This window comes from Podarcis pityusensis (assembly GCF_964106645.2).
Source record: "Podarcis pityusensis genome assembly, chromosome: 2".
NCBI lineage: Eukaryota > Metazoa > Chordata > Lepidosauria > Squamata > Lacertidae > Podarcis > Podarcis pityusensis.
The window spans coordinates 23,846,694-24,105,522 of record NC_138029.1 but is presented as its reverse complement, the minus strand read 5'-3'; the positions used below and the strand labels follow the sequence as shown (position 1 = coordinate 24,105,522).

The following is a 258,829-nucleotide window of genomic DNA, read 5'->3' as shown; positions in this document are numbered from 1 at the left end:
AGGTACCACTGTACTGAAAAGCCCCAAGCCACATTGGATCTCACAGAGGCCTGTCTTCACATACTACTTCATCAGCTTCATCACCAGTATGTGAGATTTGCATACCAGGGACTTCACTATGAATACAACTCTCCTGATTTGGCTTGTGTGCAGCACCGAGTGTATTCATGTAGGTATTTGTAGCAGTTGTGGCCTGTCTGAGGAAATAGGTGGTCCATGCATTTGCTTATTTAGCCAACATCCTGATCAGACCAGGCTCCCAGGGACAGCAGGATCTGGAGGGGACTGGGGACTGTTTCCACATTAATCTAAAAAATAGCCAGCTGACACCTGCACAGCTCATGCTGCACCTGGGAGCATGGATAGACACACAGACGAACACTGTGAGCCTGCCACAGGTATGTCTTTCAAGATACACAGGGATGAGAGAGATCTTGTTTCAAAACCCAGATGTTTTTCCTCCTAGCCCAGCTACAAGGGGCAATGATTGTCTCCACAGGCTGTGTTTCCTGGGGTAAGTTCCATTCCACAAGGCTACAGCGGATCATTCAGGTAGCAGATACCCTGATGTGCTTGTGCTGGGTGAAGTCTGGAGAAAACAGTAGTCAGCTCCCTTTGTTGCTAGCCCTTTCTAGCCCAGCTCACAAATTAACAACATTTTCATCAAGAAAATTATTTAAAACCTAATAATGCAATATTATGTAATTACATCATACTTGAAACTGATTTGCCACAAAGAGAGACCCTGGTTACATTAACAGAGCAATCAACTATTGCTGGTTCACGCAGCTTTTCAACTGTATGTTAACTGCTACATGTTTATTTCCTGTAGGCAGGCTAAAAGCATGTTTCTTAGAAAGAATGAGGACAAAATTAGCACAAGATGATGTAGCTTAAAGGCAATTTTGATGGAAAGTTGCTTTAAAGGGGCAGTTTAGAATACGCTGGTAGGGTTGTGCTTGCATTGCATGTAGGTTTTATCTAGAAGGAACTCTCTTGTACCATTCATGTGCATCTTTTTTCAAACAACACTTGGAGATATCCTCTTCAACTGATATTCTCGCATGGTGTCATGTCTGCTACATCTGTTTTCACCAAGGTTGAAAGCCACCCACGTTCTATTAAAGAAAAAATGAACATTTCGTTAAGATACTTGTAACTCAAAATATGATACACATACATTCATATGCTTTGTGTACAGATGGGCAGAACAGTGATCATCAGTCCATGCAAAAGATGAAGCAACTTAGTATATTAACAGGCAAAAGTATAGCATTTTTCTTTTTCCAAATAAAGCTATACCAAATAAAATTATTAAGGTTTAATCATTGGGGGGGGCGGGGGAATACTGAGATCTTGTCCTCCCAGCTACAGCCTCCTATGCCCCACAAAAAGAAAGGAATTGCTGGAAATCTGGCATAGGAATTGTGCAGTGCTCACACAAAGTTCCTGATTTCAGTCGATTCCCTTCCCCACTGTAGCCCCATAAGACAGCCTGCAATGTTTGGTAGGTTCTCCCAACCCTTTGGAGAGCCTTTAGGTGGAGGAAAATAATTTCTGAGCAGAAGTCAGTTCATGGAACCCATGTTTGATACAGCCCCTTGTATGTGCTTGCCACCTGAATTTGTTTATATGTTTATACATAATTTCGCGCTTTCCTCTACATATATATTTGGGCTCAAGAACTATGCTTCTCTAATACCAGCCCTGAAGTGAAAAGAGTCAGCCAGTGTTTCTTTTAAAAAAAAAAAAATATTAAGGATTTTCTTGTTTTACAAAAGTAAGTATAATGCCTCGTATTTTTTTCCATGTAACATTTTTACAAATCTGTTTCATTTGTTGAGACATTAGGGGGAGAAGAAAAAAAGGGGGGGAAAGGGGGGTGGAGGGAGGGTAGATGGGTGGGGGTGGGGTCGGGTGGCGATGTTTCTATTATGCTTAATGTATGTAGTGTTTGGTGTCAGCGTTGTTTGTGTTGTTCACTTGTGTTCCTTCGGTGGTGAGAGAGGTTGGGGTTGGCCTAGGGTGTGATTGTTTGTTTGTGATTGGCTGTGGTGATCTTTGTTTTCGTGTGTGAGTGGGGTGGGTGGGTGTTTTGGATCAGGTTAGCCATATTGATTTGTATATCAGCCAGTGTTTCTGAAGTCAATTTAGGAAGGAAATAAATTAGGCAGGTGGATAACCTAAATTCTTCTCTTATGCCACTTATCCAAGCTCTGTGCTAGGCAAGGATGGGAGCTGTCTCTTAGGCAGTGCTTTTTTCTTTCTTTAAAAAAATGTTTAGGGGTACTCTCATTTTGACTCAAGAAAATCACCATTTTATAGTTCAAATCAGGGGAAATTAATACAGTAAATGGACAAAAGTACAAAGATTCACAAAATGTTTAGGGGGGGTGTCCCCCCAGAAAAAAGCACTGCTCTCAGGATATGAACACTGTAGAAAATAACCACCTTGGTTGTTTTGTCTTAATTAGATTCTTATTTACATATATGCTAAATGCAGCATTGGATGTTTGGGCCGGAATCTAATGCAAATAACTATTTCGCAGACAAAGCCATTTCCTTTTTGTCTGGGAAAATCGGAATGCAATACAGTGGTACCTCGGGTTACAGACGCTTCAGGTTACAGACTCCGCTAACCCAGAAATAGTACCTCGGGTTAAGAACTTTGCTTCAGGATGAGAACAGAAATCGTGCTCCGGCGGCGCAGCAGCAGCAGGAGGCCCCATTAGCTAAAGTGGTGCTTCAGGTTAAGAACAGTTTCAGGTTAAGAATGGACCTCCAGAACGAATTAAGTACTTAACCTGAGATACCACTGTAGACTTGGCTTTTTAAAAAAATGACCAGCTCTGAGTTTGTAGGACCCTCAGATAGATCATTTCATGGGGCTCTCATCAGTGGGCTAACCCTGCAGGGATGTGGGCCCTTGCCAGATGCTCAACTACATGGGCTAACCCTTTACACTGGCTCTGTTAAGTGCAAAAAAAAATATCTACAACACGGGTCCATCAGGTCAGTTCTGTAGACTGAAACCAATATCAGTACTTTTAGTGCTTTGCTCCATGGGTAGGCAAACTAAGGCCCGGGGGCCGGATCCGGCCCAATCACCTTCTAAATCCGGCCCGCGGACAGTCCGGGAATCAGCATGTTTTAACATGAGTAGAATGTGTCCTTTTATTTAAAATGCATCTCTGGGTTATTTGTGGGGCATAGGAATTCGTTCATCCCCCCCCCCAAAAAATATATAGTCCTGCCCCCCACAAGGTCTGAGGGACAGTGGACCGGCCCCCTGCTGAAAAAGTTTGCTGACCCCTGCTCTACTTCCATTGCTGTTTAGGAGAGATTAGGGACTCAGCTATACAGCTGCAAGTACAGTGGTACCTCGGGTTACATACGCTTCAGGTTACAGACACTTCAGGTTACAGACTCTGCTAACCCAAAAATAGTACCTCGGGTTAAGAACTTTGCTTCAGGATGAGAACGGAAATCGCGTGCCGGCAGCAGCGGGAGGCCCCATTAGCTAAAGTGGTGCTTCAGGTTAAGAACAGTTTCAGGTTAAGAACGGACCTCCAGAACGAATTAAGTACTTAACCCGAGGTACCACTGTAAAGCGTTTTGAATGTGTTGTAAAGTGCAATATTCAGTTGTGACACTAGATGGTGACTGTGAGCTAAAGCAAATTTAATGCATTTTTCAAAACAATTTTTTGTTTAAAAAAAGCATTTTCACAACATTTTTAACGTATGTAGATTCTACCCAGGACGGAGGAGCTAGGCTTGCTTGTATGGACTTGCTTGTATAGACCACAAGAAATGATTTTTAAAATTTTATTTTACAAAAAGGGGGTGGAAAACCCAGCTTGATCTTACCTTTGAAACAGGCAGGGACCGAAAGAGTGCCATCTATGCACTGAGTTGGTACCGTGTAACTACACTGCTGTTCTTTATTTTTGCAGAAAAACCAGATGGTCTCACCATGTTTTATTCCATCCCTGAGATGGTCTTGCACCTTTAGTTTCTGCTCATTGTATAATACTGTAGCCCTTTTTACTGGTATGGCACATGGTGCTACAAGGGGGTGGGAAAGAGATACGAACAGTATGGTTGAACAAGCACATATCTTGGATCAGTCAGATGCTTCAGCAATAATACAAATGCACTTATGGGGTGAATGACATCATTATTCAGACAAATGACTTTATGAATAAATCAAGGGAAATTGGCCTGATAGAGCCTCCTCAAGTAATCATTGTTATTTTCCTAGCAACCTCTTCTATCTGCATTGACAAAAGGGTTCTGTCCCTCTAGCATTGCTTACATGTTCTTAAGCAGCAGATCACGTGCAAGAAGCGATGTCTACTACTGACAACTGTAAGATTACACCTATTGTAGATAACTATTACATATCATTATAAATATACATGTAATATATTTAAGGGTCTGGTAAATGTTTCTAAGCCCCACTCAAAACAATGGACCACATTAATAACATCTAGCTTTGGTTTTCCCAGTAGTGATGTATGGACGTGAGAGCTGGACCATAAAGAAGGCTGATTGCCAAAGAATTGATGCTTTTGAATTATGGTGCTGGAGGAGACTCTTGAGAGTCCCATGGACTGCAAGAAGATCAAACCTATCCATTCTGAAGGAAATCAGCCCTGAGTGCTCACTGGAAGGAGAGATCCTGAAGCTGAGGCTCCAATACTTTGGCCACCTCATGAGAAGAGAAGACTCCCTGGAAAAGTCCCTGATGTTGGGAAAGATTGAGGACACAAGGAGAAGGGGACGACAGAGGACGAGATGGTTGGACAGTGTTCTCGAAGCTACCAGCATGAGTTTGACCAAACTGCGGGAGGCAGTGGAAGACAGGAGTGCCTGGTGTGCTCTGGTCCATGGGGTCACGAAGAGTCGGACACGACTAAACGACTAAACAACAACAAGAAGCTTTGCCTAGACTGCAACCCGGATGTGTTCACGTTGTACTGTGAAATTGTTCTTGTTAAGGTAGGCACACATAACAACTTGGCAGGGGAGTCCTAATGGGCATCTATACAGAGGGTAGCTCAAGAGTTATGAGCTTACAGATGCTGAATTCATATACAGCACAACAGGCAACACTGATTTGTATTTACAGTCTAGGTTCATTGTCTCACAACCGGCTGACATTTATGATTGCATGAAAAATACATAAGCTTTATGACATAAAGATATCCAAAAAGCTGGGAACGGGATTCCACTAACTAATTCCGCTTGTGGAAGGCCATACGAGAATGTCCACAACAAGGCTCCCCCCCCTCAAATGCACCCCTTCGCTCCCTGAAACTGATAGGAGTGTGCGGTTTTGTAGAATTACCAGAACAGTGCACAAAGGGAGAAGGAAAGGGATCATTCTATTTGGCAAACTGAAAAGCTTGCGCTCAGAAAACAATTGCTCTAGTGCTATGCTGAATTCCTCCCTGGGTCACTTTTTCAAAAATGAAAAGCCGCCGTATGGTTAGATACATCAGATGCTAAGTTTTACCTCTGCAAGCTGGTTTCGTTGACCAGGTTCCTGTTTTTTCACAACTGGATTCTGAAGCCCCATCCAGTACATATGGAGGATTACAGCCATATTGCACAGATTCTTTGTATTTGTAAGTACGACGAAGAGCAAAGTTTATAAACCCATTTTCTATTTGCTCTGGATATGGACATTCTACGGCTGTGTTAGGGGGAAGAAAAAGATTGCTATGGTTTAGAGGCCATGGGGGGAAGGCAAAAAGAGAGAATTTGCATACCCAAGCAGTCTTTCAAATAGCAACATTATATTTAGAGGACTTACACCTGCATTCAGGTAGTTCACTCCAGTTTCCACTGGCCAGACATTTGGCTGTTTCGTTTCCAAACAAAGCAAGAGGCGGTAAGCACTCAAACTTGATTACGTCTTGGAAGACTGATACATTTCCAGGCACAAGTTTACGGTAAGAAAGGGCTCCAAATTCAGAAACTGGAGGTGGAGGACAAACGACAGCTGGAGGAAAAAGGAAAAAAGCAAATTTATTTGACGCAGTGTAAAAACTTTACTCTTGTGCCTATTTGGCTAAATATCTTATAAAACACTCCTGTTCTTAAGGAATTCATTCTGATACGTCGGAGTATTTGCTTCGCCTGTAAAAAAAAATCTCTTGATTAGTTAACATAAGCTAAGGTGGCTGGAAGGTTTGAGTGGGCATCTAGTGCACTTCTCTTAAAGAGAATTGTAAATGTGAAAGACCAAAACACGGCAACTGTACACCAAGTCTGCAGGCTTTCCCCCAAAACACACTGAGGCCCCTAATATATTTCTGTTCCTATATTGAAGCTCACTTTTGGATATGTTTAGCCAAAATTAGTTTCACGGATATTGTAAAAGATCAGTGGGAAATGTAGCCATTCAGGGATTAAAGGGGAGGGGACTTCAAATATACATGGGATATAATTGGTACTTCACATAACTCACCACCAAGGGTGATGCTGATTCATTTCTTACAAAGAGAAAATAAAACAAGTGTCTTCCCCATCATTTTTTTTTAAAAAAGGTTTCTCTTTCTAAGAACTGAGAGAGAGTTCTAATACAGTTGTACCTTGGTTTTCAAACAGCTTAGTTCTCGAACGTTTTGGCTCCCGAACGCCGCAAACCTGGAAGCGAGTGTTCTGGTTTGCGAACTATTTTTGGAAGCCGAACGTCCGACATGGCTTCCGCTGCTTCCGATTGGCTGCAGGAGCTTCCTGCAGCCAATCAGAAGCCGCACTTTGGTTTCCGAACATTTTGGAAGTCGAATGGACTTCCAGAACGGATTGTGTTTGACTTCCAAGGTATGACTATACTTGAAAGCAGGCCCATGCAGAGTGTGGGGCAGCTGGGTACACATTGCCTTGGCCTTGGAGGGCTAAGGAGGTTTACGCTGTCATGCCAGGAATGTTTATAACTTTATTCTAACAAGACTCTCACCCCAGGCCTTAGACAAGCTCTGCACAGGCTTGCTTGAAAGCAGTGTTGCAGCTAGAGCTGAACCTCAGAGCCAAAATCAAGGGCCTTGCTGGATTCCCCCTGCCCCCAATGACTACCTGTAAAGCAGGAGAAACAAGCCCTGTTAAGAGTACGGCTGGCTAGATATTGGCCTGATTGCAGAAACTCATTTTATTATTTACATTTTTAAAATACACGAACCTTTTCTGCAACGAAATAGAATCAGCAATAAAAAAAATTATTCCTGTAGTCATGATGGTGCTATGATTTAGGTGAGTTTAAAATGCAAGCTGCTTGCTCAGATTATATCTCTTTTATCATTGGGAGATGTATCAGGAACACAGAAGCATATGAAAAATATGGAAATAGGGGCGGAGAAGAGATTGGGTACTTCGCAATATGTGGCTATCAAAAGTGCTGTGTGAGATCAATGGATTGAATCCAATGAAATAATTGCAGACGCAGAATGACTTCCACTCTGGGAAAAGAATTTTCCTCCTGCACACACAAACACACACAATCATCTGCAGTGAATTGAGAGGTAATCCAGAACAGATGGGGGGGGGGATGTAGAAGCACTGTACAATTATCTATATTGAGAGTATGACTCTACTGTTTTGAATGGAAAAGGTACCCATACAGTATCTATTTAAGAAATTGTACATAACCTTTCAAGACCACACAGGTTGTTCATATCATAAACACACATGAAAAGAAAATTTCACAATTCTCTCTAAAAAGTAGCTGTATTATAGAAAATAGAACAGAAAAACAGCACCAGCTGTTAAATCATGCTTAATACCCTAGACGAACCTCAAATTAATCAGTTAAAAGTGAATGTGAAAAGCTGGGTTTTTCTGTGTGTCATTTAAAAACAATTGAGCTAAGCGCACTTCCTGTGCGAAGGGAATTCCGTCACTGAGAAGCTCTTATCTCCTGCAAGCACCAACCTGATGGACCTTGGACCTTACCCAGCGGGCCCACAAGCAAGGCCTCCATGATTAGCTAATCTGACAGGAGTTCAGGCAGTCCTTCAAATAACCTGGTTCCAAGACATCACGATACCCAGACCTTTATCCAGGATGTCTTAACATTACACATGTACAAAAGTTGCTACATTTGATACCCCCATGAGTAGGTCAGTCGGCCCAACACATCTTCATACACAAAACGAACCCATTTCTCACATACGTTGGCATTTGGGTAATTTTTCACTCCACTGTCCATCTGCCAGGCATTGGGCGGTTTCCTTCCCTTGAAGAATATACCTGAGAAATAAAACACATCTATAACAGCAGTTTTAAAAAATATTTTGCACTCGTGATTGACAAAAAAACCCAAAACCAGCTGGGTTGGGTATCCCACATGGAGTTTTTAATATGGCCCAGTGATGGCCTTGATTTTGGTGCTGTTTCTTTTACTTCACACTTTATAGATACTTAGAAAATTGCCAAGAGTCACCTTTGAGGCTATTCTCACTTTTGCCAATTAACACCAAAATGTGTAATATAGCCTAAGCTACATATAACTCACTGAACAATTCTGTGTTAAATCAGAAGCTTACATACTCCTACACCAACAGATGGCCAAGTAAGAGCAATCTCATCCACTGGAATGAGATTCAGCAGCCCTTGCCAAGCTTTTTGACATTTGGGCATGGATATTTGTTGTAACTACAGTTTATTTGTTCTTATTTCTTTTCAGACAAAATAACATAACATTCTCCAGATCCATATGCAGGACGTGGAGGTTTTAATCTTCTTGCCTATATGCTACCTGTCCCTGGCAGGGACAGCGAAAATCCATGGGATTGGAATCGCTCCTTTAAATAGAACACCGCCGCACAACTTACCCTGGATGACACGAAAACCTTATAGAACTCTGGTAGGTGAGGTCTGTATGTTCGGTCTCTCCATTTTCCAAAGGTCCAGGGTAGTAACATTTTTTTGCTGTTTTAGTATAAGACAATGTTTCATTATTTTTGTTCATTTCCAGAACAGAGGCATTCAAGTCATTCCAAAAGAGCCACTGCGTATTTTAATCACAACAATCTCTTGGGGATAGATTAGCACCCAATGAACTTAAGCGTGTGACCACGTGAAGAGTACATCAAATCCCTAAATAGTATGGACTCCTACAGAGTAAAAGTGGTGGTCAGGTACCTGTTTTTGCATGTCTGAGACCCTACTGTGTTTAATTTTTGGTGCCTGCAGTTAAATATATCAGGAAGCAGTTGATATGTAGGACTCGCCACTCTCCTGAAACCAGCGTACAATACTGGCAAAACAGAAATAATGCATTCAAATGTTCCTAAGTTGTTTCTCTGATGCAACTTGCAGTGCAAAAGCTGTTCCTGTCACACATCATAAAGTCACATTCAGAACTGTTTGCCTTACTTCAGTTTTGTACAAGGCTCACGTTACGAGGGACCCTCCCTTAGAAATGCTTTTAACAACCACATGGCAGGCAGAAAGCAATAGTGACAGCTTTTCCCATCTTTGCAAGGAAAGCTTTAACTATTGTTTCTGCCCATTGCATAGCTGTTAAAAGCAATTCTCAGGAACTATTTAGAAGGGATGATCAACATATGATGGCGATAAACGGACCACTTTGTGGTCCATTGTGACTATGCTGTGAAACACAGCACAACGCTACTTGGGTTTGTTCTACCTTGGATTCCACAGCTATTACAAATTGAGGGGATGTACCACTGAGGACTGCTTGTTGTATGGATATTTTAAAAGGTTGCATAGCTAGAGGATGTGGACAGGATTCAGACATTTCCTGCATTGGACTAAATGACCCTTGGGGTACTTTCCACTCTACAATACAGTCGTACCTTGGAAGCCAAACGACTTGCGAGTTCAATGTTTTGGCTCTCAAACACTGCAAACCCAGAAGTGAGTGTTCCGATCTGTGAATGTTCTTTGGAAGCCGAATGTCCGATGTGGCTCCGCGGCTTCTGATTGCATGCAGAAAGCTCCTGCAGCCAATCAGAAGCCACGCCTTGGTTGTCAAACGTTTTGGAAGTCGAATGGACCTCCAGAACGGATTTTCTTCAGCTTCCAAGGTACGACTGTACTATGATTCTATGACCAACCACATGTATTCTTGTCTCTTTCTTGTTTTTTCTTTAAATCTCATCGAATCAGAAAAGTCCCAGCTAGTTTCCTTTCTTGGGTAAGATAGTTGCACCTTTCTTCCTGATTTTCCTAGATGTGCGTTATTTTCCTTGATTTATTCAATCCAGCTTTAGGCTGGAATACAGAATACAGATAGCTTTTGGTCACCTTGAGAAATGGCCTATGCCAGGAAATCTGTGCTTGTTGAGATTTCTATCCAAACATCATCTTGCAGTAGGTTGAGTTAAAACATTTAAATATTACTTTCTTGAAACTATTATATTTAACCACATCACCATCTCTGTCTTGCCAAAGTGGTATATGCTCTGGTTATCTTGGGCTACTGCAATGTTCTCTACATGGAGCTACCTTTGAAGTTGACTCAGAAACTAAAACTAATCCAGAATGTAACAGCTAGACTTGTAACTGAGAGCAGCTGCCAGGACCATATAACACTGATCCTAAAGGATCTTCACTGGCTCCCAGTATGTTTCTGAGTGGTGTTTCTGACCCTTTAAAGCCCTAAACAGCCTTGGCCCTATATACCTGAAGGAGCATCCCCACCCCTATTTTTCAGCCTGGACACTGAGGTCCAGCTCTGAGGACCTTCTGGCAGTTCCCTCACTGTGAGAAGTGAAGTTACAGAGAACCAGGCAGAGGGCTTTCTCGGCAGTGGTGCCCTCTCTGTGGAATGCCCTCCCATCAGATGTCAAGGACATAAAGGACTACACAACTTCTAGAAGAAATCTTAAGGCATCCTTGTATCAGTAAGTTTTTAATGTTTGACGTTTTATTATGTTTTTATGTGTGGGAAGCCGCCCAGAGTGCCTGGGGCAACCTAGCCAGAATGGCAGAGTATAAACAATAGAAATTATGATGGTGATGGTGATGATGTATCTACACTGATATCCAGGTGATTTCAATGCAGAAATCAGAAGCTTATTACACGTGCTTGAAATAGCTGTTGTGGCAAAGTGTTACCGCAACTGAGCTCTAAAACACACCCTGTGAGTATAATGTATTGCCTCTTCCAGTGTGAAGTTAATAAAATATAATTCTCATACTTTTGCTGAGGTAGTAGGGACAAGATATCAAGCATTAGAGAGAAAGGTTTCTGAAGACAGACAGATTCTGTATACAAACTAAATACAGTGGTACCTTGGGTTAAGAACTTAATTCGTTCTGGAGGTCTTTACCTGAAACTGTTCTTAACCTGAAGCACCACTTTAGCTAACGGGGCCTCCCGCTGCTGCCGCGTTGCCGGAGCACGATTTCTGTTCTCATCCTGAAGCAAAGTTCTTAACCCGAGGTAATATTTCTGAGTTGGCGGAGTCTGCAACCTGAAGCGTCTGTAACCTGAAGTGTACGTAACCCGAGGTACCACAATACAAGGTTTGCTTTGTATTTTGTAAAATGAATAGTTCTTACTCGAATAGGTTATGGTAAGCAAAAAAACCAGCAAGACACATTATAGAAAGAATGTACTTACGTATACATCTAAATGTAACAATAGGCCATCTACCAGACCAAGGGCATGTATAGCTCCTTGAGCCTGAGTAAGGCACATAACCAGGGTTACAGTGGTATGTAATTTCCTCTCCCATATTGAATTCTTCCTTCTGTATGTCAGCAGTAGCCAATGGTATTTCAGGTGGTCTGGGACAGACTAGAAGACACCAAGTACCGTACTTTATTTATCAGGCTTTGTATTCATTAACAGCTATAGCATCCCCATGTTTTGAAGCAACCAAATAAACAGGTAATAATAATATGAGCACATTGTGCCTTTGGTTCATCACATAAAGGTGGTGTACTGAAGGCATAACTGGCAGCAGGACTGTGATCCATTTTAATCCTGCATCAACCTCCATCAGTGTATGAAGTTGACCCTCGGGCACTTGACTATAGCCACCAGCTAGAACTACTGCTCAGAGTAATTCAAAGGAAAGAGGGGGAAAGGATATGGTTCCTCCCACCAAAAAAACTGGAAAATTGGCAGGGAGAAGATCTACACTTGACCCATTTGCTACACGTGCTGATGGGAAAATAATTCACCAGTTATTTGGCTGAAAGCTTTATCAATAAGAATGCACCGACCAAAATCACCTTTCTTTTACTGGATTCTTTGAGGGCCCACTCACAGAACTATAGCTGCCCTTGTGAATATCTCCCCACCTTCTTTTCAAACATCTGATGTCCCTGAAGTCATGCCCGGTGCTATCCACTAAATAAATAAATCACAACCATGTTACAATATTTACCACTGACTTTTTATGTGACTTTTTTCTGCTAAAGGCTACATCATGGCTTGCTCTCTGAACTCTGGCCTTTTAAAAATTAATATTCTAACAATCCATTTATGATGATGCAGAAGCAGAAGCAGGAAAGCTTTCAGAAATGTAGGCTTGAAATTAATACCGAACTAATTCAGTTTCCCAGATTTTGCCACACATTTATAACCTGTGCAATCAGATTTGCAAAGGGGATTTAGTTAATCCATAGTTCATGAGGCTACGGCTCTCTGACAAGTGCCAGCAGCTAAATTTTTGCTAAGAGAGGTAAAGTCAAGTTAGCTTCTCTCATATGCTGGCGTCTTTATTTTTACAACACATGCCTCACATGATATACCAGGTTAACACACCTGAACTGAATTAAATGATGGAAGCAGATGCATACTAAGCAAAGCAGGTCAAATTCAGTGACTTGTTAGACTTAGATCATATTGTGACATTCCAGCATAAAAAAGACCAAGAAAGACCATTAGGTCCAGTCGTGGCCAACTCTGGGGTTGCGGCACTCATCTCACTTTATTGGCCGAGGGAGCCGGCGTACAGCTTCCGGGTCATGTGGCCAGCATGACTAAGCTACTTCTGGAGAACCAGAGCAGCACACGGAAATGCCGTTTACCTTCCCACCAGAGAGGTACCTATTTATCTATTTGCACTTTGATGCACTTTCCAACTGCTAGGTTGGCAGGAGAAGGGACCGAGCAATGGGAGCTCACCCCGTCGCGGGGATTCAAACTGCCAACCTTCTGATCAGCAAGTCCTAGGCTCTGTGGTTTAACCCACAGCGCCACCCACGTCCCTTCCAGCATGCTCCAACAGAAATTAAGGCACACTACTCTTCAGAGCATAGGAAACATCTTGCCCAGGTTAGCCCTGCCCTGCATAATCAGTCCCATGACGCAGTGCACACACAGCATTTGAATGGGAATGCCCATCAACTTTGTGGAGGCCCAGTCCCCTCAAATATTTTATGGGGGGGGGGTGAAGCCCCTGCAGCCCCTAGGAGCTGGCTCCTATGAACACCAGGAAAAAATGGGTTATTACTTGCAAAATCTCATACTACATTACATTTCAGTCTCTAAGCTATCACAGACCGGTTTGTTTGCTTTTTGTCCTGTTAAAATATTAGAGATGCTTACCACGTCCTGCAAGAACAGTGTGGGCTAAAACAACCATCCAGAAGATTAGTGGGACAGGAGACATTGTTGCTTCGTTACAGGCTGCCCAAATGGGTCCAAACTCAGTCCTTTGCCTCCGAAAAATAAACAGAATGGAAGGCTAAATATTAACTTCCCATATTTATTTTGATTCTCGTAAACAAAAGGAGGGGAAAAGAGGGATTCCCGAAACCTGCAGGGTAAACAGACTGAACAAGCAACGGTGTGCAGAACATTTTGCAATACTTTTTTTTTAAAAGCCACTTAAAGCTCCAGTTCACTCTTGTTTGGGAATCTTTTGTACACTGTACCTTTCTGGACAGAATGTTCAATTACCCAATCTTTATCAGGTGCGGAGGTGGGATGGTTGAAAGGCGATACTGTAGGTTGTTTCTTCTTACCCAAGCCTTAAGATTAGCCAAGTTTCTCTTTTCTTCTCAAGAGCAAGAGTGATAATGTCACTGACCAGAGCAATATTTGCTAGTGTTGTAAGCTGGGAGAGGGTGGGTAGAGGTCATGTCTGGCTTGGCACATGATGATCCCTTTGTTAGGAGTCTAGACTCAGGCTATGCTCATATTAGTAGCTTAAAATGTTTCAGTGTTGTTTCTTTACTTGTAAGATCTGCTTCAGAGGGACTAACCACCAAAGGAAGTTATGTTGGTAGGAGCACAGAGCAAGGCCTTTTTTGTGGTGGCACCCCAGGTATAGTTCCCTTCCTAGGAAAATGTGTGCCTTGGGGCACCAGTCCCCCCCCCAAAAAAACCAGTGCAGCCCCAAATTGCATGAGGTTGCGGAGGCCACTGTCCTCTCTTGAGAAAAAACAGGAAGTCCCATATTTTATTCACACACACACACACACACACACACACGCGTGCGCACACACACACACACACACGCACACACACATATGAGAATAAAATAAACTTTTCTGTTTTACAATTTAAAATACTATTCTACATCCTTAAGATATCAATGACTTCCCTTCTATTTCCATGGTTCATTTTACATATCATAAATCCCTGCATATTTTACAAAAACTATACCATTCAGTATTCTATCATTGCATCCATCAAAACTTGTTTACACTGTTGAATTTATCTTAATGCTGCCAGCATTTTCAGCTGTACACCGGTATTCCCCATATATTCAATAAACGTTTTCCAGTCTTTAAACATATGTGCTTCTTGTTCTCTTATTCTATATGTTAAGTCTGCAAGTTGTGTATATTCAACTTAAGTTGCCATTCTTCTTAGGACAGATGTCCCACATATTCTGGGACAGTTGACAGGCATGTTTCTTCTATGTTTGAAGCAAGATGAAGGACAAGAAATAATAGGTCTTCTGTGTGGAGAAGATGGAGAAATGCTATTCAGGTGACAGAGAGAAGGCAGAATAGCTCAGCACTTACAGTGTCCAACCTGTTGAAAAGAATAAATGATGCCGGAAGGGAGCTGCAGCCCAAGGTAAGAAAGGGGTTGGTAGGGAGCAAGTATGAATTATGAATAAAATGGAGAAGGAGGAGGAGAAAGAAGAAAGAAGAAGGAGACAGTTTTACAGATCTTTTTGTGAAGGGCTTTTACAGCTCTCAAAGGGTCCAATAAACTGCCATAATGGCGGGAGACAGAATTGTGTGCTGGGGACCTGAAATCTAGGACAGATATTTCTTTCTTAGCAGGCCTCTGTTTCCTTTTCAGAAAAAAGCTCCTCCTCCTCCTCCTCCTCTTCTTCTTTTTATAACTCACCCATCTGGCTGTGTTGCCCCAGCCACTCTGGGCAGCTTCCAACATATATAAAAACATAATAAAATACCAAAAATAAAAAAAACCTCCCAGTACAGGGCTGCCTTCAGCTGTATATTTATTTATATCCTTGACGTCTGATGGGAGGGCGAACCACAGGGCGGGCGCCACTACCGAGAAGGCCCTCTGCCTTGTTCCCTGTTACTTCACCTCTCTCAGTGAGGGAACCGCTAGAAGGCCCTTGGAGCTGGATCTCAGTGTCCGGGCTGAACGACAGGGGTGGAAATGCTCCTTCAGGTATAATCAACAATATGTGTTTTCTAAGGCAACAAAAAATGTGACTTCATCTGGACTGAATCTGAGACCTTTTGAATGCAAAGCACATGCTCCATCAATGAGTTATGGCTCTTCACCAAAGGCTCCAACATATATGGTTAGAGTGCCCTAAACTGAAACTATTTTGGGCAATGATAATCTCTGAAATAAGACTAATTACTGGTTATCAACTCACTTTAAAACTGAAAGAGTTTCTTCCACTCAGAGAAAAACTATTTTGATAAACACCTGGTGACATATCAACGAGACATGTCATTCTAGAAGCTAGAATGTTAATTGCCAGTTGCTGGAAGTTAAAAGAGCATCTGCCAATTTCACAGTGGTACAACCAAGTTTTGGAAAGTGCCCTAACTGGGGGTGCGGGTGGAATCACTAGCCAGATCAAAACATTATCTGGCCGACAAGATCAGATGAATAATTAGAAAAATTGCTTCCATGGCTCTGGGATACAGAAAATTTGCCAGCGATATCCAGACCACAACAAGAAAGTTGTATTTTTTAATATTAAAAAACAATGTGCGGTTCTTATAGCCTTAAGAAAAGATATTGCTGTATTATTCAGTAGTTATTGCAACACATACCTGTTTGCTGTGCTTTAACAACAGGCAGAAAAATCCTAGATACCAATTATGCAATGATGGGGGTGCAGAGATACACAGCTGCTGTGCTAGCAGAACAAGTACTGTATCTGCTATGGTAGAGATGGGATGAAAAGGTTCCCTAAGGACCACTTTCCCCTCTGGACCAATCCAGTGGTGGGCAGGGCAAGAGGCAAAAAAAGTGGGCAATGCAACAAGTGTGAATTTTCCCTTTGTACAGTAGGTTAGTTCATTCACACTCACATGTTCCTCTCTGTCCTCTTTCCAGGCAAGCAAAAAGTCAAGCCTGGTCCCAACTTCGCTGGCTGCCAATTCGTTTCGGGGCCCACTTCAAAGTGCTGGTTCTGACCTATAAAGTCTTTCTCCCAGGAAGACATTTGTCTGACAATTTGAGGAATATAATTGATATTTTGGAAAAATTAGAAGTGAATATAAATACTAAAGCAGTTTTGATATTTGTAGACGCGGAGAAAGCCTTTGACAATATCTCTTGGAATTTTATGAAGAAGAATCTACAGGGTATGGGGGTAGGCCAAGGTTTTGAGAATGGTATAGGTGCCATTTATTCAGAACAAAAGGCTAAACTAATTGTAAATAATGTTGTGACAGAAGAACTTAAAATTGAAAAAGGGACACGACAAGGTTGCCCAATTTCCCCACTTCTTTTTATTTCGGTCCTGGAGGTTCTGCTGAATATGATTAGAAGGGACCAGTCGGTTAAAGGTATACAGGTCGGAACTAAACAGTACAAATTGAGAGCATTTGCAGATCACTTAGTATTGACATTACAGGAGCCAGAATCTAGTACTAAAAGGGTTCTAGAACTGATTCAAGAATTTGGTCAAGTGGCAGGATTTAAATTGAACAAGTCAAAAACCAAGGTTTTAGAGAAAAATTTAACACCGTTTGAAAGAGAGAGGTTTCAGAATGAGATAGGTTTAACAGTGGTTAAGAAAGTTAAATACCTGGGGATTAACATGACAGCAAAAAATGGGAATTTATTTAAAGATAATTATGAAAAATGTTGGTCTGAAGTGAAAAAAGACTTAGAAATTTGGTCAAATTTGAAGCTTTCACTGCTAGGCCGTATTGCTGCGATAAAAATGAATGTATTGCCTAGAATGTTGTTTTTGTTTCAAACTTTGCAGATTGTTGACAAAATGGATTGTTTCAAGAGGTGGCAGAAAGATATTTCTAAATTTGTCTGGCAGGGCAAGAAGCCCAGAATAAAATTTAAAATTCTAACGGATGCAAAGGAAAGAGGCGGATTTGCCCTGCCAGACCTCAAACTTTACTATGAATCAGCAGCCTTTTGCTGGTTGAAAGAATGGCTACTTCTTGAAAACACTGACATTTTGGACTTGGAAAGTTTTAACAATGTATTTGGATGGCATGCATATTTATGGTATGATAAGGTCAAAGCACATAAAGCATTTAGAAACCACATTGTCAGGAAAGCACTATTTAATGTTTGGATAAGATATAAGGACTTGTTAGAAAACAAAACCCCAAGGTGGCTGTCACCAATGGAAGCGAAAGCCTTGAGAAAGGTCAATATGGAGGTCAAATGGCCGAAATATTGGGAAATTTTGGAACAAGACGGAGATAGACTGAAATTGCAGAGTTTTGAAAAATTAAAAAACAAAGTGCGAGACTGGCTTCATTATTTTCAGATAATGGAGGCATTTAAATTGGACAAGAAAATTGGCTTCCAGGTGGAAAGATCAAAGTTAGAAACAGAATTGTTAGAACCCAAAATTAAGAATTTGTCAAGAATGTATAACTTGCTGCTGAAATGGAATACTCAGGATGAAACGGTAAAATCGGCTATGATTAAATGGGCACAGGACGTTGGACATAACATTATTTTTGCTGACTGGGAACAGTTGTGGACCACAGGTATGAAATTTACGGCATGTAATGCCTTAAGAGAGAATATTATGAAAATGATATACAGGTGGTACATAACCCCAGTCAAGCTTGCAAAAATCTATCATTTGCCCGATAACAAATGTTGGAAATGTAAAGAAATTGAAGGTACATTTTTTCACCTCTGGTGGACGTGCCCAAAGATCAAGGCTTTCTGGGAAATGATATATAATGAATTAAAAAAGGTATTTAAATATACCTTCCCTAAGAAACCAGAGGCCTTTCTCCTGGGCATAGTCGGCCAAATGGTGTTAAAAAAGGATAGAACTTTCTTTATGTATGCAACAACAGCAGCAAGAATACTCATCGCAAAGTATTGGAAGACACAAGAACTTCCCACGCTGGAGGAATGGGAGATGAAACTGATGGACTATATGGAACTGGCGGAAATGACTGGTAGAATCCGTGACCAGGGAGAAGAGTTGGTGGAGGAAGATTGGAAGAAATTCAAAGATTATCTTCAGAAACAATGCAAAATTAAAGAATGTTAGAGTGATGTTGGATCGAAAATAAGTGGTTTCCAGCTGTACAGGTTAAAGTTATTGATAGACTAAGATTAAAGATTAGGATTATAATGTTATATTACATTAAGATTAAAGATTAGAATTAAAGAAGTTCAAGTGTTATATATTATATTAAGATTAAAGATTGGGATTAAAAAAGTGGAAAAGAAATTGCTGGACAAACAATTTGGACTGGAATACAAAAGAGGGAGGTAAAGGGAGATGGGAAAAGGTTTCTCTCGATATTTTCTGTGCTTAGAACTCTGTACCTAAGAAAGGTTGCTCTCAAATACTATCTGCAGTAAATTCCTGTGCTAATCCTGTGCTAATCTTACTTCTGCAAATTTTGGCCAGACAGTTAGCACACCGCCAGTGACTGCTTGCAAAATTTGGCTGGCAGGTCAAAAGTTCGTTTCCTGCCTAGCCAGCTAGCAAGAAACCGCTGCTGTTAGCAATAACTAACCAGACCTGCTAAATTTGGCTGGCGGGTCAAAAGTGCAGATTTAACCAGGCCTGCTAAAGAGGCCCCTTTTCCTGTCTTATGCTTACTAATGCAAAGATGAGAAAAGACACGTGTACAAAGGAGAGGGGAGGAATGTTTAGCAAGCAATAAAATGTGTTTAGCAAGCAATATAGATGTGCCATGTAAGGGAATAATTTGAGAAGGTATGGGAGGGGGGAGAGTGCTCAGAGAGTATAAGAAAGTTTGCTGAAGTGTCTTGCTTTACAGCCAGTCTATTTTCAGGAGCTATCCAGCTGGTTGTCTCTGTGTACAGATATTGTCTCTGTGCACAGATTTCAATAAACTTTTTCTCCAAAGAAGATTTTGCTTTCCTGGTACTTTTGTTCCCTCCAAGGTCCGGGGATGGCGTGGCTGATGGATCCCTAGGTAAATAAGGCTTCAGAGGTATGATTAAGTCCAGAAAATAAGTAAATTCAAAAACGAAAATGGAAAAGTGATATTGTTTTTAAGTGTTCTGTTCTTTTTTTGTTTCTTTTGTATTTTGTTTTCTGTATTTTCTTTTTCTTTTTGGATTATGTATTATGTATTTTTGTATTTCTACTTTTTTTTGTTCGTTTGTTTAACTTCCTTATTGAAATCATAATAAAAATCTTTAAAATATATATATATATAAAGTCTTACGTGGATCAGGACCCCAACGCCTTAAGGACCACCTCTCCCCATATGAACCGATCCGGACCCAGAACTTGTCATCCAAGGCCTTCTCATCCAAGAACTTCTCTATCTACCCCCTCCTTGAGAGGTTGGGAGGGTGGCAACACAAGAACGGGTCTTTTTTGGGATGGCTCCCTGTCTGTGGAATGCTCTCCCCAGAGAGACTCGCCTGGCACCATCAGTACAATGTCATTAGACACCAGATAAAAACATTCCTCTTTACCCAGGCCTTTGGCCATTAAATAATCTGTGGCCAGTTAGAGCTGTGGGTGGGGGACTGTTGTTGTGATTATTTTATTAATATGCTGTCTGTTATTATGTTTTTATTATAGTGCTCCATAAAATGTGATCTTTTGATAAAGTGTGTAATAATAATAATAATAATAATAATAATAATAATACCCCGCCTATCTGGCTGAGTTTCCCCAGCCACTGTGGGCAGCTCCCAACAGAATATTAAAAACACAATAAAACATCAAACATAAAAACTTCCCTAAACAGAGCTGCCTTCACATGTCTTCTAAAAGTCAGATACAGTAGAACCTCAGTTGTCAAATGCTTCGAAAGTCAAACATTTCGGCTTTCAAAAGCCGACAACCCAGAAGTGAATGCTTTCATTTTTGAATGCGCCTTGGAAGTTGAACGGCTTCTGAGGTGCGTTTCTCCATTTTTGCAATGGATTTTCCCAACTGGCAATTGCGCCTCGGTTGTTGAACATTTCGGAAGTCAAGCGGTCTTGCGGAACGGATTACGTTTGACAACCGAGGTTCCACGGTAGTTGTTTATTTCCTTGACGTCTGAAGGGAGGGTGTTCCACAGGCTGGGCCCCACTGCCGAGAAGGCCCTCTGCCTGGTTCCCTGTAACCTCACTTCTCACAAGGAGGGAGCCTCCAGAAGGCCCTCAGAGCTGGACCTCAGTGTCCAGGCTGAACAATGAGGGTAGAGATGTTCCTTCAATTCAATGATACAGATTTTTCTCTGTATAAGCAAACCATCCATATTGCATATCATTCTGATTTTAACATTTTTAAATGTTTCTACTTTTTTATATGTAAAAAAATTAAGATTATACTGCACGATTTTTGCCATCGGACACGTCTCATGTAATTTCTTATCGTTGCCCAAGAGAAACTGCCGGAACATTACTCTGCTGCTTTCAGACTGGTTTTCCCAAAGTGTGTTTCTAAAAAGTCTGAGGTTCTGCCAAGTGTAATTAAGGGAAACCAAGATGGCTTGGCTCATACAAACTTACTTGCATTAGAGGCTCTAGGAATATTGATAAAAGACAAAGCCAGGTTCTGTGGCATGTTTGTTTAAGATCCTTAAAGAGCAGGATTTCAAAGAAATGAAAATCAAATAAAAAACCGAGGCTTATCATGCTGAATACAGTCAGTATTAATAAATGCATCACATGGGTGGGAGCGCACAGCTACCTATCAATTGTTCAGGATTTCCTGAGTTACCTTTAATCCGCTCTGATGCAATGCCTGTATACTCAGCGGGGCATTGTCTACCAATTACAGTGGTACCTCAGGTTACATACGCTTCAGGTTACAGACTCTGCTAACCCAGAAATAGTACTTCAGGTTAAGAACTTTGCTTCAGGATGAGAACAGAAATTGTGCTCCGGCGGCACGGCGGCAGCAGGAGGCCCCATTAGCTAAAGTGGTGCTTCAGGTTAAGAACAGTTTCAGGTTAAGTACGGACCTCCAGAACGAATTAAGTACTTAACCTGAGGTACCACTGTATCTGGGTCCTGCTACAAATGTCAGGAGTGCCTGCAGGAGCTAGGCCCTGTGACTGGTAGGGCCTCGCAGGACTGGGGCCTTCCTGAGATTGGCCTGGAAGGGCAAGGCGCGGCCGCACAGGTGAGGCTTGACCGAAGACTGGTAGCCATAGCTGTCAACGTTTTCCGTTTTTTGAGGGAAATTCCCTCATTCCAAATAGGATTCCTCGCAAGAAAAGGGAAAAGTTGACAGCTATGCTTGTAGCACCTGGTGGCAAGGGCTGGGAGGGGTATATAAGGCCAGCATTTCCCTCTGGCTCTTTGCTACAGCAATGTGCTACCCACCCTAGCTGTGCTTTGGCTTCCTGACTCCTGGTATCCTGACCCTTGGACTCTTGGCTACCTGACCCCTGGACTGCTAACCCTGGACTGCTGATTTCCACTTCCTGACCTCTACCCTGGCCCTGACGTACCAAGCCAGGACTCCAACTGCCTGTAACCCGGACCGTGACAACAAAACATCCTGCTTATTGGAGATGTCAGGTATTAGACCATGGACTTTTTGGATGCAATGCACCTGCTGCACTCTTTTGAGCTATGGCCCCAAGTGAAAGAAGGGCAACAGCCTTAGGTCTCTTAACTCATCCTACATACACCAAAGAGGAGGCTTTTGAACACTGAAAAATAATCTTGCATTTTCATGTTCTAAAGTCAGCCCAGCATCACCTCCAGCCTGTGTCTCACCTTTTATCTCAAGACATTAGGATCTAGGCACTCTGGATTTTTATTTTTTATTTTATATGTCTTTCTGATGTATTTTTAAATCAGACACAAGGAATTCCAGCAGCTTTCTCACTTTACTTAGTAACCATATGAGCACTTCTGAACATGATCACCAGAGGGCGCAACATACTCTAGAAAACTAAAAGCAGTCTTAATTTACTGTACTTTCTTTTTAAAGGTTTCCTACAGAAAAACCTTTCAGAGTCGATGGCCCATTAGCTGGCCCCCTAAATGCTTAATACTCCATTTTCTTCCCTTCCGCTTTATACTGGGAAGAGAAATTAAATTATAATTGGTCAAATTCTACCGAGAAGAGGCATCAAATAATCTCTTGGTCTTCTAAGGAGCAAGGCTCTGGTTTTGTGTTTTCTGTTACGCTTCTTGAAATTTCCCACCATTCACAGTGGCATACCTGCAGCATGCCCTTCAATATGTAATACTTTCCTGCAATACCTGTCCCAGGGCCTGTATTAGCTTGTTGGAGCCACCATGCTCTCCTTTGGGAGGAATTGATTTTAATAAATTAAAATAAAATGGGGGGGGGCAGGCAAAGTGCCTAACCAACTGCACTGGCTCCTGGTGGAGTACGGGGTCAGGTTTAAGGTGGTTTTGACCTTTAAAGCCCTATGCGGCCTAGGAACCACATACCTACGGGACCGCCTCTCCTGGCCCCTGCAGAGTACCTTAAGGTCCACAAATGACAACATTTTGGAGGTCCCAGATCGCAAGGTGGTTAGATTAGTCTCAACTAGGGCCTGGGCCTTTCAGTACTGGCCCTGACCTGGTGGAACACTCTGTCACAAGAGACTAGGGCCCTGCGGGTCTTGACATCTTTCCGCAGGGCCTGCAAGACAGAGCTGTTCCGCCTGGCCTTTGGTTTGGACTCAGTCTGACCTTTCTGTTTCCCTCCCCTTACAGTTTTGATTTAGGAGCTACTTTTAAAATTAGGCTGCATTTTAAATTGCGTTTTAACCTGTATTTTAAATTGAGTTTCCCCCCCTATTATGTATTTATTGTAATTTTACTGGTGTTAGCCGCCCTGAGCCCAGCTCTGGCCGGGGAGGGCGGAGTATAAATAAAATTTATTATTTTTATTATTGTTGTTTTGTTGTTGTTGTTGTTACTAAGTGTGTCCAACAATCCTTAGGGGCAGAACCCGCAGGCAAGCAGGCCCCACACACATTCACCCCCTGCTGCCATTTTGATTACAATGCAATGCACTCTTAAAGGGGGATTAAAATGGCAACAGGTCAAGTCTAGCCACATGGGAACGGACCTTCAGGTGTCTTCTAAAGGTTGTTTAGTTACTTATCTCCTTGGCTCGGGGGTCACATTACTCCATACCCTCCAACATTTCTCTGATGAAAATACAGTCATACCTCTTCTTGTGAATGCTTCATGTTGCGTTTTTTCGGGTTAAGAATGCGGCAAACCCGGAAGTATTTACTTCCGGGTTTCGCTGCGCGCGCATGCGCAAAAACATTCTGCACAGTTCACACATGCACAGAAGCGTTCTGCAGGGTTTGTGCATGCGCAGAAGTACTCTATCATGCTTCGCACATGTGCAGAAGCGCCGTTCTGGTTGCGGACTTTTCGGGGTGCGGACTGCACCCCAGAATGGATCGTGTCTGCAACCAGAGGTACCACTGTATAGGAAAGCAGGACATTCCAGGATCAAATAAAAAACTGGAATGGCTTCTGTAAATCCAGGACTGTCCCTGGAAAACAGGGACGCTTGGAGGGTCTGCTATTCTACCCACAACAGCCTGTTTTAGGAGCAGTCCCCTAGCTTCCCTGTCATGTTTGGAATTCTACCTGCAACATAGCAGGGTTTCTGCTAGATTCTGCTGGCATAACTAGAGTCTAGGATTGCTCTTAGGAACATGCTGATAACTCATTAGCAGTATTAATTGCAAAGGAATGTTCAAATGTATATTATCCATAATAATAATAAAAAACTCTTTCCAGTAAATGCAAATGAATAATTAAGAAGAGATTATGTGCTTCATAGTATATGGTTACCCCTGGCAAAGCATCAGCAAACCAATTGAGCTAAAGATAAAATGTATTTCTTTTTCTCTCCGCAAGGTATTATTTGGAGGGTATCGTGTAATTATACATGACATCTAAGTCTCTGATCTAAAGTACAAAGATAAATTTAGCCCATTTAATTTAATCCATGTAAGGCATGTTTTGAACTATCCTGAGCACTCCTGCCTCAACAGTAAAAAGAGAAGCTACTCTCTCGCCCCAAGAAGGATAGCATTGCTTTTACTCTTTATAGCAGGTGATTACATTCAGGTACGAATTCTGTGGTTTTATGAAACAGCCCAGTGTTGTTATTGTTGTTTCTTAACAACAAAAGCCCTGAAGGTACCAATTATTTGCAGATGGAAACTCTAGGCCAGGCTTCCTTCACCTCAGCCCTCCAGATTTTTTTGGCCTACAACTCTCATGATCCCTAGCTAGCAGGACCAGTGGTCGGGGATGATGGGAATTGTAGTCTCAAAACATCTGGAGGGCCGATGTTGAGGAAGCCTGCTCTAGGCCTCCAAATAAAAATGAAACCAGTGCCCAGATATTGGCTTGGAGGGCTCTTCCTGAATACTGAAAGCAGAAGCCAACTTTCCCCACCTCACCCCCCAAAATGCCTCTCCAGAGGGTTGGGGAACCCTCTTGAGAAACACTGGATGTGGATGGTTGTGAAAGGTCAACCCAAAAGCAAATTGACAACATGTTTTTGTTTTTCCTGAGGACTGCAAGTCAGGGTCCACAACTCATTACATTTCGGTGACCATTTGGATGAGAAATAGCATTGTTTTGCTGTTTGAGGAGAAACAGCACCTGTGGAGAAATGCCAGATATGTGTTTGTGTTTGGAAAGAAGGGGTGAAATGACTCCTGTGTCCTCTGTGACAAGAGTTTGAGGCCTTGTACTGTGGTACCTTGGGTTAAGTACGTAATTCGTTTCTGAGGTCCTTTCTTAACCTGAAACTGTTCTTAACCTGAAGCACCACTTTAGCTAATGGGGCCTCCTGCTGCCGTGAGCACGATTTCTGTTCTCATCCTGAAGCAAAGTTCTTAACCTGAAGCACTATTTCTGGGTTAGCGGAGTCTGTAACCTGAAGCGTATGTAACCTGAAGCGTATGTAACCTGAGGTACCATTGTACTGTTAAGATGTCACAAGCCCATGCAACAAACAGCAGTTCTTGGCAAAACTTTCTTAGGCAGGGCCTGGTTCAGATAAATTCAGTCTGAGGAGTCTGGAGTTAGCTGAAAGTCAAAGATTCAGTTGCGATTTTGACAGTTGAGGATTTGGTGGGAATAAAGGTGCTGAGGAGGAAAGTGTGAAGAATAAGACTAGATAATAGCTGAGGGGGGAATTGAGGCCTGCATATTAGCACCCGGTGTGTTATTTATACTTGTCTGGGGAAGGTTGCCAGTGGCTGAGTTAGTCTGAGATGCTGCCCTATATAAAGATATTACCAGAGTGAGGTTACACAAGTGAGCTAAACTGTCCAAGCAGCCAGAAGTTCAACCAGGGGATCCTTGGGATACAGAGGCAGATTGTTCTCCATAGCTGGACAGATTTGTAGAAATAATTGGCTGGGGTGGAGGCTTGAGGAATTTGGCCTGAGGTAAAAGTCATTTAGAGGCTACTGTCAACAACAGAGTCCCTTGAGTCATCAGAACCTTTGAGACGCCAAGCTGTATCGATATTTCCTTATGTAAATAGTATCCCTTTAGTAAACCTTTGATTTAGTTTGAAATACACACTGTCTCTAGTGTTGGTGTCCATCTTATGCCTAAGCCTACCACGCATGCCACTAGGAGGTGTTGAATTGGGCACCACAATATAAGAAGGATGTTGACACGCTGGAATGTTTGCAGAGGAGGGCAAGCAAGATGATCAAGGGTCTGGAAACCAAGCCTTATGAGGAACAGTTGAAGGAGCTGGGTACGTTTACCCTGGAAAAGAGGAGAATGAGAAGAGATAGGATAGCCATCTTCAAATATCTCAAGGGCTGTCCCATGGAAGAGGGAGCAAACTTGTTTTCTCTTGTTCTGGAAGGTGAGACTCGAATAAATGGCTTCAAGATACAAGAAAGGAGAGTCCGACTAAACATCAGGAAGAACTTTCTGACAGTAAGAGCTATTCAACAGTGGAACAGGCTCACGCAAGAGGTGGTAGACTCTCCTTCCTTGGAGAGGTCCAGTGCCAGATTTACGTATAAGCTAAAGAAGCTATAGCTTAGGGCCCTACTCTTGGGGCCCCCCCAAAATATACTTCTTCTTAATTGTATTTCACTATAAATATACTTCTTCTTAACTGTATTTCAGTTCAACAATTACTTGGATAAAATACATATTTTGTTATGTGCAAATGGCTGTAGATACCTATTAGGTCCATAAATTACCATATAGCATATATTCAACACAAAAAACAGCGACAGTTGATTACAAAGGACAGCTGGACATATAAAGGGCCCCATTACCTTCAGTAGCTTAGGGCCTCATCAAACCTAAATCCAGCCTGGAGAGGTTGGATGGCCATCTATCATGGATTCTTTAGCTGAGATTCCTGCATTGCAGTGAGTTGGACTACATGACCCTTGGAGTCCCTTCCAACTCAGAATTCAGATTCCAAGAAAGCATTCTGAGTAATTTGGTGGCATCAGAAAATTAAAGAAGTGCAGATACTAAATACAAGTGAGGTTGAGGGAACTTGGGCGTCCCTGACAATCCATAAAATGCACTGTATAAGCAGTCAATCCCTCTGGGTTTAATGTGTTCCAATGGCAGAGGGAGAGAAGAAGAGAGGCCACCAACAGCTCTGCTGAGAAGCCAGGTAGATCAGGCTCCTCTTTCCATCAGCTGTCACCTGGCATCAGCCATCCCATCAGTTGGAGAAGGGCAAAACCATTGCATTGACTTCGCTGCCAATGGCTTTTGGCTTCTCCCTTGTTGTCTATGATGAGCACTAAGTGTGAACACTATCTCCAGTGGGAAGCTTTTAAACCAGCAAGGCTCTCGAAGACACTGAGATACCCTCACTGCCAGCTCTTCATCTTCCTGGTCCTGCACTGGGTCATAGTTTATAGCTGGTTCTCTTTCCTCCCAAGTAGGAAGCTGTAGGCCGCTTTGAGCATGATTTTTTTGGGGTGTGTGGGGGAAAGAGGCATACAAATAAAATGAATGAGCGAATGAATTTTGGATAATTCACCGCCATCACAGCAGCCCATGTCTCAAATCACACTATCTGTACAAAAGGATTCCCCAAACATCTTCAGAGCCTTTTGGAGGTTCACATGGAAGTTGCATGGGAGAAGAGGTGAAAGGAAAGTCACTTTCCTGTTGCTTCTTTCTGCTTGCAATAGTCAGCATCCAAGTCATGGTGTTGGGATGCAGCAGCCTTGGACCTAACCCAAAGGCCATCACTATACAGGCAAAATGCAATGGGATCTTGGCTTTTCTTTTACAGGTGCTGTTTTTCTGCGGCCGTCCAACCATATTCCACATGCTGGAATACTGATCTCCCTCTTCCCTCCCTATCTCTGAGTTGTATTTGCTTTTATAGCTAAGTGGGTATGAAACCCTAACTATTTATGCAGCCTGCCCCGAGGACAGGGCAGTCTACTTATCTAAGTAAACATCCTTGCAGCTATTACAATGGCTTTCACCAGGATCGCATTGTGTTAAGCAAATGCACAGAGGAGGGCAACATAACAGTGACAGCTGTGGCCTGAAGGAGCTGTGTGCCCCCCCCCCCCCGAACCATTTCCACTAAGCCATACACTCTTCAAACTTTCATTCACGGTATATTGAGGTCCTCTTGAATTAATTAGTTCATTATTGGGTGAATTGCCTTTCACATTTATCCTGAAAATATTCCAAGAATGACCAAGAACAGACTTTAAAAAATAACAGTGTTTCCCTTTCAGCTAGCTGGAAATGTTTACATACCATGGATTATATATTAGCTTTCCTACTATTGACCTTTGCCACCACTTTACTCTCCCGAACTAGTCACCCAGGGACTCAGAAACACATACAAAGCAACCTCAGAGTGAGACGACGTTGCAAGTGTCATGATTACATTCCACAGCATGTGAGTCAAAGCCTGGATCTAGACGCATCAATGAAGAATTTCAGTTAAACGCGTTGTAAACATTGTATGAGAAATTGGGTTGGCAAAAACGGAACTCCACAGCGCCCTCTGGTGTCACAGTGTTATAATGCATATACAACACATATAAAGCGCTTTTTCTTTGCCAATGTATCTGAGTCCCATTATGCTTTTTGCCCCTGCTTCACTGTCAAAGAGGGAGTTTCCTGTTTTATGGAATAGTGTTTTCTCCCTTTGTTCTTCTAAAGCAGGAGTGGGGGACCGGCTGACTGCTGCACTGGATTTTTGGGGGATCTGACTCCCACCCAGCTCAGCTAGCATGGCCAATGATCAGAGATTATGGGAGTTGCAGACCCTCCAAGTGTCCCTATTTTCCAGTGACAGTCCCGAAATTTACAGAAGCCATCCCAGTTTCTGATTTGATCCCAGAATGTCCTGCTTCTCCTTAGGACGTCCCTATTTCATTGGAGAAATGTCGGAGGGTATGGAGTTGTAGCCCAATAACATCTGGAGGACTCTATTTCTACTCTACAGAAAACCATGAAGAAGTCTTAGGTGTTTTGGTACAAGGCTCCTATAGCCATAAGAAACAACCAGGATGTCAACAATGGTAAAGGTGATGTGCAATTCTTTAAATAAATGAAACAAAATAAACTGGAAAAGAGAATTAGGGGACCTGGTTTTGGAGCAGCACTTTGTCAACCTGAGCTTCCCACTGCCCAAAATGGCCAACCCAAATCTACCCAAGTCCTTGGATTACTTTTTCCACTCTCACAGAGGGTTGATTCCAGTTGCGCAAAGATTAGTATGGACTCACGCCAAATATCTGGCTGTGTCACAGTATTGAGCAACCTCTGACAACTTTGCCATAAGCACAATGCTTATGGTTACATGAGTCTGAGGTAATGTGAATTGGCTCAGTCTTTGGCACGAGGAAGTGAGGTGATGACAACCCAGCCAACTTTCTTCAGCGTCTTCCTTTCACTCTCCAGGAAGATACATATTACTCAGCATGGAAGGGGAGCGCCTGGTGCTATAAAGATGGATGATTCACGAGAGCTTCGAATCCCCAGCTGCTCATTTGTGCCAGCTGCAATGTCCTTTATACACAAGCAACAACTTCCAAGTGTGAAGGTGGATAAATGCTCGGAGGGGTCCTTCCTCTTCACTTTGCGCTTGGGTGTGTGACTCCAGCGGGGGCGCAAGTGCCCTTTTCAAAATGGATGATACTGTTACAGAGCAAATTTGCCCAGGTCTGTGTACTTGCTGGGACTGCTCCCATTTTGTAAACACAGCCTAGTGGGTCATTTATGCTATGCCTGTAGCCTGATACCAAGTAGAGAGTCTAAATTTAGCTGACAGCTAACTGCTCTGAGGCAAAAGCGAAAACGAAAAATTGAGGCACAAAACTAATTACGCCAAGTGATGATGGTTTTCTCTGCTAGAGCGTATCCTTCAAAACAGGGGTTGGGGGGGAATGGGTGGCACCTGCAGGCCTTGGACTCTCTTATTCAGCTCTCAGGCTATTTTCAGAATCAAAAATCCTCTGCAAACAAATCAAACTATCGCCAAGACCATATAACACCAGTCCTGAAAGACCTACATTGGCTCCCAGTACGTTTCCGAGCACAATTCAAAGTGTTGGTGCTGACCTTTAAAGCCCTAAACGGCCTCGGCCCAGTATACCTGTAGGAGCATCTCCACCCCCATCATTCAGTCCAGCTTTGAGGGCCTTCTGGCGGTTCCCTCCCTGCAAGAAGCAAAGCTACAGGGAACCAGGCAAGAGGGCCTTCTTGGTAGTGGCGCCCGCCCTGTGGAACGCCCTCCCTGTGGAACGCCGTCCCAACAGATGTCAAGGCATTAAACAACTATCTTACTTTTAAAAGACATCTGTTTAGGGAAGTTTTTAATGTTTTGTTGTTGTTTTTATTATTTCTGTTGGGAGCCGCCCAGAGTGGCTGGGGAAACCCGTTAAGATGGGTGGGGTATTAATAATAAATAATAAATAATAATAATAATCTGTTTCTGTCCCAGCAACCTGCTAGGTGGGGAGGGAGAGAAGAGAGCAAGGAAAGGGGGTGTCAGAGAAAGAAAGAGAAGGCGTGGCCTTGACCAGTTCTGGCTCTGGTGCCACCAAAAGATTACCCACAGAGCCCTGCTTTGAACACGGAAGCTTACTGGCTGAGATTGGGGGAAGGCAAGGAAGAAGAAGAAGAGTTTGGATTTGATATCCTGCCTTTCACTCCCTTTAAGGAGTCTCAAAGCGGCTAACATTCTCCTTTCCCTTCCTCCCCCACAACAATCACTCTGTGAGGTGAGTGGGGCTGAGAGACTTCAAAGAAGTGTGACTGGCCCAAGGTCACCCAGCAGCTGCATGTGGAGGAGCGGAGACACGAACCCAGTTCCCCAGATTAGGAGACTACCGCTCTTAACCACTACACCACACTGGCTCTCACTGAGGAAACACTGAGCTGTGTGATGCACCAGCAGTATGTACTGCTGTGTCCATGCAAGGGTTTCCCTGCTGATGCCTTGCCTCAGCATCACCCAGGTAAGAAGCAGCAGCATTGGGAGGGTTGTTCCATCACTCTGCCCCCCCCCCCCCAAGGGAATCTGACCCTTAGCAGAAAAAAAAGGTTGCTCATTCCCAATCTGAAAACAGTGCTCACATGACAATGTTCCACCTTATTTCTTCTTCCTGGAAGTGATTTGTGCAGCATAGTGGCCAAGGCTGCAACCCCAGCCTCATTGGCCTAGGAGTAAACAGCAGGTTGGGGCTTACTTCTGAGTAAACGTGGAAAAGATTGCGAGCTGGGGAACGCAAGAGTCAAATTTCATCTCTGCAATTAACTTATGCAAGCCCCTGTTCTCTCTCTGCCTCAACAGCTCCTCCAGCCTTTCATTTGCAATATGGGCAGTTTGGATGTTTGTTACTGGTCTAAACCACTGGGCCTCTTGGGCTTGCCAATCAGAAGGTCGGTGGTTTGAATCCCCGCGGCGGGGTGAGCTCCCGTTGCTCTGCCCCAGCTCCTGCCAACCTACCAAGTAGATAAATAGGTACCGCCGCAGTGGGAAGGTAAACAGTGTTTCCGTGCGCTCTGGCATTCATCATGGTGTCCCGTTGCGCCAGTAGCGGTTTAGTCATGCTGGCCACATGACCCGGAAAGTTGTCTGCGGACAAATGCCAGCTCCCTCGACCTGAAAGCGAAATGAGTGCTGCAACTCCAGAGTCGCCTTTGACTGGACTTTACCGTCCAGAGGTACTTTACCTTTACCTTTTATCTTGTTACATGGGTATATAAATATTAAGGGCTATTGTTAAAGAGATGCCCAGAGGAATAATAGGACAGTTCCCAGACTAACCTTGCTCTTAGGACCCATGGCCAGTTTTAAAAGAATGCATCAGCAACATTTCAGCCCTTCTTCAAATATTGTCACAGGCCCCTTTTCGACAGCACACTATTTTGTGGTTAGATCTGGTTCCTTCCACAAAAGTCTGCAAATATGCAGCTTCCCCAAATGCTAGGCTATTGCTGATGGGATAAGTTTGCTGTAACTTGTCACTTAAAAAATAATAATTACTGGAGAAACACTTCTTGAGGTCAACTGCACAGACTGTAATGGATTTTTTTTTTAAAGTCTTTAAAAATCTATGAACATTTTTGAAACGCTGTAGGTTTGAGGAGTAAACTGTGTATCACAAAAATTATCCAGGCATTTCAAGCTTTGTTTTTAAACAGCAGAAACAGACACGGTTCTTGAAACTCAGCAGGGTGTCAGAAGGATCTTCAAATTCAATACTGGGGAACTTTCTTTTGTAAAAGTCCTACTGCACATGTGTGCAAAAGGCTTTTGGCACATAACAGAGCTTGCTGGATCCATACCAATAGCCGGACTTCTGGGTAAGAGTTGTAATACCAATTGCATAAATAGTACATAAGTTGGGGTTAATATTTAATGTCCACAATAACTGAAATACTTCATACTTGGCTAGCAACAAGTCAATAGGGATTAGACAGTGCAGTTCGGGCTTCCTGTTTAGTATACATTGTTCAAGATTAACATCCCTGTGTGTGTCTCCTGCACATTGTTTTGATTGAAATCCGCTCTGGCCATAAATAGACTACATATGGAATGATATCTGGATGGAGTCAATGGCCATCCTACCCCATGTAATGTGTTTGAGGTGGTAGTTTTAATCTGAGGTTGTGGCATCAGCAGGGAATTTGTCATGCAGTTAATCTTATTAAGTAGTGTGGGTTATCTCGTTGTTCAGAGCTAATTATGAGCTTAAGTGTTCTGCTAGACGGGGCCAGGGTACTCAGTAACTGGCAGAATGACAATATAGGTAACCCAAAGCTGATCTGGGACATATGCACTGAAAATATATAGGAACCAGGACTTTACACACTGTGCCTTAGACATACATGTCACAAGTCTCCACAGGAAAGGAGGTCCTGGTAATGGCAGGTAATGTTGCTGAATTACAATTCCCATCAGCCCCAACCACCATGGTCAAAGACTAGGGAAGATGGGAGTTGTAGTCCATCAACATCTGGAGAGCACCATGTTGGCTATCCTTGATCTAGAACAGCCTTTCTCAACCTTAGATCTCCAGATGTTCTTGAACTCCCATCACCCTGACCACTGAGCATACTGGATAGGAACGATGGGAGTTGTAGTCCAATAACATCTAGCAACCCAAGGTTGAGAAAGGCTGATGTAGACATTCTCATTTTGCACCTCAGCAGGAACAGCTCCAGCCCTGTGGCTGATAATATGGTAGATTAACCAAGGAGGAGGACTCACTTCATCACTGGTGGTCAGCGCAGCTGATGAGCAATAGCCCGGATAAATCAAACCCTTCTGATGGTTGACTTCCTCAGCCAGCTGCCTCCTCACTTCATCTCCAATTGGCTGTCTCTCCTGCTTTTCAGAGATCTGCCACAACTCCTTGTTGAATATCCCTGCACTAGCAAAACCTAGTATGATGTTGTGTGATGCGCAGCAACATCAGAGAATGATATGCACTGGTGAAAAGCTGCTACCTAGAAGAGGAGCAGACTTCCCCATTCAAATTTACGTAAGATTCTTGCAGAAGTGTCAGCATACTTTAAGCAACCAAGTTTGGAGCATTTATTTATTTGAATAATGTTATACCACTTTACTTTGGCAAAAGCTAAAGATTCAAAAACATTTGCAATGCTAAAATATTAAAACAGAGTGGGCAAAAAGAGTGTATTCCATTATGATCCATTTCCATGCTGATGTAGGGGAACAACAACCCATTAAAACACATTACACCAGCTAATGTCCCATTAAAATAGCAATTTCCCTAATTCTAAAAACTATATGGGTGGGACACCGGGGGGGCGGGGCGGGAATCAACCAGAAGGTTTTGGCCAGCTTCCTAAGAGTTGATAGAGAAAAGCATCTATGAATCTCCATGGGACCATAATTCCAAAGGGCTAAAACCAATATAGCCTCGTAGTTTGCTCTCAGTATCGGTACTTTTGAAAGAGGAGAGCAGAAGGGTAAGCTCTGTGAAGTTGGGGGTCTCCTAAAGCTGAGGCCTTCTATGGAGAGAGATGCTAATAACATCAGGCCAAACTCAGGTGGGCTGGGGCTCTATAACCAACAACCTGAACTGAACCTGGAAGCAAACTGATAGCTATCTGTTCCCAGAATAAGGCTGGACCTTGTATTCTGCAGCAGCTTGTGTTTAAATTTATGGAAAGTCATCAAGGGCAGTCCCATGCAAAATGAGTTACAGTAGTCAAGTCCAATGCTTACCAAACAGTGGAAAATAGTTGCAAACTCTCATTACTTTAGCTGCCAGAGAGTGAGGTGGAGATAGCAAAATATCTCATAGGATACCACTGTCTACTGTGTCTCTAGGAACAAGTCAGCCTCTATAAGTAAGTCTAGGGGGTGGCCTTGACTAACAAATTACAATCAAATGGCCATCGGTCATGGATGCCTTAGTTGAGATTCATGCATTGCAGGGGTTGACCCTCAGGGTCCCTTCCAACTCTACAATTCTTTGAGTCTATGATTCTATGAAGTGTCATCAATAATTAGACAAATCAAAATAAAAAAAATCCTTCTTTCTGAAGAAGTGTGCTTGCACACGAAAGCTCATACCAAGAACTAACTTAGTTGGTCTTAAAGGTGCTACTGGAAGGATTTTTTTTTTTTTTAATTTTTTTACTATGGCAGACCAACACGGCTACCTATCTGTAACTAGACAAATCAAGATGTATAACTAGCATCTCTCCTGTCTTGTCTATTAGCCCTCATCCATCCAACTACAGTTGTCCACTGCTGGTTAAAAGGACAGAGATGGCTGCTTCTGGACCATGTCAGACAACATCTTAGCTGTCACAGTTGTTAAAAACAGACCTGGTCTCATCAATTTGTTGATGATAGGTAAAGGTAAAGGGACCCCTGACCATTAGGTCCAGTCGTGACCGACCCTGGGGTTGCGGCACTCATCTCGCTTTATTGGCTGAGGGAGCCGGCGTTCAGCTTCCGGGTCATGTGGCCAGCATGACTAAGCCGCTTCTGGCGAACCAGAGCAGCGCATGGAAACGCCGTTTACCTTCCTGCCGGAGTGATACCTATTTATCTACTTGCACTTTGCCGTGCTTTCGAACTGCTAGGTTGGCAGGAGCAGGACCGAGCAACGGGAGCTCACCCTGTCACTGGGATTTGAACCGCCAACCTTCTGATCGGCAAGTCCTAGGCTCTGTGGTTTAACCCACAGTGCCACCCGTGTCCCTTTCCCCTCCGTTTGCTTGTTTGTTGCTTGTTCTAAATCTTCAGACGATTTCTTCCAGCAGCTTCATAGAGATGTTAGGTAGAACCTGGGTTGAACTCATCAAAGCAACCCTCAGGGATCCAAGGAGTGATCCATTTGCCTGATCCTCTGAGATCATCTGATCAGAAAAGGGAACGGGGAGCCAGCAGAGAGCGGAACTTCTAATTCCCAACAAATATTGTAAGCAGCTTGTGAGTTATTCCACTCTACTTTATCAAACCATTTCCTCCTGTTATTTTATTTAGACCTCACTTCACACATAAGATGTTTTAAGTATGCATTCCTGAAAACATAAAGTGTGGATGCCGCGATTAAATACATGTGCCATATTGCTACATTTATCAGAGAACCATGGTTCGCTGTAGCTCTCTGCTGAGCTGTTCACCCAGTGGCAAAACTCCCTCCCACTATGTGTAATGCTTGGCCAAAATGGCCATAAGTCACCATGTCAGTTCTGTGCTCTGCACAATGTCTAGTGCTCTGCTCCTCAAGCCACTGAACCACTGCCTGATGCCAGACCAATGGAACTGGTTCATATCACAACTTCACATAAAGACAACATAATTTATTAGTATTATGTTATTACTGCAGATTTAGTGTTCCATTAAGAATCCGGCTAAAGTGGACCACAAACAAAATGGCTTTCAAGTTACAGATCCCAGCCTTCAGAGAGGGTGAAATAATTTCTCGTCAGCTTGCAAGAAAGGAACACTTAAGTATAGCAATCATAGTGTAACATAGGCAAACAGCATAAATTTCCATTGCTCAGCCAGAGCAAACTATCAAGCCTAGACGTTGAACCACACCAAAGTTCCTGCTTTGTACAAATAACACTGCATGCTCTGTATTCCCTGGCTGCTTTCCTGGTTCCCATAGCTTACTTACCAGGAATTTTAATAAGGTTGTAAAATCTCTTAGAAAAACATTTCGCTTAGAGAAGCATAATTCCATCAGAGGACGGAAGTTTGCACATTTGTGGTGGCAGACAGCTTTCAGGTCACCATGCCACCTGGTCTTCGCGCAGGAGAAAGATTTGACTCTTTGGTGCACTGTAGAGCAAGATGCTAACAAGGACTGCCCTCTCCGACTTCTCTTCTCTCCCCACACCTCTTGCATATTCAGAACTTAACTCCTTCTCAGCAGGAAAAGAGGAAGACAGCACAGAGTCTGCTTACTCTGTCTCCATTGCACTTAATGAAGTGACACAAAAAGCATGTGTCTGTCTAGGTGCATTTGATTAGCAGAACTGAAGCAAAACCATATTGCTTTCAGCAAAGGGGTTCCACCTCTGGTGGGAAGGAAATCCAATATCCAGAAGCCCTTTTGTCCTTCCTGGCCAGTGTTTGCTTCTTCTCTACCCACCACCCCCAGCTTAGGAGCATAGGAATCTGCCCTATACCAAGGCAGATCCTTGGCCCATGTAGTTAAGTGTTGCCTGCCTTGACTGGCAGCAGCTCTCCAGAGTTTCAGGCAAGGGACACTCCCAGAAATGCAAGGACTGCACATAGGACATCCCTGTTCTCATCAGAGAAATGTTGGAGGAGACGTTGCTATTTTCTTCAAAGAAATGTTGGAGGGTAAGGAATACGACATCCCTATTTTCATCACAGAAATGTTGGAGGGGATGTCCCTATTTTCATTGGATAAATGCTGATCGTAACCAATTTTCTCCAGCACATACTTCACCACTTCATAGTTCTCCTTCAGTGTACTCGAGTGAGCCAGGGGTATAGAGGCAAACTGGTTGCCGTTGTGTAGCAGAACACATTTCAGTGATCGCTTGCTGCTGTCAATGAACAGTCTCCAATCTTTGGGTTCGTACTGTGGCACTCCAAGCTTGAGCAGAAGCTGTGCAATATCTGCACAGTACACCAAGTCCTTCTCTTCCGAGAAAAAACGAGGTACTCTTGATGCCTGTTGCGGAAGAAGCTGATGCGAGCACTGTCAGAGAGGAGGGTTTTTTCCCTTCAATCTGGATGCCAACAGTTCGGCAGAGTCCTTTGACAAGCTGAGGTCGCGAACTAGATCATTCAACTCCTTTTGGGAAAATGGATGTGGAGCATCATCTTCAAGAACCACTTCTTCTTCTTCATGTCCTTCAACACTGGAGGCATCTTCGTCACTAATGTCAGGAAGTTCTCCGAAGATAGGCACTGGAATTTCATCACAATGAGCTACAGGACGACGTGCTGATTGAAGATCAGGATACTTCGTGGGGTGGCTGCCCCATTAACTTAGTTTTGATCCCCCAACTTTATGCTTTGCCGCACCAATTTATGGAAGATTTCGAGGTTTTATGACTTAAAACTGATCCCTTTTCGACATAGTCACCCAGAACTATCGGACCTGAATACTTCTTGTCATTAAAATAATCATTTCCAATCAAAACAATTATTCGACATGGCATTTTACCCCCAGCAACGTCTTCTAAAATGCTCCACACAGGCATACATGTGAACAAAAACCTAAAAAATGACATGTGGCCATAGCTCAAAAACTTGACCTGATTGAGCAAAACCAAAGTGATTTTTGGATTCAGTGCATCAGATTCGTCCTAAATCAACTGAAAAAATGCAGACAACAAATTTGTTGTTGACCAGTGTTATCTTTCTCTTTTGTCACCAATCACTAAGCTTCTGGTGTGTTGTGTTGTATCCTCCTATCTTCTGAGGATGCAGTGAGACCGGCCAGCTGTGAGGTAACAGGCCAGTCAGCAGCGAGGAAAGGAATATTTCTCTGCCTCCCAGCACAGCACAGCCTCAGTCAACAGGGCACCACTGCAGGGAAGGAGTGCGACTCTGAATGCAGAGAGTCGTTATTGCTGGCATTCAGCTTCAGACTAATTGCTATGCTATGCACTTTGCAGAGCATGACAGCAAAGAAACAGAGATTCCTGCTACAGTTTAAATCTTTGGAAAGCCCCCAGTGTAGCGTCTGAGAATTTGAGACTAGGAAAAGCACACAGATATACAAGCTGCTTACAGAGGAATAGTGATTATGTTCTCTTGTGAGGTACATGAAAATGTCAAATGCCACTAACCTGCCTAGCATTTAGAACAGGGTGACTCTGATGCCTAGGCTATGTCACCAGGGCGTAAGAGTTGACGACTAACCCCAATTCTTAAGGTTGGACCATCCTTATGTGTGCTTTTGTGAATGTTGCGAGCCATGAATCATCCTAAAAGACAGCAGTATTTTTCTAGAAAAAGAGGTGCCGGAACTCACCACAAACACTTCCCTTGTTCTCTTATAATGGCAATGGCGCCCACCTGAGAACTGAGATTCGGCAAGTTCCAGACGAAAAAATGGCCTTGCTAAAAGAATAAGTTCAACAGGTCAGGAATATGAGGCCCTCGCTCACAGCTTATCTATAAACCGAAAGCAATTTTTAAAGCCACCCTCTGGGTAAGCCATTATGGCACATATTGCAGAAGCTGAAAATATGAAGGAGGCATCCAAGCAGCTGCAGGATTTTAAAACAAGTGTAAAAAAATAGAGGTAGACACAGGAGGAAGCACTGATAAGCTCCCCAAGCACCAGATACAAGAGATCAGGCATCGCTCATCATCATGGCATTAACTGAGTTGCCAGGGAGTCCTGAAACGCCAGTCAACATTGCCAGTGCAAAGGGTCTCAGGGAGAGAAGGGGCTGCATGTTGTTGGTGAAAAGGGTTACAGGGAACCAAGGAGGCAGAACGGTTCCAACCATGGTCATTTGGCTAAGTGCATGAAGGGATGTAAGAGAGAGAGGAGTGTGGATGCCTAGCTGGCGACTGTGGCCGATTATCCCAGAGCAAAAATCACACCGACACCGAGCCAAAGAAGTCGCTCACCTTTCCCTTCAAAGCGTGATGTGCCGCAGCTGCTCCGGTGATTCCACAGAAATTAAAACTGCAGGGCGTCAGGACACAGCTGCCGCCGGAACGGAACAGCGGATGACCCTCCCTATCAATTTCAAGCTTGCTACAGAGTTTACAACCTGCTGCATAGACCAGTGCTTGCGCTGGGAAAACTCCAGCTTCAAGGAACAAGACAGCAGGGCAATTAAAAGGCAGGCTTGCTTTGAAAACAATGAACCTCCGGAAGTTTAACGCAGCAGGTTAGCATTGGGTGGGTTCTGTTGGTTCCTTCCCTCAACCCAGCAGCTTGCACAAGGGGAGCCGAATTTTTGTTGTTGTTGTTTAGTCGTGTCTGACTCTTCGTGACCCCATGGACCAGAGCACGCCAGGCACTTCTGTCTTCCACTGCCTCCCACAGTTTAGTCAAACTCATTCTGGTAGCTTCGAGAACACTGTCCAACCATCTCGTCCTCTGTCGTCCCCTTCTCCTTGTGCCCTCCATCTTTCCCAACATCAGGGTCTTTTCCAGGGAGTCTTCTCTTCTCATAGTATTGGAGCCTCAGCTTCAGGATCTGTCCTTCCAGTGAGCACTCAGGACTGATTTCCTTAAGAATGGATAGGTTTGATCTTCTTGCAGTCCATGGGACTCTCAAGAGTCTCCTCCAGCACCATAATTCAAAAGCATCAATTCTTCGGCGATCAGCCTTCTTTATGGTCCAGCTCTCACTTCCATACATCACTACTGGGAAAACCATAGCTTTATTACTCTTTTTGAATCTAGCTGTTGGGGCCATGAGAGGGAAGGGCATGGCAGTGCCAGTCAATTAGATCAGTTTTGCTACTCAGTGGCATACTGAATGCAGGGTTCTGTAGAAGGAATTGGCATTCAAATGCAGCAAAGGAGACTTGGGGACTTAATTGGACAATATGTTGCACATTCTCTCTCATGCATGCTTGTTCTGTGCCACTCTCACTGCCAAGTGCCAATGGGGATAACTTCTCCTTTCATTCCATGGTGGTCAGTTTGTTTCCCTTTCCTTCTCACTTGGCCCCTGGGCTGTGAGAGTTTATTCACTTCTGGTCCCTCCAGTGCTGTTCCAAGCCAGCCCATTAACTCCATCTAATGGTTTGTCTGGTTCTGCCAATGTGATGTTGTTAAAAGCTCCAAAAGCCCGAATTAGCCTGATCAGTACTTGGGCACGAGTTCTCCCAGGATGTGTGGCGGTACAGAAATGCACTTTACCGATTCAAAATGCCATCTATGTTTTACCACTTTGCGGCCCTAGCAGTCTCTCTGGCTCACTTTTTTTTAAGAGGATGACTCAGTATCACCTGGGCAACCAGCTTCTACCCACAGCATAATGGCACTAGAGAAACTCAGGGGGACCATAGTCTGGCATGAGACAATTCCAGTTTGAGTGGCTGTCCACCTTGGCTGAGCAAGATCTTCCCACAGATGCGTCAATATCGGTTCTTAATTCCCAAATGAAAGCAATGTATTTCAAAGCCTCTGAGTTTTTCCAAGCACTCCAGGGCAAAACTTGAAGAGCAGAAAACAACACTGTAAATATACCATGGTGTTAAGCATTGCACACTCAACCTGCAATCCTGTGCACAATTAAGTCCCATTTAACACACTGGGATTTAACTTCTGACACTGCCACAGAGCTCTTCCCCAGTGCTGGGTGTGAGACTTCCACAACCCCTGCAATTATCTTTGAATACTTTTAGGATGTTGAGTGAGACATCAGTATAGACCGTGTTCATAAGTCTTCTGTGTTGTTTGTAGGGACTGAATGTGCTGTGAACTAAAGTTATGAAGTCCATAAAAACCCTCAAACCTAGAAGACCTACATCTTACTCCAGTTAATTTATTATTATTATTATTATTATTATTATTATTATTATTATTATTACTACTACTACTACTACTATCCCACCCATCTGACTGGGTTCCCCAGCCACTCTGGGCAGCTTACAACATATCTAAAAACATAATAAAAACACCAGTCCTTAAAAACTTCCCTAAACAGAGCTGCTTTCAGATGTCTTCTAAAAGTCAGACAGTTGCTTATTTCCTTGACATCTGAAGGGAGGGTGTTCCACGGGGATGGCACCACTGCTGAGAAGGCCCTGGGCCTGGTTCCCTGTAACTTTGCTTCTCACAGTGAGGGAACCAGCAGAAGTCCCTCAGAGGAGGACCTCACTGTTCGAACTGAGCGATGGGGGCATTAAAAAGAAAAGGATTCCCCTACTGTAAGGACTAGCAACTGCAGAATATGCTGATGTTCAAAGGAGACAGCTACAAAGTTATATGATCCAGGTTCAGGGAAAGAAAAGCTTTCACAGGGCGCTCAGGCAGAGGTGTCCTAAGACAGAGACAAAGGCTGAAATCCAAACTCCACTTACCTGGGAGTAACCCCCACTGAATTCAATAATGCTTACTTTTGAGTAGACATAGTTAGGACTGCGCTGGAAACTGAGCCACCCTGGATTGACATTCATGTCTCAGGCCCCTTCTGCCCACTCACATTCTCCCAAGTTCATCCACATTTCACAGATTCCTCTTCATGCTTACCAATATCCACTCCTATCTCACTTATCCAGTCTATGCAGAGGAGTGGTGGGAGGCACCAGCTGGGGAACCTCCAAGGGAGAAGGCCCAGAGCCAGGGCATTGGTGGTGGGATGATGATGAGTGGTCAGAGGGAGAAGAGGGAGAAGCCTAGGAGGAGGTGGCGTCGGAAGATGAAGGGGCAACAGGGTTTAGTGAGCAGGAAGAGGCTGTGGCAGAAGACAGTCCAGAAGCAGAGGCAGAAGCAGAGGAGGCGCAGTGGAGGCACAGGCTGCTGAATAATCTAGGGAGTCTTTCCCTCCTGTGGCAACCAGCTACCCTTCCTCCTGGTCTCCCAGAACATGAAGAGAAATGAAGAGGGCAGTACAATGAGAGGCAAGACAACAAAGCGTTAGGCTACTGGAAAAGGAACCATCCAAGGGAGCAATGGGAAGGCAGGGACCTTCAGCCCTCACAACTACCTCATTGGGGTTCCTCAGTTACATCCTTTGCTCTCTTTCCAACCAAACCCCCCTTGAGCAAATCTCTTGCTGGCTGGCAATAATGAATTTATTACTGCAAAATGTGCCTTGGCTGCAAGTAAGTTGAGAGCTAAGCACCAAGACAAGTATCATAAGGGAGAGTGCGAGATGGGGAGTGCTTAACTCAGGCATGGCCAAACTTGGCCCTCCAGCTGTTTGGGGACTACAATTCCCATCATCCCTGACCACTGGTCCTGTTAGCTAGGGATGATAGGAGTTGTAGGCCTAAAACAGCTGGAGGGCCACGTTTGGCCATGCCTGGCTTAACTTATGCAAGAGTGATTTTTGGATTTTTGTATGTTTGCTTTGCCGCCGCTGCTGCTGCTGTTCGGTTTTAAATCAATTTGTGACCAATTGTGATGGTTCATAGCTTTTAGCAATAAAGATTCATTCATTCATACCTCATTGGGGCAAGACTTGCTGTGATCACAGCACTGTTTTAGTTTCTTTGAACAAAGAGTTAACCACTGACACCCATGTTTTTCATTGCTGACCTACTCCTGACTCCATCTTCTGAAAGCTAACTTTTTTAAGTACGTGGAATTTTAGTAACAAATCAATATCAGTGGGAGAAAGGGCCCATGTATTAGCTTTGCTGAGACCACTGACATCCCAGAACACTTCTGTCTAGTGACCGTTCCATCTGATTATATAACCCTCTGAAACATTTCTTACCTGAATCTGTTTTTCCTTCCCTACACACACACACACACACACACACACACATTCTTTTGTAGCATTATTTTAAACCATAAAACACCTTGAGCCTATTTGCCAAGAGGTGACGCAGAAATGTAGTAAACTTTTTACAAAGCCTGACCTCCTAGTTAATTATCAGACGGTCTACAATTTGCCATTTTGAAGCAAGACAGTTGAGAAAGTGGTGGTGACTCAGCTCCAGGCTTTGTTGGATTTTTTCCCATCTGGCCTGGCTTTGGAGTGGAAGCTGCTTAGGTGATGCTCTTCACTGAGAATTGGACGATGGCCCGTTACAGGCACCAGACAGTGCAGAGTCCAAACATAGAGGCAGGGTTTTGTGAAAGACTAGGTAGTTTGGGGTTTACATGCATCTGAGAGTTGATACGCAGACATTATTCCAGCAGTCTTAGGCTAAAATGGAAGGCTTTGAAACTTGAGCTTTCAGAACGCCACCTAACTCTGCAGGCCACTAGCAATTTTTCTTGTGAGGTGTGGCTTACTCGTGCTTATCCTTTTACTCCTGTAGGATCCTCATTCTTCACATAGTCAGTTTTGTGTGTCTAGTGGTTGACAGACCCTGCAAGGTATCTGTACTCTCTGCGACTAAGTAGCCACTTGTCAGGCTTTGGGGAATTGGCTTCCTCCCCCGTGGCAGTAAATAAGAAGATCAAACAAAAGGAACATCTTACCAGTTAGATTCTTTAATAACCACAGTGAGAGAGAGAAAGAATATGTCTCCCTAGAAATGGCGGTGCTCCCAATTAAGTCTCTCTTCACCCCCTCCATCCCTATTAATCTACTTCACTCCTATGTCTCGTCATCTGAGTTTGGAGCCTCTGTGTTTTCTGTTCTGACACTTTCTGAGCTCTCCTTGTCCTTGTAGAAGGGGGGTGGAACTATCCAAAGACTGCAAATCTGTTAACTCTCTCTCTCTTCTAGTGTTTCTTCTGCTAGCTGTTCCCCATCCAATATTTCCCAGCTTCTGCCTTCTGAACTGTGCCCCTCTGCAAACCACTGTTCCAAATCTATACTGTTTTTCTGCTCCTGGGAAGATTCAGGATCGGGGGAAGGGGTGGCTCCCACTATTCTTCCTCAGTGCAGCCCTCCTCAGCACAGTCCCTGACACCACTTGACTACCAGTTCAGAAAAGAAGTAATCCATGGCTTGCAAAGGCTCTTCTTTTTTAAAAAAGAAAGTTTCCATAAAATAGGGAAGTGGCTGGAAATATGCACAAGACCCATGGCTGGCACCTACTAGGCTACCCTCAACAATGTCCTGGGCTGAATTTATTGTTTTGATGTATTTTAATGTATATATTTTAAAGTCACATTGAATTTATTTATAAAGAAAACCAGGCAGAAATTCCTGTGTCAGCTACTGAATAAATAAATATCAGAACCCCTGCTTGAAAACCATTATAACTGTTTGGCACAGTCAAAAGTGTCCTCTAATGTTATCAGCTGAGAGATCAAATGCTTCCATCTACATGGTCTTAGCATCTGTGATCACTATTAGCCTCTGGGTATTAGCTCTCGGATTCCTTCTAGGCAAAGCTCCAAAGTGATTGACATGAAAATCTGACCTCTCTATTCACTCAACTATTCACTAAGCTTCCAAAGCACCCTTTTAAGATCTGATACCTCTCTAAGCTAAGATGCACCAAGGGAGAATAATGTCTTCTGATTGACTTTGATGACAGTCCTCCTCTCTAGCCAGAGTAACTTTATTCCTATGCTTTGACAACTCCATATTTATCCGGGGGGGGGGGCATGTGCACACACCCTTTCATATTTTCAGAAAGCACAGTATTACAATAGATATGGAACAAAACCAACCAGAGAGCAAGAAATCCACTTCCCCGACAAAACCAGGATTCATAGAACACTTCAAGATCTTAGTCACATTTTGTTTTAGTCAGAGCTGTCAGTAAATAAACATGGAAGATAATTGCTTCTTATCTGAGCAGTTTGTTATAAATATATGAGCAGAAACCAAAGAAGTGATCGGGTTGAGTCTTTCCTCATATGTTTCTTGTCTTCAAGGCAATTTTGTCCACAGCAAAAAGATCCCAAATTCAAGAAAAGCCCCAGCATATTGAAAAACTCTTCCTGCTCTCCCCCCCCCCCTTCATGTCCAGTTGAAATCAGACAGCTTTTGCTGGTTTGGCAAGCTTGCTCATACACATCCAACCCCCCAACCCCAGTTACAGGATCCCAAGAATTGGAAGGAACTCAGGACATCCTACAGCCTGACCGCCCCCACCTTATAATTTCTAACAATACTTGCATTCCACTCTGCAGGCCTGACTGGCTTGCAAAAGATGCTCAAAATAAAATCACACTCAAACCTCGCACAGGAACAGAAATGGCACAGTGTCCATATGGAACCAGGATAAATCAGGCAGCATTTCCCCCCACCCTCTTCCTAGTTCTTCCCTGGTGTCACACAAGGCAACAGCTCCCACCCAAATCGTCTCAGGGATGGGAACCAGGCTGAGCAGTTGGATGGAAAGTCTTCCCTTCCTGATAGCTGGTAGGCTGAAGGACGGTTCACACACAATATTATTCTGTCCATGTAACTAAACGTGTAGCTGGGCACTTTATTCACAGATAATTCCCAACATGAAACAGAAGTGCTACTGTCTCTTGTGAGGAATGTGTACCATGTCAAAAGTTTACATATGAATCAAATCTAAATTTATTAAAAGACAGATTGAGGGAAACTACAAATTTAGGCCTGGCACTGTGGGTTAAACCACTGAGCCTAGGACTTGCCGATCAGAAGGTCGGCGGTTCGAATCCCCATGACGGGGTGAGCTCCCTTTGCTCGGTCCCTGCTCCTGCCCACCTAGCAGTTCGAAAGCACGTCAAAGTGCAAGTAGATAAATAGGTACCACTCCAGCGGGAAGGTAAACGGCGTTCCCGTGCGCTGCTCTGGTTCACCAGAAGTGGCTTTGTCATGCTGGCCACATGACCCGGAAGCTGTACGCCGGCTCCCTCAGCCAATAAAGCAAGATGAGCGCCGCAACCCCAGAGTTGGTCATGACTGGACCTAATGGTCAGGGGTCCCTTTACCTTTACCTTTATCTTTACTAGTTCTGTTTTTATATAAGATGCCATTCTACTGTTCCCATCCAGCCTCAAACTTTCTCTAATTAAAATTAATACATTAAAAGCAATCAAAGTAATTTCCCAAACTTAGCCTATTTACACAATATGGTTCACACTAGGGGCTCCTAACTGTGGCCTGCAAGCTTAATTCAGGTGGATTTGTGGTTAAATATGTGAGACGGCACATCCATTGTATTAAATATTCATATTGGGATTTAATTGTATGCTACTGCTGTTTTTATTTATTATATATTGCATTTCATTGTATTATTATTTGAATTCTGTGGTATTGCAACTATTAGAATTCTGTGTAATACAATAAAATACAATATATAGTAAATAAAGTTTTAAGAAATAAGACTGCAATTAAAAAGCCTACAGCATTTAGCACAGCACAATACAATTGCTACAACCGGTAGAAAAATCTTTAAGTGCTCTCCCAAGACCCTAAATAATATTTGAGTGGTCCGTGGTTAACCACTTGTTTACATATTACAGAGCAATAAATCCTTTCTATCATTCCAGCGCTTGACAAGAACACTGCTCTTACAAATGTAGATTTCCAGGCTGACAAGTTCCAAATGTTAGAGGTAGATGAAAAGAGCAGACTTGTATTTTGCTTCTTGCATTTCCATATGCTTGTAGGTGTGCAATATTTATAAACTAGGGTTTCATTTTCTACAGTTTAGTGAGTGCCTTCATCGCCATCAAAGACGGTTCTTTTTTTGGGATGCCAGCAAAGTAGTCACCTAATGAATGAATTTGTCTGCATGATGATTCCTTCTAGCTCTTTTGGCTTCTAGTTAATTCTATCAATTCTAGAGACAAATAAAAAGAACTGTTGGCTTTCATGTTTTCAAAAGCTTAAAAGCCTTGCTTGGGGGGCAAAGCCCTCACAGCACACTGGCTCTAGACGTTTAAGGATGCTCATGCAAGGATGGTGTGGCGATCACACAGGGTCCCTGGAGGTTTCACTGTCTATTGATCCCTGTGCCACCACTTTATTTCTCGCTGCCACCACCCAGGCCCTACCTGGGACAATACTGAGTCCAGTCAGGGTTAAATTGGAACATAAACTTCTGTTTATTTATTGCAGTTTAACAAGCGTGTGGTTTCATAAACGGTATCGGTCAATTACAATCATGGGGTGCCTATCCAGACCTATAACTTCCACTACCTGCTCTCACTCACTAAACCACCTCTCAGATATTTACTTGTCTTCCTAGCCCCTAACTGTTCCTGACTCAGCTTATTTCTCTACACTAACTCAACCTACCCACAGACTCTATCCCAATTCACTCCCACTCCAAGCAACCACCCAACTCCCATCGAACGCCCCTCCCAGAGCTGGTTTTATAGTCCCTCTGACTCCACACCCCCTGGGTTCTGACTGTGTAACCTGTTTAACTATTTCATCTCCATCACTCTCATATGTTAACGTCACAGATGGTTCCAAGGGTGTGATTTGAGTATACATGTGTTTTCCATTTTTGAATTCGTACAGTCGTACCTTGGATCCCGAATGCCCTGGAACTTGGACGTTTTGGCTCCTGAATGCTGCAAACCCAGAAGTGATTGTTCTGGTTTGCAAACATTCTTTTGGAACCCGAACATCCGATGGGGGCTTATGCGGCTTCTGATTGGCTGCAGGAGCTTCCTGCAGCCAATCAGAAGCCGTGATTTGGTTTCTCAATGTTTTAGAAGTCAAACGGACCTCCGGAATGGATTCCGTTCGACTTCCAAGGTATGACTGTAGTTTGCTAGTTTATGCAATGACAGAAAGTCTATATTTTGTATATAGTTTTTCTCTGTTCATTTTTATCACTGTGTTTCCCACTCTGGGATTGGAAATATTTAGTGAAGAGTGTGCTACAAATATTATAAATAAATAAATAAATAAATAAACTAGCTTAATTCCATGGGAGTAACCCCAGTGAAATCGGTTTAACTTACTTCTGAGTAGATCACATGTACGATTGTACTGTAACCTATAAATTATGTCTGTTTAAGCTACTCTGAGTTAAGCAGGTTGTGGCAGTATTTGTGGCAGGTTTCAAAGACTATTGGAAGAATATTGAGAACATTCTGTGAGTATAAAATGTCCTCCATTTGGTTCTTTTTCTTCTTGCAGCGGAGGAAAAATGTACACCCTTTAAATAATACTCATTTCTTAAAAACTAAGATTAAAACGTATTTTATGTGGGAAGATGTTCTGTAGCTTAGTACAATCTAATTTATTTTCCCGTAAATCATAGCTATTATTTGCTAAGATTACCATTTACTCAAAGACTAAATGGCAGTAAGGGGAATTCTGTAATGGAGTCAAGAAGAGACATTTCATTTGTTATGGCTCACAGAACCTCTACTTGGTATTTTCCATTGTTTGACCTGTAATGCTAAACATTTCTTCATGTAATAGTTTCTCCATTACTAATGGATGTTTCATGTCTGTTCTCTGGGACATTTAAAATAAGGCTGAGGGAAGAATTTCAATTATAACTCATTTTAAGAGTACACTATTAGCAGGGTAGAGTATTGGGAACGGGACATTTTAATATATGATGTTATCAAAGCTATAGCCTCATCATGCAGCCAATAATCTTTCTGCGAGGCAATTGTTGTCACAGACTGGGATGAATGACTAAGCTTTTGCATACATGAGGCTAAAATAGGCATTTAAGCTTCTCTTGTGCTATTTATGTCAATGTATGATCATTGTGCGTGCAGAAGAGACAGCCAAAGAGAGGCATTTGTAATGCCACGAGCACTCTGACCACGGCAAGTTTTACATTTTCATTCTAAGCCAATTGGAGGGGGTGGGGTGGGAAAACCACATTAAGCCTCAAGACTGGAAATTCCCCAAGAACCATTATTTATTTCTGCCCATCATATCAATGATTTAGGCTGCAGTCCTGTATGTGGTTTCTGAGGTGTAAGCCCCAAAGAACTCAATGTACAGGATTAGACAACCATCTTGTTATGCTTTCAGCTTATGACTCTTATACCTGGGGAACAGAGGCAGTGAGCAAGACTGCCAAGAACCAGCCATTAGAGTTCTATTTTTCTTTTTTAAAAGAGGTGGTAGAATTTTGTACCATGGAGTACCGCCGGGAAAAAAAGCACTGCCATCTACACACAAGCAACTGACTTTATCAACAAATACAGAACACTTTTTTTCAAAAGTCTGTGAAATATTTGAGGCCCACATTCCCCCATTCCACCAAATCCACATGCAATAAGCTCAACTTGTTTCAACGTTTCCTTATTGTTCCATGACAATGCAGGATTCTTAGGAAGCGTGCCTCATTTCAGAATATTCCTAATCCATATAGTAAACAAATATCACCCAATATGTCCCACAGACCAGGTGGGCTTTATGAAATCATGCTCTCTTAGTGTGCCCAAAGACTTTTCTTTCACACAAAGATCCAGAGTATTCCACAAAAGCCCTGAATCACTGGTAGTAAATATTAAGGATTAGAATATTAATAAAGGAGAAGAGGTTAGTAAATGAAAGGAGTTAATATTATTAGAAATATGAACTAGGAGAACTTTTATAAAGGTGATATAATGAAATTCAGTTAGAGGGGATTGGAGGAAGTCAGTCATCAATGTGATGAAAGTTGGATATTTAAAGAGATAATCTCTTTTTTTTCTTGTGTGTTTAGTTTATTGTAGTGTGGTGGTTCCCCCCCCCCTTTTTCTTTCTTTGTTGTGTATTTTGTTATGTTTTTTTGTGATAAATGTTGAAAAGCAATTAGAAAAATGGGGGGGGGGGAGCCCTGAATCACTGCAATATTTATTGAATGTGGCAGCCTGTCCTTATATCTCATTGCAAGGATAGGGTTGCCGTATTCTGAAGAGCAAAAAGAAGGACATATCTGCCAACTTCTAAACTATGGATGGCTATGACGACTCTACCCATGAAAAAAGAGGACGTGTCCTGGAAAAAGAGGACACATGGCAACCCCAAATATAGAAAGCTTGCCCCCTAACTTGCAGCTCTTGGCATGAAACATGGCATCAATTCCGCAAAAGGGGAGGAGTCAAGCTGCAGAAGAAAATTACTAGCTAGCATATTGATATGTAGGTGGATTGTGTATGTAGGTGGATTGTGCAATTTTCAAGCAAATTGCAAACCAAGCCATGTAACAAGGCCCTCCTTGAACTCCTTCAAATGCCAGAGAAAGCAGACATGGTCAGCTGTTCCCCTTGGCCTTTTGGCGTGTTTGCACGCGTATGCAACATTTTAACCTGCTTCTTCTCAAACTGAAAGAAGCAGACACACATGCGAAGCATGAACAATTGTACATCTCTTATATTCCCCCCCCCAAATTTTGTTATTAGTTTTCACAATATTATAAACAAACAAACACACAAAACATATATCATAGCCCTATTGAAAATTACAGTTATTAACTTTGTTAAGTGACTTCCTCGCTTCCCCTTGGTTGAATTTCATTGCATGTCCTTTTAACGGTTTTCCAAATCCCAATTTTTATGAAATTTAACTTAAACATTAACATCCTTAGATCTTCACCTTATGGAATTAAACATATTAATTCATCACTTAATATAAATAAAATCCTTAGCCCATTAAGTATCTGCAAGCTGTTTTCAGTTAGTTTAACTTAACAAATTTAACTAAATAATCATTAAATTTATTCCACTCTTCTTGTGCATTTCTTATAGATGACAAACCTCTAATCAGCCAAAGGGCAAAAGTGTGGATAGCCACCTTTACTAAGAGAGGAATGAGCTAGTTGGCACCTGCAGGCCCATTTACCTCAGGCCGGCGATTAAGGTCTACAGGCAGCATGGTGTACATGAGTCAGAGGAGAAAATGCACATCGGTGTGTCTGTTTGTGGTAAGTGGTTCCCAGGTCTGTGGCAACTTGGCCAGAGGGAAAAGCAGTATGACTGAGTGAGCTGAGCAAGCACATCCCCTGTGGTTTGCAAGGTGCAGGAAGGCACAAAACACCCAATACATTTAGAAGTAGCTCAGTTCCGTCAAGTTTGAGAGTAAACCCCTGCAAAAACAAGTGTTTCCAAGACCAGCTCCATCCTTTTTCGCTCTGTAGACTTTGCCATGTTGTGTTTTTACACTATACACATTCAAAGCACATTCTGTCCTTCAAAGAATTCGGGACACTGTAGTTTGTTAAGGGTTGGTAGGAATGGCAACTCTGTGAGGGGTAAACTACAGTGCCCGGGATTTTTGAGGGAAAGAATGTGTTTCAAATGTGCTTTAAATTTATAGTCAGGGCCTTTTCCCCCAGCCAGAACTCAGTGGAACTCAGTTCTGGCACCCCTCTAGTAGGTGCCTTTGCCTTTAAAAAAAAAATTGCTTTATTAACAATCTCTTATATCATATGACACATTTCATATAGCATATTTCGTATAACATATTGTACATATTGTTTCGTATAACATATAGCATATTTTGTATGTATTGTACATCTTCTTGAGTAAACATATATATAATCCGTGTAAGCGAAAACCATATACAAGTAGTATTCTGTTTACTTACATAAACTGAACTAATTCGTATTTTTACTATCTTTTGTTGCCTTATCTATTTATTATGAATTAAAGAAAGAAAAAAACCAGAAAAAAGAAAAAGGTGTAGTTGGACTTCCTATCATTTCCCGGTGTATAGCCTTCTTCTAGTCATGAATATACCTAACATGCCTTTCTTAAAAAGTCTGAGGCCTTTCTGCTAAGCATTCTTGGCAACAATATTCTGAAAAATTTGAGAGAAATTTTTCTATATGCCACAGCTGCAGCTCGAACATTGATAGCACTGAACTAGAAAGGGGGAAATGTTCCAACCATAACGGACTGGCAAAATAAATTACAGGAATATGTAGAAATTGTGCAACTGACTAATAGCTTGAGAGGCAACACAAGACAAGTATTCGTACAAAAATGGGATAAATATAAGAAATATTTACGAAATTATAACAGTGGTATAACGTCTATGGCAGCATTTGCTTGACCCTTATATAGTGAAAAATATGAGAAATAAGGTACTAACTGTTGTAAGAATGTATTAGAAGGAATATAAAGAATAACTTAATAATGTCATTGCCATTATAAGAGAACAAGGGAGGTGTTTGGACACTTCTTTTTCTAGGAAAATAGCACTGGGTATCTTCTTTGGTGATCAGTCGTAGCCGAGTAAGATTGACTTCCATAAACACGGTTTTAACAGTGAGTCCGTAATTGACTGTGGAAGCCAATTTTGGATCCACACGTTCTTCCACAGTGGGGACCTAGGTTTCCAGGAGTTGAGCACTGGTTATAGTGTGTACACAGCATAAGCTTAGCCCACAACTTCCCAACACCAGCCACAGAGAAGCAAAGGAACAAGAGCTGAGGCAGACATCTGGGTGGCCAGTTTAGTGCCAGAGGCATCTTCACCTACCACTTAGGAGCAAGTGTGAGCACCACGGCCTTGTTGGCCTGATGGCAGCTTATGGTGTTGCAATGGAAGAACACTTTACAACATGTTCCCCTCCACCATACCCACCAACATTTCTCCGATGAAAATAGGGACATCCCATTAAATCATGATAATTTTGCTATTTATACCCCACACATCTTACTGGGTTGCCACTCTGGGCAGCTTCCAACATATATAAAGGTAAAGGGACCCCTGGCCATTAGGTCCAGTCGTGTCCGACTCTGGGGTTGCGGCGCTCATCTCACTTTATCGGCCAAGGAAGTCAGCGTACAGCTTCCAGGTCATGTGGCCAGCATGACTAAGCCACTTCTGGCGAACCAGAGCAGCACACGGAAACGCCGTTTACCTTCCCGCCGGAGCGGTACCTATTTATCTACTTGCACTTTGACGTGCTTTCGAACTGCTAGGTTGGCAGGAGCAGGGACCGAGCAACGGGAGCTCACCCCGTCGCTGGGATTCAAACCACCCACCTTCTGATCGGCAAGCCCAAGAGGCTCAGTGGTTTAACCCACAGCGCCACCCACGTCCCTTTTTCCAACATATATAAAAACATAATAAAACATTAAAGATAAAAAAACCTCCCTATATAGGATTGCCTTCAGATGGTTCAGGGGTCAGATAATGCCAACATTTCTCCAATGAAAATAGGGACAGCTTCTCTAAGTCAGGGATGTCCCTGGAAAATAAGGACACTTAGAGGGTCTGCATACACACTACCCAAAAAATCTACTGTCTTCTCCTTGGCTGGCATACATACCTACTGTGTGACCAGGAAAAAGTCCCTCTGTCTAGAATCAATATGCACTGTATATATGGCAGACTACATTTATAAGAGTTTAAAAGCTAGTGATGCATGACTGTTACATTTTTTGCAGTCTAAGCAATGTGAATTGGCAACATGCCCCTTTCATAGCATATCCTCTGAAGAGGCACACAGGGGAGTCACGCTGTTGAAAGAAAACAATACTAGTTTGTAAGGAGCTACGAAACTCATTATTTTTGCTACAAGAGACTAACACAGCTACTCTTCTGGAAAATGTTCTAACTTAAATGTGGTGGGATTTCTGATTTGTTTGTTTTTTCTGGTTCTTTCCCATAGGCTGTAGTCCTGTACATGCTTTAGTTCAGTGAGACTTGCTCCTGAACAAAGATGAATAGGACTGGGTTTCATCTATCCCATCTCTGCGTGGAAGATTGTAATAGTCTTGCTGAGACATTAATTCTGCAAATGGCCTCCACAAATCTAATTAATCCCTTTGGCACTGATTGTAAATGGCACGAAAGTGTTATGTTGCCCTTTTGGACAGATTGGGATTTAATAGTCAATGGCAGCGATGGAAGCAATGATTAAGCATTACTGGATGTGAGCCAACTAAAGTTAAACATTGGTAATTTCCATTGATTTGAATGTGAAATCATTGATACTTAGTGGTCCATAGCTTTAGCTGGACTATAACTAATGTTAACAAATATTTATTAATCAACTGCATCTCCTGCTGTTGCATGGAGCTTCCCATGGGTCTCTCACCCAGATTACCGATCAGGTCTGATGTTGTTCCCAGATTATCATGCCCATGGTTCAGTGCTGGGCATGACCTTGTACACACTGATTTATTTATTGATTAGCTCAATTCCTAATTGCCATTGGTTGCTTATGATCCCAGGGTGGTTTACCATTCAAACCGACACAATAAAATTAAGTTGCTGAGAATTGCAGGTGGGTAGAGGACAAGGGATGCGGGTCTAAACCACTGAGCCTTGACCTTGATGATCAAAAGGTCAGAGGTTCAAATCCCTGCGACCGGGTGAGCTCCCATTGCTCGGTCCCTGCTCCTGCCAACCTAGCAGTTCGAAAGCACACCAAAAGTGCAAGTAGATTAATAGGTACCACTCCAGCGGGAAGGTAAACAGAGTTTCTGTGTGCTGCTCTGGTTCGCCAGAAGCGGCTTAGTCATGCTGGCCACATGACCCAGAAAAACTGTCTGCGGAAGCGGACAAACACAGGCTCCCTCGACCTGTAAAGTGAGATGAGCCCAGAGTCGTTCGTGACTGGACTTAACTGTCAGGGGTCCCTTTACCTTTACCTAGAGAACAATATATTGGCCTAGATAGGCAATTGGCATGATCCAGCAGGTTCAATAAGCAATTTAAAATCAATTGCAGCAAGTGGACATCATCTTGTACAACCTCCTCCCAAGCCCTGTGTGCAAAGCTACATTTTTAACTGGCTCCAAAAACCAAGTATTGAAGGTACCAGTTGTACCTCTGAGCAAAGGCTGTATACATGGGGTGCCACCACAGAGAAGGTCCTGTTTTGTGTCACTTTACAGTGGCTGATGTACACAGTCATGAGACAACTACTAACTTTCCTGGTAAATAATATATTGAACATTTAAAGACTCCAGATATTTATGAGTGGAACAGCACTTACACAGTTTCATGAAGCCCCTCAGCTGGTTTCTAGCTGAGGAATGAATGGTAGATATATCTGATAATTTTCAAATTATCAGCAATGTTCTATACCAGATCCATTCTTATTTGCAATCCACAGCCCTTTTTTCTTCTTTTTAAACAAGATTTTATTTGGTGTCCACTTTAGGTTATGTGTGTGCATTAAATACCTAGTTGTAATTTTCTTACTTAGTAGGGAAAATATACATTTTAATGATTCCATATGTATGCAATAAATTATTGTCATGCTTTCTCCATAGATTTTAACAAAAACAGTGGAATATATTTATAGAAGCCATGAGTCAAATCCTTTAAGCAAATGCTTAAAGATTATTTTTTAAAAACAATTTGTTACATATAATTTGCTACATCATTATAATTGCGCAGGGACTATAATAGAACACCCACATAATATAAGCACAGCACAAACTGAGATAAGGCTTAACTTCACATAATACAACCACTGACTGGGTTACTTTAATAGGGTAAAATTACAATTCCTGCCCCCTGTTAGTGGTTCATATTTTCATAAAGTGCTGATTTCCCCCTTTAATCTGAATTTTAATTGTTTTTCTAATATGCCCTGAAGTGATAATGAATAGGTATGATTTAGCCAAATTATAGAGAGTGAGGAATGTGTGAACATGTGAAGAAATATAACTGCTATGTGAATTATATACTTAGTCCAAAGAGTTAATTTGCTCAGGACCACAGCAGGAAAGAAAAGAGTTCAGTTCACCCCTCCATGCCTGCTGTGAACATCATAGTTATCAGCACCTCTCAGCTGATTTTACCTGTAGGCTCTTTTTTTCTTTTTTAAGGAGTCCAGGGCACTAAACAACAAAACAGCCATGCAATACAAATTAAAAGGAATTAAAAGCAATTGGAAACATCTGAAAACATTTGAAAACAATAGAATAAGGGCAAAATCTGGCTATAAGTCCAAGTGGGAAAAGGGGCAGGTGTCTGACAGGGTGAGGTGGTGGCCTCAGGCAGCGAGTGGTGGAGGGACAGAGGTAGCAGGGAGGCAAAGGAGCATCTCCACCCCCATCGTTCAACCCGGGCACTGAGGTCCAGCTCCAAGGGTCTTTTGGCGGTTCCCTCACTGTGAGAAGCAAAGCTACAAGGAACCAGGCAGAGGGCCTTCTCAGTAGTGGCACCCGCCCTGTGGAACATCCCCCCATCAGATGTCAAAGAAATAAACAACTATCTGACGTTTAGAAGACATCTGAAAGCAGCCCTGTTTAGGGAAGTTTTTAATGACTGATGTTTTAATGCATTTTTAATCTTTTGGTGGGACGCGGATGGCGCTGTGGGTTAAACCACAGAGCCTAGGACTTGCCAATCAGAAGGTCGGCGGTTCAAATCCCCGCAATGGGGTGAGCTCCCGTTGCTCGGTCCCTGCTCCTGCCAACCTAGCAGTTCGAAAGCACGTCAATGTGCAAGTGGCGGTAAATGGTGTTTCCGTGCACTGCTCTGGTTCGCCAGAAGCGGCTTAATCATGCTGGCCACATGACTTGGAAGCTGTACACTGGCTCCCTCGGCCAGTAAAGCGAGATGAGCGGCGCAACCCCAGAGTCGGTCACAACTGGACCTAATGGTCAGGGGTCCCTTTACCTTTACCTAATCTTTTGTTGGAAGCCGCCCAGAGTGGCTGGGGAAGCCCAGCCAGATGGGTGGGGTATAAATAATAAATTATTATTATTATTATTATTGGCAGGGCTGCACGTGTGTGCACCATGTGGCCTCAGGTGAAGGATGCTGTCCTAACACAAATGTTGAAATAAGATTCGACTGCCAGTCCAGCTGGAACTGTAACTGTAAGTGGAAATGGGGAGGACCAACTTGTTATTTCCTGCAGGCAGCAAAATGGCTTCTGCTGGCCCTGGGTGGGAAATTGCATTTGACTCCAGAATCCTTTGTGGCTGCTGTGTGAGGTAATAGGTACAACAGCATCCTGTCCTCTTTTCTTTTACTAAACAGTTTTCTGACTCAACCATTTTCTGCGCAGCATGACACCCACTTTGGGTAGACCCACTGAGAGGTTCCAGACACACACTGCACACTCATCCTTTTCATATCACGGTAATTGTATGGGACTTAATATTATTGGGAATAATCCAATGTCACTTTTATAGTTCCATCAGTGCAAGCATTTAAACTTGCTAGACTCCCCCTCCTCTGGCACACTGTTCTTGGACTTCTCCTGACCCCCCCAAACTAATTTTGAGGGGGGAGCCCCATTGCTCAAACAGAAGTAGTAGTAGTAATAATAATAATAATAATTTATTATTTATGCCCCACCCATCTGGCTGGGTTTCCAACAAAACACTAAAATAAAATAACCTATTAAATATTAAAAGTTTCCCTAAACAGGGCTGCCTTCAGATGCCTTCTAAAAGTTTGGTAGTTGTTGTTCTCTTTGACATCTGGTGGGAGGGCGTTCCACAGGGCGGGTGTCACTACCGAGAAGACCCTCTGCCTGGTTCCCTGTAACTTGGCTTCTCGCAGTGAGGGAACTGCCAGCAGGCCCTTGGAGCTGGACCTCAGTGCCCGAGTTGAACGATGGGGGTGGAGATGCTCCTTTACCTCCTTCAGGTATACTGGACCGAGGCCATTTAGGGCTTTAAAGGTCAGCACCAACACTTTGAATTGTGCTCAGAAACGTACTGGGAGCCAGTGTAGCTCTTTCAAGGCCAGTGTTATATGGTCTCAGCGGCCGCTCCCAGTCACCAGTCTAGCTGCCGCATTCTGGATTAATTGTAGTTTCTGGGTCACCTTCAAAGGTAGCCCCACATAGAGCGCATTGCAGTAGTCCAAGCGAGAGATAACCAGAGCATGCACCACTCTGGTGAGACAGTCTGCGGGCAGGTAGGGTCTCAGCCTGCGTACCAGATGGAGCTGGTAAACAGTTGCCCTGGACACAGAATTGACCTGTGCCTCCATGGACAGCTGTGAGTCCAGAATGACTCCTAGGCTGCACACCTGGTCCTTCAGGGGCACAGTTACCCCATTCAGGACAAAGGAGTCCTCCACACCCACCCACCTCCTGTCCCCCAAAAACAGTATTTCTGTCTTGTCAGGATTCAACCTCAATCTGTTAGCCGCCATCCATCCTTGCACAGGGCTACAGCTGATGGAATTTCTTAGGTCAACCTCATCCATTACGCCCTGGCTTGAACATGCCTGGACCCTGAGTTCATCATCTGACACCCTTCTCCAAATACCTCTTGTGAAATACATTTGGAGAGGGGGTGACCAAGAAGAGGGCCTTTTCGATTGCATCCTCAGCAAGGCCTACGTGGTACACTTTGGATGTCAGGTTAAGTTGCACCTTTTCTCCCTGGCTTTGAAGGGATTATAATAATCACATTTATTGCTGTTTGTGTGTATGGGGTGTGCTGTTTTATTGTTAAACTTGATGGTTGCTTTTAAAATTTGTCTATGAGTCATCTAGAGATGTTTTGTATTAGGCTACAAATAAAACAACTCCCCCAACCCGCACTTTGACTACTAAGTCTAACAGTTGCATTGCAGTGTAACAAATGACGTTTGCCAGAGTAGGGTTACATGGTTACTACGTATGTCCCTGCAGAGGCTTCCTTGCTACCCACAGTCTTGAAATAATCATTCCTTTGTAGCCTTTTGAATTGGCTGCAATGTGTGTGTGGCCGAAGGGTGTTGTGTACAGTGCTCACAACAGTTTAGCTGGTTTGCAAATGTGTGCCCACTGGCCAGAAAAGCTTGATGACCTGTGTTAAATAAAAGGAAAATACTTTACAACAGTGGGGAATAGCGAGTCATTGGAATAGGAAAAAGGCATCCACTTAAAAAATAAACAATTCCTTATGGATCGCTGCTATGACGGTTGCAAAGGCACTCACTCCCCAAACTGCTGCTGCTCCCCAATCTATCTGGATGTTGTACAACTTGCATCAGCCCAACTTTGTTAATGTTGGGGAGGGTGGGCTTCTGCTGTCTAACACAAGCAGTATATTTTGCAGCCATCAGTAAAATAAAATAATTTATTTCTTGTACACACAGCTCATCTAACTGGGTTGCCCCAGCCAATCTGGGCAGCTTCCAACAGAATACAGTGGTACCTCGGGTTAAGTACTTAATTCGTTCCGGAGGTCTGTTCTTAACCTGAAACTGTTCTTAACCTGAAGCACCACTTTAGCTAATGGGGCCTCCTGCTGCCACTGTGCCACTAGAGCCCGATTTCTGTACTTATCCTGAAGCAAAGTTCTTAACCTGAAGCACTATTTCAGGGTTAGCAGAGTGTGTAACCTGAAGCGTATGTAACCCGAGGTACCACTGTGCAAAAGAACAAACCTGAGAGACCCTAGGAGCCAACTCCTGGGGGCCGAGGTATCTTTGCCCTCCTTAAAATATTTGATGGGCAGGACCCCCCCCCCAAGTCGAAAAGCACTGCCATTCAAATGGTGTGTGTGCATCATATCTTGTGATGAATTGTGCAGGGTGGGGCTTACCTGGGCCACCCCAATATCTCATTCAAGTTGGCACCCCTGTGACGGGCCCGCCCAAGGAGGAGCGTGAATTTCTCTGAGACCACACAAGCCACGCTCCAAGCGGTGGAGGAGCCACAGGGGTGCCAATTTGAATAAAATATTGGGGAGGCGGGGCAGGTAAGCCCCACCCCACCCCGCATAATTGATCACATGGCAGGGCACACCCACACTATTTGAATAAAAAAAATCCTTCCAGTAGCACCTTTAAGACCAACTAAGTTAGTTCTTGGTATGAGCTTTCGTGTGCAAGCACACTTCTTCAGATTCTTCAGTGTGTATCTGAAGAAGTGTGCTTGCACACGAAAGCTCATACCAAGAACTAACTTAGTTGGTCTTAAAGGTGCTACTGGAAGGATTTTTTTTATTTTGACTATTTGAATGGTATTGCCCATCAACTGTGGGGGCGGGGGGGTTTCCAGGTCCCTCCAATATTTTATGGGGTACGACGACGAAGGGACCTCGGCGCGTAGGAATTGGCTCCTTTGCAGGGATCTCTGGGCTCCTGCTGGATTTTGGGGGGTGGGGAGGCTCTTTAGAATTAAACAAGCTCTGGGCGCTGCTTTCCCCTATGTAAGAACAGGGATTCCATTCGCGGAGTCTCCTGAGTGAGACTCGCGGCTGCTCTTGTCGACCCAGCGGACTGTTTGCAGTCCCGGCCTTTTTGCTGAGGAGCGGTTTGTCAGTCCCGCCGCGGCTCCTCCTCCCGCCCAGAGACCTTTCTAGAGACTTGAGGGACGCGGGAGCAGCGGGGTTTTTTTTTTCAGCCTTTCTTCGCGTTCAAACTCGGAAAGAGAAACTGTGGCCCGCCGTGTGTGTGTGAGGGAGAAGAGGGCGCAGTACTCCGGCTGCTGCCTTTTTTTCTCCGACCCCTTCCGTTCGCCTCAGCCCTGAAGGCGGGAGTCCCTCGTCAAATCCCCGAAGCCCAGTCGCTCCCACCCACGTGAGGAGGGGCCGCCGCCTGGTCCTGTCAGGAACCCGTCTGTCGGTGCCCTGGTCTGAGGGGAAGGAAGGGTGAAGCAACAGGTTCCCGCGCGCCGGGCGGGGGCCGAGTGCTGTTCTCGACGCCGCGCTCAGCAGCAAAGCTGAAGGCAGCTTTGGCTGTGCCGCCTCCGAGGAACGGCTCCTTGTGCCCCGGCTGGCATTATATCCGGGCATTGCGAGGCGCAGAGGGGTCTCCCCGCAGTCTCGGAAGCGAGGAGCGGAGCTCGTGCGCCAACAAGGCTTGTACCTCGCTCACGTGAGGCGACGCTTCCTCGCCCGACTCTGTGTGGCAATAGGTATACACGGAGGTGTGGTCCGCGCAACGGGAAAGAAAGAAAAAAGCTCAGTCCCTCGCGGCACGTGGACACGAGTTGGCCAAGGACAGTTCGGAGTCCACCCCGCGGATTTCTCTCCCCTCCCCAGCCTGGCTGGCAAGCAATCCCAAACGGAACCGGCTGGAAGCGATGCGTTCCTCCGGGAAGCCGTGGTGGCACCTTTTGGGCCAGATCAGCGCGCTGAGGAGCCGGGAGGGGAGTCGATAAATGGGCAGGGCGGCGGGCCCATTTCTTTTGAGCGCCTTTCAAAGTGAGGGAATAAGGGTCCGGCGGGTGACTTTTTTCCTTCTCCACATGTGGCAAAAAAAGTCTCTCAAGCGCCACGTCGACGAGGCGCACACACGCAAGCGCGTTCTTTTGAAAAACTGAAGCGATCCGAGGTGCGCCTGCTTGCGCGCCGAACGCAACAGGTGCTGAGCAGGGCGCTCGCTCGCAGGGCGCTCCTGAGGAGAGGCGCCGAGCGAAGCAAAGAAGAGGGCCCTTTTTGGCGCGCGCCATCCTCCTCCCTCCCCCTCTCTCTCCACCCCTCCTCCTCCCTCCCCCCCGGAGTTGGGGGAGTCGCCCACACGCCGCCTTGTTGCCCTAGAGACGGGCTTCCCCGGCTCTCGCTCTGTCTCTCCGGCGCTCGCTGGCCCTCCCCCTTCTGGTGGCCCCTCCCTCCCGCCGCAGGGGGTCCAGTGAGCGCGCGGGCGGGCGGAGCCGTCGGGGGCTGGCCCGGGGAAAGGGATCCTCCCCCCCCTCCTGCCTGCTGCGCGTGGCTCAGACGTCAGGAGGAGCCCGAGCGGGCAGGAGGCAGCGCCCATCTCCGCCGCTGCCAGAGTGTCGGCGGCTGCCGGACGGGGCAGAGGGAGAGAAGTGGGAGGGAAGGAGGCGCTTCCTGGCTGAGGCGAAGTCAAAAGTCGACGCGGCGCGGCAAGCAAGGGAAGGAGCGAAGGAGCCAGCGGGGGGCGGGCGGGCGGGCGCGCGCCATGGCCGACGTCTTCCACAACCCGGAGCCCGGAGCGGGTCCCGACGCGGCGCGGGGCTTCGCCCGCAAAGGGGCCCTCCGGCAGAAGAACGTACACGAGGTCCGCGACCACAAATTCATCGCGCGCTTCTTCAAGCAGCCCACCTTCTGCAGCCACTGCACCGACTTCATCTGGTAAGGAGCGAGCGCGGCCTCAACCCCCCCACCCCAACCCCCCGCCCGAGAACCGGGCGCTGCGCTGCGGTGGCTGCAGAGGGGGAACTCCAGCGGCTCCCTCTCCGCCTTGCCTTTCCTCCAGCCGGGAGCCTCGCAGTCTTCCACTCCCGAAGAGGCAGGCGAGGCGGGCGGGCGGGCGGGCAGGCAGGCAGGCAGGCTGGCTCTCTCCCCGCGCCGCCTCAGCGCTGTTAGTCATCTCCTTCCCTTCAGCCGCTCGGCAGACTTCACAGGTGAAGGACTTGGGGCAGAAAGAGAGACACACTCTCTCTCTCCCCACCGGCAGGAGGAAGTGCTTGAGGTTCGCCGTCTCTCCGGGGGCTCCGTCGGTTCGATGAGACCCCAGCGCACTGCTTCCCCGCTGACAGGAGCTCTTTTCCCCGCCCCATGCAGTCGCATGTATGGGAGGCGTCTCTCCTTCTTACTTTCCTCCTACAGATAGGGAGGGAGGGAGGGAGGCACCACCCCTGTGTGGGGTGGTTCATGTGGCGCTGCATTTTTCATCGGGGCACACAAACACTTCTGGGCCAGGCTGACCCAATGGACTCAGTTTTCCTGCACTCCAACTTGCCAGAAAGGATCTTTCTACTTTAAGGCTCTTGGGGGATGTAGTGCAGCACCTTTTTCACGTGGAAAGAGAGCTGACTCCCTCCCACCCCACAAATATGTCAACCCATTTATGCACATCTGGAAAAACCCCCAACACCAGTCCTTCTGTCTATTTCACTGCTCCGCTGACCACATCTGGGGGGGGGAATTAGCGCCTTTAGATAGACCTTCTGTACCACACATGCATGCACACCCCATAAAAGCCCATTTGATTTCATACAGTAAAAGACTTCCACCCCCACCCAGTACCGTGCTCTCAGAACCAAAAACTTCTCCTACGACGCAACCCGTTTTGCTGGGATCCTGAAACGACACTCTTTTTTAAAGGGAAGGCTCTGTAGCCCCCTCCTTCTCAGCCGCCACACTCTTGCGCTGAAGAGAGAGCCACACCAGCTGTATCTTCCAGAGGAAGCTGGTTGTATCCAGAACTCCGTTCATCACTCCCACTGATATGAAAGCAACTCCAATATGAGTCTTCCTGTGCAGACCAGCACACACACACTCTCTCTCTTCCATCTACAATCCTCTTCTTGGTCCTTGAGCTGGCTTCCTTCTGAAACAGTCTCACCCTGTCCCCCTCTGGACACTTAAAATCCATTTGCACTGATGCAGATGCAGACCAGGCTCTACACCAGCGGTGATGGGAAATGGTTGGCTGTCTGCTTTTGTTAGAGAGCAACTCCCATAATCTCTGGCCATTGGCCATGCTGTTTGGAGTGACCCATCTTTTCCAAGTTGTTTGGGATGTGCAGATTTTTTCAACTCTAGCATGACAAGCTGCCGATTTTCTCACTCTGCATCTCACAAAGTTCCCTCTTCTGTGCAACTATTAGAGACACAGAAACCTTGTCCTCCGCATCTCCTTGTTGTTTCCATGAGATCCCGGTTTTTGTTCCTGGCACCTCCAGGTAGCACTTGGAATGGTGCCTGCTTGAGCTCTTAGAGGGCTGCTGCCAGTTAGTGCGGACAGTATTGCGCTAGATGGATCGCGAGTCTAACTGCGTAAGGCTGCTCTTTTTCTATTTCACTATTTCGTGTGAGATTCTTTCCCACTGTTGCACCATGATAAGTACTCTTCTGTCCTTCACCTCCCACCCCAGATCAGGAAGTCAAGGAACTGGTGTTAACTGGGGAGCAACACTGTCATAGATTGGATTGCACACTGTATAACTCTCCCAACATCACAGCAGAAACATATGGAGTGAGATTTGTCATCCCCACGCTGAAAGTGTTATATGCAAACAACACCAACAACACCTGCTTAAGGGATCGTTCTAAATACCATTCAGCCACAGGGGGCAACTTCCGTAAGCACCTGCATGGTATAGTGGTTAGAGTGTCAGACTAAGACCTGGGAGTTCAGGGTTCAAATCCCCACTTGGCTGTTAAGCTAACTGGAGTGATTTTGGGTCAGTCGCTGCCTCTCAGTGGGGAGAGGGAGAGGAGAGGGAGAATTGTGTGCTCTGCATTGAGCTGCTTGGACAAAAAGATGGGATATACCGTATTTTTCTATGTATAAGACGAGGTTTCCCCCCTAATTAGGGGGGTGTCTTATGCACGGATATATCTCTCCCCCCCTTTTCTTAAATCTGAGTCCCCCAAAATAGGGGGCATTTTATACCTGGGGGTGTCTTATAGAAGGAAAAATATGGTAAATGCAACAACAACAACAACAATACAAAACAGATGCAAGACACCCTCTTCCTCCATCACCCTCAATTGTCCTTTTTCTATGTCTCATCTTTGCAAAATGGCTTTTTGGAGTTTCATCTTTCCATACACAAAGTTTCTTTGTTGCACAGCCATAGATACAAGATTTTGTCTCTTACCATAGGACTTTGTAGGATGCTGCCTTATACCGAGTTAGACCAATGGTCCATCTAGCCCAGTATTGTCCATGCTGTCTGAAAGCAGTTCTCCAGGGCTTCAGACAGATTTCACTCCCAATCCTACCTGGGGATGCTAGGGATTGAAAAAATCTTATACATTATTGTACTCTGTACTGCACCAGCTTTATCTAGTGAGACTTCCAACTGCATTTCACTTGAGATAAAGAGAACCCTTCTTCAAATTTCTTAAACTCACTGATGGAAATTCCCTGTAGTGATGCTATGGGCTGTCAGTTGCCTTGTGTATTTGGCTGCTTTACCAACTTACTTAGGTAGAGGCTTAACTAACCAAGTTTCTGCCCCCCTGTTGTCTGCTGAAGTACAATTTGCTACCACCCTACTGCACCCTAAAGTTTACTGTACGTGCTTATCTCTTGTCTATCGTGTGCAATCAGTTTATTGACTTTAAAGGCATGCTCCATGGAGGATCCAACCCTTGCAATCTAATTATTTTCTGTAGCTGATCTCTTGCCTGCCCTTTTGGCCAGTCTGCACTCAAGATGTTCAGATGGATCTCTCAACGTTTTTATTTTTATTTATTTAAAAGCGGCTGAAGTGAGTGGGGTGGGGAGAGATTTTGAATTAGGTCAGAGCAGTAGTGCTGGAGGATTTCAGCGCTTTCCCCATGCTGTTTTCCCCATGCTATCCCATCCTGAAGTAAAATTGAGGGGAAAGCACAGTTCCTGTATTATTTCCCTGAAGGGTAAAACAGCAGCTTTCCGTATGTGTTGACTGTAGATCAGGAAAATAGGGTGTGGAAATACGATTTCCCCATGCCATGCCATTGGTCCAATCAAATTCACAGTCCTCCAAAGTAAAAATTTAAAATATCTGCAGATCTACTCATGGAGCTCCTATTATCATATGTAGTTTGGCTTTTGCTTACCTAGCTAACAAGGAAATTGTTGTACATAAATTTCACCCAGGGGAGTTATTTTCTGCTACAACCCTACTCTCTAGAAGTTTTACTTATTGTATGTTATGTTATATTCACTTTTCTACTACCTGTTGCAATCCAACCTGTGTCAATGTACAAGTTAAAATGATTTTAAAAAGCAACAGCACAGTAACATTGCAACATTAGAGGTGGCATCCAGCAAAGTACTTCTCCTAGCAGAAGGACTTTGGGCTGTGCCACAGAACTTCCCCTCTCCTTATATGCACCCTCCAAATTGGTCGCTGGTTTTCCTAACATTAAACTCCAGAAAAGGCTGAAATGCACAAGTAGGCTTTTAAGAAGTGCTAAAATATATTTGCAGTTGTCAGAGCTCTGAGGGGAGGCGATTCTGTAAAAAGGGGGCTACCACTGAGAAGGCCCTTCACGCTAGTTGCCCAACCCAGACGAACTCTGCAGCTGAGCAGAATATTCAGATGGCAGTAGGGAGAGAGAGCTGCTCCTGCAGGTATCCTGGTTGGCAGACATCGAAACCTTGAACTTAGCCCTGTAGTTTATGGGCAGCCCATGCAGCTCCTTTAGTAGTGGTGTAATATGTGTGTGGTAGGATACTCCACTGAGTAACCTTGTTACACGGTTGCAGCATTCTGCAGCAGCCCTGGCTTTGGAACCAATCTCAAGCAAAGTCCCAGATGATGGAGCAGATTCACGCTATCCAGTCTAGAGGATTGTTCACAGCGGCCAGGCTATCCCGATCTGGAAACAGACATTGTAGGTGTACCTGCCAAAGGCGGCATTCACTTATAGCTACCACTGCCACCTGAGCTTCTGTGGATAAATACGAATCAAAGATTACACCCAAACTGTGCTATTACCTGTTTCTGGAAGCAGGAGCCACCCATCTCCCCACAGGACCTCCCAATGCCAGGACTGAATTACAGTGGTACCTCTGGTTATGTACTTAATTCATTCCGGAGGTCCATTCTTAACCTCAAACTGTTCTTAACCTGAAGCACCACTTTAGCTAATGCGGCCTCCCACTGTTGCCGCGTGATTTCTGTTCTCATCCTGAAGCAAAGTTCTTAACCCGAGGTACTATTTATGGGTTAGCGGAGTCTGTAACCTGAAGTGTATGTAACCTGAAGCGTATGTAACCCGAGGTACCACTGTACAATTTTTGGCCCTCATCTTAGCCTCTTCCTGCACCCATACACTTGTTCAGGAGCTGCCATAAGATGCCAGTGAACTCATAACAGAGTGCATTCTCTTTAACCGCAGCATAAGTTGTCCTACCCATTGAATTCATTTACCGTAGTTTTTCTTTCTCCTATATATATTCCCCTTTAGCACCTGGGTTATGTCATGTACACCGTGCTTCCATGCAGCTGTTCCACTTAACCTTGATTCTGTAACCACTTCGTGCATATAAGCATTTGTGTGCATGCTGCCCTTCTTCTTACACAGCCCTGCCACTTTACAAACTCTTATGATTCTGCAGTTGCTTAGGATGAGATTGCTTGGATCTCTTGCACTGAGTTTGGTATTTCCCTTTTTTGTGTTTCCTGTTGCTGCCTCTGGTGGGCAAGGGGATTTGAAAATACTTTTGCAGATTGCACCTCTTAGATGTGCATACTCATAAATAAGATTTATGCACATAGCCGATATGGAGGAAACTAATAAAAACCACTCAGGAGCCACAAGGGGATAAAGCAGTGCTTTCTTTCCTCGAGACAATGTCAGGCTGTTACAATGCCAGCTAGCTGAAGTGGTGTTGTACGTCGTTTGCATGCACATATCTGGCTGTGGTTTAGATTGAATGGTTGTGCACTTTCCCTCCATGGGCTCATCTTGAATGAAGAAAAACAAGTGTTCATGTTGTCTTATTGTGAATTGCTTGCATCCAAATACATCCATTTTATTCGCATGCTGCAACTTATTTGTCCGAGAGCCCTTGGTATGGACTGGATACTCAGCCATTCCCATAGTATCAGCTATGAGAGAACCGTAGGACTTCCAGGTGTCAGGTCTATCCTCACAGGCAATCCTACCTTTTACACACATTCAACATGTGTGTGACTGTGTGTACATGCATCATGCCGAGCCAGAAGTGAATTTAAAAATGGCTAAAATGGCCCCAGAAGAGGCACGAAGAAGCCAGAAAAGGTGCAGGAACAGCACCTACCAATCCCATGGGCCTTCACAATTGCAATCCCAAGAGTCCTTGCACCAACGATTGAGGCCTGTGGAGAGTTTGAGCTTGAGGAAGGAGGTTGGGAGAGAGGGGTTTTGTTGGAGTTTTTGGAGTTGGTTTTTTTAGCTGTTCTTTGAGATGGCACCTAAATGCACAGCATAGTCATGTTCTTTGGGGGATGACAAACAAACCCAAGAGGCAGCGAGTGGTGCCCATGCTGGAGGAGGAATTGGAAGTTGTGAACTGTTTAGCAGGCAGCACAAGCAGGTGTTATGTGGCATGCAAGTTTGGCAGGAAAGAATCCAGCTTAAGTGCCGTTAAGGTACAGGAGAAGAAAATCCGGGCATCGGAGGCGGCGAGTGCATGTACAACTACAACTGCCAAGGTCCCCAGCCATGTGCAGGATGAGGCCCTGTTGAAGGCACATGAAGCACTGAATCTGTGGCTAAAGGCCATGAACCGCCAGCATATCCCCATTGATGGCAGCACCTTGCGCAAGAAGACTCTCAGACTGTATGTGCACTTCAGGCAGCCTGAGAAGGAGTTCTGAGCTAGTTCTGGCTTGCTGACCCACTTCAAACAATGCTTCGATTTGAAGAACATTGGCACCTGTGTTGAAACTGCATCCATGGACCATGAGGCTACCCAAAAATGTCCTGACCAACTGAAGAGACAGAAGCGCCAGCTGCCCATCATCATGTTCCTCTGCAAGACACCATCAGCTCCACCAATTGAGTCTCACCCACAGCCAAGCACTTTGGGGGTACCGGTCCGCCCTGCTTGTCATTGTTTGCAAATCATCCTTCAGCAATGAGGAAGACTGAATGTCTCCATTGCCACCATTCCTACCTTGTCTGGTAGGGCTGCTGGTTTGTAAAAGGGTTTTTCTAGGGTTCCCAGAGGTTCAGATGGTGTTTGCAGGATGCTTCAATTATACGCAAGGTGACATGGAATGTAACCCCCCCGTAAATGGGGGGTTGCCTGTACTTTGGAGGAAGCATTCTGCTTGTCAGATGATACTTCGAATCCAGTGTTTGTTACTAAATATTTTTGTATTGCCTTGGTTAGGAAGAGCACAAGGGTAGCTTCCAGTGTCTCCTTTTAAAATACATACAAGCAAAAGCTGAGAACTTTGTGTTGCATGTGCATTAAAGGAAAATGTATGGATTGTGAATGCATGAACCCTTAATACTTTAGATATTTTGTGTTTGTTTTGTGCTGTTGTATCAGACTTTGAGTACTAAGTGTTGTCTAAGAAGTGCCGAAACAAAGGTTTACTTGGCCTTGACGTCCTGTCACAGGGGAAAGCCTGTTTCTAAACCTATGCCCACTTACTTGTGATAAGTTCTGCTTAATACAGTGGGGCTTATTTCCAGGTAAACATATATGTTTGCACTTGCAGCCCTTCATGATATTTATCCCAAGGCGGTTTACAATATAATTGAAATAAAACAATAATATACAATAAACAAGTTAAATGATGTGATTACATAATTAATGCAACACACACTTAAAATATCATTTGAAGCAGTCAAGTTAAGAAGCATTCAATTCCAGTGTTTTAAAAGCATCCCAATACTATTTTGGAAGACAAACCCAATTAAAATGGATAGGCTTGTCTTATGGGTCTATTGCATATCATTCCACTTCTGTGTACTTGTTGAGAAGTCCATCATATGGGCATGCAGAAATTTGGAGAGAGAAATGAGGAGGTGATAAAAATGATATAGCTGTTTACATTTTAAAAATAATGCCCAATTTACTTAATGTAATTAGAAGAGGAAAATAATTGGGGGGGGGGTGGAATGAAACAAAAAGAAGAGTAGAGTTATATAGATATAAAATTGCTGTAGGGCCCATTTAATCATGTTTATAATGATAGCAAATACATTTTAAAACTGCATTGATAAAAGGCACTTAATCACAGGGTGCATTTGAATGGGGAAACATATCCTGTGGCTGGCAGGTGACAAGAAAAGTTGTGTTCTACTGCCTTTTCCAGCTAGGAAGGATTTTTAATATTTCTCAGAGACAGCATGCAGTAACCTTTTTCTGCTTCAAATATAGGCGCCTTTTTAATGAGAGTCTGGGAAACTTCAGAAAACCTGTGAATTGTAAATACAAAATTTGGGTAGCTGTTCTCTAAAGGGGCAGCACTGTTAATACCACGTTTTGGTCCCCTTCAATGAAGGATCAGGAAAAAGTCTGTACCACTCAACTTCAATTTATTACTAATATATATAGAGAGAGAGGGAGGGAGAAATTGCAGCCTTAACCCTTTCCTGCTTTGCTTCTATGTTTTCAATACAGTAAGCCCGCAACTTACACAGGGGTTACATTCCAAGAATAGCACCTAAAGCCAAAATTGTGTATAGTCAAAACACATTGGGTGCAATAGAGGGTGAGATTGCCAAAGTATTTTTTTCTGTACACCTGCCTGCTTTCCATTCCATTTTATTTATTTGCCAAGTTCGTAAAACTGAATTAGCACCAGCTAAATGTGTGTAGGTTGCAAGTGTACTGCACTTATCTTTAACTGTGTTAAAAATCAATAAATCACAGATAAAGTAATCTGTTATGTGGCATAGTTTGATTACTCATTTTATTTAGAAGTTAGTTCTGTCAAGTATAGAAACTTTTAAGAACACAAAAAAGGGATGCTCTGATTACGTATTAGTAACTTTCAGTTGCATCAGTTTAGCTGTTAATTTAGTATTATTGCTTATATTGCATTTGACCTCAACAATCCAGCTATCTTGAGACAGTTGCAGCAGTGTTTTGTAAAGGTGGCATGTATATATTTAAAAAAGTGGTTAAAATAAGCACCCGTCAATATCAGGACAGTTTTCACAAACAACATTGTTAAGCTTTGTTTGAAGTCCTCTGTGTGTTTAATTTTATTCCCACAGATTTGTGCCTATAAACAAAGTAAATGTGTGTGTGTGTGTTTGAAGTCTCCACTTCACTGTGGAAAAAACTTATGTGTGTGCCATCCTACAGTGTTGCAGGCTGCTCCTAGCAAGTAGATTTGAGTAGTATAAACTAAGTATCTGTATATAAACAACTACGAGGAAAGTATTTGTATGTTAGCTCCTTAATGTAGGTCCACCCCCCCCCCCGAAATGCATGTTAGCAAAATAAATAACAGAGGTTCTTGTGTTTTGTCAACTGGTAGAAATTCCGTCTGTCTTGCATCCTTAGATATAAGGCCAAGCTTTCTTTTTGTGAGGGTGTATGTGTTAGTTTTTCATTTAGATCCTCTTAAAAGAAGAAAAAGGCAGTAACCACAACAAAGGGGATAGGGGGACTATCAAGGCTGCATCCATCAAGAGCCATAATAGTATTAATGATATGAACCCTTACATTGTGAATATAATGCATAAATTGTATCAGCAGGTATTCTTTGCAAGTTAATTGTTCAGAATTTTTTGTTGTTGAATGTAAAGAGGCTGAGAGCAGAACTCTGTACAGGTCTACTCATAAGTAAGCGCTATTAAACTCAGTGTGACTTACTCCATAAGCAGAAGTTAAGAAAACTTATTCCTTTGACAGGAAATAATATTGCTGTTGCATATTACGACAACAACAAAAAAGCTAACTTTGTCTTTCTCTCTCTTTTTCCTTGCCTAGGGGGTTTGGCAAACAAGGATTTCAGTGTCAAGGTAAGTAAGTAATAATGGCTTCCATTTCTGCTTTAATCATGAAATCTAGGTGAAATATACCTCAAGAAGGAATTAATTATGCTAGAAAGAAAGAAAAGTATTAAATTATCTAAAAGGATGTGTATTATTTAATCATTTATTATCTCATGAACTGTGAATCATGCACAGAAGAGTTTCATTTCAGCAGAGTTTCCTAAAATTAAATGTCATGTAATCTGCATATAGAGCACTCTTTAATTTTTCATGAAAAGAATCTTTGTGGTTTATTTTTGTAGAGAACATTTTTCTTGTCGGGAGCTGCTGTCTCTGTGTGGGTGTTCTGAATAGTGGATTCGCTCTCCATTGGGCTTCCTTTAATGCTCTAATCCATCTTTTCTCTCCCTTAGTAATTTACATGGGTTTCATGAATACATTTAGGTGGACCTTTGGTCTTTATTTTAATCTGTTTATTCAACTGAATGGAGTAAAATACAGTAAACATTTTTATTGTGAATGAACTTCAATTCAATGTCAATTGTTCAGTGTTAAAATCTTGAGACAGGAAGTAACTTTATTTACATGAATTGCCTTATTGGCCATAATATGGCTGTATTTTTGTTCAGTGCTTATTTTCGCTAAACTGTAGGATATGTACAGAACACGAAACTCACAAAGCTGCCTTATGTGAAATTAAACTGTTGGTCTCCCTAGCCCAGCATAGTCTATGTTGAGACAACAGCTCTTCAGTTACTCAAAAGAGATGCACAGCTCCCAGATATTCTTTTGATTGGATATGCCCAGGATTAAACTGGGAACTTCTGCATGGAAAAACCTACAACTGAAATTTGCCCTTTCCTCATATGCTTAGGTCCATAGCCTGATTTTCTAAGGTCTGTAGGTTGATCACCATTTCAGGTTATCCCACATGACTCAATATATTTCTCACTTCAGCAACCTCCCTCGTCATAACTCATCAGTGTTCTTGTTTCTAATTGTATATGTTACGTTTTCCTACCATGGAGGCAGGTTTGATTAAGTGAGAATAGCATTTGGTCTGATGATTTCATAGATTTTAGGGCAGCTGACAGAGGCAGCTGGTGAATTTTGGAGTTGATGTGACACTTGCAGGTTAACCCCCCCCCAAAAAAACCCCCCTGTTGTCTTTTGATCTGCTTATACACCATATAACAGGGGTCAGCAAACTTTTTCAGCAGGGGGCCAGTCCACTGACCCTCAGACCTGCGGGGGGCGGATGGACTATATTTTGAAAAAAATATATGAATGAATTCCTATGCCCCACAAATAACCCAGAGATACATTTTAAATAAAAGGACACATTCTACCCATGTAAAAACATGCTGATTCCTGAACCGTCCGCAGGCCAGATTTAGAAGGCGATTGGGCCGGATCCAGCCCCCGGGCCTTAGTTTGTCTACCCATGCTGTATAGGCATGTTTTGCTAGAATGGCTGGGAGATACACATGAGTTAAGTGTGTTGTGGTGACTAAGATTTTTGTACAGTGAGCCAGGAATTTTTATTTGAGGAAGATGCTAAAGGGGGAATTAGCATTGGATATCACATTGGCTACAAAAGGCAAAAAGCGCACTTCTCCCTATGTTAAAGTTTCAAAAGCAGGCATGGTGTGGTGGGTGAGAGTATGCGCTGGGACAACTCTAGTCCAAATTGTACCTCAGTTATGTATCCACTGGGTGACCTAACCCAGCAAAATATTTTTCACTGTCACCTCCCCTGTACCTGTTTCCAGGAGAGGGATGAAGAATACTTTAGAGATAATATACAGTGGTACCTCAGGTTAAGTGCTTAATTCGTTCTGGAGGTCTGTTCTTAACCTGAAACTGTTCTTAACCTGAAGCACCACTTTAGCTAATGGGGCCTCCCGCTGCCGCCGTGCCGCCAGAGCATGATTTCTGTTCTCATCCTGAAGCAAAGTTCTTAACCTGAAGCACTATGTCTGGGTTAGCGGAGTCTGTAACCTGAAGCATATGTAACCTGAAGCGTATGTAACCCGAGGTACCACAGTATGTGAATTCCTTCAACAACTATATCAGTGCTGTGTAGTATTTTCTATATACAGTGGTACCTCGGGTTACATACGCTTCAGGTTACAGACTCTGCTAACCCAGAAATATTACCTTGGGTTAAGAACTTTGCTTCAGGATGAGAACAGAAATCGTGCAGCGGCGGCGAGGCAGCAGGAGGTCCCATTAGCTAAAGTGGTGCTTCAGGTTAAGAACAGTTTCAGGTTAAGAACAGACCTCCGGAATGAATTAAGTTCTTAACTCAAGGTACCACTGTACTAGCCCAACATTTGCAAAGATTGAGCTTCTACCCCACGCAGTGCCCTGTAATGAGAGCATACTGAAAGCCACATCTTCTAACCTGGTGTTCTTTAGTTTTTCCAGGGATACTAAAATGTGAATACATGCAGAGGCGTAGGTACCCAGTGTGGAAAATTTATTGTGTCCCCCCCCTTGATTTTTTTTTTTTTTTTGCCTGCAAACTTGGTTTTACGTTATTTCATATTTTCTTACAAAGGAATGTGGATTATGGGCCCCTGATAACAAGTAGGCGACTGTGGACAGATACTTAAATCTATAGGATGGATTGTGTTTTGGCTCCACTGAATTGAAATTTCAGCCTTCACGACATATGAAAATGGCCAAGTAAACAGTTATTTTCGTGGAGGAGGGTCAAGATATTAACTGATATGCATGAAATTTCAGATATAGCTATATAATCCCTAGTGTAGTAAGATAAGACCTTTGGAACAGGCATTTTCAAAAAAAAGTTTTTTATGAACCGCTCTAGTACGGCAGTATTGTTCCTTGATAATTTGTCACCCCCCCCCCATGATGGCACCCTGGGCTACCTGCCCCCCCCGCCCCCTCTTCCTACACCCCTGAAAACATGGCCTCCAACCTCCCTTCTAAGCATGGCGACCACAAGACCAGAGTCTGTGTGCTTGAAGCTGTCTTACCTTTTACAGACATACCTATAGGAAACTCAAGGGATGCAAGAATCTAGAGTGAAAAGCAAGCAGGAGCTATGGTTTTAAAAATTACAGTGGTACCTCGGGTTAAATACTTAATTCGTTCCGGAGGTCCATTCTTAACCTGAAACTGTTCTTAACCTGAAGCACCACTTTAGCTAATGGGGCCTCCCGCTGCCGCCATGCCGCCGGAGCACGATTTCTGTTCTCATCCTGAACCAAAGTTCTTAACCTGAAGCACTATTTCTAGGTTAGCGGAGTGTATAACCTGAAGCGTATGTAACCCGAGGTACCACTGTACATAGTTGAGAGCCAGTGTGGTGTAGTGGTTAAGAGCATAGACTTGTAATCTGGTGAACCGGGTTCGCGTCTTCGCCACCTCCACATGCAGCTGCTGGGTGACCTTGGGCTAGTCACACTTCAGTCTCTCAGCCCCACTCACCTCACAGAGTGTTTATTGTGGGGGAGGAAGGGAAAGGAGAATGTTAGCCGCTTTGAGACTCCTTCAGGTAGTGATAAAGCGAAAGCGGGATATCAAATCCAAACTCTTCTTCTAAAAATAAAAATTAAAAAATTACATAGTTTCTTCCTGTCTTGATGCTGGTTTTGCTGAAGGGGATTTATGCTGCTATATGGACTCTTCTCAAAATGGGCTATGGTGGCCTTCCAGAACTTGGTACCCTCCAGGTATTTCAGGCTGCAACTCCTTGTCACCCCTGACCTTTGCCCATGCTGGCTGGAGCCCAACAATACCAGGAGATTAACGGGTTACAGAAGGCTAGCCTTTATATGGTTTTATGGTTGAGTTGTGGTGTTCTGCCCTGCCCAGAAATGACCAAGGATTCCACCTTTGTATTGGTCTTAAAAAACAACAACACACCCATCTATTTTTCTTGAACATCCTCAATTAAAATTTTGAATTTGAGTCTGTAATGGAGGAAAACTCTTGAGTTAATTACAGGGTTGGCTTGTGCTGACAATCTGCTGAGTTGTGGTTGTATTATAAAACTGAAATATAAAACTGCTAGCCATTAAGTTCATTCTCATAGCTGTCAACTTTTCCCTTTTCTTGCGAGGAATCCTATCCTATTCGGAATTTCCCTTAAAAAAAGGGAAACGTTGACAGCTATGTTCATTCTTCAGGTGTTTAATTTCAGAAAGATAGGTTGCTTTTGTATGTGTTAACTTTGCTGTTAACATCGACATGTGCAAATGTGTGCAAATGACCATTTAAAGATGCACGTGCCTCGATTTCTGTCATTCTCCATGATTCATAGTAGCTTGGAATATTCATGAAGACTTTCTGACAGCCTTTATGCCGGTCAATGAAGTAGCTATTTTAGGCAGCTAGAATATTCAGTTATAAGCTGTCTAGGTGTGGGTTACCTGTATTTGTTGTACATGTGACTGGCTAGAATTTTGAACTGAGGCGATATGGATGGCTGTGTCTTTGTGTTACTGATTCAATAGTATAATAGTGTTATGAGTTTGTGGGTACCAGACTCCCCTAAATTCTTGGATCCAGTAAATGTTAAAATATAAGCCAGGCCAGTTTCCTGACCAGGAAATTGCCTGGGGTGTAGGCTGTTAGGGGAATGGAAGGTGATGAGTCATTAAGAAAGTCATTAAGAAAGCAAAGGCTCTGTGCCAGACTGCAAGTGGGTGGGGCCCCTCCTCCAGATCTGCAAAGGCAGAGTTTGAGGTAGAGGGTTCCGGCCTGACTGGGATGGAGGGGAAAGGTTTCAGTCTGGTAAAGGTGGCTGGAGAGAAGTACAAGGGTTGATTTCTGTTTGAATCCATGGCTGCAGCTATGGGAGCAGCAAGACCCCCTTGGAGTGTTAATGTTGTGAGCCCCTCCATCGTAGGCTCAGGTTGAATATCTGTGTAAATAAACCATATATCATAAAGACACCACACTTTCCACTGTGCCTCATTACCAAAGGGAACACAGACCCTGGGCGAGTGCCTGGGACCCCTGGAATCTCACACTGCTCAGAAATAGGAGTGGCGTGTGATAATATTTTAATAGGTTTTTGTTTATCAAAGTATTGTACTTGGCTTATACTCAGAACAATAAATTTTTTTTTTAATAAGAAATTTTATTAAATTTCAGTGAGTGGAATTCTGCTGACAGGATGCTGCTAGCTGAAAGGGGAAGCTTTTTTTGCCCTACATCCCCCTCATTCTCCCTGACAAGTTGTGTTGGGAGACCCTCTAGAACAGTGGCAGTGGAGGAAGGCTGCAAGGGAAGGGGGAACTGGCAAGAATTGTCTGCCTTCTTCTGCCAGAGGGAGCTTCTACTGGACTGGAGGCCCACCTGTGAAGGTCCAAGTCATTGAGCTCAATCCAGAAGGTGAACTGATAAAGAGGAAGATACTGCTATGATGCTTAATTAGTCTGTAAAAGGAAAACAAAAAGAGATGTAGCTTGGTGGTGGTGAGTGAGTGAGTGAGAAAGAATGCTTTAAACACAGTAGGTGGAAGATAACTAATGAACATCTTATTCAAACTCTTAAAAAAGGAGAGAGGAAAAGGTGGTTGTACAGCTACTTCAATACTATCCTAAATCCAAGCGCCTTCCAACAGTGATTTTTTCCCCCTTGGGTGTCTTAACTGTCCAGTTCTAAAAATGCTTCCTGGTTAAATATACTTTGGATTGCAGCTCTGGTAAGGTCACTGTGAGGTGATACATTCGAAATAGTGTTAGTAGCAGATAAGAACTGACTTGCAAAGTCATGCATAATACAACTTGAGACAGTTCAAAGCTTTGGGTGGTGTTCAGCTAAGCTTTACTCTGAGGAGACCGCTTAAAATTAATGGACCTAACTTGGTCATGGTCATTAATTTCAGTGGATCTACTCTGATTAATATGTAGTTGAATACCACACATTTTCTTGGGGTGCACATTCTCTCCAGCCACTAGGTAAAGCTGCCATATTCAGTTTCCATTGATATTTTCCCCCAACCTGGTACGCTACCTAAGATTGATCTCTGCTTTGTGCATATATGCCGATACATATGGTGCTGTTTACTACCACCAATAACTTCTGTAGTTTGTATGAGACTGAAGACAGAGCTAGTGAACTACTGTACTGGGTTTTATATTTTTAAAAAGGGGAATCAGGCACTTCTTCATCCCAGTGCCCCTAGGTGTAACTCGAAACCTAATCTATTATGCCTGGTCCCTCTTCCCACTCCCTATTTTAAGAGAGATACTAGTACAAACTTTATGCCTTCAACACTCTGCCCCCTGCCCCTCCCACTTCCTGTTTTGCGTAACAAACAGGCCTGATGAACATTTCTGGAGAACTCAAAGACACTTGCTCCCTGTTTTGTGACAGTTTGGTTTTTCTAACAAAAGTATTGTATGGATTCTAGAAGGCATTTTTTGGGTACATTATCTCTGTAATCCTTGCGGTAATCTGGTAAAAGAGGTCAGTGTTGTTATCATCGTATTGTGGAGGGGGAGGGGGATCTAGGAACTGGGACAGAAAGAGAAATTAAGGGAACCATGCTTAAAGCCATCTGCAGTTCATGGCTGTTTGAACAGGGAACTTCGCAGCTCACACTTGCCCACTAAAACTACATGAGCCGTACACGACATGCTGCCAGCAATCAGTACAGGTTGGACTGAACAAATTAATTGTTTTGCTCCTTTCCTTCCCCCATTCCCATTCCAACAAACTTGGCTTTCTTCAATGGTTTACTTGTCTGCTGCTTTTCTATGGTAGGCTCCCCTCTGCAAAGCACTTCGTAACGATAGACTTCAATTTCAAGATAATTCGCTAACAATTCACAAGAGAGCCCAGCAAATTTAAATAGCCATAAAAACATCATTTCCAATAAGCCCCAAACATCTCATATTAATAGTCACTGTTACACTAAGATTAAACAATCGGCTAATAATTCATACTGAATCCTAACAATAAAAAATAAGGGGGGGGGCCTGTACACCCGCCAAAATAGTGGGCATGCTATGCAAAACTTAATATTGTGTCCATCAGGAACTTCTAAACAAATCTACTGCTGTCCTAGGCAGGGTGGATTGGACCAGGGAGAAAAACTGGTCAGTGAGCTTTCCTGTTGCTGCTTTTCCTCACACTGGCAGCCCCGTTTTACTACCCCTCCAGAGCTGTAGACCCTAGTTGGGCCAAGGATGGCATTCAGGAGCTGCCAGCAAATCACTTCTACTTTGGACATAGCTATGATTATTTCTGGCTGGCCGGTCATGTTAGACATGGCACCCCACAGAGTACGATCATCAGGGTACTTTTTATTTTAGCTGTGTCTGTTAACAGCATAATTTCCTTTAGGCAGATTTCAATTGTCAACCCATAACACTTCTCTAGGTTCGCGGATTATAGGCATTACAACATTCTTTAGGTTTGTCTTCCAACAAGTGCAGTTTCTTGTGGAATAATGTTAGAGCAAGCCATAAATTGTTAAGCAAGCTTCAAACAGACTTCTTTGATTAGGCAAGCGGCGGCGGGGGGTGGGCAGGGGAGGGAAGCTACATTTTGTCTGCCTTGAAAAGTAACAATCTTCTTAAAAATAATTAACCTTGCTTAGGTGAATGTTTCGATACCTGAGGGACTGAGGTTGAGCCCTGAGGCTGCGTGCTCTGAGCCTTTGTAGCTGGCCAGAAATATCCTCCTTCCCCTTCTCTGCACACTTTCTGTTGCATTATTATAGGCATAGGCAAACTCAGCCCTCCGGATGTTTTTGGCCTGCAACTCCCATGATCCCTAGCTAACAGGACCAGTGGTCAGGGATGATGGGAATTGTAGTCCCAAAACATCTGGAGGGCCGAGTTTGCCTATGCCTGCATTATTACCAGCCAATCTGCCAATTAATTAAGGAGTTTCTACAATATGAATATCCTTGAATCGCTACAGCTAAAACTGCACAGACTCTAGGAGCACCTCACATTCATACTGCTCTTTAAAAAAAGAAACTGTGAACAGGATATTATAATTCGGTTATAAGGTCATACTTTCAAGATCTAAAATGCTCTTAACTTGCAATAACTTAGGTACTTGAGAGTGACCTATAAATGCATGTCAGGTTTTCATCAGGCAGTTTGTGTCTTCTTTTTCTTTCTGTGGTTTATTTGTCACTTTTGGGCATTCGAAACTGTCGGCCTCATTTGGTCATAGTCTCCATTTGTGACATTTGCTTCTACCATGCAGTAAATGCTCAGTTTAAGAGCAGGGTGTATTTAAGAGTCCTTTGAAATTCTCACTTTCTTTATGCAAGTGTTAGGAACTGTTATATTACAGTTTCCTTGCTGGATAGGGTATATTTTCATTGGCTGGTATCCAAAGGCTGTGGATTTTGTGCAAGCCTAGGAAGGCATTTCTGAGGATAGGTGAAGCCCTCTGAAATGGTATGTACTGAGATGCAGCAGGATGAAACTGGGGGATAACTTAGCCCCCATTCTCATGTGTAATGAAGTTCTTGTTGCTCATGCATGGGATCTGGGCTATTGTGTTGTGGACACAAACGCTTGTGGCAGGTATTTCCCTGTTTAATGTAACTGTATTGGTGGTCTTTCAGCTGTTGTAAACTAGTATCATTTATGTATACCCAGACTATTTGTTATTAGGGGAAACTTTTTTTTTCTTTGGAAAGCTGAAGTTTCTCATTTGTTGCGGAAAAAGAAAGAAAGACTCCAACCCTTTTTTTTGCACTGAAAGCATAAGTTTAAAATTAACACGCATTCTGGCAGTTTATTTTGCAGAGCAAGCAGGAGAACACACTGACTATGAAATTAATGGCATTTATTCTAATACAAATTATGTGAAGGCATGACAAGGAAATTACTGGAAATTAGACAAATCTGTCTGTCTATATATATATTCTTGAATATGAATGCTCCCTGTGTTAAGGAAATTAAGGGAAGATAAGCACCGTGCTTTGCTCCTTTTCATTAACTGTACAAACTATTTCTGTTTGAAGCATTGGCCCTTCTTTCTCCTGGCTCTTCCTTTTGAAGAAATTATTTTCTTGAGGAGCAGCTTATAATTACTTCAGGGAAGGAGAGTGGAGCACGTTGGAGAATTGAGAGGCCAGGAGGCATTCATAGAACTCGTTTCTCTGCTTGTAACCTAAATAGTGGTGTTAATGGAATAACTGTTAGGAGCCTTGGTTCCATTAGAGCAAGCATTTTTCACCCACATTAATTATTACATAAACAGTGCTTTATGATGTCAAACTTTCCTCAACATTTCAGTGTTTAGAATTGGTGATAACCAAGTAGGGTCTCCAACTACATTACTTAAAGTTTGTTTAAATGTGGTTTTGGTTCTTCGTCTTCCATTTGCCAGCTTTCTGGGGGAAGAGTTGAATGATGGGAGCAGCCCTGTTGTCTTGCTCTTGTACACACTATAAGTCTGTGTGCATGGTTGTGCGTGCATGCTTTGGGGGAGGCCTTGATTTTTGCTTCACTGCCACGGCCAAAAAAGCCAGAATTTGAGTAGACATCAGTCTCAAAGCAAAGTAGTCATTTTTGTCCTAGACCGGAAGATCTGCATGCACTCAAAACGTTCATCAATGACTCTTCATCAAATGTTGAGAAGCTAGATGTGCACAACACTAGCACACGTCTGTGGCAGCAACTGGGAACAGTAAGCAGAATGTGAAAACTACGCATCCCTTGAAGCTTTTTTAAAAAAATCAATCTGGGTTTTTTGTTTGTTTTAAAAAGTCATTTAAATTATTTTAAGTTCACTTTTATGGCCAACTGCCTGCCTAAACAAGGAAAACAAAAGACGAAAAAACAGTACAGAATGCAAAACACTAGCATACTGCACAGCAGCATTTAAGGTACAAGACACAGAATACACAACCAGAGAGAATGTAACTGAGCAAGACCATCTCCTAGCTAACAAGCTTCATAGCTGGAAGTCCCATTGAAAAATAAGTCTTCAGAGCCTTTCAGAAAGTCTGCAGCATAGAGATTTGTCATGGGCTCAGTGGGAGGGACTTCCGTAGCTGTGGGTTCAATAAAGAGAAGGAGCTCTCCATTGTCGGCACCCATCCTGCAAGTTGAGTGTCTCTCTGTCTAGTCCTGTTGTAGTTCTAGTAGCAAGCACTATATATATTTGTTTTACTATACAGTGGTACCTTGGGTTACATACGCTTCAGGTTACAGACTCTGCTAACCCAGAAAAAGTACCTCAGGTTAAGAACTTTGCTTCAGGGTGAGAACAGAAATCGTGCTCCGGTGGCGCGGCAGCAGCAGGAGGCCCTATTAGCTAAAGTGGTACTTCAGGTTAAGAACAGTTTCAGGTTAAGAACGGACCTCCGGAATGATTAAGTACTTAACCTGAGGTACTACTGTATTTGGAACTTGGGATCTTTTGAGAATGTTATAGAGACCATTTCAAATTGCTTCACGTAGCATTTCAGTCAAGTGCAACCAGTGGCCGAGTTTCATGCTCTAGCACCGGGGTGTGTGTGTGTGTGTGTGTGGAGAGCAGGCAGGGGCAGGGCTGGTGCACATCCCAGGGGCGTGGCGTGCCACCCGTGGGGGCGTGGCGCCAAGCGTGGGCGAGTGGGGCAGCTGCGATGGCAGCCCACCGGGATCGCACTGCAGTGCGCTCCCCCCTCATTCCTCTTCCTCTGCCACTGTGTGCAGCAGCTCCTCAGTGGACAAAGGCAGTTTCTACTGTGCCACAAACATTTTATTTTTATTTCACTTAGTTGAATCTGTGCAGAGAAGGTCGCTGAATTTGTCTTCACACAATTTGGTTGCCATGCAGAGAGTTTCTGCAGAGAACAGTTTTGAAGTGGCCTTCATGTGGCAATTTTGATTTAGGAACTAGAACTAACAGAAGCAGCTTGTAGCTCAGGGAACAGCATATCCAACAAGACCTAGCCAGGGACTGGTTTTCTGAGCTTTTCCTATTTCAGATTAGTCAGCAAGGCTACAGTCTACCAAAGGGTATCTCCATTTAAAGAGATTTGGGATCTCTTTGTTTCTTTGTGTCCAACGAAGGAACACAATTGTTAAGAATATTTTGGTGCCTTTTTCGTCAGATAACAGTGCATATTATGCACTTTAATAGTTTAGGGAATTCTTGCCTAACTCACTTAATGGGTACACAAAAGATATTGCTGCAACCATAACTTAATGTTCCCTTCTCTGCTTCAGGCTTAATGAGAAATGATGTTACTTATTAATTTTGAATGTTTTATTCCTTGATTGTATCTGCCTTTCCTTTGCCCTCCTCAGCCAAGCAGGAATTGCATTGCCAATAAAAGGCCTAAATCCGCTCGCTTCCTTAAGGTTCGCTTGAGAATGATGGGCACATTGCTCAATTATGAAAAACACTTTATCATAAATACATCTTTGTGTCAAGCAGAACAAAAACCATTTGCTATTAACAATACTTCGTTCTGTGGATTGCTGTGCTAACTGATCTGTGTGCAGGGCTTTTCCTCCACCACCTCTGCTTAAATTCATTTCAACCTCTCACTTTCACCAAATAGTATAAGTTTCTTAACTTACGTTTTCTAATGTGTTTCTAATGTAGCTCATCACCCTGAGATCTTTTGATAAAGGGCAATATATAAACTGAATAATAATAACAATAATAACTTGGAAGTGGTGTATAGAACCACTTAGGGCTACATAACTTGCTATTTTAATTTCCCACAATGCTCTTCCCTGATATTACATCCAGTATATTTTTGTGGGACTTTAAAAAGATGGCTAGACCTAACTTGGAGCACTAACCTGGATTTTTTTCCTTTTAATAGACACCCCATTCATGGTCACTCTTCTTATTTAACATTAGTAACTCCCATTTTACATGTCCGGTTTTAAAATAAAGGGGCATATGTAGAAATAGAACAAATTAGGTAGCCTCATCTTGAAGAAATTCAGCAAGGCACCAAAGTCAGTCTAATGTGTTTCTAATACACAGCTTTTTACAGGAAGTTCCAGATGTTGCCAACTGCATAACCCATAAATATTAGCCGCTCCCTTTTTCCTTCTATTTAATTAGGGAAGCTGGACTATGTAGAGGGAAGTTTCAAACCCTAGTTCTGTTTGGGAAAACTTGCTGGATTATGTCAGCCAGGAAGTTGGATTTATTCATGTTTGTTTTTCTAACATTCAAAGGGCGGTGGATACCCCTACAAGTATTCTGAAAAGAAAACCTGGAATCACCATAAGGCAGAGCTTCCTACCTACATTAAAGCTGTTAGAGAGCTAGGAGAACTTGATAAAATCAGTGGTATTATTTTGGTACAAGTTGTTGAGAGGTTTAGCACTACCAACAAGAGAGGTGCTATATCCTAATCTTCAGGTGCAGATCACCCATCAGAATGAAGTTCACTTAGATGTGTTTAACATAGCCACATGGTAATAGTCACTATTTTCAGAAGCTGCAGAAACAGGAGCCCTTTTGTACATATAGAAGTTAAGGCAATTACTATGCGTGTTAATTCAGAAACCAAAATTAAATGACACTGTGCTATTTGTACTAGCATGTGGGTGAATTTAAGACAAGGAAATAGCTGCATTTAGAAAGCAAACACCATATTGAGACACCTCGGTAAAATGCCACATTCTCCCCCCCCCCAAGTATTTGGTGAAGAATATGATTTACCTAACGTTTTAATCGGGGCAAAGCTTTCATATTTAACAGGGCTTTGGACAATCTCTCTCCCCCTCCCCCCAAGTACTAAATCAACTGTGCATGTTACAGGCAACTTTGTAAAATATTTTGGATCATCTTTATAAGTAACAGGTTGCAGCCCATGCTTCAAACCTCTGCATTAGCTATGTTGTAAGTTATCCAAGATGTTAATAATAATAATAATAATAATAATAATAATAATAATAATTTTATTATTTATACCCTGGTTTCCCCAGCCACTCTGGGCGGCATCCAACCGAATATTAAAAACAATACAGCATCAGACATTAAAAACTTCCCTAAACAGGGCCGCCTTCAGTTGTCTTTTAAAAGTAAAATAGTTGTTTATTGCCTTGACATCTGCTGGGAGGGCATTTAACGAAGTTGCCTTTTACATATCCTTTGCAACTTTATGGGTGGCTCAATAAACACTCTGGGTTGTGTGCAGCTAAATCATTCTGTGCATGGAATGACTTCTGCGGACTCAGTGGAACTGCCCCCAATCATAGCTGTCAACCTTCCCTTTTTTTGCGGGAAATTGCCTTATTCCAGCGTGGTTTCCCACTGCTTCCCACTGCTATCCCGGATTGTTAGATATCCCGTAGACTGTCCCTGGGATAGGTGAGGCTGCTGATCCCTTATTTTCGAGGCTGCTGATCCCTTATTTTCAAATCTGAAAGTTGACAGCTATGCCCCCAGTCTTCTGAAGCAGATTTTAGGGTTGTGCAGGGATAGAAGAGAGAGTGCAGTTTTCATTCCTGTTGTGAAAACTGTTCTGCATTCACAGTTATTTAGTTGGAAACAATCTTGTAACTTTGTGATTCTGGTAGCCACTTACAATCTTCTTGAAGGTATTTGAAGATTAATAACCATGCTACTTTAAAAATGTATTAGAGGGCTCAGTTTGGTGCTCTTAGTCTGCAGAGTAGTTGATTCATTTGCCAAACTGGAAAACTCTCAGTCAATTAATTTCTGAATATATGCATCCAGGTGCATTTTTTTCTGTTTCAGCTGTGTTGAAAAGGCCATCAAAATTAGTCAACATTATTTCAGAAGCTGGTACAGAAAACTCCTAGTCCTGGCTAAGCTGCTGTGTGTTTGAAGAAGCTGTTTACAGTTTTCTAGCTAATGGGAATGATTTTCTGAAGGGCAAAATTAATTTACTTCTAATTTTACTATGCACCTTTTTTGGTTCTTTTAACTCTGAGTGTATGTACACGCACACACACTTGTGTGTGTTCTGCTTTCAAACATAGACAGTAGAAATCTAGAACTCGCCTACTAGTGCCTCAGTACATCATCACTTGGGGAAGAATTGCATTGTTTGTTTGTTTGTTTGTTTATTCATTTGGGAACTTCAGAGGTTTACATCCACAGGGCAACAGAATGTAGAAAAGTTGAATCCAGAAGTCTTTCACCTCTTTGTACAATGTATGAAAAGCTTTTGTGACACTTTTGGGTACCTAGATTACACCATGGGCATGCAAGCAACACAGATTGACTGCCTTAGTTCTTCAGCTCTCTCAGTGCAGTACCTCAGTTTCAGGCAAGATCAATGAGGGCGTTTCAGAAAGTGATGGCAATTTGGGGTACTAGAAGCCCTTTTGCCACGATGTTTTGAAATTAAATTGCATATGACTAGGGCCTTCTGCCCAGGACATTATATGCTCAAGCTTGGAGTCACCAGACTCCTTTGATATAAGCTTTCTGTGAAGAGGTGGTGTTGTTTTTTAAGTCATAGGTACTACATTGTCACCAGTGCAGTACAGCCAGTTTGTACTCAGTTGAACAAAGAACTTTACATCTCATTTCTGAACGAGAAATATTTTGGATATGAATTCTTGCTAAACATTTTATTTGTGATTCACACAAATATTGTACTTGCAGAAAAATAGCATCCACTAACTTTGTGTTAAGTAGTTATTTTTAGCTGAAAGGTTATGAGCAAAGGCTAAGGCAGTGAACATCTGTGGATTCATAGTTCGTTCTTCCAGATACCAGAAATGGAATTGTCTTTATTAAACATGCAAGCATACTGAAAATAGGATAGCTTAACTCAGTCACAAAATTGTGTAAGTACTTGGTTGGAATGTTAAAATGACCACTACAGCTGTATTTTTAAGACAGCATTTTTAGGTCAAAGAGGCAATATGGAAACTGTCTGGTGTCCCCCCCCCCCCCCAAATTTGATTGGATTGTTCTTCTTTTCAAGGCAACCATGAAAAACTGTTCTGGTAAATAATTTGTGCAGACAGCAGAAGAATTTGAAAGAAATGCAAGTAATCTTTGAGATTTCCAGCACATTGCTATACATATTTGCTTGGTAGTAAGTGCAGCTGAATTCAGTGGATATTACTTCTGAGTAAGTGTATATTGGTTTGCAGCATGAACTAAATTAAATACAGTGGTACCTCAGGTTACAGATGCTTCAGGTTACGCTATTTCGGGTTGTGCACCGCGCCAAACTCAGAAGTGCCGGAATGGGTTACTTCCGGGTTTCGGCGCTCGCGCATTTGCAGAAGCGCCGAATCACGACCTGCACGTGCGAGTTGTGAACGCTGCGGGTTGCGAATGTGCCTCCCGCACGGATCACGTTCGCAACCCGAGGTTCCACTGTACTGCAAAAAGGGAATAGGGCATCTATTATGTTGTTTCACTTCTACATTTTACCTGGATTTTAAAATCACCAGGACTTTAAAAACAGAGTAGATAGCACTTTTCTGAAAGTTTCAAGAAAGTTATTCCTTTTGGAGACATTTTTTGTATTTACATCATGGAAAAATCACATTGATGTTGTTGCCGTTCAATTTGTGATGCAGTAGATGTTTATGATATGTTTTTCTGCATGATTTATAGTACTACTGTAAATGGAAACATATGGCACATTCTTTGGCCTTCAAGGAATAATGTTTCATGCGTACATGACCACTAAAAGTTATGGAGAATTCTACCCTGAAGGTGTTTCCATAATTCATTTTTTTAAAAAATTAAAACCTGTATGCAATCTATTTGCTTTTGCTTGTTGGATCTGTTATCATTTGCGGGGTGGGGAAGGTCTAGTTTATTAACTCCAGCTTAATTATTTCAAAGTTAATACAATGGCTAATACCAACAACTCTATGGCAATGCAAATAGCCACATGGATCTACATGTGGACTGGAGATTTCACACACTTTTCAGTGTAGGAGGAATGTGCATAGTGTGGAAGGCATTCCACCTCATAGAAGAAAATTAGGGACCACCTCCTTGCACAGAGCATCTCATAGAATCATAGAATTGTAGAGTTGGAAGGGACCCACAAGGGTCATCTAGTCCAACTCCCTGCAATGCAGGAATCTCAGCTAAAGTATCCTTGGCATGTGGCTATCCAACCTCTGCTTAAAAACCTCCAAGGAAGGAGAGTCCACAACCTCCCCAGGGAGACCGTTCCACTGTCAGAAAAGCTCTTTCTGTCAAGAAGGTTTTTTCCTGATGTTTAGTCGGAATCTCCTTTCTTGTAACTTGAAGCCACTGATTCGAGTCCTACCCTCCAGAGCAGGAGAAAACAAGCTTGTTCCCTCTTCTGTGTGACAACCCTTGAGTTATTTGAAGATAGCTATCATCAGTCTCTTCTTTTCCAGACTAAACACACCCAGCTCCTTCAACTTTTCCTCGTAAGGCTTGGTTTCCATTACCAGTACATTTCCAAGCACAATTCAAAGTGTTGGTGCTGACCTTTAAAGCCCTAAATGGCCTTGGCCCAGTATTCCTGAAGGAGTGTTCCCACCCCCATCGTTCTGCCCGGACACTGAGGTCCAGCTCCAAGGGCCTTCTGGCAATTCGTTCACTGCGAGAAGCAAAGTTACAGGGAACCAGGCAGAGGGCCTTCTCGGTAGTGGCGCCCGCCCTGTGGAACGCCATCCAGTCAGATGTCAAAGAAATAAACAACTATTTCACGTTTAGAAAACATCTGAATGCAGCCCTGTTTAGGGAAGTTTTTAATGACTGATGTTTTAATGTGTTTTTAATCTCCTGTTGGAAGCTGCCCAGAGTGGCTGGGGAAACCCAGCCAGATTGGCGGGGTATAAGTAATAAATTATTATTATTATTAATTATTATCTTGGTTGCCCTCCTAGGCAACCAGCTTGATCACTTCAATGCACATTGACTCAGCATAGTCATGGGGGCATCCCAAAATGTGCAATATTAGTATGATATCTGTGACTGAATATAGATAGATAGATAGATGATAGATAATAATAAAAAAAATAGTTTGAGATCACTTGCTTAACTTATTCCAAGCTAAGTGAAGTCTTTTCTATTTCTTGTGATGATCCATTGCACCGTGCCCAATTCTTGACTCTACTACTGTAGTAAACATGCCCGTTGGAACTGAGGACCAGCTAAACAGATGGAAACCTCCGCTGGATCCAGAAACCTTCCGTCAGTGGAGTGACGCAGCTACATACAGCCCGTTGTTTTGCTATTACGGCAAGTGATGTCTCTTGCCCCAGCATCAGATGCTGTCAGTGATATAGTGGGAGAGAAATCGGTATGTTCCAAGTCTCAGGGTTATTCACTGGGCCATCTGTTTCCCATATATAACCAGAACATCTCTCACATTCTTATCCTGATACAGTATATCTCATTTATTATGAATGAAAGCTAATTGTCTGGTTAATGCAGGATTCCAGCCAATGCTTAAGTATGTGTACTGCTTTCAATCAAGTATTTGTTTCAGTAATTAAGTTTGTGGGGTTCCCATTGAGCGAGAAATGTAATCTCATGTATTTTAGATGCAACAGGCAACACTCATAATTTTTTCATAGCTGTTTCGCTGTTGTGACACATGGAAGGATAAGCTGCATCTTTGTCTAGAGCTATCCTTTGCTGTGGAACAGGACCTTAGTTTTCTTTCTCCTCCTCTTCTTCCTCTGGTCCATTGTGCCTATTTTCCCTTTCCTCACGTTATAAAGTGGGTGGAATCATGTCACTTTTACAATGGAAATATTTCATACAGTGTGAATCACACTGCTGTTTCAATATGCATTGACATTTATCTGTTTAATATAACAGGAACCCTTTAAGGTAGAACCAGTGACAGTATATCACATCTGACTCAAAACCACAGAAGTCAGGAACTGATTAGTCATCTGAAAGGGATTTTGGCGTTTTCTCCTTCACTCATAGAACTTTACTTTAAAGAGTTGCTACTTTCAGATATGGTAGAGAATGTGCCAGCATATATGAAACTCATAATTCTTACAACCTAGCTTGACAAGAAGAGCATACAGCTTGGTAAATGCAGGCTAACCAAATGGTGTACAGGCTTTGCATCTATTATCTTGATGACCCAAGGGGAGAGACAACAACTAGTTGTATGATATTTTCACTGTGACTTTATTAACCTTGATGTCTACTTTGGCTCCATGACCAGCCTGGGGTAATTAGGTCATGTCAGTGGTGGGTGAGACCAGAGAAAATGGTGGATGAAGCAGTGGTAAATTTTATATTTGTACAGTAGGCTCATTTCTGCACTAACACACCTTACTTATCTTCTGTTCAGGTAAGGAAGAGTCATTATCCAAATTCAAGGACATATTCCAGTCAGAGAAAAACATTCATGGTAGTTCTGGAGCAAGGCCTGTGTGTGTGTGTGTTCATGTGTTCATTCTGGGCCTGCAGAGAATTCCAAGGCCAGACAGAGAGGCCAGAGGACTGCGTTTGACTCCAAAGCCTGAGGTTCCCCATTCTTGTTCCAAAGCACAAAGGGGCAAAGGCTTATCTGCCTCCCGCTTTGTCAGTATCTGGGTCTGAGCAGTTTGCACTGTCCCTGTAGCATATAGAATAATAATATAATTTAATAATTTATTATTTATACCCAGCCACTCTGGGCGGCTTCCAAAAAAGATTAAAAATACATTAACACAGCAGTCATTAAAAACTTCCCTAAACAGGGCTGCCTTCAGATGTCTTCTAAACGCCAGAGAGTTGTTTATTTCTTTGACATCTGATGGGAGGGCTTTCCACTTGTATGGTATACTAGCCAAATCATTGTTCACGTTATTGTGGAGGTCAGTGGCCTGTGTATATTGGTAGGGCTTCCACCCACAACTAATAATAGTGATCACAACTAATAACGGTGCTTCTCCAGATGGATCACCCTATGATGCTAAGATTAGGTCTCCTCCGAGTTTGCATGCCTTGGTTGAATGTAGTTTAAATGGCATAGTGTATACACTGTCAAAGCGAATTCACCTCAAGCAGATAAGAGGTTCTTAGGATTACAGGTTGTTTCTGTTCAGTTGTGTTAGCAACAAATTATTTGCTTAAAATGTATCATACACAGAGGAGTAGCTCAGTTATTCTGTTTTCTTTTTTTGGATGGTATGCAAATTGCCTATTTTTCTAAGACATTTCCATTATTTCTTAAGGAGGCTTATAAATGATGTGATTTCTCCTTTGGTTCACATTTTATATTCTATAAAATATGTGGCAGGGGATTGTGAAAATGCATATTATTACTGCCATTCACAAGCAATTAACCGGAGACTGTTGATACTACCAGTTTCATCCTGGCACAGAGCAATTGCGTCTTCATTTAGAAGTGTAGCTTATTACCTGTGTAACAATGTACGCATGCCTTGGCTTGATTAAAGAGCTGATTTGTCTTAATCTAAATTTGGTAATACCTCTTCTTTGTTCCTCCCGTTAATTTTTTTAAAAATTGAAAATCACATATTTCTGCATGTATGCTGTAATCTTATGACTGCCTAATACTGTTGTTCTTTATATTCCTAAAAACCTGTTAGTAGTAGAAGCTACAAGCACTCCATACATGTCTAATAAGTTCCTAGTTCTTAATCTGTTCTGCTAAATATTCCTCTAAAGTTTCTGAAAGGTGTTTTTCACATGTTGCAGTTTTCTTAGAACACTCTCCTATTCCTAATAGATGTTGCTAGGATGAAGCACAGGGACATTTGCTACAAGGTCATGGGAGTGTTTCTGGAGACATCTTGGCCTTATACTGACCTTTTAAAATGTACTGCATCTATCCAATTGGCTGAAGTTAATGTTGATTTTTTTCCTGTTCTGCCCATTTGCAATACTTTGACGGCAAAGATCTGTTCTGTAAATGTTTGCTGGCTTTTCACCATTGCGTGGTTCAATAAGAGGATAGTAGGACCCTTTTGTTCACTTTTGTTCCTTTTGGTTGTTGAGGGGGAGATAGTGAAGTAGCTCTTCATTCAATTTTTCTGTGTTGAACAAGCCACACACGTTTAAGGGGAACCTTGTTAGTCTATGTCTATTTTAAGTGCAAGATGATATGTGCAATATTTATAGTTGTGTAGCACATGGAGGAGGGCTTGTGAATTTACTTTGGCAAACTATTCTCTCAGTCTCAATAATAGGTTTAAGTTCTGCTTGTGTAATTGGCAGCTTAGACATTTAATTTCACTAGAAAACACAGTGTTGCAGGCTCCTAAATTCATTTTAAGGTTCCTTCTACTTCAGGGAGGTATGGTGCCCAGACAGGAGGTAGTCACTTATTGAGTTCCCCACCCACTCCCTATGGCATCCCATTAGATTTGACCTGCGTCCCTTCTCTGCTCCTGGTCATTGGCAGCTGCTGGTGGCAAAATGTGGGGAAATAGCACAGGGAGGTCTGATCAAACATCACTGAGAGACGTCAATGCTCCTATTTCAGGTGGCAGTGTTCCCATAATCATAATTGGGTGCAGAATTCCCTCACTTATGAGGAACCTTGACTGAACAAAATTAAGGAACTATATTTGTAAAAAGGTAAAGGTAAAGGGACCCCTGATCCAGTCGTGGCTGACTCTGGGGTTGCGGCGCTCATCTCGCTTTATTGTCCGAGGGAGCCGATGTACAGCTTCTGGGTCATGTGGCTAGCATGACTAAGCCGCTTCTGGTGAACCAGAGCTGCACACGGAAATGCCGTTTACCTTCCCGCCGGAGTGGTACCTATTGATCTACTTGCACTTTAACGTGCTTTCGAACTGCTAGGTTGGCAGGAACTGGGACCGAGCAACGGGAGCTTATTCGAACTGCTGACCTTCTGATCGGCAAGTCCTAGGCTCTGTAGTTTAACCTACAGCGCCACCCGTGTCCGTGACTGAACAAAATTAAGGAGCTATATTTGTACTTGTGCTTTAATAAGGAAGCAATGAAAACTTCGCTTCTAGCTTGCATCCTTTGAGATATCCGGTATGACTCCCAGGTAACCCGACCACTTTAGCACACCCAGCACCCAACCCTAGTTAAGTTCAGCTGCCAAAAGATCTACAGCCTTGTCTTAACTGCATCAGGTCACCCTAACCCCGTCGTAGGGCAGATAATTCAGGGTGTTTGCACTCAGTGTCATTTCCTCACTTTCTCTGACCTACATTGTCACAATCTTCTTAGCATAAAAAAGTTAGCTAATTATAATGAAGCAGTACTAATCCTTCTTTTCCCTAGTGCCTTTGCAGCGATTCGTTAAAAAACACACACGCAGTTGTACAAACTACTAATCTGCCAGACAGACGAATGGTGTCGGGAAGTTTTAGTCTTCTTCTGCTCTCCAAAGGCACTTAGCAGCTGGAAGAACTTCCTAAGCAGTCGTGTTGCGTTGCTTGTGCTGACCTGCATGCAGTTCACAGAACAAGTCAAAAGTCTTTCCTCCCTTCCTGGGGGGGGGGGGGGGGAGGCCTACAGCATTTCTCTTGATTTTCTTTATTGTCTTCTTCTTGTTGTTGTTTAGTCGTTTAGTCGTGTCCGACTCTTCGTGACCCCCTGGACCAGAGCACGCCAGGCACTCCTGTCTTCCACTGCCTCCCGCAGCTTGGTCAAACTCATGTTGGTAGCTTCGAGAACACTGTCCAACCATCTTGTCCTCTATTGTCCCCTTCTCCTTGTGCCCTCCATCTTTCCAACACCAGGGTCTTTTCCAGGGAGTCTTCTCTTCTCATGAGGTGGCCAAAGTATTGGCGCCTCAGCTTCAGGAACTGTCCTTCCAGTGAGCACTCAGGGCTGATTTCCTTAAGAATGGAGAGGTTTGATCTTCTTGCAGTCCATGGGACTCTCAAGAGTCTCCTCCAGCACCCTAATTCAAAAGCATCAATTCTTCGGCGATCAGCCTTCTTTATGGTCCAGCTCTCACTTCCATACATCTTGTAGCCATCCTGAAAGCACACTGGTCCATAGGTCACAGTGTAAAACACACACACACACACACACACACACACACACACAGTGTTAACACTGGGACAGGAAAATGCTGCATTCTTTGTAATGGCTATACTGTAATTACAATGATGGGTAAGGATTGCTTTGCGAAATGTTTTCTGATATTGAAAGCTAAGCACACTTTTTAGAATAAGTATGATAAAAGATGAGGCTGCCATTCTCTTAAATGATAGTTGAATGCACTTGATGGTCAGGTGGACAGTACAGGTTTCCCTCGTTTGATTTTTGCAAGTTTTTCTTCTCTAACACAGCTACTGTATTGAAATCTGTTCGGGTATTTTTGTGTTTGCATGATGCATTTCAATAATCTCTTGTAATCTTACGATAAACTGCTTAGTTTGAAAGAGAATATCATGCATCACCGAAGGCATGCTATTGTGGCCGTAAAGTCAGACTTATTTTGTAACATGCTTTCAAAGGATATGCTACAGCAGCTGTGTAGCTATCATTGCATTAACCTAATCAACCCTCCTCTGACAGAGGGGCATGTCCCAGATTATCATTTCTAAAACCTTGCCATTATCAACAATTCCACTGGGTCTGCACATTTGGAAAGATTTTAATCATTTTACAGCTTTGTGTTCTGACAACGCTTTCTCATTTACGTAATTGCTTTTTGTTCGATTCCCACCCCCCTTTAGAAAGCCTTTCTTTAAACCTTGCTTCCAGTGTTGAGGTGGTATGTTCTCCCACAGCAGCAATAGCCTAACCAGAGAAGGGTGTGTTGACCCTTTTACTGTACAGTAGTACCTCGGGTTACAAACACCTCGGGTTACAAACACCTCGGGTTACAAACACTTCGGGTTTCAGACTCCGCTAACCCGGAAGTAGTACCTCGGGTTAAGAACTTTACCTCAGGATTAGAACAGAAATCGTGGCGGCATCAGGAGGCCCCATTAGCTAAAGTGGTACCTCAGGTTAAGAACGGTTTCAGGTTAAGAATGGACCTCCGGAACAAATTAAGTTCGTAACCAGAGGTATAATAATAATAATAATTTATTATTTATACCCCACCCATCAGGCTGAGTTTCCCCAGCCACTCTGGGTGGCTCCCATCGAGTTAAAAACAATACAGCATTAAATATTAAAAACTTCCCTTCAGATGTCTTTTAAAAATAGGATAGCTGCTTATTTCCTTGACATGTGTTGGGAGGGCGTTCCACAGGGCGGGCGCCACTACCGAGAAGGTCCTCTGTCTGGTTCCCTGTAACCTCACTTCTCGCAATGAGGGAACTGCCAGAAGGCCCTCGGTGCTGGATCTCAGTGTCCGGGCAAAACAATGGGGGTGGAGACGCTCCTTCAGGTATACAGGGCCGAGGCCGTTTAGGGCTTTAAAGGTCAGCACCAACACTTTGAATTGTGCTCGGAAACGTACTGGGAGCCAATGCAGAGGTACCACTGTGGTTGGTAATTATTAGTGAAACAAGCCAAAGAACCACTGACCATTCCTCCATGTCAGACTTTGGACCTTTTACAAAGGGGGGGGGGGGGGACACACTATTGCTATTGTTTGAACTCTGACTTTAATATCTCGCTACCATATCTTGATAATATATTTTCCCCATATCCATGGTAGGAAGAATTTAATGTGTAATAAGATAGAGATGCGCCTGCCTCCTCTGTTCATGACCTCTTCAAAACAAATATTTCCTCCCTTATTATGACAGTCAAACCTTTACTATTAATGTTTATTATTTATATATTATAACTCTGCTACCTTCCAATTGCTCTTTTGAGTTCGGTGGTTCTGTCTAGCAGTAGCATTACAGAAGATGTTCACTGAATTGTGTGTTTAATTTGTATTAGTGCAGCCATCCACAAACATTATAATGCATAAAGGCAAATATGGTCTGTGCAATTTTGGGGATTAAATTTCAGGTCCCCTTTCCAATTTAAATAACTTGGAAAACTATTTTTTATGAGTAAGTTACCGTAGTTCTGTCTTACACATATTAGTTCCTATTTTTTAAAAAACAAACAAACAACAAACAACTTTTGTACTCTTGTATACTTCCGGTTGGAGAAGAGTAGAAAGTGCAAATACCCATTTGGCAGCTGCCTGAATATGGGATTCCTGTCACCATTATAATTGCACCCTTCTTCCCAGATCAGCACCAACAGGTATAGTGTTTTCTCTGCATTAATGCTTATCATGGTTGTCTTTTAACTTAGAATTTGAATCCAGAGTCAGGAGTTTGTTTGCAAACCCTGGTGAAAGCAAACTACTGTATAGTATAACTCTAGTGTTGGCATCGTGCTACTGTGTGGTTAAACGTGTTGTAAATTTAAACACGGAAAACAGGTAGAGAAAAACAGGACTCCACAGCGCCTTCTGGTGGCACAATGTTATATTGCATATGCAACACATATAAATCACTTTTCCTTTACCCATCTAGCTGAGCCCGCAGTTTGGCATCCCCCCATGCTCATTTGTGTGCTCTCTCTCTCTCTCACACACACACACATGAGGCTGGGAGCCTCAATGACACCCTCTGGAGGCTTCATCCAGCTAGCGCCCCCTGGGTTAATGGTGACAAAGAGTGAAATGGAACAAAGAATACAGGTAAAAGGGAAGGATGAATGTCTATTCTCTCAGCATGCTCTTGATCTGTTATCATGCTTGGTTGGTTCCTAGTACAGTGGTACCTCGGGTTAAGTACTTAATTCATTCCGGAGGTCCGTTCTTAACCTGAAACTGTTCTTAACCTGAAGCACCACTTTAGCTAATGGGGCCTCCTGCTGCTGCCGCGCCGCCAGAGCACGATTTCTGTTCTTATCCTGAAGCAAAGTTCTTAACCTCAAGCACTATTTTTGGGTTAGCGGAGTGTGTAACCTGAAGCGTATGTAATCCGAGGTACCACTGTATTGTGTCTGCTTCAGGCCCAAGTATCCTTTTGCAATTATATTGGCCTACATTGCAAATGGGTTGTAAGAATGAACCGAGATCTATGTTAACCGCTTTGAAAACCCTCTAAGTGGTTTATAAATGCTAACATTATTCTTTGACACAGTGCATCAGACCATAGTATGAAGCAGGGCATTTTTTAAAAAAAGAAAAATAGTTTAAATGTTTTAATTAATGCTAGTAGTCAGGCTAGTGTTAAAAGAGTTATATTTCCAAAGCAATGTGTTGTTTTTTTGAAGTTACGCAATGCTTTTGAAATCACATTGTGATTTCAACAGACTTCAGGTGCGACTGTGCGAGGGTGACTCGAGGCCGACCTGTTAAGCGGGAAAGCAGAAACATATTGCTAGATAGTTAGTTATTGTTGGGATAAAAGGTGTGGTTCATGTTTAGTTACACAGTAAGACAACAGCTGAAGTAGCTTCCTATGTGTCAACCTCTGCTGACTTTTCAGGTGAAGAACCTGAAAATCCTGCCACGTTTCTTCAGTAAGTAGTGCCAGTGTGCTCACAGAATTTCATTGTTAGGTTTTGCTTGGAATTATGTTTGTCCCTAACCACGTTTTCCTTCTTTACATGCTCAGTAGTTGCTGCACCCTCTGCTCCGAGGGTGAGGTTCTTAATGAGCAGAGGAATGTTTCAACCAGTGCAACTTCCATGAGCGGTGAAACAAGCACAGTTAACGAGAGTGCTTTTAGGTCCAGTCGCGGACGACTCTGGGGTTGCGGCGCTCATCTCGCTTTATTGGCCGAGGGAGCCGGCATACAGCTTCCGGGTCATGTGGCCAGCATGACTAAGCCGCTTCTGGCGAACCAGAGCAGCACACGGAAACGCCGTTTACCTTCCCGCTGGAGCGGTACCTATTTATCTACTTGCACTTTGACATGCTTTCGAAATACTAGGTTGGCAGGAGCAGGCACCGAGCAATGGGAGCTCACCCCGTTGTGGGGATTCGAACCGCTGACCTTCTGATCAGCAAGCCCTAGGCTCTGTTGTTTAACCCACAGCGCCACCCGCGTCCCATAAACCAGTGCTAGGCCAGAGCTTTTTGGTGCTTATCTGAAAAGTGTTCCTAGGGATACCTTGCAACCCTTACAGAAGATTGTAAATCACAGCTTTCCCTAGCAATTACTTTGAGCTACTGGTTAGTACTTGGATTGGAAGCTCTTCCTACAGTTAGATGCCTCCTGTGCCCTCCCTTTGTTTTAACTTTATGTAATAGTTGCACAGGCTTCTAATTCAGAGGCAGCGCTGCAGTCTGCGTTAATGACTGAAGTGGGAAAGGAAGAGATGTATGGTTCTCCCCCCCCCCCCCATTTAAATCCAGCTGCAATTTGCACTGCAGCAGGAGAAAGGAAAGTAGTACACATCCTTTAAAGAACTAAATAAAAACATAAGATTGTTAAAATCACAGAGGATTGTTGCAGAGAAAAATGTCTTACACTGGTTGGCATTTCGTTTGGAAGGGTGAGGGACTGCTTCTTCTGAAGCTTTTCGTTTTTAAAGAAAATACTTAAGAATGCTGAAAATGTCACAGAACGGCATAGATGTTGGGTGCGCACACGTGTTTCCCTTTGAACAATTCATGCCACACAGTTAAGGTGCCTGAGACCCTCGTGTAACTGCAATCCGCATAGCTGTTGCAACATAATGAATGTGCAATTTTATTTCTGAGTATTTGAAAATGAGGAAGCCTAGAGCAGAAACATACCCTTAAGGGTATGCTGAGTTTTCTGTTACACATGGGTGGTAAGTCAGCTTTTTTTTCTTAAAAAAAAAAAAAGCTAAACACTGATGAACTGGAAAGGCCCAAACAAGTTGCTGAAGTTTGTACAAATGACATCATTATGCTTCTGGTTCGCATATCTTGCGTGGCTAACAGGAATAGACCAATCTCATGAGTTAACACGGCACACAACGTATTCATTTGAGTTGACTCGAAATCTTGGGATGATCTGCAGTAGAAACTGACTGCAGAGAGTTAAAGGATTGATTGGATGATGTAATAATACTTTTGTTTCCAGGAGTAGTGGCCCCATTCTACCCTCTCAAACTAAACATTATTATGTTAGCATTAGCTGAAAGGGGAGAATTCTTCAAACACACACTGTTTCAATCACACACATACAATCATAATCCCTGTTTAGGGATGCTTTTAATGTTTGATGCATTACTGTATTTTAATATTTTGTTGGAAGCCACCCAGAGTGGCTGGGGAAGCCCAGCCAGATGGGCAGGGTATAAAGAAGAAGAAGAAGAAGAAGAAGAAGAAGAAGAAGAAGAAGAAGAAGAAGAAAGTGTGCAAGGCTGACTGAGGACCACTGACATCCCGTCATTTCCACATTCCTGCAGTTGTTACTGATCCTAAGTTGTTACTGATCAGCAATCCTATGCAGTGTGTGTGTGTGTGTGTGTGTGTGTGTGTATTGTTGCATGCCCCTAATCTCTGAGTGGTGTAAGATTCCGGGGTTCCAGGGGCTTGCCCAGGGTTCGTGGTTCCTTTTGAAAATGAGGCACAGCGTAAACTGTGTTGTCTTTATGATATGTTGCTTATTTACACATATATACACAGCCTGAGCCTACGATGGAGGGGTTCACACCATTAATACCCCAGGAGGGACTTATTTCTCCAATAGCTGCAGCCTTGGGTTCAGTCAGAAATCAGCCATGGCTTTTTCCTCTGCCTTTCCGGTCTGCAGATTCTTCCACAGCAAACTCTGCTCTCAAACTCCAGCTTTGTCCTAGTAACTTATCTGAGAGCTAGAGGAGGAGCCCCACCCATTTGTCATCTGGCACAAAGCCCCCTCTCCTTTGCTCTCTTAATGGCCCATCACTTTTCCTTTGTTCTTCTTAATTACTCATCATCCAGGCTGGCCTGGCTATTCCAGCAATTGAATCTATGCTGGATCCAAGAATTAGAAGGGAGCCCCAGACATTCAGTCTAACCCCTTCCCAAAAAACCCCTCATATAATATGTGTATACATACATAGAGACACACACTCAACAAGAATTAGGAAGGCAGGAAATTGGTTAAATATCATAACCAAGGATTCTCTTCAGTCTGCCCCCTGATTCGACAAAATAATAGGTCTCCTGTCAGCATAGTTTGAATGACTTGGTGGTGTGTCTTTGTATATATGTTTGGCATTCTAATTGAGCCGCCTTAAGTTCACGTTTTATTGGCATCGTTGTCACTGTGAATAATTGTAATCAAGGTAGACCTCTTGACACCCACCCATGCTGCAGAATGAGTAAAACAGCCCTTGCTATGAGGAATGTATAATCTGTGAGATAATTATAAGCAACACAACAAGACCTTTTAGGCCTATGAAAATGTAGGCTGTTTTCTCATCCATCTTCTAGCTATCTTGCTGGCTGCAATCCATCCCACTTCAGTTACTACACCCATTGCCATACAGCTTGCTTTTTATTCTCTTCCCCTGAACTGATGGCATATTTTTGATGCCATTCCAGTTCCCATTATTATAAATTCATTTAAATAAAGGACAGAAATAAGCTTTAATAATCTGGATATTTTTTTTGTCTTGCATACAAGTCCCACTGGCTAGATTCGGAAGTATATATTTCTTTGAGAAGTAACACAGGTATTTTCTAGAATTATGTGGGCTAGAGATGTATTTTTATTTTCATCATCATCATCATCATCATCATCAACCTTTATTACGGTCCAGAGACCCAACAAATTGTTACAAAGCAATACACAATTCATACAGCCTACCTCCTTCTTTGCAAGAAGATCAAACGCATCCATTCTTAAGGAAATTAGCCCTGAGTGCTCACTGGAAGGACAGATCGTGAAGCTGAGGCTCCAATACTTTGGCCACCTCATGAGAAGAGAAGACTCCCTGGAAAAGACCCTGATGTTGGGAAAGATTGAGGGCACAAGGAGAAGGGGACGACAGAGGACGAGATGGTTGGACAGTGTTCTCGAAGCTACAAACATGAGTCTGACCAAACTGCGGGAGACAGTGGAAGACAGAAGTGCCTGGCGTGCTCTGGTCCATGGGGTCACGAAGAGTCGGATACGACTAAATGACTAAAACAACAACACCTCCAGGTTAAACAAGCATTTCGTTCAGAATATAGGGAACATTGGTTCTTGAAACCACCAATAAAAATTTGGCCACTAATGTTCTAGCATCTGTCCGGTCTTCCAATAGGAACCTGACATAGTGAGCCTCCGATTTTCCCGGGAAAGCTACCAGCAAGGGTAATATCAGTTCAGCCCTGGCTTGCTCATATTTTGCACAGTGCAACAAAATATGTTTTATGGAATCGAAGTCTTGAGCACACGAGCAAAGTCTGTCCTGGTAGGGAACTCCTCTCAACCTGCCATCCAACACTGCAGAAGGAAAGACGTTTAGTCTGGCTTTGGTGAAAAGCCTTTTTGTTTTAAAGCAAGCAGAAGGTTCTCATTTTACAATTCATTCTACAATTCCATCGTTACTTCTTTATGCAAATGTTGCACCACAGAAGTATTGTGGGAAGGCGCTCCAGAGTCCCGTGAAGCCCACGTACAGAGTCGTAGAGTATGAGACAAACAGCAATATTTCCAAAGCTTTCTTGTATGTGGTTATCATTGTGTTATAAATAGCAGGTCTCATAAACTGCAAAGGTGCCTTCTATCTTTGAACTTAGCAAAGGTTGCAGGAGAGATGATTTGCCTTTGTGACTTGTCACAGTCCTTTTCTCTTGTAATACTGTATTTAACCTCAAGAGCTATTAACTATAACACCCCTCTGAGAAATGGTATTTTAATGTAATATAGTTTGCCATCCTGTAGCTGCCTGGAAAAGCTGCATAAAGTTGATTCTGGTATTCCAAATCGCTTCAAAGGATTATCTATGTTTCTGATGTCCAAATATGATACTGCTGATTTTTCTCTCACATTGGAGGATGTAAGCTTCTACTTCCTGTGTTTGCTTTTAAAGTGTAATTTGAAATGAAAGACTGAGTATTTTTTCCTTCTACATGTTTGCTTCCTATACTTGTTCCAGGGTTCTGGTTGGAAAGGACCTAAATCTCATAAGCTCATCTAGTACTATGGTTCTTTTGTTTCAAACTGCATTTTCCTAACCTTGGTTTGAACTGCCACTCAACATGACAATACAAAACGGGCTCCCGAGTTTTTCAAGCCCAGGGGCACGTTTTGAAATTAAAACAATATCACGGGCATCACAAAATACCCATTTCACAAAAGAAAAACTGGTAATGGTCATAATCCAAACACCTCCAAACAAAACCAGTCAAAACATAGTCAAAACAAAAAAGCAGCCCCACCCCCAAACCCAAGAAACCTCATTTTAAAAAGAATAAAAATAGGGAAGGGTATGTGCCCTGGGTGGGGACCAAAATCTGAAGAGTTAAGTGCTCTTTGTTTCCTCATGGGATAGGAGTGCTTTTCAGAAGAGAGCTGAGCGTGCATCTAGGTTCAAAGCTCACTTGATCCATTGGCTCTTCACATGACTTTTAATGGGAGGAAGAGGTGGACTCAGTGTGAGCAGTACATATTACCCAAACTTCCACCAAGACCTGGAACCAACACTGTATGACACTCCAAGCTCATTCATTAATAAATAAATAAATACAGGGAGAGGACCATAACTTTCACATCCTTTGCCTACAAAAGTCTCAGGTTTAGTTTCCACCTAGAAAAGACACTGACTAGCTCAGTGGGAAATTTGGGGGTTCTCTTTTAATTAACCCAACCAGCCCATCTGTATTCAGTGGTACCTTGGTTCCCGAAAGGCTTAGTTGACGAAGAAATTGGTTCCTGAACGCCACAAACCCGGAAGTAAGTGTTCCGGTTTGTGAACGTTTTTTGGAAGCCAAACGTCTGTTTCGGCTGTCGGCATTGTTTCCGGGGCCAATCAGCCAATCAGAAGCCATGCCTTGGTTTTTGAACATTTTGGAAGTTGAACGGACTTCTAGAACGAATTGAGTTCAAGAACCAAGGTACCACTGTATTGGCAAGGTCATGTGTGGTTTAATGTCAGAGAATATGGATGTAATGTGTCTGCTTACTGAGAGCTGTTGAAGTGTCATCTCTTCCTTGTATAAACACATTCAGCTGATCTGGCTCGTGTCAGAGGTGTTAGGACTGGAAAGGAACCTTTAAAGCTGATATAATTTCCTCTGTCTTCCTTTCATCCATTTGGTTTAAAGCAATAGTTAAGGCAGTGTGACATGTGTCTTCCTATAGAGGAGTGCATTGTTGGTGGGGCTGGTACAAACAAATAGTTTCTCTTTCTATGTTCATTCAGGCTGAACTATACTTATTTAAAAACCTGCCCTTTATTTCAGAAAAATACTGTCCTGCTGCAGTTTAGTTATTCGTATTCCAGTGTTCTATTCCTAACACTGAAGGCTAAGAATGTGTCTGCACTTTCAGACATAAAACCATTTTTTGCCTTTCAGGGCTAGCAAGTTGCAACCATCTTCTTCAGTGCTTTTGTAGCATATCAGGAACTCACTGATAAACTGTCACACTTTCTATAAGCACAAGTGCTTCTGTGATGAGTATTAGGGGCTGCCAGATAATAGTTTATGGACTGGCCACATGATTATGTGTAAACTCTCACCTGCACCATAGTTCAGTATTATTTATGACCATTGCCAAGCTCTAGTTAATGGTGCTGCTATTTTATGGAGGGGAGCACAAGCACTGTTAAATTACAGGAGAGTGTGACATGGGAATTTCACACTTGCAAGTGTAGAAGCCCAAGGGGAAACCTGGAAGATGAGCGTGCCCCTCATCACCTGGTTGATTTGTGCTCATTTCTGTTTGCATTGTTCTGCAAACTGTTATTATGACAACATTTTGATTGGTCTGTGTTTTGAGCTTACACCCTGTGATGTCTTGATGTGGATGTTTGTGGGCAAAATTTAATGTCATTCAGACCTGGTCCATGTAACAACAACAACAACAAAAACAGTCTTATTTCAAGTAATAGTTTCCCAAATACAGTTCCCATCTTTAGCACGGTGCTCAAATTAAATGTGGAACCTGTCTTCCTCTCTGCTCCTCCCAAAATTGGTGTTATTTTACAGCATGTTTGAATTCAAGGAGAACTTAATTGGACTTAATAAGATTTGGCAGGGAATGATGTAGTTCTGCACAAGTGGTACTGAAACTGAAGCAGTCCGGCTGCTGCTTGCCGAGAGTGCTGTGACTTGGTAAGCAGACTCATATAGAGAATTTATAAAAGAACGCCTAGGGAAAACCCTCAGCATTACTGTACTTGATTGGATTAACTGCAGTTCACCTAAATAAAATTGGAGCCTACCTTTGTATTTAAAAGGAAATAAGGAGTAAGGTTTCCTATTTAAAACCTTTTAAAAGGCTCCCCTGTATTGAATTGACTAAATATTCAAAGGACTATGTAGTTAAGAAGCTAGCAGTGTAATCAACAGCCCTGCTTTTTTTGTGGAATGTGGCAAGTGTTACAGAGGGTTTTCTGTAGAAGTGGAAAACCAGGATAAATTGTAAGAAGTTGCTGGTTTTGCAGTGGAGGCAATATTACTGAAGTCTTAATTAGAATTTAGTGTCTGGTGTGTTTTTTAAAAGGGGGGATTTGCATTAACTGCTTGGGAGAATTTGACTTCTTATAGAGGCAAAATTTGGACAAGACTATTTAGAGTGAATCTAATAGATAAAATTTTCATGCTTAATTCTGTGCTCTGTGTATGTTCTGGAGAAACAAAATATTTTAAAGATGTGCTTGGAGTCAGAAAATGAGGCTTTCCAGTTTTGGTTTCTTGAAACCTGAATGTATTTAAAGACCTAGGACTTGCAAGGATTTCTGAAGCATTCATGTTGTTTGCTTTCAGATTTGGACACAAGCTCATTACTTAGATCTCTTTAATGGCAAGGGCTACTTGGAAATAGCATAATTGGATTTCCTGCTTAATGGTATTAACCACTGCCTTGGCTTTGATGACCTCCTAATGCCTTTCTGATTAAGATACTCTTAACTGAAAAAGAGTGAGAGTCTTAAGTGAGATTTGGCATGGAAGCAAAAAACCCACTTGCCATGTAAACTAAACTGGATTCTAAAGTTAAGAAATTCTTCTCTTACGTATATTTTATTTATTGTTTGTCCTTCAAGATCACTTTTCAGTATATGGTCCCAGGGTCAATTACTCAAAACTGCTGATGCTGATTCAAGAGGTTATTGTGGTTGGTGGTGTTGAAAGCTGCTGAGAGGTGAAGGCGAACCATCAAGGTGGCTCTTTCCCTATCCCTCTTCTGACAAAGGTCATCAACTAGGCGCAGTGGTGGCCAAACTTGACCCTCCAGCTGTTTTTGGACTACAACTCCCATCATCCCTAGCTAACAGGACCAGTGGCCAGGGATGATGGGAACTGTAGTCCCAAAACAGCTGGAGGGCCAAGTTTGGCCACCACTGAACTAGGATTACCAAGGCTGTTTCAGTGCCATATCTGGGTTTGCAGCCGGGTCCAGATCATTTGCTTCTTCCAAACAGGCCTGTAATTGCATCACCAATTAAGTATAGTACTTAAATATTTCTGTTGGCATATCTGCTTCACTGAATTTCAGTCCACTCATTTCATTATAATTGCAAAGTTTATGCTCAACTTGGGGGGGGGGGGAGACACAGCAGCATATTGACAGAAATATACATCGTTCTTGTAGCTCATTCCAACTCCTTCAACTGCAAGCACTCTGCTTAAATCCACTTTGTTCGGGCCCCTGCTTTGTACTTAAGAAGCAAGAATAAGCAGAAATGAGCGTTAGGCTACAATACTGACGTTTGTGGTGGGTTCGGGGGATGTGGGCTAAAGTGTTTGGATGATGATTCAAGCCCTGATGCCTGAAGAATTTTGGCTGAATGGTAGAGGCTTACCCAACCACATGAGGTCACATGCGTGCTTTAGCATTCTCCTGCCCTTCAAGTTGTCAACCTATGATAACTATTATTATTATTTTATTATTATTAACAAGGGTTCCTGATTAGACCTTCAGTTTGGTCATAATGCTTTGAATCCAGACAACCTCACATTGTTCTTACCAGGTTGCATTTGCTCTTAGCTTCGACAGTCATTTATTTCAGTCAAGCTTATTCAGAAACTCTTCCTGATGGACAAATTAATGGGACTGCTAAGGAGGCACCAGGCAAAAACTTCCCTCTGTAACCAGACCTTTGGCCTTTAACTATCTGCACCCTTTTAGAAGTTGGTGGGATGTTTTTAAATGTATTTCTTTTTCCTCTTGGTTTTAATGTATCTATGTGGGTTTTTTTGCTTTGGCTTGTCTGTTTGTTTGGCTGCAAGTTGCTTTGAGTTGCCCTGGGCAAGATGAAACGACTAACAAATTAAACATAAATACATAAATAAAGGTTGTATTTTGTATTCAAACTGTATTAGCTCGAAATTTGAAGTGCTAAGGAGTTGTCATGGTGCTTTACTACTGAGTGTCATCGGCTCTTGCAACTCCTGATCACTCGTGCTAGGTCACTGAAAGCAATAGCGATCATTACGTATTTTACTCTATAGGCATTTTGTTCACCCAGTTATTCATTCAGCAGAATTTAATTACGTGAAAGACAGGAAGGATTTATTATTTAATACGTTTCTTGCTTTTGCCTTATTGACAAGTCTTTCCTGCTGCCGCCAAAATGTGCATATAAATGGATTGATTTTAGATAACAAAATTTCAAGAAACAAATGGCTGATTATTTAACGTAGAAGATTATTTTGCTGGTCATACATTTTAGCTCTAAATAAAGATGCAATATAGTTGTAGCATATTAATTTCAATTAAGGTCATGTAATTTGTTTTATAGTTCTATTTTGAGGATCATAAGTTGATCTTGTGCTGTCCTGGTATATTTTCTTTAAAAAATATATCAAAATTGCATTACTTTTAAGCAGTGTATTGATTTCTGTTGCAGTTGCTTTCCTGTTGCTTCTAGGCCATACAGACTGACACAGCTTATAAGAGCCAGTTAATATTTCAGAAGCTTTGTGTGGGTGGAATATGTGCAGTATCTAATGATGATTTTCCCTTTCGGTTATTCCTAATAGTAATAATGCTAGGCAGTATTAAGAATATATAGATGGTGCATTTTTGATATCAGAAATCATTAAGTTGATTTGTTTTCAAAATCACACTGTATTTTAAAATTCAGTCTTGTCTTCTTCTTCTTCTTCTTCTTCTTCTTCTTCTTCTTCTTCTTCTTCTTCTTCCTGGCATTGGAACCCAGCTGTATTCTTCTCAGAATGGCTCAGCCATGGCAAGTTCAACATCCACTAAAGGAAAGGTGAGATAGAGAGGCTTTCTAGGAGACTTAAATGTTTCCATACCAAAAAAAGGTTTTATACCTTTTATACCAGCCTCACAGAATTTACATTTGGCCTCTGTAGCTGGATGTGATCAGATAACCTGACAGTTAGGGTGTATGTTTTAAAAATAATTATATTGAGGTAATGAACTCAAAGCTAATGCTTTTAATCTTATGTATGCAAAATCCTGGCCTTAATGTAGAATTCAGAAAGTGTGTGTATACTGTGTAGATGACAGAACATGACAGGTGGACTAATTTATTTATTTTCTTTCAGGGCAAAGTGACTGAGCAAGATCTAGCTTTTATTAGGGGGCTGTATGTAGCCTGTGTGCCAGCCTGGCACTACCAAAATATAGCGTAATCTCAAATATTTGCCAAGGGGGAAAGGCAGGAGCTGGCTGGAGTGGCATGAACTGGCAATCCTGAATTCTTGTGCAGGATTCAGAAAGGTTGAATTGCAGGCTCTGGGCAGCTGTAAAGTCTAGAGCTACTTACCATGTGGATTGCCACCATTGCAGTGCAAAGTCCTGTGCCCCATGTCTGCATTGGTTGCTTCAAGTGCATGTGATATTTCCACTGGATGTAGTAGTCAGTGAAATGCTGACTTGCTAATTTTTACACAAACTGCTCTGTTGATGAAGCATCTGTACCCCAAGAATATCATCAGGATTAAGACAATATTGACTTTATCGTTCTGGTCTCTCTCTCTCATTTTCCGTTGGCAATATCATCTGAATATCTCTACCTTGATGAAAATGTTTTGTACAAATAAGTCAGGGGAACGAGTGAAGATTCTTCAATAGCTATTAAGCTGTCTGGATTCTTCATTGCTGTAGCTTAGTTCTTCTGTGCTGCAAAGAGATGTCTATGCATGAAGCAATTAAACTATTGTATCCAACACGGCTATAATAGGAAACATGAAACATCAAAATTAGTACTGTGCAGGAGTTTCTAACTACAGACCATAGGTTTGCATGGAATCTTTTGAACTGCTCTTTAAACTTCTCTTTAAATTCCTCTAACTGCAAAAAAGAGTTTGTGATTGCCCAGAAATTCCTGTACACTAGTAGCATGCCATATACCTGTTTGGAGTGGGGTGATTATAAATAGATCTGGGTCATGGTATTTAAGGAAGCAGGGCCGTCTTTACCCGGGGGTGCAAGGGGTTACTTGAACTTCATTTGAGGTGTGTTTTGGCCACTGTCATGAATATGTGTGATATTTGTTTGACCGCAGTTTTAAACAGTATTTGAAATTAGCCAGGCACATTTTGTACCTGGCTTTCGACCACTTGCAACCAAGTGACAATGTCTGGGTGCCAGGATGTCACCTGGCAACACCACTGGGGGAACATTGGATCTGAACTGTTTGCACACACTAATAACCCACCTGTGGAATTATGTCAGTTCCATTTTATCTGCACAGTCAGAATGAATTTCTGGAACCAAAATGCTTTTCTGTGCAGCCTGAGCAGGAGCAGTCACCATTAAGTAAAAGAGGTAGGAATAGGCCAATTTATATGTAGACTGTCCCTGGTTCAAGTGACTTTTCTTCTTTAAGTTCTCAAAGCTCTTAACGTAGTTCAAGGTTGATATCTGAACTAGCCAAATATTGAACTGAGAAGCAATTGCAGTCAGTCCATCATTTGAAAAATTATACTTACCCCAAAATGGCAACTAGACATTCCATTTGGGCCATTACAACCTGGGTTTAAGGAGCCATTTGGCTCCTAGCTTATGCATACGTACATTTGGGTTTCTAACACTGGTTTTAAATATCAAGCTGTTACTGCCGGTTTTTCAACAGCCGCTTCCTTCTTTGAACCCACTGAAAATTTGTTGTAAGCCAAATCATTGTAGTATTTTCTGGGCATCCTGATCCTGCCCATGCTGCTGTAGTTAGTTGCTGTTCAAGTTCAAGTTGTGATCACACTGCTGTGTTAATCCAGTCTCCAACTCTTCGTTCTTTTGCTATTCTCAGGGAACACTTGAGAGAGTTGGATTTGGGGCTCTGGATTGTGTTAACCTTAAAGTTCCCTTGCATAAAGTCCTCTTGCACAGCATCACTGCTGGCCACAAACTCTTGTTGCTGTGGGTTTTCCATGGATAGAAATAGGGTATGCTGCCAAAACACGTATCAAAGGAGTGATATGTGCTCCTTTGTGCTGGTACTAGGAGGCCTGCTTTGCTGATTCTGCAGCCGCATAATGGATAATTTCACCAGCCTCTTAGAAATGCACAGTTAATCACCTCTCTCTCTCTCTCTCTCTGATTCACATATTAGAAAGGTCATTAAAAGGTTTGTCTACATATTTTTAGGCCTTATATTTCAGGAAAGAAGCTGGGTGTGCAGGACACAATCCACCCTGTACCAGATGGAAGTCCTACAGTCAGTGCACTCTGCCAACCCATGCTGTGTTAATTTTGTGTAAGAGCAAAAAAACGAACAAAAGGGCAATAATAAATACTTGTTGGTTTGGTAGCTATAATATTGGATTTATTTATTTTTTATAAAGAATTTGGACCACTTGCCTAACACCTGCTGGTTTGTGGAAACTGTCTGGTTTGGCATTGTGCAAGCTTTTAACAGTGTGTTCCTGAACCTCTTTTGTTTGTTGTTAGCCGCCCTGAGCCTGGCTTTGGCTGGGGAGGGCGGGATATAAATAAAATTTATTATTATTATTATTATTTGCCTATTTATTTATTTATTTATTTGGTTGGTTGGTTAGTTAGTTAGTTCAGGATCACTTCTTGTCAAGTAACTCAGAAGACCTCCCCAAACCCTTTTGATTCTTGCTTTGTGTTAGAACTGGTGACATTATTTGTTAGGACTCAGGAAGGAGACTGGGCTTGGCAAGCTCTATATTTGCAAATGTGCTTAAGAAGTGCGGACTTTAGCTGACATCATAGCGAGGCAAGTGCTGCTGAAGGAATGTGGGAGGCAGTGCAGTAATGCACACTTACTGCTTCAGTTACATTGGCACAACTTGCAAGGAACAGGCTGGATAGTGCTCCATTTGGTCACCAGTGAAAACCTTTCTGTGAAGGCCAGGGGTAAGCTAAGCATGCCCCGTTAACTCTGTGGATGCGAGCCAGAGTTTTTGACATTTTTGCAAGGCAAAGAATCCTTGCATGTGGTCAGAACAACCAAAAGTACAGGCGGGAAAAAACTGAAAATAGAAGGCAAGCCAGAGGGGTGGTAAGGCCCAGCCCAAATTAGACCCTGGCCTTATTAGTAAGGCTGTCAAGATTTTAGCTGAACCCAAGGTGCTGACATTTAACATGCTGCTGGAAAACTGTTTTGCTTTCTAAAGCACGGAGATTGGTTAGATGCATCCTATCATGGGTTTTAGGATTAAGAGACTAAGCAGCTTTTGGACACTGCATCAAATGTACACTACTTCATCGGTGGACATTAAAAGCCAAAACGTCTTAGTAGATTTAGCAGATTTAAATTTGGATGCATTTCACTGATGACTTTCTGGCTAATGATTTTTTTTTTTTTTTAAATAATCACTTGAACATTCAGTAGTTTTATTTCTTGAGTTGTCTGCATGTCTTCAATTTATGAATATATTAAGAGCATATTTTAATGTGGATTCTATTTTTGTTGGTTCACTCTTGCCGTCCTAAATTCTGTTTTTAAGCAGAGAAGCTATGAAAATGAGTGGGAGTTCAATTGAAATAGTCATGGTATTTAATATGAGATTATTTTTTTTAAAAAAAATTACTTAGTGACTGTATTGTTTCTTTTTAACCCAGTTCCATATAGGGTCCCCCCCCACTCTTTTACTTCAGATTCAAAAAGAGATGTAGTTGGTGGTGGTTTGGCTGCTTCTGTTCTTCTGAGCACATACTGCTACTTATTACAGGAATTGCAACATATCCACAGATGAGAACACAGAGTGACTCCCTTTTTGTTAAGTTGTGCGTGAACATATCAGACGACAGAGCGATTCTTCAAACAGCTCTTGTTTATTCACAGGCCAGAACAGAACTGAACGGAAGGGTTCAGCCAGCCTGCTTATATAGAACTCCAGTACAACGCAACTGTAACAACTTTCTGTAACCAACCACTGAACGTCACTTTCAATCCCTTATTTGCATAGGTGGACCTGAGTGAAAACTATCTACAGTATCCCCCTGCTGGCCCAGGGTGAGAACTTCAGTACATAACACTTTTCACTGTGAAGAGTTAGAGGCCATGTTGCTGTGGCTGAATGCTTCTAAGGAGCATTGAGTGTCAACCCACAGAGTGGTCACATTATTTATTTATTCATTTATTTAACTGTATTGGTTTAACTGCTGCTGTTACCCCCCCCAGAGCTCTGTTTAGTGCACATAATTATTTCTCCCCTGCTTCCTTTTTCTCTGAGCAAGGATCACCTCTGGTCTCAAAGCCTCACTGCGGAAGGAGTGGAGTGGAACTGGATAATGGAAATGCATGGAGAGTGGGGGGGGTGTGAGGGGGTCTGGAAACCTCCCTCCCATCTGATGATGTTGAATTTTATGCCATTTCTCTCCTTCACACCCACCAGTTTTATTTGTTGCTTGTACTTATAATTGGCTCTGCACCAGATGGTCCCAGGGTGAGTTGCAAAAATGTCATAACTAAAACAATCACAGATTATGTTTAAAATTATACAAAGAAACTACAGCAGCAGGACATAACTTGCATTATTGCACACATAGGCTCTGCTGCCATAATGCCTGAACCCTAAATGGCTGTTGTAGAAAGTTGAAAAGTCATAGAGCAGGCAGCACCCTACAGCAAGGGTGGTTAACCTATTGTCTTTTATATGTAGTTGGACTGCAGCCCCCATCATTCATGACCATTAGCACTGGTGAGAGCCAGTGTGGTGTAGTGGTTAAAAGCAGTAGACTCGTAATCTGGTGAACCAGGTTCGCGTCTCTGCTCCTCCACATGCAGCTGCTGGGTGACCTTGGGCTAGTAACACTTCTTGGAAGCCTCTCAGCCCCACTCACCTCACAGAGTGTTTGTTGTGGGGGAGGAAGGGAAAGGAGATTGTTAGCCGCTTTGAGATAACGTGATAAAGCGGGATATCAAATCCAAACTCCTCTTCCTCCTCCTCCTCCTCCTCCTCCTCCTCCTCCTCTTCTTCTTCCTCTTCTTGGTTGGGGCTGATGGGAGTCCAACAATGTCTGAAGGGCCTCATGTTCCCTACTCTATAGAATCAGGTGACATTATGGAACAGCCTGCTGGATCAGCATCTATCTCTTGAGGATAGCACAGAGTTAGTTCACACATTTACCATCTAGAAGTATCATTAGCACAAGCTAATGTTGGGGCTATGCGTGGTTCCTTCAGCACACAGGCTACATGTGTTGGTTGACTGCATGGTGCTGTCAGTTCAGATTCCTGTGATCCTATTTTGTCAGGAAAGGGAGAGATTGAAAGATCACCTGAATTGTAGCATTATTTCAGTTGGACGTATGCTGCATGCTCAAATTAGCCCCTACAACTGTGGCTGCTTCATATCAGAAAAGGGATATTTGTTGGTATTCCATTCCATTTCTTGAGTACAAATTGTGTCCCTTTTATATGAGGTCATAGCTGGCTTTACTCAGATAGGTAGTCTTGGTCTACATCAGGGGTCAGCAACCTTTCTCAGCCGTGGGCTGGTCCACCCGTCCCTCAGACCATGTGGTGGGCCGGACTATATTTTTTGGGGGGAAATGAACGAATTCCTATTTCCCACAAATAACCTAGAGATGCATTTTAAATAAAAGCACATATTCTACTCATGTAAAAACACACTGATTCTTGGACCGTCCACGGGCCAAATTGAGAATGCAATTGGGCTGCATCCGGCCTCCGGGCTTTAGGTTGCCTACCCCTGGTCTACGTGATGGGGAGGGGAGGGACAAGGGAAGAAGGGATAAAACAAATAAGCTGTAAATTTGCAACAAAACTAATAAAACCATCAAACTTGTCTTGCACTTCTGACTTAGCTGGTTCTGACCATAGATCACCTCTCTTTCATGTTTCATTAGTCAGAGGCACTTCTGCCAGTTTCAGCCAAAAAAGAGTAGGGGAAAACCCTTGAGATTCTGAGTCATAAACTCTGTCTAAACACTGCCAGCTATGTATGTGGTGCAAACAAGTGCATCTAGTCTTAAGTGCAAAACAGAATTAGTAGAATTAACATGAATTTAACAGCTATTTTATGTTTTATCCATAGCATCTGGTATCTGAAGGTACATAACTTCTAAAATATGGAGGCTCCTTTAGCTTTTATGACTAGTGGCTGTTGACATACTTTAATCCTCCACCACTACACCTTGCAGCAGTGACTTCCACAAGTTGATTGTGTGTTGTATGACTAAATGTGTACAGAACTGTGAGGCTGCTTTTGTTTTCTTTTGTGTCCTCATCAGCTTGTAGCTGATGCGTGGAGCTACATCACAACCCAGCTTTGTTTGTTATTTTTTGGAGGCATTAGCAACTGGTGAGTCATAATAATTTTATCTGTTTCAGACGTAAATCCATAGTGGCTACTGCTCTAAACGTGTGGAATCAGAACTCCCCAAGAACCTCTTAGGCCACATTCATATGTCATGATAAGCCAGGGTTGCTGGCTTGATGTGCAGTCCTCCCTTGCTGTGAGTCAGAGAAAGAAACCAGGAAGCCACAGTTAGGCTTGGGTTCCTGTTATGTCTGGACCCACGGTTGTCACTTTTTTCTACCTAACTTTTTTCTACCTGTCTTGGCATATGAGTCCTGTCTTCTTAAGAAACAAGCCACGCCCTCGGGATGGGTTGTAATGGGAAGCCAAGTTCAATTGTGGCTTCCTGGTTTCTTTCACCTTCTCATGCCAGGCGAGAAATTAAGCAGGAGTGATTAGGCAGCATGCACAATAATTCTGCAGCTCTAGCTCACTGTCATGTGCAAATGTGGCCTATGCGTTGCATGTTTTGTAATCAGGGCCTTCTGTAGTTTTAAATCTCATTCTCTTGAATTAATAATAGAACTACCGCTTTGTTGTGTTTTTCTAAAGGCGCAATTTCATTCAGAGGCAAATGATTTCTTGGTCAAAAGGTTTATTCCATCCTGATGCCTGTGCCTCGCTAGCATTGATCCCAAGATGGACAGGTGCCACCAGTAGCTTAGGATGAAGGTAACATAGCGTGCTACTGTTATATTGTGTCAGCATTGCAATACCAATGGTGTTTTCATGTTTCAGGCCAGTCATAACACAGCACTAATGTCGCCTTCCTATCATGTTGATAAGCAATCTGTTTCCTAAACCCTGTTTTTTCATGTATCAACTTCATTTGCTATTAAAGTGTCACTTAGCAGTAACAAAGCACAATCCTTCCCATTTGGCTTTTGGTTTCATTCAGACTCCCAGTATAAGAGTAATTAAGGATTGCAACCTTACGCTCCAAAATGGCTCTTCACACCCTTTAGCTTTGTGTCATGTGCATAATTGCAAGCTAATATTAAATGCTATATGGTTGAATCTGTGCGATTTTTGCACAGTATTTTGTTCCATACACGCTCACTTTATGTATTCGGCCTACTGACTAATATCTGGCTGCGTAAATAAGGTTTAAAATAATTTCTTTCTCTCTTTTTTTACTGTAATAGATCATAGTCTCATAATAGTACAGGAAGGGGGGGGCATAACTTGAAACATAGGCCTAGTTATGTGTTTTAAAAGTACTGTTGAAATGTTCCAGCCACTGTTTTGGAATATAAACATCATTCTTCTTAAGAGGCTAGATGAGCGTTTCCTCCGAATATTGGTATTAAAAACTTACTGCCATTCACAAAGCTTTAATATAGTGCTCATCTGACAGATATTCTTCCTTTTCATTTGTTTTAATTCAGCATTGTCACTAACTCCGGTGGGAAAATGAGCAGGGAATATTTGATAAACAAAAGTGTTTTGAGATGGTTTCTGTATAACACATAGTAAAATAAATCAGCCCTGCTACAAAGGATGCTGCCAAAGTGATTCACTTTGTTTTGAATTTAACTGCAGTGATTCCTCAGATGATAGTTATATGACAAATGGACCTGTTAAGTGGCGGAATTTGCAAGGAAGTGGACATAAAATAAATACAGCAAATAATTAATTTTCAAAACTACACCCCCCTCCCCAGTCTTCTGATCACTCCGATCACCCATTATTCTGTTTACCACCTTTCCCCTTCTTCAAAATGGTCTGTGTTTCTTTCTGAACTATCCAGAAAGGAAAAAGTGCCCCGTTTTCAAAGAGTTGCAGTCTTTAGGCTGCAGTCCTGTGCATAACAACTGAAAGTCATGTAACAGCTTGACAGTACTGTACTGTAGTTGTTGCTGCAAGGAGTAAAGGCAAAATACAATAGGGCATTCAAAATTCTCCAGGTGCATTTTGCATCTGGCCATTGGCCACTTGCAACCAAGTGAAGGTGCCAGGATGGCGCCTGATGTCTCCACCACCTGAAGTTGCATGCTTGGGGATCTTTGGATCTTGACTGTTTTCACAAACTAGCAACACATCCTGTAGAATTCTGCCTGTTATATTTTATCTGCACAATCAGAATGAATTAAAGGAACCAAAATGTTGTATTGAAAAATGCGACTTTCAAGCTGACTGCCCCCAAAATAGCAATTTGGCATTCTGTTTTGTTGACTATAAAAAGGTAAAGGTAAAGGGACCCCTGACCATTAGGTCCAGTCGTGACCGACTCTGGGGTTGTGCACTCATCTCGCTCTATAGGCCGAGGGAGCCGGCGTTTGTCCGCAGACAGCTTCCTGGTCATGTGGCCAGCATGACTAAGCCGCTTCTGGCAAACCAGAGCAGCACACAGAAACGCCCTTTACCTTCCCGCCGGAGCGGTACCTATTTATCTACTTTCACTGTGAGGTGCTTTCGAACTGCTAGGTTGGCAGGAGCAGGGACCGAACAATGGGAGCTCACTCCGTCGCGGGGAATTGAACCGCCAACCTTCCGATCGGCAAGTCCTAGGCTCTGGTTTAACCCACAGCGCCACCCGGATCCCTTTGTTGAGTATAACCCTGGTTTAAGGAGCCATTAGGCACCTAGCTTATATATCCGAGTTTCTAACACTGCAATGGGAGGCATTCAGATCTGTGCTCTTCCAAGCATGATCAATATCAAGCATTTCATTTTGCCTGATAGAACCACATCCCTGTGTTCTTTTCCGGGGTTCTCCAGACCCCTCAGAGCTGATTTGAGGGACATCCTGTTTCGCTACCGGGACTTGTGCTGGTTCCTGCTAGCACATCTACTTAGTTGAATCTGGCCCTTTGTAGGTAAAGCATAGATATTCTGACTTGTTTTAAAGTCTCGTGATAACCTAACTGGGTAAGCGCTTGATCTTGGTTTGTGTGTCTTGGCTTGGCCTAGCAGTTTTCAGACTTTTACCATATCCTCATTGCCATGACTGCCACGAACGACAAACACTCCCCTGTAGCCGTGTGTATTGTTTTTTTGAGACGGAGAAGGTATTTATCAGGGACATTTTTCTACCACTACATATCTCATTGAGAAAACATCAAAAGCTTCCACCGGGGGACAGATGGAGACAGTCTTCAGATCACTGAATAGCAGAGCAGGGTTCCACTGCCCATTGCAGCACGAATATTAGCAAAATGCTCACAGAATGGCATTTAAGGCATGTTGCTGGCCCCATTCCTGCATGTGTCCCCTCAATGAAGTAGGGCTGGGGGGAGATCTTGTATGCTGCAAATGCCTTGTGTTGTTGTTTTTAAATGGAGAGACAGGATAGAAATCTTATAATTAATAAAGCGCCTGTGCCACACATTGCAATTCTGATGCCTGCTTTTGTATCTGTGCCTTGGACCCTGAGGCAGAGGGTGGTTGTGTTGACTCGAGACAGATGAATTTCCTCCCCTTGCACTATATGCTGGGATCTCTATGCTCGATCCAGTGAACTGTCACCTTACACAACACCTTGTGGAGCCCAGTTGAAGTCTCATGACAGTGTGGCGGGGATTACAGAACTCCACAACAATTTCTGGCCCCTCCTCATGCCTTTCTGTTCTACTGAAAGGCTGTTTGTGATGATCAGGGGATCTTCCAGGCCCGCAAGCTAGGTCTAGTGGTTGGGAATGGGCAAGAAGGGAGCAACGCTTCTGCTTGCACAGCTGGCTCTGTGGATCCCAGCTGCTGTGCTTTAGTGTGTTCCTGCATGTGTCAGACTCTGGATTTACATTATAAAATTAAATTATTCCAATATTTTGCTTGGCTTTCACTGCCTGCTCTCTTCGGCTCAAATGGTTCTCGGTGCCTTTGAGCTTAATGGCCTAAGTAAAACACAGCAATCATAAATGTCTCTTGTTTACCTTTCATAAACACTGAAGCACAGCATGAATTTCATTTCCCTAGCCTAAGCCAGTTTATCATGCGAAGATACACACACACACGGAACTACTACGACTAGTCATATTTATATAGCGACGGTGTTAGGCACTGGAAATAATCAACTTGTGTATCTTTTTTGCAGTGTGTGCATGAGTGTGGAATGCAATTTTTTAAAAGTCTGTGATGTTGCTTAAAACTTTTGGGGGTGGGGAACCTATATTTTACCTTGATTTTGAGGATGTCAGAAACGGAACAGAACTCAGCTTGTTCTGCCCCGGATGCAACCCTTTATCGTTTTCCACTATGGAAATATGACTGCTATTCCGGGAGTGTCAAGAAATGGAGGTGGTGAACATGTAAATTTGCGAAGGATTTCATTCATATAATGAATGGGAAAAAAAGTTTTAAAAGACTTTTAATAAAAATACCAGAAACCTTCTTGTTAGGAATATTAGGAATGGAGGACCCTACAGACCCAAAGAATTTATTTCTCTACGCAGCTACGGCAGCCCGAATGGTATATTCTGAGAAATGGAAATAGAGAACAATGTCAGCAAAGGAGGATTAGCAGATGAAATTAAGGGAATATGTAGAACTAGCAAATTTAACTAGTAGGATAAGAGATCAGGAAGACAGAGTATTTAAGGAAGAATGAAGAGTGATTGCGGAATATCTGAAAACTGTTCACAGGTTAAAATGTTAGCAGGGTTAATGCAAGTTCCGCAGTTTAAAGTATTGAAGATATAGGGGTAAGGGAGAAATTTGAATATATGGGGAAATTAGAATATGCAGTCTTCATGGATAATAATAATAATAATAATAATAATAATAATAATTTATTATTTATACCCCGCCCATCTGGCTGGGTTTCCCCAGCCACTATGGGCGGCTTCCAACTGAATATTAAAAACAATACAGCATTAGACATTAAAAACTTCCCTAAAGAGGGCTGCCTTCAGTTGTCTTTTAAAAGTAAAATAGTTGTTTATTGCCTTGACATCTGCTGGGAGGGCATTCCACAGGGCAGGCGCCACTACCGAGAAATAAATGGAACCATAGAAGGGGGGAGGGAAGTCAGTTTTTGAATGTATGGCTATATTTAATGGAAAATTATAAATGAAATTGAAAAAAAGTATGTTATTCTATCTCCAGGTTTGTTGTTTCCAAAGAATAGTAAATACTTGACATGATTGGCCTCTATTAACTATACTTGAAAATATGTAATAGGGCACCTGGAGTGCTTTTGAAGCAGAGCTGGTGAGATATAAACACCAAAATAAATAATAAATATAATTTACAACTAATGAATACACTTAATAATTTCCATTTCTTGCATAGATTTCAGCTATTCAAGGCAAGCAAGACAGCTGGTTTGAAGCTTCATAGTTAAATCATCATTACTCCTTTGGGTAGCTTTGCATTAAATGTTTAGAGCTATCCAGTATCTGTAAAGTTTATTTGATTCTAGCAATACACAAGCCAGTTCTATTCTATTTCAGCCACTACTGCTCTTGTTAGCTCAGAAATTTCATTTCATCTTATAAGGCCTTTGGCATGTGCCCTGGGGGGTGACAGCCATAATTAATTTTGCTTTCAGGGAAACTATTTTAAAATGCATTCCTTCTAGGAGTAACTTAATGCCTAATACCCTACAACTAGTTTATATTAGGGCAATAAATTACTATAATCCCCAAACTTTCTCCAGGTTTTCCCCCTGATGAGACTCAATGTGGCTTACGGATAAAAACAAGAATTGCTAAAAAAAATATATAGAAAAATTCAGTCATTAAGAAACAAGTAAACAATAGAATTAAAACTATGTAAACTATATTAAACTATATAATATTATACATATTAAACCATATTAAAACAGATATAAAATCTGTTTAAAACATACACATATAGTGGTACCTCGGGTTAAGAACTTAATTTGTTCTGGAGGTCCGTTCTTGACCTGAAACTGTTCTTAACCTGAAGCACCACTTTAGCTAATGGGGCCTCCCAGTGCCGCCGCTCGATTTCTGTTCTCATCCTGAAGCAAAGTTCTTAACCTGAGGTACTATTTCTGGGTTAGCGGAGTCTGTAACCTGAAGCGTCTGTAACCCGAGGTACCACTGTAATTGCAATAAAAACAGTGTGGAACTAGCCCTTTCATTAAAAGCACCCTTGACCTCAGGACTCCAGAATTTATAGCTGCCAGTTCTGAGGAAAGAAAGGCAAGGACCCACAGCACAGGTGGGGCTCGCCAGCTTGGGGAGTAGGTGCACTTCCTCAGCTGGAGTAGGCTCAGGTGAGGTTCAGATGCCTTGTCAATCCCGGAAGCTATAACAGGAAAGTCGTCCTGGCCAGTCCATAGCTCTCCTGACAGAACATTTGGTTGAAGCTACAGTGTGGAAATAAAGGATGAGATTGCCTCAGCTACTGTGCCCGGGGTCTCCAATGTGGCGTGCCCAGCCCCCCACTCACACTGCTCCTATGCTGTGAAATTTGGGTTTTTTGCGAGGGAGAAGACAAACACCTCCCTTGTTGAAAAAAATCCCCGTGGTGATGTTTGGCTGGGTGCTGTTTCACTCCATGCTCCCTACTTCCATTTTGTTTCCATCAGCCCAAAAGGAAGGCTGCCTTTTCCCACAAGATTTATGGACCTCCCTGCCCTCCCCACCTGGCTACGCCCATGGGTAGAGGAGATGGGGAGGAAATGAAGCAACAGGCAGCCTTTCATGTGAACAACTTCAAATCCTTACGTAGTTTGGAGTGAGGCGTTGCTTATTTTTATTTTTGGACTGCTGTTTTGTGCAAACATGGTAGATCGCGAAAGGTGTATGTGCACATGTGAACAAATACCCATGGATTTCTGGTTTCATGGCTTGGAGCAACCACCCACCCACTCATACACATGGCTGCAGTTTTGTGCAAAGCTCGTAGATTGAGAAACTTTTATTTATTTTAAAAAGATAAACTAAAGGCCTGTGCTTACAGGTAAACAGATGCCAGCGTGCATGCCCATAAGGACCTCAGGCAAGGCCAGCCCATCCTTTGAGAAAAATAAGCGGCTCACGCAAACGTAAACGTAAACTAAGCTTTTATAATAAAGAAAACTGTAACAAAATAACACGAGAGAAACTAAATACTGCAACATGAGGCAAGAAACAAGAGACAGTTGGTCCTCCTTAACTGACATTCTTAACTGAACAGAACTGAACACACACTGAAGGGAGGGGCTGATTCCGGAGCAAAGCACACAAGCCCCGCCCACCAGATACCAAGCACTCTACTATTCAAATTAGGCCCCAGTGTTTTTCTTACAGCAGCACCCTCATGGGTGCCTCCTTTCATACCCCCACATCTGCTAGAGAAGCAGTGCCAGCATAGGTGCTGATTTCCTGGAAGATCTTGCGAGATCTCATAAAAGTCTTGCAAGATGTCAAGGAGAGCAAAAGATCTCCTGAGATTTGGGTGAGATCTTGCAAGCTCTTTCAGGGCATCGGCACCAAAGCCAGCACTTCAGTGCTGGTACAAGAGCCCCTCCAAGTGACCCTATTTTCCAGGGACATCCGTGATTTAGAGAAGCTGTCCCAGTTTCTGATTTCATCCTGGAATGTCCTGCTTTTCCTTAGGATGTTCTTATTTTCACTGGATAAATTTTGGAGGGTATGGAATTATCCGACCTCCGAGCCATCTGAAGGCAATCTTGTATAGGGAAGGTTTTTTAAAAAAATGTTTAATGTTTTGTTATGTTTTTATATATGCTGGAAGCTGCCCAGAGTGGCTGGGGTGATCCAGTAAGATGTGTGGGGTATAAATAGTAAAATATCATTATGGAATGGGACGTCCCTATTTTCATCGGAGAAATGTTGAAGGGTATGTGGATCTCCCTCTTTGGGGATGTTTACAGCTGTTCCCTCTGAGATCCTGAATTTAATCAGTTGCTTCCTGTTTGCTGTTCACCTTATTGTGTGTTATGGATCCTGGTTTCAATTGCTATTTACTTTTTTATTGTGCCTTTATGAATACTGTTCGTCGTCTTCTTGTAGCTCTTTTTAAAAACCGTATGGGTGGTATACATGTGGTTTAATTAATGTAATGATTCGTGAGTATTGGCTTTGGAGCTGTAGTCACGTGTGGAGGTGTATGGAAATCTGCAGTGTGAATATACCTCCTACATTTTATGCTACTAGTGTGTCCAGTGTGTGTGAGAAAAGAACGAGAGAGCGAGAGCATGCACTAATATAGCAGGATGCGATCTGTAAGTGTGTATGTGTGTGTGTGTGACAGCTTAAATGAATAAATGTTTTCATAAGATGAGGTAATATCCCTTTCATCTATCATAATGGGACATACAAATAAATAAAGGTTTATTTGCGAAAAGTCTCCCCATATGGAGATGCATTTTATTTCTCCTAGAAACTTGGTCTTTAATGCAGTGCTTTCATTTTTAATGAACGCTAAAGTTGCTTTTTTGCTGCAAATAGGATGCTGTGCAACAGGCTTTCTAAATAGGCGGCATAGGGAAATTTAGAATTGGCTCCAGGTGACCAGGTAGAAAGATTTTCAGTGGACGGCTAATGGCAGAAAACCAGCCAGCCCGCAGGAACAGCCTTTCTGTTGTAATTAGGAAAACTGAACAGTGCTATATCTGCATTGGTCCTCAGTGCAGTTGACTTGCAAGGGACAGCATAATTTCAGTACTTAATTAAACACAGAAGCCATTGATTCAGTCCGTGAATGGTTTTGCTGGCAGAGTCAGAAAAGATGGCATTTTTCTTTACTGACATCACTTTGTAATCTTTTCTATGCTACTGCAAATCACAAATAATGAAATTGATTGCACATGGCTAATCAGCACTCTCTATTTCCCCCCTCTCTCCTTTTTTGGCAAACGGAGTTAGCACTAAAATTATTCCTTTTAGACTAATTAAATCACACCAGAAATCCTACTTTTCCAAATTCAGAGCCATTTGTTTTGCATTTTAATATTTCCAATAATTTTTGCTGGGGGGGGGGTGCTTGTAAATATGTGAGAAATATGCAAGTCAGGCTTTAAAAAAACCTAATATACTATTTTTTAATATAAAGATATACTATGAAGCAATTTTTATTGTCTCATTTCTTGATTAAATTGGAATTTTTTATGGAAATCTGAATTAAAACGTTCCACTTTTATACACTCTAAGGATTCTCAAACATTTCTTTGGTAAGCCTCCCATAGTTTCAGCATCAAACACATTCCCCAAACAACAGGGGGACAACTTTGAAATCAGGAGAAGTACATGCCTTCTCCGTTTTCTCATATTCAGCTTCTGAATCCAAAAAAAAGAAAGCTCAAAGCAGATAATTTGGTTTAAGAATGGACTTAATCCCATTTTGTGTAATATTGCGAATGAGTGAACCAAAGGTTTAGAACTCCCACTGTGCTTATTCACTCATAATTAATTATTTACCCTGGACAAAACATTTGCACAACATTCCATGCCTTCCAATTTCAACATTTTGTTCCCAGCCTCCGTATTTCTATTGACAGTCAATACTGTTATGTAAAATATTAACCAAATGCATCGAGAAGGATAATGATGAGTGTTGGTGTCCAACAACTTCTAGAGGGCATTGCATTGACTGCCTCTCTTACAAGCAAACCATGAGTATGTGCTTTCATTTTCTATCTGCCTAGTAGTCCTATCTTTGTGGCTGAGGTGGTGCAATGGCCACAACTAAGGTACTTTAGATATCACACCAAACATAGTTTTACGTGTGTTTTTAAAAAAAGCTAAAAACCTTTCAAACCATTAGATTAAAAAATCTGATTTGCTGCCTGATTGCTAACTTGGAATCATCAATTCAGACATGCCAAATCGTAGTGATGGTTTGGTGTGATGGTTCTGTCCTACAGACTTATAGCCATTCAGGACTCGGTTTCCTGATAGGTAGGTCACCCTACCAAGATTGCTGGAGGAAAAAGCTGAGGTAGAACTCCCTTACAATTACCCCAGACTGGTGTTGATGAGAAGTAAGGGGAGGACAACTTATATGTGTTGAAAGGTGGAGAAAGTCTTGAGACAGAGCATCACCGTCCTAGGGGGATGCAGGAACTGGTGGCTAGGCTGAAGGTAAGCAGGGTCTGTAATAATTTTAGATGTCACAATTTATTCCACCTTTAGAGAAGCACAGTACAGTGGCAGCTTGGGTTACATATGCTTCAGGATACATACGCTTCAGGTTGCAGACTCCCTTAACCAAAAAATAGTACCTCAGGTTAAGAACTTTACTTCAGGATGAGAACAGAAATTGCATGGCGGCGGCATGGCAGCAGCGGGAGGCCCCATTAGCTAAAGTGGTGCTTCAGGTTAAGAACAGTTTCAGGTTAAGAACGGACCTCTGGAACGAATTAAGTACGTAATCAGAGGTACCACTGTACAACTTTTGATAGGAAAATATTTGATAGATCAGCCTTAAAACTTTCTCTGTGGGCATCTTTTTGCAACTAGGCATCGGTGAAAAGTATTATTACAAATGCCATCATTAGTGATCTCTGCTTCTCAATTTGTATTGTATTATTTTATCCTGTAAACCGCCTTGAGTATTGTAAGATAGAAAGACGGTATACAAATTAAAAATGATGATGATGATGACGACTATCTCATTCAATTTGCTATGTCTCCCCTTTTAAATTAAACTCATTTATGTAGGACCTTAATTTGTTTGTTTTCAGTCCAGTCCTATGTGGGTCTGTTAGATCCTGCCACAACCTTCCTCCTCCCTGCTGGGAACTTTGAGGAACTTCCTCTCCTTCTGCCACCCACTACATGGCCATGGAAGTATCAACATGTTGTTGTAGCAGCAATGATTTAAGCCCAGAAGGCAGCAGGAACAGTAATTCAGGATCCAGGACTGCTAGACTTAGTGTTTTCTAAAGTTTCTGGGTCTGTAGTCCTGAAAAATTGCAATTATCAGCACTTCTTGTGCCAGGATTCTGGTGTAGAACATTAATGGTTGTCAAGATGACCAGGAATGGCTGTTTCCTTGGGCCCTTGGATCCTTAGTAATGAGTTAGAAACTTTTGGAAGCTGCAACAGCCACCAGTAATATCAGTCACAGTTAAGGTTGGATATCTTTGGAAATGCTAGTCATGGCATGGAGCTCTTTAAAACAGTGACAGCTATTTTATACAATTAAGCATAATGAAGAATCAGGCCTTTCTTATCTCCCTCCCCCCCAAATCTGCTGACTTAATAAAGAAATGACTTAAAACGACGCTGATTATGGCTGACACATGTTACCGTTAAATATGGCTGTCCCTTGCCAGTTTTAGCTTTACTGTTATAGCCTTAGTGATTTAATTTGTGTAGTTTAGAATAGATTTTCGTACTGAAATGTCTCCATGCATGCTGCTGTAGGAGTAAAAGTGTTCCCAATTAGAAATCTGGAGGTGGTATGCCTGGAGAGAGGAAAAACCCAGAATTTGAGATTGAAATAATTCAAGGCCGAACCCTTTCATTTAAGTTGCTGTGTTTGTAATAATGATGGGGAGTCGATTGTTGTTCCCTTTATGTTCTTTTCACAGTAAACTGCTTACTAAGAGTTACAAAACTTTCATTTTGGGGGAGAAAGTTATAAATTTTATAAGGAAGTCTTTAAGATATTTATTCATTTAACCATGGTAGTTGTTACTTCTTGCCCTTCTGGTTTCAGGCAGGGGAGTAATTTCTGAAATGTCATTCTCAGACTTTCCCAGTGTGATGGAGATGGAGTCTGTCTGCTAGCACTCTTTGCTGTTACAAAAATCAAAACAAAAAGGGGGGAAGTATGTCATTCAGGCAAGGGTTTGAAGCAAAACCTCCATCCTCACATAGCAATTTATTTATTTCAGATTGTTTTTAACCCCCTCATCACCCATCCCACCCAATAAAAATACCTGGGCAAATAAACAGATGTCAAAGGTGCCAGTGCTTGGTGTATTTCCAGGGGGAAGGGACAGTGAGAAGGGAACCCCTTCCCCCAAGATCTAATGACGACCTGGAACTAATGGAGTGGGGAGTTAGAACACCCTGGATCTGGGAGGAAATGAATCACCTTGAGAAGCTCTTTTCCCAAAGCCCCACTGTAGCTGCAGTCCTCCTTACTGCTCCATAAACTGCCCTTCAAACTTTTGGCTGCGGTTCAAGGAGATGTATTGGAAAAAATGGAATGTGGAGAAGCCCCATGACATGTGCAGAAGCTTCTTTGGAGTTTGATAAGATACCTCCTGTGAAGCTGAATGTGAAGTAAAGAGGGCAGTTCGCCTCCCAAAGGAGTCAAGTTTATGCTGGGAGTTGTAATTGGGTGAGAGACTGCTCTCTTTTCAGGAAGCTGTGTGTACCTCTGGTCACAGGAACTATCCCTTTGCTTAGCACTGCCATACGTTTGGAACTTCCCGAACATATCTGGGATTCATCTGCTTGAAAATAGCGTGTGGGCGGAAAACCCAGGTGTATGGCAACCCATGTCTCGGACGTGTTGTTGGTTGGGTTTTTTTTTTGGAAAATTTACGTTTTTTTAAAAAAAAGCTCAATTATTATCTTATTTTTTTTGAGATATTGCTCAACAACTTTGGCAAAAAAAGCTCAACAACTTTTGTGTCTAGACTTTTTGAAATATAGCAACCCTACTTATAGTTAGTCATACAAATGGGTTCAAGTTCCATTGAATTATATCTCTCTCCGTAATACTTACTTTATTTTACTTATTTCAAAAAATTCTTATGCCTCTGAATGAAAAACAACAGCAACCCCAAACTGTTATGAGAATTATAAGGTCTAAGATATAAAATAAATGTACAGGAAAAAAGTCCTGAAACCATTTTGTCTCTCCCAAATTGACCTCAAATGTTTCTCTGCAAGGACAAAGGAAATGGGAAAACCTCCCCATTGTCTCTTTGCTCACGAATCCTGTCTTAAGGGCCTGTCTGTGTATGAATACACAGTTAATCTGTGACCTGGACTCAGGAATTAAGTATTTATCATCACAAAAGAATAGCCAGGCTTTCCAGGTAAACCCGTCAACAGGTTTCCTGCCAGACAGGATTTCTGCTGTAGACCGCCCCTTCTGTGATGTATGTATGATGTATTGGGGGGGGGTGGTCTTGAGCTGGAGGGTGGGAATTTCAAAAGTCTATATAGGAGTTTGCACCCCATTGTTTGGGGTTCCTCCTCTCTCATGCATGTGGTGAGGGCCCTGTTGCAACAGTTAATAAAGGTCAGGCTTACTAGCTGCTTTGCTTCTCAATATTCTCTGGTTGGCCTCTGTTACCTTCTCCTACCGATAGAGAACCTACAAAAGGACTCTATATGGGCTCTTGGGTACCCCATAAGGGAAAAGGAGCAGTTTCCCCCACTCTTATAACAGAACCAACCCTAAAGCACAGTCCTCTTTGATATGACATTGTAACATCACACAAGTTGGTATGACACGTTTGTATTCTATCAGTGGTGTAGCAGCTCTTTGGTCACTTCCTTAGTTTGAGGGGCGGTCCTACTATGGGATTTAAACAAGTGCACTTAATCCGACTGCTTTTATTTTTGGAGGAAAAAACAATTGCAAGCCCTGATAGCACAACATGTTCCTGATCTAGAAGGGGCCCTTCAAGGTTTTCTCCTAGCTAATTTTTGGGCTTGAAAGTTTTGCTTAATGTAGACAGTACCTTTTTGGGGTGGGGTGGGGTGGGGGTGGGGAGGGTTGCAAATATAAAAGCCAGGAATGGGGTGGTTTTTAGTTCTGTATCAGAGTTCCACACCAGTCCGTCCCCCCCACCAAAGTAAAAGCAGAGTGGTTAAGCGTTCTTTTTCTAAATGTGACAAATGTCACATGTATTTTGACCCTTATCCATGGAGTTTTCTTGGCAGGGACACTGGAGTGGCTTGCTGGTTCCTGCTCCAGATGGAGTTTGACCACACTGTGGGAGGCAGTGGAAGGCAGGAGTGCCTGGCGTGCTCTGGTCCATGGGGTCACGAAGAGTCGGAAACGACTAAACAACAACAGCAACAATTTTGATCCTTAGTTTAATGTTAAATTTTCTGTGTCCGTAGGCTTGTTACAAAAAGAATGAGCAACTCTCGCCCTCTAGAGTAGGCTTGGGGAGACTCTGTCCTCCAGGCTTAGTTAGGCCCAGCAGGCATCTTCATTTGGCCCGCAAGCCATAGCCTGCATCACTCCCGACATATGTCAAGTGAGTGCCATCACTTTGAAGTCCACCTGCAAGTCATTTGTTTTGAAACGACTGTCAATGGGGCTTCCAAGGTGATGTGTCTCAGCCACCATCAGCTGATTGGTGTCGAAAGGCATTACCCTTGAGTGTTTGGAAAAGAAGAATAAGGAAACTTTAGATCCCTGTAGTTAAGGTTTCTCAGCTGTAGAGATAAGGCATGAGGACCAATCCTAGCTGGTCAATATTGATTTCTCAGAATACAATCCACTATCACACACAGGTCTGGGAAATACAGTGGTACCTCGGGTTAAGTACTTAATTCGTGCCGGAGGTCCGTTCTTAAGCTGAAACTGTTCTTAACCTGAAGCACCACTTTAGCTAATGGGGCCTCCTGCTGCTGCCGTGCCACCGGAGCACAATTTCTGTTCTCATCCTGAAGCAAAGTGCTTAACCCGAGGTACTATTTCTGGGTTAGCAGAGTCTGTAACCTGAAGCGTATGTAACCTGAAGTGTATGTAACCCAAGGTACCACTGTATACCTTGGTGAATTACTTTGTGGTGTTTTTTGTTTTTTAAAATAAATGTTCCCTTGCAGTGTTTCAACTTTGCTGTTCCCCCATGGGTATGTACTTGTACATCTGAGTTGGGCAGCTGTTACTACATACATGCAAACTTGTGTGTGTGTGTGTATGCTGTTTTACAATTGTGAAGTTACTTATGAAGGAAATCAAACACAACCATCACATTCTTCCTCTGCAGCTGTTGTTTGGTGTAGATGCATGGCAATTTCATTTCTGGCAGTTTCTGTGTGGCAGATAGTCCATACACCGTTGAAGAACAAGTTTGTCCTTCTGAGAACTGCGTAGTTCCCATGATTCATGCATACTGTTTTCAAGCTGCTGCTACTGCTGAAACTTGAAGGCTTACGGAGTGTTGGAAGGGGTTAAGGAATAAGCTTTTGGAATGTACTGTTTGGGTTAGGAATGCTCTAGACATCTTGACCCTCATTACCTTTATGCGTTTGGGGGAGGTGGGGAACTTTACCTTCTTGTATGGCTTGTACAACCCTAAATTAATGCTTGACAAACACTCAAAGATTTGACCATGGCATATGTTATCCAGCAAGCTAATTATCTCTTTTTGGGAGCAAAGCCTTCTCTCCTTGCTGATTTGATTAACCAGCCGCAGCAGCAGCAGCTGGCAGATCTGAATAGCCGAGTTGCAGTCAAGAAAGGTCAGAAGCGTAAACAATTCTCATGCTCAAAATGTTTTATTACTGAAAGGCTGTAGAACTGCTCGTGAAAGGGCAGAGTAGCAATTCACTACTACAAAAATACTGGGAGTAGCCTGAAGTCTGAAAAGTTGTACCTGACGGGTGTTAAGAAATGCCCACTGTTTTTAGCTCAGAAGAAAGTTCAAAGCACAAAGCCTGCAGTATCATTCAGTGCAGTAAAACACCTACATTGCAATGACACAGAAAATTAAAAAGGAGATAAACAAAAACGAAATAGTGATAAATGAAAGAGTTAGTAGCCTTGGTGTGACCTTCTGTCAAATCTGACCCTAAGTGGTTCCCCTATCCAACCGTAGCTTCTCTTCTTCCCCTGTTTGAAGTAGGGATCAGGAATGAAGACTGTGCAGGGCTCAGATCTTTCAAAATCATTTTGGGAAGAAGATACAGTTGAACCTTAGGTTGAGGACGTAATCTATGATGAAGGCACGTCTGCAACCCACAGAGTTTGCATCCTGAGGAGCCGGCGCTTCTGCACATTCGCAAAGCACGATTTAGCGCTTCTGTGCATGAGCAAGTGGCAAAACCCGGAAGTAACCCGTTATGGTACTTCCGGGTTTTCCGCGGTCCGCAATCCAAAAACATGTAACCTGAAGCGTCCGTAACATGAGGTATGACTGTATAAGGCATGGAAGGGAGAGGGAGACCTGGGGAGCAAAGAGAGTAATGGTGGGAAAAGGCCAATGGACTTCTTGCACTTTATCCCCTATTATAGTGGCCCATTGGCAAAGCCAGGGGCCAAAGGTGATGGTGGAGATTTATAAATTTTCATTCAGCGCTGTTATGAGTTTAACATCTAGTTCAAACTGTTGAGGTTGCGTATGGCTCCGGCGTTTCTGAAAGTGTGAAACCTCTACTAATAACAGTTAGGCTGGCCAAGAAGGCAATTACATCGTGCTTGGCCTGTCCTGAAGAAAAACGCTGCATTGTATTCCCTATTCCCATGCTTCCTTCTTCCTAGCAATAAGTCTGTCATTTTCATGTGGAAAATATTTTGAAAGTGCAGCTTCCAAACCGACTGGAACAATGATTCAGCTGTGTCCAAAGGCTGCCTACACAGGAAGCCCTTCTTTCATCACCCCTACACTGGGTGGCAATGGCAAAACGTTCCCCTTGCTGCGTGTGTGAATCTCATCTGCTATGTGAGGACGCAAGTATTTAACTCCGGGTGAAAATTAAAGTCCATCTCAAAAAGTTTACACTGGGTTACAAACTATATTTATCTGTTTTCTTTTCTCATCTTAAGTATTCTGTAAGGCAAAAGGATGATGACTTTACCAAGAATGCCAACTGGAATTCAAAGCGAACTGATACAAAACATAGGAAAACAGAAAGCTGTGTTATAACCACAGGCCATTGGTCTACCTAGCTAAGTATCGTCCACATTGATTGGCAGCAGCTCTTCTGAATTTGAGACAGGATTCTGTTCTATTCCCTACCTGGAGATGCCAGGGACTGAACTCATGCATGCAGTCCTTGTAAGCCACATAGATTTCAAAAGGAGTGCCTTGCCTGTCGCAAATCATAAAGACTCTGGGAGTTCTTCTGCAGTAGCTTTTTGCTTTTTGCGTTGTTCCTATTATTCCCGAGGACATTGCCCCCAAACCATTGCATTACACCAGAAGGTATAGTGCTGCGGGATTTGCTTAAAAAGCAACAGCTTATTTGGAGATTCTATAGCAGTGGTAGTGCAGTTTTTTGGGGTATGAAATGTCTCACCTGATTTCGAAGTGTGGTTGTACATGGTTGGTGATCCATTAATCCTGTGTCTTTGTATTTTCTGGTTCATGACCCAACTTCTGTTTCTTACCTTCCTGTTCCTCTGACATTACATTTCCACATAGCTGTCATGAATTCTAGTTACCCTTCTTCCTTCTCTCAAATGAAAGTTTTTGCTGATATGCACATATGCCCATTATGAAAGAGAAAGAAAACTCTTCACCTTCTCTGGAATATATCTATTCCTGAGTGTTATTTCTAAGGTACTAGATTGTGTATAAACAGTACTGAATGCGCTTAGCACTAGGTAAAGGTAAAGGTACCCCGAACATTAGGTCCAGTCGCAGATGACTCTGGGGTTGTGCGCTCATCTCACTCTATAGGCCAAGGGAGCCAGCGTTTGTCTGCAGACAGCTTCCGGGTCATGTGGCCAGCATGACTAAACCGCTTCTGGTGAACCAGAGCAGCACATGGAAACGCCTTTTACCTTCCCGCCGGAGTGTTACCTATTTATCTACTTGCACTTGATGTGCTTTTGAACTGCTAGGTGGGCAGGAGCTGGGACCGAGCAACGGGAGCTCACCTCGTCATGGGGATTCGAACCGCCGACCTTCTGATCAGCAAGCCCAAGAGGCTCAGTGGTTTACACCACAGCGCCACCTGCTTAGCACTATTACGTCATTAATAGCAAAAATTAAAAAAAAACACTCCCCCCTGTGTTTAGGTTACCGGAAGCATGCTGAGCTGATAATTTGCTGGATCCTCTTGTTTTCTCTACAAGCAGGGGCAAATTTGGGAGTGTATGCTAGCTTCACACAACTGGAGGTAAGAATAAATTCTACTTTGTCCCACGAATAGGGCTGGTCCATACATGAGGCAAAGTGAGGCGACCTCCTCAGGCAGCAGCATCCCCAGGGCAGCAAATCCAGCCTGCAAGAAATATATTACTTGTTACAGTGATGGCTGTGGCATGCATACCCCATGGAGGCTGGATCTCCCTCTTCCTCGGCAGCCTCCCGAGTGCCACCACTATTGTAGCATCTCGGTGAATGGGAGGCATTGCTGGTCTCTTCCCATCTCCCTAGAGAAGGAAATGGTGGGGCTGCTCTCTGGGGTCTCATGCATGATTCAGAGTGGGCCCCTTTCTCCCCTCCCCCATGACAGCCTTTGATTTTCACTTCAACCATTGGGTCATGTTGATTTGATTTCCTGCCTTGTTCCTGATGTAGGTCTACACTCACTCCTTCCCTGGAGAGGGGCATTTTGAGGATTGCCTCAGGTGCTGAAGTGTCTTAGGCTGGTCCTGCCCATGACACCACTTTCTGGAAGGGCAGCATTATTTTTGGTCCTTGAAGTGTAGAACCTGGGTATTCTGGGTGTGTGTTTTGCTATGTAGTACTTGAGAAGATGTTGCGGTGTGTGTGTGTGTGTGTGTGTGTGCGCAAGCACATCTCTCTCTATCTACATGGCTAGACTTCTTTTCGTTGTTATTTTATTTCAATATTTTGGCTCGTGTTAATGATTGGCTAGCAGGCTTTAATTGCGGGGCTCATCAAGGGCTAGCTCTTCAACTATAGGCCTGTGTGCTTTCAGAAAACGAGTGGTGCCTTTCCAATATAATTAAAAAGTGGTGATTCCAAGATAGTAGTAGATTAGCCTACTGTAAAGTATCTAAAGACCTCTGCTTCAATCTGGTTAATGTCACGCAGAACATGGAAGATAGCGGTTAACAAATAGATGCTGATTGTAAGTTGCTTAGCAATCTCATTCTCTTTGCAGATTGAGGAAATTGAATGACCAATTTTAAGTCTCACATCTGAAAATGGCCTTATTTGTCAGCTGATTTTTGTGCTTCACATTGTTTGTGAAGCTAGCACAGGGCTTGGCCTGTTGTCTCACTCTGTCGTGCAGGAAGGGGACTGATTGAAGAGGCAACTATAGGAAATGATGCTTTTTCCCTACAACTTGAGAATAATTTATGCAACTTGGAATACCAGTATACATTTCATAAAGATTAATAAGGTAATAATAATTGGACTCTGGAAATGCGAAGTGAAATTCTGCACAGTGCCATTCTATTTTATTTGATGGGGTTTCCTTCACAAAAGTGTTGCAGTTTATTGAGGTAATAAGTTAAATGCATTTCAGGTGTCAACAAGCCTTTTCATTTTATTAACGCTCTGAAGGAGCAAGTTAAACCCTATGTCATCTGCTTATGAGTATAACATTTTATATCTTTGAAAGAATAGAGATGGAAAAGGGGAGAGGCAGGGAGCCTTCTCCTCTTTTTTAAAACTTTTGGTCCCACGCTGCTTCTTGTTTTTCTTCCCACATCCTTGCCTCCTCATCCTTTTGACTCCCAACACCTAGCCAGCTTTCCTGAAGACATAGTAACACCATTTGGCTTATCTCATAGGCATCCAATGTTGTTGAACTAAAACTCACACCAGCCAATGGACAGGGATGATGGGAGCTGTAGTCTGGCAACATCTGGAGGGCACCCTGATGGCTACTCCTGGCGTACAAGACTGACTGTAGGATTGCAGTACAAGTGGCTAGTAAAGGTTTTGGCATCATAACCGTATGTATTATTGATTTTGTGAATTGACCAGGTATCAGGTTTGATACCTTCATCTGATAAGGGGCTTATATTGGGGTGGGGAACCTCTGCCCTTGGCCAACCAGGCTGTTTCCTCCAAACCATGGCCTCTTGTTCCATTACTTGATGTCATTTGTGACATCAGCCAACAGTTGAGATGGCGGTGTTTGGTTGTGCATTGGCTGCTGGTGGCTGTTCCCAGCAAGGAAAAGGCACCTGCAGCCAGAGCAGCAAAATATAACCTCAGTGCAGAAGCTGCTGAGCGGAAGTTAAATGCTTCTCAGTTTGTTTGAGTGTGCCTCAAACATAACCAAGGAAACAAGCATCAGCAGTGCTTGAGGTAGCCCCCCCTCTCGCAGCACATCTGCCAAAAGTAGGTTTCTTCTCTCTGATTTTTGGAGATCCACTGCTAGAGGGATTCTCTCTCCCCCCCCCCTTTTCTCTCTCAGTTAGGCATAGCAGCATGAATTTGTATATATATTAATGGGGACTCCATGAAATAGGTCCTATATCATGATGTCCCCATGAACAGGAATAGTGACTGAACTGGGCAGATGTTGGTGGATTGCTCATTTTAATGAGGATAAACATAACCAAGATCTGGAAATTTGTCCAGCAAATGCTTTTGTGTTTTACTTAATCTGTTGATTAAATAGATTGCTTTGATATCAAACAGATTGTGTTTTGAACATCTCTGTTGGGGAGATCTGATCTTAAAACATACGTGTTCTGAATGACAAATAAATAGTGCAGTGCAAATCATTACTGTGTAATTGCAAAATACCTCTCTCTTGATTATCCCTCATCATGTAACTTCGGCTTCCTTTTTCGCTTTTTGTTTTGTTACTATGGTTTTTCCAGAAAAAAAAGAGGTTTCTTTCTTCAGAGAAATACTTCGTTCAAAGTTTAGGTCTAGAAATGATTGGGAGGGACTATAACATTTCTAATCAGAATTTTGATGTGCTTATGTTTCCTCATTCAGTGGTTCCCAAAATTGCTGAGAGACTTGGCACACCTCTTAATGAGTTTTCTACTTGCCACAATTGTAATGCACCGTCCTAAATCTTATATGATTTTTAATTCACAGAATTGTAGGGTTAGGAAGGGATCCCCAGTGCCCATCTAGTCCAACCCCTAGGAAGGCTGGAAACATAGCTAAAAAATCCACCCAACCTTTGCTTAAAAACCAACTTTTTAATCATCTGCTCTAGGACATTTCCAGGTATTGATGCCAAACTGACAGGTTGGTAGTTGTCTGGATCTGCCCTCCCCCTTTTGAAGATGGGGACAACATTTGCCCACCTCCAGTCTGCAGGGACTTCATCTGTTTTCCAAGAATTATTAAAGATTATAGACAGAGGCTCTGATGTTACACCTGCAAGTTCCTTTAGTACCCTTGGAAACAGTTCATCAGGCATGGAGATTTGAATTCATTTAAAGTAGCTAGATGTTCCTTTGCCAACTCTTCTCCTATTTTGGGTTGCACCTCCCTCTCTGCTCCATTTATTCCAGTATCACCAGGTTGGGTGCTGTTTTCCTTTCGGGAGAAGACAGAGACAACCTAGGTGTTGAGCAGTTCTTCTTTCTTTCTGTCACCCAATAGCATTTATTCACCTTCTCCACACAGAGGACTTATTACTTCCTTGTTCTTCCTCTTGATTCAAACATCCTTTTATTATTTTCAACCTCTCTTGCAAGCCTGAGCTCATTCAGAATTTTAGCTTTCTTATGTATTGTATTCTACATATTCCGATTTGAATACTGTAGAAATAATAAATAAAAGAAGCAATAAACATAAAGTTAAAATTCAATATGAATATTTCATGCAGTGGATGTGGTATCTCCCATCTTCAACCACAAATCCACAGATGTGCTGCAGACTGCCTGAATGAAGCTTGCAAACCACAGTTTGGGATCCCCTGCCTAGCCGATACTTGTATATTGCTTTAACTAGGTGGGTAGCCGAAGGTAACCAGAACATCTATGAAAATTTCTGTTTGATAACTCCTGGTAAGAAAAGGATGAGCCTGAAAGATAAATGCCTTGCTTTGTATTATAAATTGTACGATCTCTTGTCCCTTTGCCCCCTTTTTAATGCTCTTTTTATGCACTTCTGAAGCCTGGTCCTCATTATGTTTCCTCAAAAGTGTGTTTCGCTTTGTCCAGTGGGACTTAACTCTCAGCTAAATCTGCATACAATCACAATCTTAAATTGTTTTCATTTTCTCCTAGCAAAATGTTAACTTTTCTCATCTTGGGTTAAAATGAAGATGTTTTTGGCATTTGAAATTCCCTTGTGCTTTTCCTTTCTGGCAATTCTCCTTTCCATGACTCAACTGCTGAACTATCATTTTCAAAAGATGGTTAGCCGGATGCAATCAAACTATTTTAGCAGCAACAGTTTGAGCAGTGACTTGCGATGCTCCATGCAGTCTTCCTCTGGCAAGCATAACTTCTCCTACAAGAGAACCCCTTGCCCCTGGCATGTGTGTCAATGCCGTGGTTGGTGCTGATTCCCTTTTGTATGGGAGCCACACTTGTGAATGCAGATTCTTAGGCCTTGGCCTCAAATGTTCTGGAATATGACAGGTTACCTGGGCTTGAACTTTGATGTTGCTCTTAGTGCATATTCACATGTGTTGTCTATTTTTATGCTAACACTTACCTGCTGGGAGAGCCAGTGTGGTGGTTAAGAGCGGTGGACTCGTAATATGGTGAACTGGGTTCGCGTCTCCACTCCTCCGCATTCAGCTGCTGGGTGACCTTGGGCTAGTCACACTTCTTTGAAATTTCTCAGCCCCACTCACCTCACAGAGTGTTTGTTGTGGGGAAGGAAGGGAAAGGAGAATGCTAACTGCTTTGAGACGCCTTCGGGTAGTGATAAAGCGGGATATCAAATCCAAACTCCTCCTCCTCCTCCTCGTCTTCTTCTCATAACCAGGGCTCACCCCCCAGCTGTAACTCACCAGAACTCAGTTCCAGCACCTCTCAGGTTGATGCCATTGACATTATAAGTTCAGGGTGAGTTCTGGCACCTCTTTTTCTAGAAAAATAGCACTGCTCATAACTGCCATTGTGTTTGCGTGGCCCCTATCCCCAGTTGTATTCTGGAATAATAATAATAATAATTTATTATTTGTACCCCGCCCATCTGGCTGGGTTTCCCCAGCCACTCTGGGCGGCTTCCACAAATACCAAAAATACACTAATATGTCATACATTAAAAACATCCCTGGAAGTGTTAATTGGAAGAGGAGAAGGATAACTGGTGGTTTATAGCTGCTATTTCCCCATCATAGGACTCCAGGTGTAGCTTTGTGCAATATGTTCTTCTCTGTAACTCTTTGCCATTGTTCCCCAATCACTAGCTTTCCTTTTCCTTCTGTGGTCAAGTGGGGCGGGGCACACACGTTGAGCATTTTAATGGTGACTTGTGTTCCCTTCAGTCTAGACAGGCGTAGGGGTGTGTTTGTGTATGTGTGTGAAAGAGATACTGAGATTGTCTAGCTGCTCCAACCCTAACATGCTAACTTGACAATTTTTCTAAGTCTTGTTCAGTATTAGAAACCCAGATAGATAAGAGAACCACCAATTGGATCCTTAAACCAAGGTTACAGTTGCCAAAAAGGAATGCCTAGTTGCCATTTTTTGGGTCCGATGTCTCAAAAGTGGTATTTTTCAATATGACTTTTTGGTTCCTGAAATCATTCTGTCTGTGCCGATAAAATATAACAAGGCCGCTCTTACGACTAAATAACTATTGATATATAATTTTTGTACTGTGTCTTTTGGGCCTATGGACCACAATAAAGTTCTCTGTGTGTGATGAAATAAAACAGATAGAATTCTACAGGACATGTTCCCAACCAAAGAAGAATGGTAACTTAAGCTGACAGAATAGGCACAACTTGCAGGCTTAACATATAGAATAAGGGAACAAGAAGAACACACATTTAAAGAAGATTGGGAAACATTCATTGAATATATGGGAAATAATTGTGAACAGCTGAAAACACTGGCAGCATTAAGATAAATTCAACAGTGTAAACAAGTTTTGATGGATGCAGTAATGGAATACTGAATGGTATAGTTTTTGTAAAATATGCAGGGATTTATGATATGTAAAATGAACCATGGAAAAATAAGGGAAGTCATTGATATCTTAAAATGAGTATTTTAAATTGTAAAACAGGAGCATGTTGCTACTGTGTGAAAACAGTCAAGAGCCAGGGATCCCCAGGCATGCACCTCCAGATGGTGGAGATGTCAGGTGACATTCTGGTGCCCAGGAATCTTCACTTGATCACAAGTGGCCGATAGCCAGGTGTACCTGGTGCCTGGCAAATTTCAAATGCTGGTCTTGTGCTGTATAGACTTCTGGTATAAATGGCTTGTAGCGGTACAGTTCTTTAGATGTAATGTAGTGGCTAGATCTGTTGTGCCAGCATAAGGAGAGGAATGCGTGACCATATGCCAGTCGTCCTCTTTCTAGCAGAGGATAGAACTGTGGCCAGAAAAGGGACTGAAGGTATCAGAAAGGTCAGATTCAAACTTGCCTCTTCCACCCTAGGTGAACTTTTGCTTTCATGTCAGGCTGAAACCTCTTAACTTCCCACTGTTCTGTGCAAGGTGAAATCTATTGGCTGCTAAATTAATCTGCGGGTTTCTGGTGTTAATGCTTTTTGTACATCAACACATTTGAGATGGCAAAGATTTGAGAACAAATCGTATGTTTGATCTATTTCAGGTGAATCTGCAGCTGGGTATTCCTTGGTATTAAATTAAAATTTGTGTAATGTGCTTTCACAAATATTTATTCATCCCAGAAAAATGCTGGCTTCCTTGGTGCAAAACCTAACCTAACCTTACATAAGAGGTAGATGTGATGTTTACTATATAGAACTTTTAAATAGTAATAATACTATTAATTACAATTAAGATTAATAAAGGATTACAGCACTATTACTATTACTATTACTATTACTATTACTACTGCTACTGGTCTCTCCTGCAGCCCCTTGTGCACCCTCAAAAATCTGCAGCAGAGGTTTGATGGAACCTCTATAGCAGATTTTGTGGGAGCAGGAAAAATAGAGGAAGGATAAGACCCATTGTGCAAGCAGATCATCACCTGTGCAGCTTTGGATACAACCCTTAGTTATAATGCATGGATCCCTTTAAAGCAAGATAAATGAAACTGAATATATTAGGTAGTAGAAGCTTTCAAGATACTTGACACTCTTTGACAATGTGCCATTTTAATTGGCGAAATAATGTACTAATGCTGTAAGCAGACTCCCTGTTTGGCTTCGGGGCAATTCATATAACCTTTTTTGAGTTCACATGACCTAGGATAGCTCAGCTGGTAGAGCATGGGACTCTTAATTTCAGGGTTGTGGGTTTGAGTCCCACGTCGGGCAAATGATGGCTGCCTTGCATGGGGTTGGACTAGATGACCCTCGTGGTCCCTTCCAACTCCACAATTCTATGAGTTTCTAGACCTTCCTTCCAGTATCCTTTATTATTACTTATTATTTATTAAATTTCTTTACAGCCCATCATCAGAGGATCTCAGGGTTGTTTACAACATAAGAAACACAAAAATACACACCATAGTAACCAATGAAAACAGAACCCCCCTACAGTTTAAAAAGCTATAGATTATTTAATTAACTAAAGGCCTGGGAGAAGATGAATGTCGTTTTACAGGTTACTGGTTGGATACTGCATGGGGTGTATGGATAACTGTGGAGTCACACAGTATGGTCAGGCGTTCTTGTTGCTGTGAGAGCATTTGTTATCCCTATCCATATCCCTACCAGTGTTTGCCTTGTGCTTGTGTTTTTCATCCCTGCTGTTTTCTCTGTAGAATACAATATTTCGACCTCCCTCGGGGTGGCTTTACATATGCTTTTGACAAGGACGGATGCCTTCTGAAGAGTGACACAATCCACTGGAGATCCATGGAAACAAAACATGAATTGCTGATACATGAATTTCATCTTGTTGAATAGGGGTTTTTTGTTTTGTTTTTTGGTAGAGCAAGAATTTAAGAGTGGCTTTGGAATTCTTCTAGCTTCTTTCAAAGATACAGGTCTATTATATTTTAGAGTTCACTGGATATTGAAAGGCTGGCTGAAAACTGTCAACCAAGCGGGACACTAAATTCAAATCCTCACTCAGCTATAAAGCTTTTAATTGTGCAGGCTTGCACTAACTAGTCAGTTTCAGCAATGCCTACCTCACAAGCTTATTGTGAACAGAAAATGGTATAACTACAGTGGTACCTCTGGTTACGTACTTAATTCGTTCCGGAGGTCTGTTCTTAACCTGAAACTGTTCTTAACCTGAAGCACCACTTTAGCTAATGGGGCCTCCCGCCGCTGCCACGCCACTGCCGCACAATTTCTGTTCTCATCCTGAAGCAGAGTTCTTAACCCGAGGTTCTATTTCTGGGTTAGCAGAGTATGTAACCTGAAGCGTATGTAACCTGAAGTGTATGTAACCCGAGGTACCACTGTACATGTACGTAGCCCTTGGTTTTTTGGAGGAGTGGTGGGATGTAAATGAGATAATATAGACAGACGGATGTGCATATTCACATCAGTAAGTTTATATCTGCGCTGCCAAATTGACCATGCACCCTAGTTAATTGGTCTCTCTCCGTTGACTTAATCTCAAATCCTGCACTCAATTGATCATAAGAGGGTCATAGGAGAGCCATCGTTTTCATTAGCTATCTCACTTCGTAAAGGAAGTGGCATTTTGAATTATGCATTTGAAAAGTGAGTTTAAGAAGCAAAGCTGTTAATTCATTGATTTGACATTTATATAGGTTCCAATACTGATTCGGAAGGCAGGGAAAAGAAGTACAGTAGTGATCAGTAGTGATTTCAGCCTGCTTTAAAAGTCCCCCGTCCCCGTCACCATTCACAACACTTTCCCACATGAAACATTGAGATAATCAAAGGTTTTTGAGACTGTGCATTTGCATTTTTTCTTTTGACTTCCTTAGGAAACAGTCTTTCAGTGTTGGCATCTTACCTTAGTTGTCTCATGTGTTCTTCCACTCGTTTTATACAGATGTGTTTGGAGCACCGTTCCTAAGTGTTGACTGAGAAAGAGGTTTATAAAAGATTGTATTTCAGCAACCTGGAATGCGTGTGATTGTGTTGCAGTTTTCTGATTAAAGATGGTTGTCCCTATTTCTAGCAAAGTCTAAATCAGGCTTCCTCAGCCTCGGCCCTCCAGATGTTTTTGGCCTACAACTCCCATGATCCCTAGCTAGCAGGACCAGTGGTCAGGGATGATGGGAATTGTAGTATCAAAACATCTGGAGGGCTGAGGTTGAGGAAGCCTGGTCTAAATCCTTTCCACATCAGAATTCACAAAACAATGCCCAGACTCTTCGTTTTCCTCCTCTCAAATAAGGACACCCTTCCTCATAGACCAGAGCTGGCTTACCTGTCGCCCTCCATATGTTGAAGGACTCTAACTCCCATCAGCCTCATCTGGTATAATCAGCTGTCAGGTTTGGTAGGAGTTTGAAGACAGCAACATCTGACTGGCAAAAGGTCCGCTGCATAGATTCTCACTTTATCTTTCAGGAAGTCATTATCATCAAAAGCATTTTTTTAAAAAAGAAAAATATGGAGAGAAATGAGAGGAGAGAGATTCATAAGCAGTGACCCAGGAGCTGTTTTTGCTCTGACCTCCATCCACATTGTGCAGGGTGTTCCTTGTAGTACATTCCCCCCCCCCCCCTTAGTACAATAAGTCACCATATATTTCAGTTTTAAGGTGACCTTGAATGTTAAAATGACATTAGGCTAGTTCTTAAATAGAAAAGTATTCTTTGCATTTCCAGGAAGGTGCTAACTTTGTATGGAATCTTAAGTTGCAATCCTGTGCAGTTAAGCTGAGACAAGGGATGTGTATCTTTCTTTCTGCGTGCCTGACTTGAGTCCTGATTCAAAAGCTCATAGAAATGACTCATGTAGAATGCAACATGTGGCCCTAGAAACTGTAATTTTGCTGCATTTTTGAATTGGGAGTGATTGCGCAACCAAAATCTGATGCAGCACACCTCCAATCGAATCCGATTGAAAAGGAAGTATAAGACCAGAGCAAAGAGTCTATCAGCATAATCTCAGAAGAAAACTTTTCCTATGTAGATGTTTCCTTTGGTCTCCCAAGAACCTTATTTAATTGTTTGTTGTGATCCACTAGCCATTTATTTTATGTCACAGTTCAGGTTTAGAATTAATGTAGATATAACAGTCGTTGCAATAGGGCTCCATAGGCCAAGGCTGATCTTAAGCCTTTAGCTAGAGCAATAAACTTATGAACTGAATACGTACAGTTGTTTTACAATCCACCATCTTGTTCTGACAGGTGTCTATGGGAAGCCTGTAAGCAGGACTGGAGTGCAACAGCACACTCTCCCCTCCTGTGGTTTCAGATAACTCATATTTAGAAGCTTACTACCCCTGACAGAAGGGACGCGGGTGGCGCTGTGGGTTAAACCACAGAGCGTAGGACTTGCTGATCAGAAGGTTGGCGGTTCAAATCCCCGTGACGGGGTGAGCTCCCGTTGCTCGGTCTCTGCTCCTTCCAACCTAGCAGTTCGGAAGCACGTCAAAGTGCAAGTAGATAAATAGGTACCGCTCCGGCGGGAAGGTAAACAGTGTTTCTGTGCACTGCTCTGGTTCACCAGAAGCGGCTTAGTCATGCTGGCCACATGACCCGGAAGCTGTACGTCGGCTCCCTTAGCCAATAAAGTGAGATGAGTGCCGCAACCCCAGAGTCGGCCACGACTGGACCTAATGGTCAGGGGTCCCTTTACCTTTACCCCTGACAGTGTGATAGAGAATGTAGCCATCAGGATTAGGAGCCATTGATGGCCTTTTGATGATGGTTTTCTACATGCTAAGCAACTAATACCCAGGGTTAACATTTGGCCATGTTGCCTTTCTATCGTCATAACAGCAATGTTTTTCAGTAGTTAGATATGCACCGATAGTATGTTAACATGTTATTCAATTACTCTTAAGGATTCAGCCCACCCTAAGTTAAGGTTTTGCGGAACGCATCCTGATGTCTGTATTTTGCAAATGTAATTTTATCAATTACACATCATTGCCCAACAACATTGGAGAATTGCCAGTAATTGAGTTATGTCTATCCTGCCTTTCTACCAAGGTACACAAGATGGCTTCCAACTTGCACAGAGCAATGTATAAAGTCCTGCTAAAACAATAAAGCACAGCTAAAGTAACTAAGTAGTGTATACTTTTATAGCAAAATTGTATCAGAAATAAAAATTCTCCAAAAAACCCCTATCAAATAAATGCTTCTTTTTCATCCTCTGTTGAAGAATGTGGGATACTGTTGCTTGCATGAAAAGTGGTAACTGTAAAATCTCAGGCAAAATAACAATGGGGAATTACTCTGTCTTGTATCTTAATGGGCGAAGAGTTAAATGTTTTGGAGTCCTTTGATTGTTTGTTTTGACCACAGCTTGTGTTAAAAAAACAACGAGCAAAATTAGATATACTGTCATTTTACAATATGTGGACATCATGTGTTAGAAGCAGTTGCCTGTGCTGAAAGAACGCTGTGTTTCTTGAAGACTTGAGAATTAATTTTTCCATGATTTGAATGTCTATCAACACTATTCACAAGGCAGCTTATTTCAATTCACTTCAGTAGATTGGCAGTAAACTTGTTAACAAATCTGCAATTGCTTGAATGTTTTTTTCTTCTTTTCCTAGTTTGCTGCTTTGTGGTTCACAAGAGGTGCCATGAATTCGTTACCTTTTCTTGTCCCGGGGCAGACAAGGGGCCGGACACGGATGTAAGTACATTGTACTTTGCTCTCCGATCTGTGTTGATTCATTGCTCTGTTGATGCGTTTTGTTGATGCACGGATGGTAGATATTGGCAGCTTAGAGGTCAGTTAATATGTTCTTTAATAGGTTGTGCTTATTAAGTTTATTCTGTCACAGTCTGTCTTCTCCATGATCGCAGGCAATTGCAATGACGAAGCCAATGAGAGACAAGTAAGAGAAAAGCAGAGTTTTGAAGCAAAAAAAAATAAAAGGGAAGGAGAGACTATATGAAAGACAACATATATTATAAAGTCACTTTTATTAATATTGAGAGCAAGTTACAGTCAGCTTTTAGCCATGTCAGACTTCCAACTACTGCACTATTGCATATTTCCAATAATGTGTAACACTATATTCTTCATTCATTCTGAGCCACTATTTTTATTATTATTATTTAGCCAGTCACTGACTTCAGGTAGACACTGTAGCATTCATTGATTTCACAATTTTGTTTTTCAGTGGGGAATAGAAGGTTGATTAACCTCTGTACATCTGACTCTGGAGCTTACACAACAATTTCGATAGCCTGTCTGTTAGAGTAAATGTCTTTGACCTCAGGCTTTTGGGCTTTTCAATCCAGATTTCAGTTCTGCATGCACTCAATCCTAAATCTGTTCCATACTGTTTTCTACAAAAAATTAAAACAATACACAATTATTATTATTAAAAAAAATACACAAGTATTATACACACTTCTGTACATACTTTCTCAAAAACTTGCATTTTGTATGCATTTCCCCCGATCTGCATTCTTATGCCTTCCTATGCATTGCTCTATTTTTGTACATTTTTTGTGTATGTGTAACATACATTTTGGGACACATTTTTGAACAAAACCCTCATTGCAAAATTTAGGAATGTGTGCAATCTGATTGTGAACTGTGTTCTATTTTGTGTCTATGTCTGTATCTTATCTATCTTATCTTTTTGTCTAAGTCTTGGAACTTTGGTCAGTTTGCTTTAAAAAGTGGACTGAATTTTTCATCCCTAGCTTGTAGCATGGGTTGACACCTCCTTAGGACCAGAATCAACTTTGCCTGATTCATGCTGCAGAATGGAGGGTTGCCTATGTAAATATCCCCCCCACCTAACAGGAGCTTCTGGAGAACAACCAATTAGCATGTCAGAGAGGGGAGCTATATATTCTTTTCCTGTTTGTATGGCGCATTTTTGTGCAATAGCATTCATATATACAATCTCACCTGTCCAATTGCTGGTAGAAGTGCCGGTGTCTCAAAAAATAATAATTCATGGCTTGATTCCTTTGCACATATAAACTGGCAGTGTGTTTCCTTACTATGGAACCTTTGTGGTAGGGACCATTTTGTTTTGCCTGTCTGGATTGGATTGCATGGTTAGAGTGTCTTTGATAATCACATGCTCCTAAAGAACTGAGGTTCCTCTGTGTGTTTTGTAATTACTTTTTGTTTTTATTTTATGTAAACAAAGTGCAGACATATATTTGATTTCAAAATGAAGACAGGCTAAGGAAGGGACAACAATTTGCTGCTCATAATGATATCCATTGAAGATTATCTAATGCTGAGATCTTCTTTTTAAAATCCCCTAGTAGTGTTAAGTTTCATTACTTTCTGACTTTTATTTTATTTTATTTTCCTCTTTCATTCTAAGGTGTCCTGAGAATTTACTGGAAAGGCTTGCTGAAAATAATCTCTAATAATTGAATAGATGTGTGGCTTCTAAAGTTGTTTTCAAACTGCTTCTCCTCACTCAGCAATACGCTTTTGAAACATTAGAGTTTCAAAAGCAGTTTAAAATAATGTGAGGACTGCTATATCGACACTCATATCTCAAGAGGCCCTCTGAATCATGGCTAAAGAGATTTTGGTATTCTGATATATTTTTCTGGGATGACTTTATAAAGCTCCCTTGTGTGAATGAGTTCAAATGGTAACAAATAGACCTAAAATTAAGCACATTATTCTATATTTTCTGTTCAAAAGTGCCTTTTGGCAAGTAGTTTCATTACAGGACACTCTTTGTAGAAGTTACAAAGATAATCTTAGATACATTTGTTGAAATTAAAATGCCATGGAAAAGGAGGGTGGATGGATGTATACGACATATATAATTTTAGCTCAGCTGCAGTTAGTAGAATGACTCCAATCTCCTCAGCAATTCATTACTGTAGTCTTCAAGTTGTGAATTGGATCAACTGATTACCTCCCATTGTAAGGGATTCTATGTTCTATATAATTCTGGCCTAAGAAATGGTATTTATAACTGAAAGACACATTTAAAACTGATCATTTCAATCCCCTTCAACAGACTTCTGATGAACAAAGACTAGAAAGAACCATTTGCCCTTTGGAAATTAGAGAGACTAGCTATTTCTCAACTTTAAAAAAAAAAAATTGGAAATGACTCTTCATTTCAGAGTCATTTCAGAGGAGTATAGCTATGTATAACTAGAACTCTCCATACTCTTGGAGATAATGTTGGCTTGCCAGGTTTTCTCTCCAGTTATTGAACACCCTTACCTTTTGTTACCAGTTTTTCAGCTGAAAACTAGCAGGGACAGTTCTTTCATGCCAGTAGCTAAATGGCTGGCATGTGAAAAGCAACGTTGGAATGGATGCAACACCAGTACATTCATTCCAACATTTTTCCATCCTAAGGAAGTGTATATTTTATATGCATGGCATATCAAATATACATCACATATACATATGTTTACAGTTTTCACTGCTCTCATTTTGGTTCTCAGAATTTAAGGAATGCATGGGAACTGTGTGCTACTGGCTTGTCATGCCTATTTACATGTAACAATAATAATTTTATCCTCAAGTAAACTACACTAAGTGTGCTTTATTAGATTTAGCTTCCTTGATCAAGTACTTCACTTCAAACACTTTTGAAATTTTGTAAAATTACCACTGTATATTTTTTAAAAAGTTCCATTCTTTAAATATAATATAAAACCAGATCTCCATATAGGGCAGCAAAAATGTTTCTCGAAATTCCCTCCCAGAAAACTTATGTTACAAGTGGTGTGGCAAGTCATTAGCTTCCCTCACGGCTGCAGCAGATTCAGTGATGTCACACATCTTGAGGTAGCTTCTATCACAGTTGCAAGAGATTCACTTATGTCACAAATCTTGTTTCTTAGAGGGTTGTGATGGCATGTTGAAGATGACTACAACCACAAGGAAAGCTTTCACAAGTGACTTGCCTCCACATAGTTCCATTTCAAGTGCATATTTGCATATTCATATTTTCTATCAAGAATTGGCCCCGATGGGAATTCTGTCATGGACCAGTTCATGTCTCATAAGCATTGTTTTGAAATCATAGCCACATCTTTCCCCTTTGACATTTTAAATTAGTAGTTCTGTATGCAAACTCTTTCTAGTTTTAAAGTTGGGGGTTTGCAAAGGGTCTCTAAAATTTGCCCCAGTTCCTTTTTAAGTAGCATTTAAAGAATTAGTTGTTGTTGTTTCATAAAGTTATAAAAGGCATCGTGCAGTTGATTAACTTTATAGCTGTTTAAAGAGGTGGGGGGAATCCTGAATGTACCTTCATGTGAGCCACACTGCAATCTGCTGTGGTACTAGATTGTGGAGAATTTTTTATTTCCTGTGCCAAAACATATTGTCAGGTCTGTAGGGGGGCTGCTTGCAAGTAAACAGCCAGGACTCCGACCTGTCTTTTCCAGGTTTTATTTAGTGCAACTATGTACAGTTCAGAGTTCCAAAGTTCATGACTGTCAGTCACTCACAGATTCCGTGAGTGGGTTCTTCCTGTCCCGTCCCCCAGCATAAGAATTTTGACACCCCCAGTCTCCTCCTCCTTTCCTTACATTTGACTCCCTGGCAAAAACTAGGCGGCGGAAGCTGCACGTATGTTTCCCTATCAGCCTGCCTGGGAGTGGTGCTCGGGCTCACAGTATCCTCTGTGAGCCTTTGCCTCCCTTTGCCCCTCCTTTCCCCCTCTGTTTCGCCCGGAGTCTTCGCTCTCACCAGTCCCCGATGTGGTGTTACTGCTCAGCAAAGTCGGAGGCTCCCTGTACGCTTCTGCCTCCCTCCCCCATTTCGATGGCAGTACCCTGACACATATCAACAGATCATCTTGTATACTAATGTCATATGAGTATTTGTGCATATATTTAGCACTGTATACATAAGGACTACGGGACACGGGTGGCGCTGTGGGTTAAACCACAGAGCCTAGGACTTGCCGATCAGAAGGTTGGTGGTTCGAATCCCTGCGACGGGGTGAGCTCCCGTTGCTCGGTCCCTGCTCCTGCCAACCTAGCAGTTCGAAAGCATGTCAAAGTGCAAGTAGATAAATAGGTACCGCTCTAGCGGGAAGGTAAACAACGTTTCCGTGCGCTGCTCTGGTTCGCCAGAAGCAGCTTAGTCATGCTGGCCACATGACCCGGAAGCTGTACACCGGCTCCCTCGGCCAATAAAGCGAGATGAGCACCGCAACCCCAGAGTCAGCCACGACTGGACCTAATGGTCAGGGGTCCCTTTACCTTTACCTTTACATAAGGACTATGACTAGATACAATTTATATGGAATTCCTAGAATATCAGTTTTTGGCTTTCTTGAATCCTGCTGAAGATCAAATGGAAATTTTGTAACTGTGGAATGAGCCCAGGGGTTGCATACCCCTTTCCCTGTCCTTCTCAGGCACAGCCATGAGGAAGAGACTGGAAGCTTCCACTTTTGGTTTCAGTTAACCACAATTTAGTATTGCATATGCAATTAGTGCTAAAGTTTGTTGAAACAAGCCTGTTTCTTAACCCATGGTTTGAAGTTGGCTTTTTCCAAAGAAAGCATTGTTAAGATAAGTCAGAGTTTACTTGGTTCATCAAATAGAGCAAATGTGATTAATCAAATGCTGTTTCACACTCTTTTTCGGGGGGTGTGTGTGTACAAATTAACCCTAGACTTGCTTAAGCTTTTTTCTGTCATGATAAACAATGCATTGCTTCCAAAAGCAGCCTGACAGGTTCAGAAACTGTTAGTTTCCCCTTTTTTATTTTTTTTTTTTTTTATTTTTTTTTTTTGTCACTGCATTAAAGTTGCTTTATTTTTTTTTTTAAACAATTTATTGGGTTTTACAATAGAAATAAACATAATAAACAGTGTAGCATTTATCTTAACATAATTTCACATTTTCTTTGGACTTCCTCACATCTCCCTCTCCCACTTTCATCGTTATAACATTTTGTCAGCAATTTATTATCTTATTTGCATTCTTATATCCCTTCTATGTTTCATAATCTTCTAGTTCTCAAAAGGGGTTATATTTTCACAATCTTACTTATTTTCATTAAAATCCTCTAAATTTAGTGGTGCTCAGTTATTTTGATCTAGCATCCTGTTTAGCATTCACTCAAATTACAATATTTTTGTAAATAATTCTTAAATTTCTTCCAATCCTCCTCAGTCCTCTCTTCTCCCAGGTCACGAATTCTGCCGGTCATCTCAGCCAGTTCCATGTAGTCTATCAGTTGCATCTGCCATTCTTCCAGTGTGGGTAGATCTTGAGTTTTCCAATGTTTTGCGAGAAGTATCCTTGCTGCTGTTGTTGCATACATAAAAAATGTCTGGTCCTTCTTTACCACCCCTTGGCCGACAATACCCAAAAGGAAAGCCTCTGGTTTCTTAGTGAAGGTATATTTAAATACCTTTTTCAATTCATTATAAATCATTTCCCAGAACGCCTTCACTTTAGGGCAAGTCCACCAGAGGTGGAAGAACGTTCCCTCACACTCTTTACATTTCCAACACTTATTGTCAGTCAGGTGGTAAATTTTTGCAAGTTTGACTGGGGTCATATACCATCTATAAATCATTTTCATTACATTTTCTTTCAAAGCGTTACATGCAGTAAATTTCAATCCAATACTCCACAACCTTTCCCAGTCCTCAAACATGATATTATACCCAATGTCCTGTGCCCACCTTATCATAGCCGATTTAACCGTTTCATCTTGTGTATTCCATTTTAACAGCAAGTTATACATCCTTGAAAGTACCTTAGTCTTTGGTTCTAACAATTCTGTTTCTAGTTTCGATTTCTCCACCTGGAACCCTAGTTTCTTGTCATTTTTAAAAACTTCTTTAATCTGAGCGTAATGTAACCAGTCTCGCACTTTGTCTTTCATTTTCTCCAAACTCTGCAATTTCCAGTTATCTCCATCCTTTTCTAGTATTTCCCAATATTTTGGCCATTTAGTGTTAGTTTCCCCTTCAAGGCACTTGTACAAACGCAAGTTATATGATTTATACCGCCAAATATTTTAATGTCCCTTTATTTCTCTACCGTACAATAAGAATAAATGAAGGGGAAAGAGCTGGGAACGACTGCTTTTACTTCAGCAAAATTTGTGACTTTGTGGAAAATGCACTTATTTATGTATGCTAATTTATGCATGAATTTGTTTCTGGGTACCATCAACATTAAAGAGAATAGAATGTCTGTGCCTATTTCCCTGCACTAGCCTCAGCACTAGCTCATACTTTCTAATGGATCCCTTTGGGGGTTGGAGAGTATATATTTTAAGGAACATGGGCTCAAATGTGAAATTCAAAATTACTGTTAGCTACCAGCAACACTTGGGGTTAAATCTATATATGCATATATATTGATTGCAACATTGATATAACATGGTTTTAGAACTCTGAGGACACATGGCAACTTGTGGAAAGATGCATTTGTTTAAAAACCGAATGTTTAAACAGACATTTGGTGCTTATGTTGTGGTGGTGGGGGGATCGTTGAATGTTTGTTGCTCCTTGTATAAATAAGTGAAAACAATGAAATACTTTGAAGTGGGAAAGGAGTAGCCTAAACTGTGTGGGAGGGTCTACTTGGTTATTTCAGTACTGTCTATGGATTTCTGGATTCTATACACTCCGAACCAATAAAATATATATCTACACACACACACACACACACAGAGAGAGAGAGAGAGAGAGAGAGAGAGAGAGAGAGAAGTTTCCAGAAAAGGAGAGGAATGAGGGACATTTTGTAAGATGCTCGTCCTTCATTTTTTTCTGTGAGAGAATTCACATACTGGTTTCTGGTGAATGGAAACTCACTTAAAATAATGCTGGACAAGTGAGATCTGCCCATTAAGAAAGCTGTCTCTAATAAGTCATTTTTAGTGGGAAGCTTTCCAAACTCTGTTGAAATTCAGCTGTAACAGTAAGCCTGTGGGAATTGAACTGTAAAAGGTTACAAGGATCAACAGGCAATAAGAATTCATACACATCTTGCATTTGCCTGGGCATTTTTACAAAAGAAATATTAGTTTCATCCTAGGCACCAGAAAAATATGCCATATTAAAGTCAGAAACCTTTGCTAAACTGTCCTTAATATTAATGGAACAGTCTAGTATCCATGCAGTAATCCTGCCTACCTGTCTTCAGAAACATGCTGAAATTCTATGGCATTGGGGTCTCCTTTTGGAAAGGAACAAATCTAAAAGTCCTTTAGTACATAACTAGTTCCACAATTCTGTGGGTCTTGTCTCTTAATTCCATGGCAATGATAAATCCATGTAAGAATATGCACCATTATTTGTTTCCAGTATTGCCTCTTATCTTTGTCACAGGAAGTTGCCAGTTCAGCTTTTTGTTCTGAGCCCTTACAGAGAACCGTTTGGCAAAACAACAAATCAATACTATACCATACATTTGCATTTTGACCTGTATAAACATTATTGCCTGTTATTGTATCCAAAAATCTAAATCAGGGGTGGTCAGCATGGTACCCTCCTGTTTCTATTGGACTGCAGCTCTCATCATCTTCAACCAGATTGGCCCGTGGTTCAGGATAATGGGAGCTGTAATTCAACATGTGATGGGCGTTGTGATAGTTACCCCTATCTAAATGTGACCTGCTTTCATTGAGTGCAGATATTTTCAGTGCAGCACAGAAGCAAGAACATCTATCAAGTTACACACATGGTTGTCTTAGTAAAGGTATTGAGAGAAAGGACTTAGCAAAGGCATGCTTAAGCTTCACTGAAATGAAGAATGCTTAATTGTATGCTAGAAATACATCCCAGTGTCAGGAGGGATATTTGTTCATAGTACACTGCTGTGAAAAAGAAAACTCATCCTGACATTGGAACACAGTCTAGCATACAATTAAGTATTCTTAAATCCCACTAATTTCTGAAAGATTTCGGTACACCTAATTATGAGGTGGATTGGCCCTATAATCAGTTGGAGGTAAGGGCAATGCAGAATGTGGAGCCCTTAATAGTGTAACTGAGTAAGTGTAATCCTCCTTGAGGAAATATAGCTAGGTTTTTTATATATTAGCAGTGCAAAATACTTTAAAGAACTCTTCAGGAGAGTTCTGGCCACTTCACTATAACTGCTAACATTATTTGTCATTTATAGTTTTCAATGTGTAAAAAAACCTGCAGTGTTGGGAATACATCTTGATTTGCAGGGTGATATAGTGGTTAGTCTTGCCAACAAAGGTCCATATAGTAGTGATGTATGGAAGTGAAAGCTGGACCATAAAGAAGGCTGATCGCCAAAGAATTGATGCTTTTGAATTATGGTGCTGGAGGAGACTCTTGAGAGTCCCATGGACTGCAAGAAGATCAAACCGAAGGAAATCAGCCCTGAGTGCTCACTGGAAGGACAGATCCTGAAGCTGAGGCTCCAATACTTTGGCCACCTCATGAGAAGAGAAGACTTCCTGGAAAAGACCCTGATGTTGGGAAAGATGGAGGGCACAAGGAGAAGGGGACGACAGAGGACAAGATGGTTGGACAGTGTTCTCGAAGCTACCAGCATGAGTTTGACCAAACTGCGTGAGGCAGTGGAAGACAGAAGTGCCTGGCGACGAAGAGTTGGACACGACTAAACGACTAAACAACAACAACAACATCATCATAGTGATTAGGGTACTGGTTTAAAGGTGGAGCAATTGGGGCTCACAACTCCTCAGCCTTTAAGCTTACTGTAGATCAGGGTTTCCCAAACTTGGGTCTCCAACTGTTTTTGGACTACAGTTCCCATCATCCCTGAACACTGATCTTGCTAGCTAGGGATGATGGGAGTTGTAGTCCAAAAACAGCTGGAGACCCAAGTTTGGGAAACACTGCTACAGATGATGTTCAGCTAAGTCCTTTGGTCTGTCACAGGACTGTTGAGGGATGAAAGTGGCAGAGAGGGGAAAGCATGATAATCTCATGAGGTCCTTGGTGGAAGGGCAGAGGGCTTCCTCAAAGCTGAGGAAATGTGAAGAGAGTTTTAACAGCACTTCTTCTACTTCAGTTGGGTGTCTGAATATTTGGGTATGTAGTAGAACAAGAATGTGTTAAGGCATAAAACACAGCTCATTAAAAACCAGCAATAAGAAATTTAAAACTGCTGAAATCAAGTATAAAATGCATACATCTCCTTTCATCTGCAGATGCCTATACTGTATTGAATCAAAGTCCTTCCATGTTTTCAGTGTCCAGCCAAGTTGGAACTTTATAGTGTTTGAGTTATAGCTTATTTTCATTGTTGAAAATATAAGAAGACTATTGAGTTTCTTCCCAGCAGAACTTGGAGAGGACAAGTTTCCCCCCCATGACTTGATATTGTGTAACCATTTTATACTTTCTCACAAAGAGTTCAAAATACATTGGGCATTTGTGGAAATACAAAATCAGTTTTTCGATAAATATTAAATAAATAAATAAATTTTCTCCTTTTATCATTTTTCTGCTATGTAGTACAGCCCCGTGTCTGCAGTCTGTGGGTTTATGTGAAATTATATGGCTTCCCCAAACCACTGAGAACCGAGCTAAGTTTATGTAAACAAACTTGAAATAAACATATATCATAGAAGAGGGAAAGAGACACATAAAATTCCTTTCACATGAATCCTGTTCTTATACTGATGCCGTTAAACGTGTCAGATTTTAATGTAGTGGGCGTCTTGTGACACATGAACAAATCTTCCAGATTAAAACAAGCCCACTAAATCAAGATTTGGCGGTGATGATATGTTGAAGTGAATGAAATATGTTCTAAATATTTTTGCAGGGGTCCAAACTTTAAAACTGTATTCTGCGTACCAACTCAATTTTGGCTCATTGATTCCTGTACCAACTGAAATGGGCTACGAAGAAAGGGGAGAAAGAAAAAGCTTTAAATATTGGAGGATTCCACAGACCTATTTATAAAACAACACTTATGCCTTCTTCCTGTTGCGTGCCACGATTGCATGGCTCAAATATCTATAATTTAATTTCAACCCTCTCTTTATTTTCCCAGGAAGCAATAGTAATTTAGGATAATCCCAGATTTAAATGTGATTGAAATGTATGATCTGTTAAATTGGAGTGTAGGCGTTTTCTATTGGTCTTTAAAATTCATTATTTGTATTTGCACTTCTGAATGTATTTTCTACACACCTCTTGCCCCCTGCCCCAAACACTCCATGCCCTATAGATTTATTTGTACACAAAAAATATTGGAATAAAATTGTGGTTCAGTTACTGATAACTGGCAGTCATGTGAACAATGGTTGTGATGAAGATAGGAAACATCCTTTCGGCAAGAAACATATTCTCATGATTTAAGGTAAAGGTGAAGGGACCCCTGACCATTAGGTCCAGTCGTAGCCGACTCTGGAGTTGCGGCACTCATCTCGCTTCTGGGTCATGTGGCCAGCATGACTAAGCCGCTTCTGGCGAACCAGAGCAGCGCACGGAAACGCCTTTTACCTTCCCACCGGAGTGGTTCCTATTTATCTACTTGCACTTTGACGTGCTATCGAACTGCTAGGTTGGCAGGAGCAGGGACTGAGCAACGGGAGCTCACCCCGTTGCGGGGATTCGAACCGCCGACCTTCCGATCGGCAAGTTCTAGGCTCTGTGGTTTAACCCACAGCACCACCCGCGTCCCATATACTCATGATTTAGCCATAGGATAATTGAACCTATGGAAGGGTAATGGGATGAAGCTGGCTTGGCCTGATGCTTCCCCATCCCCAGTCTTTATTCTCAGTGTAAGAGCTCTGTATCCCTATTGTTGTACATGTGTTCACAAACCCAAATGTTCCTGAATGTGCATTCAAGTCTTGCATGCCTACCACCCTTTCTCACTTTACACTGACTTCACGGATGATGAATGTAGCACCGATGAACACATGCAGGTTGGAGGTCAATGCAGGCACAACAGTCCCGCTCTCTTTGACATGCTCATTGTGCATTTGACTGGATCATGAGAAGAGGACATCAGCTGTATCTGTCAGCTGGCCCGTGGGCCACCTATTTCTAAACAAGGTTATGCATAGAATTGAATTCAGTTTGGTAGTGCCCAGTATTTTTCCAAAATGACAAATACAGTGGTACCTCGGGTTAAGTACTTAATTTGTTCCGGAGGTCCGTTCTTAACCTGAAACTGTTCTTAACCTGAAGCACCACTTTAGCTAATGGGGGCCTCCTGCTGCCGCTGCGGCGCTAGAGCATGATTTCTGTTCTCATCCTGAAGCAAAGTTCTTAACCCGAGGTACTAGTTTCTGGGTTAGCGGAGTCTGTAAGCTGAAGCGTATGTAACCTGAAGCGTATGTAACCCGAGGTACCACTGTATGTCAGAGAGAGGGCTGAGTGGGCCTATTGGGGTGAGGGAGTTCCATAGATTGGGCACAGCCACTAAGAAGGTCATCACCACAGATTTCTCATGGGTTTCTGTCTAATCCTTGTCACTCTCCTTAGCCTGTGCCCTTCACTTTCCTGGCTTTGCCCCGTCCTCAAACACTTTTTCCTGCCTGAATTGAGTTTTTCAACTGTGATGATGCTTCTTGGAATCATAGAGTTATAGAGTTGGAAGGGACCCCCCCCCAGCCTCCTGCAATTGTCTGCCTGGATGGGGAGCTATGTAGGTATATGTAGAAACATGACATGCACATGGCTGAAATTAAGTCTTCTACAGTGGTGCCTCGCAAGACGAAATTAATTCGTTCTGCGAGGTTTTTCTTCTTGCGAATTTTTCGTCTTGCGAAGCATGGTTTCCCAAAGTCTTCAAAATCACCAAAGTCTTCAAAAACCTCAAGAAAGGCTACCACACCGCGTGCTATGAGTTGCTCCTCGAAGTCACCCTGGGTATTAACGGTTTTAAGAAAAAGGAAGCAAACTTGCAAGACGTTTTCGTTTTTTTCGTTTTTCGTCTTGCGAAGCAAGCCCATAGGGAAATTCGTCTTGCGAAGCAACTCAAAAAAGAAAAACTCTTTCGTCTTGCGAGTTTTTCGTCTTGCGAGGCATTCGTCTTGCGAGGTACCACTGTACTGTACAAAGCTGAGAGTTGCAGCTACCCTTCTGCCTTCATTTGCCTCTGGCCACCATCACCACTAGCATGCAGTTCCTGGAAGGTTGCCTATTACGGCGTATACTTTTGGGGTTGAAAAAAGGCTCCTCAGGTCCTGCTCCAGAGATTATGGAAACCCTTCATGATACAGTGGCGCCAAGGGAATGAAATCAGTGTATCCTCCAAAAACCCACAGAGGTAATAAGAGTTCAGGCTTCAATGCAAGAATTAAATCTTCCACAAGGATCTCTTGAATTTCTCATGCTTTACATCTTCTAAAGTCAATAATTGTATTACACATTTCTGAAGGGAGTGAGTCAGAGGAAATATTTGTCATTCATTTACTTATTTAGATATTCAGATTAGAGAATAATCTTTGTACTAAACTAGGAATTATAAAAGCAGAATAACATGCTGATCCATGCTAAGCTTTATGTGTGGGTACAATGAGCAGTTCATATCCCCCCCCCCATTAATCCTTATTGAAGCATTAATTTGAATTAGTTATGTTTAATTTATTTCTACTTTGCTATAAATACCCTAAAACTAAACAATCTCACCCACCATCTTTAATATAGGCTTGCCCAAAGACCCTAATGAACCCGTTCATATGTCATGAATTTTAATACACCGCAGAGAGCTATGCTACTGTGTTTGTTCAGGACACCTATCTAAAATGTCTGGCATGCCATGTTTAGGGAGTAAGCCCTCTCCAAATGCAAATGACTAAGAGGGAATTAACTATGGAGTTAGGGCAGCCTTTCCCCTCTCTGCTCCCTGGCTCTGTTCTGCTGGATGACACAATGCTGTCAGCACACTGAAGCTGTCCCGCCAGCAGATTTACCAAGATACACAGAAGCACGGTGTGCATAATTTAAGAAACTTTAATCTAGGTAGCAGATTGCCCTTGTAAGGTATTCAGGAGGGAGAAACAGATGGAAGTGAGTACTCTTCAAGAAAATGGGTTTTGTTGAGATAGAAAACTGGGCAATTTATAGGTTAACTCTTGAAGATTATCTTGTATAGAAAGAGGAGGTAGAGGAGTGAGTAGTGAGTTGGCAATGAGCACAAGGCAGGTGCACAGTAATGCTTTAGCACTGGGGTGATAGTGAATGCTGGCAAGCGGTAAATAGGGAAAGGATAAGTTCCTCTATGATCTGTCTGAAAATACACCAAACACAGAGGGAGCAAAGGCCCTTAGGGTTGAATAATTTAAAAACAAGGCAGGAGGAGTCAGCATTCCTGGGCCCAAGGCAAGGCGCTACTGTCTGAGGATATCTGAATGAAGGAATGCAGGGAACGAAGATTGAAGTTGCAAGAGTCAGCGTGCCCCAGCAAGACTGTTATGCTCATGGGGTACATCAGGGATCTTGAATGAAGGTGGTTGTGCTTCAATGCTAATGGAAAAGTCACACAAGAACTCAGGGCTCCAAGTATCCAGTTGACGTGATATAAGCCCCCTTCATGCATTAAATGCATGGAGGAATCACGCAACTAGCTTCAGGGTTGAACTAGACGTTTCTGAAAGAGAAAATGCAAAACTCCAAGGAGAAAGATCTATCAGTCTAACATACAGGCTATCCTAAATTCTGTCCAGCATGATTTTCAAAAGGATGAGCTTTGTTTATGCTTATGAGTTCAGACTGTTCCTTAGAATTCTGATTTAGCTTCAAGGCCATTTCTCACTGAAATATAGCTCATTATAATAAGCTAAACATCATGATCGGATATTCAGTTACTTCTTTGCCTTAGAAATTCAGAGTATGGCAACGGAAACCCGGGGTTATTAATCTCAGTGAACTAGGGAAAATAGTGTCCTGTACAGTATTTGGATTGGAATTCTTGTAACAAAGATGTGTTTTCTAAGAAAATAGAGGGAACTAAGGCATCAGCAGCTATGCAAAAATAGATTTTGGCTGAACGTGAACATCACCTTTCAAGAAAGATCCCTAAAAGTGCCAGAACTATAATTAACTCCAGATGTGACTATACAATTGTATGGGACCTTCAGTTGCTCTGAGATGCTACAGATGCTGCAGCTGTATTCAGTAGTTTAAATCTGTGCTTGTGTGGGAAGGGAAATGCCCCTTTTGGTAAATTAAGGATGGTATTTTTAAAAAGTAAGCTCTTTTTTGGCAGGGGGTGCTGCCGGTCTTCTGTCTGGTGTGAAGTTAAAGTTAACAGACTTTATAACAAAAACAGAAATAAAATATCATCTATACTAGTAACTGGGATGCGGGTGGTGCTGTGGGTTAAACTACAGAGCCTAGGACTTGCCGATCAGAAGGTTGGCGGTTCGAATCCCCACGATGGGGTGAGCTCCCGTTGCTCAGTCCCTGCTCCTGCCAACCTAGCAGTTCGGAAGCACGTCAAAGTGTAAGTAGATAAATAGGTACCGCTCCGGCGGGAAGGTAAACGGTGTTTTCATGCACTGCTCTGGTTTGCCAGAAGCTGCTTAGTCATGCTGGCCACATGACCCGGAAGCTGTACGCCGGCTCCCTCGGCCAATAAAGCGAGATAAACCCCAGAGTCAGTCACGGCGGGACCTAATGGTCAGGGGTCCCTTTACCTTTATACTAGCAACTGAGTGTATACTCAGTTACTAGTATAGTTGAAAAGTTGGTTTTTGCAGTTTGAATTAATTTTAAGACCCTAGTAACTGTCCTGCTGGTTCAGATCTATGTTTACCTAATCCAGGAGTCACCAATCTTTTTAGGTTAGTGGGCACATTTTGAAATTTATTTGTGGTTACTGTTTTTTTTTTAAAATACTGTGTTTTTCTGTGTATAACATGTACCCATTAATAAGTCAACCCCTATTGAGCCAATCACTCTACAGCCTGCCCGCCACTGCAAATAACACACATCGCCGCGGCCACCAATTGTCTGCACACTCGCCACAAAAGGCTCGCCACAAGAACGCTTGCCACAAAAGCACTCGACTCAACCACACCAGATTGCACGTATGCCTCGTCACTGCTGTCAATTGACTGCCCAATTGCCGCAGCCAATCGTCAGTTGTCCTTGCCACAGCAACCAATCATATGCCGAATCGCCACTGCCGATTTCCTACTGGATGCTGCCACCAATCGCCTGTCTCCCCCCTCTCCCCGCTGTCCATGTATAAGATGACCCACAATTTTTGCCTATTATTTCTAAGGAAAAAATAGCAGCTTATACACTGAAAAATATGGTGTATCTCGCTTTATAGCCGTAAGAGAAAGTAGAAAAAGTGTTGTGAGAGTCAACTGCTAAATGGCTGCAGAACACTACATGGCTGCTTTGGAGCTGTGGCTTAACACTTCTCAAAAAACAAAAAAAAGAGACAGGATCACAAAATGGTGCTAACGTTCCATTTGGGAGGGGGGGAAAGGATCTACTTACCTACCACTCACTCACAGAGAGAGTAGTTATTTGCAGCTCTTCTCTGTTTAGAATGGAAGGGAGAATAGTTGACCACTCCTGGCAACCAGTGAAATGTGGCCATGTTTAAGGGGGTGTGTTCAGCTTCAGAGATGCCAAACCAGGGCAGGTGGGAGTAGATAATGGTAGCATGTTCTGTAGATGCTTGTAGAGCATGCAGAAAAATATATTTGCAGCCAATGTTTTGCTCTCCATCTTGAAGTATGGGCTAATAGTTTGTAGTTTGTCATTTCCGCTCTATAAGCTACCTGTTGACCTTCAGACCGTCTTACTATGTATACTTTTTAAAAAAATAACAACCAGCATTATAACTTAAATGGAATACCTCTTCAACACTGTTGTCTTAATAATTGTTGAACCCTTACAATAATTTAAGGAAAATGTGCATTTAAATACATTTAAAATTATCATTGCACATCAAAATTAAGGTGAAAAAGAGCCCTTTAATGTTCAAGATAGGAAAGCATGCACACTCCTTTCTGCTAACCGTACAGTGTTTTATCTCTCCTGAATCTCTGCCTATGTCATGCTGTTGTTGCCAAGGAAACTGATCTGTGACAAGCTTTATTATGCAGTATAACAGACTTCCTGAGATAGAGAAATCTTTCAGATCTTAATACTGCTAGCAGAGCTTCCTATAGAGACCCCACACCCTCCAGATAAGCCCTCTAAAACTTTTGCCTAATGGTTCTTGTTAGGGTAATCTAGCACCCTTGTCGACATATAAGGTTGTAATAGTCGATTGACGCATTTAGTATCTACAGCATTAATAAGTATGACTTACATTCTCCTACTACCGACTGAGTAGTATGGAATTGGAAAAAAACAGTTTGATATAGTTTGAATATTCCACACACTTTTTTCTTCTTCCAATTTTCCCGGAAAAAAACAGCTTTGGGGGGGAAATGGAAAAACCCCTGGGTTTCCCCCCAATTTTTCCAGTTTTTTTCCAGGTCTTCCCATCTCTAGTCCCTGTTGAAATTCATTTTTTTAGCTTGGGCCCAATTGTCCAATCTGTTAAAGTTACTCTGAATACCGATTCTGTGTCATCTGCTAATTTAATGAGCATCCCCTCAATTCCTTCATTCAAGTCATTTATAAAGACGTTGAACAACGGACCCAGGACAGAACCCTGCAACACCTCACTTGTCACTTTTCCCCAGGATGACAAGGAACCATTAATGACTACTCTTTTGGTACTCAAATCCACCCAACAGTTACTTCTTTCAACCCACATTGTACCAGCTTCGTCGTGAGAATATCATGGGGGACTTTGTCAAAAGCCTTAATGAAATCAAGATAAACTATGTCCACAGCATTCCCCTGATCCACCAAACTTGTAACTCCATTAAAAAAAGAAAAAATTAGATTTCTCTGGCTTGATGAATTCTTCTATGTGAACTTTTAGCCCACTTTATTTTCAGCTATTGTGTGCCTTTTTCTCTTAGGAGGGTGCTGAATTGTCCTGACATTCTAAGATCCTGTAATATCTTGTATTTATCCAGTCATCTGCATTTTTTGTTGTTTCTCTTCTTGAGAAAGTGATTCTTAGAACTCAGTTTGTGATTCCTTGTCATTTGGATTCATTCATATTTATACTGTGTTCATTCCATATTATCCTTTGATGCCCTTGTATTCTTCTGCATGTTCTCTACCACTGCAATACATTTCCTTCCCTGTACAGATACCATTCTACAATAACGAATTGGCTAAAAATACCATGTGGAGTGTCTCTTTTAATGTGTGGATACTAAATAACTGAACATAATCAATATTTGACTCTGTTGCCATCCTGACTTGTTAAAACGATACCAAGGAAAGAAAGAAAAGCAAGAATTAGCCATATTGTAACAGATACAGTGGAACCTTGGTTTTCGAACATAATCCATTCCAGAAGTCCATTCAACTTCCAAAACGTTCGAAAACCAAGGATCAAAGGGCTATCAGCAAATTCAATGGTGGAAATGGAGAAACATGCCTTGGAAGCCGTTTGACTTCCGAGGCGCGTTCAAAAATGGAAGCATTCATTTCCAGGTTTTCTGCATTAAGTTTACGAAACGTTCGGCAGCTGAGACATTTGGAAACCAAGGTTTGTGTGTATAGGAGGAAAATATCAATGTCAACGAAAATTAATTTATTTTTTAAACTTACTTTGTATCTGACCTTCTACCCAAAGGGGCCAGGGTGGCAAAAACTTCTATGATTAAAAATAAAGCAATTAGAAATAAATAAATGAAAATGAAAAAAATTTTAAACTGTTAAAAACATCCAAAAACAATTAAAGACAACAGAATAAGGGGAAAAGAGAGGACCCAAATAATTATCGCCCAGTCAGTCTGACATCAATACCAGGGAAGATTCTGGAGCAGATCATTAAGCAAATAGTCTGTGAGCACCTAGAAAGGAATGCTGTAATCACCAATAGTCAGCATGGATTTCTGAAAAATAAGTCATGTCAGACTAACCTGATCTCGTTTTTTGACAGAATTACAAGCCTGGTAGATGAAGGGAACGCAGTGGGTGTAGCCTACCTTGATTTCAGCAAGGCATTTGACAAGGTGCCCCATGATATTCTTGTAAAGAAGCTGGTAAAATGCGGTCTTGACTATGCTACCACTCAGTGGATTTGTAACTGGCTGACTGACCGAACCCAAAGGGTGCTCATCAATGGTTCCTCTTCATCCTGGAGAAGAGTGACTAGTGGGGTGCCACAGGGTTCTGTCTTGGGCCCGGTCTTATTCAACATCTTTATCAACGACTTGGATGATGGACTCAAGGGCATCCTGATCAAATTTGCAGATGACACCAAACTGGGAGGGGTGGCTAACACCCCAGAGGACAGGATCACACTTCAAAACGACCTTGACAGATTAGAGAACTGGGCAAAAACAAACAAGATGAATTTTAACAGGGAGAAATGTAAAGTATTGCACTTGGGCAAAAAAAATGAGAGGCACAAATACAAGATGGGGGACACCTGGCTTGAGAGCAGTACATGTGAAAAGGATCTAGGAGTCTTGGTTGACCACAAACTTGACATGAGCCAACAGTGTGACGCGGCAGCTAAAAAAGCCAATGCAATTCTGGGCTGCATCAATAGGAGTATAGCATCTAGATCAAGGGAAGTAATAGTGCCACTGTATTCTGCTCTGGTCAGACCTCACCTGGAGTACTGTGTCCAGTTCTGGGCACCACAGTTCAAGAAGGACACTGACAAACTGGAACGTGTCCAGAGGAGGGCAACCAAAATGGTCAAAGGCCTGGAAACGATGCCTTATGAGGAACGGCTAAGGGAGCTGGGCATGTTTAGCCTGGAGAAGAGGAGGTTAAGGGGTGATATGATAGCCATGTTCAAATATATAAAAGGATGTCACATAGAGGAGGGAGAAAGGTTGTTTTCTGCTGCTCCAGAGAAGCGGACACGGAGCAATGGATCCAAACTACAAGAAAGAAGATTCCACCTAAACATTAGGAAGAACTTCCTGACAGTAAGAGCTGTTCGACAGTGGAATTTGCTGCCAAGGAGTGTGGTGGAGTCTCCTTCTTTGGAGGTCTTTAAGCAGAGGCTTGACAACCATATGTCAGGAGTGCTCTGATGGTGTTTCCTGCTTGGCAGGGGGTTGGACTCGATGGCCCTTGTGGTCTCTTCCAACTCTATGATTCTATGATTCTATGATTCTATGAATATTCAAAACAAGTTAGGGAAAAAATAAGATTAAAGCTGCCAATAATAAGCAGGTATACAACTTCAGCTCAAGATGTTAGAGGGGAAAAGGGCTTGTTGGCACACTATTTATTGTTGCCTGGACTTTGCTCCTTGTAAAACCACTTCAACCTTCTTGTTCAAAGAAGGAGTTGGCATCATAAATCATGTGCCAGGAAAAGTTTGTTGATCTGTTTATACACTCTTCTGCCTGGGTCATGAATATATTGAGAAGGAAATGGAGATAAAAGGAACAATTTGATTAGTTATGCTCCTCAACTTTATGTGAGAGGTCCTTTAGAAAGGACAAGGAAACTTTTATCATATCACTACATATCAAGCATCTGCAATAAACTGAACTCTTACAGTTGCCTTGACTGTTGAGCAAGAAAGGGGAAGCAGCTGTAAAAACAGTTCTAGGTCACTTAGGGATTTCCTTAAGAATGAAGCTTGAACCACTGCCAACAATAATCTCTAAGATTAAAGACAAGTCAAGATAGCATCTATTTGCTTGAATTTTTTTTTCATATTAAAAACCACTTCCTGTACTTGGCCAAACTAATTTTGGTTGGAAATTGCCTTTTGTGTTTTTATACTGTAAGATGCTCTGTGATCCTCAGTTGAAGGGCGGTGTAGAAATTTGATAAATAAATAGTAAAACTTACACTGTTTATTCAAATAGCGAAGTGACCCTGAAATAGAAGAATGAAACCCGGTGGATGAGGAGAATGGAAGAACTATAGGCACACAAGGCTTTGCCTTCCTTTGCTTTCTGATTCCCTGGAGCAGCAGCTGTTGGTGTCCAGATTTAACTTTTCACCAGTTGATGGAATATGAAAATGGAAGGGAGAAAAGATACCAGTATTTATGATACTCATTTATCATACTCATTTCCCGTGAAACACAAGGAAGGCTCCAATCCTCCTTTTCTTGCATGTACACCCCGTTTTCTTTCTTCATCATCACCATCATTTATATTTGTATGCCGCCTTTCCACAGTTAAAACAATGCCACATGATAAAATTCACTTTAGGGATGGTGCTGGTTTGAAAATAATTATTACAGTGGCAATCTTTGGGAACATTGAGAGTAGGAGATGACATTATTCTACAAGAGCCTTTTCATCTGATGATATTAAGGCATATTTCATAAGTGATTTTGTGACCTGAAACAAAAGCTGTTGACTTTCTAAAACGTGTTGCTCACTAGTTTTCACCTTCACGGACATTCTTTACAGTAAAATGTCTTGTATTCTTACTAAGATCTGTGCCTAGTTACACTGGAATGCATTTGATAGACTGATGGTTTAAATATTTTTCAAGTCGTGACACCACTCATAGTATAATGCTGTCTGTAAATTAAGGTTGCTAAGAATGAGAATCTGTCTAGTTGCATTCTATTAGCTCCTGTCTGAAACATTTGGGGAAATATAGCACACGCAAACCTGATTTTTTAACGGTATATGATTACTGAAGTGTACTTTAGGTTACCACTTTCCATGTTGCATTCAGAGTGTTCATTTTTTTAAAAAAATATTTAATTCATTCATATACCACATTTTATCTGAAAATAAGGTCAAAACAGTTCATAATACAAGAGATGGAAGATAGTGGCAGACCTGCACGAATTATGTAAATTGTGACTGTGTGCAAAATTCTTAACCCAGGAGAAACCCCTCCATGTTGCAAGGTAAAGCCACTTGCTAAAGGCAGCATCAGGGAGGTCCCTGAATGTTTACCCATATCTCCAGTACAGTGCTTCCTTGTCAGACATGGTGCCCCCATGCCAATAATTCTCAGTAGCCTGCTTCACATATAACACAAAACCATTGTTTGTTTGATTATCTAAACCCTTCCCCGCAGCTTATCTATGGTTTGTTTACTACCAACAAAGCAAGATCTGAAGCCGTGTTTTGTTGACTTACACATTTTGATTTGTTTTTAACTATGACTTGGTGTTATGTGTGAACCAGCCACCCTTCCTTAGCAATGATTTGTTTGGCCATCCTACCCCAGATGCTTATAAAACTGCAAAGGCATCGTGCAAGGTGGAAAACAAAACCAAGCTTTGAAAAAAAGAAGCCATGGTTGGTAGGTTTGTCTGTGAGACAACTTGTGTTTTGTTAAACATAAAAAGGTAAAGGGACCCCTGACCATTAGGTCCAGTTGCTTTATTGGCCGAGGTAGCTTCCGGGTCATGTGCCCAGCATGACTAAGCTGCCTCTGGCGAACCAGAGCAGCGCACAGAAACGCCGTTTACCTTCCCACCTATTTATCTACTTGCACTTTGAGGTGCTTTCGAACTGCTAGGTTGGCAGGAGCTGGGACTGAACAACGGGAGCTCACCCCGTCGCAGGGATTTGAACTGCCGACCTTCTGATCAGCAAGTCCTAGGCTCTGTGGTTTAACCCACAGTGCCACCCGCGTACTGTAGACCTTTAAACAATCCACTGCTTAGGGTTGGGTGCAAACCTAAATCTGGAAATGAATAAAGAACTGGATGGGCATCCCACAAGAAACTTTGTGCTAAACCAAATCCTACATTCATATCCTGGATGTAGTGTCTGCCAGCACTTGAGACCATGCTTGGTCTACTTGTCTACAGTTTCATCAAGAAGTACACATTGCCAATGAAATGTCTGCTTGAAATGTATTGATACATGCAAACACCAACATGCTGAAAGTCAGGCATTGGTTTCAGAGAATGTTGACCATCTAACTAAGGATAAATAGTTTATTTTATTTTAATTTTATTAAATTTATATACTTCCCTTCATCCGAGGATCACAGGGCTGTTTGCAGTATATAAACACAAAAATACATAACATAACAACAAAGAAAATGATACCCCTTCTCCTAGTATAAAAGGCTATAGATTGTTTAAGTAACCAAAGGCCTGGGAGAAGAGAAATGTTTTCGCCTAGTGCCTAATGATATGTAATGAAGGTGCCAAGCAAGCCTCCCTTGGGAGAACATTCCACAAATGGGGAACTGCCACAGAAAAGGCCCTTTCTCACGTTGCCACCCTCTGGATGTTTATTGTTAACAACTAATTTGAAAGGGAACATGTAAGACCAGATGTGCTCAGGACAAAGTAGATGACGAAGATGAATAAATAAATATGTACATCAACATATAATTGAACATTTCATTGATGTCTTAATTAATGTTTGGCCTTTAGGAAATGATAACTACAGACAATTTTTAATTGCACAAACTAAATAAGGATCAAACACATATATTTTAACAAGTTCTCTTTTATTTTGTTTGCAGAGCCGGATGTGCACATCTGGTTACCTTTTGTCAAAAATGCATCTCCAAATCTTTCTAAAATATTTATTAACAAGTGTTTCACATTAAATAAATCTTGACAAAACATAATGCATGGGGGGAAGGGGGTGGTTCACATTTAAATTACATGTACAGAACCATATGTTTAGTGCAGCTGTGCAACTATTTTCCAACTCTTGAGAAATAGTGTAAAGAGTATGGGTTGCTCGCGCGTAAGTTGCCGCCTCTCCTGGCTTTGTTGCCTTGTTAAACCTTTCAGTCTGGACAGCCCTTCACTTCGTGGCTGCCTCAGTCGCTAGCAGAATCCTTCAGTGGGCGTTTCTTAAACCTTTTCCAACATAAAAGTTGTTTGACACCCAGTCTCCTCCTACTCTCTCTGCGCGGAAGTCTTCTGCGCAGGGAGGGCGTGGGTAGCGGAGGACCCGTGCTCTCCCCGCTGGTGTCCGGTGAAGAGTCTGGGAGCCCTCTCGCCGATTCCCCCATCTGCCCCTCTTTATTCCTGGTGTTGCGCTGAATTGCTTCCCCATCTGCTGAGCTGCCTCTCTCCCTGCTGGGCCCTTCTCCAGCATCATTTGAGAGCCTTCCCTCCGCCTCTAGCTCCGATGTCAGTTCCCTGACACATAGATTTTTAGAAATCAAGTTTAGCATTATATATGGCAAGAATTCGTGAATTAATTCTCATCCTGGCTCTGAGATGAATTTTTTCTGAACAGTGGCCTCAAAGGTCTGTTTTCCTGCAGTGGTGGAGAAGGCTTGTTATACATTTGTAACTGACAGTTCCATTTTCAGCAGACAAGTTTAGTGATTTGAAGGCAGTCATGTGAAACAGGTAGAGAAAACGTGGATACGAAGAAGTAAAACGCATGTAAAGAGTGTGTTCAAGCACTTGTTATGCAGCTGCTATCTTGTTTTCTGCATTTTATTGAAGCTTTGACTTACACAACTGCACAAGAAATGCAAAATCAGTGCAGTAGCAAGTTTTGTGGTCTGACTTTTTATGTCCTAGTTTGCATTTCATTTGCTAGTATGTAATATTCTTTGAGATAATAAATGCTAGGAGTATGCATGGATCACAGCTTTTAGTTCTGGGGCTGCCCAGTTTGCTCTGAGGCAGCGTCTGCAGAGGTGTCATTTCCTTCCAATTTTCAACAGGAAAATTTTAAAAATCAATATAACATCCCCCCTTGACATAAGTGGATGAAATTTGCAGGCATAGTAGCCCCTCCTGGAATGGATTTAGAAAAAAGTTTAAGCAAATAGGCCCAGCAGTTTTTGTGCTAGACATTTTTAACATGTGCTAATTTATCTTTGTTTACTAAACCTTTTATATCCCCCACTTTTGGAACAATTGTTTCTTCTCTCTTCCAGTATGTCTACTGAACCTCCTGTATCTTCCTAAGTGGTACTTGACTTCTTTTATTTCCAAAGTTCTACCATGTAGATTGTTGAAGAATGTTGTTTGAGAGACTTTAAACTTTTTTTTTTTAAACACCTATATAAATGTAGAGCACCATGAAAATTAATCACGTTTTGCAGTCTGTGGGTGGAAGGCTTTGGAACTGATTCACCTTTCGGTTTGTTTCAGATGTAATCATTGCTAGAAGGAAAATGATTTATAGATGCTTAAGGAAATCAATGGTAGAGTTTATTTGGATTTTTTCCTCGTACAGAATCCTTCTTAGTCAGCTATTCATAAATTTACTCTTGCCACTTGTATTTAAATTAATCATTTTAATAGGCAATGTTTTCTCAAGGGTCTGGGGACCAAGTTTTATTGTTATATATCCAACTACTGGCTACTGTTAACTGTCTGGAGATAGATTAGTCAGCCAAACAGCTCTTGACAACTTAGTCATACAGCCAATCTGCGTTTATGGAAAGAGAAGTTCTCGTCAATGTTCTTTTCTTTTCTCTGTTCAGAAATGTTTTAATTGCCATATAATGCTTGTTTGAGAACCATAGGAATTTCAGAAGAGGAAGCTTGATTTAAATTCAGTCATCAGTGAAACCATCAAACTTAGTTCATGTTTCCCCATTTTTAAATGCAAATATGTTCCTGAACAATCATGCCTACTACCTGGTTGCTATAACAAAACATCCTGGTTTGCAACTAAATACAACCTAGTAACTTAATTCAAATCCTTTGCTCATGTGGCTAATATGCATGGAAGAATTTTATCTCCTTTGCGACAAGAGGCAAATAAGGTGAGGGAGGTTCTGTGTGCATGAAAGAATATTAAACAAGATCAGTTCACACACTTGGAACCCAAGTTTGCTATCCAAAGCAATCTTATTTTGAAGTCAGCAGAAATGAATAATGTGGGAGTAAATAAATGTATGCACGTGAATGCAGAAAGATTGGAAGTTAATTGGGCAAAATAGTGTTTTGTCACAAGATAGAAAGCTAGCTGGGTTATAATAAATATTCACAGCTTTAGAACTACTTATATTGCAGAGTTCATGCCACAACGAGCAAAGAGGAGGAGAGCAAAATCATCCATATATCCTCTGTTGAAAATCCTGGTGAAATACTGGATGGCATTTCCTGTCAGAAATCTGAAACCTTTCTACTCTGTAGAGTTCTTATTTTACACCAAAAGCAACCATTAACTCACTATGTTTGATGGTCACGACTCATTTTAAGTGATGATGTGTAGACTTGAAATGAGTTGTTTTAGATTTCGGTTTCGTTTTAAACCAAGTTGTTTTTAAGAGGAACCTTTTCGTGAAATTTCAAAAATAAAAAGTTATAGGGGCCGCTAGGGGCGCATTGGACGATACCATCTCTCCAGCTCACACGAGGTAATTAAGAGGCTAATATGGGAGTAATCAGCCTCCCGAGTTTTCCCAGGGGGAATGGGAAAACACTGCCTTGTCTGCGGATGCCTGTAAATCAACCCCGAGTTCGAAAGAAGGAGGGGGTGAGGGCACTAGACGGAAAGCCCTTGGGTGAGTTTTTCGCTCTCCCGGACACTACTTCTGATCACGACCTGGTTGCAGGAGCTCAAGACAAATAATTAGAGAAGAGCAAATGCACATGTTTCGAGTGAAGAAAGGGAGTATGGATTGAAACTGCATTGACCTCTGTCCAGCTGAGCGACGGGTTGGACTGAACAGGAAATTATATCAAAGAAGACTACAACAAAGATGTCGGAACGGGGCGGAAAGGGGGGGACTTTTCTTTTTTCTCTCTATGTGATTACATAACACCCCCCCCCCCCGGAAGAACTGTTGCAATGACCGATAACAAGTGAGATGGAATAATGAACTGTGTGGAAATAAATCATTAACTAAAGGCTTTGCTTTGTGGAAGATCTGGAAAGGAAATGGAAGGCTTTCGGGATGACTCAGTTCTAAAAGAAAATCGCCATGTCAAGACAGGCTCTGTTGCAGGATTGACGGTTAAGAGGGGGAGGAAGCCACGGCTTTGTTATCATATTTGACTCTGTGTTTGATCTGGCAGAACTCCCCTGAAAATTGATGTCGGAGCAACAGGTCTGGGAAAGCTAAAGAGCAGACGCTGAGACTGTATTTTATGGAAATGCTGAAATGGCGTCTGCCGTCTGAATACGACTTTTGGATTAATGTGAAAATCCACACAGGACTATAACAACGTTCGTTTTAACTCGCTTGTGGAGACTTTCAGAGGTTATAAAGAAAGTAAAAAAATACGATAACAACAAGAAAATTGAAAGATGATTTGTAAAGGAAAACAACAAAGAGATGAATGGACAGAACTGTGAACATCAAAGCAGCAGAAATATGAGAGGATTGGACCCTTTCTGAGCTCAAAGCATGGGTACCCCCAACAAAAATTTAAAATTCAGTTTTGTAATTTGGAACAAATGTGATTTGATTGGTTTGTTAATAAAAATTATTTGAAAAACAACAACAAAAAAGTTATTTAGAAATCCTACTTGGTGGTTTGTTTTTAATTACATACAACTTGCATTGGGAAAGCACTGGTGTCCTATGGAGTATGCTGCTCAAATGGGCATGGGGAATGACTCAATATCTGTCTTGCATAGTCTTGCCCCATAGAACCCACAGAAGAGGGATGAGGAGCCTGTGGCCCTCCAGATGTTGCTGGAGTCCAAATCTCATCATCCCCAGCCAGTATGAACAATAGTCAGGTATGATGGGAGCTGGACCATGAGTAGGACCACAGCTTCTCCATTCCTGCAATATATATCCCTTGAAATTCCCTTCTGAAGCTTCCTTAGTCAAAACTAATATTAAGCAAAGGAATAACCTTTCATTGGGAAGAATAGAAAGCCAACCACATCAACTTCCCAAACGAAAGACTGTACTTTAGTTTCAGCAGCTTAAGTACATATAAATTGTGTCATGTTGTCCGAGGACTGCACAGTTTCGGTCTTGAGCAGTGACTGGACTGGAGTGTCCAGTTTGTGCTCCTTTGTTTGTTTACTTTTGCTGAAGCTGATAAGTTGCCTTGTGGGCCCAGAGGGCTTTAGAGCAAAACTTGTTAATACTCTGTATTAACTCTTATCTCATATCAATACACAACAACACTATGTTTACAGGAAAAAGTGTATGCTTTCACTTAACGTTCAATGGACATTTCTCTCCTTAACCGTATGCTGTCACAAGACATGAGCTACATATGGCTATCTTAGTAGGTGGCTTTCATTAGCTGTCTTTTTAGCTTCAGGGTTCCCAATGTGTCCTTTTGCTGGCACTAGAAATTCAAAAGAGAAGCTTTGTATCAGCATGAGCTACCAAATCAGAAATGCTGTTATGTTGTGTCAGCAGAGTTGCAAAAATAGGAGATGTTTTTAATGGTAAGACTGAAGTCTTTTCTTATTTTCCAGAAGCTAAAAGGTGTCCAGTGATATAAGGGAATGCTCTGTAGATATGCCTTACTGTTTCATGTTTTTTATTTCTTTGGGATAAATAATAGAACGATTTCAAGAACTAAGGGTATGGGGTTTCTAACACACAAGTGTCGGCTCAATAATTGACAAGAGCTCTTAACTGAGGGTGTCCCCTGGATTTTTCAAAATGCAAAGTTCTAGATTCATGCTGTCAAAATATGCTGCAAATTATGGGCCTGTATAACTCCATCTGGGTGATCAGGTCGCTTCCATTGGTCATTGGGATGAGCCGGCTCTGCCATTGAGCAAACTGAGGAGGCTGAAACCCTAAGCAGCAGCCCTGCCTGTCCTGCTGCCTGCACAGAAGTGCTGCTGAAATCACCCGAAATTGCGGAAGTGGCAGGGCGGTTGGAGAAGCAGTGCCAGCAGCAACAGGCATTGTGACAGGGGCATAGCTGGCATGGCAAGGTAAGGTAAGGCAGCACCTCCCAGTTTGCTTCAAGCGGAGAAATGGGACATGACACCTCTGCCATCAGGTAACATGCATGCTGAGGTGTTTGTTTTTAGGTCAGCAAATATATTTCTCCACCTGCTTCCACCCAACTTCTGAATTCACCTGATATTCATTTCAGGTGCTTCCAAGCAACCAAAATCTTTACAGCAGTAAGAAATGAATAACAATATATATATGGGCAGACTTGCAGGGACTGAGTTTGCAGAAAGCGTTTGGAACAAATTCAAATTTTGACTGGGTTTTGACCAGACAGGTGGAGTCAACTAGGGGAAAGATCAAGAATGTACAGCAGTTGGGTTCAATAATAAGTTAATGTTTAAAAAAAAAAATCCACCCAGGGAGACTCACATGACGCTCTCATTACATATCTTTAGGCATCAGGTGAAGATGTTTCTCTATAACCAGGCCTTTGGCCAATTAACCTTCTATCGCCTTTTAAATGTGTTTGTAGGAGGGGGGATTATTGGTTTGTTTTTGTCTTATTGTGTATTTTGTGTTCTCATTTTGCATTTTTATGTTGTGAACTTTGCTGTGACCTGCCCTGTTTGGTTTAAAAAACAACAACGGTGTGGTAAATTAATACTTCCATAAGAACTGGGTAGGTTGCCATCCATTACCATAAAGTGGCAGAAGGGATGATTTGCTCTTAAAGAGTGTGACAACACATTCCTGCTTTGTTTAGGATCAAACCCCAATGTAGGAACAGCCTTTTGGATGAACTTAAGCCACTTTGGGGTGCAGTGACTGAGCTGCAAAATGATTGACTCACATGGAAAGCAGCAATACAAGAAACATGTTGTTTCTTGTAACATGAAATAAATGTTACTAGAAAAGCTGATGTTCTGGCTCAGTAAATGGCTTATTCGGTTTAAGCTACATTGTGATTTTTTCATGTACTGTGAGCAATATTTTTATGATACTATCTAAGTGTTCAGTTAAGTGAAGGAACTTCACTGTTTTCATATTTGCTTCTAGTGGTGAGAAAGAATAACCAGGAGGAAGCTACTTTCTCCTGAGAGCACTGGAAACTATGTCGTTTTTGGCTGCTAATTTCATAAATATTTACTCTGTGTTTTAAGATCTGTGTCTCTCAGTTGTATGACCTGGATGAAAGGTTTTTGTCCGTTATTTTCCTTACATCCTGAAACAGAACTTATGGTCAGAATATATGTTCTTTAGATGCAACTATGTCACAGACTTACAAAAGATACCATGATGGTATAACCTATTAAATCATAGAAGAATGTAGTTTACAGTTCAGAAAATGAATGGTTTCCTTACAAACACTCTCCCCCTTCCACCTCCCCTTAAAGAGTGCTTAGTATATTGAAGACTTGAATGCTGCCCTATGCTGGCTTGCCAAATAATTATTTTGTTTCTTAGTAAAGGTCATTCTGCATTTTTAAAATACCACAGACTCTTACAGTTGGTCAAGTACTGCAAATTCTACTTACGCTTATGGATTAGTTGTATTTGTTCCTTTTCATGGAGCCTTACGTAAGGTTCACCAGACGACAAAGTAATCTTTTGACCTGCATATTACGATTTTGGATTTTGTGCCTCCAGCAGGGCATTTAAGGATGCCTCTGGAAATGAAAATTGTCAACAAGGCTCACATATCTAATGTTTTGTATTCAGAACAATAATGAATTTTGCAGTTGCCCATTAAAATATCCAATTGCCCATTAAATACCCAATTGCTCATTAAAATACCAGCCCATTAGTTCATGTGGTTTATAAACCAAAAGTATTCTAGAGGGTGGTTTCCATGTGAGGGGGGAAAAATAATATGGGTCCACTATGAGGAAACAGCTGCCACGATGCTCTGTGGGTAATATAAATGGGAACTATTCCAGAGGGTGTCACATGCATTGGAATGAAAAGCTCCACAAGATTAAATTGTCTACAGTAAGAAAGTGTAGTCTTTGGATCCTAATTGAAAACTTATTTCACGATCACCATTCACTGTGATCTATCTCAGTGCAGATCAAAACGACTGAGAAACAGCTAGTTCCAGAGAATGTGAATTGCTACATAAAAATGCTGTTTGTTGCTGTTCTTCTTCTTTTTCTAAGTTCATGAGTTCTGCCTTGAGTACATGATAACTTAGTTACAGCTTTAAATTGCCTATTAGAGCAGAAGTTGCACCGATTCTCTCTGTGCCTTAAGGTCACAAGTTTTCACATTGAAACTTGGCAGATGTAAAATTGGGTAGTACTTTTATATGTCCATGTGGAGAAAGGAGTTTTTTAAATGTGTTTAGTAGAACTGGGTTTGGTTTGTAAAATTGCGCTTCAGATTGGCTTACTTGGGTAAAAATTCTTGATCACTTATTGGATGAAGAAAGTGGTCTGATGAGGGGGAGGGTTTTGTGCCACTAAAAGCTGATTGGCTGAAGGATAGGCTGGCTGAAACATAAACAGGCCTATTCTTCTGCTGTTCAGAGGAAAGAGAGGCTCAGAGCTGAAAAAGAAGAGGCAATAACGAAAAAGACAGTGAGACTGGCTGAGGCAGAAGTCTGAAGTATTGAGCTGAAGCAGAAGCAGGTGGATGACAGGCAAGGGACTATCCAGGCTACAGAAAACTAGAATCAGTCTGCCTCAAAATAGCTGAATCACTGGCTTAAGCCAAAGATTGACCCTGAGGTCATATAAGTGATTTGCATAGTGAGGAGAATTCAGCAAGGAGCTTCTGGAGCTGACCAGAGTGAGAACTGCCTGCAAACCTAGCTCAGAGTTCACCAACTAAAATTCACAGGACCTAGTGGCAGGATTGACTGGAAAATAGAGATTAAGGGTATTGGAGTATAAATTAAACAGGGTTAGGAACGGCACTTTAATTATAAAAGTGTGCTTGGCTGGTTTTGCTAAACTAGCACATCTAAACTAGCACAGTGAACATGTTATAGATAAAGGCCTCTTTAATTGTAAATAAATAGTGGTAGTGGTTAGAAGGTTTTGAATATATGTACAGGGAGTGAGAGCAAAGCAGGAACCCCTGCACACTCACTGGTGAAATAAGAGTATAAATAGAAAGTGAACTCCTCATATATAAATTATCAAGAAAAGGTGGGACTCCCCATAGTCCAGTTTTTCAAACTGGAGAAAGTTGTGGTGTGTTCAGCCACAGCAATCCCACCATGGCCAAAATAACCCACTTGGAAACAGAACAAGTTATACAAAGTGAGCAATTGTATAAGGCCATAGTATCTTAGCACATGATTTGTGTTTGTGTGTATGTATAAATGCAAAGTGTTTGTTTGTAAAGTGGTGTGAGCAGCCCTAATCCACGACAATGTATACTAACAAAACTGATCCCAGTATTCAGGTTCCAGAGAAATCAGGATTACATTGCATATACAACTAAAGATAGGCTCTTCTTGTTAGAGTGTGCAATGTAAATCTTACCCAGAGGCCTTGATGATAATATGCTCCGTGGAGAGGGCAGGATTGTTTTCATTCTGGTTTCTTATTAAATGCTCTTCTGCGCTATCTATACATTAAAGGCACTTGTAAACAGTCCAAATGGTAGTGTGGCAAGGAAACAAAGAAGTCGGTAGTTGACAAACTGATGTGAAACAGAAGTGGAAAAATTAAGTGAGGAGGGGTCATTAGAGAAGTAATGAAGAAAAGTCAAGCTATTGGAAAGGAACTGGACAGGGTTTCCCAAACTTGGGTCTCCCGCTGTTTCTGGGCTACAATTCCTAGATCATCTCTGACCGCTGGTCCTGATAGCTAGGGATAATGGGAGTTGTAGTCCAAAAACAGCTGGAGACCTAAGTTTGGGAAACTCTGGACCTGGACATAGGAAATAAGGCAGCAAACCAAACAACAGAGGGAATGACAAGGAATAACTTGAATTAAAAAGTTGTTAATAATGCGTGGCAGACAAGAATGTAAAGATAGTCTACAAATATTTATTATGAGGAGCAAACGTGGCCTGTGATTCAGGGATTTAAGAGGTGCAGGGAAGCAAAATGGTCTGTAGGGAAAGAAAAGAGGTGTAGGGGAGTGCTATTTGAGGTTGAGATTTGATCTTCCCCAGAAGACAAAGCAAGCAAAAACATTTTAAAGAGAAGACGGTACATGAGAGAAGGTGGGTGGGGTGAAAGAGGAGAAGAAAAAGTTAGAATAGGCAGAAGAAGAAAATAATGAGTTAAATATGGTATGTGGACATTCAGTTGGGTCTTGTAAATATTCTTCTTGAATACTGCAAAATCTTATAGATGAGGAAAGGGGCAGGCATTGAGGAGAAATGATATGATAGCAATTTACTATATAGTATATACCGTAATGTTATTAAATGAATGTTAATAATTACACCTGCAAAGAAAGAAAAATGCGTGTAGCTGTTACTGAATTCATCACTGTTGCCCCTGCATTTTCAGTTTTAAATGAGTAAGTGCTAAGAAACTGCTGACTCATAGGGCCTATCACTGTTTCTCAAGCCAAGATAAAGCTTGTGTTTTGACCATAAGGATTTTCTTTCTTTCTCTCAAGATGACTAATGAATCCAGACTCCGAGTTTGGATGGCTTAACAGCTGGAAAGCTTCATAGGTTTAAGGGTGTTTAGAAATCATTTTAAAAGCACCATTGTATTGCATTTTTATTTGTAAAACAAAGTTATGAAAGGGAGAAAACCTGGATTAATATGCTTGCCACATTTCAATCTTCTTATGATATTTGATCTTAAAACATTTATGTTCCCCTCTTGGCCTGGATTTACCCAGAACAGTAAGTTGACTCCTCACAAGATTCCTTGTTTATGTGTTGCCTCTAATTAAGTTGCAGTTCCTTCATTAAAAACAGTGTACAAAATATAGTTAGTTTAGTAAATACTGAGTGCATTCCAAATTTAACAGCCCATATTGTAATTAGGAAATGAGAAACCCCTGTGGGTGCCGGCACATAGCTCTTTCTGTGCTTGCCAGCTAAATCAGTACTATTATAAACAACAAGAACATTAATAGCAGGCAGCAATCAAACCCAGGAGACTCAGAGATTATCTTGCTTTTTATGTTACAAGCAATAGCATTCATTAATGTAAAATATGAACTTAAAATTACAGCATGAAGCAGATGTTCTCTCCTAACTAGTATGTGCATCTCAAAATGCATTTTGTCAGTGAAAAATGATTTACCAAATGCTAGGTGAGCTGCTTTTCTGTGTTGATACTGTTAATTTATTTCATTTATTAATCTGTTAAGCATCTCGGAGTGATTTCACAATATAATAAAACATGTATAAAACAATTAATTTAAATTGCATATATAATTTTTAATTGAATGGTTTACATAACAAAATCAGTAATTATGTTCTTCAAATGGGGGTGTCTTGCAGATACCATATGACTTTTCAGACTGGTCACAACCTCTAAAGGGCTTCGTACAGCAGGAATTAGCACCAACAGTGCTGTTTAATAATACTGTATAGGAAATTGCATAGCATAATGGTTATATTGTAGCTGTACTTTATAGGTTAAAGTTGTTTTTTTGCTAATAGTATTTATACAAAGAGATAAAACTAGCAACTTATTCCATAACATGAAAACTGACCTTATTTTAGGTCATGAGTATGTTTAGAGTTAGGCAGAGTAGCAATAATTTAAAAACTATTTCAATAATATATAGAATCATAGAATCCTAGAGTTGGAAGAGACCACAAGGGCCATCGAGTCCAACCCCCTGCCAAGCAGGAAACACCATCAGAGCACTCATGACATATGGTTGTCAAGCCTCTGCTTAAAGACCTCCAAAGAAGGAGACTCCACCACACTCCTTGGCAGCAAATTCCACTGTCGGAACAGCTCTTACTGTCAGGAAGTTCTTCCTAATGTTTAGGTGGAATCTTCTTTCTTGTAGTTTGGATCCATTGCTCCGTGTCCGCTTCTCTGGAGCAGCAGAAAACAACCTTTCTCCCTCCTCTATGTGACATCCTTTTATATATTTGAACATGGCTATCATATCACCCCTTAACCTCCTCTTCTCCAGGCTAAACATGCCCAGCTCCCTTAGCCGTTCCTCATAAGGCATCGTTTCCAGGCCTTTGACCATTTTGGTTGCCCTCCTCTGGACACGTTCCAGTTTGTCAGTGTCCTTCTTGAACTGTGGTGCCCAGAACTGGACACAGTACTCCAGGTGAGGTCTATATCACTTAATACTGTAGTTTCTGTGGTGTACTATAAGGATGCAAGAGGGATGCATAAAATCAATTAAAATTAGCAATAAAGTTAAGAAAAGTCACTTAAAATTGCTGCTGAAATCAAAGCCTTCCCCAAGCACTGGAAGTTCTCCTGATCTGGGTGTTCTTGCCTGAAAAGGAGTTCTACAGACCTGGACCTGCAATACTGAACCCCACTGCTCCTGAGGCACATGAGTCATTTGTCTGAGCTGTGGGCAGTGCTTTTTTTCTGGGGAACGCGGGGGGACGCATACCCCTAAACATTTTGTGAATCTAAGTTTGGCCTCATTGAGGGGCAGTATTTCAATATGAGTAGGAAAATGAGAGTACCCCTAAACTTTTTTACAGAAAAAAAGCACTGGCCATGGGGAACTAGAAACAGTCACTTTCCAAAGATCTCAGTGATTGAGAAGAGATATAAGGTATCAGGCAGCCCTCAATGTATGCTGAGACCCACTAAGGCCCTTGTCAATTAATATAAAATAAACTTTAACTTGGCTTGATAGTATATGGGCAGCCAGTGCAAGCTTTTAAGTCCTTGTGGTAGTTAGTCTAAGGTTACCAGATTTTTTTCAAAGAAAACCTTTTTTTTAAAAAAAAAAAAAGAGGAAAAAAGTTATTAAAAAAAGCACAGCCACATGTCCTTGCCCTCGCCCTCCCGGTGCTCTCCTACCTCTCCTCCTCAGCAGCAGCGGCGTGGCAAGCTTGGGGCTCTCCTCTTTTTTCTCCTTCTTCTTTCTCTCTCTCCCTTCTCCTTCTCCTCTCCTCCTTCTCCCTGCATCAGCTCCAGGGTTTTCCTGGCCCCGGAGCGTCACTGGGCAGTCGGCCAGGTGCTCTGGCTCCTGGCTCGATTTGGGTTGTGGGGTGTGTGTGTCAGCGGTTCCCCCAGTTGATGTGCCGGGCATCCCCGTTTCCCCCTTGGCAGTGGCAGCAGCAGCGGCAGTCTCAGCAGCCTGGAGCCAGCCTAGTAGCGCTGTTGGCTCTGGCTGGCTTCAGGAGCTGCTCACTGTCGTGGCGCCCGACATTTTGCCTTGCCAGAAGTCCCCATATGATGTGTCTTGTGCCGTTGAACCATTCATGCAACATTCATTCCCTACTAGTAAATCTACAACACTTAAAATATAAATCTGGGGACATTAAATGAAATCCAGGGACATTCTGGGGACGGATTTTGTCCGGGGACAGATTTGTAAATCTGGGGACTGTCCCTGGGAAACAGGGACGTCTGGTAACCATAAGTTAGTCACCACCAGCATTCTAGCTGCAGCATAAAAACCTCCTGGAATGAAACCATTTCAACCAGTTGTCTGAAACTTTGCAATGACTGATTTCTGCTGGGAGGGAGTTCCATAGGGTTGAGCCCACTACATGGAAGGCATGATTCCTCATTGATACGAATTGTGCATCTGGTCAGTGGGGGCCAATGCCCCTCCCATGTGATCTCAGTGATTGACTTGGGGCATTTTGCTGGAGTGTCCAGACCAGGTGGTAATCCCACATTGAGTGCATTGCAATAATCAAGAGTTGAGGGTACTAGTCCATGAATCAATATGGTCAAGCTATCTCTGTTCAAGTACAGCCATAGTTCACATGTGAGCTGTAGGTGGTAAAAAGCACTCCTAAACTGCTAAGGCCACCTGAGCTTCTAATACCAAAGATGGACCCAAGTGTCCTGTTCTTTCATAGGGAATAGGACCCCATACAGAACAGGCAACTGGCCAATCTTGTAGACATGAGAGTGTGTTTTTAGCTTTTTGGAATCATTTGTTTAAGTTATGGGCTGTTTTGAGGACCTCATGACTACTCATCCAGACAGATTGTAAGGCAAGTTCTTTTTACAGCCTATAGGCCATGCCCATAGATAATCATGGCTTAGAGGTATGTGGATGAGCCGGAACAAACATGAGTGTTGGGCTTGCACATTCTGCCTCCCCTCTCCTACACATGTGTGGCTGAGAGGAAGGCTTCATAAGAGTTCATTTCGTTTTAACTAAATACTGGTTTTAGTGTTATCTTTATCTAATATGGTCCTCAATTTAGAGCAAACTTTGGTTAGTTTCATAACAAGTAAGTTCTGGAATATTAAACTAATCATAGTTCCTTTTAAACTAGGATCTATTGCTTTATTAGAATCTATGACCAGGTTCTTCAAAACTTAGCCAAAATCCTCCTCCAATTCGTATGCTTCTCTTGGGGTTGCCCTTATAGTGCTAATCTCTGGTTTAGCATCATGTGCCATAGAATTGTGCAGCCATAGAATCAGAAGGCTGAAACCTGAACATTACTCAAGTGACAGGCTGTATCTCTGATAGTGTTCTAAATACTGAACACGATAAATTGAGACCACAATTTTAGATATCAGACTAAACAGAAAAAACCATTGTTAAATAAAACATGATAATTAATCAGCTGTATTTAAATCATCTTCTAAGATCAAAACTTCAGTGCTGTCATTTTATTTTTTGAAAGTATCCTTGGAATCAAAGCTATATTTTCAGGAACAACATCATGGGGAAGATGTTTCTAGGACAAGAGTTATTTTTGTTATTATTATTATTATTGCTATTGTCAGGAGGTATAATGTTGTTAGTATGATTCCATTAAATTTCTAGTACTAAAATGCTGGTTTTTGTATGTTAAATTTGGTATTATGTTGTTGTTGCATAATTATGAAATTGTTTCTGCCATGACTGGTTTTGATTTTGTATTCCTTTTCTCTCAATTGAAAACTGCTTTGAGCATGATTGTTTTTGTAGAAAGGTGGCATATGAATAAAATTATGCTGATGCTGAGGTTTGTATGTAACAATCACTGTGCCCTAAACAATGCTTTTAAAAGCCTACATCTTGAAAACACTGAATGTATTATTTTTCTCAGAAATAGATTGTATGTTAGGTGTTCATATTAGTTGTAGCTGCATTATAGAGCTCCAGCTTTTGAGTTGCTTAATTTTGTATTTGTGCATTAAATTGGCATTATGTTGGTTGTTGTTTTTTTTAAAAAATGATAACTGGAAAGTGGCATGTTTCTGTTGTATCAACTGCTGGCAAGCTCTGTATAAATCAGAGATGGGTAGACTTCAGGGTTGTAAGATTTAGGTTTTGTGTTGTTTTATTAAACTGCCAGAATTTGGTTTCCGGTAGCAAAATGGAAACTGAGCTCATTGTCTTTTCGCACAAAAGTTGGCCCTTGCTTAGCACTTGATTACCAACAGAGCGGAAGAGAAGTGTATGCACAGCTTTTACGAAGGGTGTAACACATTATCCTCCTTGGGTTGTCTTCTCTCTGCTGGTTGTACTTCCATTTCACTGCTGGTTTTCTCACACCCTTGTCCCGGGTGTAGATCTTCACTCTCCCCTTCTTCCCTAGTGGTGGTGGGACAGCCACCATTTTGTGGTTCACCTCAGGTGCCAACATGTCTTGGTGTTAGTGTGAAGAATCTGTGGGAATAGAGGAAGGTTGTCCAGTGTGTTGCCCAAGGGCCACATGTGGCCCTTAGTGCCCTTTTCTGTGTCCCACAGCAACATTTGATGCCTCCCAGCCCTTGCACTGCTACCCCAAAGCTGGTCTTTGGCAAGGAGGTGCAAGACTAACAGGGTCCTATATTCCTCCCACCTCCTTCTCAAAGCCCTAGTTAGTGTTCTCCAAGCTTTGGGGAGGAGGTGGGAGGGCCTTTGTGCCACCTTCCAAATCCAAGCGTCTTGCTTACCTGGCTTTGGGAAGGTAGTGCAAGGGCTTGGGGGGGTGTCAAATTTTGACACCCACCTACCCACCTTGTGTGACAAGGCAGTGTGTGGCCCATGGGTTCCGTGTTGAAGTACTCTTGCAGCACACTTGGTATGAAAAGTTGGGCTGCCCTGGAATAGAGTAAACACAATTTTGCAAGTTTCAAAGGTGGCTAAGCTAATACACTTAGTCCTCTGTATAATTTTCAGTAATGCAACCCTTGCCTCTCACTAAATGGTAAACAAACAAAAAACCGCTTAGTCTTGGTATTTTAAGTTTATTTCATATGGTCATTGCTTTCCCTCTCACTGGGAAAAAAATGTTTTTTTTACTTCTTCATTTAAATTATCTTGCCCTCAAGGAGCCCAGTTTTTAGGGTTTCTAAAATGCTTCCTGTTTTTGTTTTTTCTTCAACACCTGCAAGTTCATTAAAGTATAAAGTGTCACTTTTCAACAAACCGTTACATCTAATACAAACAGATATCTATATACAGTGGTACTTCGGGTTACATATGCTTCAGGTTACAGACTCTGCTAACCCAGAAATATTACCTCGGCTTAAGAACTTTGCTTCAGGATGAGAACAGAAATCGTGCAGCGAGGGCACAGCGGGAGGCCCCATTAGCTAAAGTGGTACCTCAGGTTAAGAATAGACCTCCAGAACGAATTAAGTACTTAACCCAAGGTACAACTGTATAGATATAGATATAGATATAGATATAGATATAGATATAGATATAGATATAGATATAGATATATAGATATTCATTTTTCTTACTATAGTTTTCCAGTAAATAGTTGTGTGCTGTTTTTATATCCTTAATAAGGGTAAAGCTATGATTGTCTACATTACCTTTCTTCCATCTATGCTTTTGAGCAACTGTCATAGAAGCCATATGTCAAGCTTTAGAAGTTACTTTTTTTCAGTGGCAGCATCTGCCATCTTGGCACCATCCACAGAACTTTCAGGCAATTCTGGAAATGTCTGGAGATCTGCTGTGATTCTGCTTCCTGATAGGTGGCTGCCCTGGCATTTTATCTGCTGCTCTTTCCTTGGCCAGAAAAGTATCAACACTGAGGGATTAAGTCAATAGAAAAAGAGAGAGGATACACCTAAGGTCTTAGTTCAAACTAACCTTTTAAATAGCAACTATGTAGAGTTAATATGAAACAGGTTTCTTACTTTATTTTTGTAAGCTGTGCTTTAGGAAATAATAACTGGAGAGGAAGTTATTATAAGCTTTGACCCTGGCACCAAAATGCCGCAAGCAATCCTTTCAGTAATAGTAGTGTTGCAGAAGAGACTTGCTGTGTTAACGTTCTGCTGCCCCAGTCTTTTTCACCTCTTCATATGGTAATGACACTCTTCTTTAAAAAAATAAATTAATTAAAAAATAAAACAACCGGTAGAAATGTGTTACCACATACCCTTTTGTGTGTTTCCATGAAGTTTCAACATCATTATTGCTAAATAGTTTCTCCTAATTAAGGAAGTATGCAGTGTGACTTCTTTGAAATTGAGAATATGGGCCAATCACTTCCTTTACCAATGCAGGGCACGCTCCCTTTTTTATAAGCTTTCCATCTTTAGAACGAAAAATAATATTCAATGTAAATCTGTTAAATGTCTAACACTGTATCATACCGGATTTCTAAAACGAGTGCAAATTGAAATGATAGCCAAGCATCCTTTGAGTGCACCGTCAAATCTGTGGTCATGTACATAATATCTGTGCTTTAAGAGGAAAGTCTGATAAGCGCCTAGGCCCCAGGCAGCCCTTTAAGACATGTTGATACCCATTCTAAGATTGTTCTCACTTGCATATCAACAGTTTCCCACACCCCTGTATGCTAGTGATTTCCAGTGCATCAAGGAGGAGCCATAGGCGGCTAAACCCAATTCCTAGTTCAGGAATGAATAAGTAGCTGTGACACATAAACAAAAAGCAAACAAACCCATTGTATGAGGCCTTGGTGACTTCACCATTCACCTGATAGGGCATGGGAATTGCTTTAGGTCCTGTGGAATTGCTAGCATCCATAAGGGCATTTCTGGAGAACATTGCCAATTGTTAAGAAGCGAGTAGAAATACAAGACATTTTGTAATGCTTTTTGGAGGCACCTTCTTGTACCTTTTAAGCAATTGACCAGATTCAGTGGTTGAACGGGGATTATTAAGGAAGGTCTAATGAAAGGATTCTGCATTAGAAAATTAGAAGCCTACCTTGGTTGGCTCTTTTCCAGATGTGAAGTTCTTGTACTTCCCTGATGCCAGATGTTCAGAGGAGAGTGAAGGGGAGAACTTAGCAAGGAGGCCACTGCTGGATGAGCTTCAGTGGCTTCCTTACATTTGTCAGTGCTATCTTTGTTCCCTCTGGGAGTTTTTTTGGAGGGTTGCTTATGAAAATTTACATTATTACAGTTACAGAAAGTTCTGGACCAGAGAAAATAGTGAAGTGTAGCTTGCCCTCATTATAATAAGTGCAGAGATCTCAGCACTGACGTGCTGGTTGCCATATGCCTCAGACATCTGTTTGGCAATTTTTGTTCAAAGAAATATCATTTGTACCCACTTATTATTCACTTGTTTAGGTTAGGGATGGAGAACCTGCTGCCCTCCAGATGGTGGTGGACTACAGCTCCCATCATCCCTGATCATTGGCAATTTTGACTAGGACTGATAGGAATTAGAGTCCATGTGGACTAAAGGTTCCACATGCATACCTCGTGTTTTATTGTTGTGAGTCAACTTGTGAATCCCTTGGGGTAAAGGTGAACTACATGAAAGTCACATGTTGAAAAATGATAGAAGATGCTACCTGTTGAGAACAAGTTGGACAGACACCAATGTAAAAAATAATTGTTTTTATTAGACTTCCCTATATGTTGTTCTGCCTCCCTCTAGAGGGGCATGTAGGTATTTTAGACACTTCTCAGTTTAGATATTCTTTAATGTTTTGAAGATGAAAAGAAATCATTCACTGAAAGATCTGCACCGTTAGTGGCATGAAAAAACATATACAACATATCCCCTCTCTAGGGACTATTGTTGCATGTGTATAGGGCAGCTTTGGGGTGTGGACTGTATGTGGTATGGGACTTAAAGGAATAAGTGGTCTTTTGTCCACAGAAATCTGAAGTATAGTTGTCTGGGGACAAGAGATGAAGCATTTGTTATTGGGCAATTGAATTTGGCTTCATGGAGCTAATTGACAAGGGTTTAAATATCACATCTAATTTATCTTGCATCTATTTTGATGTTGTTTCAACAATGCAAAAACACAATATTAAAATCAGTTTTAGGGTGGATTCTAAAAGCATTCATCTCAGGTGTCAAATCCTAGTGTTAATGAGATACAACCTTCAGCATATGATGAAAGCTGTATGATGGCAGTGTCATAAGCCTCTCTTCTTGCATGGAGGGAATGCCACAGAGAATCCGTTCTCCTGGGCTGCCACCTCCCAAGTCTCTGATGTGGAGCCACCTGAGAGATTCTGTAGGGAAGGAGATGGTCTTTTAGGTATTTCAGGTAGTTATTTAGGGCATTAAGCAGTGATGTGAGCACCTTGAATTGGGCAGGCAACCAGTGCAGCTGTTGTAAAACAAGGGTTATGTGAGTTCTAAATAATCATCAGTTTCAAGTTGTCTTCAGGGGCAACCTCATAGAGAGTGCATTGCAATAACCTGGTCTGGAAGTTACCAGAGCCTTGAGTACATTGACGAGGTTATCTCTATCCAAAAGGGGCTGTAGATGGCAGACCAGTTGTACCTGGAAATAGGCACTCCTAGCCATCAAGGCCACTTATTTATGTATGTATTTATTTCATGAAATTTAAGCACTGCTCGATTGTAAACCCTCAAAGTGGTTTACAAATTGATCCCGTGACAATGTTGGACCCAGGAGTGCCTCCAAGCAACGGAAGAAATTAAGTAGATGATTGCGCACCAGAGCTTTCGGCACAATAAATTAATGTCCAAGCCTCTAGAGACCTCTCTGTTCTTTTGCTGCTGCAAAGAAATTTGGGAGCTCTTCTGGAACTTCACTGGTCTGCAGCAGAAATGTTTCTGTCCCACGGTAGAGAAATGAGTTCTCTGTCCCTAATAATGCTCCAGATCTGATGCATGTGAGGTTGTATTTGCCTCCTTCTTTTTGCCTCCATATTATATTGTTATACTTAATTTGGACCTGCGTTGTATCATCGTGGGGCATTTTATTGTTTGTTCCTGCAAAATGACCTTCTGCTTTTGTAAATAGAGCTGAACAAAACCTGCTACTTTATGATCCTGTAATAGTACTTAAAATATAACTCAATATAAATATTTGCAAATGAATTCATGGTCCAACTGAGATGCATCTTGTTGCCTAGGAGCTACATTCCTGATTTCAAACTTTTCTTTCCAGCTTTGGCTGAGAGAGAGCTGCTAGATTTCTCTTCCTTTCCCTCTCTGTTCTCTTCTATCCTTATATATTGCTAACAACAACAATAACAATAATAAGAAAATAAGGCAGATGAAACTGCTACTATAGTATCTTTAAGAAGCTGCCTTATCCCAGGTCAGAATATTTGTCTGTTTCATCCAGTGTTGTCCTCTTTGTCTGTGACTCTCTCCAGGGACTTGGGCAAAGTCTTTTCCATCTCCTGCTAGGTGACACTGCAGGAGATGCCAGAGATTTGAAGCTGGATCCTTCTATGCACAAAGTTACCACTGCGCTACAGATTTTGCTGTATATAAATGCACCCCTGTAGGTCAGCTAATGGAAGGGAACATGATGTCTCTTATTCTGTGTCCGTCAGCTGTACGTCAGATTCCTAGACTGTTAGAAGGGGGGGGGGGTCTTGTCCCATGAGGGACCACACTAGCTTTCCCTCCCCTCTTGCCAACTATAGGGCAGTTGAGAGCTGATGGAGCCAAGCTGTGCTGCTTGTTCTGGAATGTGTTTCTCTTCCTGTGACTAGTTCAAATGCTGAGCAAAAGAAAGGAGGCAATAACTATATACCTCTCTTTCTCCCTCTTGCAAACACACAAAATCTAAAGCAGGATCTTAGCTTTTGTCTTGAAAAAATGTAAAGCACAGTTCACACATGTAGGCAAACATACAGGTGGCTGGTTGAATGAAGCAGAACCATATGGGAGCCGTTCTGCATACTTATGCTCACAAGTGGGGATTGGCTCCCCATGTGGTTCTGGCTATTTCCACCATGATAATAAAAGTTGTTAAAGGAGGGTTCCAAGGTCCACGTTGCAGGAGTCACATGCCACAGTGCCACAATGTCATAATGTTCAATTTCAGGTGGCCACCTAGGTACCAGATTTCGGTTATTGCTATGTTGTATGATGAGATTTAAATGAACTTTTCAGCACTATGTGAAGAGTTATGTGCTTTTATTTCTGAAATATGATTTGACACCTGATTTCTGCCTTCTTCCTTAGGATCCCAGAAGCAAGCACAAGTTCAAAATCCACACGTATGGAAGCCCAACATTTTGCGACCACTGTGGGTCATTGCTTTATGGACTTCTACACCAAGGGATGAAATGTGACAGTAAGCGAAAACACCATCCACCTCATGCTATTAAGAAAGATTTTTTTAAAAAATGAATGAAACCATTAGGCACTGACCAACTTCTTGGCAGGAAAATATTGCTTCAGTTACTGTTAATTGCAAGCATGACTGTCCATTTCAAATTAATATTTGAGCACATCTGGCAAAATACCATATATGAAAGGAGCTTTCTCCAGTGTGGATTTTGCTATTGCAATATTTTAATGGAAACTTACTGGAAGAAAGAGCTACTACTTTCAATCAGCGGTTGAGTTGGAACACTGTGGTCAAAAACCCAAGCATTAAAAAAAATATTAAATGCAATTTGTGGCTTCATAGTTCTTTTCTGTACTGTCTGCTCAACCATTCTGCTGTCTTCATTACTTCTAACTTCAGTCTTCCTTAAACCACGATCGTGGAGACTAGGACAGTGTTTCATGTGGCATGTCCCTTCTTGGATGGGTGGTGGGAACCGGTTTGCGACGCCCTCTAATGGAGGAGCAGTACCCATTCCCAACACTTGGGCCTCAACCTCAGTTTCTTCTGGGGAGAGCAAACACTTGCCAGAGGAGTCACCATTCTTGAGTCTATTTCACTCAATGGTTCCTAGCACCAGGCTTTGGCTGGATGCAGAAGATGAGTATATGATCCTAGGGTCAGAGGTAGTACCAACCATGGTTCAAAAGAAAACTGGAGTCGTGCCCAAGCACTTCAAAGAACCTGGCTTGTCAAGCGCTTGGGAAGTCATTCCTTTGAAAGAAGCTTTCAGTCAGTGTCCCAACACGACTATTGCAGAAGAAGAGTTACTCTGAAGAAGAAGCAGATGCAGGCATGTACCTGTCATTATGAAGACATAGAGAAAGGCATAAATGTAAGAGGAATCACCTTCCAAAGCACCAGTGATTGGGAAACCACTAAGAGAAATTCTGCAGTTCCAATGTGCCTTTGTTGTCTGCACCACTGTGGTAGCTTGAAGTGGAGGGCAATGCTGACCTGCTCTCTACAGCCCCAACACTGCAGATAACACTCACGGGCACACCATTTACTCATAGCATTTTAATACCCAGAAATAGGGCTCAAGGTATTGATCATTTTGTCTAAAGGCCCATGTTTCTTTTACCTGTAGCAATCTAGTAGGGATCCAGTTCTCCTAGAGCCATCTCCACTGTTCAGAATACGGCCAATACTATAGGAATAGGAATTTCACTACTGTACCTCAAATTGGTCTTGGGGGGTCTCAAGAGGAATTTCACCTTATTGGGACCAGGCATTGAAGGTCTGTATGGCATTAGCCATGGTAGTCTAGTTCTACCTCTTAGAATGCTTTGTACATTATCTAAAATAGTCTTTCCCAACTCAGTGCCCTCCAGATGTTGTTGGACTACAACTAACATTAGTGCCAGTCAGCATGGCTAATAGTTTGGAATCTCAAATATTATTGTAGCATGTCAGGTTGTAGCACAAGCTAATCTGCTGTTCCTTTTGGAGATGCAAGACTAGTTATAACAGTTTTTTAAACTAAAAGCAGCTGTTGCCAGGAAGTGCACAAACATTTGTTTTTGAGTTGCACTCCTCTTCAATAGCTTTAAAAATAGTAAGCTCTCACATATGACTAATGATGGCTTACAAGCTATTTGGGGATTCCTTCGAAGTCAGTATTTACTGAGACCAGTGATAAGATTAGCGTCTGAAGAGGAGTCAGAGGCTCTCATCCAATATATTCCTGTCTGGGAGTCTCTACTTTACTTCTGATATTTGACATTACTATTAATCCCATTTTCTGTGTTAGATGTATACACATCACAAAGATCCCTGCACCTCCAGGTATTCTTCTCCATCGTTGTCTGGTGTACATCGTGGCAAACCAGGACACCAACTGTAATTTAAAGTCCTCAAGATCTTTCTTTCTTTCTTTCTTTCCTTCCTTCCTTCCTTCCTTCCTTCCTTCCTTCCTTCCTTCCTTCCTTCCTCCTTTCTTATTTACTTACTGGCCAGCTTTGAGAGAAGCTATTTAGGTCCATCTCACTCTTCTTCATATGGAAGTAAACCAGAGCAGAGACTGGAGAGTATTGGAATCCAGCAACATTCGGAGGGCCACAGATTCTGTACCACTGCATTAGAACTTCCTGTTTCAGATATGCCTGGGCTTATTTCCACACCATGCATGGCAATGGTGTCTGAAGTGTTGTCAGCGGTGGAGATGAATCTCTGGAGGTGCAGGGATCTTTGTGATGTGTATACCTCTAAGGTGGAAAATGGATGAATAGTAATGTCAAATATCAGAAGAAAAGGGGAGAGGGTCTTCACAGACAGGAATATATTAGATGAGAGCCTCTTACTCCTCTTCAGACACTGGTCTTATCACTGTTCTCAGTAAATACTGACTTCTAAAGGTAAAGGTAAAGGGACCCCTGACCATTAGGTCCAGTCGTGACCAACTCTGGGGTTGCAGCGCTCATCTCGCTTTATTGGCCGAGGGAGCTAGCGTACAGCTTCCGGGTCATGTGGCCAGCATGACTAAGCCACTTCTGGCGAACCAGAGCAGCACACGGAAATGCCGTTTACCTTCCAGCGGTACCTATTTATCTACTTGCACTTTGATGTGCTTTCGAGCTGCTAGGTTGGCAGGAGCAGGGACCGAGCAACGGGAGCTCACCCCGTCGCAGAGATTCGAACTGCTGACCTTCTGATTGGCAAGTCCTAGGCTCTGTGGTTTAACCCACAGCGCCACCCGCGTCCCACACCAACTTCTAAGGAATCCCCAAATAGCTTGTAAGCTATAATTCATCATATGTGAAAGCTTACGATTTTAAAAGCTACTGAAGAGGAGTGCAACTCAAGAAAAATCAAGAAAAAGAAATTGCATGGAAATGGTTTCTGTGAATATTTGGCTGCTCCCTACTCCCCCCCCCCCCCAGTAATAGGAAAAGGGAGTGTTTTTCCCTCCGTGGATTCTACCAGAAACTTCTTCCTGCCCCAGCACCAAGTCAGAGAGACAAGCCATGTTGGATAAGAATGAAATCTTACTGTCTTGTTCTTTGCTAGGAAGCCATGGTTTTCTTTCCTATCCATCCTAGTCCCTATCTGATACAGGGTTTTTTCCCCCATACATGCAAGTTACTCTTATAAATTATCTTAATGATATTTCCATGTATCATGTAGTCATAGTTCTTCTGCCAGACACTTTCTTCATCCCTTTCCTTGTTCTTGACATTCTCAATTGCATTTCTCTTGATATTCTGCCCTTTCTAATCTTCTCTGTCCTTTTTAAGATCTCCTGGCAGATGTTTGATCAACTTAAGTTTTGCCACATCTTAGGCAGAGTTTGTTGTCTTCAGTTCAAATCCATTCCAGTTTTTGATGCCACTTCTGACACTAAAGTCTTTTCCAATCAGCTTGGTGAATTGGAATGTTGTCTTTGGTTCTGAGCCCATCTGCATCTTACACACTGTCTGGTAGTTCCAACACACAGAGACACACAGAAACACATCTCTAAGGCTACATGTTTCAACGGATGTGCGAAGTGGGAGGGAGCAATGGCTCTATCCTTTCACTTCTGGATGTTCCTCCACTTAAAACTGCCTTTCCACAAACTGCTTATTTTGCCTATACGGAAAGGATACAGTCACAGGATCTTGTCTTAATTTTAAAATCATTAACACCTTACCTTGTTTTTTTACCGTTTTAGTATAATTATTCTAGATTTTTCATTGTTTCCACATATTTTACATTGTTTTTAACTCTACATTTAATAGTATACTTAATGTATTTTATTGTGTTTTATGTGCTTTCTTTTCTTCTTATCTTCTTTACTGGTCATTGACCAAATTTTGGCCATAATTCATATGGAACAAATCGGTCCTGCCATAGGGGCTATGAACTCACAGATTTCCAGTACTCACCTAAAGAAGTAGTTTGGATAGATCTGCTGTTTGCTGTGATTGGTTTTTGTAATGCAGTACAGTCACAATCCTTAGGATTCTACCCATCGCCAATGCTACGTAATGTAAGATGTCGAATTGTCTCCTTTCTGATCTACAGCCTGTGATATGAATGTTCACAAGCAATGCGTAATAAATGTACCCAGTCTTTGCGGAATGGATCACACAGAAAAAAGAGGAAGGCTCTATCTGAAGGCTGAAGTGAATGGTGAAAAGCTTGAAGTCACAGGTAAGAAAGCTGCAAGCCTCATTATGGAACTCCTATTGGTTTGGTAGTATGTCTGCTCATTTGCATTTAATAGCTTACGTCAGCACAATAATAACATTTTATAGCATTGCTTTAGTCTGGTCAATAAGCCCAATAGCTTGTGCATGGCTACACACAGTTGGCTGCACACAGTTAAAACTGGCTATTCACGCAATCCACATTACAGCCTAGTAGGTTTTTCATCACATAGATAAATGACTTCAGATGCTGAACACACATTAAGAAACCACTGGAATTCTGCACCATCCACCACCCCTGAAGACAGCCGTTTCCTGTTGCCGCTGTGCCGTTTGCTGATGATTTGGCTTGAGACATTTCACCAAGGCAGCATATAAAGTACAATTGGTATAGTACAGTGGTACCTTGGGTTACATACGCTTCAGGTTACATACGCTTCAGGTTACAGACTCCGCTAACCCAGAAATAGTGCTTCAGATTAAGAACTTTGTTTCAGGATGAGAACAGAAATCGTGCTCTGGCGGCGCAGCAGCAGCAGGAGGCCCCATTAGCTAAAGTGGTGCTTCAGATTAAGAACAGTTTCAGGTTAAGAATGGACCTCCGGAACAAATTAAGTACTTAACCCGAGGTACCACTGTATATGTGTGTGTGTGTGTGTGCGCGCACGCGGTTTGCGATTCGCCGCTTCTGCACATGCGCATGATGTTATTTTGCGTGTCTGCGCATGCGCGAGCGGCGAAACCTGGAAGTAACGCTTTCTGGTACTTCCGGGTCACCACAGGACGTAACCTGAAAGAATGTAACATGAAGCGGACGTAACATGAGGTATGACTGTACATAGTTTTGAAAACTCCCCATGTTTCCCAAAGATCTCAAAATCACAAATAATCAATAAATGTAAACTAATGGTGGGAGTCACCAGGCAAGCCTTCTCGGTGGAAGCTCTACTTGACGGCTTCCACTTGCGCAATGTGGCTTTCCCCCTCCCCTCCCCCGTTGGCCTCCTGCACCCCTCAAAATTGGTGAGGGGTGTGTGAGAGAACTCCAAAGTGGGAGGAGAAAAGGGATGAAGGTTCCATCTGACAAACTTATAGGAATTCGACATAGCGCAGCAATAAATTCCACCCCAAATAATTATTTTTGGAAATCCTGGAATTATGTCTTGCCTTTCTGAATGTTTTGCTACATCTATCATTGAATTCTTACACAAACGTTAAACTTGAGATAATATATATATTTTTAACTTCTTACTTGCGCAACCGCTTGCTTTCGCTGGGGCTTATATTTCTTCTCTTGCCTGTACTGTAGCTTCACCATCAAGAAGAACTGAGACTAGCTATTTGTTATTAAGGCTTGGATCTAAAACAAAGGCTCACAATTAAAAAAACACTTAAAATATTTATAGTTTAGTAACTTTTTATTTTGGCACTCTTCTCCAAAACAAACGTGCTGGGTTATAAAATATTCTTAATACTTACAAATTTGGCAACTTGTCATCTCACCCACACTGACCTTTACTGGACTGTATTTCAAATAGAGTTTAAAAAAATAAAATAAACACAATTCTTGTGACAGCAGTTGGTACACCCAGTTATTTAATGTGTTTACAGAGAAGAATTTCCAGCTTGAAATTAATTGCTCTCTGTACTTTGCAATGGCTGTTTGTTGTGCTTATACAGTGTATATAACTTTGTCTACTTTCGTGGCATGTTTTCGTTGTGGATGTGCCAGCAGTCTGATTTTTGAAAGCACAGGGTGGCACTCAGTGTAGCCATAAGTTGATATAAACCTGGGGGTCGAGGTCCACTTGTGCCATGAGACTTTCCCACCCTTTCTACCCCCTAAATCCATTCCAGGTGTAGCCCCAATCCTCCAGAGAAGATTTAGGGGGCACAGAGATGGGGAGGAGAGAGTGACAGGTTTTGTTGTGCAACTGGACCTCATTCTGCACACACAACAACTTAGTTGAATCCTGCTCTTAGACAATAAATGCTAGTAAAAAAATAGCAACAGAGGGTAAAGGTAAAGGGACCCCTGACCATTAGGTCCAGTCGTGGCCGACTCTGGGGTTGCGGCACTCATCTCGCTTTATTGGCCAAGGGAGCCGGCGTACAGCTTCCGGGTCATGTGGCCAGCATGACTAAGCCGCTTCTGGCGAATCAGAGCAGTGCACGGAAACGCCGTTTACCTTCCCACTGCAGTGGTTTATCTACTTTGATTTATCTACTTGCACTTATCTTTAATTTATCTACTTGCACTTTGATGTGCTTTTGAATTTCTAGGTTGGCAGGAGCAGGGACCGAGCAATGGGAGCTCACCCTGTCACGGGGATTTGAACCGCTGACCTTCTGATCAACAAGTCCTAGGCTCTTGTGGTTTAACCCACAGCGCCACCCATGTCCCATGCAACAGAGGGTAGTTTGGAGCAAATGAGATTAGATGCTTTTTCTGTGGAGACCTAAGGAGCTGCCAGAGCTGGTGACTTGGGTGCAGAGTTCCACTCTACTTATGGAATGCTCTCACTGGAGGAAGTGGGGAAAGGTGGTTTCTCCAGTTTATCTGTGCTCCTTATAGTTCCCTGCAAATCTGCTTGGGACTATTGGAGACCATCTAGAATTATGTGGGATGTTCTGTTAGGGGCTGCAGGGGTAAGGAGAAATTCCCTTGCCTCACACTTGCCTTCAGCTGAAGGCATAGCTGTCAACTTTCCCCTTTTCTTGTGAGAAATCCTATTTGGAATAAGGGAATTTCCCTTTAAAAAAGGGAAACGTTGACAGCTATGGCTGAAGGGATCTACTGGATCTTCCATGACTGGAAGCAATCCATCCGTTTGTGGAATGACCATCAGAGGGCCTAAGTAGATGTGTGACCACATTTAACGTGTTCAAGTTCTTTCCTTCCAAATCTTTACCACAAAATACATAATTCTACTGTCTGATCTAAGTCTGGTATTAAATCTAATACATCACACCAGCTCTCAGCTTTGTAGAAAGCTACAGCCTTGGACCCCACTATAGGAAAGCTTATTATTTTGACTTGCCTCTCTCTTTAATTAGGGTATTGGATTCTCTCATTTCCACCTCACATATACACCTCTAGAATTAAAGACCAGCTCTGGCCAGATATGTGAATTCCTTTTTCTCACCCTTTCTCGCCCCTTTACGTTCGTTTGTTTTCTTGAAGCTGTTTCTTTGCTTTTGTAATTATTCTTAATACCAGGAAATGTTTTTAAAAAGTGAACAGATACAATTTTTTTGCCCATTTTGTGCTAAAAATGCATGCTGTTAAATATTACTGCTGGGTGGTACTCAGGCTAATAAAAATGCTTTCTCTTCGGCTGTATTGGCATATCTGAAGCAATAGCCCATGAAAATGCAAAGCATGTTTTCTGCATTCTCTGGGAAATAGCATCATTTATCAGCTTAGTGAGTGCAAAGCATTATTAGGGTCTGTTTCTGTTAATGCACCAGTCGGAAGTTGAATTTGCGCTGAGCTAGCAGGCTGTTTTCTATGGTCCATCTATTGCTTTCAGTTCCAAGGTTATTATTTCCAAGGCAATAGTAAAATAATAAAAATGTGTCATATATATACACAATTTGTGTGATGTGTGTATGTATATAAAATAAAGCATTTATTTCTGATTTATTGTGTGTTTGTATATATACACATGCACACCCCTTGAGTCTGGCAGGGCTATCTGTGGCGTGCTTTTGTTCAATTATAATTATGATGTTTCAGCAGTTATTTTGAGAAGGAGTTGCACCCATACTGGAAAATTGCACTGGATCCCTAAATTTAATTTGTCCTGTGCTCTAGATAGGGAAGTATACAGTTATACCTCAGGTTACAGACTCTTCAGCTTGCATTTTTTCAGGTTACGGACCGCTGAAACCTGGTCGTGCATATATATATATATATATATATATATATATATATATATGAGAGACCTTAGAATTCCTATGACATATGATAATAATGAAAGTTCTCTTAACCTACCCCACAGTGTATGCACTAAGAGGAAATTAAGAGAGGGTTTTTGAGTGTCAATTAGTAGACTTTGCAACATTCTCACTTCTCTGCTTGAGAAGAAGCAATAAAGAATCCAGAACCTGTAAGCAGGAACGTTTTAATTAAAATTTGAAGGAGCCTTTATTAATGAAACCTCTTGAAATGAGTTTATCTCAGAGAAACGGCAAGTAGTTGGGGATAATGAAGTGAGAGGTAGACCATTCACTTCTGTGAAATGGGGCTTGCTTCTGAGTAAACATTACAGAAGGATGATGACCATGAGGCAGGGTAACACTGGTAAATATTGCATTACATTGTGCTGTTTAGAACCTCCATTTTAATTCTGTTTGCAGCTTATGGGTAACAGTGCTAGGGGACTCTAGTGTGGAAGCTACATAAAATGGATTAAGCATCTTTTTCATTTTCTTCGTTAAACTTTTTGCATTCATGAACTATTGAAATTGGTTCTAGTGTTCTTTGACCACCATATTCTGCTGCCACTGCGCCGCTTGCGCGCAATTTTCGTTCTTTTCCTGGGGCAAAGTTCTTAACCTGGAGCAACCACTTCCTGGTTAGCAGAGTTTGTAACCCGAAGCGTTTGTAACTCGAAGCATCTGTAACCCGAGGTACCGCTGTAGTCATTAGGATTTGTAAAGTGATGCACTTGCCTTAAAATATATATATGCTTACAACTACATCAAAACCTCTAGTTGTTACTCAAGGCACTTTATACAATGCAATGAAACTCAATCCAAAGCAAAGCACTTTTTGTAAGACAAAATGGGGACAGAAGAGTGAATTTCACTTTTATATGCCTATGGCAAAAATTGTCCATATATTTCAGTGCAAATGTGTGGGCAGAATGGCAAGTTTACATCACAGGGTGAAGGATCTTGCCTTAAATAAATTGGTGCCATATCCTTTTTGTGACTTAATTCGTATCTAGCATGGCTATTGGGAAGTTTTTTTCCTATTCCGAAAAAGAATTGGACATTAATAATACATCTGCTTTGACCTCTGTGAATTCTATTAAAACATGTTCCCCCTTATGGCACAGATGAAGCAAGATCTGGTGGTTGACTGCTCCTTAGCAAGTTCCTCCAATAGTTGCCTTTATTTCTATTGGTTTGCATCTTAAATTCAGTTTAATCTTGGGCTAGGTCTTTAAATTTTAGAACACCACTTCCATTACTTCCAAATTTGTATTGACTTCCACTTGAGGCCAAGAGCTTCAGTTGATGAATGTGAAAGTAATGCTGTTTTCTCCACGCACACACACCCCTTTCATTTTCCTTTTTGCTGATCTTGGATTTTAATTTAGTGTTATGCAGTGCAAAAATTCTGTAGGAGGCTGAGAGTTCCATTTGCTCTTAAAATGCTCCGCACAAAAGGTCTTACCTTGCCTGATGCCCTGAAGCAAGAAGAGCTAGTTATTTCGAAATTTTAATGTTTTAGGTTAAAATGAGTTGAATACAAAATCGACACTGTTGCACCATCTCTCGTTACTGAGGAGGTGGCTGCTGTTTTTGCCTCAGCTGCTCATACTTCATCTCCCCCTTGGAGGTACACTTTGTCTTCCATGTGTGTGTGTGTGTGTGTGTGTGTGTGTTTAAAAACCATAGTTATTTCAGGCTGAAAGAAAGGAAGTGTAGGATATACAGCTACCATAGTAAATATAGGCCTGGACCCAAATGGGCTACTTTGAAAAGCAGCTCAGGAGCTTCAACTGGTACAAAATGCAGCCACTCAACTGCTAAGACCATACAGTCAAGCGCTTGTAAAAGGTAAAGGTAAAGGGACCCCTGACCATTAGGTCCAGTCGTGACCGACTCTGGGCTGCGGCTCTCATCTCGCTTTATTGGCTTAGGGAGCCAGTGTACAGCTTCCGGGTCATGTGGCCAGCATGACTAAGCCACTTCTGGCGAACCAGAGCAGCGCACGGAAACACCGTTTACCTTCCTGCCAGAGCGGTACTTATTTATCTACTTTCACTTTGACGTGCTTTCAAACTGCTAGGTTGGCAGGATCTGGGACCGAGCAATGGGCGCTCACCCCGTCACGGGGATTCGAACTGCCGACCTTCTGATAGGCAAGTCCTAGGCTCTGTGGTTTAACCCACGGTGCCACCCGCGTCCCTTTAACCCACAGTGCCACCCTCATCCCAAGTGCTTGAGTATATTGCAAATATTGTACTGGTTACCAGTAGGTTTCTGAGGCCAGTTGAAAGCACAGGTGATTACCTTGAAAGTCATGAATAGTTTTGGACTGGGTCACATAAGGGGCCACCTACATCTGTATCAACCTGCTTAGATGCCCAACTGCAAAGATAATTTGGTCAGCAGGCAAACAGAATAGGGTCCTCTTAGTGGTAGCTACCCTCCACCTTGTCAGACCAGGGAAAAGAGTTATGTTGGGTTTATTATAGAGAACTCAATGAAAATGTCAACCTAGCATATTGTGGCTGTGAAAAAGTCAAATTCTTGATTAAGACCTTCAGACTCATGGAGGACTCTCATCTAAGTAGGAATGATAGGCCTGGGGAGATAAGGCTTCACAATGTACCACAGCTTCTCCTTGCAAGCTTGTTTAGATACAGAAAAAGCCAAGGTATATGGGAGCTACTTACTTACAGCAAGTAAAAATGTACAGTATTTCCTGATGACCTAGAAACTATGGCCCTATTGTTAGGAGGGGGGGAGGCAAAACAAAAGAGGGGTCATATGATTTCCAAGTCACCCAAAAAGCTGAAATTTATCACTCATAGAGAACAAGGTATACTGATTACTAAACCAGTCTGAAAGGGGAATTTTTTTCTGTTAGCCCTCAAAATTTGAGGGTATTTTCCCCATATAATAGATCAAGTCAATCTGCATATGAGGTAGAAAGTTGGACTGTGGGAGTTTTGTTGCCTCTTCACACAGAGGAATCAGACTTGGATTTGGGAAGATAATATTTCCAGTAGGAGCCAAGAACTTGTTTGCAGGATGCAAGCTTCATTTACGTTGTATGTATTTACTTGGTGAAGAGGCTCAAGGCCTTGGCCTTGTTTAAGTTTCCAGGGTGTGGGAGTTCCACAGTTGTGGGGCAATGACTAAGAAGGTATATCCATGCATCCTTCTGGTAGTAGTAGTACAGTGGTACTTCGGGTTACATACACTTCAGGTTACATACACTTCAGGTTACAGACTCCGCTAACCCAGAAATAGTACCTCGGGTTAAGAACTTTGCTTCAGGTTGAGAACAGAAATCGTGCTCCGGTGGCGCGGCAGCAGCAGAAGGCCCCATTAGCTAAAGTGGTGCTTCAGGTTAAGAACAGTTTCAGGTTAAGAACGGACCTCCGGAACAAATTAAGTACTTAACCTGAGGTACCACTGTAGTAGTAGTAGTAGTAGTAGTAGTAGTAGTTTTATTATTTATACTCCAGTGTTAGAGGGTGCTTGGAGGTCACTGTGACTAGAGTGTAGGGGATTCTTAAAGACTAGACTCGAGCTGTTTACACTGTGCTAACATTTCAAAGGCATATTGTATAAGCCACTGTTCTATTTTCATGTACACGCTTTCCTCCTCTATGGAATATATATGGAGGTGTTTTCTTCCTTAGTTTAAGGAGAGTTCTGCAAAAGCTCTTTTGACTTCCAATGAGATTGGCACTCTGTAAAACTAAGAATTAATGGGATTTGAACTCAGGAGCAAGAATAATGGCTAGTCATCACATTCTTTATTTAGGCAGCTTGTGAAAGAAGGAAATTTTCATATTTAAAAAGGCACTCATTTTTGCTGATTGAACATGCTGCGGAATGACTTCAGCCGTGACTTCTGTGTGATAATGAACATCCGAGTTTTAGATAGGATTGGACTGAAGCAACCTACCCACCCCGAGTTTGTTACTGCAATTCCAAAGCTTCACTGAAGCACTTTCCCCTCCCTACTGTTAACACATATTTATTAATTTAGAAGATTTCTAAGTCACTTTACGTTCAGAAGACTTGTCAAATCAATGAACAGGAGATAGAAATCAAATACAATTTAACCGAGTTTCAGAGCGTTGAATAAAGTAGAGATCTAATGATGTACAAAAGAGTAACCGAACCATGTATAAAATAGAGATAAAATAAAATAGAGATCAAACATAAACTCAGATCTTACAACAATGTAACAATCAAGTACACTGTGAAGAAATCTCAAAACAATGATACAATGCGTAGGTCAAATACAATTCAAATAAATCAAGCAATATACCAAACAGAACTTGAAGACAAAAGAATAAATAAGTCTCAAAATGGTATACAGTATAAAAACCAAATGCAGTATAAAGTATTAATAATCAAATAAAACTTTTTAAAATAACCTTATACTATTAAATCAGTAACATCTACAAAGACAGGTGACAGATAACGTCAGATATAATAAAGCATCACATTTTTTTTATGTTATATGTTAACATTATCTTCTCCCCAGTCCCCACACTCAAATAGAGAATTTTTAATGCTCTGTGATTATTATAGACTTACCTTTCAGAAGTTAGACCTGTGAATGTAATGAAGAGTCATTGCCCTCATGAGGCATATTAAAATAGTTTTGCTGAACTGAGAATAGTAGTGTGTTACAGAGCCTCATAATGCAGAGGGGCATAATGAAGATGATAACGGGAATGAAATTTGATGCCATAAGGAAAACACAGTCCTCATAATTTATTTTGGTGCTTAGACCAACAGCTCCACTGCAAAAATAAAAATGCAAAAGTCTAATGTTTCATTTATTGTGTCATTTGACAACTCAGTAGAATAATATTTGATGTGTGTGTGTGTTTCATGTGGGCAATGTGTTTCGTACTCTCTAAGAGCATATTATTGCCATCAAAAGTAATATAATTTGGGAAAGGTTGGCTTCTGGTATCTGTAATATTGATTGCATTGGATATTAGATTCACTCTCTAATATTTATTGCGTTGGAGATTAGATTCAGTCTCAACCTATCAAGCAGATGTGATTGAGGCACAGACTAATTTCCATTTGGCACGTAGGGGAGTGAAATTCTCAACAGAATAGGAGAAAGGGAGAGGTCTAAGCATTTGCAGTACCAAATATATGCAATAAATCATTAAACATACCCTGTTGTAGATTTTACTGTCAGCAAGTCCCTGCCTCCATTGTTGTTTAAAACAAAACACAAATCCTAAAAAACCCCACCACATTATTTCAGTGTAACGTTGAAGCTCTCGGTCATAATTGAGAACTAATGACTCTTCGGGTTCAGTGTATTTATTATTTGTATTTTGTCTGAGGTTTAATCTCTTGCCCTCCTTATTCCAGAGATTGGGGTACGCAGCATTAAATTAACAAGCAGGTTAGCATAGAATAAAACTGATAACATTTAAAAGATTTTAAAATGCAATCCCCACCTCCCGGATTTAAAGTAATATGAAAGGGGAAGGGATTTGTGTCAAAAGACACTGGATTTTTAGGGGGAAAGTATTCTCCTGAAACAGCTGCTGGGTTCTTTCTGTTACCCTTAGTGATGTCAGACCCTCCAAATATCCCTATTTTCCAGGAACAGTCCCAGATTTACAGAAGCTGTCCCGGTTCTGATTAGATCCCAGAATGCCTCGCTTTTCCTTAAAGGTAAAGGGACCCCTGACCATTAGGTCCAGTCATGACCGACTCTGGGGTTGCGGCGCTCATCTTGCTTTATTGGCCATCCCTATTTTCACTGGAGAAATATTGGAGGGTATGGAGTTCTGCGACCCCCCAAGCCAATGAGATTAGCAACCTTCAGAAGACAACTGAATGCAGCCCTCTATAGGGAAGGTTTTTTAAAAAAGTTTAATGTTTTATTGTGTTTTTAAATATGTTGGAAGCCAGTTAGATGGGTGTCGTATTAATAACAATAACAATACAGTGGTACCTCGGGTTAAGTACTTAATTCGTTCTGGAGGTCCGCACTTAACCTGAAACTGTTCTTAACCTGAAGCACCAGTTTAGCTAATGGGGCCTCCTGCTGCTGCCGTGCCGCCAGAGTACGATTTCTGTTCTCAACCTGAAGCAAAGTTCTTAACCTGAAGCACTATTTCTGGGTTAGCGGAGTATGTAATCTGAAGCGTATGTAAACTGAAGCATATGTAACCTGAGGTACCACTGTAATAATAATTGAAAAAGATGTACCTATTTTCATCAGATAAATATTGGAGGGTATGCGGAGTGGGTTTTATGGGAACTTTAAAATTGGAAATATTTTCCTATGCAAATTAGAGTAATAGAGGTCTTCAGCAAACTGAGTCATATATAGAAGCAGTTGGAATATACCGGTACCCACATGATGTTTTCTCCCCGTGGGGCTCTCACAAGAAACTGTAACTTTTGGTTGCCTTATTCTCCCTAGAAGCTATTGGTATCTCTAAGTAGGGTTTCTATTTAGGAACTTAGCAATACCTTGCAAATTGAACTCTTGTGACTCTTTTTCTTCAAGGTTTTAAAAGCCTTTATATTCTTCAATATTATAAAAGCTTCATAAAAGGCGGAGAAACAGTTCTACGTGGACTAAGCATGGGGGAGGGGGAGCTTTCTGGAGAAAGGGAGGGCTTCTAATTTACTTCCCAAGGCTATTTTTTTTTTATTTAGTGTGTCTGTGTTAACATCAAACCTCTCATTTGGGGAGTAAAGAGCTGCTCCTTTCAGCTATGCCTGACCCTGTCTCATTAAAAATAGGCTGCCATCAAAGAGGTGGACTACAGAGACAGTATTTCTCTCCGAATACCATCATCATCCTGCTCTTTTGAAAAAGAAGCACTCGTTCAATGGAGGGGGGAGGCAAAATCAGAGTGCTAATTATGCAGACAAAAATACAAATAGGCCAGAAAACAAAAAAGCGAGCAAAATAATGACCTTTTTCTTTAGCAACCTGTGTTTAATGTGAACTTTGCTAACAATTCTCCTTTGAGCATTCTCCCTTTGTTTTGTGCCATTCAGTAGACTCATTCGCACAACGTGCTAATGCAATATTTGCACATAATACGATGTCAAGGTGCATGGCTTGTTTTAGCCGTAATATACATGTGTTTCACCCTCACACCTTCTGTAGTTGGCAGTGAAACAAACCCCGGAGTGCCAGGCTTAGCATTACACCTGAACCGGTGCTGGTACCATGTTTCTCCCAAAGAAACCATTATTGGGAAGCCAGTAACAAACCTTGGCTTCACGTTGTGGGTTGTTTAGAGAGGGTTATGCTCTCCCATGAGGCTTATGTAGCTCAGCCACTGGGTAGTATGTAGTGGCAGCTGTGATCACTCTGGAGACCTGCACCTGTTTAGACTAAGCCATGGTTTGCACTAAATCCAATCCAATTAGAGTAAACCATGGTAGCACTACATGCAATCAGGTCATTGTGCCACCCTAGCTTTCTAATTAGGGATTTGTTTCCCAGGATCTTTATTCAGTTTAAGCTAAGTGCTGTTTTGGGGCAAATTTAATTGATCATTTGGATTCTGGAAAGGAGTATAGATTTCCCCGTATCTAATACTACACTTTTAATGAGGGTGAAAGAGGAGAGTGCAAAATATGGTCTGAAGCTCAGCATCAAAATAACCAAGATCATGGCCACTGGGCCCATCACCTCCTGGCAAATAGAAGGGGAATAAATGGAGGCAGTGAGAGATTTTACTTTCTTGGGCTCCATGATCACTGCAGATGGTGACAGCAGTCACGAAATTAAAAGATGCCTTCTTCTTGGGAGAAAAGCAATGACAAACCTAGACAGCATCTTAAAAAGCAGAGACATCACCTTGCCAACAAAGGTCCGTATAGTTAAAGCCATGGTTTTCCCAGTAGTGATGTATGGAAGTGAGAGCTGGACCATAAAGAAGGCTGATTGCCGAAGAATTGATGCTTTTGAATTATGGTGCTGGAGGAGACTCTTGAGAGTCCCATAGACTGCAAGAAGATCAAACCTATCCATTCTTAGGGAAATCAGCCCTGAGTGCTCACTGGAAGGACAGATCTTGAAGCTGAGGCTCCAGTACTTTGGCCACCTCATGAGAAGAGAAGACTCCCTGGAAAAGACCCTGATGTTGGGAAAGATGGAGGGCACAAGGAGAAGTGGATGACAGAGGACGAGATGGTTGGACAGTGTTCTCGAAGCTACCAGCATGAGTTTGACCACACTGTGGGAGGCAGTGGAAGACAGGAGTGCCTGGCGTGCTCTGGTCCATGGGGTCACGAAGAGTCGGACACGACTAAACGACTAAACAACAACAACAATACTACTACACTGAGCTGTTTTCCTCTCCCTGCAATGCATATAGTATGTAATGGTGCAGCAAGCAGTTCATTTGATTTCGTTTTGAAGCTTACAAAACATTTCAAGTAAAATGATGCAACCTGTACATGTTTCTTTCCTTACTTGGCATTATATTTTTTAATGCTGGGTTTCATAGTGTAGAACAATAATTTAAGAAATGTTTCTTCTGGCCTTTTATTGAACAAATATACCCTTTGCTGTGTGCTTTTGTGACATGGCTAGAGATTCTCGGCCCTTTGCTTTTCATTGTTTATTGTTTCTGTTAGACAAAAGCTCTAGTGTGCCGCTGTAACTCCCACCACAGTCATGCTTTTATTTTCAGAAAGGAAAATGGGTCATTTTCTCAAAAGCTGGTTGGGGAGAGATGTTCCAAGTTGTGATTTTTCCATGGAGCTGTTTCTGCACACAATTAAAGTTTACAGAATATTATACTCTGGTTTATCCAACACCTAAGTTAATTATTCAGATACTTTCTACCTTCAGAAATCAAGTGAAAGCCTCAGCAGTGACCCAAATCACCTGCCTCAAATGTCTGCAAGTTGTTGTTTTATTGTGGTAATAGAAATTAAGCTGGGAGACAGTTTAAAAACAAATCGCGTTGCTTGAATCCAGGGTTCCTACACTTGCAGGACGTTCCTGCTGGAAAAGTGGTGGAGAAGTCATCTTCCACTGATATTTATTTCCCTCCTGTAGCCCTTTTACTCATTGAAAATCTCTTCTGGTGGACTGGATGCCCCTCTAGGACTGTGTGGGTGAGAGAGTAGGGGGCTGCAGCGGGGAGAGAAAATGGGCAAAAATCACCTGCCTACTTTCTCTCATGGGAGCCTACACTGGATTGCAGTCCCCTTCCTCAAATGAAAGGGCAGCCCCCCCCATTCTTTAATAGCTTTTGTCTCTTTTTAGCAACTGTTAATTTTAAACATCTTTTGAAAGTTTTTAATACCTGTTTTTAACTGTTATTTAATGAGAATTTTAATGTTTCGTTTTATATTTTTGTGGACATTTTAGAGGGGTTTTTTTTTGCAATCAAGCAGTATATAAATTTTGTTAAATAAATATAAATTAAAAATAAAGGATTTGGTTTTCTGCAGATGCATTTATGTGTCTGTATGAAGCCAGACAGTGAACTGGTAGGACTAGAAAGTACAAAACATAATGGTATGGAATTTAACCATGGCTTTCTGCTTTCTACACTTCTCAGTGCAGAATTGATACCTGCTTTCAGTTTCACTGTGAATTGTCCACCATCTCTTCTTCTTTTCTATGAAGACTGTGGAAAACAAAAGTGTTTTATCTGCTAGGTTGTGTGTGTGTGTGTGTGTGTGTGTGTATGAGAGAGAGATTATCACAAGAATAAGGTGATTATTATAATATTACTTTCCATATGTATGGAGACATGTACTTAAACAATAACTTACCGGTAATTCTTTTGGGCAACTTGTGGATACAGTTTCATCTTAAAGCCACCCCAGCAGTTCTGAAAGGTAGGTCATGTTTTGAGCCCAGAATTATTAGATGCAGTCATTCTTAATACATAATGATGCCTCTGGCTGCTTCTAAAACTTCACCAAATGTTTGACTTCATTGGAAATGTTGGTGAAATTTGCTGTTTGTTGGTTTATTGCAAATGAATGTGAACCAAATGTTCTAAGCTGAAAGCAGGTGGGTTTAAGGTCAGCAATACAAAACCCAGACATTGATAGTTAATATTTCCAAAGCAGAACTTTCCGTGACACATTCCCTTTATTGCCCATCGCACAAATGACCACATGGGCATCTTACAGTCTTCAGTTCAGCATGGGAGAAATCATTGTATATTGCCACTAAATATATCTATTGACATCTCTGTCTCTTGTCTTTGGGCAGTAAAATCACAGAGGGGGTGGCAGCAAACTACCTGTGATTCCTAGCATGAGAAATACTGGCATGGTTTTTATTATGTCATTAGCAATAAGTTGCTAAATGCCACAGGTAGAGCAGAATACTGTAAGTATGAACAAGAGTTCATTAATAGGATACAGTATTCCTCCTATTATTCTCCCAGCCATGCTCTGAGCAGAGTTGTTATGGAATCCAGAAATGCTCCACACTTACTTCTCTAGGTGTTATTTGCACTAGCCTGAATCTAGTGCTTGCATCATGGTCCTCCATTCCAGTGAAAAGGAGTGAAGTGAGGTGGTCATTCTGGAAGAGGTGTGGGCAACCTTTGGCCCTCCAGATGTTGCTGAACTGCAACTCACATCATCCCTGGCCAGTGGCCACACCAGCTGGGGCTGATGGGAGTTGTAGTTAGAATCATAGAATTGTAGAGTTGGAAGGGACCCCAAGGTCCAGCCCCGTGAGATGCAGGAATCTCAGCTAAAGCATCCATAACAGATGGCCATCCAACTTCTGCTTAAAAACCTCCCAAGGATAGAGAGTCCACAACTTCCTGAGAGAGACTATTCCATCTATAGTTGGGCTGCAGATTGCTCACCCATGCTCTATTAGATCAGCACCAGGTTCAGTTGTTGTTGTTGTTGTTGTTGTTGTTGTTGTTCTGCAAGGGAACACAAAGTCAGTTAAGAGAAAAATCATTGTTGGATAGAGTAGTGTGAGGCTTCCTCTTCATAACTGAATGGGAATTTCAGGGCTGAATAAAGAAAACACACAAGGATGCAGACAGTGCAGTGGGGCTATTGTATCATATGTGCAATATAACTTGTGCTAAAAACTTGTAACGCAGAAAAGTCTCTCAACATTGCCTAGGAATGGTTTTTAAAACGGTTTTGCTCATCTCACAATAGAGTATAGACAGATAAACTAAAATGTGAGCAGGCATGCCAGTTAATTGTTATATAATTTTAAAAAACCCAACTTACAATAACATTGTTTTTCGACATGGGCTCTGCGGGTTTGTGTGATTACCATTGTTCAAAAGGAATTTTAATCCGTAGGGAGCATACTCCCTTATACTGAGTCAGGCCATTGATCCATTCAACTCAGTACTGCCTGCACTGACTGGTAGCAGCTCTCTAGGGTTTCAGACTTTCTCAGTGCTGCCTGGATATTCTGGGATTGAACCAGTGCCTTCTACATTGAGAGCAGATGGTCTATTGATGAGCAACAGGCATTCCCCTAACTGTTTCTGTGTGGTTGAGAAAAATACAAGTGCATTAGACAATTTACACAATAAGACACTGTCGACGATCCTGCTTTATCAGATCCGCTTAAGTTTCTTTTCTTTTTGCTGTGGAGGATTGATTTTTTTAAAATAAGCACATCCTACTAATATTTGTGGGCTAGGATGTGCTGAATGAGAAACTGAGTGCAGGTGTTATTGACTTCCTAAAAAAATATGCATGAGGGTTTGAGGACACAACGGTACTGTTGTTGTCCTTACTAATAATCAAATAATCTCCCCCAGTCAACCCACACCTGCATACCTAATGCAGAATTTAGCATTCCAAGCAGTCGGTTCTTTTGCTTGCCCTTCTACTGTTGTTTTTCTCCAGATCTAGCTCCAAATCGCATGCATTTAAATTGTTCTTGGCCCAGTGGGACTGAAAACTATGTCTGATTTGACCTTATCTTTTAAAAGGGTATCTGTATTGACACTTCATTATCCAACACATTGATAATTGCTAGAAATCCAATCCTGTTTCCTCCTGCTGCGGGAAAAGTCATGGGTGCTCTTTTCCTACCTCTGGTACAAAGGGATCCCTAATCTCCTTGCTCCTAAACTGGGGAGACATCAAAGAACTGTATCAGGGATCCTCCTCATCTGTATTTATCAACACATCGGATGGAACTATCCAGTGCTGTCCAACTTGAATCATATAGGATACTACTTTAGATCTTGTTACAGATAACTTTAGCTGCTGTCACCAAGGATAGGAGGGGCGGTCCACTTCTTGGGTGTTCGTACTGGGGGTAAAAAGAACTGGGCTATTCCAATGAATAGAGGTGGCAAAGAGGTGTGTTGTTTTTTTACTTTCATCAGATTAGCATCAGTTTTCATAGGCTTCTGCAGGGGTTTCCATTACCCCACACAAACCTATAGAAAGCTTATCAGTGCTGGCAATATCACTTACATAAGGGTTTTTGGGTTGCAGGAAAACCTTTTCTTTCCCTTTGAATCGTTGTCTAATCCTTATTGTTCGTCTATATATTTTCAGTACGAGATGCAAGAAATCTGATTCCTATGGATCCAAATGGACTTTCAGATCCTTACGTGAAGCTGAAACTTATTCCAGACCCTAAGAATGAAAGTAAACAAAAAACAAAAACCATCCGTTCCACACTTAATCCACAATGGGGTGAGACATTCACATTGTAAGTTGAAATTTGATACTTTTCCTAGTGATATTTCTGATTGCATACGTCATCGTGTGTTTTAATAAATTAACAGAATGGCACCTATTTTTTCCTCTTCATTCTTTTCGTAGTAAGTTAAAGCCTACAGACAAAGACAGAAGATTATCCGTGGAAGTCTGGGATTGGGATCGGACAACTCGGAATGATTTCATGGGCTCTCTTTCTTTTGGAGTGTCGGAACTCATGAAATCACCTGCATGTGGATGGTAAAAAGCTCTTTGTTATGAATATGTTACTAATGCATTGCTATAATTATGGGTAATAAATCCTATTGACATATTTAAATATTTCCTAAACGTATCACCTGTGTCTTCACAGAATGCAGTGTTGAAAACCTCAGTCAATAGATATTGAGGACAAAAATCACACAGAAACTAACTATTCTTTATCGTTGGTTTTTAAAATATCAAAGCAATCATGTAACATCTCTCACTGTTTCCCTGGAAGGGCAGAAACAGTCAGACACTCACTGCATGTTGTGTTAAGTTTCTTATCTCAGGCTATTACTGCAAACTTAAGCACACTTGCTAAGGAGAGAGTCTCTTTAACCTGAAAGTAGTTACATTGGTCCATAAGAAAAAAAACCTGAGATCTGTAGTTGGCCAATACCTTTTTTTAAGGCCAGCTGAAATAAGAAAAAGATGCAAAATCAGTCTCTCCTTTTAATACACTGAATGCAGGTACAAACTACTTAACCAGGAAGAAGGCGAGTATTACAATGTTCCGATACCAGAAGCAGATGACGATGGGAATGTAGAACTGAGACAGAAGTTTGAGGTGAGAATATTCGCATACATTGTATGGCAAATCCCATGTTGAGCCTGCTTCTGTGCTTCTGCTGCTGCAGTGCTTACTATAACAGACAGGAGCGACTTCCTGTCTCTTGCTTGCTGTACAATTCTTTCTCTTGCCAGTTTACGGATCGTCAATCATCACTAACTCTGAACTTGGTTTGCATAATTTTTGACCAGTGTTAATGGTATGAATCTACTTTCACAATGGAATTTGGGACTGTAATTCGTTGCTATCGAACCAACATAGCAAGCGGACTGTGAGTTTCTGTGACTTTGAGGGCTCCATCCTTTCCTCACATGAAAGTTTTCCAGTAGACTGCGTTACCATTAAGTAAATGAAAATGAAGGAGGATCCAGTTACTATCTTCTTGCCACTTTCCACAGGCAAGTTGATGATTGTCCCATTGGCAGCTGGGGTCTCCCTTTGCCTCTGCTCCAATGTAGCTCTATCTGTATGATTAAGTTTCATCATTTGACTAGTAGCCTCATCTACTTTGTTTAGATTTTACGTGTGCTGACTCCAAGGGTGGCACAGTGTTTCTTTGTCTGTTTCTGCTTGAAAGAGAGGAACTGAGAGAAGTATTTGACAAAGTGATTAGAGAGAGGAAGAAAGGCGAATTTTGAGGAGGAGGGTGGAGTAAGAAAATGGAAACAGGAGGCCTGAGTGGTTTGGGGGAGATTAAGGACTAGAAGTGAATAGTGAAAATGGCAGGGGATGGTGACTGAGGACAGAAGGAAGTTAGGTACAGAGAAGGGGATGAAAGTGGTTGAATTTAGGAAATGCTTCTAGAGAATATTTTAACATCATCTTGATGCTGACAACACCATGAAGCTGACAGTATTGTGAAAATCATTCATTCCACTGTAGGGAGTTGTGTTATAACTCTGCTTCCATAGATAATCAAGAGCTTCCAGACTTGGCTCTAATACATTTCTGGCACATCTTTCCTTTTATAATTATTCTCACATCATAATTGGCCTCTAAGCTTCTTTTCCTGCTTCATCAAACGTTTGGGGGTCTTTTGGACAGTTTAGTAAAATGATGTAAAATAAAATATCTCATTTGATCATCTTAATCTGATAGGTTTTCGGGTACAGGGTATATAAAGTAATGCAACTAATTACGCAAATGTTGTAGAATCCTTAATTATTTTGCTTTTGCTTTGGTGTGAATATGGCACTCGCTGAAAATATTTTAGGTTGTATCCAATGCTGTGTTCATATAGATCATATTGATCATATCTCTGGAAAAAATTTTGATTATCCGTGGTAGTTGGGAGTGTAGGGGAATTCTGTTGTGCTAGCCGAATGACATCATTGGAGACAACGCTTTATTTTCATGTTACATTCTGAACTGCCTCTGGCAGGCACAAAAAGTGAACTGTGCTTCAGTAATGTTAACAATATACAATTCCAGCAGTGGAAGTGTCAATATACTTTTGAAGTTCTGGACACTTTAAAAAATGCCAATAGTACCAATGTATTAGGGACGCGGGTGGCGCTGTGATCTAAACCACAGAGCCTAGGGCTTGCCGATCAGAAGGTCGGCGGTTCAAATCCCTGCGACGGGGTGAGCTCCCGTTGCTTGGTCCCAGCTCCTGCCATCCTAGCAGTTCAAAAGCACGTCAAAGTGCAAGTAGATAAATAGGTACCGCTCCGGCGGGAAGGTAAACGGCATTTCCGTGCACTGCTCTGGTTTGCCAGAAGCAGCTTAGTCACGCTGGCCACATGACCCGGAAGCTGTACACCGGCTCCATCGGCCAGTAAAGTGAGATGAGCGCCGCAATCCCAGAGTCGTCCGCGACTGGACCTAAAAGTCAGGGCTCCCTTTACCTTTACCAATGTAATATTAAGGTGTATTTTTTACATTTTCTGCAGATGCAATACTTTGCAACTGTATATAAAGCCGTTGTTTCTATTGAAATAATAGATGCGTTTTTGGACATTGACATATTGTTCCTTGTTTATGATCTGTAGACCAAATGAGCTGAATATTGCAAATCTTCCTACAGTTAATGGAGTGCACAGTGGAAAATTTAAGTAGCTCAAACCATGGGTAGGCAAACTAAGGCCCGGAGGCCGGATCCGGCCCAATCACCTTCTAAATCCGGCCCACAGACGGTCCAGGAATCAGCGTGTCTTTACATGAGTAGAACGTGCCCTTTTATTTAAAATGCATCTCTGGATTATTTGTGGGGTCTGCCTGGTGCTTTTACATGAGTAGAATGTGTGCTTTTATTTAAAATGCATCTCTGGGTTATTTGTGGGGCATAGGAATTCATTCTCCTCCCCCCCAAAAAATATCGTCTGGCCCTCCACAAGGTTTGAGGGACAGTGGACCGGCCCCCTGCTGAAAAAGTTTGCTGACCTCTGTTAAACCAAGTTCCTTTTTCTTCTTCTTCTTAGTTTTCAGACATATCATGCAAGTGGTATTAAACCGCAACGTCTCTCCATTTTTTTATTGGCTCACATTAGTCTTAGTCATATTTTTTCAGTTAATTACACAGAGTAATAAAAACCACACTACTGCTAGTAGTCCTCCTGAAGAGCACTGTTCTGCTGTTTGTGTTCCCATTTTATGCCTGAGAGCCTTTCAGTGCTTCTGATCTGAGGAGCCATTTTCCTGGACATAATTTCCTGAATAAGCTCATTCCTTATCGCTAGCAATCAGCACTGTCAGATCTGTTTCAGGCAGGGCTCCACAAACACGACAGCAAGGGCACACCCTTTTGCCGTGTTGGTAGATCTCACATGCACTAGCCCAGGGGTCAGCAAACTTTTTCAGCAGGGGGCCAGTCCACTGTCCCTCAGACCTTGTGGGGGGCCGGACTATATTTTGAAAAGGGGTAAAAAAGAACGAATTCCTATGCCCCTCAAATAATCCAGAGATACATTTTAAATAAAAGGACAAATTCTACTCATGTAAAAACACACTGATTCCCGGACCATCCGCAGGCCGGATTTAGAAGGCGATTGGGCCGGATCCGGCCCCCAGGCCTTAGTTTGCCTACCCATGCACTAGCCTGTATATGGAATCTTGCTCCCCACAACAACCCCCTTGTTTGTTGTGCAATGTGTGGGGGCTGCCATGTTCTCTGTGAGGCTTACAATAAATGAAAAAACAATTTGAATATAAAATAAGACATAAAAATATAATGTAAAAAACCCATTGCACCCCCAGAGTTAAAACATGGGCCTCTAGGGGATATTGGGGTGGGTGGAAATCAGCCAGTAATATATATTTCTGCATACTGGCTGCAGGCTTCGAGGCCTGGCCTAAAAGGCCTTTTCAAAATTACCTGGTGCAGGCACAAATGTTCCAGGTGAGAGAACAGAACCCAGCAGAGAAGTCACAGCTGATTAGAAGAGTAAGCTGCAGCTGGTATTGAACATGTTAAAATCATTATTCCTTTATGGCCCCTAGCCTATTTCCAATGCACACGCAATTTAGTTTATTTTGGCAGGTTCTGTGCATAACTATTAGTAATTTAGGATCCATGAGAGATTTAAAAATAAGTCTGAAAGCCTCATTGCTCTCCTGCAGGACCAAGAAACAGCTCAGAAGAGCAAGTTACCTGGACCCTGAGACCATCCTCTGAGGCCCTTCTTCGTGTGCCTCCCCCACAAGAGGTCCAGAGGGTGGCAACACGAGAACAGGCCTTTTCTGCAGTGGCTCCCTGTTTGTATAATGCTCTCCCCAGGGTGATTTGCCTGGCGCCTTCATTATATACCTTTAGGCACCAGGCAGAAACGTTCCTCTCAAACCAGGCCTTTGGCTGATGACATCTGATACCCTTTTAATTATGTTGTGAGGGTGGGCTTATTGGCTTGCTAATCTTCTTTTACTATGTATCTTGTGGCTTTTATATTGTAATTTTGTGTTGTGAACTGCCCTGAGTTCTATGGATGAAGGGCAGTATACAAATTTAATGAATGAATTATAATTATAATAATAATAATGGTCAGGCAGCATGGATGGAAGTGGCCTCAGCTCAGTGATTCCAATACACTGAATGGGATATAGTTCGTCAACTTTTTTGCATTGATGCTTCCATTTCCCAAGAAACTGGCATCATGAAAGGGAACTTCAGTAGTGTGGAGTATAACCTTTTTATTATTATTTACTTTTCCCATAGCATTGATTGTTGTGTGTTTGTTGGTACTGGGGGGGGGGGGGGGGACCTGGGCAGGTAAAAAAAATATGGAATGACTAGCTGGCTCCCTGATTCCACACTTAGTTGTTGTTGCTTTTTTAAATCAAATGTTATTTGCAGGATTGCAAGAACGTTCTGGGCAGTATCTAACTGTCTTCCCCCACTTATTGAAGGCTCTTTACACCAGCCAAGGCTTTTGTGAAAGAAAAGTAGGAAGATCTTAGCAAACAACCCTCTTTATCCTGCAAACTTCCATGATGAGTGGTTTTCAAATAAGTTTTACTCAGAGTAGACCAAATGAATTTAACTTAGACTAGATCTACACTGACCTGTTTAACATTGTTTCCCCCATTAGAACGATATTAGATATGTCATTCTAAAATGTCACAGGGCATACTTGTTAATTAAAACTTTTTTTTACCTTTCTCTTCGACAAATGTAAGTAATATCCGGCCACACCATTTTCCAAAACACCATTTTCTGCCCCTGCTGCTGGTCGCTGGTAGCTCTGCTCTGCCTCTGTGGTGTCACATTTTAATTCTTCCTCCCACCTTCTGTGTCCTTTGTTATCTGCCACTTGAATACCACTGGAGGGGAATCAGGGTTTGAATGCAGTCAAAAAGGTAAAACACTGCATAAGGACATACAAGCAGTGTTCTACCAATATAGGAGCATAAAATAATTTTTAAAATTAAGCAATGAAAGGGACAAGGTAATAACATATTATGAACGTAAAAAGTAGGACGTCCTGTTGTCCATCCACGTTATCAAACCATTCCTTAACCCTTCCTTAAGATTAAAAACTATGAATGCAGATAACGCCCTTGGTCATGTTGTTTAATTCCAGTCATTCTACCTGGGAGTAAAACCTCTTTGAATACCACCCCATGTCTCAACCCTCTGGAGCAGATTGGAGGGGGATGGCAGGGAGCTGAAGAGAGATGCTAGAATTCTGACTCAGGCATTGAACTGCTATCAGAAGATTCTAAGTCGCTGATGGTCTGGTGTCAAGGACCATGGCTTAGATAGCTTTTAACAGGGATTAGACAAGTTTGCAGAGGATAGATAAGTTGAATGTGCCATGTTCAGAAGCAAAGTACCCTTGAATATCTGATGTCCCTGTAGGAATCGGAACGCTGGATTAAATTGGACCTTTGGTCACATCCAGCAGGGCTCGTCTTGTGTTAAGTCCCTTCCACTGCATCTTTTTTGAATTTAGCTTTTAGGAGTGTGTGTGAGAATCTAAGTATGTATAATACACACACGCATTCATGCAGACTCTCTCTCCCACCCTGCTACAGATGCTAACTGAGCTCTGCAGCCTGTCACACATTTTTTAATGTACACAAATTAATAGAAGATTAGCACCTTGCACAGCAAAAAAAATTAAAAAAATCACGCATTTGCATTAACTGAGTTTATCCTTACCTATTTTCAGATAATCCAATAAAGCTGTGACTTAATAATAGTCAGTTCTTGACAATATTATCCTCTTATTTTTCTTTTATGTAATTTCTTGACGGATAAACACAAGCAAATAAACCCACCCACTTCGTATGGTGTTTTGCAGCTTAAGAGCTTTCACGGAAACTTATGTTGCTGCAAAGAGTGGATTTCATAGAATCATAGAATTGTAGAGTTGGAAGGGACCCTGAGGACCATCTAGTCCAACTCCCTGCAATGCAGGAATATTCAGCTGTCTCATACCTGCAGCCTTTGCATTCTTAGCACCATGCTCTAACTGACTGAGCTATCCAGGCTGTTCCTGAGAATTAAGCATTTCTCGTAGTGTCTGTGAAATTCAGTGTTTGAAAAAGAAAAGGTTCTGACCTCCATTTTACTCCTTTGCCTAGTCCTTAGTTGGCACAAAAGAGTCTTTGAGAAAGAGTATTCTTGCAGAGTATTGCTGCTTTTATTCTTAAAAAGTCTTCTTCTCCAACCACGACTGACAGCTTTTACACACACCAAACGCAACCAGCTTTCTACCATCCAACCAACCCGCACCCAACACTAACATTGACCACACTATATATGCAGGTACCATTTGGTGAAAGGTTGCAGGAGTCATTGTAGGCCGCTGACTCATGCTGATTTAGTTCTTTTAGCATTAAAGAAACAGCGGTCAATTTTTAGCCATGACAATTCTGAACGACTTTGTTTCTCTGACTTTATTGCAAACCTACAGTTTGCTACAAAAAAACCCCCCTGAACTCTCTGACCTGTAAAAATTATAGGGTCTGCGTAAATTTGTATATAACCAAATATAGTCATAAGAAGAGGCAAGGAGCTATCTAGAACATGGAAAACAGTGCCACCAACTCTGAGTGCTGCAGATACCATTCATCCTTTTCTTGTGGGTTCTGTGAGTTTGTAATTACAATGTCAAGCCTATATTCCCCTCCAGATTTAAGAGCTAGAGGCTGGCTTTCCCCCCTAATGAAAACTGGAGTTCTCCAGAAAATGACATTAATTTCAGAACCTGCCTGGTGCAATCACAGCATACGCACAACCCTGATTAAATGCCTTCTCAATTTATCGTTCAAATCATGTATCTGAACACAGTCACACTAGAATGCCTAACCACCACAGAGGATGCCAACTGGCTTGTGCAGTGAAAAGAATAACGAACCCAAATCACTGCTCAAATCTTAAGCAGAACTGATAGAAAAGTCTTTTCCAGGCTTCAAGCTGTTGTCTTAGGGGTGCTCAGATGGCTAGACAGGAGGAGGCAAAATTGCATCCAGGGAATTTCTTTCTCTTATGATAGTAATGATCTGTCCTAGGCAGTAAGTGCCAGCAAAGAATTGTTTTTTCAAGTGCCTTAACCTTGATGACTTGTTTTCTATTTACCTCAAACATACCAAGCAAAGAATGCAGAAGATGCTTCTTAAATGCTGCATTAGAAAATATTTTACTTCAAATCCTACTTGAGGGATGGTCCTGATTACTTCTAGGAAACAATTAATCCATTGTTTGTGTTCGTATAGCAAGCATCCAATTGGATAGACCTTTCCAACTCTACAATATCTTTTTTGAGCCAAGGCAACCAGAACTGTACACTGTATTCTGAGTCTGGTTGCACCATAGATTCCCAACTCTTTAAGTCATTTATGAACAAGTTAAAAAGCACAGGTCCCAAGACCAATCCTTGGGGAGTCCAATTTTTTACCTCCCTCCATCAGACAAAAATGTTTGTTTATAACCATGCTTTTGGCTGATTAAACATTCTATGGCCTTTTAAATGTTTTTTTGGGGGGAGGGGGGCTATTTGTTTGTGTTTGTTTGTATTTTGTGTTCTCATTTTGAATTTTTATGTTGTAAACCACCCTGTGATCTTCAGATGAAGGGCAATATACAAATTTAATAAATGGTAAGAAGAAGAAGAACTGTCCATTTATTCTTACTCTGTGCTTCTTTAGAAAAATCTGTGTGCTAATGGACTAAACTGAAAATACAAGAAGTCAAATATCTCAACAATGATGGTCTCTTAGCTCATGGGCTACAAAGAGGATGTTTCATTCATCATGGCATGATGATCTCCTTAAGAAGCAGGTGGTTACCTCTTCCAGTGGAGCATCTCTTCAGAAACAATTGGCTTTTGTTGCATAATACACAATTGTGTCATCTTGCTTGCACAATAACTTTCCACTTGTGCAAATGAGACTCCTTGTCCTCTCCCCCAGAGACCCCAGCATACCCTCAAAAATAATTTGAGAAGGTTGGGGGACCCTCAAGAGCAGGCCTAGGAGAGGAAAGAGGGGAGTCCCATCGGGTCTACTGGCTCAACATTGGATCTTGCCCATTTAGTGAATAGCCAGTGCTTAGTACAGTGTTCTCACATCTCATTATGATGTGATGAACATCATAATGAGACGGATACACAATCATGAATGTGGAAAAACCGGGGCGTGAGTGTACACACAGTAATGTGAATCTAGCTGCATACATTATTATGGCCCTCCTGAATCATGAAATGGATGGAGCAGCTCATAGTGGGCAAAATAACAAACGGTTTGCATTTGTTGCACTGAAGCAATGCATTAAAACCCCTAAATAAAGAACTATGGTGATATGTTCATACAATTGGTAGTAGTGATATATAAGTAATTTTACTGCAGCCCGCAAGGAAAGCAAAGACCGTGGAGGAGCATTTGCATACATCACTCTCTCCCTGTCGCCGAGGTTCTGCACTGAAGTTCTTTCAGAATCTGGTGCTGCTCTTGCCCTTGCCAATGCTTCCCTAGCGTTATTCAGGAACCTTGGAACAGAACAAGATTGGCTTCAGGCCGAAGCACCGGAAAAGGCGGTGGTTTGTGGGGGAAGGGTTAACCGTTACGGTCTTGTTCATCACAGGTGATGTGCTTCTGTGTTGTCTAATTTTAAACTATCTTTACCACAGTTTCATGTTAAAGGCCAGCAGAATGTATCAGTACAAGTCTTGGCTATAAATAAGTAAGACTCCTCAGTTTTCACCTCGCAAGAGGTAGGTGACTCAGAGCTGCCATAAATAACTCTTTATGATGATTCCCTCGCCCTTTAGCAAGCAAGCAGTGTAGTACACGGCTGTGCCACATATAAGATGATGGATCACATAGTGTGTGCTAACTAGCAGGAATGAGTCTGTGAACAAGAAGCACAAATATTTAAAAAGGCACAAAAAGTCAATGTATAACATGGCCTTTTATGAAATTGGCATGGCTGAGTCAGTTCTGGCATTGTCCTGCTCAGAACTTACAAAGTTCAAGTTTCAGAAGGGATCTCGCCCATCTACTCTCTGCCCCGCTGTGCTTTGTCATTCACAAACAACTGCTGTTTCTAAATTAGGAAAAAATATATATACAGATTTCAAAAAAATGTAATGCTGCATGGCAGTGTGAGAGGGGCATTCAGGCAAAAGTGCCAGAGGGCATGAATGAATGGGAGATACTTTTTGAGGGGAGAACCCATCATGATTCAAACTGGAAGCACCCTATGTTAATAGGGATGAATATATATGTTTGCAGGTGGAGATTTACACAATTCTACCTCACTGCATGAGAAACATGGTGCTCCCGCTTAAGGTTTCTCTCATTGCCACACCTCCATAAAATTACAGTATATAGAATTGCACTATATCATTATTTTATTCATATTTTCTCCCTCCCCCAGAGATCAGCAAGTTATCCTTGCATGCAAGCCTCATTAAACTTATTGCTGTTCTCAAATGGATACCTTTAACAGGCAAATGGTAGGCTGGGAACGCTGTCTTGGTCAATGATTCCATCTGTCAAATGGTGCTGTGTATTGAGGTAAATGACAATTTATGCAGATAGGGGTATGTTTTGCTTCCTTCATTAATGATGTACTTCCCCCTTTTTGCTTAAGGGCAATGCCATGCATTGTGTCTGCTATTGGAGGTGAAGTTACTGATTTTTACTGGGCTCTCAGCTATCCCTTCAAAAATAAGTGGTGTTTCCTACATTGCTGCTGCCCTAAATCTGTTGCAACTCATTATTATTGTTTTGGTTCGCTCTCCCATTTGTAACAAGGCAGGCTCCCTCCATCCTTTTCTGTCGTTTTCAGTATTCCAAGTACATATTGCCTTCTTCAAGGTAATTTTCTCCTTTTAAATTGTTTCATTTGCATCCACAACATTTCTTTCCAGGGTTATTTTTTGCTTTCCAAAATTCAGATCCCAGTTCATATGTGTCACCTCTTTAGGATGCATTGAATCTTCTAATATTAGTTATCGCTGCTCATCCACTTAAATCAGCCATAGGCAAACTCAAGCCCTCCAGGTGTTTGGGACTACAATTCCCACCATCCCTGACCACTGGTCTTGTTAGCTAGGGATGATGGGAATCGTAGTCCCAAACATCTGGAGGACCGGAGTTTGCCTGTACCTGACTTAAAAGCTTTAGAAAGTTGCTTGTTCACTGTGCATTTCAACACCTCTTAAGATATCATAACCAAATTTTGCACAGTGGTCCCTGAGATCAAGTTGCAGGTTTTTGTCTGAGTAGAATTTCACTCACACAACATTGGATTCAATTTTACTTTTTAAAGAGTCTGTGTGTGCAGTGCCGGATTTACATGTAAGCTAAATAAGCTATAAGCTAAACAAGCTATTGTTTAGGGCCCCACTCTCTTGGCGGCCCCCAAAAAAATTTAAAGGAAAAAACCCCTGAATGTACATTTCCAAAATATAAGATAAAAAAAGAAATCAAATGGCTTTAGATACCTATTAGGTCCATAAATTACCATATAGCATATATTCAACACAAAAAAACAGCGACAAAGGACAGCTGGACATATAAAGGGCCCCATTACCTTCAGTAGCTTAGGGCCTCATCAAAACTAAATCCGGCCCTGTGTGTTTGTGTATTAAAAAGCAGGTCTTTGCTATAGAAAAGTATCTTCAGAAGAGGACTTCATTTTTTATATATATAATAGGATCATTTCCTCCCCCCCCCCCCGTTACAATGTTAAAACCCCAAAGCCTATCTATAAATATATGATGAAGCATCACACATAAGTGACTTGAAATCGCTAACAAGCTGACCGTTACAACATATTTATTTATTTCCCCCCCTTGCATTTATAGATATTTCTCGCCTATGTTATACTTGATGTGGAATATAATTTATTCATTTATTTTATTTTACTTAAAACGGTGCTGAGGGTCACATCAAGAAGAAGTTTGCAAAATTCACCTTCCTTCACTTTACGCTGATGTCAGCGGAGGGAAATCAATGGGCACAACCTGAAGCAACTTAGCCTCAGAATAAAATGAATATCCAGGCTAAAATAAGTCTAAATATAAACACTAAAAGAACAGGGGAAATAAAAGGGGCTTAATCTGGTGCTGGAAGATAGGAAGTCATTTCCAGTGAGATTACAGCTATTGTGAGTACGTGTGTGTGTGTGTGTGTGTGTGTGTGTGTGTGCATGCTTTAAAATATACTGGAAAAATCTGTTCCCTGCAGAACTGCATTTCTGAAAGAAGGTTTGCCTGTGCTTTAAAACTGTAGTCCTACAAACAGGCAGCTAGATTTAAAATATGTTAGCTGCTTCCCTTAGATCCTGAATATTAGCTTGTAATTTCATACTTGTTTTGTTCTTTGCATAATATAACAAAGAATTTCTGTGTGTAAACCATGCCAAACATTCTGTATTGTTCAAATTAACAGTATTCTTAATCGGAAGGATTTTGTGTTGCTTTTAAAACTGATAGCTGTGGTAAAAAGCTTTAAAAAAACACAAAAAAGTCCCTGGCATTCGTCTTCCCATGACATTTTCTTCCGTTACATTTTTGCTTTCAGTAACCTCCACTTTTACAAGAGCAAATAAAGACTAAATACAAGAAGCTTCAATTGGTTACAAGTTTATGAAAAAGGTTGAAATACATCAGAGGGATTTCTGATAATTAACTTGAGGAAATTAAAACCCTTTACTCTGCATTCAAGGCTTCTGCCTTCACAGTTTAATTAAAAATCCTAAGGTCTTTTGATGCAATCCTGCTGACCAGCATTCCTGCTTATCACAATAAATTGATGAAACACAAAGATTATATATATGAATCTTGCTTAGATCAATCTCAAAATAATGCAGATCTGAGTAAAAAATAAATACAGAAAAACAGTGCAGCTTTGAATCTATATCACTTGTGGGACTCAGGCTTTGGCCCTGAGTCTTGAAATAGTTCAGACAAGAGATGGAAATAGAACTTGCGTGTCGAGGTCCCCAGGTCCACCCCAATAACTCACACATCACACAGAAGTTTTTGTTTAAGATTTTTGGCATAATTTTGGCCACAACTTTATTAAAATACAAATTTGTGAGTGGTTGCGTAGGCATTGGTTGCGACTATCTGCCCCCACCATGGGGGACAGACTGACATTCCGCACGATGCGAAAGTCAGAATGGGGGAATACACTTGGGGGAATACATTTTGAACCCCAAATGCAACCAGGAGCTCATTGCTATGGCCCAAGCCCCCTTGACAGAGTGGACAAGTAAGAGTTAGCTCCCAATTCCTTTAACGGAATCCCTTGCAGCAGCAGCGTTAGAGGGGCAGGCACAGCCAATCCATGCCCCTCAACCAACCAAACCATAAACCAATGCCTAACCGCGAACCTTATAAGTTGTGTTGATTTGCTACGCAGTAGGCAAAAACCAAATGGCCCCAGCCAATCAGCCAGATGGACAAAATTCCTACCAGGCTCCCGCTCCAAAGCAGACAACCCCATGACAGGCATAGCAAGGTCAAAGCAAACAACCCTATTCTAGGGAGGGAGGGACGGGCAATCTGATGCACGGGCGAAAAGAGGAAGCCCTAGCCTCATGCAAGGAGTTTTACTATTTCCGGCTGTCAATCAATAAATGGCAACATTAACTTCTTCCCAACAACAAGGGAAGCCCCAGTCGCATCAGTGGCCAACGATCAATTAGCCCGCCCCCCAACTTTGGAGTGTCCTGGCGGCCCCCACCGCAACACGTGCTCTCCATGAAGGAGAACACGCTTTATCAAAAGCCCTGTTAGTCAAGGAAGGTAGACTAGACACCCTACCTTTTGGGGGTGGATGATGATGATGATGATGATTTTATTCTTTATATGCTGCTCCATCTGACTGAGTTGCCCCAGGTACTATGGGCAGCTTCCAGCAAAATATTAAAACACAATAAAACTTCAAACATTAAAAACTTCCCTGTACAGGGCTGCCTTCAGATGTCTTCTAAAAGTCATATAATTGTTTATCTGTTTGACGTTTGATGGGAGGGCGTTCCACAGGGTGGGCACCACTACCGAGAAGGCCCTCTGCCTGGTTCCCTGTAACCTCACTTGTCACAGTGAGGGAACCGCCAGAAAGCCCTCAGAGCTGGACCTCAGTGTCTGGGCTGTGAATGATGGGGGTAGAGATGCTCCTTATGGGAGTTAGAAAGAAATAGTTCACGATCGTTTTGATAAGACTTTTGTTCTGCCTTTTCATGTTTAATCTCCCTTGAGGTTTTATTTTTCATAGGTTGTGTTTTCATGGAGAATGTACATTGGCTGAATTTTTCTCTCTTGCTGAAACTTAGGCAGAAGGACCAATGCAGATCTGGGAAAATCTAAGCGTTAGGGGGAGAATTGGAATGTTATACATTCCTTGCAAAAGAGAGGTGTAAACAGTGGGGTCCCACAAAGAACTGTATTGAGATCAATGCTTTTTAACTAGTTCATAAATGATTTGGAGTTAGGGTTTTGAAGAGTGAGGTGGCCAGGTTTGCAGGTGGCACTAAATCTTTTAGTTTGGTGAAAACATAAACCTAGTCCACATGGTAAAGGTAAAGGAACCCCTGACCATTAGGTCCAGTTATGGCCGACTCTGGGGTTGTGGCGCTCATCTCGCTTTATTGGCCGAGGGAGCCGGCATACAGCTTCCGGGTCATGACTAAACCGCTTCTGGCGAACCAGAGCAGCGCATGAAAATGCCGTTGACCTTCCCGCCAGAGCGGTACCTATTTATCCACTTGCACTTTGACGTGCTTTTGAACTGCTAGGTTGGCAGGAGCAGGGACCGAGCAACGGGAGCTCACCCCGTTGTGGGGATTTGAACTGCTGACCTTCTGATCAGCAAGTCCTAGGCTCTGTGGTTTAACCCACAGCGCCACCCGCGTCCACATGTTAAGCTAAATCATGGCTTGGGAAAAGAGGGCGGTGCCCAGTTAGCGGTGAGGTGGCTGCCCAAGGGAGGGCAGGAGGCAGGAGGGGAGGGGGTGTCAACTTGCAGAAAATATTGGGAGGGGGGGCAACATCCCTACATATTTTATTGAGGGAGGGCCAAAGGGACCAGGGCCCCAAGAGTTGGCACCTTTGCCCACAAGGGAGACCAATTACCTTATACAATTGCTGGGCAATCAGTAGATGACTTTTCCATGGCAATCTCCCTGGATAAGGGGTCAAAAGACGTTTGAACTATCCTATCCATGCTAGTTTTATGAGATACATGGTAGGACATGCTCCTTTCAAAAGAAGTTGTGGTCTGTTTAAATGCCTTTCACAGATTGCTGCTTCTTTATTTGTTCTCCTCCACCTCCAATCAACCTTCAATCACCCATGAATGTGGATGACCCATTATATTGTAAGTAGCCAGGTAAGTAGACGCAGGTGGCGCTGTGGTCTAAAACACTGAGCCTCTTGGGCTTGCCGACCGGAAGGTTGGAGGTTCGAATCCATGCGATAGAGTGAGCGCCTGTTGCTCTGTCCCAGCTTCTGCCAACCTAGCAGTTCGAAAGCGCACCAGTGCAAGTAGATAAATAGGTACCGCTGTGGCAGGAAGGTAAATGACATTTCCATGCACTCTGGCACTCATCACAGTGTCCCGTTGCGCCAGTAGCAGTTTAGTCATGCTGTCCACATGACCCGGAAAGCTCCCTTGGCCTGAAAAGTGAGATGAGTGCCGCACCTCATAGTTGCCTTTGACTAGACCTAACCCGTTCAGGGGTCCTTTACCTTTATCTTTTTTTACCTAAGTAGTCAGTGAATTGCTTCTGAAGACTGACTTTTGCAAATACTGTTGCAGGAAGTAATATGAAACAACTTTGTCTACAGGTTTCCTTGGCATGATGGATTCTACCGCTATGATACTTCAGATATACAATACACAAAAGTGTGTTTGTTTGTGTGTGCACACATGTCTGTAATTTTAAACTGAGTATAATAAGTTTTCTTTAAATTTGCAAACCACAGGAGGGCAGTAGTGCATTACTATAACAAAGCAAATACGCAGCAAGTCCTTTTAAACATCTCTTAAGAATTAAATCAGGTTGTTGGGATCCTAATGTAAGAAATTAGAACTGCATACATTTATTTATGTGTTTGTTTGTTTATTACTGCAGACCACATAATTGTGATTTCATGCCATTATTTTTATATGTAGCATATAATGCTGCAGGTAGTCTCTGTTCTGCCTTAAGCTATAATTTGTCTTCTTACTCTGTGGTAGAAGCAGCAATACAGTGAGTGAAGCATTCCGAGAGACTCATTAATCTGATTCAGGAACATTTCTCTTCCTAATGCTTAAAGGCACAGTATGCAATCCAGGCAAAAGGAATTGATTTTTTTAAAGTTCCACTTTTAATGTCAATGGGGAAATGTTTAACACACATTCTATCTCTCCCTCCATATACATTAAAGCATACCAGGAAAATAACATAGACTGCTGCTTTAATACTTAAACTGGTATTATCCTGGGTGTCCAGGGAGATACACGGGCTTGAAAAGAGGCTTCTGGGTAGGGAAGATTTGTGAACTTAAAACAAAAAACAAAACAAAACAAAAAAAACCCTTGCCTAATTTCCAATGATTACCTAGGATGACAGTTCCTAGTTGCAGTGCTTAATCCCTATGGACTCCTCCCTGTCATGTGAACAACTCCACTCACTCCCAGTAGAGCAGGGTTGGGCAACCTGCTCACTCCCTCAGTATATTTGGCCTAATTTTATGGGAGTGGCAAAAAAGAGCAGCAGGAAGAGAAAAAAGGGGTGGCAGAAAGAAAGACAGGGACACACCTGTGGTTCCATTCCTGCTCTGCTCCCTACTGGTGTGCAGCCCCTGAACCAATGACTTTCAACAGGGACTGAAGTCCTCAACATGATAATGCCTATCCCTGCCATTCATCATTCTAGACCAGGGATAGCAAACGTGGATCGCGGGCATTGAAATTCCCAACTCCCCTCAGCCCCAGCCAGCACAGCTCGGTGGTCAGAGGTCATGGGAGTTGTAGTCCAGCAACATCTGGAGGGCACCATGTTGGCCACCCCTGTTTTGCATCCTTTTATCCCCTTCTGGTGCCGAAGATAGAGCACAGTTGTATTCCTAGACTGCTGTGGGGAACAGGTGGAATTCTGGGAGTGCTACACCTCATGATCTCCTTCCTCACTTGGTGGTTTCAACCAGAAACTTGTTATTTTACTCATTTCCTATGGCATTCCTCCTGTTACTCCATCTAGCGCAGTCTTTCTCACTTCAGCTCATCTTCACCAAGTAGCAGCCATTGCCTTCTTTTTGTTGTCTTGGCTCCTAGGCTGAACACATGTACACACACACAGAGAGAGAGAGAGAGAGAGAGAGAGAGAGAGAGAGAGAGAGAGGCTGGTTACCTCCCCTCTAATTAGTAAGAGAATAGCTAAGGCACCCATCCCGGGGCTACCTTTGAAGGTGACCCGGAAACTACAATTAATCCAGAATGCGGCAGCTAGACTGGTGACTGGGAGTGGCCGCCGGGACTGCATAACACCGGTTCTGAGAGATCTGCATTGGCTCCCAGTACGTTTCCGAGCACTATTCAAAGTGTTGGTGCTGACCTTTAAAGCCATAAACGGCCTCGGTCCTGTATACCTGCAGGAGCATCTCCACCTCCATCGTTCTGTCTGGACACTGAGGTCCAGCACCGAGGGCCTTCTGGCGGTTCCCTCATTGCGAGAAGTGAGGTTACAGGGAACCAGAAAGAGGGCCTTCTCGGTAGTGGCGCCCGCCCTGTGGAATGCCCTCCCTTCAGATGTGAAGGAAATAAGTAGCTATCTTATCTTTAAAAGACATCTGAAGGCAGCCCTGTTTAGGGAAGTTTTTAATGCTGTATTGAGTGGCTGGGGAAACTCAGCCAGATGGGTGGGGTATAAATAATATATTATTATTATTATTATTATTATTATTTATTATTATTATCCCTTGCTCTGTTTTTAAATCAACAGCAGGGACATAAACAAACTCTGATTTCTCTTCCTCAAAGCTCAATAACATTTTGGGGAATCTGCATGGGCTCTGCTGCATTGGTCACATACTGTTTATATCTCCTAAGCCTTCCTGAGCTCAGAGTAGTAATTTGTAGTGAGCCGCAGAGATGTATGTCACATAAGTCTAGAATCATTGTACTGTAGAGTTGGAAGGGACCCCGAGGGTCATCTAGTCCAACCCCCAGCAATGCAGGGATCAACTGCAGGATGACGTTGAAGTGATTGTTCGCCAAAAAGAAACTACAGAAAACATAGGTTCATATTCCAGTGTATTAGATGAAAACACACACATAAACCATTTTTCATGTTTTCTGTGTACTGAAGAGAAGGCAGGCAAGAGAGCTCCTTCGAGATTGTCTTAAACATGTTGCTATGACAACAGGCATACTGTGCCTTCTCAAATGGACCAGATAGTAGTCCTGCTACTATTTGCAGTTAGTTGTAGTGTGACTCATAGGTTTAATTAAAACGTAGCACAAAAGCAAAGTGCTTTCCCATTCTTGTCCATGGGTTCCTTCTTCCACTTCCTGGGTTTATTATTATTATTTGTTTGCTTTTTGTTTTTTGCTAAGCATTGTTTGCTGAGGTAAAATTTGCTGAGGCAAATTTGTGGTTCGAGCTAACCTCTAAACCATGGTTTGCAAACCCACATCAAACTGCAGGTTCAAATCATGGTTTGGAGACAAGATGCAATACCAGACTATAGTTACTTTAAACTGAACCCAGAAGATTTTGTATAGAAATAAACAAGGTGTGTGAGAGACGTTTCGGAGCAATGGATGAAGTGTGATTGCCACTGATGTTAATAGTTCAATTTTGAACTGTTTGCAACTGTTAACAGTCATGGCTCTTCCTTCCCAAAAAATCCTAGGTTCTGCAGTGTGTCTCCAAGCTATTATTCCCAACCCCTTTAACAAACTACAGTTCCCAGGATTCTTTTGGTGAAGCCATAACTTTGAAAAGTGCTTTAAATGTATGGTATGGATGCAACCATGGTTACTTCTCTGCTTGAGTATAACAGATTGGCTTTTGAATTCAGGAAAGCACCCTGCTCAGCCTCCCTCTAGTCTGTAATGAATCTGCAGACACAATTCTTGAAATTGTGAAATCCACAAATTAGGAAAAAACATATCAGTTTCTGAAGATATACTTCTGAAGATACCCATTCCTGTTTTTTTCATGAAGGCAAGCTAACATGTTTTGAGGCAGTGCTATTGGTACATGGCCTTCTAAGGATTAAATTGCTGGCAGAGAAAGCATGAGGACTGGGCTATGATCACTTTTCTCCTCCTGTTGAGTTGGGAGGGTATGTTCTTGCTAGTTCTCTGTGAAGGAATGTTCTCCATAAAGTACTTGCAGGTAAAACCCAAAGAGAGTTGTGGAGTAGATAGTGAATGGAACCCCCTATAATTGTACCAGGTGGGACTGGGGTTTGTTTGTTTTTTGCTTATAGAATTATAGTGGTTTCGTTCAATGCCCAAAAGTAATAACTTGCCTGTGGTTACAGGGTAAAAGAAAGGTCCAAGATAAGGTGCGTCCAAACCAAAGAAAGTAAGACTACGTGCATGTCTTGGGATTTTTCTACCCTCTTCGTGGTGCAACTAATTTCCATTTGAAATCTGCATTTGAAGTTTGTCTGTGGGTTTTTCGTTTAGTTTTACTAAGAGATATTAACATGTGTAGTGTCAATATGCAAGATGAGTTTCTAATAATGACAAATCATCAAAAAAGAAATTCCGAGAGTTATCTCCTGGGCAGCTTTATGTATAGTTTTAACCTGCTTTGGCTTGCACTTAAAGTAGGATCCTATGTGCAATGAAAAGCTCCCCAGCCAATTTGCACAGGTCTTGCATGCCTGAAAGGAGACCAGAACGGTCTTCGCTCCTTCTGTGCTCTTGGCTTAAAATTTGAAAGCCCAGTTGTGTTATGCAGAGGAATGAGGAAATCAGCGATCCTAATAAGTGCTGCTGAACCAGGGGAGGACTATGAATGTACCCCACCATTAGCAGAAATGGTATCAGACTGTAAAGTGTATATTTTCCAGTGGTATTCTGCTTCTTCAGAAAGCACTGGTTTCTGAAACATTAACATGAAAATCCAAAGGGCAAAAGCAGTGTTCTGAGTTTTATACTGAACACAACTTTTTTCTCCTTGTTTAAATGTCTACCTATAGCACCTTCTCTGGCTAAGGCAGAGTAAGTCCATTGCATGGTATTCTGCCTGAAGTCTATTCAGCATGCATTGCATATTGCATGGTGAGATTTGGCTTGTGATACAGCGTGACAGAATATTGTGATTCAGAGGCTTAAAAGCTCTCTGAGTTCTTCATAACCAATACCACAAAAAGTTTGTATTTTATATATATATATATAAAATAAATCTGAAAATTTGACCTTTATTGATTTTTGTGTTGGGCTAAAAATCTGTTTCATATATTGATTTCTTATTAAAAAAGGAGGACAGCTATGAAAAATATTCAAGTGAAGGTCCTTGTCCTAATAAATTATGTTGAACTCAATTAAAACCCTTTGGGATTATTTCCCATCTGATGGATGTACTGTGTCAGGTTTGATAGACTGATAGGATGCTTGCTTCTTTTCAACCTCAGTTCACAGCTCAGGAGCCAGCCTTGGGATACACACTATAAATAATATTTTCTGCCTGGAGTAATATGAGGCATATGCTATAATGCAGTAATTATCATACTCTGTGTCCTAGGCATATAATTAATTTTAGGTATTGTGATAGTTCATATTCTGCAATTTGGCTCCAATATGTAAAAAAAAAATAGCTAGCGCTTCAGGCAAGAACCTTGTGTTTGGAGAATGATGATTGGTCGTCCCCAATAATTGGGAGTGGGTTGTCTAGATGGAAATTAAAGCTTCCTACCTCCTTTTGTAGATCTTCTAGCAATGTAAGACATGTCCCCCAGTATTACCTGTTGTCTTGTCAGTTACCTTTACAAATTCCTCCAGATTTTGTATCCAGTCCTGGTTCCACTGAACTTTGTAGCAAAAATAAGTGGGACTGGATTACACTCTTTATTATCGTTGTGTTCTTACCGATATCTTGGACCCATTTTGATCTGGTTTCAGGCCAGGGTTTAGCGCTGAAACAGTCTTGATCACCCTGGTTGATTCCTTATATCAGGGGAATGATAACTGTTTATTCGTCTTGACCTCTGAATGGCTTTTGATACTATGATATTCTCCTGGAACGGCTCTGTTACACTCCTACCTGCAGGATCATTGCCAGAGCATAGCACTGGGACACAGCTGCTCAACCTTGTGATGATTATGCTGTGGGGGTTTGCAGGGTTCAGTATTGTCCCTTATGCCTTTTAACATCTGTACAAAGCCTCTGTAAGAGGTCATCCAGAGATTTGGATGATTGTATATGGATAACACCATAATTGCCATTATGACATGGTGTGAGGATTCACTGACTTTTAGTGTAGTGGTTGTGGCTTTAAACACAACCTTTTATTCAAGTAATAGGGGCTATTCTTTACTTACTGTTGTTGTTGTTTTTATTATTATTTTAAGCCCCTGTATAAATCTATCTATCATCTTAATTTGACTTGGGCATAAAACACTCAAATCTCAGTTTACAGTTCTAAGAATTTTCTGTTCTGGTAAAAGTCTTGTCTCGGTTGATTTTTTGTATGCCACTTATGAGGAGTATACTACATTTAACCAACTGATGTTGCCAGTGAAGTTATTACTGAAATGATACAGTGAAAATTTGTTGAAGTATTTCTGACTCTACACATCACCTTTCGCTGTAATTTTTTTGTGGGGGGTGGGGCGGGACAGGACTTTTTGAAGCAGCTAGAAAACCCCAGTATTCATGCTTCTTTATTAAAATGATTGGATGTTAATTTTAGGCACAAAAATGACAAGGAAGATCTGGGGAAATTTCCTAGGGGTTCTGTAGAGGTTTCTCTAACCCTTTGGAGCAGGTTTGTGGGGTACAGGGGGCACAGACTGAGAGAAGAGACTGTTCCATTGTGCAGGTGCAAATTTTGGTGCTAACAAAATGAATTCATTGACTGTAGCCCAAGCTAGTTATATTTTAGGGAGAGATTTTCCTTAAGAGATAAGTCTTTGAATTCTCCTTGTCTTAACATTCTGTGGTTTGGAAAGCAGCTTATACAAAGAACTGTTCATTGCTGCTTTTAAATTTTATTTACCCTAAAGGATGCATTTGCAAATCATAAACATCTCATGACAAATGCTTTGAGTGCAACAATATTTTTCCCACTGAGAACAATGTTTTGATTGAAAATCAAATTTGTTGGTGGTAATTGGTCAGAAAGTAAGTCTCGTAATGTGGGTTGCTATAATATGCTGTCCGTTGAGAGTAAAGACTTTCTTTCCAAAAAAGCATGTCACATGTTGTGAAAAACATCACTATGAAGAGCATATTTCAACTGAAACATTTCAAAATGTTTTGTATACCCTGCAACATATTAAATGCATGAATTTTATTAAGGACACTCTTCATGTTTTGAAAGGGAAGCTCTCAAATCAATTGATTTGAGGGATTTTGGCATGAAGGTAATTATTTTGATATTGTTCTCTTGGGTGTTCTTAACCAGGTGAGGGAAGTTGCTTCTATCTAGTCGCACAGATTATTGCCACCTATAACAATACCCACAATATTGCTGGAATGGGTCTTTTGAATTTGTGCTTATGCAATATTTCGCGCAGTTCCTTCTCTGAGAACAAACCTTCAGATTAATCCCATGCAGGCATTTGCCTGGTTCAGGCTCTGTCCCAGTTGCTCTGTTCCAGCTCCTGCCAACCTAGCAGTTCAAAAGCACGCCAGTGCAAGTAGATAAATAGGTACCATTGCAGCGGAAAGGTAAACAACATTTCTGTGCGCTCTGGTTTCCATCACAGTGTTCCGTTGTGCCAGAAGCAGTTTAGACATGCTGGACACATGACCTGGAAAGCTATCTGTGAACAAACCTCAACTCCCTCAACCCAAAAGCGAGATGAGCACTGCAACCCCATAGTCACCTTTGACTGGACTTAACCATCCAGGGGTCCTTTACCTATGAGTAGAAAAGGCTCCCACTTCAGAAGTTAAGGATGCAGCTAGTAATCTCATTCCTACTCCCTCTCTCATTGCACAAGGGTCAGAATCATAGCTTTGAAAGCAAAGTGCAAACCTTACAGCCATATTCTTTATTTATTTAGAAAGCCAGACTTGGACCTTCAGCTAACAAAGTCATATCTCCAATTGAAGACCGGAGCTGTAGTTTACCATCTAATAACCTTGATCAGGTTAAGCTGACAGATTTCAACTTTCTCATGGTGCTTGGAAAGGGGAGTTTTGGGAAGGTAGGAAGCCTTGATGATTTCTTCTCATGTGCCTTATTTTAATGGGGTTTTGTGTTTTACTCAAATGAATAATACACAGGGGCGGGGGGTGGGGGAGGGAGAGAGTCAGTGTTCCCAATCCTTGATAAAGGGAAGAACAGTGCTAAACAGAATTAGTAACTACTGGGCATGTGTCTCCAGAAAAGCAGACTTAATATCCTCGTAGGTGTGCTGTTGTGCTCAGAGTGAGTATAAAATAGGGAATGCGAGTTCTCAATCCATTATTGTATTGGATGGTGAAGAATTCAATAACTGCTCTTAACTGCACCGAGTGCCCTCACATATCATAATTCCTTGCCTGGTGCCTGATTCCAAATAACATCTGTATTCAAGACCTCACCTAAGAAAAGTAACATTAGTGAACAGCTCAACATCATGCATATGGGAGTCCACACTGCCAACATTTGAGAAAGGAGGATAATAGCTCAACCCCCTTTTTTTTCATTTCTGAATGAGATGCATCTTTAATTGCTTAATGGCTGAAAATGCTGCAGACCATTCCTTAAAGTCATAAGAGCCATTCTAGAGATGGCCATGTGATTTTATGATTAAAATTTGAATTTACAAGAGTAGGAAGGTCTTCTAGTTCAGCTATCCGCCACTAAGCAACCTGCTATTGTTCTGTTACTTTAATGGTGTTTAATAAAAGAAGATGTAATCTCTACATCAAAAAATATGTACATATTCCTGGGAGATGTAATTGGCTGTTGAGATCTGATGCAGTTCCTTATATATATATTTTTACAAAACTGATTGTGTAGCATAGCTTCATTGTAGAACAGTAAGATTTTAATAAGAATTTGACTGCACTTCCTTAGAGCAGGAGACAAATCACCGGGGCTGCTTGTCTATAGATTTTTATAAGAAATAACCTGTCTCTTGTAGCCATCAAATTTTTCACCCTCTCCTTTGTGCAGGTGATGCTGGCAGAACGAAAAGGGTCAGAAGAACTGTATGCAGTCAAAATATTGAAAAAGGATGTAGTGATTCAGGATGACGATGTAGAGTGTACCATGGTTGAAAAGAGAGTTCTAGCCTTGCAGGACAAGCCTCCCTTCCTAACCCAGCTTCATTCTTGCTTCCAGACTGTGGTACGTCACATGTTCACGGGTGACCCTGATTTCTTCTGACTCCTGCAGCTATTCAGTTGTCTGCCAAGGTCACCACTCTTGGCACTGTCTTTCAGTAACATTCACAACAAACTTCTGAGCTCTTTGAGATTTAGATGGTAATGATAATTTAGTTAACAGATTGTTAAAATAAGGACTGAGTCTTGAATATACAGGCTCTGGGTGGAATTCTGCAAACCACAAAGTGTTGTATGCATGCATGGAACAGGGGCCACTCACATAACAAGACTTTCCCGCCCCCCTCCACACACCCTAGACCTGTTCTGTCGTTCCCCAACCAGCCAGAGCAGATTTAGGGGTGTGGGGTGCACAGGGGATTAGAGAGGCGGAAGCCTCATTGTGTGAGAAGACTCTGGTCTGTGCATGGAACAATTTGGTTGAATCCCATCCTCTTCATTTTGTCATTGAACTAGACTTGCCATATGTCAAGTGTTTTCCTGACATAAGCCTTAAGCAACAACTAAGAACTTTGCTTAGAAATGACTGCCTCTAGAACCTTTGCAGTAGATCTTTCAAACCTATAAAACTCATCATTGGCTTTCTCATGCATGTTCAGTTTAACTTGAACTGATGATGCGCAAGAAAACTAGTCAGTTCATCCATGCACACACTCATTACATGATGGGTGTCAACGGGTGATCAGCATGTGTGAAATGGCTGTTCCAGAACTAATAGCACAGGCAGAGTTTTTATAATGCTTCTCAGTGAAGACAGTTCACAGGCTGAGTTTACAAGTGACCATGCACCAGACTTCAGTGAACTCTGTCACTTTATTCTCTGAGCAATTTCTCAGATGCCGTTCTGAGCTACAACCTTGAACGAATTATGGTTCCATTCTGACATTCTGTATTTCATTCCATATTCTCCCAGATGGAATTGGATCTGTAATAAAGGAAATAAGCATTATAGAATTAAGAATGGGAAGGGAACCCTATTTCTGCACAAAAGATTTGAACGTGTCATTGAGTAAGCATATGCAGTAAAGCGATGTAATGCTTATTTAAAATTTTAATTTAATAGCGAGTTTTGTAAGAGATATATCTCTATCACACAACCCCAAAATAAATCTTGAAAGTTGTGATTTGCCCACATTAATTAAAATAATGAAATTTGCTGGGGGCATCCACTTCAAAACAATGAAAAGAAATTTCTTTTTCTAAAAAAAGAAAAAAGAAAAATAATAAGCTACTGGACAGTAAATTAATTATGCTGTGGCAAAGGAATAAAAACGAATGTATAAAAACTAGAATAGGAATGCTAAATTAATGAGTTTCTGGTGCAGTGTGTTCTAAATATACTTCAAACTGTTTGACTGTTGATGAAGCAATTAATAGACATAAGGAAAAGAAGTCATAAGGGTAGCTCTGTAATTGGGAAGTAAATTTAACCATTTCTATGTGACACTAAGGGACGCGGGTGGTGCTGTGGGTTAAACCACAGAGCCTAGGACTTGCCGATCGGAAGGTCGGTGGTTCGAATCCCCGCGACGGGGTGAACCACCGTTGCTCGGTCCCTGCTCCTGCCAACCTACCAGTTCGAAAGCACGTCAAAGTGCAAGTAGATAAATAGGTACCGCTCCGGCGGGAAGGTAAACGGCATTTCCGTGCGCTGCTCTGGTTCGCCAGAAGCGGCTTAGTCATGCTGGCCACATGACCTGGAAGCTGTACGCCGGCTCCCTTGGCCAATAAAGCGAGATGAGCGCTGCAACCCCAGAGTCGGTCACAACTGGACCTAATGGTCAGGGGTCCCTTTACCTTTACCTTATGTGACACTAAGTTGGATTCTATCTCCCTCCCCCAGCTGGGAACCTTGTGTGTGTGAACCGCCCGCCCTGCCCTATATCTGGCGCTGGTTCCATTTATTTTTCTGTAAAAAACAGAAATTTAGGGAAATTAAAGTCAACACTGCAATATCAATTTATTCGTTCCTTATTTTGTCTCAGAAATAATGATTGGGGGGGGGAGGCTCCCACCCACCCCTCAGTGACAGGCTCAATAATCAAATATCATTATGAAAAGCCAATATGAGTTTGTCTACCGAACAGAAGAGCATTGACGTTATTATAGCTATACGTTATTGTTACATGACTTGTCTGTGCTGCTGTGTTATAATAATACAGATTTGTGTTCAGTGTAGATCTGTTTAAGATTTCTCTTAACAATTTCATAGTGACAGGTCTCTGCTGCCTGATATATATTTTTGCTTTCACATTATGTGCTAGGATCGCCTATATTTTGTCATGGAGTACGTGAATGGCGGTGACCTCATGTATCATATCCAGCAAGTAGGAAAATTCAAGGAGCCTCAAGCCGTGTGAGTGTCTCTTTCTCTGTTCATTTTCAAATCAGAGTTGTCATTTAATATTTTGTTCTAGGGCTATATTTGTCCTCTCTCCTTCCCATCCCCACCCTGCCCCCTTTACTAGGGTGTGTCGTTGGCAACCCCACGCAGTAACTCTGGCTTCCAAAAGCTCGTCAGTATTACGCAGATTTGTGAACTGCTCAGAACAATTACATTCTAGGCGCCAGTCATTTCCGTTATCTTCGTGTAATTAAGTCACTGAGCATTTGGCAAGGAAATGTATTTCTTGGATATCTGTATCCTGTGCGACTCTTAAACAAGCTAAGCAACAGTGGCAGTCACAAAAATTAGATATCGTCTGATATGACATATGCTATCTCCTGTTCACACAGCTTTTGTCAGGTTGTATTATATTTCTTTTAAGCTTTGTGTAACATTCTGGGCTGATACCGATAACTCTCCTTCAGGAGAGAAAGGGGCATAGGCCCCTCCAGGATGAGGCCCCCGGTAACCAGCCAGAGAGACCTCAGGGATCGAAAAGAGCAAGGAAGGACATAAAACGTGGGTCTGGAACCTTAAGCCCAGGCCCAAAGGCAGACCTCTCTCTCTGGCCCATAGGACACTCTCCAGGCCACATTCCTTTCTTGACACATGCCTTGAGTTATTTTGCTGGTTGTAATAAAGCCCAACAACAACAACCACAACAACAACAAGAAGCAGCCTTCCATACACGCACACAAATAGCCAAAAAATGGGTAGAGGCAGCGGTTCCTTGGCAAGTGCCACAATGGAAGCTCCAAAACATATTCCTGTCCCAGATGTCATGTGAGGGAAAGCGACCCCATGGTTCTTAATCAATTCAGTTAGGGTGGTAAGCAGGTTCAAGCTTTCCGAAAGGAAATTTTTAATTGGCTCAAGTTCTTTGCTTATCTGTGTGAAATGAGTTTTGAGTAACTCTTCGAACATCCCTGACAAGTAGAAGATAAGGTTGTCCGGGTACTGTAACCTTAAACTGTTTGGCCATTTATCTGTCTCATTCAGGGAAGGGCACCTTAAAATTTCTCCTGTTAGGCAAAGATCAGAAGAAGACCTGGATGGTCGCCAGATTCTGTGTACAAATCTGTAGGCGCAGACCATCGCCCAACTCAAAATAATCCAGCATGAAAATCCCCAAACTCAGTTCCATGGGTGGCTCTGAGTCAACTCCCTGGGATAGTTTACTGTTGCACATTGTTTCTAAATTTATTGTTGTACACTGTTTTAATTGTCTATTTTAACCATATTTGCACATCAGTTTCTAATGCTGTGAGTGTCATCTATTTCAGAGGCTTCTACTCTGCAGCCTCTTATAGTTGTTTTAACTGTGAGTCTTTTAGTTCTTACACTCTTACAGTTGTTTTAACTGCATGTTTTTATTTGCTTTTAGTTCTTATCTGTTTTAATTATCAGTTTTTATCCATCCATTATCCGTGTTTAATCTTGTATTTTAGTCGGCTGTTTTATCCTATGCTTGTTTCTTTGCCCTTATTTGCTCCAACATTTGTCAGTTAAAAAAACCCCTAACTGCTATTTTATTTATATGTTGTTGTTGTTTTTATCCTGATCTGTGACCCTAATAAAGTTCATTCATTCATTCATATTCCTGTATCTAATGTGGTGGCCTTTTCTTGCAGGTTCTATGCTTCAGAGATCTCAGTGGGGCTGTTCTTCCTGCATAAAAAAGGAATCATTTATCGGTGAGTATTCAAGTTGCACCCAGAAACACTTTTGTTTGCTCTGCAGAAAAACAAAGTTTGTCACCACCGGCGAAAAAATAGTTATGAGGGCAGGAGGAAGTTGGCTGCATGCATTCTCAGGAAGGAATAGGTTAGGCTGATAAATGGTAACTGGCCCAAGGCCCAACTAGTGAGTTTCATGGCTAAGTGGGAATTTGAACCCTGAATTGCTTGATTATGTGGTCTATTCTGGCCACCTTAGAGCATAAAACTGAGTATCTGGAAACTGATCAATAACCACAGCAGTTGCCACAATTCAGACTGAAGAAACAAATGTATTCCAATTTCCAAAATGAGAGTATACATACTGCATAAGTGGAAACTTCTGAACTCCCTTTGAGGGCAGAATACTTTCGGCAGAGTACAATACATGTTACAGTAGTTAGTTCTTGGAGTTTCACAGTACAGTGGTACCTCGGGTTACATACACTTCAGGTTACATACGCTTCAGGTTACAGACTCTGCTAACCCAGAAATAGTACCTCAGGTTAAGAACTTTGCTTCAGGATGAGAACAGAAATCGTGCTCTGGTGGAGTGGCAACAGCAGGAGGCCCCATTAGCTAAAGTGGTGCTTCAGGTTAAGAACAGTTTCAGGTTAAGAACGGACCTCCGGAACGAATTAAGTACTTAACCTGAGGTACCACTGTATCTGAGCACCTGAGATTCTCACACCTAACCCATGAGCACTCCCAGACTATGAACCTGTGTCACTGGAATTGAAATTTCCATTGGAGCCCATGGAGCATTGTTGCCTCTTGTTTGGATTCAGACTTTTAACTGCTGTGTGATTTCTCATAGGGATCTGAAATTAGATAACGTAATGTTGGATCATGAAGGGCACATTAAGATTGCAGATTTTGGGATGTGCAAGGAGAATATGGCTGATGGAGTGTCAACGAGGACCTTCTGTGGGACTCCTGATTACATTGCACCTGAGGTACTTGCTATCTGAGACGTGAAACACCAGACACCCATTTCCCCAAGGCAACTGTGAAATGCATGTTTAAGCAACCTGTCCAGTACCAGATTCCTTTCACTGATAATCACATGATGATAAAAATGGTGCATGTTAGGTTGTGGGTGAACATATCAGACGACACAGCGATTCTCCAAACAGCTCTTGTTTATTCACAGGCCAGGACAGAACTGAACTGAAGGGTTCAGTCAGCCTGCTTATATCGAGCTCCAGTACAACGTTACTGTAACAACTTTCTAAAACTATCCAATCACTGAACGTCACTTTCGATCCCTTATTTGCATAACTATCTACAGTATCCCCCTGCTGGCCCAGGGTGAGAACTTCAGTACATAACAGTGCATAGTGACAAACTGGGGAAAACCACACCCTCCTGGGCCTTCCTGAAGCACTGCAAGCCCAAATAGGATGGGCAGTTACAAATGAAGTACAGTGAAGGAAAACTTTGCCAAGCTGCTAATATGTCTCTTAGGCCAGTGCTACCGAACTGCATTTATCCAAAAGGAAGTCATTGACATAGCCAGCTTCTTTGAGTTTTATAGGTTATACAGCCATAAGAGTAAAGTCTGAATTTACCACACAGTTATATCTTGAATTAGTGTCAGTTAGGACTGGCTTGTTATTTACAGGCAGATAAATCCTTACTTGAATTAATATATATTCATATTTTGTGTATCTAGACATCTTCTCTGTCAGTGAAGCAAGTGAGCTGAATGTTTTTTTTATTTGGCTCTCACCTTTCTGCTCACTTTCCTTTTATATCATGAAAGGGAATAATTCAGCTTCCCAATTACTTATGTCTTTGAAGTACACATTCTCCCAATTAGTGCCTCAGACAGCACCTGTTTGTTAAGTGTGAACACAGTTTCCACTCTCATTTTATGTGGCATGCATTAGCACAGTAAGGCTGCTTTTCTGCATTTTATTTATACTGTAGAAGTGAAATGGAATAGAATTCCATTGATGATTCAACTAGTATGTCTTTAACTAGGGTTTGCAGATTTTAAAAAAGCATTTAAAGCCCCAGAATAAAGCAATAATTGCTTCAGTGTTAGTGTTGACTTCCTATGAAGTTCTGTTACTACAGCAGAGCAAAAGAATCTTAGCCTCTTCCATTCAAACCAGTGTTTACTAACATTTATTTTTGAAGTAGCATGTAATAGATCTGGTCTGCAATGTGAATTTCCACTGAAACACCTTGTTTAACATACTCAACTACTTCAACAAACAAATAACTGGTGTTCAGTAGTCCTTGTGCAGATACAGCACTTAGGGTTGGTTTACACATAATGCTTAAACAGGTGTTATGTGTACAAGCCTCAGCAAACCCAAGTGAAGTGTCGGACTTGCACGCTCCCTCTTTCTCCCCTGTGGCCAGAATACTGACTTCTGCATAGCTTGTGTACAAACATGTAATATTGGTTTGAAACAAGCAATGGTTCAACAAGCTAGCTTCATAACTCCTGATTCAAAGTTGGCTTACTGAGAATCATCTATGTGCTGCTAAGCCATGGTTTAGCATTAAGTGCAAACATACCCTTAATTCTGGTTAGCACTCACTATGATTTGTTTCCTTGGCCCCTGCTAAAATCAGAATGTTTTACCTTGCCTTCCCTCTGGAGTTGATTCATAGGAAGATACTGTCAACATCACTTTCTCCCCTTAACAAACATAGAGACTGGAGAGTTGAGAATATTGTCTTAACCATGGTTTGCTTGTTGCAGCTTTAAAACTTCATGCAAACCATGGTTGTCAACCCATGATTGCACATTGTGGCCATTTCTTGCCCTTTTCAGTTTGCCACCATTACAGATGCCTGTAGCCAGGCCCATGCAGAGGTTGTCTGAGGCCTGGGGTGGGAGTCTTGTTCTTGGCATGCCAACATAAATCTGGCGGGTCTCCCCACCCCCCAGCTGGCTCAGCCCTCTGAGGCCTGTGGCAAGTGTACCTGGCTACTCCCTGTTCTGCATGGGCCTGCCTGTAGCTGTTCCTGTGAATTGCATGGAGTTATAAATGTTAATTACATGAAGCTGAATCAACCAATTGTTCCAACTGTGTCCCTCCGTAGCATGACTTCCGTATTTTTCCATTATCTTGATTTTGTTTATAAAATTATTTCTACAGAATATTTCAGTTAGGCGTTTGATTAAAAAATAATAAAATCAACCTTAAAACATATGTTTCTTCATTACAATTCACAGATTATTGCCTATCAGCCATACGGAAGGTCAGTCGACTGGTGGGCCTATGGCGTACTGCTATACGAGATGCTAGCTGGTCAGGTAAGGATGTTTGTGCTTCTGTATTTAATACTTCAATTAGTGAGCATTGATGCCAGGTGAATGATTAAATGTGAAAGATGCCTTATTAGTAGAGAAATTAACAGCAGGGTTGTTAGATTCAGTCAGTTCAATCCATATTTCCCCCCCCCCAACGCTCTATGAAAGTTAAATCAAGTCACGAGATTATAATATGCACATTGTCTGCATAGCTAACAGCTCATCAGCCTTAATAACCAACCGTTCCTATGTGCACACAAACTGATAGCGTTTAAGTATGCAATGAGAAATGCAAACACAGAGTGGCCGAGTTCAGTTGAAGGCAACATATCAGTTAGGTTTAATTTTGTTCTGCTGGCTCATGGAAGAGGTGATCCAGTAACCCATTAAGAGCTAGCCTTCCCATTGAAAGCTGTGCTTTTCCATCGCTGGGAGTGAAGGACCAAAACTGCACATAAAGTGCAGTTTATAGTTATATAGTTCTGCTTCTTTTGTCTCCAATACTTAGGGATTTCTGGGGATTCATCGGCCACTTTCAGACTGAAAATAGTTTGTCACCTTCCCTTATGTAAACGTAAAGGTAAAGGGACCCCTGACCATTAGGTCCAGCCGTAACTGACTCTGGGGTTGCGGTGCTCTTCTCGCTTTATTGGCCGAAGGAGCCGGCGTACAGCTTCCAGATCATGTGGCCAGCATGACTAAGCCGCTTCTGGCTAACCAGAGCAGCACACGGAAACGCTGTTTACCTTCCCGCCGGAGCGGTACCTATTTATCTACTTGCACTTTGACGTGCTTTCAAACTGCTTGGTTGGCAGGAGCAGGGACCGAGCAACGGGAGCTCACCCCATCGTGGGGATTCGAACCGCTGACCTTCTGATCGGCAAGTCCTAGGCTCTGTGGTTTAATCCACAGCGCCACCCCTTCCCTTATGTAATGCAGCACAAACTAAAGCCTCATTCGGATGATCAAATCTTGGTTTAGTAAGCTGAAGTATGAATGAGTTTTATGTACCTGGATAGAGTCCTTTTGCTCCTCCCTTCATGTGAGCATGGAAGCAAGCCAGGAAGCTATGGTTAATACCATCCAAACCATCCACAACATAAACCCATGGAACTTGTCTTCCTAATCTGGTTTGTATGGAAGCCATTAACTGTGGTTTTCAGTCTGGATATAAAAGAAAGCTGTATTTAACTGTGTCCTCCTGATTTGTTTCCCAGCTTGTGCAGAGGAAGGAGCAAAATAAGTATGTGTGCAGTAAGCTCACTCATATATTGATTTATTAAGCCAAGATTTGAACATCTAAACTTGAGGTGTGCACACAAACAAAAATCTTCAGATCCTGATTGGGTGCTTCATATAGAAGGCCTGTGGACCTTAGAGTGCTTCAGACAACACTTTTGCTCTGTAAACACTGTTACTTTGTTTCTCTCCCTTGATTATAATGTCTCTCCATTGATTATAATGGGAAAATCAACAAACCGCTGTAACGTTTTGTTTGTCAGAATTGGAATACATTTGTAGGCATAGCAGACACTTCTGAGGGGACAAAGCCTTCCAAATTCAGGTAGATTAGGCACAGACAGTTAGGTGTCTTTAAAGCTGTTTTGGGGATGAGAACAGATCTTGCTGCTTCTGCCTCTCTTCCAAAAAACTGCTGGGGGCGGGGAAGAAACTCAAGCTTTTACATGCTCTTGTTCCATCCCTGATACTTTAAATTGGAAAGTGTATGCAAATATAATACTATGAAATGGATGCCAGGAGCAGCATAAATAGCAGGGTTTTGTGGCACTCAGGGAGAGGAATCGGAAGGCATATGTTCACTGAGGCTGGTCTGCTGCCCTGTTTGTCTCTCTAGGACAACAGCGCTGGCTGCTCCTTTGTTCGGTGGAGTAGAAGCAAAGCCTTAGCAATGTATAGCTGTCACACAGTAGTGTGCACAGAATAGCGCATTATCTCATACTTCAGGGTTGACCTTGGCCACATTTTTGTTATTAAATGTATCTCACCTTTCCATAAAATTGTGACCAAGGCACCTAACAGCATAGATATTCACCTGAAGGTAATTAAAACTGCCTTCCTCCATCTGGTGCCTCCCAGATGTTTTAGACTCCATCTCCCATCATCCCTGACCATTGGCAATGTTGGCTGGGGAAGATGGGAATTGGAGTCCAAAACATATGGAGAGCAACAAGTTGGGGAAGGCTGACCTATGCTCAATAGATTAATCTGCGTTTGGGTAAATATTCTGTGTTGACATTAACTCTGAATTACCCTTTTAACATTTAATCTAACAATTACTCTACATTTTAACAGCCTCCATTTGATGGTGAAGATGAAGATGAGCTCTTTCAATCAATAATGGAACATAATGTTTCGTACCCCAAAGCAATGTCCAAAGAAGCTGTGTCCATTTGCAAGGGGGTAAGAAAGTTTGCTGCAATGATCTATTTTGCTGTTCGGGTTATATACTGTATTTTACTGTTGAGATTATTGATTTTACTATTTTCTGTGCTTTATTTAAATAAACAAACAAGCTATAGTGGTTTGAGATGCATCATCAGCCACGTGTAATGGCTTTATACTTGGAGGTACTCCATGGTTCAGGTGGTTTTGCCTGTTCATACTAATGAATATATTGGAACTTCTGCCTTCCCCATAAGTTTCTGCTTTAATGTTTCCCATCTCATCGGATTCAACTGCAACCTGGTTATTCCTGGAGGTCCCTTTCATAGCCACACAGTTTCGTAGAACCTAGGAGGCACAAATTCAATTTCATAGGTATTAGAAACTGAAGAGGGAGCTCCCAAATCTTGCACTGGTTCTAAAGATAGAAGCTGGTGGCAATATAAAGTAATTTTTCTATCCTTAAGGTGCTTGAATGTAAAGGAGATGCTCAATATCTCAGGGAGGATTCTAAAATTTGATTTTGTGCTCCTTGGGTCTGCATTCTTCCTGTTCTTTGTTTAGTTTGGTTTTTGTTTCATGCCTTCAGAGTACAAATGGCTGCTATACTTTAGGGCACCCTGCCGCAACCTGGTTGCCCTCTAAATGTTCTGACCTACACATGTGGAAGTCCTTTGTGGGGCACCAGGTTTGGGAAAGTTGCTTTAGGGGGAGGGAGTTGCTTGTTGTATTTCTCTCTGTTTTCAGGATAATGATGATACCACTAATATTATTACTAAACATTTTATTAAGCTCTGCTAATAAAAAAAAAATCATTAGGTCCTTTGGTTGTTCACTAGACACTTCTGAACCAAAACTTCCTTGTTCTATTAATACAGAAAGAATTTTGTGTTTGAATTGTTTACTTGCATTCCTGAGTATTCTGAAGGCTGCTTCACTCATAGAAGGCTGCCTTCCTCCGTAGATGAAAATGGTCACATCTTTCTTTGTATTTAAGTTTCTCTTCTGTCCACCCTTGAAATTAATTTCCAGTTGTGCAGCCACAAAAGGTCACTGCCCTAGGACCTTATGGTAAAGGGTGCGTAAGAAATCTAACAAAGGAGCTTCATTTATTGCTCACCTGCACCGCTAGGTGGCATATGCATCGTGTCTTGCAAATTGAGCAGACACCTCCCATGGCAATATCTGCTTCAATTCAATTCATGCTTTTAGGAGGGCATACTGTCCATAAATTAAGGGGGGCAGAAACAGCTTATTTACTCCCTGATGCAAAAATCTTTTCTGAAATACAGATGGATTTTCCTCCTTCTTCCTAGCAATTCAACCTGATCCATCAGCAGGAGAGCAGTTATGCACCTGTTCCTAACAGAGAAGTTTATTTCACCGTAGATTAGGGGGAACACATACCGTACTTATGATAAGAAACCATTTCTGGAGCCAGCTGCTCCTCAAACAAATGCTTTAGATGTGCTCTGGTTATTTTATATCCAGAAACAAGCCTGCCATTTCTTTAGATCTCTGGTGCTCAACCCGCACAGTCCTTCTTTTCATTTTGTAATTGTGACAAAGTGATAATCTGCATTTGGCTTGTGTCCAAAGATTCAGAAACTCTGCAATTAACAATGCAGTCCTAAGCATGCATATTAAGAAGTCCTATGTAGCTTTGGTAAGTGGGCTTAAAGGTAAAGGTACCCCTGACTGTTAGGTCCAGTCGCAAATGACTCTGGGGTTATGCCGCTCATCTCGCTTTACTGGCCAAGGGAACCGACGTTTTTCCGCAGACAGTTTTTCCGGGTCATGTGACCATCATGACTAAGCCGCTTCTGGCGGAACCAGAGTAGCGCACGGAAACGGCATTTACCTTCCCGCCGGAGCGGTACCTATTGATCTACTTGCACTTTGACGTGCTTTCAAACTGCTAGGTTGGCAGGAGCAGGGACTGAGCAACAGGGGCTCACCCTGTCGTGGGGATTCAAACCGCCGACCTTCCGATCAGCAAGCCCTAGGCTCAGTAGTTTAGACCACAGTGCTACCCGCATCCCAGTGGGCTTAGGATTCCCCTATAAGACACTTTAAGTGTTACAGAAAAACAGGTCTGCTTTATTGACTTTAGGGGTCTTAATAAGGAGATGCTGCAGAAGTGAATGGAGACATTAATCTACCCTGCCCTCTTCCTCTCTTAAGTACCCAGAGTGGCATACAGATAAGCAAAGAATACAAAGGAAGCTTTTAAAAATCACACAAAATTAGACCTAATTCACACATTCCTATACTGTATATAAGTTGCTATCCTGTCAAAAATGGTGCATCCTTGAAAGTGACTTGTAGGGGTTTTTTTTGCTGTCTGTTTCAAAGTTTGAATTGTTTTGATTTCTGCTTATTCTAACTCCGCATTTATTCATGTTGAACACATAACTAGAGATGAACATTAAAGAAATCGCTGAGGTGTTGAAGCCGGTAGACAGACCACAGAATTCATTGAAACCGTACTCCCTGCAACTATCCATTTGCCCTCCTTTTTAAGAGAGCCATTCAAGTTACAAATATAAAGGCTTTCTCCTTTTCCAAGATCATGCTTCCTCCACGCAGATGGTATTGATCAGATAAGTAGTAAATATACGAACGAAAAAGAGGCATACTTGTTGCCACTGGGTTAAATCGCATAGTGGCCTGGTTTGCATGTCATGCTAAGCCAAACTCTGGCTTAATGCAAGCTTGTGGGCTCCCAGGAAAGAGATTGTGGCTGCTTTGTGTCACCCTGGTCCTTTTCCTGCCATGCCAATGGTTTGGGCTTAGCATGTTGTCAAACCATGGCTCTAACAACAACGTATAACCAAGACTTGCTCTTGGTTTTACATCTCTTGGGTTGTCCAGGAGCTGAGGTTCAGGTGACATGCTAAGCCACGGCGTGACCTAGCTTGGTTTGGTGCAGCAGCAAAATGTCCAAGGAGGAGTAAAGAGGCCACAATCTTCTCCCAACGAGCCAGTATTTGGCTTAACATGATGCGTGAGCCAGGCCAATGGGATGGCTAGAGTGTGCCCAAAAGATAAAGGGTAAATTACATTTCTTACAGTTTCAGCATAATGGAATTTATCAAGTTTAATTGGCTTGTTTAAAAAAAGACAACAAAGTAAAGGCTGTTTCCAGAGATAAAAACATGACCAGGTTTGCAACAATTAAAGGACATTTTCAAATATCCTATTCCCAGGCACAGCTCTACTTTGTTGCTCCCATTCTGGAAACCTCTTTTCATGAGTTTTGTGCTTGATTTCCAGCTAATGACTAAACATCCTGGAAAGCGTCTTGGCTGTGGGCCTGAGGGGGAGAGAGACATCCGAGAGCATGCCTTCTTCAGGAGAATTGACTGGGAGAGACTGGAAAACCGAGAGATCCAGCCTCCCTTCAAACCTAAAGTGGTAAGTGACACAAACACTTCCTTTCCCCAATGAACTGTTTCTGGAGTTGTTGTTTTTTAAAAAAGAAATATTTAAAACTTGTTTTGTTTTTCATAATTTAAGTACACAGACTACAAAAAAACCCATTGAGCTTCCTGAAATACACATTTTCAATCCAAATTATCTCAATGATCATAACAAGTTTTATACGTATGCTGAAATATCCTCAGGTTTGAAACAGCAAAGAGAACAATAGAATAACTCAAGTAGCCTTTGCAGCATTCAATAAAACGGCAGCCAGAAATGGCACTACGTCATGCTAAGATTAAACGTCAAGCACATTAGCCTTTACACTTTTAAGCATGGAGTGAGAATATACTTACATCAGTCCATGGAGTAGGCAGGTACCCTGTAATCTGTTTTTATATCAGCCACCTGTTTTTAGCACTTAAAACTAAAGTAGCAGCTGAAGTTGATAGATACAATTGGATCCAGTCACTGTAAAGTGTGTGAAGCATGTCAGTTTCAATGGTAGTTCAGTGGAGTGACAGTCTTATACAGTCTGCATTTTTCTCTTTTTTCCTTTCCCATGCTCTTATACTTTTGCCCTTCCGGCTTATCGCTTCTTCACTTCTCTGAGTGAGAATCCCAATCTGGAATATCTGTGGTTTTTTAATTCCATGTGTGCTGGAAGTTTGATATTAATAATCATAATAAGCAGCAGCATATCACAGAGTAGGGTAGTGCTGGTTTTTTACCTCATGGGAATTCATCAGAGTTTCATTAATATTTCTTGAATTTTGTATTTCATTTCCTTTTTCACAAAAAAAAACTAACCACCCAAAACTTTGGCTCTCCATGCCATGTCAGTTGAAATAACAGTAATACTTTTTAATGTGTTTGGTAATGCTTGCTATGCATACTTAGATAATGGAAAGCTGTTTTTCAGCTTTGGTGTGGGCAGCTGAAGGCTTTGAAATGCTTCATAGTTTATGAACATTACATTTGATGGAACAATTAATTGCAGTCACATGCTGCTTAGTACAGAATAAACTGGGGACCTGGAAAGAGTATTCTCTAAAACGTCTATTTTTGGTTTGTGGGCTGGAATGCCACCAAAAGACCCACCAAGCTAAAGGCCTTTGTGATTGTCACAGCGTTGCTTGGTTTAAAAACAAAAAAAAAACCACAGCAAAAGGGTAAGAGTGTATTATTTGAAACACTTTCCCATTTATAGCAAACCAGACATCAAGGTGGTGCATGTTGGCAGAATAGTGACAGACTAATGACAAATCCCACTGTAGGGCAATTATGAGTCATAGCCATGGCCACATAATGTTGAGATTTTAAAGAATGTAATATAGAACTTGTGCCTCTCTAATAGCAGTGTAAGCATTTGAGCTTCAGGATGCTGAAGCAAAAACCGAGGTTAAATACATGGGAGGGGGCTGAGCAGCTAGCGGGACATTATTACTCGTGCTATTCTACAGTTTAGCTGCTACAGATGAAATGGGAGTTCCTTGACTAATTATTGCTCCCAATCCTGTTAGGCATACATCTACAGAAGCAGGCTCCTGCACACATACTACTAACTGAATTATGAGCCTTGTAGATATTATCTATGCATTTCCTCCCCAAATCTTCCCTTTCACTGGTCAGGCAGTATCACGTGAGCAAAAGGCTGGAGGAGGAGTCATCTCATGCTCTCCAGTTCAGAAGGTCAAGCAAGAAAGAGGATAGCTCAGTTGGTTAGAGCAGGGTTTTGATAAGACCAAGGTTGCAGGTTTGATCCCCATATGAGACAGCTGCATATTTCTGCATTGGACTAGATCATTCTCAGAGTCACTTCCAATTCTATGATTCTATGTATATTTCTATATATACTTCTGGTTCACAGGACTGGAGTCATATTACACCAGTCAACAGTTGGTTATGAGATGGTGTGGGGAGATGAATTTATTCCTCCACCTGAGTCCTTGATAAATGCTACTGTCAATTATCTGACCAAGGAGTTACATGTGCACAATTCCAGACTATGTTTCTCTGGCTCAAGAGCTATTATTGTGATGAATTTTTTTAACACTTCATGACCATCAGATATCTATGTCTGTATCTGTGAGATTTTTTCTGGCCATCTGTACCATATACCTGAGGCATGTTCCTCAAGCCTTCTTAGTTATTTCATTGCATAAATGATCACCCATGATATTCTGTTGTGGGACTATTTTATATGTAGCTCAGATAATCTGAAATAAGGAAGAATCTGGGTAGCTAATATATTAGTCCTTAATTAAATTGCAGCATGTATTAAAACTTCTGCCTTTCACTCGAGAACAGTCATTTAGGAGCTCGTGTGAAGTACATATATTGGACATTTGTGGTAATTGCAATAGCATTTCATGATTTTTAAGAGGAAAAATCCAAATCAAATGTTTCTGAAGTACAATACATTTAATTCAATATTAAGTAACGAGAATACCATAGTTGAGTTTGCCCACACAGTTCTCTTCTAATGTTGTGGACTACAGCTCCGATCATTCTTGACAAGTGGCCGTGCTAGCTGGGGCTGATAGGAGTTGTAGTCCAAAACATCTTAGGAGCACCTTGTTGGCTACTCCTGATCCAGCAACTCAATCTTTTTTTTTAGTGCAACTGTTGGAAGTGTTTTCCTATGGCTTTTGTCTGATGGAATATGCCAGCGACAAAATTGCCTGCCACGTCCCTTTCAAAAGCTGCTTGTGGCATTTGGGGACCCCCCCCCCATTTCCCTTGGTTTTTCATCTTTATTTTACAGCTGTCTAGAGTCTGAGTACATACATCCTTCAAGAAAGAAAGAAAAGAATACTTAACATTAAAACTCGTGCAGCTCTTCTTTTCAGTTATAGCAACAATAGACTGGGTTGTAAACTAGCTTGCAGGGGGGAATCAGTACAAAAACTAAAAATTCATAAGCTGCCCTGACCACTCCTAGATTCTCATGAACAAATGCTCATGTAAGATCTGAATTATTATAGATTATTTAACTGTAATGAGCACTAAAGTGCTGCTGATGCAAAGTGCCACCACAACAACTGGAATCCTTGCTTTGTTTCATTTTGTGTATTATATTTCTACGCTACTTTTCGCTCACACGAATCACAAAGCACTACAGCACTCATAACCCACAAAGCAGTATTAACGACATTAACAGTCAAAAACAAACTAAGCACCACTGAATTAATACTGTTGAATAGCTTTATTATTACTTACTTCACTTGAATGCATGCCCTAAGATAGTTGGAACTGTTTGTATGGAACAAAACAATGTGCGGACTTCTCTTCATTCATCGCTTGTGTCGAAAAGAAATGGTACAAATTTGCGAGGTCCAGTGCAATTAGCACACTTTCAGAACACTGTAGTCCTGTGTGGGGAACCTTTGGCCCTTCAGATGTTGCTGAACTTCAACTCTCATCAGCCCCAGCCAGTGTGGCCCTAGGCATGGCGGGACTTGGAGTCTAGCAACAACTGGAGGCCACAGGTTCACCATACCTGGTGCAATGTTTTAAATTACTTCAGAACTTACAGCAAGATTCTCTTTTTCTGATTGATTTTTTTTTCTTCTTCCCACCTTACAGTGCGGCAAGGGCGCTGAAAATTTTGACAAGTTCTTTACCAGAGGACAGCCAGTGTTAACACCGCCTGATCAGCTGGTCATTTCTAACATAGACCAAGCAGATTTCGAAGGGTTCTCCTATGTCAACCCACAGTTTGTACATCCCCTGCTGCAGAGCTCAGTATGAAAACGATAGACGCGAAGAAGCCACACAGTGAAAAATTGTCCTTAGCCCTGGAGTTTTTAGACCTTTGCCTTGTTGATTCCATTTGGGTCTGAAAATTGTAGGGGTAAGAGGCGGGGGAAGATGCCAAGGTTTACAGCAAAGATCGTGTGGTCTCAGGAGATCACCACATACTACCCATTGTATTCATCTAGGAATCACTGCTGCTTTTAGGTTACTCTTACGAAGCTAGCCTTTGTCATTTTTTTTTATATAACTTCTGTTGTTTCCCATTGTACCCTGCACCTCTGGGATTCTTTCCTTTCAGGGGGTTAATTAAGAGTATCATGTAGACTTGCGGGGGGGGGGGGATAATCATAATAAGCAAATCTGAATTATTGCATGTAGAACCCTGTGGGACCAGGTCTTTCTTTGGTCTGCTTGGTGTCACATGACAGGATGAATGGCTGGGTAATAGGCCTGGAAATGTAAAATAACTGAAACAGAGAGAAAACGAGCAGAGAGTGGGGGGAAATGCTTCAATGTTAAAAATTGAGCATGTATACCTATTACAGCAAACAAATGAACAAATCAGATCCATGAGATCTTTGTAAAATCAGTTGATCAAAGTAGCAGCAAACGTATGAAAATATGAAATGGAAAAGATAAGATACGTAAGATTACTATTAACTGAACCTATGATGAACTATCTCAAAGGTAAAACTGCATCATGCTGATAATGTGTATTAACTTTAATCTCCATGAGATTACACTGTGATCCAGGGTGCCATTTGTACTGCTTAATTTTTGCCACTACTCAACGTTTATCATTAAGCCAAGTTCTAATACTGTGTTCTAAAAATTGTTTCTTAGCTTGGCTCTGAGACAAACCTGCAAAGCCCCAAGTCCCCAGTTTATACTTATTTATTTAGCAAAGTGCATGATAGGAAGGTGTTTGTACAGCGAATAATAGAAATGTAGAATTCAGAGTCAGTCCCTGCTTTTCCCAATAAAAGTAAGGTTTTTAAAAATTAAAAGCTTAGGGTGCAATTCAACATTGTGTTAGGATTAAAGTTCCGTCTGTAAAAGCATTTCAGCTTGCCAGACAGAACGATCACCCTCTCTTCTCCCCACAGGCTGTTCTGGGGGGATCTCTAGGCACAAGGAGAAGTCCTTACACAGGACTTCTGCGGATGGGGCTCATTAGATGAATCCCCTCCCTCAGTATTTTACATGGTTTAAGAGCCCTGGAGCCACAGAAAAACAAAACGAGAATTGAAAAGCAGCTGAAGATATTGTCTTCGGCTGCAGTTGTCCTGGCTGAAGACGTTGAATACATTTTTGCATATGCATCATGCAATGAATTTTGCATGTTTAATAATAAGCATTAAGTGAATCTATATTACGGATGATTGTTATCAAGAATGAAGAAGATATATACATTTTTTATAAGACACAGCTGTGCTATCTTTGTGAAGGTTATTGTTCTGGATGACTCTTTATTTAGATTTAGCTTAATGTTTTATTATTACTAGTTTTGGAGGTGTGTTTTGTTTTGTTTTTAAGTTCTGCATAGCGTGGATAGTTTAGGGAAATCTATGCCTTGTTCTTACGTAGGCCTAATGCTAAATTATAACAGCCACCTGCAGCTTTTCTGCAAGGCTCTGACCTCCATCAAAAAACTTTTAACCACTGCCCTCTGAGCCCCCAGGCTGCTGAAGAAAAATTCTATTGGTGCATGTAGATAATTTCTCTACCCACCTCACCCAAGGTTTCCTTTTGCACCAAATCCCCAAAACATGTTTTGATCATTGGCAGTTTATAGAGCAGCTTGATGGTTTCATATGTACAGGAAAAGAGGACTGGAACAGGAAAATTTGAAAAGAACTGACTGCATGCTCAGAACATGTTCATATCCTCTTTGAGACATGGTTGAAGTTGAGTGGCTATTACACATCAATTAGTTTTTTAAAACAGGAAAATAATAATAGGCCATTGCTATAATTGATAGATGCTTCCTCTAGAGTTCCAGCCCCCATGTTTTAAATTGCTTAAGCTCTCCCTCACCTTATTTTATTATTATTATTAGAATATGTTGATTTTAAAAATCAGTTTGTATTTGATTTGCACTTTCGGCATGCGGTATGGTACACTTCCCCCCATTTGTTAACATTCCCCCTTTTAATATTTGCAAACCTAGATGCTGAATATGCGCTCCAGTGCCAGAATCTTGTCAGGCCTTTTCCTGCACGGAGGGCAATGCGCCTGCTGTTTTGGCCGCACGAATGTGCTTCCTAGAAATGGGATGAGTTCCACAAGATTACCGTGAAGGAAAGAGAGGTCTCCACTTTTATGAAACTGTTACATAGTACACTATAGCTCTGAACAGTGCCAAAATATTTCATCTCTCCTCTTCTTGAAAGCACTTGCTGAACAGCCCCACTATTCTCTGAAGGTACCTTAACACAGAGTGTTTTACCTTCATGTGTGCTCACTGGTGTAGAGGCCCCTACGCCAACTCACGAAGCACACTAGTGGCCCCAGGGTCGCATGTGTACATGTGGAACATCACATAAGCATGCCACTTGTAATCTGCGGCAAAGAACCGATACTGTGAATAAGAGGCATATGAACTTTATACTATAAAAATAGTATAACAATGAAAAATGTGGTCAGGTGGACTATAGTTACGCGTAAAAGTATCAAAGCTATCAGAAATTGGTACCTTTACTTTACAAGAAAGGTGTTCTAAGTTGAATTTTGGCACCATATCTCCTTCACTTTTGCCTCTTTTTCTAAACAGTTGTCACAGTTTGAGAGAAAATTAAGCATATTTTATCATAATTGGGCAGATAATTTTTAATTCCCAGACTTAACGCTTAGTGGTTTATCTATAATTGGCACAGCCTAGCTAGCAAAATTAAACTTTCATTTGATAAAGAAACAAACGCTAGCGTTCCACTTACTTGATATATTTTTGCCACTGGGGCGAGGGAACACAATATACTCAGTGATGACACTTTTGGGACTATATTGAGGCTCAAAATCCACCCATCAGCATGCTGAGAAGGGAACGTTATTTTAGGACATGTTCTTTCCCCATGAAATCCCCACTTTCTGCAGCCACGGACACAGACAGGGGATTGCAATATATACGTTGAGGGTGCATGGATTGCAATAACGTGGAGGTGGTGGTGCAATTTATAGAGCAACAAACAAGAAGACTTGTATCTGCCTTGAGGAGCTTACAGTCTAAAAAGCAAGATGCAAGAGTGCTTTGCCTCCATTGGGAAAGGAGGCCTAGCTCCATGGTAGAGCACATGTTTTTCTTGTGCAAGGCACCAGTTCAATTCCTGACATCTCCCGTTTAAAAAGATAAGGGAGGGGTGTTGTGAAAGGCCTCTTCCTGCCCTTAGACTACGAAGAACTGCTGCTATTCATAGTTGATAGCACTGGGGTAAATAGACCAATAGTCTAACCAGGTATATGACACTACCCTATGTTCCTTTGGCTTTGAGTGCTAGATAATGTGGAGTTGTTGAACTGAGCAAAGGACTGCTTCTAAAATTATCACCCAACAAAAGCTAGTGAAATAATGGCAAATAGATGGTAATGACAGGAACTTGTATTTATAGCACATATATGGAAAAGTGTGATACTGAGCAGTAACCGGCCCTGACTAGGTTTTGTTTCAGGGCCCTGTGTCTCAGCTGTTCAGTTTGCATACAGCTGCTTAAAACGCAGGTGGAGCATTGCACTACAAAATACAATAATTTGCTTTCCCTTCCTTTTCCAGCAGACAAACATACCGGCACTTTCATAAGCTGTTTCAATTGCTCTGGAATTTGCCTGTTCAATAGCAGACAGTAGTCTCTGTTCTTGCTCTTTTGAAATCCCAGCATTGGTCTAATGCGGTATATGCTCAATGCTTTTAAGCCATTAGTTACCTTTTACATAACTGGGAAAATCACCAGTTACAGAAGCACAGAGACTCCCCCCCCCTTTTTTTTTTTTGTATAGCAAAATGGCAGGCGTTAAGAGGGTGCCGCAAGGGTTTAACGGCGAAGTATTTGGCGACTGTTGGGTTTTTTTAGCACAAAGCAAGCTAGTTTCCCCTAGAATCCCCGAGAGCATGTATTCTTAACCAGGACCAGCTGTAGACACTTGTGCATCTGATACAGAATATTAAAATGGCACAAGCCTCTACACACCAGCTCCTACAACAGTTCATCCGTAATAGCTGGACTCCTATTTCTAATAGTGGAAATAAATGCATGCTCAAGAAGCCACGGTCCCCTGAAAGTCAACATTTCATTTTACGCAGACTTAATGAACACTGGAGACATAGCTTATTTAATCGTCTGTGGAATTAAAAGCAATTCTTATTGGCCTTGAGGGGGTAGGGTTAAGGCTGCATATGAAAATTTTTAGCAAGTCTAGTATCCGCAGAACAGAGTTCTTTCCCGACTTTTAGAATTATTTTTGCAATAGGAGACAAATGGAGGACAAAACGGATCTTCTAGGAATATGAAGCTGAAGGTTGCATTATTTTATTTTTATTTTTGTATATTCAGGACACAACCCCACTTTTTTTGCATCCTTCCCATCACATTAGCAGCATCCTGTGAGTTGAAAGCTGTGCTCACAGGACCAACTGAATTGGGCCCTCAGTGCATATTGGTTCACGGTTATCAAAATACAAGCGATTCCCTCGCGGCCAAATTCAACACAAACTCAACGTAGTGTGGGAAATGTATTTATAGTGTTCAGTTTATAATGTTTATGCCCATTAAGGAATTTGGTAGGGTTTTTTTTAAAAAAAATATCATGTGATTTGTTACCTTTGTTGTCTAGGCCATTAGAATGTAATGGTTGTCGCTTTTATTTCATTTTTTAATCTGTTTGCATCTGTAAAAATGTGTCAAATATTAAGAATTTGGTTGTAGCAAGGTTTGGTTCAAAGGAAAAAAAATGTTTACTTGCAAGACAACAAAATGGTTAAACCTCACATCTTTGCCAACAAAACGTATCTGAAATACTTAAAGTAAATTGGGAATGATTTAGCACTGATAATTACATATCACTTTATATCATCAGCTGATAACACTGCCAGTGAAAGCTGGCATCTATACAGCCTTATAGTGAATCTGTAAGCATGCAGCAAAGTCCTCTCTGTTCATAAGAAAATCTTGGGGGGGGGGTATTGCTATAATGTTGTCATAGTTGTACCACAGGTCTGGGATCTAGGAACAGTGGGCTTCTTTCTCAGCTCTACCGATGACTCCCTTGGTGGCCTTTGGCATGGTACTAAACCTCTCTGCCTCAGTTTCCCCATCTGTAAAATGGGGACAATAATACTACTTACGTCCCTCGCAGGCTGCTGTGAGAGCTGTTTAGTTGTTGTTCCTGGTACACTTCTAATATGAAATATATATATTAAAAGTATTATACTTTTTAATAAGGAATCCATTTGTTCAATTTACATGGTTTGCTGAAAAAACCAATGCTATTTATACTTTTTATACAACTGTAATAGTACTGCGGGGGGGGGGGAGTACTGAACTTATCCTAATCAATGTCTTATGGGGGTATGGAATACAACTTAGCTCTTGCCAGGCAAAGTTCTATATCGTACTATCAAGTGCTGCTTTTGCAAAAAAACAACAACAACCATGTAGACAGTTTTCCTATTGAAGAGATTCAAATCCTGTATAAATAAAGCATCACTGATTACTGTAGAATGAAACGTTAAGGAAATTCAACACCATATTTTCAGTGTACCCCAAAGCACCAGAAAATATAATAAGTTATCCTTATGAAGGCAACCAATCCCATCAGCAAAAAATCTATTTCCGTTGTTAATTCGGTTTGCCTGAGGCTTGCTGGCCTTGACTACTACAACTTTTTGTAGAAGAGAGATTTGATTTTTATCGGTGGGTGCCATGAAGAAACAGATGCCAGAAAGAAAGAAAAAATGTTTCAGATCATGTAGCAGGCCACAGTCTGATTCCATCGGATACATCTTTTGTACCACATTGGACATTCAAAGCTCACAAATTCCGCTGGGAATTTCTCCTATGCAAACCCCATTGAAACCTATGTGTGGGATTTTCACATAAGCTCATTGGGCAAGATTGTGCAAAGCACTTGAGTCCACCACCACCACCCATTTCCCAGTAGAAATTCACCTCTCCAATGTCCTTGCGTGCTCCCTAGATTTTCAGTGCAATGCACAACTTGCCCCTGAGATTTCCCATTCATTTGCCAGGCATCCCCATAGCTCTCTGTTCTATTAAAGTGAATTGGGAGGCCCTTGAAGGAGAGGAGCCTATCTCTGTGCCATGCAAGTACCTTACAGGTACATCTGTACCAAGCAGAAATGGCTGGGCCAGGATGGATGGATTTTTAACCAACCCATAATTAATTTCGTCAGAGTCATTGATTGTGTGTGCTTATCTGCGTGCTATGCAGGGTTTCAGGCCTAGGGTTCAAATGGTTCTTTTCTTTGGTATGATACTATAGCTGATCTCCAAGTAAGTAATACCCAAAGTGAACCCCTTTAAATCAGTGGGAAAGTCCATTTATTTCAGGGGGTCTACTCTATTACTTAGCTGGAAGATCACTGCCTGTTTCACGGAAATAACTTAAGAGCTGTTCCTTTCTTTTTGTTATTTATATGAATGCAAGCCAGTCTTAACATAAAATGTGATTTTATTGTTATTTTATTCTATTTGCTTAATGTAAAGCCTACAAATATGCAGGTCACACACTATGGTCAGGTTGCAGCCCTGGAATGTGTCAACACCTTATAACATCATGGTATTTGCTATGTTAACCCTTATTTTTTCTTTTGACAAAGGGTAGAATCAATAAAAGTTACCTTGTATGTATGATACCACTTTTAAGGCTCAACATTTATATTGCGGAGAGAAGGGAACCTTTTCTAATTATTTAATGACGATAAGGTACTGTAGGGACAATGGGAGAAGCCATTCGTTTGCAGGGGGAAATCTAAAAAAAAATAGCAGGCAAGATTAATGTACAAATTGTTGCATTTCTTCCCCACACCCCTTAATATTAATATTTAATCTTTGTTTGCATGACATTTTATTTTGTTAAATATTAATGGTAGTTTGGAAGCAAGTGAATATGAATAAAGATACTGATAATTATTTTGTGGAGGAGTGTCTTCCTTACACTGCCAGTTTTTGACTTGTCAAGAGTTTGAATGTATTGCTTTTTATCCCTTATGGTACTCCAGTTGAAGTACAGTTCTTACAGTTTGCGGTGTGAACTGCCCTTCCTTTCTTTAAGCTCAACTCAAGGAAATTTTGCATTTGATTCTGAATTGTCCCCATCCAAGAGTGTTCTAGTCCATGCACATATCAGCTGTAGTGGGGCTGAAAATAAGTTATTGGAAAGGGGGGTCCTTAGCTGTCTTTTCTTCATACTTCATTCTAGGTTTTTTCCTTTTTTTTCCAGTCGTCCACTACCTAAGGTTGCATTGGAACAGCTGCTTCCAAGTTTATAGCCTTCAACGTTCATTAGAGACTTGATGTGAGGGACCTCTGGGGGAAATTATTTATTAGGTGCTGGGCAAGGCCCAAGCAGGGGGAAGAAAGAGGGACTCTGAACATGTCCATTGTCTCCTTTTCCCCTTCACTGGGTGGCTACCATTGAGAGGGATTTCACTAAGCACTATCACCATTACCACACACCCTTTTTTTTTACGGTGGGCATGTTAAGTATGGTAATTTAATTCACCGAAATTGTCAAGCTTCTATGCATTACCACATGCTTAAATTTGATTGGTTGGTAACTGAATTCTAGAGAGTTCTCTAGTAGTTCTCATGGGATTGGCTAATATTGGTCACAAGGGAGGTATCTAGTGAAGGAGAGACTCTATTTTATGTGATTTGAGATGACTGTTTTAGAATCCACTGTGAACACTGCTAAGTTGAATAGAGTGGTGGGGTGCTTCTTCTCTACTTGAAAGGAAAAGAGCAAAGCAGCAGGAGAAGGTTAAAGTGGAAATCTCTCATAAGAGCTGCAAGGGATAGCCTAACTCAGATACAGAAGACTGACTGCTTAGAGGAAAATACAGTTGTTTGGAAGTTAGAAGAAGAGACTGCGGGCCCTTGCTTGGAGAAGCACCTGACTGTAAAAATAATGTTTTAATTCATCTATCAGTTTCCGCAGGTAAAGTTTTTGAATGTTAAAGTCTTGACGTTGGTTTAATTTCCAAGGAAGGGTGTCTATCATATATAGGATTTGAGCGACTTAGCTGCATTTTTGCTGCCATTACTTCAAAAGAGCAATCATCATTTGATTGTGCCTGGTTTATTTTATTATTATTTGATTGTGCCTTTGAAGGACGTTAACCTTAAGAACCAGGGGTGAAGAACCCGTAGCTCTCCAGATGTTGCTGGAGTCCAGCTCACATCATCCCAGACCAATAGCTATGTCAGCTGAGGCTGGTGGGAGTTGTAGTCCAACACCGTCTCAAAGGCCACAGGTTCCCCCACAAGAATGCATCCTTGAACTTTGATAACTACTCTTGCTTGCCTGAGTGGGTGATGGACTAGGGTGTGGGTGGGAATGTAGAGATTTCTGGCTTTTGCATGGCTGGGATGTTGTCTACTGGATCAATGCTTGCTGGGGAGCCAACTTACTGCCTCTGGCCCTGCCTTCCATTGGTATGCAGTCCACCCTCGGGCTGAAAACAGTCCCCCACCCCTTATCTAAAGCAGCATTTGGGCTTTGTGTAAGGGCTAACAACTAGCGTTTTTTCACTTCACACATTACTTAGCATTTCCGGGTTGTGGAGGCATTGAAATGACATTTTGAAATACTTCTAAGGCCCAGCTCATTGTTGAAACAAACCAGAGAGGAATTTATGTCTGCTGTTTTTCTTTTGTTTTCATTTCATTTTTGTCCGCCGCTGCCCACCCCCCCATCCCCGGTTCTTCAGCTGCCTAATTACTTCCATTGCAGACGAATTCTTTACCTGTGATTGTTAACAGTCATTTGCAAAATTGCCACCAAAGCGAAAAGGGGGCTTCTCTTAAGTTATTGCTAAAACCTGAGAAGCACATGACTGCGTTTTAAGAAAGAAAAGAAAGCCGTTTTTAGCACCATCTCTGCATATTTAAATTGTTCTGCCTGACAAAACCCGCAAAGAGTTGTGTGCGCTTCAGAGAGCAGATTGATTTTGTGCTTTAAATGTGGGCAAGGCTTGGCAGGAATGAACTCTGTGAACCGCTGGACTGGCAAAGCTGTACTCTCGCAACACATGAAAGATGTTTCCCACTATATGCAGTATTTCTAGAGATATAGAGATACACACACACACACACACACACACACACACACACACACACACTCACCCTGCATTGCTAATGTTGTCCATTTTTATGTACAGCTTCTAATACAGGGTCTGGGCACCTCTTGTGACAGTTACATAAAAGGGAGATGTAGAAGAAGCCATGCTTGGAAAAACTACCTCCTTACCCTGGTGGGAGTGGCTGTAGGTTTCCTTCTGAATACACAGGAACCACTACATACACAAGAACCCTGCCAGGTCTCTAATCCAACAGTTGCCTCCTGTGCTCTTTTATCGAAGGCCAGAGTTTTTCTTCTCTTGCACACACATTTCTATTTATCTACACACATACACATGCATACACACACACATACACACAATAAACAATAACATAAACTATTATAAGAAGAAGCTGTCTGCTCCCACCTCCCCTTTATTAGGCAACCAAAGTACATCGCATTTGTGCTTCTTGCAAAACTTAAGGTGGCCAGTGCATATATGTTGCCTTGTTTTCACTCTATGCTGCAGGATTGTGCTGAGAATTGGGTCAAAGCTATCCAGCAAACTTCACAGCTGACAATCTGAATCAGGTGTCCTGTGCTGGCTGTCACGTAGGAGATTCTATAAGAACAAAGAGAATGTACAATCAAAGCTTCATCTTAACATGGTTGTTTGTTTGTTTTTAAATCTACTTTCCTTGTCTAAAAGCCCTCTCCCCCTTTGCACCTTTGTGAAAAGTATCATATAACTTTGACATTCAATTTTCACATCTACTCCATTCCAAACCACTGCCGCTTAAATTTTGTTTCCATTCTCACTGAGAAAACCTAGGGTACATTTTCACTCAACTTCCTCCATGGCACCTGCTTGGGTTGAAAATTTGCTTTTGTTTCACATTGGAAATGACTATGGACGCAATTTATCTCCTCCTGCGCTTTAGCTGTGATTCAGCATCCAAAGGTGTAATAATACATCAAGCCCTCTGCACCTCTGACTAGCTGCACCACTAGTTATTTGTAACAGAGCTGGACCATAAAGAAGGCTGATCGCTGAAGAACTGATGCTTTTGAATTATGGTGCTGGAGGAGACTCTTGAGAGTCCCATGGACTGCAAGAAGATCAAACCTCTCCATTCTTCAGGAGATCAGCCCTGAGTGCTCACTGGAAGGACAGGTCCTGAAGCTGAGGCTCCAATACTTTGGTCACCTCATGAGAAGAGAAGACTCCCTGGAAAAGACCCTGATGTTGGGAAAGATGGAGGGCACAAGGAGAAGGGGACGGCAGAGGATGAGATGGTTGGACAGTGTTCTTGAAGCTACCAGCATGAGTTTGACCAAACTGCGGGAGGCAGTGGAAGACAGGAGTGCCTGGCGTGCTCTGGTCCATGGGGTCATGAAGAGTCGGACACGACTAAACAACAACAACAGAGGTTCACAGGAGAACTAAAATTTCTGCAAGGCACCCGGGCAAAATCACATTGCTCTAATCCACACTATGAGTTCCTCTAACCATGACAATTCTTTTCAAATGTTGCTCCGTTCCTCTCTGTAACCATGTCAGCAGAATGCAGAAAAGGAAATAAGCTGATAGAACATAAATATCTCATACTCTCAAAGCAGGCACCTGCTCTAGCAGAAGGGGAGAGTCACAGCGCTGCTGGAATTTCAGGTCAGATGGAGCTCATTAGAAATCGGTTGCTG

General features: G+C 41.8%; 2 protein-coding genes across 4 annotated transcripts; one reads left to right on the top strand and one right to left on the bottom strand.

The window, feature by feature from the left end:
• Positions 1-657: 657 nt before the first annotated feature.
• On the bottom strand, positions 658-23,069 carry APOH (apolipoprotein H). Its single transcript, XM_080994842.1, has 9 exons — positions 22,996-23,069; positions 13,537-13,649; positions 11,599-11,775; positions 8,840-8,936; positions 8,179-8,255; positions 5,821-6,009; positions 5,521-5,700; positions 3,870-4,067; positions 658-1,118 (listed from the first exon to the last, which is right to left on the bottom strand). The coding sequence occupies exons 1-9, from the start codon at positions 23,052-23,054 to the stop codon at positions 1,048-1,050; spliced, it is 1,161 nt and encodes a 386-aa protein (XP_080850968.1). The 5' UTR covers positions 23,055-23,069; the 3' UTR covers positions 658-1,047.
• Positions 23,070-61,553: 38,484 nt separating this feature from the next.
• PRKCA (protein kinase C alpha) lies at positions 61,554-254,979 on the top strand. 3 transcript variants are annotated; one of them, XM_080994552.1, is made up of 18 exons: positions 61,554-61,943; positions 71,197-71,228; positions 142,242-142,324; positions 185,765-185,876; positions 189,918-190,046; positions 206,501-206,657; positions 206,771-206,905; positions 207,380-207,476; positions 225,911-225,934; positions 229,608-229,751; positions 230,708-230,881; positions 233,142-233,233; positions 234,895-234,957; positions 235,796-235,934; positions 238,175-238,255; positions 240,566-240,673; positions 243,932-244,072; positions 247,667-254,979. In XM_080994552.1, exons 1-18 carry the CDS (start codon positions 61,771-61,773, stop codon positions 247,829-247,831), a joined length of 2,049 nt encoding a protein of 682 aa, XP_080850678.1. In that variant the 5' UTR covers positions 61,554-61,770; the 3' UTR covers positions 247,832-254,979. The 3 variants fall into 3 exon arrangements, with proteins under 3 accessions (XP_080850678.1, XP_080850679.1, XP_080850680.1); XM_080994553.1 differs by lacking the exon at positions 225,911-225,934; XM_080994554.1 differs by lacking the exons at positions 243,932-244,072; positions 247,667-254,979 and adding an exon at positions 243,075-243,923.
• Positions 254,980-258,829: the final 3,850 nt, after the last annotated feature.

What these genes read in the sequence shown, in the direction of transcription:
- APOH (XM_080994842.1), bottom strand. Translation starts at nt 23,054, where the DNA reads ATGTTGTCATTTGTGGACCTTAAGGTACTCTGCAGGGGCCAGGAGAGG. An exon ending in CACTGTTCTTGCAGGACGTG is followed by an intron (nt 11,776 to 13,536) that starts GTAAGCATCTCT and finishes GGTGTCTTCTAG; the next exon opens with TCTGTCCCAGACCACCTGAA. An exon ending in AACGAAACCAGCTTGCAGAG is followed by an intron (nt 4,068 to 5,520) that starts GTAAAACTTAGC and finishes ACCCCCTTGTAG; the next exon opens with CACCATGTGCCATACCAGTA.
- PRKCA (XM_080994552.1), top strand. Translation starts at nt 61,771, where the DNA reads ATGGCCGACGTCTTCCACAACCCGGAGCCCGGAGCGGGTCCCGACGCG. An exon ending in AACTGAGACAGAAGTTTGAG is followed by an intron (nt 207,477 to 225,910) that starts GTGAGAATATTC and finishes CTGTGGTTACAG; the next exon opens with GGTAAAAGAAAGGTCCAAGA. An exon ending in TTCAAGGAGCCTCAAGCCGT is followed by an intron (nt 233,234 to 234,894) that starts GTGAGTGTCTCT and finishes CTTTTCTTGCAG; the next exon opens with GTTCTATGCTTCAGAGATCT.